This window comes from Falco rusticolus, chromosome 10, assembly GCF_015220075.1.
Source record: "Falco rusticolus isolate bFalRus1 chromosome 10, bFalRus1.pri, whole genome shotgun sequence".
In the NCBI taxonomy this organism is placed as follows: Eukaryota; Metazoa; Chordata; class Aves; order Falconiformes; family Falconidae; genus Falco; species Falco rusticolus.
In genome coordinates, this window is record NC_051196.1 from 19,211,813 (window position 1) to 19,456,244 (window position 244,432).

A 244,432-nucleotide genomic window follows, 5' to 3' on the forward strand; every position below is an offset into this window, starting at 1 on the left:
AGACTAGTGACTGCAGAAAAACTTGGTTAATGGGATGGTTTAAAATGTGAAGTAAAAGCAGCCTGTGCTCACGCCTCCAGTATCCCTCTGCTTTCTCAGGGTGATGGTTTCTGCCAGCCTGAGACAGAGCCGGTGAGGACAGGCTGCCCTGGGTCCTGGGAATCCTGTGGGAGCGGTGGGACAAAGTGGGATTTCTTCTGCTTTGCTCTCGGGGCCGGCTGAACCCTCACAGCCGTTCCCCAGCCTGGCTGGGAAGCCGTGTCTTCTCCCATGCAACATCCACCCACACTTCCACAGCTTTGCTCTTCACAGCATTCACAGAGCCCAGGGTGAAACAGGTCAGGGAATGACATCTTCACCTCGACGGACCTGCCAGATCAAGTGAGGGTCAGTGCCAGCCAAGCCCAAAGCGACCCCAAGAGCCTCCACTGCCCGGTCAATATACAGCCAATTGGGTTTTAAAATTAATGACAGCGTAAGGTGTTTGAACAATACCTGCTCAAAAATGTTGCCTTTCATAGTTTCACACATCCTAAAAAAATTCCAGAAGGTAGTCTTTGTAATATCTGTGTGTCATGTGCGATAGCTGTACTTGAAAACCTCTTACTCTTTCCCCATGGAGCAGCTCTTCTTGGAAGCATTCAATGCTTGGTACAGACTGCACAGGATGAGAAATCCAGCACTGCCTTTTTTTTTCAGTTTATGTTGATATTTAGAGTAAAAAAAGTAAATTCATTTTTCATTTTGATGTACCTGCCTTTATTTTTCAGCCAGAAACTCCTCTGATACTTTGCCTCGAAAGCCGCGAGGGGGCTGCACTGGCCGCAGTGCCTTCCATGAAAGGACCAAAGTCACGGCTTCATCTGCTCAAAAAAACCCCAGCTAGTAAGGAACATTCCTGGTTTTATCCACCTAGCACTCAGTGCTCTATAGCAAAGGGTGGGTTTCTTCCCTGAGAAGGCCACCAGGACAAACTCACCCAGAGCGGCCCAGGAGCAGGGTGATTATATAGGCAGCAGCATCCATTTAATGCAGCACCCGAGGGCACTGAGGGCAGCTGCCCACCTGGGACCGTTTAGGTAGCGATGGATGCAGTTTACATAAGTCAACAACAACAAATGAAATCCTTCACCTACGTGGGATAAAAATTCAGATCTCTCTATGTATTTTCATTTGCCTTTATCGTAAAATCTAGGATGGGTTTGTTAGGAAGAAAGATGTGCTGCAGGAACCCTTTCTGAGAGGGATCTGTAGATCTGTAGGAAACAGTTGCTGTAGGAGGTGGTAATCTAAAAAACCAGGAATTACCATTTCAAGTTGGGTAGAGTTGGCCCAGATGGTTTAAGAGAAAAACAGTATTCGATAATCTAAATTTCCTACAACCTGAAACCTCGCCCAAGAATTGCATTAGGGGGGAAAAAATTAAATTGCAGTTTAAAGTATCGTTTCTAAATGCAAGGGGAGCTTGGTAAGGGCGGCTTGTTCAAATATCCGACAGTGCCTGTTCATTTTTAACAGGCTCAAGAGCTGATGCTGAGAAAATCAGCGATGTGGATGGGATCAGCCATCGCAGAGGCAGCACCATGGGCTTGTGGTATTTAGGTGCTATCGCTCAGTTCCCACCGTTCGCTACCCAAGGCTTGCTGGCACAGGAGAAAAAGGTTTTACCTAAAATAAAAAGGAGCGGCTATTTCCAACAATGTCCAATAGATGGTGACAATGTATCAGAAATCCTGATCAGTATTTTTCTAGCCACTTAGCATTTTCCCCTTCCAGCACTCCTTTAGTATCTGGAAGGGACAGTTACTTCTGCATCCCTTGGGGCTGACAACAGAGCACAAGGGTAGAGAGCAGGAACAAAAATAAATCATCCATGTATAAACAGGAATGGATTTTATTCAGAAGCAGAAGAAAGGCAACTTTTGAGAAGGAGAGGGACATCTAAAGAGCAGGTATATTTGTACGCTGTCACAGCTCGCCAGCCACAGTAAGAGTCAGCTTCAGGCTGGTCACTTTCATATCAAAAAATAACATAACAAACATAACATAACAAACCTAACCTAACATAACAAACATAACATAACATCATAACAAAACATAACATAACATAACAAACATAACATAACATAACAAACATAACATAACAAACCTAGCATAACACGAAAACATAACATAACATAATAAAATAAAAGCTCCATGTGCTGTGCAGGGTTACATTGCTGTGGGGGTTATTTTTCAGTGTGCTGGGGGGTATTTTCCCCCTGTTGACAATACAGCTCACATCAAGTGACCAGAGGTGGAAAATCCCCATTCCTGACCCAGCCAAGCCTTCTCCGTCCCAGACGATCATCCAACTCCCCTCCCAGAGGAGCTTGTTAAGATGATTTGATCAGGGACAGCTCATACCTTTGAGTGACAAACTGCTAAAGAAATAGAAAAGGGTTTTTTTGCGGGGGAGAGGGCTGTGGTTACCGTTCCCTCTGGCAGCATTGCATTCTCACAGCAACCACAGGTTCCTACTCACAAGATGATGAAAAGGGGGAGGTGCCATTTCTGGCAGGAATTAGTTCTTGCATAAGAAATCAAGACCTTTTTTTAATTATTATTACCCTCATTTATTATTTTTTTGTTTGTTTCACAGTGTTTGGGAGTTTTTTTCTTCCTTTTAAATTCCTTTTCCCTGCTGCCTCTCGCCAAAGTGGAAATCTCTGGATGCAAACGCTACTGACAATATTATTGTCTTTGGTTTTAACAAACCACTTTGGGCATAAATTAGAAAACTAATTAGAGCTTTGTTTCAAGGCCTTGAAAGACAGAAATTGTGAAGGAAAGAATGAAGGGTGTATAGGTGCCTAAAAAGAAGTGACAGAGATCAGTTTAACCCTGCAGTTCAACTCAGCAGCCTGGTTTCCAACAGAGACCTGTTTAAGAGTTTATAATTTGTTCATTTGGCTTATGCACAATATCCCATCGCCATAAGTGCATTAAAACTTCAGAGTTTATCCATTTAGCTCCTGTGTTCCCATCCTTCCTAGAAGGAGTTTTTCACAGGAGCCGCCTCCCCAGCCCAGCCTAAAAATGATTGAGGCCCCAGATAAATTGGGGCTGGGGAGCAACAAGAAAAATCAGTGACGTATGTGTGTTGGCATACACATTTAACACAAGAATATACTGCATTATATATAAATAAATAGCATAATATACATTGAATATTGTATTTTTATATATACACACACACTCATATATTGTTCATAGGACCAGAGACCTAAATGTCCTTTCTGATCAAAAATTATTCCATGTCCTGCTCAAAGCAGGGTTGACTTCACAGCCACATCAGGCTGCTCATGGACTCATCCAGGCAACTTTTGAATATCTCTGTGGACGGAAGCTCCACAGCCTCTGGGAGAAATCCCCATGTTACCCACGTTCCTGTGTCAGGTTTTCAGGATGAGGTTCAGAGCCTGACTGTGATCCTTTCTGCTGTTCTCCTTAGAGCATCCTTCACCTCCTTGTTCCTCAGGCTGTAGATGAGGGGGTTCAGCATGGGGATCACCACCGTGTAGAAGACGGAGACCACTTTGTCGGTGTTCAGGGAGTAACTAGAGCTGGGGCGTAGATACATGAAGATGGTCGTCCCATACAACATGGTCACCACTGTCAGGTGGGACACACAGGTGGAGAGGGCTTTTTGCCTGCCTTCAGCTGAACGGATCCTCAGGATGGCGAAGCAGATGAAGATGTAGGAGACCAGAATGATGGAGATGGTGCTGAGCTCAATGATGCCGGCCAAGGAGAAGAGGATGATCTCATTGATGTAAGTGCTGGCACAGGACAGAGCCAGGAGGGGAGGAACATCGCAGAAGAAGTGGTTGATGACGTTGGACCTGCAGAAGGGCAGCCTGATGATGAAGGTCATCTGTATGATGGCGTTCAGGACACCCCCGATGTAGGACCCCACCACCAGCCACATGCAAAGCCCCGGAGTCATAACAGCAGAATAGAGCAGGGGGTTGCAGATGGCGACGTACCGGTCGTATGCCATGGCAGCCAGCAGGAAACACTCGGCTGTCACAAAGACAATGTAGAAGAAGGCTTGGCCCATGCAGCCGACAAAGGAAATGGTCTTCCTCTCCACTAGGAAGTTCACCAAGGTCCTGGGGGCAATCACAGAGGAGAAGCAGATGTCAACAACGGAGAGGCTGCCAAGGAAGAAGTACATGGATGTATGGAGCTGTGGGTGACCTTGGATGACGATAATTATCCCTGTGTTGCCCAAAAGGGTGATGGTGTAAATGAGCAGCAACAGCACAAAGAGGGCTGCCTTCATCTCCACTCGGTCACTCAGGCCCTCAAGAACAAACTCTGCCACTGAGGTGTGATTCTGCTGGGCCATTCAGGGCTTCGTGTCTGCTGAGGAAGGAGAGAGCCTGGAAATGCAGGACAGTGGAAACCATGCCTTTATTTATTGGAACTGAAACTGATAACTTGATAACTGACACCCTGTAGAGCCAAGGTGCCCAGACCATGCCTTCCTAGGGTGCTAGAGTGGGATGGACTGCACTGTAGCCATCTGCTCTGAGCTCGTCCTCCTTCACAGTCCAAGGGAAGAGGAGGTCCTTTCTGGAGGGAGAGCGTCCCGGCTTTCCCAAACACCTTCCCCGCCCTGCAGAGAGTCGCTGCGGAGGGTCTCTCACTTTCTCACCGTGGGCAGACCTTTGGGCAGGTTTATCTCTACTGCAGAATCCTGTTTTAGTACCTGCAGTTTGTTGAGGTCAACAGATATAGCAGCAGTTGGGGGTGCAGGTGACACAGACCAAATCCCCAGCTCTGCCCTCGACCTCCGGGATTAAGTGCTTTTTCCACATTTGTTTCCCTTCCTCCCCATTTCAAACCGATCGTGATAAGGCACCCAGAACAGGACAGCTCTGATTTTGGCACTGTCTTCTGGCTATAATTGTAATATTATAATTTATACAATATAATAATATAATTGTAATAAAAAAATACTGCAGCTTTCCTTTTTTGGTTTTGGAAAGGACATTGAGGTGAAGGGGAAAACCACCCGTCTAATTTGTTGAGTAGGGAGGGAGAGAGGCAGGGGGTGTTGCATGATCCTAAAACTCCTTCAGGACAGGAGGAGTTTAGTACTGCAGCCTCAGAAACCCTGGGGAGATGAAGCCACGGAGACCACGAGCAAAACCGGGGTCCAAAAGTGCTATTTTGAACCGGGGTAAGCATCAAACATTTCCTTGGTACAGTTTAGAGAATATACAATGAAGAGACTAAACACCATAAGAAGTATTTCCCCGTGGCGCTCAGAGCACAGGCACTGGCCCTGGCGTTGGGGTCGCCTGTATGAAGCATTTACATGGGCACCTGAGCCACCACCGCCTGCTGGTGACTTTAACCGTGCCTTGTGTTTCCAGAGGTGGGCTGGGAGATGGAAGGGACTGAGGTGGATTTACGGAGGCGATTTAAGTGCCAGGAGAGAGCTGTGAGTGTTTATGTATATGAACCGACTGTAACGTACGGACTAAGCCTGGACAAAAGTGGGTTCCACGATTCCGTCCTGGAATATGGAGTCACAACTGGTGCTCTCCCCAGCATCTGTCTGCAAAGTGCACTTCATTTCCAGGCGAAAACAAGGTGTTGCTGAGAGCACGGGCAGAGGGGAAGGGCCAAGGGGGGGAAAAGAGCGCCAGGCTGAGAATTCCCTGTTTCAAGATGCCATCTAAGGAGGAAAACCTTCTCAGAGGGAGCCTGCCCGGCACAGCATGGCACCCTGGGGGTTAGGACACATGCGGGGCTTGGTTTTACCTCATTTTCATCAGGCAAAACCCCAGCAGCTGCTGGCTCTCCCTTCAGACACCCGGGTAAGCTGCTCACAAGAATGAAAATGTGAAATACAGGTTCCTGACCCTGATAATGTGGAGGTTCAGCATAAAACAATTCATTCTTTACAGAACTGAGGATGAGAATCAAGTCTTACCCCACCAGATGAGCACCAGGATCAGAAGACTCACTGAAGAACCGTTCTCCATGAGCAGAATGTTTCTATAAAGAAACACTCCTTAATTTTTAAAGCGAACATCACTTTATTTCAGGGCCAGTGGGTGAGCTAAACTTTCCTTTAAAGGTTCTCTCCTCTTCCTCCCCCAGCCTCCTTAAACATACCACAAGCAGCATAATTTCTGATCTTACGACTTTGAAATGCTGGAGTGCATCCCAAGTGCATCCCAGCAGAAATATTTCACCTTCAACTAACCCAGAGGAGCACACCTTTACCCAGTGTAAAGCAGAGCAGCCTCCCCACAGGTGACACACACCAGGGCAGGGTGGCACCAGCAGGACTCACCTGGACCTTTCAGGGAATGGTCACACCCCCCTATCGGATGGGGTCACCTCCTCTTACAAGCTGCAAGGTCTCCTCCAGGTGGGGTGACACTACAGGCTCGGGACGCCTGCACAGTAACTGGGGGGGGACACCCCTGAAGCCATCCTCCCAGCTTCCCGGTAAACAAGAACGTCTCTCCTGAGCATCTGGGAGCCTCCTGCATATTTTCACCTGATGAAGTCCTTTGCTTGCAGCAACGCATGGCTTTTATCTGTGTCTCGGCAGGTCTTTGTGGGCAAGGGGCAGCCTTCCTCAGGGAGCAAGTGTTTCTGTGGCTTGGGCTGCTGTTCCCATCCCTCAGAGGAATGAAACTCGATTGTACGCTGGCTCCTTAATGAGAATCCAGGAGTCACAACAGTCTGAACTGCTAAAAAAGGCTCCGCTATGTGTGTGGGGGGGGGCGTAAAATCCTGTGCTACAACCCTGTCACAAGTACCCATCACTGTTCCAACACTTGGCAGCCTCCAGAGACAGAAAAGGTAGAGATCCAAATGAGCACAAGTTACTCTGCAACAAGCCCCTCTGAAAATCGAGGGGGAGGTGAGAAGGTGCAGCCACAGGGCAATTTACTCCAAGTATCTTAAACACCTATTGCAAGCAGTTTAGGCTGTCATAATTAGCTTTGGATGGATGCCTGGAGCAGATGGGTGGGATTACCAGAGATGAAGGCTGATCCAAGCCTCCAGGCAATGAACAAGCCTGAAAGGCTTCCAGGCTACTGATGCTTAAGAACAGGGATGTCTATACAGGACCTGATTGATAGACAATCCATTAAACCTTTTCACTGTGCTCTAGATAGTCCCAGGAATATCTCACCTGCCCATTTTTTCCTCCCTTTTGCCAGGTCGTTCTGTTGCTCCACCCCTATTGCAAGACCAAAACCATATCATCACAGCCTGTTTGGAAAAAAAGATGTTGCTAATCCAGTTCTTTCTGCAAATTGTGTTTGGTTTTGGCTAGCAGAAAATTGAGAGCGTATTTATGGTAGCATCAGTGTAATTTATCTCTGTTCAACACACTCAATAGACACCAGCTTCTTTCAGTGTCTGCAATGTTTTCAGGAGTTTACAGTTCACACTGTTTCTTTCAGTACAGCTAATTTTTCCCTTTAAATAACAGAAGCCCATGCTTTCAGATTAACCTGACAGCATGGATAGAGTCACCATATAAACAGCAGCTTGTCTATGGATCATGTCTGATCCATAGGTGGGATTTATTAATCTGTCAGTTGTCCACAACATGAAGCACAGATACATGAGCAAGCTGCCTAGACCTGCTGCAGTCAGTAGAAACGAAGGTGATGGTTCAGCCATTCAGCCATGGGTATCCAGGAGTATCTGAGACCCACCATACATCTCCCCTGCTCCCTGAAGGACACAAGTCTTCCTACATCTTGTGCCATATCTGCCACACCTATGTCCAGAAATCCTATGATATCTCAGGTGGAGTTAGATGGATCAACAGACAGTGTAGCCCAGAGGAGGAGCTGCCGTGTCCAAAGGAGACCCACGCATGGTCACATGAACAGATGAGTTCTCCATCAGTATTGCTGTGGAACCTAGAGGACTGGCTGAGAGGTGGGCACACGGGATGGGTTTGGGCTCACCCTGCTCCATGTCAGCATGACACATGGACCTACACGTGAGCTACAGGTGTCCCAGCTCCTCTTCCAGTCTGCAGACTCCACCAGTGTGATTCAGTTGGCCAAAGGGATGGCTCTGGCAGAAACGCTGCAGCACTGTCTCGGTTTCATTGTTAATTTTCTTCTTAGCAGCTGGTGCAATGCTGTGGTTTGGATTTGGTATGAGAACAAAGTCGATAGGACACTGATGGTTCTGGTTGCTAGATAATGTTCATACCAAGCCAAGGACTTTGCAGCTCCTCAGGCCCTGCCAGCGAGAGGGCTGGAGGGGCGTGGGAAACCAGGAGATGACACAGCCAGGGCAGCTGGCCTGAACTGGCCAAAGGGGCATTCCATACCATAGAATGTCATGCCCAGTATAGAAACCGGGGGGAGAAGGAGGAAGGGGGGGACACTGGGAGTGATGGTGTTTGTCTTCCCAAGTCCCCATCATGCATGCTGGGGCTGTCCTGGGGATGGATGAGCACCTGCCTGCCCATGGGAAGCGCACAAGGCTGGGGGAGGGGTTCAGCCCAGAGAGGAGGGGGCTCAGGGGGGACCTGATGGCTCCCTACAGCTGCCTGGCAGGGGCTGTGGGCAGGAGGGGTCGGTCTCTGCTCCCAGGGAACAGCAACAGGACAAGGGGGAACAGCCTCAGGTGGTGCCAGGGGAGGTTCAGGTTGGGTGTCAGGGAAAATGTCTTCACTGGGAGGGTGGTCAGGCACTGGGACAGGCTGCCCAGGGGGTGGTGGGGTCACCATCCCTGGGGGTGTTCAAAAAACACATAGATGCGGTGCTTGGGGACATGGCTTAGTGATGGACTTGGCAGCCCTGGGTTAACGGTTGGTCTTGATGATCTCAGAGGTTTTTTGCAACCTCAGTGATTCTGTGATGCTATAATTCTGTTTGGGGAGTTTCTGTGTCAACACTTTCCCCACTGCTTCATGTTTGTTCCCGCTTTGTTACCAGTCTTCTAGGTACAACTCAAAGCATCCCTCTCTCTTGAAAAGATAAATAAAAATATGCATTCCAGTTATTTACAAAAGAAACTTCTTTCGCTTCTTAGAAAAGAATGATGAAGGTGGCAAAACAATTTATAGAAAGCAGATACACAAATAGTTATCAGGTGAGTAGGTATAAACCTTTGAAAAGTTTATCACTAAATTCTTCACCTCCCTACTATCAACTATGGAGCTGTGTTGTGTATTGCTGCATATAAAGCTATTTTTGGCCTATTATAATTACAGTTTTAATTTTAATTATAACTGAATAATTCTAATTATAATTTTGGCCTATAATAATTATAGTCCCTCTTATAAAGGAGGTAGAAATGGAAAGGAGGAGTTGCAAATAAAAAATATATAGATAAAGCCATGAAAACACAATATACACTGAAATCTGACATATGGCAGTGACATTACCCATAGCTTGGGTTGGTTTCAGCCCCCCTAAACTGAGATGTCTGGAACGTAAATGTGTCAGACAACAACGCTGCATTTCCTATAAGAAACGTTATGCCTTTATGCAACATAATTCACCCCAGCCATTTCCCATATTTATTTTTAAAAATATCATGGTCTTTTTCCTGCTAGTGAGAGAGATTAAAATCAGATGTAATCTTAACCACTCTAAACCTCAAAACTGGGCAGTTAAATCCCACAATTTATGGACCTTCCAATACAGAGAGCTACATGCTTGGAGAACATCAGAGGAAAAAAATAGGAAGACTATTTCTATTGCAAGTGACCCAACATATTTTGCTTTACTGTACATTCCTCAGTTTGACTACCCAGACGAGAACGTTCCAGTGAAGAGCACGCTGAGGAACCAGCACTGCCCAGTACCCAGTGCCATACAGCAACAATGGCGTTTGAACTATTTATTTGCTGTAAAAAACACATTGCAGGGTTAAAGTGCAGTAGAACATTTTAAGAAAGCCTTTGCCCGTTCTTTGATAGGCCACTGTGGAAGAAGAGGATTCAGAGAAGTTCCTCTCAAATGTCCCCGTTTCCTGCAGCTTTTGGGAAGCATTTCCTCCTCTCCCACCCAAGCCTCCTGGTCTGCTCCATTTGTTCTCCTGCACGCTCCCATTTGCCATGGGGATTACCTGGAAGCACTCAAGTTCACCTAAAATCTGTAGGTCGCACCTCATGGCTGGAAGAGGCACAGCACATGGTAGGGATGGAGCCCACTGAGCTGGTGAATGATGTCTAGGCTGTAGGACAGGGTGACCACGAGTGGGCTCAGGCCAAAGACATCTGAGAACAAAAGGGTCCAAGTCCTCAGGCAGGAACCTCACAAACATGTTATTTTCACAGGGCTGAGCCTTGTCATCCTATTTCCCTTGGAGAGAGAGAGGTGACTTGCAGTTGCCTAAGGAACAGCAGGTCCATGAGAAAACCCAGCACACATTTGCCCCCAGGTACTCAAAAACCAGCTGCACACTTGAGCATCTTCCCTCACAGATCAGCCTTTGGTGGCTCTTCAACAAGCAGGTGTTTCTCCTGTTGTGAGATGCACTGCCTGGAGGCAGGTGTGTAACAAATTAATCCCACATCCATAGAGCCAGTCTGAAAAGGGACATTAATATTTAGAGGAATTATCACGTCTTCTCCCTGATTTCAGGACAACCCCAAAACACAGACCCCATTCCCACCAGTGCCTAAATGTCCAGCTGTTTACCGCTTTGGCAGGGAAACAGTCATTCTCCCCACCACTCTCTTCACAGCTCTCTTCACCTCCTGGTTCCTCAGGCTGTAGATGAAGGGGTTCAACATGGGGGTCACCACTGTGTAAAAGACAGAAACAATTTTGTCCCTGGGCAGGGAGTAGCTGGAGCTGGGCCGCAGGTACATGAAGAGGAGGCTCCCGTAGAAGATGGCAACAACCACCATGTGGGATGAGCAGGTCCCAAAAGCTTTGCGCTTGCCCAGCACAGAGCCCATCCTCAGGATGGTGGATAGGATGCAGCCGTAGGAGATGAGGATGACTGATATGGTGGTGACCCCATGGAAGCCCGCAAAAGCGAGTGTCAGCACTTGGTTGAGGTAAGTGTCAGAGCAGGCCAGTTTAAAGAGTGGTGGCCCATCACAGAAGAAGTGGTCAATGACCTTGGGGCTGCAGAAGGACACCCTCAGCCCAACCACTGTGAGCACCAGCGAGCTGACAAACCCAACAGCGTAGGACCCCGCCAAGAGGGCAGTGCAGAGCTCCTGGGACATGGCAGCAGGGTAGCACAGGGGGCTGCAGATGGCCAGGTAGCGATCGTACGCCATGGCAGCCAGGAGGTAGCACTCCACAGTTACCAAAGCAACATAGAAATACAGCTGTACGAAGCAGCCAGCAAAAGAAATAGTGTTCCTTTCCGATGAGAGGCTCAGCAGCATTTTGGGTGTCACAACGGAGGAGTAGCAGAGATCCAAGAAGGACAAGTTGCTGAGAAAGAAGTACATGGGCATCTGAAGCTGGGAATCAAGCCAGACTACAGCAATGATGCCAAGGTTTCCCACCACCGTGATGACATAGAAGAGCAGGAAAACCACAAAGAGGGTAACCTGGAGGTCAAGGTGATCTGTGAACCCCTTGAAAATGAATTCTGTCACTGTAGTCCAGTTTTCCCAAGCCATCAGTTTGCAAGGGACCCCCAGCTCTCAGGCAGGGAGGCAGTCTCCATGAGATCAGCTATGGTGACTTCATCCCTTGCTTCATTATTAGTGGGTTTTAATCTTGTGCTCTAGTAGATAGTGATGATGTTTTTCCTAATGAAACCCTGCCAGACACCCTGGCAGGATGCTTAGTTGCTTCACAACCACCTGGCCAGGCAAGGACCCATGATGGTGGAGTACAGGAGGGGCTTGCAGATGGCCACATACCTGTCATAGGCCATCATGGCCAGCAAACCAGTGACCCCTAAAATGACAAAGCAGCAGAGCTGGGCTGCACACCCCAAGAAGCCAATGGTTTTCTCCTCTGTCAAGATCCGCACCAGAATTTTGGTGAGGATGATGGAGGAATAGCAGATGTTGACAAAAGCCAAGTGGCCAAGGAAATAGTGCATGGGGGTGTGAAGGTGAAGATCACTCCCAACTAATACAGTTATCCCAAAGTTTCCCGATAGCATCACTGTGTACATGGCCAGGAAAGCCAAGAAAAGGGGGACCTGGAGATCCAGGCGGATGGTCAGCCCCACAAGAATGAAGTCATGCATATCAGTGTGATTGACAGGTGCCACTCTCTGTAACAAATTCCACCTGTGGGAGACAGATAAAATGGCAGATAATGGTTTGGGCAGCTCAGCAGGACCCTCAGCTTCCTCAGTGTCACCACATGGAGGCAGAGCTCTTCCTACTGGAAGGTCATAAAACATCAGCTGGACTCTGGATAGCCCTTGGAAAAGCCAAACCTTCATCCAGCAGCTTTGAAAGGATCTTAAAGCCAAGACCTACCTGTCAATTTGAACAGTGAGAACACCCACCTGGGTTTAGCATGTCAGCTCCTGCACAGCTTCCGAGTTGTGCTTTCCTGAGGACATTTAACATGGCAGCAAGGTCAATCCACTGGGCATTTCTCAGTAATAACCATATTTTTTTAAATTCAGATGTTTAACAGATTTTGTTTTTTTCCTTAGTAAATTACAAGTACATTTTGAACAGAATTGTTTTTTTAAAAATAAACCCACATGGAACTATTCAGTTTGCAGAAATACTTTTCCCATTGACTTTCATTTCCCTTTGCAAAACAAAGCAGAGCAAAACCATGGGCATTTTTCTTCTAAAGCTGACACAAACACACACACTTTTCAGTATACACAGCCTTGATAACCCCACAGGAAGGGGAGTCTGCGGTGGCACAGTGGCAATGGGGAGACTCACTTGGATGTAGAGCCGAGGCCATGCAAGCAAACAGGAGGAGCGGAGCTGGGCAGGGAGGGGAGGTACCACAGCCTGGGCTGTAGGTAACCGGCACAGTTACACCAGAGCCAGCAGCACAGCCCCAGGCAGCCACTCCCTCACCCCCCTACATCAGGGTGGAAGGGTAAAACTGAGAAAACTCGTGGATTAGGTAAGGACAGTTCAACAGGCAAAGCAGAAGCCACACACAAGCACAGCAAAGCAAGGAATTCCTTCACAGCTTCCCACGGGCAGACAGGTGCTCAGCCATCCCCAGGGCAGCCGGGCTCCAGCAGTTGGGATGGGGACTGAGGAAGACAAACACCATCACACTGAATGCCATCCCTCCTCCTCCTTCTTCTTCCCCCAGCTTATATACTATGCATGACATGAAATGGCACGGAATAGCCCTTTGGCTAATTGAGGTCAGCTGCCCCAGCTGTGTCCCCTCCCTTTCTTGGACCCACCCTTTCTCACTGGCAGAGCCAGAAAAACTGAAAAGTCCTTGACTTAGTACGAACATCACCCAGCAGCAACTACAAACATCAGTGTGCTATCAACATTCTCATACTAAATCCAAACCACAGCACTGCACCAGCTATGGAGAAGAAAATTCACTCCATCCCAGCTGAACCCAATAATGAGCACCCTCTCGCCTTGGCCATCAGGACCATCCCTTGCTATTACGGTGGCACCTGTGAAAAAGCACCTACATGTCTCTTTGCTTTATGTCATCTAAACTTTAAAGCAGAAGAGTCGTCCTTCCATGTAGGATTCCTTCTGCTGTTCTCAGCCTTGTTGCTATAAATGAGATATCTGACACGTTTGGTCCTTTCTTTTCTCTATCTCACTACCTTCAAGTCCATAAAACAAAGAGAAAGGGGTGCCTACTTTAGCCTCGTGATGTCCCTGCATGTCCCACCACTTCAGAGCAGGTTCAGGGCTGAGGACTAGCCAGAACAGAAGATGTCCTCACCATGGACATGAATTCTCCAACAAAACTCAGATCTTCAGTGCAGCTCCATGCAACTGGGGTGAGTTCGGTTGCTTCTCCAGATAGTGACTGAGGCCATAATTCATCTTCAAACAAATGCTGAGGGTGCTTTTCAGGACTCTTTCCTTAAAAACTGCACTGAGGGTGGCTTGTTGCTGCACCTTGCAGACAGCAGACAAGCCCCCTCTGTAGCTTCTGGTGCCCAAGTGGTATTTATACTCATTTCTGTGGCCTTGGAGGCATTCCAGTCCATGGAGAATAGAAGCTTAACAACAAGCAAAATCCACCCAGAATATAAACTTCACCTCCAGGCTCACTAATGAAGACCAGGAACAATTTGCTTTGGACATCTGGATTTAAGAAGATACCTTCCCCCCTCCCCCATGCTGAGGAGAGGGAGTGGATGAAAAGTGAAAGTCTACATGATTCACCAAAAGCAAACCCCAACTTTTTTCTGCAGTCACCCCTGGTTATTACCTAATTTTCTCAAGTATCCTTTCTAGTGTCACTTAAACTGAATTTTGGCAATGCAAAGATATTTCTTGCAACCATTTCTGCTGACATGATCTCCCTATGTTAGCACCCTCTTGCTTCAAAACCCACCCCAAACGTTGATCTTTGCCTTTGCTGGCTTCGGTAAGACAATAATTGTCATGTTGTTCCCCTCTCCCCCCCCCCCCCCCCCCCGAGGTTTTTTAATGTTAGCTTTTTAAAAGAATTATTTTTCTTTTTTACTTTTGCTATAAGCACTGATGAGAAGAGCAAGGCAATGGCAATGACCTAAGCTAAACTCAAATCAACACCAGAACGGCAGTATTACCCAAACAAAATTCTTTTCACTGAGGTCTGCTCACTGGGTCCAAGCGTTCTGACACATATTATCCATGGCGCTGTGGTTTTGATGCCTGGATTCATGAAACATTTTCCCATCCTCTTTCTCCAAGAGATTTTAGTTTACAGAGCTGGAGGTCTCTCTGTATTAGTTTGTTGGAGCAGGTTGCTGCTTTCAGAACCTCCAGCAGCTCCATTTCAGACACCACTTATTGCTGCCATTATTACCAGGAATAATATTGCCTGTCCATATGCGTATTTGTTTTGCCAATGAGCAACCAGAGGTGCTACGAACCCCCTCAGACAAACTCTGCAGATACCCAGGCTGCCTGGTAATAATCTCAGGTGCCCAGATTTTCAGCAGAATTTGTGTCTAAGGAGACAAGAGCAGCATTTTCTGTCATGTGTCTATGGTATGGTAGTTTCTATGTCTATGGTATATGTCTATGGTAGTTTCAAAATTAGGAAAAGTACCATCAGCTTGAAAAATTACAAATTCTGCTGGACTGCATCTGTGTTACTGTTTTTACTAGCTATCCTTATTCTGTTCATTAAATCTTAATCAGACAGGAAATATATAATATATAATATATAATAATAATATATAAAATACAATCTGTGCTCAAGTGTGCAATAAGGTCAAAAATCCTCTAATGAATTTAAATTTAAGGCAATACAGAAAGCAAAACCAAAAAAAAAAAAAAAAAAAAGTATTGAGAGCCTGTGTGGCTTCTTCCCCTAAGACACCTGGCAGGTTTTGGTCTCTGACTTCCACAAATTTGTCCTGAGGATGAGAGAAGCCACCCAGACAAATGCATAAGGGGACTCTGTACTTGGCTGGGGCAGATCCATCACCTCTGGAAACCAGCTGGTCTGCGTGGGCTGGAGCAGTGCACAGCTCACCCCAAATACGCTCATGAGCTGTGCTTGAAGCTGAATTTAATTCCACAAAAATCTGTACCATTTCAACAGTGGCTTGATGAGCACTCAGCTGCTCAAAGGGGGAAAAGATGAATGATAAGGTGTGAAGTGAATCAGTCCATGGCATTAGCATGTGGTGGGTGGTCTGGTGCCAGTCCCCCAAGCTGGTGTGAGATGCTCCTGGTGCATTCCAGCCTGCAGGGCTCCAGAAAGGAATACCTAAATGGAATTGGAAATATTTTTTGAGTCACAGACTGTAGTAGGGGATTTTTTTTCCAGATGATCTCTAGCTACCTCAGTGCTCTTATTTAGCATACTTAGCTATTGACTCTGAGCATGATTTAACTGAATGTTGTCATCTACAGGTGCAGACTTTTTTTCTTGTGTGTGTGTGTGTAGCTGTGTTTTGGTACAGAGAGCAACACCAGCAACATGGAAGTTCTCTTAGGTGGTGTACCTAGACCCCACACTACAAATATCAAATAGCTACCGTAATCCATGTGTCCAGTTCAGTCCCTTTCCCCTGTCCCTAGCAGAGAGGAACCACAGTTCAGTCACCAGCTTCATCCTCTTGGGGTCCACCACTGACCTGAAGGTGCAGCTTCTCTTGTTCATGGTGTTCACCATAGCCTACATCACCACCCCCAGGAGCAACATCACCTCATCAGGGTGATAGGCCATAGCTCATGGCTCCATACCCCAATGTACTTCTTCACAGGGAACTTGTCCTTCCTGGATCTCTGGTATTCCTCCATCTACACCCCCAAGATCCTGCTGAACTGCGTCTCTGAGAATAAGCCAAATTTATGCCCAAATCAGTAGCTCAGGTGAAGCTCCATGTGTCATGAAGTAACATGCCTCTGCTCCTGAGCTGTCCCAGTTATTTCTTCTATAATATTCTATTTCTTCAATAGTATTTCTTATACCACAGACAGCGGGTCCATGGTGCCTGGCCTTCTGATGTTCAGACCAGCTCCTGTTGCACCACATTTGTCCTACCCTCTGTCCTAGGATGTGATAAAACATCCCTTTACTCCCACATATTAGAGAGCAGACCTGGCTGACTGTTTCACAATCAGACAATGAATTATTTAGGTGTTGAGAGTCAGGTGAACCCACTCCCATGCTTATTCTCTGGTCTGAGATCCATAATGGTAGGAAAACCACATTTATGAAAACCAGTCAGACACAGAGGATTTATGTAGTGTACTTCAACTTGCCTCGTAGTTTAAGAATGAAAAAAAACCACAAGCAAATCTATCCCAAGGCAATTCATGACAAGAAATTCAAGGTGTGTGGTGTCCTTGAGGAGGTCCAACGGTGAGGAGAAATGCAACAAGCTTCCCCAGCTTCTTCTGCTAGGGGGTCAAAAGCAGGCAGGGACAAATCACCCCATTAGTGAGAACCAAGGGGACCATGTTATCTGCACATATTATGAGGACAAGGATGTCTCTCTTTGATGCGAGTGTATGACCAAGCTCATACCAGCACAGAAAGCCCTCCAGCAGGCCTGAGCCCCAGGCTCTCGCCGTACAGGTGGTTATAGCTATTTCCATCATGAAGGATGCTGCTGCCCTTCCCAGAGCAAGAAGTGGTCCTCAGGGATCAACCACCCTTCCAGGAGTCATCAACTTAACAAGACCTTCTGGGGTTTACCAAGAAAGTTTTCTAATCACCATGAAAGCTCCTCAGTGGACTTGTAGTCAACTTACCTCATTCTTCTTAACAAGCCATGAGAGACTAATTAGCAGGGGTTAATAGGAAAGAAACTTTCTTCCTTGTTAATGACAAAGTGCAGTTCTCCAGCTGCCTTGCTTGACAGAGCTAGTCCAGGCCCCAAAGCCACCGAGTTGGAGGGTCAGTGTGTTGGCATCTGGTTCTATTAAGGACAATTGTGTGGGCCGGGATGTATGGAGAGCAATGCACCTCAGGGTTGCCCTGATTAAAGTACCTGTCCCTCATCCCTGAGGTTAAATTCCCATCTGCAGGCTGAGGTCCTGCCTTGGTGGGATGATGCAGTGACCCAGCAGCATCCTGAGCTCCTTGCTGAGGAGGTATGGTGGTGTGCTTGGTGGGAGCACTGGTTGAGGTGGGAGCTTCCTCCATGCCAGGCTTCTATCTACTTGAGATCACTTCTACATATTTCTACCCCATATTTGCTCCTTGTCAGCACTCTTTTTTTCTCTCCTATTGCTCTATGGGGTTACTACCCTATAGTTGCTGAAGTTTGTTAATGGTTCCCCTGTATCTCATTTTTGGTTTTAGAGGGGAAATGACACAAGTGCTCAAAACCGAGCAAAAGTGGTTAATAATAAAACCAAAATAAGATCAAACCACCAGGATAGGGAACAGGTACCTGACTAGTAAGTAACTTTACCATTACTCACAGGAGATGCCAGAAAATAACTCTCTGGTCCTTGAGCAAGTTGCAGGCACTGCAGAAGTTTCCCAAATCAATTTAAAAATACAGCTACAGTTGAGCTAAAGTAAGTTGCAGAAGAGGCCTGGCGAGCATTGCGGCAGTGAATAGTTGTTATGAAGCCTAGTGTCTACTGCTAGTGCTGGGAGCACTGAATTACCCAAGCCTTGTGTTCACCAGAAAGGTGCCCGTTATTTGGTATGAAGAGAGCTCTGATCATCATGGTCACACTGAAAGCTGTAGGTGTTGCTCAAGACAACAGGGGTAATGCATTCTCAAACTATAAATGGTCAGAAGGACTTAAGTTTTTGCAATTAAAATAATATCAGGTTGTGAATGCGAATGGGAGAAGCTAACGCGTGCCCAGGACAGGTAACATGCCCAGTGAATGGCCTGATGCAAGAGCAGGTAATGACCCAGTGTTCAGGAACAAGGCAGAGGTTTCCCAATACATTTATCCCCAGCAGCTCACAGGACAGCACTGCTTCTTTTATACTATAGTAGTACAGAAATGAAATGTGTAAACGTCTCTGAGAAGACTTCTCCATTCCCCCCGCACCAGGGGAAGCTATCTGTCAGAGGGATGTTTCTTCTCCATCACTCTCCTCAGCACATCCTTCACGTCCTGGTTCCTCAGGCTGTAGATGAGGGGGTTCAGCATGGGGGTCACCACCGTGTAAAACACAGAGGCCACTTTGTCAAGGTCCTGGGAGTGCCTGGAGCTGGGTCGCGAGTACATGGACAAAGCAGATCCGTAGAAGAGGGTCACGGCAGTCAGGTGGGATGCACACGTGGAGAAGGCTTTGTGTTTCCCTGCAGCCGAGCGCACTCTCAGGATAGTGGCCAGAATGTAGGTGTAGGAGATGAGGATGGTCAGGCTGGTGACAAACAGATTGAAGCCAACCACAACGAACATCATCATCTCATTGATGGTGGGCTCCGTGCAAGAGATGGCGTAAAGCGGGGGCCCCTCGCAGTAGAAGTGGTTGATGGTGTTGGACCCACAGAAGGACAGCCGCAGTGCCAGCCCCGTGTGGATAGTGGCGTTCATGATCCCAGCAAGGTACGAGCCAGCTACCAGTGATGCACAGACTCTGCTGGACATGGAGCTGGCGTAGAGCAGCGGGCTGCAGATGGCCACGTAGCGGTCATATGCCATGGCAGCCAAGAGGTAGCACTCAGTGGTGGCAAAGACCGCAAAGAAAAAAAATTGTAGGAGGCATGCCGAGTAAGAAATGACCTTCCTCTCTGCTAGGAGATCTGAGAGCAGTCTGGGGGTGATTGAGGAGGAATAGCAGATGTCCAGGAAGGACAGGCTGCTCAGGAAGAAGTACATGGGGGTGTGAAGCTGGGCATCCAGCCTGATCAGCACGAGCATCCCCAGATTCCCCAGCAGAGTGATCAAGTAGATCACCAAGAAGACCATGAAGAGGACAGCCTGGACATTCCCTTGTGTTGAGAACGCCGAGAGAACAAATTCAGCGCTGGGGGTGCAATTTCCTTTCACCGTCATAGTAACACCGGTGCTGTAGGAAAGCAGAGATGCAGAGAACCACAGAATCAGCATATTCCTGTTTTCCCAAAAACAAATCTTAAAGATTCATTTATTTTTATCAGGAAATACAAATTTCAGGGGCAGGAACTGTCAAACAACATATTCAGTGCTTGTCTCAAAACACATTTTAAACAAAGTGCACAACTGAATTTATTTTCTAATGTTTTTATTCTGGTCTGGTCACTACTAATTTCGTTTGATATAGTCACTTTGCATATCGGAAGGTTTATTCCACCTCCTGAAGAAGTTCAGTTTGTTACTCATCAGGTCCAAAGAGGTAACCACAGCAATTTATTCTGACATTAGAAATCAGATTGCATTTGACAAAACAAACAAACAAACTTGTTTCAGCCGATCAAAACAGAGAAAACACTGGTGAGAGATCAAGACATTTGAAAAATAATTTCCTTTAGGAGCGTCAGAACAAGTTAAAATAAAACTCTGATTTCTTCCCTTCCTTCCTATGAAATTGGGTTTGAAACAGGAGATTTAGTGTAAGTATTAACCCCCTTTTAAATATGGTGATATCTATATCATTCTTGTGATGCCACTGAACTGAGAGATAGTGGAAAGAATTTTACAAGGTTGGTACAGATGGACATCCCAACCAGGCTACAGCACCGTTATGAACTGGGGGCAGTAAGTTGCTGATAATGCAGTTTATATTTTTTTAAAAAAATTAATGGTTAGGACTCAGGAACAGTCACAGAAATTGCTCACTAAGGATTTTTGAACTGTTAAAGATACCAAATTTTACTACTGGAAAGGACCCTTCTGTATGAGGAAAGTCCAACGCATGCCCTTGACTTATGCACGAGCCTCCCTTAAACCTGGATTTAGTCATACCAATTTTTATATTTCATTCCAGCCTTAAGTCAGTTGCAGAAACTTTCACACCCCTCTCAAACAATGTGAAGTTTGCCACATAAGCCAGGCTTCCACGCTGTGGTCTTCATGGCATAGCACAGGGCGGACCGTGCACCGCCAGAACTCTTATCTGCACCGCGTGGAAGGTCTGAGATAGACCAGGACCTGAGGATGGTGAGGGTTTTTTTCCAGCACAGCATGCCTCGGACCATCCACGCTTTGCAGAGCTACTTCATCAGCTTGTCCAAGCTGTTGCCCTCTCTGGCTGCTGGACAATAATTATGAATCACACTGATCTTGATTAAAATAATCATCCGAGACTGAGGGGCTGCTGACCTCTGGCAGTGCCTGCGTGTCTCGGCTGGCTTTACTCACACTTCAGCTCGTGGCTGCCTTAAATTTGAAAAAACAACTTACAACCGCCTGGGTTTGCATCGGCTATCCCGACCCTGGGTGAGTATCTTGTGTGAAACCAGGCTCCTGCCTGAAGTCCTCCCCTTGCAGCAGAGCAGCTCCTCGCAGCGTTATTTAGGCTAAAACTCACCTGTCTTCTCACACCTCAGGGCCTTTTTTGCCTTATTGAGACTTGTTATCTCCTAGACTAAAAGTTTATGGGAGAAATAAGCCCAAATTTGTCCCAGTGTTGGCGTTCAAAGCAAGACTGGTTTGCCAGTGGTGAAGGGCATTGACACCTGACCGAGAAAAGCTGCTGTTTATAGGCTTCTTTCACCGAAAGAGCAAGAGCTTTGCCGCTGCCTCCCCTTGGTGTCATGCGGGAAATTCCTCCTGGGAATTGATGGCTTTGGAAACAGCTCCTTAAGGAGAAGACGTGCACAGATTAATAAAGACAATTAGTTTCAGTAAGTTAAATGTAAGCTTGAGTATTTTTTTCCACTTCTTTAAAGATATATATATTAAAAAGATTAAATATATATAAAAATTTATCTCTTGGAATATATAATTTACCTCTTGGCATCACAGAGAATTAAAAAGAGCTGTAAGAAATATTCAGGGACTAGGAGATAGTTCAGGATTTAGAGCAGTGTTGCAAATGCTGTTGGGGAGGAAGGGAAAACTGTTCAGGAATTCTGAATTCAGGAACATTGCTGCTGCAATGGGTTTTAACACTCTCTGGGATATCCTGTTGCTTAAAAACCCAGAGAGTTAGATCCAGGCATCTGAGACAGTCACAGCCAGGTTTATGGAGAAAAGTTTCTCTTTTATTGCTCTTAAAAGAGCAAAACGGCATAGTATCTGTGGTCAGATCTCCTAGGGAATTATCTCCTATCCATCCATGGAAAATACAAGTCTGTAGGAGGTTAATATCTGGTGTTAGTGACCTTTGTATCAAAGCAAAAGCATAGCTCTGCCACTATCTTCATCCACTTTGCTTTTCTGTTCTTTCCAGAGAGTGTTTTGTGGATGCTGGGCATTCATGCTGAGCTGGATTATAAATTATTGATTCAAAGCTAGTTTCACCTGATCACTTTTGAGTGGGGTTTTTGCAGGACTCCAAAACATCAGCACGGTGAGCAGAAGCTTTCCCTTTAGGCTTAAATTGACTTTTCAGACTATGTGTGACTGCTCCGAACAAAGTCAAGCAGGAAGTGGAGAAAATCATGTGCTTTTTCCAGAAAAATGCTCTTTTCCATGCACTTTTTCCTACCTCACCCTGATGTAGATGTTTAAAATAGATCAGATGAATCAAACCCCCCAAATGCATCGTTGTCTCCAAAAGGGGAACCTATGGTGACTAATGCATATGTGAAAGCCTACAACCAGATAGGATGACTCCTGGGCCAAGATGACTCAACCCTTGAACCCTGGAAGCAGAAATTATGAATAAGATGCAGCTGGGATGGAAAATAAACTCTGCCTGTATGGAGAGGCGCAAGGAGGAGAGGAAGTGGTGGGGAAGTGTTGGACAGTGCTGAGAGTTTTGGAGCCTCCAAATGAGTCGGGTGCATCTGAATACAACATATGGCCAGAAGCATGGAGGCTTTCCGTGCTGCCGGCACCAGAGGACAACCTGGGAAAAGCCAGGACTGCTCAGACAATGTCTTGAAAGACTGTTCCTGGACCAAGCTGAGCAACTGTTTGCCACAGGGGGTAAAACCCCACTTTGCTCCTAAGCAAGGGACACCATCCGTGTGGTGGCTCCAGGCTGGTAGCTCTCCATGGGGGAGACCCATCCAGGAAAGCAGGATGCCCGGCACAGGTGGTCTGCATGCAATATATATGAAGCATGGGGATGTGCTACTGCCCCCCACGCCCCACCTCGCCACCCCCCAAAGACTATCCTTGGACAGATCAGAGAAGATAATAAATCAGGTTTATTGTACTAAAGCAAAACCTTAAGGAACTACTTAGAAAATTTGAAAACATAGTTATGAAAAACATCACCCCTCCAACATGTAGTCCTTTATTTAGCTTGTCCCCTCCTGCTCTGAGCCTACTCTTTCAGCCCACAGAATTCCATATTGTTATAATATTGAGTAAATCCTCTTTGGTAAAAAGTATCAGCTGTGCATGTTCTAGAGTTGCTTATAAATCCATTTACTCCAAAAGTTTCACTGACAGTGTTTTTAGGATTGTCTCCTGCATTCTTTCCTTCTTTCAGACATTGTAATTACAGGTAATTTATTTTCCAAGGCACCCCCAACATAGGATTAATTTGTAATTCAAACTCTGCAGTGTTTCAGCACGCTGTACAGCATGTACCCCTCACCAGCTGTGCAGAAATATGTGGTGCCCTCCTTCTGTCAGGCACCAGCCTGATTTCTTCTGCTGTCCTGGCTGTGGCAGGTGGACCTGCTTTGGTTCAGTTACAGCAGGACCTGTGGGAATAGATGCAGGAGAGGAGCGTCCTTGTAGCTCTTCTGAGGGTGCTCCTCAAATCCTTGTTCCTCAGGCTGTAGATGAAAGGGTTGAGCATGGGGGTCACCACTGTGTAGAAGATGGAGGCTGTTTTCCCTTGATCTTCTGCATGTCTGGAGAAAGGCTGGAAATACAAGAAAGCTGCAGAGCCGTAGAAGAGAGCAACAGCCATGAAGTGGGAGGTGCAGGTGGACCAGGCTTTGTGCCTGCCCTCCACTGAGCAGATGCTCCAGATGGTCTGCAGGATGCAGGAATAGGAAGCAACGATGGCCAAGACCGAGGTTGTTATGATGAAGCCAATGCATGCGGCCATCACCATCTTGTTGAGCCAGGTGTCAGAGCACGAGATTAGCAGGAGTGGTGGGATTTCACAGTAGAAATGATTGATGAGGTTTGGGCCACAGAAAGAGAGACGGAGGAGAGCGCTGGTGTGCACAAAGGCGTTCAGGCTCCCAGCAGCGTAGGAGCCCACCACCAGCCGGACGCAGAGCCCATGGGACACGGCAGCCAGGTAGTGCAGAGGCTCACAGATGGCCACGTAGCGATCGTATGCCATGACGGCCAGAAGGATGGCTTCTGTGGTGCCAAATACTGCAAAGAAGAAAAACTGTGTGATGCAGCCACTGAAAGAAATTATATTTCTCTCTGCAAGGAGGCCCAGCAGGAGCTTCGGCGTGATGGATGAAGAATAGCAGATGTCCAGGAAAGAGAGGTGGCTGAGGAAGAAGTACATGGGCGTGTGAAGCTGAGAGTTGGTCTTGACGAGGACAATCATCCCCAGGTTCCCCACCAGCGTGGTGACATAGATGAGTAAAAAAATCACGAAGAGCAACTCCTGCAGGTCAGTGAAGCCCAAGAGGACAAACTCAGTCACACTCGAGTGGTTTCCCCCAGCCATTCCCCTGGTACCAGCACAGAGGAGGCAAAGAAATATGGGGAAGAGTTGAAATAATTTCTCCCAGCTCACAGGAGAAGGCAGTGCCTGAGGCTAACGCAGAGTTCGGTGTTTCCTGGGTGAATGCACCCACTTACCTGGAGAAAAATATAATAGTTATCCTCAGTGGGCAGGTTGAAGATCCGAAATAATATATTGAAAAATAATATATTGACAAAATAATAACCAATAGCTTATGGGGAAAAAAATATCTTCAAGATTAATCTTAAAGCTCACATCTCAAAGCTCCGGCTGCCCCATTATGGCAAGAATCAGTCTTGCAAATGATGCCTTTGCTTGAACATCCAGATTCTTCTCAACATGTGAGCATGGCTGGGAGGGTTTCTTCCCCTCTGTTCAGAGGGGGGGGGGGGGGATGCTTATATAGGGACAAGCAAATACAATAACATCATGCCTTAATTTGCTACGTTAATTAGTGTTGCATTGAATAGATAACTGATCGCATTGGAGCGATTTTCTGACTCTGTACATTTGGGTCAATGAAAATGAGACCAGCATACCTGACAGTAATTTCATGGATGAGTAGCTTCAAGGACAAACCACCCCCTTCTAATCTGAATTATACTTGTGTTTCACCTTTCTCACATCTCTTGGGTCTGCTAACATCAGGAATTTTTGTCCAGAATTTGAGTTAGGAATTAAGATTCAGAGGTACTGGAGTTTTTTTGTTCAGGAAGGACCTTCATACCTTCAGTCTTGCTTCATGGAGAGGCTGCTGCTTCTGCAGGGGCTGGACAGGGTTGTAAAGGAAGCCCTTCCCCATCCAGCAAAAAATGGTCTCAAAACCTCTTAAAATTTCACCCTCTCTCTGGTCAATGGCATCTTGAGCCATTCTTGGAAAGATACTCGCTGGCCCTTGAGCTGAAATTAGAGCACGAGCTCCATCGGTCTTTCCAAAACCAGGCAGGTTTCCCTATGACATCCTCTAACACAGCTGAAGATTTAAGTTTTACCCCATTCCCACAGGACAAATTACCAAAGGGTCTTTGGGGCACCTGAAAACAGAGTGAGCCTTCCCTGAAGAGCCTGGAATAAACACCAGAATTTCTCACTGAGGTTTCAGGGGTGGGATCCCCAAGGCACATCAGAGGTGATGCCTGCAGAGCCTGAGCAGTCCCACCTCTGTACACAGCATCATCATGAGGAGTGAAAAACAAGGCAATGCATTTTTGCTGAAGACTTGAATTTGAAAGGGTTTTTTTATTCTCCAGGAACATGGGAGAAAAAAAAAAAAAAGGCTAAGTAATGAATTAATTTAAGGGAATCATTGCTTTATATTTGCAATGATCAGTTAAATTAATCTTCTTTCATACTACGTATTTCCATAGGGCAGACATGGAAACGTTAAAGAAAAAGTGGAGCAAAGTACAGATATCAATTTGCCATTGTGTTTTTGTTTTCTGTGTTCAAGATAACTTGTCAGTTTCCATTTACACTCGAATATGTTTTCACATCGTTTGCTCCCAGGCGGCAGTCTCAGAGCAGGTCCTGTAAGCAGCACTGGCCGGGACGCAGCTCTCCAAAAGCCTGTTTCCAGGGGGGAACACATCACCCGTGTGTGTGTCGGGACTGAACGCAGATTTGAGTAGCTCTCTCCTAGCCATTTGCAATTAGGTGCTTGAATTTCAATCAGTATTTTTCCTTTTGTTTGTTTTTTTTTTTCCTGCTACCCATCTGCTGGTCACACACCTTGCTGTTCAGTATCACTACCATATTACCTGGTATATTTTTCTTTTTCTGTCTTTATTTATTGTTTTTAAAAAAAAAATAAACAAGACTGCTTCTTGTGTAATTCACTAGGGATGACCTTAGAATATGTGTATTGCCTGTTTGAGAAATGAGCATTACTATGTCTTCCCTTCCCACTTCCCTCTTTCCATCAGCCTTGCTGCCTGGTTTCTGGCACCAGCGAGATGACTGTTTCTTCAGGACGATTCCTCTTCCCCCATCACCCTTCTCACAGCAGCTTTTACTTCCCCATTCCTCAGCTGTAGGTCAGAAGCTCATTGCAGAAAGCCCCTTGACCCACTGCCAGAGCTCTTCTCGGGGTGCTAGCGGGCGTCTTTGCTGCAAGGATGTATTGATGGCTTGTCTATAACTTGGTGGCCACCACAGCCTCCATGTCCTTCTCCATCAAGCTGCTCTCCAGCCTGTCCTGGTGCCTAGGGCAGCTCTTGCCCATGGGCAGGACTCAGTGTTTTCCCTTTTTTGAAGTTTATGTGATCCCCATCTGCCCATTCAGGACTAAAAATACTCCACTGACCAAATCTCCCTCGGCAATAAAGGGAGCTGATGGACCCAGCCAACATGTAGAGGGCACACAGTATATTTAGATGTGAGGAGACAAGTCCTTCTCCTAAAGACATTTGAGGCGATTCCCAAATCTAATCACCAAGTCCCTAACCAAGGGGCGGTAGCTCCTACCCCTTCTGCGGTATTTACTCAGCTCTTTATTTCAAACACATTTCACTAGAATTAAGGCAGCTCTGCCTAGAAGCGGAGCCTGTGCGGGGGAAAGGAGCACCACAGCAGCTGGGGGCTAAGCATCATGAATGCAAAACAAGGTGCCAGACACCAGCCACGTCATTGCCCGTTCATCATGACTCACCAGGAAGGTGGGTGGCAGTGCTGATTGCACTACTGGATGCTCCTTCTCCCTGCCAGACCCACAAAGGTGTTTCCCACTGCCCTCATGGTCAGGTGCTCACCCCCCCAAAGCCAGAGACAGCCATTACACCCAGCTAACCGCTCGTTTCCCCAAACGCCGCCAGCGCTGCTTGCACAACAGGCAGAGTTTTCGGTTTTGAGAGCAGCAGCTCCAGCACGAAGCCGCGACGAGCAAAACGATAGCACCGTAGCCACAGGCTTGTGTTTGCAAGGCACTGAGAGCTCACCTTCCCATTCAGGCACCAGGTGATGGTGGAGGCAAGACCAGCTGGACACAAAGTCGTTAAATATTGGTGTATATTACATACCTCCAAATAATAACAACCATAGGTCACTGCAGCAAGAAGGGATGCTCTGGGACCGTAAATAAAATGTTAAAATTAATCTTGATCTTTTGTTTAAGGAAAAAAGTGTCGATCTTCCCCACACCTGAATTAAAGAGCACTGGGAGAGTGCTGGTCAGAGGAGCAGAAGTGTGGGAGAACAGCAGGGGTTACACACAGAGGTCCCAGTTCAGCCATCCTGATGGACACACCTGGAGACATGGGAGGAGATGAAGAGCAGGGAACCTTGCCTGCTACAGCTGTGCACAGCCTCTCGTCGGCACCAAAATAGGCAGCCTGCCTGTAACGTGAAATAGCTACGGCCAAGTGCAGTTTTTTAACCCATTTCAGGGACAAAGAAAGGATGCGTGAAGGAATTAATAACACCAAATTCTTTTTTACTTGATGCCAGCAGCAAGCGCTCCGGGTGCCTATTGCAGATGTGGGCAAATCTGAGACTTCCTACCGTCGATTTGCAACATGGGGAATTCCAGCTAGAAACAAGGGGAGGAAAAAACCCACCGTCAGGGTGGCCAGACACTGAAACAGGGGTGGGGGTGTGTGAAACCTCTGCCCTTGGTGGTCCCCAAGGCTCAGCAGGGCAGTGGGGTTGGAGCTGGCCCTGGCTGGTGTGGGTGGCTGTACCAGAGACCTCCTGGGGTCCTAGCCACGGGGGGTGGGGGTGGGGGGGGGCATAAGTAGCCCCAACACGGCACAGCTGATAAGAGAGGAACTGAGCAGGAGAGCAAACAGCTGGGAGGACGTTTGCCCCGGGCTGACAGGGCTAGCCTGGCAGCCAACGGATGGCTGGATTAAATAATAACCAGGGAATTATCGGGAAGCTTTGGGAACAAAGACCAACTCACCCGACTGAGTCTGAGTGCCTGTTAGTTGTGTGTCGGAAATAAATTAGCAAACCCCTTTGATCCTGGGTTGATTTAATCCAACCCAAGTTATTACACATCTCCAGGATAGCACCAAGGCTAAGCCATCACTCCAGACTTTGCCATGGTCCTGGCAGAGGCTGCAGCCTGTAGGGGCTGAGGCAATACACAAACTGCAGTATTTGTGCTTTTTCACGTATGCAACATTTGTGCACCACCCAGCAGCTCTGTCTGCAGGAAGGCAGCAGGAGAGACGTCAGGGCAGGCAATGGCATGGGTCCAGGCTGGCGTGGGCTGCAGAACATCATGTCTGAAGGAGAAGGCTGCTGAGCAACACTGTAACTCCTGTGATCTGTTCTGGCCGGGGTAGTGTGGACATCATGGCTTGTATTGCTGTCAACAGGGAGAGGGAAAGCAAAGGTGTGGAGCAGTGGATGGGCATTCCGTGATAGTACCTGCCCTGGGGGGATTCATCACTACAGCATCTTAAAATGATTTCAAGGTGCCTTCATGTACAATAGAGGTCACCCAAATACCCTATTTAACTTAAATTTTTAGCTGTCTAAAATTAAATGAGGTGTATGATGCTGTTAATCAATAATGAGGTTTGAGTAAGAAAAAGGGAAAATATTTCCTGCATAGTGTGCCAGTTGTTTGCTGTCATCTCTATTTTTCTTGCTAAAGGTGTTGACGTACTCAGACCAGTTATTATGGCCCTTAATGACTTTACAACACTGTCTTGAAATGGAATTTGATTCAGTGGGACAGTGGAATTCACTCCTGTTTATTCTGATTTGCTAAGCAAAAGGAAGAGCAACACACGACACGGTTCATCAGTCGAGTCCAGCCAATCTAGAAATGTTTGCAATATTCTTCTGGTTCAGCTTGGCCTGATACATAGGATTAAATAAATGGTAAAGGGCAAAATTTAAAATGAGAAGTGCATGCTTGTAGTTCTCTACCTGTGTCTTTATTAGGTTAAATTAACTACTAAATATAATTACCAACATCTGGAGGAGTTAAATTATTAGTATTCTCAGCTGCTGATATTGAAACAGCTAGCATATCACGTAAATCAAAGTGTAGAAGACACCAAAAACGTTGTCGATCTGAGATATTTAACAAAAGGCTGAGTGCATCTCGATTCTATCTGACCATAAATTTACAACATTCAAGATCATTTTATTTTTGCAAGTCTCCTCAAAGCCTCCTTCACGTCCTTATTCCTCAGGCTGTAGATGAACGGGTTCAGCATGGGAGTCACCACGGTGTAGAGGACCACAGCCCATTTATCTCCTCCTCTTGAGCTGTCTGAGCTGGGCTTTAAGTACATAAAAAATGATGTCCCATAGAAGATGCTCACAGTGACGAGGTGGGAGCTGCAGGTAGAGAAGGCTTTGTGCTTGCCCTTGGCTGAACTGATGCTCAGGATGGTGGAGATGACGGCCATGTAGGAGACCAGGATAACCAGGATGCTGGATGCACCAAATAAAGATGCTGAAGTTCTTAGGATAGCGTGGCTGAGGGTGATGTCTGTAGTTGAGAGTGATATCAGAGCGGAAATGTCACAGAAGAACAGGTCAATGACACTGGAGCTGCAGAAGGATAACCTGGACATGCCGATAGTCTGCCCCGTGCCATTTATCAACCCCATGAGATATGACCCAGTCACCAGCTGGAAACAGCATTCTGGGGACATGACAAGGGGATACACCAGGGGATGGCAAATGGCCACGTAACGGTCATACGCCATTGCAGCCAGCAGGAAGCACTCGGTTATCCCAAAAAGATCAAAAATGAATACCTGAGCCATACACCCAGCATAAGCAATGACCTTCTTCTCTGATATGAAGTCAACTAACATCTTGGGGGTGATGACGGTGGAAGAACAGAGGTCTACAAAAGCCAGGTTGCCCAGGAAATAATACATGGGGGAGTGGAGCTGAGGGCTGGCCCTGATTAACACCATCATCCCAAGGTTCCCCAGGACAGTGATGAGGTAGGTGAGCAGAAATATCAGGAAGAGGATGACCTGAGTCACCGGGTCCTCTGTGAACCCCATTAAGCTGAACTTGGTCACTTGGGTGCAGTTGCTTTGTGTCATTAGTTGGATGCGTGCTGGAGGTTTCTTCTACAACAGGCAGGTACCTTTCAAGTGGAAAACCCTCTATCCAGTGGGACCTGCACAGAGACAATCATACAGGATCTAAAGGAAGAGTTTAGGCACCGATCAATTAGAAACGGCTTGCCAAAAGTCACATCACCGCACGGGTGAAACAAGCAGGGTGCTGTAAAAGCAAAGCTTTGCTCAGGCTGTGCAGTGCCAGGGCACAGCGTGGTGCCCGGTCCTCTGCCTCGCTTCTGGATGCTCAGCAGTGACCTTTGGGAAAGGCTGTAGGGAGGTTACACACCTGAGTAGCTTTACCTTAGTGCTGCATTTCGTCCCGTGTTACTGTTCAGTCTGGGACTTTGAGATCATCCAGCTCAACCTGAACCACAGAAGCGAGGTACTTCCACAGCGCCAAGGACATTGTTCACCCTCTCATTGACGCTGGCCAACCACCTGCTTCTTCCCTCTTTGCTGGGATGTCTTCCTAACCACAAAACCCGGCACAGAAGTTTCTGTAGGTTTCCCCCACTCCTGATGCACTGCTCCGGCTATAGAAGCTTTCCCTGGGTCTCCTGCCTGCTCCTAGAGTCTTCAAATGGAAATGAGCAACTCCCGCAGCTGAGCAACCTCTTCTTGAAAATATGTTTGGGGAAAAAATTGTCTTTTGGACTTGCCTGGTCTCAGCAATGGTAAGCTCCCTAAAAATTCTTCACAGGAAAGCTTCTGATCCTCATCCCAGAACCCTTTGTGGTCAATGAGGGAGGAAGCTTCCTGGGTGCCCTCTCCAGCAGGGTGTCTCCAGACCTGCCACCTTAGCAGTTGTGTGGTGAGGACAGAGGACAGACAGCTCCCTGGTTTTGGTGGAAAGTCCAGAGTATCATGAAGAAGCAAATCCCAGGACCCTGCAGGTAGGGCAGGAGATGAAGACAGGAGCTGTTTCTTTTCTGCAAGAGAAAACTGCAGGAGATGGGTCCTCTGTCCTTGTCATGGGTCTGGTACAGGGAGCTGAAGACATCAACCCTCACACCTCAGCACTACCTCTGCTTCCCTCCTGATGCTCTTGGAGATTGATGTGAAGATGTGCCTGCCTGAAGCTCTGCAGGGGAGCTTGAAAACAAACCACCGCTGGCAAACACCCTTGCTATTTCACCTAACCTGGGGATCTGGGGACTGTACATCTTTTTGAGCCCCAGGAGAGTGCCAAAGCCCAAAGCAGGTCATTATCTTTTCTCCGCACTTCTGAGTTTGGAGAACGTACCCAGAGGAGATGACCTCAGCTTGAGTGAGCAACGGGGCTTTGGGCTCCCTTCAGAGCAAACCACAGAACAACACCTCATCTTTCACGTCCACTCTGAGCTTTTCAGGGACACTTGCAGCTCCACAAGTGCCATGTTTGACATCATCATGCCAAGGAGCTGAGGGAGACCTTGCCAAAGGGGCAAAGTCCCGCAGGAGCTGAGCCAGGGCTGGTAACAGGGTCCATCAGCAGTCCCAGGAGCACCATAGATAATGAACCACCTTTCTAACCATTTTATATTTCTTATACTCAAACCATAGCTCACCAGTTTGGCTGCAAGGAGCCAACAGATCATGGTGACCTTGCTAAAGTTGAGGTAAATGCTGTCTGCTACTCTTATTGTCCACACAGCCATCAGTCCTCCCAGTGCCCAAGGTGCTCAGGTTGGTCAGGCATGACTTGTCCTTGGTACCTCCATGCTGGCTATTCACGGTCACCTTCCTGTCCTTCCTCCAGTTGGAGAGGACTTCCAGGGGATTTTGCTTTTCAGCCCCACTGGGGACTGAAGCAGCCCACAGGCCTTGTGCCCTCCTTCTTGATGATATTTACCTTCTTCCACCCATCGTGCTAGAAACACACCAGCCATAAGGGAAAAATGAGATCCTGAGGGAGAGGTGCCCAGAACTGGAAAGAAGGTGATGCGAAGGATGAGATGAGGAGAGTGATGAAGGACTGAAAGGGGCGTCGAGAGGGGAAAAGGGCCCTTCTGAAGGGATGAAGGAAAGCTCTAAGGCTGGCCCTGTCTCTGGCAGCTCTAATGGAGATTCCCAAGCCCAACGGGAGGTGCAGGGTACCTCTTCCTACATCCTCTTCCCACCAAGCAAAGGGTGAGTGCCCAGAGCAGCAGAAACCACTGTGGCATCAGGTCAGATGTATTCTGCAGAATGGGAATTAGCTTAGGCACGGAAAGCCCTGACCCACACCCTCGGCTGAGCACCAGGCAGGGCAGCCAGGCTGACACTTCCCAGAGACAAACACAAAAGGAAAGGAAAAGTCAGATGGATTCACACCAGAGCCCAGCCGGACAGAGGCTCTCCCTCTGTTCTCAGCGAGGAAAAACCGCTCAAAGCAGGGTTGGGTTAGACATCACCTCCGACACTGAGAACTGGTGTTTTACAGACTTGGAGCCAGAGGCTGCCCTTCCCCAACAGTGCACCACTGTGAGCAAACCCCCACCATCTGGGCAGCGTTTGGGGTTAAAAACCCTCCCAGGGCAGCACCCTCACCTTTTCCTTTCTCTCCAGCAGAAAAATCAGCTACAGGAGCTGCAGAACCCAGCGTGATACCGTAGAAGAGTCCTAGCAGGTCCGGTCCTGCCTGGGGCTGAGCCCCCTCCACCCGCCCCCCTGCTGTCAGCACTGCCTCTCGCACCTCCTCATCTCCCCGCTCAATACCAGCCCTGCAGCCATGGACCAGCTGACAGCGGGAGATGGATGGAGCCGAGCCAGCACCGCAGGGTGTGGGACATGTGCGGGGATGTAATGGACACGGGGGGCTTGGGGAGATGGTCCCTGCCCCATTTGCATCAGTCCCAGTCCCAAAAGCCAGTGCTGCCCACACAGCCTCCTTGGCCACCCTGCAGCACACGGGGGCCAGAGGGTTTCTTCTCTGTTACGCTGGCCGAGGGAAGGACTGAAGCACCAACCCCAAAGCAGAAGCAAAGGCTGGGTCCCAGTTTGGAGAAAACAGCCAGCTCTGTGCAAAGCAGGGAGGGATTTCAGCCCTTGCCCAGTGCCACCATCACCGAGGTACCACCGGGGACACAAACTCATCAGCATCCCCATGAAGATGCCCACTGTTCCCTCCAGACCTGTCCCCAGAGCCCCAGCATCCCTCATCATCTCCAAATACACTCCCGTGGTGTGCAGAGATGGTGTCCTCAGCCCCGTTGCAGTTCAGAGGGGAGTGGGGGGCTCCAGAGTAGCTCCTCTGCTTCCCCCATGCCCCAGTCCCCTGACCCTGTGTCAGTCACCTCCCCACATGCATCCCTTGCCCCTGCAGCACCAGCTTGTCCCCATCCATCTCCTGCTGTCAGGCTGGTATTGAGCATCATGATGGGAGGTGTGGGGGAAGGGGGGCTTAGCCCCAGGGCAGGACTGGGGGTCCTGGGTACCAGTGCAGAGACAGGACCGGCATTCAGGATGGGTGCGGGGCAGGGGGAGCACTTTCCTCCCCCACCACCGAGCTGCAGAGGCTTTGCACAAACAGCCGGCACGTTGCAGATGCCTCAACACCTCCCTGCGCTTTAATACCAGGTGTTGACGGCAGCTGTCGGCTGAGCTGCTGGCGCACGAGCGGCTGCCATGTGCCGGGACAGGTTTTGCCCAGGGGAGAGAGATGGTCGGAGCAGCCCCCCATCTCCCCCTGCCCAGATGTGTGACATGAGGGGGACAAGGAGACCCAAGGAGAGCTGTCTCTCCCCAGCCCAGTGTACCCTGAAATGCAGTGGGGATCAGCGATGCTCCCAGCCACTCCAGGGCCACCGCTCGCCTCCCGTCCATCATCATCGCGTCAAGGCGTGAAGCCAAGTCGGGGAAGGGGGCCGTGCTCCAGCCCCCAAGGACCACTGCAGCTCCAGCCCCCGCCTCTCCACCCCTAGCTGGGGCATAAAACCCCCGGCAGGCTGCGGGGGACAGTCCAGAGCTGGCGCTGCACGGGGAGGGGTCTTCGGTGGGGTCCCCACTGCCGCCGTGCTGGGGGACGGAGCCACAGCTGCCGCTTGCCCACCCACAGAACACATGGCAGGTAAAACCCACCCACGGCAATGCTCCCCCCTACCCAGCAGCGGGGTCCCATGGTGTTTTGGGGTGCAGTGAGTCACCCAGACCCACGAGCAACTGGGGTTGCAATGGGGAGGGGGATAAAACCCCAGTAGGGACTCCCCGGTCCTCCCACCCCCTCCAGGGGGGAAGGATGTGATGGGGCAGCTGGTGGTGCACATCTGGGGTGCAGGATCAGGCCCCTTGCAACACCCCTTCCCCCCTCCGCAGCCTTCCTGGGGGGGCCAGGCGAGGGGCCCCCCTGCGGCACTGGCCTCGGGTGGGCAGGCGAGGGGCCGGGGACCAGCAGCAAGAACCGGCGCGTGTGCCACGCCACGGCACGGCTGGAGATGGGCAGCCTCTGGGAGGAGTTCAACCGCCTGGGCACCGAGATGATCGTCACCAAGGCAGGCAGGTAAGTACCAGAGCAGGACAGGGAGGCTGCCGGGTGGGGGGCACCTCCTTCCTACCCCCCCCTCCCCGCAGGAGGATGTTTCCCACCTTCCAGGTGAAGCTGTCGGGGCTGGACCCGCTGGCTGACTATGTCTTGCTCATGGACTTCATCCCGCTGGATGACAAGAGATACAGGTTGGGTGATGGGGATGCTGGGGGGGGCCGGATCCTGGGGTAGTGCTGAGCCCCCCTGCCCCGCAGGTATGCCTTCCACAGCTCCTCCTGGCTGGCAGCGGGACGGGCCGACCCGGCAGCCCCCGGCCGCGTCCACTTCCACCCCGACTCCCCAGCCAAGGGTGCCCAGTGGATGCGGCAGATCGTCTCCTTCGACAAGCTCAAGCTGACCAACAACCTCCTGGATGACAACGGCCACGTGAGGACCTAGCCCTGGGGCGGGCAGTGCAGGAGGACACGATGCGCCCCTGCACAGAGTGGGTCCTGCCCACTCCCCCTATTCCCCCCTCCCCAGATCATCCTCAACTCCATGCACCGCTACCAGCCCCGCTTCCACGTGGTCTTCGTGGACCCGCGACGGGACAGTGAGCGCTTTGCCCACCAGAACTTCAAGTCCTTCAGCTTCCCCGAGACCCAGTTCATGGCGGTGACGGCTTACCAGAACCACCGGGTGAGCTCCAGGGCGGGGGGACATGGGGGACGCCCCCAGAGACCCCCTGACCCTGCTCCCTTCCACAGATCACCCAGCTGAAAATCGCCAGCAACCCCTTTGCCAAGGGCTTTCGGGACGGTGACCCTGAGCCGTGGTAAGGCCCCGCCGCTCCGACACCACGATAAGGGGCTCCATGCCACCCCCCCGCCTGAGCCCCCCATCTCTCTTGCAGGTGCGGGGTGCCAGCAGGGTCCCTGCTGGGTGCAATGCCCCGTGCCCGAGCCACCGCGCTGCCCTCCCGCCCTGAGAAGCAGGAGAAAGGTAGGGGGGCTGGAGGGGGGACTGACCATCCCCTGTTGCTGTCTCTCCCCCCCGCAGGGGCTCCTCGCAGCCATGGAGGACTGGCTGCTGCCGTACCCCCCCAACCAGCCCCACAAGCAGCTCCCCCCGGCTTCCCTGAGCTGCCCGCACCCCCCTTCCAACCCCTCGCCTGCCCCCGCAGTGTCTATGTGGGGGCCAAGCCCTGCACCCTGCCCTACCCCCTGCCCACCTTCCCCCCGCTCAGCACCTACGGCCCCACCACGGCCCCCACCTTCGGCTACGGGCAGCAGTGATGGGTGGGGGCACAGATGCCAGGACCCCCGACCCAGCCCACGGCAGAGGGGATGGAGACGCGGAGGTGGGGACGAGCCACGGGGACAGCTTTATTCGCTGCCGAGGAGGGAATGGGGAGGATGCTGCAACCAGACCCCCGTGGCCCCTCAGCCTTGGGGATTTGGGGGCACAACGCTGCCCCCCAGCCCCCCTGGCTGAGCTGCCTGCAGCAGGGTGGGGACTGGGTCCGGCCGATGCCCTGAGCCCCCAGCGGGACCCGCGCAGGACGACTCTACTCCCAGGTGTCAGAGGCGAAGGTGAAGGGGCACAGCTTGTACCCGGCGCCCATGTAAAACTTATTCTGAAACTCCACCCTGCCGAGGAGAGTGGCCGGTGAGGAGTGGCGCTGGGGGGGATCAGTCACCCCGTCCCACCAGCACCCCACGCCCTCAGCCAGGCTCACCAGTGCAGGCGCAGGGCGTGGAGGAAGGCGGAGAGCCCCTCCATCACCAGCAGGATCGCCACGGTCAGCACGGCGAAGGCGGCGAAGACGGGCACCAGCACCACACCGCCCACATAGTTCAGCCGCACGAAGCCGTTGCGCATCACCATGGTCCATAGGACCTCTGACAGCTCTGGGAAGGGGGGGACAGGGACAGGCAGAGGGGTTGAGGCTTAGCCCAGCCCCGGGGCGGGGCACGCAGGGGACCGGGGGGACTCACGGGCATGGGCCAGGCTGAGTGCCCAGAGCCGCAGGTAGGATGCGGTGTTGGAGATGCAGCCCAGGCAGTACTCGATGGTGTGGATCGCCTGGTGCATGAAGATCTCAGCAAAGTCCAGGTGCTGCAGGGACGGAAGGGACACAGGATGTCAGCGGCGGGGCACAGCCACCCCCACCACACCACCCAAGACCACCAGACCAGTTCCCCTCACCTCAGCGTCAGGGCTGTGCCCCCCGCTCTCCACGTCCTCCTTGGTGGCATTGACAGAGTTGCCAGCCTTCTGCCCCTCCAGCAGCGGCTCCTGCTCCCCCGCCGTCACCAGCTGCAAGGTGATGGCATCAGTGGTGAGACCCCACCGCACCCCCCTGCCCAAGCCCCACCACCCCGACCCCAGCCTCACCGCAGGGCGACCGGTCCTCCGCGTGCGCTGCCGGCAGCACAGGTACAGCGGTGTCCCCAGGAGCAGGACAGGCACCGATGCCAGCGCCAGCACCACCAGCACGGTCTGCACCGGCACCTGCGGCACAGGGGCACCAGTTCAGTGTCCTCCACGGCACCAGCCACCCAAGCTGAGAACAGCCCCACCCATGACACAGCGGGAGACCACCACCACCACCACAGCGGCCCCCACAGGGCTTCCCATTGCTCCCAGCCTGGGCAAGGGGAAGGGTAGGCACTGGGTCCCTGGGTGGGTGCCCCCCATCTTGGTGGGGTGCTACCTGCCCCCGGTAGAGTGGGAGGTTGTCAGCGTTGGAGGTGAAGAGGAACATGTCGATGAAGTGGATGAGGATGCTGGGGGCTACCAGGGAGTCGGCGGCACTGAACTTCACCCACTTGTAGAAGATGAGGAAGACGAGGTAGCCAAAGAGCGCCAGGAGGAAAACCATCTCGGGCAGGAGCTCCAGCACCAACCGGTGCCGCTGCTGGAAGTGCCTGGGCAGGGGGACATCAGCCAAGCTCAGCCCAGCATGGCACACCCTCGCGTGACCTGGGCTCCCACCCAAATGTAGGGGTCCAGGACTCCACTCACCCACCCCACCCGGGTGAGTCCAGTCCCTTTAGCATGATCATGGGTGGCCAGATCCCACAGCCACAGGGACTCACACATGGTTGAAGACCCCCAACAGGACACCGAAACCCATGTGCACGATGCCCAGCACCACGGACATCTTCATCTTGAAGGAGTTGAGGAAGTTGAGGTGGTTGGTGGCCAAGCTCCAGATCTGTCGTGGACAAGGTGGGTGAGACTCTGGGCCACCCCACCGAGGGTCCCACCCCATCCTCTCCCCCACAGGACACTCACTGGGTCGATCCCGAAAGGATAGGGCCCTCGGAAGACGCCGGTGATGTTGGGATCCAAGGTGAGGGATGGGTGGGTGGCAAGGTAGGCAGAGCTGTGGGTAGAGCAGGGGGTGTCAGTACAGGCAGGGACACAGGCAGGGTTCACTGGGGGACTGGGAGTCACACCTCCAGGAGGAGTGGTTGGCCATGGTGGCCACGCTCCAGGCAGAGGGGAAGATGACAGTGGCTTTGCTGAAGCACTCATTGTAGATGAAGCCAGTGTAGATGGAGAAGGCCCCCATAAGCAGGATGAGGTAGCGCCCCTCGAAGAACGTCAGCCAGATCTGGTGGGGGCAAACACGGCTCCTGCATCCACCACCTCCCATGCCCCACACTGTCCCCCTCCCACACCTCCAACCCTGCCCCATACTGCCTTTGTCCTGTACTACCACCCCCATCCCACACCTTCAACCAGGTCCCCACACCCCCAACCACGTCCTGCTCACCTCGTTGCTGGCCTGCTGCAGGCTGGGGCTGTTCTCATACAGCACCATCCAGAGAGCGAAGAGGAACATGAGCAGCCCATGCCCCACGTCCCCAAACATGATGGCGAAGATGAAGGGGAAGGTGATGATGGCGTAGGGCGCTGCAGGGACACAGGGATCATGTCACACAGGGTGTCCCCCCCACCAGTCTGGGATGCTGCAGGGGGTCGGGGGGCCTTACCAGGGTTCACCTCCTGGTAGCTGGCCACCCCGTAGGCATCCACAATGCTCTGGAAGCCAGCAGTGAACTTGTTGGTGCGGATGAGGGTGGGGGGGTTCTCCGAGGTGGGGATGCGCTGCACGAAGCACTCCACGCTCGAGCCGCTCTTGTACTGTGGGGAAAGCACCCAGTGCCTGACACAGGGCACCCCCTGCCTCGCACCCCGGCACGAGGACACGGATGGGGACACCGAGCAACCCTGAGCATGGGGACACCGAACAAACCCTGGCACAAGGACATGGTAACACCAAGCAACCCACCGATCCCTGGCGCAGGGCGTCCTGCACTTGCGTGAGGTCCCTCACGGGGCACCAGACCTCAGCGATGAGGCACTTCTCGGTGACATCGAAGCTGCACTGGTTGAGGATGAGGTAGATGGCCTTCATCTTCTGCACCTGCACCCGCCAGGTGGGCAGCGCCAGCGCCACCTTGTCCAGCACCTGTGCCAGGTACTGCTCTGTCTCCTCCAGCACCTGCGGGTGCCCAGCACAGGTCAGGGACGGGGGACCCCCCATGGCCCCCCCGGTCCCCACTATAGTGCCCAGCTAACCACGCTGAGGTCCTGGATCTGGCTGTGCAGCCCGCTCATGGTGTCCGCCCGGCTGGCCTCGCTCTCCGGGTAGGGGTACATGTGGCAGTGGAAGCTGGGACAGACGGACACCACAGTGTCAGGGGGACCAGAGCTCCCCAAGGTGGCCCAGCCTGTCCCCGTCGCGGGGATCCAGAGTGGGTCTTGCTAAATAAACCTCTGCCTGGCCGGATGCGTGGCGTGGGGCCCCTGGCTCACCAGTCCGAGATCTTGCGGATCTTCTGCCCGATTTGCTCACCCCAGTAGGAGATGAGGAAGATGACCCAGGTGATGCTCTCGCCCTGGAGACAGCAAAGCCCATGTCAGCCCCAGCTGTCCTGGCCCCTCTTCCCTGCCAGCCCCCACCCCAGTGCCCTGCTCACCGTGGCCAGGTCCTCCATGGGCTCCGGCATCTCCACAAAGCTGGCCACCAGGTAGCCGCGGCAGGCGCGCCACAGCAGCCGCTCGAAGGCGCTCACCCGCCATGGGTGAATAACACCGGCCACAAAGCTGCAGGGACACAGTGAGGGTGTTGGGACGAGCACGGCTCTGCTGCTGCCCCCACCCCATGGCCAGACCCCTGCCCCATGGCTCTTCCCCAGTCCTCATCCTCCAGCCATGCCCCACGGCCACACCTCTGCCCCACGGCTCATCTCCAACCCTCACTCTACAGCCATGCCCACTGCCCCACAGCCACACCACCGCCCCACGGCTCCGCTCCAACTCTCATCCTACAGCCATGCCCACCACCCCACGGCCACACCACCGCCCCACGGCCCCTCTCCAACTCTCATCCTACAGCCATGCCCACCACCACACGGCCACACCACCGCCCCATGGCCCCGCTCCAACTCTCATCCTACAGCCATGCCCACTGCCCCACGGCCACACCACCGCCCCACGGCCCCGCTCCAACTCTCATCCTACAGCCATGCCCACCACCACACGGCCACACCACCGCCCCACGGCCCCGCTCCAACTCTCATCCTACAGCCATGCCCACCACCCCACGGCCACACCACCGCCCCACGGCCCCTCTCCAACTCTCATCCTACAGCCATGCCCACCACCCCACGGCCACACCACCGCCCCACGGCCCCTCTCCAACTCTCATCCTACAGCCATGCCCACCACCACACGGCCACACCACCGCCCCACGGCCCCGCTCCAACTCTCATCCTACAGCCATGCCCACCACCCCACGGCCACACCACCGCCCCACGGCCCCGCTCCAACCCCCGCCCCACACACAGCCCCTGTTACTTGATCTTGCGGTCGAGGTGCTGGTGCAGGGAGGGATCGAGGATGGGCTCCCGCTCAGAGAGCGCCCGGGGCCGCGGTGGGGAGCCCAGCGGGGCCTGTGGTGATGGGGAGCACAGAGGTGAGGCTGCGGGGGGCAAGCAGGGCGCAGGGCAGCCCCCACAAGGATGGCGAGCCCCCTCCCCGGACCCACCGGCAGGCTGGTGAAGCGCTGGCCCTCGCGCAGGACGTGGAGGTACTGGCGTAGCTCCCGCAGGCGCCCACGCAAGGAGGCGCGGTTGTGGCTGACCTCCCGCAGCTCCTGCGCCAGCTGCTCCGACTGCTCCTGCACCCGCAGTGCCTCCCGCGCCAGCGGCGCCCGCGGGCTCTCTGGGCACGGCCCCAGCACCCGCCCAGCACCCCGCAGCTCCTGCTGCAGGAAGGCTGCGAGAGCCACCGTCAGATGGTGGGGGGGTCGGGGAGGGGGGGGGCACCCCCTGAGGCAGCCCCCCAAAGAGCCAGACCCGAGCCCCCCCAGCACTCACTGAAGGTCTTCTCCATCTCCTCGCAGCGCCGCACCTCGCCCACGAAGCGCCGCTGGAAGGCACTCACGTTGGGGTTCAGCTGCCAGGGGGGCACAGTCACAGCATGGCCCCAGAGGGAACAGGGCACCCCAAGCCACCTGCACCCACCCCCTGCACCCAGAGCACCCCAAACCACCCAAATCCAGTCCCCTGCACACATGGCACCCCAAACCACCCACCCCAAGCCCTCTGCATCCATGGCACCTCAAGCCACCCACATCCACCCCCTGCACCTATGGCACCCCAAAGCCACCAGGCTAAACCCACAGCACCCCAAAACTCCCGCACTCTCTGCACCCACAGTACCCCAAATCCCCTGCATCCATTCCTTGCATCCACTGAACGCCAAACCCTCTGCACCAACTGCACCCCAAGCCAACACCCCCCCAATGCCTGCAACCAGGGGGCCCAAACCCCCCCAAGAGCAACAACCCTACACCTATGGCACCTCAAGCCCACCTGCATCTATCCCTTGAACCCTAAACCACCCACCTCAAACCCCCTGCACCCGCGGCACCCCAAAGCACCCACCCCAAACTTTCTGCACCCAGGGCACCCCAAACCACCTGCAACCATTCCCTGCACCCAGGGCACCCCAAAGCATCTACCCCAACCCTGCTGCACCCAGGGCACCCAAACCCACCCAGACCAACCCCCTGCACCCATGGCACCCCAAACCACCCACCCCAACCCCACTGCACCCATGGCACCCAAAGCCACCCACCCCAACCCCACTGCACCCATGGCACCCAAACCCACCCAGACTAACACCCCTGCACCCAGAGCACCCTGAGCCACCTGTACCCATCCCCTTGCACCCAGGGCACCCAACCCCACCCAGACCAACCCCCCTGCAGCCCCCCGACCCCTACGTACGTCCCTGAACTCGAGCAGCCCGCGCTCGCCCAGCTCGCTGACGCAGCTGTAGGCCGAGGCAGACTGGAGGAAGAGCTGGGCCAGGCAGACCTCCTCGCTGCGGAACAGGGACCCCATGGTGTCCCCCGGGGACCCCACTCCCGCCCTGGGGTGCGGAGGCACAAGGGCACCCGCCTGGGGGGCAGAGGGAGGGGGTGAGGACCAGGGGGGAACTGGCAGTGGTGCTGGGGGGGTCACCTCGGGGGTGGCAGTGGGGTTGGGGGGTACCCCGGGGGTGGCAGTGGTGTTGGGGGGGGGGGAACCCTGCAGATGGCAGGGAGGCTGGCGGGGTGGGGGGAGGGGGGCACCCCGGGGCTTCCAGTGGGGCTGGGGGTGCTCGCAGCAAGGCTGGGGGTCCCCCGGGGGTCTGCAGCAGGACTGGGGGGGGCAGCCGGGGTCCTGCAGCGGCGAGCCGGGGTGTCCCCGGAGCTCTGCCCAGGGGGAAGTGACCCGCCCCGGTCCCACGCGGCTCTTCCCAGCACCGGGCTTGCAAAATACTTTCCAGATCCCCCCGCCCCTGCTCCCCCCGCCCCCCCCGCCCCGGTCCCGTGTGCGGCCCCCGCGCCCGCCCCGCTCAGCTGCAGCTGAGTCAGCGCCACCGCGTCCCCCGCGCCGGGCACTGGCCGCCCCCCGGGGCTGCCCCGGCCCCCCCGCCGCCCGGGACCCCCCCGCCGCCCGGGACCCCCCCCCCCGCGGGAGCCGCCCGCCCCTACCCGGGAGCGCGGGGCGGGCTCGGCACTTCCTCCTTCCCCAGGAAGGGCCCGGCCGCGGGGAGGGACCGGCCCGCCTCCCCCCCCCTCCCCTCCGCCACCGGGACCCCGAAGGCCCGGGAGCACGGAGCCAGAACCGCCCCCCGCACCGCCATCCCCCGTGGAGCATGGAAATGAGACCCACCCCCCCACACACCCCCTGCCACCTCCCGGAGCCGGTACCACCAGGGCCCCCCCACCCCCAGCCGCGGGGGCTGGCTGCAGGCAGGGCATCCCCTCCCGGGGAGAGGGGCACGCGCTCACCCCTTGCCCCTGCCTGCCCCCCACGCACCCCCCACCCCAGCCTGCCTCGCCACGGCCACTCGCTCCCCCCCCCCATTCCTGTGCCCCCAGCCTGGCACGGGTGATGGCACCCCCAGGACCCCTGCTCCCCTCCCCAGAATACCCCCCCGAGGCTCAGGGAAGGGGATTCGACCCCTCCCCTGCCCCAGTGCCAGAAAGGAAGAGACACAGAGAAAGCCGGAGCTTTGGGTTAGGAAGGGGCCAGAGCCCCCAACACGGACAGGGGCGGCAGAGCCCCCCCAGACCCTTTATTAGGGGAGTGGGGAGGAGACGCGGCTGTCACCGGTACAGGTAATCAGCCTGGATGTTGGCCGCAATCTCTGCCTCCCACTTATCGCCGTTGTTGAGCAGCTTCTCCTTGTTGTAGAGCAGCTCCTCATGCGTCTCCGTCGAGAACTCAAAGTTGGGGCCCTGTCGGGATGGGAGACATTTGCCCTCAAGGCTCACCAGACCCCTGTGCCGCCCCAGGCAGGGGGGCTCCGCACTCACCTCCACGATGGCATCCACGGGGCAGGCCTCCTGGCAGAACCCGCAGTAGATGCACTTGGTCATATCGATGTCATAGCGGGTGGTGCGGCGGCTACCGTCAGCTCGGGGCTCAGCCTCGATGGTGATCGCCTGCCACGGGGCCGGGGGACACCGTCAGCTCCCGCGCTGGGCAGCCTGCTGACCCCCAGAGCCAGAGGGAGGAAGATGAGGGTGATGAAGGCTCACCTGCGCTGGACAGACAGCTTCGCAGAGCTTGCAGGCGATGCACCTTTCTTCTCCAGAGGGGTAGCGGCGCAGGGCGTGCTCCCCACGGAAGCGTGGGCTCAGCGGGCCTTTCTCAAATGGGTAGTTGATGGTGGCCGGTTCCCGGAAAAGGTAGCTCAGCGTCATGGCCAGGCCTGGAAGATGGAGTGGGGGGGAGGGGGGATGTGCTGGCATGCTCAGGGGGACCGGCACCCCACAGATGAGCCAAGGGCTGTACGTGGGGAGGTTGAGAGGGGTTTGATCCGCCAGCGGCTGCATCGAGCCAGCTCCAGGCCTCACCTCGGAAGAGCTCCGTCCACAGCAGGGTCTGGGCAGCACGGTCGGTGATGGATCGCATGTCCATGGCTGGCTCCTGGACGTTGACGTACTCTGCAGGGAGAGGGAAGCTGTGCCCAGCCGGCAGAGGGGACACGGGGCTGGAGGGAAGGGCCGGGGGGGCAGCGCGCCCCTACTCACTGTAGGAGTCCCGAGGGTGGCTGGTGCTGAGCGGGCGCAGGTAGCCCAGGGGGGCTGGCGGGCCTGGAGGTAGGGCAGACAGAGGGGTGAGGGGGGGGGGCTCAGGCTGGGGAAAGGGGGCCAACGGGGGGGCCGGCGTGACTCTTACCTGCGCAGGCAGCCCGGTACAGCAAACGCAGCGCTGCCATGGCCGGTCCTGCTGCCAGCAGAGGGGTCTGGCCTGACGCTCACTGCCAGCCCTCAGGTGCTGGCCCCCCCACTTCCCACAGGGGAGCCAGATGTCCCAGCCCCCACCCCTCCACCAGAAGAGACCCCAAGCCTCGAGGCACCCCTCCTCCCACCAAGGACCAGGCATCCTGTCACCCTCCTCCAAGGGACACAGGTGTCCTGTTTACCCCACCAAAGGACCCACATGGCCTGCTGCCAACCCACCCCCCAAAGGGACCCAGGCATCCTGCCCCCCTCTGAAGGGACCCATGTGTCCTGTCCCCCCACCAAGGGACCCAGGCATCCTGTTCCTCTAGAAGGGACCGAGGTGTCCTACACCACCATGGGACCCAGACATCCTGACATCCCCCAACAAGGGCCTCAGGTGTCCTGTCACCCCCCCCAAAGGGTCCCAGGCATCTGGACACACACCTCCACCTCCCCCAAGGGACCCAGGTGTGTGTGTCGCCAAGGGACTCAGACACCCTGTGCGTGTCCCCGCAAGGGACCCAAGTGTCCTGTCCGCCCCCCCACCTCCTACAAGGGACCCAGATATCCCCCTGCCAAGGGACCCAGGTGTCCCCCCACCTCCCACAAGGAACCTAGGTGTCCTGTTGTCGTCCCACCACCACCTTCCCACAAGGGACCCAGAGATATCCCTGCCAAGGGACCTAGGTGTCCTGTCCGCCCCCCACCTCCCACAAGGGACCCAAATATCCCCCCACCAAGAGACCCAGGTGTCCCCCCACATCCCACAAGGGACCCAGGTGTCCCGTCCTCCTCCAAAGGACTCGGGCATCCTGTCGTGCCCCACCAGGGGACCCAGGCGCTCTGCTCCCCCCCACCCTCCCCCAAGGGACCCAGTTATCCCCACACACACAGGACCCAGGTGTCCTGGGCACCCCGCTCCCCCCGCCGAAAGACCCAGGCAGACCCACCCACCCACCCACCCACCCACCCCACAGCACCCAAAGCCCTACTCCAAACCCCCTCCCCACCCTCCAGCACCCAAGACAAGAGCCCCCCGCCCCAAGGAACCGAGCCACCCCGACACCCCGGCCCCAGGCAGGCTCCGGGGGGGCTGCCAGGCCTCCGGGCCGCACCCTCTCTCCCAGGCGGGACCCGGCGGCCAGGACAAGCCACGACAGCGCTGCCGGGCACCCCATGCAGGCCCCCCCGGCCGCCCCGGCCCCCCCCGCTCACCTCCCCCAAGGACCCGGGGCGTCCTGACCCCGCGCGCACTGCGCAGGCGCCAAGGGCAGCGGCGCAGGCGCACAGCGGCGCCGGGGTCACGGGGCGGGCCGCCGTGCAGTGGGCGGGGCAGACGGCGCCAGGCTCGCTTCTCATTGGCCCGAGGGGCGCGGAGCTGCGTGGATTGGGCAGGGCGGCAGTGGGGCGGCGCGGCAATTGGCCGAGCTGAGGCCGTGGGGCGGAACAGAAGCGTGGGCGGAAGCGGAAGTGGGTGTTTATTGCGGCTCAGAGGAGGGTGCAGGCAGCGCGGTGCTTGGTTTCGGTGGTGGCACGGAGCAGTGGGAGGCGGCGCGGGGCGTAGGGCGGGTACCGGGGGGTGTTGAGGGCTTTTCGGCCGGCACCGCGGAGCAGCGCGGCCCGCGGGTGCGAGAAGGTGTCGAAGCTGTAATGTCCGTGGTAGTGGCCCAGGCCGCTCTGCCCTGCGGAGCAGCGTCTGTCAGAGCCCCGGCACCGGGCACGGCCTAGGGGAGGTCGGGACGGGTAATCGGAACTCCAGGGGCGGGATTAGTCGGCACCGGGGTAGAGGCCCAACCCCGGGGCTTGGAGGAGGAGGAGGGGGCCCCGACATGGGCACCAAGCTCGGACCCCCAGCCCAGCCACTGGAGGCAGGAGGGTCAGCACTGGGACACAGGTACCAGGCACAGTCCCGGCGCAGGGGTTCAGGAGCTGCCGTGGGTGGGGTGGTGGGTGATGGCAGAGCTGGAAGGACTCTGGGCAGGATTCCCCCCACAGCAGGCAGGGCCCTGGTCTTGCCTTGCCTGCGGTGGGCAGGGGACCCCTGCAGCACCCTGTTCCTGGGGATGGACGTACCGATGCCGCCAAAGGGCAGCGAGGTGAGCGTCATGTGCATGATGGTGTCGTTGGCACAGAAGCCACCACTGCTTGTCTTCTCCAGCACTTGGTTCACCACCTGGGGAGTGAAAGCAGAGGGGTGCTAAGCACTCACCGGGCGCCCCTGGGCTGCACTAAGACACGCACGGCTGGGGACATGGTGGCTTTCCTTCTGTGACCAGGGACAAAGTCAAAGGAGCAGCCCCGACTGGGTGCCTGTGGCTACCCAGACCCCTGCAGCAGGATGCGACCCAGGCCGAGGGGAATGCTGCTCCCAGCCCAGCTCTGCACCTTCTTGCAGGAGGAGAAGACATAGATGGCCAGCGGCCACTCCCGGGCATTGATGAAAGCGATGGCATCATCTAAGCTTGTTACTGTGAGGATGGGCAGGATAGGCCCGAAGATCTCCTCCTGCGTGACGGGGTCATCCTGCTGCACATCTACCAGCACCGTGGGGGCTGTGGGGAGAGATCCAAGCCTGGGCTGCCTGGCTGGGGGTTACAGACCATGTCCAGCGGGACCCCCACCCAGCACCTCTGCCCTCCCGATGGCGGTATGCCCCATGCCTCACCAATGTAGCGTGTCTGTGCATCAGTCTGTCCCCCAATGGCCACACGCCCGCTGCGCAGCAGTGCCTGCACGCGCTGGAAGTGCTTGTCCCCCACAATTCGGGCAAAGTCAGGGGATTCCTGAGGGTTGGGGCCATAAAACTCAGTAATGGCCTCACGCAGAGCGACCAGCAGCTTCTCCTGCATCTCCAGGCTGCACAGCACATAGTCGGGCGCCACACAGGTCTGCCCCGCGTTGAAGAAGCGGCCCCAGGCCACCCGCCGGGCCACGTTCTGTACGTTGCAGGTGTCGGACACGTAGCAGGGGTTCTTAACCCCCAGCTCCAGTGTTACTGGTGTCAGGTGCTTGGCAGCAGCTGTCATCACGATCCTCCCCATGGAGGGGCTGCCTGAAGGTGGGGGGAGCAGCATGAACCCAGTGTGGTCATACTTCCCAATGGATCTGCACCCGGCTTGCCGGGACAGCTCCATGCCCGTCTCCCTGCCTTGAAGAGAGGGCTGGGACTGAGTATTCCTGAGGGATGTACCGGTGAAGAAGATATAGTCAAATTTGTTCTCCAGCAGCCTGGTGGTCTCCTCTGTGCCAGCAGTCACCACGGCAAAGCAGTCCCGGGACAAGGAGGGGAGGTGGGAAGTGCAGCGCCAGAGCCGGGCAGGAGCAGAGAGAGTGCTCGGTGGGGATGTGGCTTGGTGAAGCAGGTTTGGGACACAGAGGGGCAGGTGTCCCAGGAGAGGGAGGTGACTGCAGCAGAGGGTTCTCCTACCTTGTCCAGGTACCTGGGCAGTGTCTCAGCCACTAACCTCTCCACATTCCTGCTGATTTCAGAGGGTTTCATGACAACGCAGTTACCTGCAGGACAGGAGCTCCCTCTTGTTAAGGCCCTCACTCTTGCAGAGCAGACATGCCACCAGTGCGGTCCCATCACCCCATTCCCACTCCCAGGAGGACATGGGGCACCCCCCAGTGAGGTTCTGGTACCCCCCAGCATGGCAGGACACAGCCCAGCCGCACCTGCAGCGATGGCCCCAATGAGGGGCACCAGGAGGAGGTTAATGGGGTAGTTCCATGGCCCGATGATGAGCACCACCCCATACGGGTCCTTGTGGATGAAGGCTGAGTCCAGCTGTGTCACCTGCGGAAGGAAGGATGGTGTGAGGGACAACTGCCTGCCATGCCATACGTCCCCAGCCAGCCACTGCCCCATACCCAGTTCTTCTCCACGTGCTTGTCCTTCGTCCAGGTGGTTGAGCTCGCTCCTGCAGATGGTGATCTCTGAGAGTTCCACTTCGAAGGGCGGCTGGGGACACACAGGAGGTCATTGTGGTCACCGCTTCGGGCACAGCCCCGTGGCCGCCCCACGGTGGTTTATCTCCACAGAGGTCACCATGGAGTCTCCTGGCAGCTGTGGCAGGATGTAACTGTCTCTACTGGGGCAAGACACCCACAGGGACACCCTGTGGCCATACAGTGGCATGGATGGGTGGCACAGCCACCCCTCCAGTGTGCCGCCCGCATTGTGGCACGCCGCCTATCCCACTGTTGCTGGAACACAGTAGAAGGTGATGGTTGAAGTCGGGGATTTGGTGTCTCAAGAAGTTCAGCTACACCAGATAAGGCATGATGCAGACATGGCTCTGGAAGCTGGGAAGGGTACAAGGGCCCCCAGATGCTCCCACTGGAGGCTGCCCTGGAACTAATTTGTTCTACTTCTGTGTGGCCAGGGGATGTTGCTGTGTGGTTCCCCCCACCAGGGCCATCCCCAAAGGCTATGCTGAAGATAACTACAAAAAAATAAAGGCCACTGCTCACCGGGTGCAGTGCCCAGCAGCCAAGCACACAGCCAGCCCCTCTGCACTCCCCTGCAGTGGGACCAGGAGAGGCTGGGAAGAGCCAAAGCAAGAAAATGTGGGTGAGGATACAGAGAGTTTTATAAATGAAGGGGAGGGGGCTGGAATTTTGAGCAGTGGAAAGGAAAGCATTCCCTACTGGCTGCCTTGCCCACGGTGGTCTCACCTTGCCCATGTCCAAGGCAGTGGCATCCAGGATGTCCTGCTTCTTCTCGTCCAAGAAGCATCCCAGGGCTTCCAGCTGGGCCACGCGGTACTCGATGGGCCGTGTCTTCCCCGAGAGCCAGGCTGCCCGCAGACGGCTCACCAGCTCCGTGTGGGCACTCATGCTGGGAGGAATCCCTCAGCCCTGCTCTGCTGAGGAGGAAATATAACTTATCTCAAATCGGATGTGAGCATCCAGAGCCAGCCACGTGTTAAAAACCTCGAGCGTGGGCTGAGCGGCTGAGCAGCCCCACGTGGGGACTCGTCCTGAGGAGGCGCTGAGCACTGCCTGCTGCTGAGGAAGTATCACTTCCCTCGGGTCAGGCAAAGGCGTCCAGCTCTGACCACGCAGTAAAATTCCAGGGAAGGGCTGGGTGACTGGCAGGGTGGTGTGTGTGTCCCCAGCCTGACCTAACGGTGACTCCATTGGGCTCCAGGTGGGTCTGGGGGTTTGCCCGGGGCAGCACACCTACCACGGGTAGTGGGTGTGCTCTAACAAGCAAACCGAGCGATGCCTGAGGTGAGGCCAGGAGGACCCTGCACATCTAACCCTGCATCTGTACCATCCATCCCCACCGAATTCTCACCCGTCTGTGCCGAACCGCTGGGCCCCACCGACCTTCCAGAACCGCCACCTTGCAAAGGGCCAGTCGGCACACAACAATTCACCTAGCCCCACCTTGCCATGAGTATAGATCTGGCATTTATAATTATTTTTTTTCCTTTTAGGACAAGAACTCAAACTACAGGACAGCTGGACAGGCTCGGACCCCTCTCCTCCCTGAGCAGGGCCGCCTCTTTGGTCAAATTTGGATTTCGACTACATCAGATGCTACCCAGGACAGTTGTGTCACCAAAAGCGCTGAACACTTAACCCCAGCCTGATTTTTGCGGTAAGTGCGTTTATCATTGGCATTCCTGAACTTGTACCTGTCACCTTAATAAATCTTCTCTTTTTTTCAACTTTGCGAAACTGTTTTGGTGGAAGTCCTTAAACTGGGCTCAGACAGACAAACGCTGGCTCTGGCGAGTCACCACGTAACCCCTCCGACCTGAACCCACCGATGCATCTGGGAGGAGACGCTGATCCCGCTGTGCCTGGACTCCTCTCCGAAGAATTTGGAAAGCGAGGGGATCCTTTCCAAAGCTCCTGGCTCAACGTGAGGGCTGTCCCCCCACCCTCCCAGCCACTCGTCAGGGTCTGAATGCGACACGGCTGCAGCGACCGGCCCGTGGGCACGGCCACCATGTTCCCTCCTGCCCCAGCAGCAAGTGGCCAAGCAGAGGCACCCCCTTCCCGAGCACAGCCAGCCCCCCAAGCTGGGGGGGAGCAGCACGGGTGAAGGAGCAACCTGGTGTGTCCCTCTACCCCGCCAGGGACTAAGCACTGTGCAGGGATGTGTCCAACGGGATTTTGTGCTGGAGAGGCAGTGGGTTGCGTCTGACCTGGATTCTCCATTTGCAGAGCACGGGGTGGGGGTAGCGGGAGGGGAGGAGCAGCTGAGATGGAGGAACGGAGCCCAGAAACCCACCAGGATGGAGCCGAAGCAGCCAGGACAGCGTGGTCAGGGGCTCTGGAGGACGGCACACCTGGAAATGCTGCAGAAGGCTTCCCGTCCCTGCTGCACCTCACCTGTCCCTCTGCTCCAGACTTGGCTGCCTGTGCTGTGCGCCAGGATCTCCGTGGGATTGCCAAGATTGCCAGCCCACAGGAGATAAGGGAGAGCAAATTGCAGGGCATGGGGCAGAAGAAATGGATGGTTCCAGTCCATGGATTTGGGAGGAGCGTGTTGCTGTGGACTTTCTCAGGGGAGAGTCCCGTCTCTGTGGGATTGCCAAGATTGCCAGCCCACAGGAGATAAGGGAGAGCAAATTGCAGGGCATGGGGCAGAGGAAATGGATGGTTCCAGTCCATGGATTTGGGAGGAGGGTGTTGCTGTGGACTTTCTTGGGGGAGAGTCCCCAAGGCAGGGGGTGCAGGCATCCCCTGGACCACCCCCCACCCCACCTGCTCCCCTGCTGCGGTGGGGCTGGCAGGGATGGAGCCAGAGGGTGATGGCACTGGGATGGAACCCATCAAGGGGGCTGCAGGACCTGTGCATGGGGAGATGTGGGGCACAGGAGACATGTTGGGCAGAGGGGCTCCCAATGGGGCTCTGTCACAAAACTTCTGCCCCAGGTGCTGGCAGGTTCCACCTTCCTGCTGGCTTCACCCCTCCCTAGATCTCTCCCTTCTGTTGGCCACGGCTCCATCCCATCTCCCGATGGGCAGGGAGGTGGGAAGGAAGCACACGGGAGGTCACCGGTTGCAGGGAAGCACCTTTCATTGCACATGGCCACCACAACTACTGCGGCTGGCAGCAGGAGATATGGCAGGGGACCCTCAGAGCAGGGTGCGGGACCCTCAGAGCAGGGTGCGGGACCCTCAGAGCAGAGTGCGGGACCCTCAGAGCAGGGTGCGGGACCCTCAGGATGTGGGACCCTCAGAGCAGGATGCAGGCCCCCTTGCGCTTCACCTCGGAGGCAGCCCGGACGATGCCCAGCTTCTGCCGGCTGTAGGGCGGGTAGCGCAGGCTGTTGATGGCCTCCCGGCCCATGCCGCGGTGTAGGCAGCCACGGTGGTGGCTGAAGGTTTCGAAGGTGAACTTGCCATGGTACATCCCCAAGCCGCTGCTCCCTGCAACACACAACACAGGTCCCCAGTTGGTGGCTGGGTCTGGCCATCGCTTGCCCACCATTTGGGCTAACGAGGCCAAAATTCAGCTCCCAGCGCCCAGAGGATGCGGGGGCGATGGAGGCTGCTTGTGTCTGTGGACGGCACCACATCTTCATCCAGCTGCTTTCCACCAGGGTTGGCAGGGAGCGCTGGCCATGGCCACTCTTCCCTTGAAAGCAATCTAAAGGGGATCATGGAGGGGGGGCTAGGTGGCCACCCAAATGATGCTTGAGGGATGTTTGGAGTGAGAAGACCAGGCTGGGAGGAGGAAAGGTTCCCCATAACCCTCTCACCAGTCTGGATTTCACCAGTTCAGGTGACACGTTTAGCGCTGGTGCAGAGCTCACCGCATTAACCCGGGCCCAGAAAAATCTTCATGGAATAAGAGTTCCACAAAACGTTGTGTTCCCACCAGGAGGGACTGCACCTTGAAGGATTTCTGAGGAAACCAGCTGCAGGCTGGAGCCTTTCACGTCATCCTGCTGCTTTGCGGGGAGGATCTGCAGTGCCCCCACTTTGCTGGCAGATGGGGGAGCGGAGGGACCAGGAAAGGCAGCACATTCAGCGTGGTGTGGGGAGGCAAGAGCTCTGATTGCTGCCCTCCCGTCCTCACCCTCCGGGGGGGAAGCAGCCTGGAACAGGTCCATGCCCTTGAGGATGCTGCGAGATGTGTCCCCATCTCCACTGATGCTTAAGCAGCTAAAATGCTCAGTAAAGATAATTAGTCTTGTTTCTATATCTTCAACTCTTTAGCAGTTGCTTCCCACATACCCTTTCAAGTTTCTGTTCTCTTTTTACTCTAATTCGGAAAACTTTACTGCTTTTTTTAAATAAATAAATAAATAAAAAAAACTTTTTGATCATGAAACCTCTCCTGGTGCCAGAGCGACTGGGAATCACCAAACTGATGATGTGGTGTTGGAGTGGGCAAGATGCTGCTGCCAGAGTTGCTTCCCTACCACAGGGATACCCTCTGAAACACATCCCCCCCCCCCCCCTGCCCTGCTGGCTCCAGCCCCGCTGCAGGCAGAGCTCCTGGAGCAGGAAGCAGTGACAGTCTGACAGTCGAGGTGGCTTTGTGACAATGTGACCCATCTCCAAGGACTGAAGTGGCTGTTGGGAGGGGAAAGCTGGCTGGGCAGAACCAAGCATGGGGAAGCCAGGCAGGCTGGCAGGAAACAAGGAAATCCACTGGTGTGCTGATAAGAGATGTGATGAAATTCTGTGAGTCAGACTCCCTGAAGAAATGCAAATCCTGGTCAGTCCTGGGTTATGTTTGGCACCTCACACGTCACCAGCCCCGGCACAGAGGAAGGTCACCGGGTGGCTTGGGTGGAGAATATGAGCTGGTTTTCCATGGTAGTGAAGATCATCTAATCAAGAGTGGGTATCTCCATCACCCAGCCCCCCTCTCCAAGGGAAGAGAGCAGCCCTTCTGAGCGTGTTTTGCCAGCCCAAGTGGACATCCAGAACAGGGCAGAAGGGATACAGCCCCAAAGTGCTGCTGCTGCCTGTGAGCTGTGCAACGCCATGTCACAGGGCTGTCGTAGGAACCAAGTTTCCTTGGATTCAAGGAGAGCCTGGGCCAGCACGCGGAGGCCAGCACCCTTCACCGAGCATGCAGGGACCCTTCTGGCTTAGCAAACCATCTGAGCTGGAAACAGATGGAGGCTGGAAGACTTTCAGGAGTAAAGACTGTGGATGCTTGCTCTGTTCGTATTCATGCATCTGCATAAGGTTGTGGTGGAAGAATGCAGAACTAGGCACAGCTTTGTTCTGAAGCCTTTAAAAGAATGCAAGTCTTGTTTTCCTGCTGATGCTCCGGATAGAAAACATCCCGTGGGAGCTCAGAATCATGTACATCAACTGAAACATGAGCGCTACACAACTTACAGCTGATGGTAGAATCACAGAATCTTTTTGGTTGATAAAGACCTTTAAGACCATTGATTCAGAATAAAATTTAGACCTTTTTGGGGTCTGTGGGTTTACAAAAGCTTTGTGTGAAGCAACATGGAGGACCATCAGAAATTGCACATATAAATAAATTTGCCTTAAAAATAGCCCACTTGGGTGATTTGTTAGTGCAGGGATGGGACGATGGTAAATGCTTGCAAGGATTTTAATGCTCATCGTATCTCTGCTGGGCTGTCATCTGGGTCCCCTGCTGCTCACTCAGTGGTTTTATCCAATATAGATCTCCAGGAGTTTTGATAAAGGCACCTGTGTACGTTTGGGAATCCATAGGAAATTGTGCTGTCTTCAGACCCAGAGTCCAAAATGGAGATCCATTAAAAACTGAAATTCCGAGTTCCTGAAAACTGTGGATAAGGGACAATTTCCAAGCGTTCTCCTGCAGAGAGAAGGGGTGGCACAGCAGTGGGGTGGGTGTGAGGGGCTGCCTGCCAGCACCCTGCAGAGACACTGCGTGTAGAAGGGAAGGTCTGGAGATGTTTCTGTGGTGGCCACACTCAAATTCCCTACCTTTTAAACAAGACATTTGCACGTACACAGGGAACACCGTGCTTGGGGTGGCAAACACGGAGAGAAGAAACCTCACAGTGCTCCACACACGTCCTGCAGAAACGGGGCTGCAAAGCCTGAGAGCTAAGCCCTCGCACAGTGATGCCAGGGGCCTCTGGTGGGGTCCTGGCAGGGGCACAAGGATTTCCCTCCCAACCTTTAAGCCCCCTGGACCTGGGACCCAGGCCTGGGTGCCCCAACTGCCCCGAGACCCTTCCACACCGTGGCCAGCACGGCTCAGGCACCGTGGGCAGGATCACACCCAGTGCACGTTGGCCAGGGCAGGCAGCTTGGGGGCTTTGGACCTACCAATTCCACCAAAGGGCAGCGAGGTCAATGTCACGTGCATCAGGGTGTCGTTGCCACAGAAGCCACCGCTGCTTGTCCGCTCCAGGACCTGTTTCACCACCTGGGAGGGAAGCAGAGAAGGTGGGGATGGGTCTCGTGCGTGGCTCCCACACCTCCAGCTGCAATCCTTCCCCCACAGCCAGGGCTGTCTGCTGTAAAGAAATTTTTTTGAGCATGAACACTGCTGAATACACCTGCCAAGGAGCATGGGGCAAGCGTAGCCCTGGCCTTACACAGCCTGCACACCATACCTTGTCGTCGGAGGAGAAGGCATACACAGCCAGTGGCCACTCAAGGCTGTTGATAAAGTCAATGGCTTCGTCCACACTGGCCACAACAACAATGGGCAGGATGGGGCCGAAGATCTCCTCCTGCATGATAGGATCAGAGTGCTGCACGTCCACCAGCACCGTGGGAGCTGTGGAGAAAGAAACCCGGAGGCATCAGCCATGCATAGAGGTTGGAGATGACACCTTGGTCCTCTCCCCAAGACCCACACCCCCTCTAAGGCAGGACACCCCAACCAAGCTACCCGACTCCCACGCAAACCTTCCCTAAATGTCCCTTCCATCTAGAACCTCCCCTCCAAGAATGAGACCCACCCCAAAATCCAAGTCCACTCCATGCAAGAAAGGAGACATATGTGAAGTTCAAGCCCTCACCGATGTAGCGCTCCTTCTCATCCGTCTGTCCCCCGATGGCCACACGCCCGCTGCGCAGCAGTGCCTGCACCCGCTGGAAGTGCTTGTCCCCCACCATGCGGCCGAAGTCAGGGGATTCCTGCGGGTTGGGGCCGTAAAACTCAGTGATGGCCTCACGCAGGGCAGGCATCAGCTTCTCCTGCATCTCCAGGCTGCACAGCACGTAGTCGGGCGCAATGCAGGTCTGCCCCGCATTGAAGAAGCGGCCCCAGGCCACGCGCCGGGCCACGTTCTGCACATCGCAGGTGTCAGACACGTAGCAGGGGTTCTTGCCCCCCAGCTCCAGTGTTACTGGCGTCAGGTGCTTGGCAGCAGCTGTCATCACGATCCTCCCCACGGAGGGGCTGCCTGTGGGCAGGGAAGAGATGCATCATGGTGAGGATCCCACCAGCTACGGCCCAACGCCTGGCCTCAGCCTTATCAGGAGCCAGAGCCAGGGAAGACATGTCAAGTCCTCTAGCACCCTCTCCAGCTCCACCATGGCATTCCCCATTTCAGCCATTATGGCTATTAGATCCTCAAACATGTGGGTTCTTGTACTGGATCCTGACACCAGATCCCCAACACAATGAGCTCTGCCTTCTCTGAGGGCAGGGAAGGGGTCCTCTGCTTGCAGGCTGGCTGCCCACCATCCCATGCGGACGGGCAGGGTAGTTCACAGCAGGGAGCCTGGTGGGAACTCATCCCACTTTGCATAAAAGCCAGGCAGGGCTCTGCTCTGGCCCACGGGACGTACCAGTGAAGAAGACGTAGTCAAACTTGTTCTCCAGCAGCCTGGTGGTCTCCTGCACACCCGCGGTCACCACGGCAAAGCAGTCCTGCCACATAAGATGAAGGGTACCCCGCTGTCAGCACCTGCCTGGGCCACTGTGTCCCCATCCCCACCAACAGCATCCCGGGCTGCTGGGCCTGTGGACACCAGCTGAGCATGGAGGAAGGACGTGTGGCAGTGCCTGAAGCCAGGGATGGAGTAGTGCTGGCATGTGCAAAGCAGGCACAGCGCTGGGAGGGCACAGGGCACGGCACCGTGTGCACAGGGGTAGGAACACCCCAGCCATGAGACAGCGACAGGGAGAGCTTCTTACCGTGTCCAGGTAGCTGGGCAGCACTTCACCCACGAGTGTCTCGGTGTTCTTGGTCATCTCCGAGGGTTTGATGATGGCACAGTTGCCTGGGGGGAGATTATAGGACGTTGGAGCAGTGACACAGTGACAGCCAGCCCTTCTGGCACCCCAGCCTGGGGTCGCGGTGCCCCCGCCAGTGTCCGGCACTGTCTGCAGCTTCTGGGTCAGGGCACATCAGCTCACCGGCAGCGATGGCCCCAATGAGGGGCACCAGGAAGAGGTGGATGGGGTAGTTCCAGGACCCGATGATGAGCACCACCCCGTACGGATCCCTGCGGATGAAGGCCGAGTCCAGCTGTGTCGCCTGCAGGACACCCACCGCATCAGGAATGCTTCATTGCAGGATGAGTCCCAACCTGCACCGCCATCTGCATGTCAGCATCCCACCCTACTCTGCCCAGGAGGTGGGTCCTTCCCCCCATCCTCTCCCTCCCCTTCCCTCTCACCAGATTCCTGTCCACCTGCTCGTCCTTCATCCAGTGGGACAGGTTGTTCAGGGTCTCGTGGAGCTCATTCTTGCAGAGGAGGATCTCTGAGAATTCGGCTTCAAAGGGTGGCTGGGGACACAGAGCAGCCCGTGCGTCACCTCGGCATGTGCCACAGCACAGCAGCAGCTCTTATCCCTACTCTGCGTATTTTTTACCCAGGATTTGGGGACCCGAGCCCTTCATGTCCCATGGTGGACACGCACTTTGTTCCCACCCCCAAGCCCCACGGCACAGCACCCCACAGAGAGAGGGTGAGCCCCACCGTGTCTGCAGCGCAGGGCACTGGTGAGCTCCAATATCCTGCTGCAATCTCACCGGGGCTGCCCCACGGCAGCGACCTGCCTGCAGCCACGCTTGCCCTGCTGCGAGCTCCCTTGAGGTTCAGGAAAATTAAGTGTTTGGGGAGGAGAGGGGGTCTGTGGAGGCGGGGGTGGCGTCTGGGGGAAGAGAGGGCTTTATAGCAGGACAGGCTATTTTTTCACAACCTGCCAGGGTGCAACTCAAATAAGAGCCTTCAAGGATTTAGCCTGATAAATGAAAGCTCAGAAATGATGCAGGTGCAAGCAGTGTCCCCCCCACCCTTTGCCCCACCATGGGCATGTCACCGGCATGGGCACAGCACCGGCGCCGACATCCAGCTCTGCCAGCACCTCCTCACCATCCATCACCACGAGACCCCTCTACGTTTGTCCTGCAGTTGGGTTTTTTTCTCACCCAGGGGTACGGTGGAAGGTGCACAGGAACTGGCACGTTTGGTGGATACCAACAGCTGGTCCTGGGGGATATCCACCGGCCAGGTGTTGAGGTTTGGGAGGAAATATGGGAGAAAAGGGAATATCCAGATTTTGGAGCCTGTTTTGTGCAGGCTTTTTTGGCAGAGTGGGATGAGAAAGCGGGGAGGAGATCCGCTGCCGAGCCTAGGAAGGAGGGAGAGGGGGAAGCAGAGGCTTCCAGAGGTTGCCCTCAGCAGGGTGGGAGGCGTGATGTTCATGTGGAAAGGGAGCCCGAACGACGGAGGAGTTTGGGAGCACCACTGGTGTGTGGCTTGGCCATGACATGGAGAGGAGAAGCAAGATCAAAGGGGCTGGGTGCCCCTCCAGGGTGAGAGACAGCAGAGAGCACAAGCAGACCGACCTGCTGGATGCCTTTTCCAAGGAAAAGGGAACCTCAGGCAAATGAGGAAGTACAACCGACACTGCCGATGGCCATCAGCCGGCTGCGGTGGGTGTTCGGGCAAGCGGGGTGGCTTGGGTGGGCTGGGGTGGCTGGGCTTGTGGCAGGGGATGCAGCCCAAGCAGGAGCAGAGCACCGCGTGTTGGGCTTTCCGAGATGAGGCCAGGTAAAAGGGAGCCTGGTACCTCCCGTAGGGTAGAAGAAAGAAGAAGCAGAGACCCGGCACCCAGGGAGGGTATTACAGGAGGTGTCCAACGTTTCCTGAGAAGAGATGGGAGGAACCGCAGGTGGGATGCTGCTCTGACTCCCTTGTGTGACACCACAGACCGCTCTCTCCACGGGACCAGCAGTAGGTGTCCATGTGTCCATCTCGTTTGCCCTTTCACAGGAGTGGTGGCCCCAAGGGCGGCTCGCACACTGGGTGGCCAGTGGTGCCCGCAGTGCCATGGCAGTGGGTATGGAGCACGGAACACGCACACGGCACTCGGTGCGGACAGGAGGCAGTGCTGCTGGCTTCCAGAAGTGTTTGGGAGCATCGTGTGTACTTTCCCTGTTTCTGAACCTGCTTCAGTGAGCCTGGGCCGGACGGACCTTTGCTCTCACTCGCTGCACCACCCTTGTGCCCATGTTTGAGTGGGGGTTACTCAGCCATGGCTATGGCCAGTGGCCTGGGGATAACGCTCAGGTGCTGCCAACCCGGGCACAGTGTGAGCAGGCGCAGAGGAAACCATGTCATTAAAAATACAAAACCAAACCCATGACTGTACTACTGTGAAAGGGTTAATAATTGTACTAACCAAAATGTCAAATCCCAAATTTTAACCCTCAATGGCACTGCCTTAGGCTCATCGGCAGACTTTTTCCATCTCACATCTACCCCTGGGGTGAGAGCAGTTGTGGCTGCCTCCATTTGTCCTCTCTCACACTGAAGGTCGGATGAACAAGACCTTCGCACAAGCTGCAGCCCCGGCCACCAGCTGCCAGCACCACGCCAGCCGCAAGCACCGCACCAGCTGGACCTGAGCGGAGATGCTCAGTACGGGGCGGGAAGGGAAGATGCTCCCAAATCCCCCCTGCCCAGAACCGGGTCAGCGCCGGCGGCACCGCTTCCCAAATGCTGCCTTGGAGGTTTCCCAGTGCAGGTGGGTGTCAGGCCCCTGCCTGGGTCAGGAAAGGGGAAGCACAAAGGGTGCAGAAGCAAATGAGAAGGAAGGATCCCCTTGGCACAAGAGCTGGATGCTTAAAAATAGGAAAAATTATGTAGATCCCATCAAACCAGAGTGCAGTAAGGATGGGGAGGGTGTCCAAAGGGAAGCTGTGAACCGGGATGGAGAACAGCAGATGATGATAACCCCCTGTGGTGTGCGAGGCTCCAGCTGTGGGCAGATGAGCTGTACCAAAGGGGGAACTGTTGGGCTGGTGGGGCCAGAGCTGTTTGAAGACTTACAGAGATGCTGGGGATGGGGCTGCTCTGCCCCAGCCCTTGGTGTCCTTGACATCATGGGGAGGGAGGGAGCAGAGAGGTAGGGGACAATGCAAAGCTGGGGGGTCCAGGCTGCGACAACTGCAGCCTGGGTGTGCACCAAGGGGAGGGGGTGACACTCAGTGGATAGCCCAAGGCAGGGAGCACACGGAGGAGGTAACAGGAGTAGGGATGGACCTGCCCAGAAAAGAGGTAAACTGAGGATGGTGCGTTTGGGAACAGCTAATCATGTCCAGATGCTCCCCACAGCCGCCTCTGTCCATGCCGAGGGCAGGGATGAGCTCTGGAGGAGGTGGGCTGGGGTGTGTTCCAGCTCCCTCTCCCCACCGCCATCTCCACCCACATCCAGCAGCTCCGAGCCCAGCATGGGGATGGAGCACCAAAGCGGTGAGGAAGCTCTGCTGGGACATCACATCAGCCCTCTGTGTGATGGCAGGAGCTGGCAGGGCTGTGGGCAGTCCCTCAGTTCCTCCAGCCACTGGGTCTCCCAGTTCCTGGCCCCCTCACCTTGCCCACGGTGGTCTCACCTTGCCCATGTCCAAGGCGGTGGCATCCAGGATGTCCTGCTTCTTCTCATGCAAGAAGCGCCCCAGGGCTTCCAGCTGGGCCACACGGTACTCGATGGGCCGTGTCTTCCCCGAGAGCAGGCTGCCCGCAGGCGGCTCACCAGCCCCGCGTAGGGGTTCCCGCTGCGGGGACAGAGATGTCAGAGAGAACCCAGCCCAGTCCTCATGCTCCCAGTGATGAGACGAGAGAGAGGAGCTCCACATTGCCCCAGCCCAGCACCACACCAAAGCTCCGGGGACGGGTCAGTGCAGCTGGACCCCTCCGGCCTCCCCTCCGTCCTGGCCACACGCTCTCACCTCACAGCATTGCCGTCCATGCTCCCCTTCCCACCACCACCATCATCATCATCATCGGGGGCTCTGCCAGCCCCACTGCCCAGGGGCTGCTGCTCAAGGGGCTGCTGCATGCCGGACTGCGGGAAGATGCTGCTGCCAGTCTCCATGGTCCCAAGGAAGCAGCACGGGGCAGGTTACGCCGGGGCTGCCCACAGGCTGGGCAGGCTGCCAACACCTCGCACCCTTTGGGCTGCAAACCGCAGCTCCCCTGCCCCAGCTAACGGGGCGCCTTACCCAGAGGAGGTGGCCTCCAGGAGCCTGGCTGGCACCCTGGCACTGCAGCCAGCACCCTGATGAGCTCTGTAGCTGGCGTGGGGCTGGCAGGATGCAGGCAGGGTGCAGGCAGCGTGCAGGCAGCGTGCAGGCAGGGTGCAGGCAGGCAGCTGACCCAGTCCCTGCTACGCAACCCACCGCGCTGGAGGAGGGAGCTGGTGGTTTCCTGCTCTGCCCCTTGGCTGCCTGCCCCGGCACGCGTCACCATGGGCTCTGCTCCAGCACAAACCACTTGGGATGCAAAACGCACCCCAAATCCAGCCTGGGGCACCTCGCTGCCACGCAGCCACCAGGCACAGAGTGATGGACGTGGATGCAACCCCAGTGGGGTGCAGTGGTGTGGCTGAGGGTGTCAGTGTGATGGATGGGGTTGTGGGGGGTCTGGGCGCCCACCCCCCTGGGCGTAGCTGCCACATTCCCGTCCAGCACCCCACAAGCCGGGTGATGGAGGCGCGAGGCAAGGCCAGGCAGGAGAGCTCAATGCAAAGTCTTTACTACAGGCAGGGTTACATGGAGGAAAAAGCAACAATCAGCACTGAGAGGGGGAGCGAGGTTCATCCCAAAGGAAAGGTCCATCTGATGGGAGACGGGGCTAACTGCTGGTCCTCAGCCTCACGGGGACCATTTCTCTGCTGAGAAAAGAAGTACAGGGTGAGAAAAAGAACTTTTTGTCCATTTCAGATGTGTCCTGGTAAACAGTCCAGAGCAGAGGCAGCTGGGGAGGAGCAAGGGTGCAGGAGATGTCCATCCCCACCATCTGACGTGCGTCAGTGTGGCAGCGAGGCAAAGAACGTGGCAAGGGAAGAGGGGACTGGTGCCAAGGAGGGAGAAGCGTGTCAGCCCCTCAGGGAGGGTGATTTTGCTCCCCAGGGTGACCCAGCCAAGAGTTCTCCCCCCCCGAGTCTGTGAGCAGCACGGGACAGCCCTCAGAGCAGGGTGCACATGCCCTTGCGCTTGATCTCGAAGGTGGCCGTCAGCAGCCCCAGCTTCTGCTGGCTGTAGGGCGGGTAGCGCAGGCTGTTGAGGGCCTCCAGGCCCATGTTGCGGTGCAGGCAGCTGCGGCGGTGGGTGAAGGTGTCGAAGGTGAACTTGCCATGGTACATCCCCAAGCCGCTGCTCCCTGCAACACACAGCACAGGTCCAGACTTGTTCTGGGGCTCTGCTCCTGCCCACTCCACCTGCCCACACACCGTCAACACAAGGAAAATTTTACAGGCTTTTCTCATGCAAATGCTCCCGCTGCTGAGCAACGTGGACACAGTGGAGGAGATCTCACCCTTCTCTGTGCCTTGTCCTTGGCTCAGTTTTCCTCTACAGCCTCTACGGTGCATTACCATATAGACCCATGGCTTGTAGCCACCAGCGCAGCCCCTGTGAAGGTCAGCTTCATCCCAGAGCTCATAAAAATTGGAGTCATGTTGACACCACCACCAGTTCTCCCGATTCCTGTGGCTGGTTTAAGCTTGAGGTTGCACATTGTGGTTAATAGCCGAGTGACTTCATGTCCGAGCTGCTGTGGAAGCTTTGGCAAATGCCATCTCACCCCGATGACTTCAGACCCTTCACCTGACCGGGCTACTATAAAATGGCTTCACCTGATAATTTGAGGCAATTTGTCTGAATCATTTCCATAAAGATAAGTTACAGTATGGGAACGACCAAAAATTGTTCCCTGAGACACAGTCAGGTGAGGAATTAATTGTGATTTGCTGTCGTGGTGTCCTATTATGTCTGATTCAGCTGCCACCCCCAACAAAGATGCTGAGCATGGGCAGCGTAAAACTGAGCTATCTTCCCCAGAGAATATCCTGGGGAAGAGACCAGGAGACTGGGAAAGCACTGGGGGGAAACATTGTCACAGGGTTCCTGGATTCCCACGCTCTTTCCTGGGCAGTGCTACAACCAGGGCCCAGGGCTGAGCAGGCTTCACTTTACACCTAAGAAAACAATTATTGGTGCCCTTGGCGACCCAAAACTTCCTCTTTGCCAAGGAGGATCTCCAAGTTACCAGAAGCAGGTTCTCCAAACATTTATAAGTGTTTTGCTCCTACTGTTTAGTCCTAAAAGGCAGAATAAATGTACAAGCCTGTTTCTGAGGGATGTTACAGGCTCCTACTGAGCACCACGCTGTCTGCAGGAGGAAGCTCACCTACCCAGGAAGTACAACGAGTTGGTTGGTTGTGCTCCCAGACAAGGAGCAGAGTGATGGATAGACCAAAGGCAGTAGCACTTGAGGAGCTCCCAGGTAAGCCTGAGCAGGGCTGGAACCCAACCCTGGCACAAAATTCACTCATGGTGCCCATGCTGCTCAGAAATACCAGGAAAATAATCAAGCAGTTCAGATTTCCCTACCTTCTATATGAAGTGTTTGCACGTACACAGGGAACACCCGTGCTTGGGGTGGCAAACACGGAGAGAAGAAACCTCACAGTGCTCCACACACGTCCTGCAGAAACGGGGCTGCAAGCTGAGAGCTAAGCCCTCGCCACGTGATGCCAGGGGCCTCTGGTGGGGCCTGGCAGGGGCACAAGGATTTCCCTCCCACCCTTTAAGCCCCCTGGACCTGGGACCAGGCTGGGTGCCCCAACTGCCCCGAGGACCCTCTTCCACACCGGGCCAGCACGGCTCAGGCACCGTGGGCAGGATCACACCCAGTGCACGTTGGCCAGGGCAGGCAGCTTGGGGCTTTTGGACCTTACAATTCCACCAAAGGGCAGCGAGGTCAATGTCACCGTGCATCAGGGTGTCGTGCCACAGAAGCTGCCGCTGCTTGTCCGCTCCAGGACCCTGTTTCACCACCTGGGAGGAAGCAGAGAAGGGTGTGTGGGTCTTCCACCCTGGCTCTGCACGTAGCATTTGTCAATGTGACCCAACTCATCCAAAGACCTTCAGAACATGCCCCGGGCTGTCAGCAAGGTGGTCACAAGCCCTGCTGCCCCATTTCCCTCAACCTCTTTTCTGGTCCATGGACCACACGCACCTTGCTGTCACAGGAAGAAGGCATAGATGGCCAGTGGCTGCGGCCGTGCATTGATAAAGTCGATGGCTTCATCCATGTTGGCCACAACAACAATGGGCACAGGATGGGCCCAAAGATCTCTCCTGCATGGCAGGGTCAGAGGGCAGCACGTCCGCCAGCACCGTGGGAGCTGCAGAGAAGGGTTATGGCAAAACATTACCCGGGCGCATGGGCACAGGGTGGTCCCACAAGCCCCGGGCCCCACATCCTCACCGATGTAGCGCTCCTTCTAGTCCGTCTGTCCCCCGATGGCCACACGCCCGCTGCACAGCAGCGCCCGGACGCGGCGGAACTGCTTGTCCCCCACAATGCGACCGAAGTCGGGGGATTCCCGGGGGTTGGAGCCAAAAAATTCAGTGATGGCCTCACGCAGGGCAGGCATCAGCTTCTCCTGCATCTCCAGGCTGCACAGCACGTAGTCGGGTGCAATGCAGGTCTGCCCCGCATTGAAGAAGCGGCCCCAGGCCACGCGCCGGGCCACGTTCTGCACATCGCAGGTGTCAGACACGTAGCAGGGGTTCTTGCCCCCCAGCTCCAGTGTACTGGCGTCAGGTGCTTGGCGGCAGCTGTCATCACGATCCCTCCCCACGGGGGGCTGCCTGTGGGCAGGGAAGAGATGCATCATGGTGAGGATCCCACCAGCTACAGCACAGCTCTGGGATGTGGCACTGTGGGGAGCCAGGTCCAGGAGAAACATACCAAGTCCCAGCAAACCCTCAGACACACACATATGGATTCTCCAACAGATTCCTGATGCCAGATGCCCAACGCAATGAGCTCTGCCTTCTCCGAGGGCAAGGAAGGGGTCTTGTTTGCATGCCGGCTGCCCACTGTCTCACACCGATGGGCAGGGTAGCTCACAGTGGGGTGTCCAGAGGGAATCCCTCACTGCACAAAAGCCAGGCAGGGCTCTGCTCTGGCCCACGGGACGTACCAGTGAAGAAGATGTAGTCAAACTTGTTCTCCAGCAGCCTGGTGGTCTCCTGCACACCCGCGGTCACCACGGCAAAGCAGTCCTGCCACACTAAGATGAAGGGTACCCCGCTGTCAGCACCTGCCTGGGCCACTGTGTCCCCATCCCCACCAACAGCATCCCGGGCTGCTGAGCGCGGAGGAAGGACATACAGCAGCACCTGAAACCAGGGATGAAGTGGTGCTGGCGTGTGCAGGGCAGGGTTGGGAACACCACAGCCCTGGGGCAGGGACAGGCACAAGGACAGGAAGAACTTCTTACATTGTCCAGGTAGCAGGTCAGCATTTCAGCAACAAGCCTCTCTGTGTTCTTGGATGTCTCCGAGGGTTTGACAACAACACAGTTACCTGGGAGGAGACAGACAGGACATCAGAGCAGTGACATGGTGACAGCCAGCCCTTGTGGCATCCCAGCCTGGGGACAAGGCCCCTGGCAGACCCCCTTGCCAGCACCTGGCACTGCCTGGATCCTCCAGGCCAGAGGAGAGGTTCGGCTCACCAGCAGCAATGGCCCCAATGAGGGGCACCAGGAGGAGGTGGATGGGGTAGTTCCAGGGTGCAATGATGAGCACCACGCCATACGGGTCCTTGCGGATGAAGGCCGAGTCCAGCTGTGTCACCTGCAAGAAAGATCATGACCTCAGTGCTGCTTCTGTCGCCTCCTGTCCAGCCTCAGCCCAGCATGCAGTGCTGCCCTCCCCAACCCGCTCTGCCCCTCACCACCGACACCACACAGGAGTCACCTCCCCTCTTCCCTTCCCAAGTCAGCCCAGAGCTTCTGCCTTACCAGATTCTTGTCCACGTACTCGTCCTTCATCCAGTGGGACAGGTTGTTCAGGGTGTCATTGAGATTGTTCTTGCAGAGGAGGATCTCAGTGAAGTAAGCCTCAAAGGATGGCTGGGGACAGACATCACATAACCATCACCCCAACACTGACCCCATCTCCTTCCCTTCTGCAGGAGACATCTTCCCCTCTTCTGCCCATGAAGAGCAGGAGAAGCTATTATTAAGTAGGATCTATCAAGCAGAAGTTCCTATCACCTCCCTGGGGAATATCAGCCCCTGAAATTTTATGAAAATAGGTATTTGGCAGAGAAGAAAAACAATATTTAACATCTTCAACAATATTTAACAGCTTTCTGAGCTCAGCATCTGTGAAATGCTCACCTGGCAGCAGAGCCCTGAGCCAAGAGGGGACTGAGCAATGTCACTGGAGCTCCAGAAAAGCTGGTATTGCTGTCAGAGGCAGCTCTGTGCTGCTGGCCCAGGGTGGGACAGTGCTCTTGCACTGGTGTGTTTGTGTCCTGACCACTTGGACACACAAGCTGGAAGCAAAGCCCTGAGCTCCCTCCCATGCACAAAAGCTGAACTTAAAATGTTGCTTTGTTTGAAGAGAAATACGAAGAAGAGCAACCACTTAATTAAACACCCCATGATGGAATTTGGCCGAGTGCTATCAGACTCCCATTCCAGGCAGAAACCCCCTGGAGCTCCTGGAGCTCCTGCACTCGGCTGGCATGCAGCTGGGAAAGGCAGGTCAGGTGAGATGTCCTGGTCAGGGAATTAAACAAACCCAGCAGGTTTCTCCGAGATACACCATCCCAACAGGCAATGACTAAATGGACAGTGACTTGGGAGCAGTGGCGGGACGTCAGAGCCGGCATCCAGGAGCTGCCAAGGCATTTCCTGCCCATGGTGGGTCCTCCCCGCTGCCGTAACTACAGCTGTGAAGCACAGCTCAGGACCGTTCTTGCAGGAGAAGTGTAAGGACACAAGAAGGTAACAGCAGGCTCAGTAAATCCCCTGCATTGCCCTGGAGAGCAGGAGGAGCAAAGCTCCTGTGCCATGAATCTATGTTTGCAAAGTGCAGTGGACGCAGCTGTCTGACACCCTCCACCACAACGTCCTCTGGACTCCAACCCCAAAGCATCCCTGGGTGGGAGCCTTCTCATCGCTGCAGCAACACACCACTTTGGGGTTGGAAAGTTTGGTTGCTGACTCCCAGGCAGCAACCTCTCATGCTCCACCACCAAGCCCCAACTCAAGGGACCCTGAGGTCCCTGACACCACTCAAGGGCCTGGACACATGCTGCTGCCAGGAGGCCAAGCTGCTCCTAGACACGAGGGCTCAGCAGGCACATCAGACATGCGGTGAAGCAACGGGGTTGCTCTCAGCCTGAGCTGACAGTTGCATCACTAGGAGGATGAAGAAACTGCTGGTGAAGATGGGCTATCAAGGGTTTTGATGGGGCACGAAGGTTATAAGATGGGACATTAAGACTGAGGTCATCCAAGCACCTTCAGTCATCAGTGGAGAGTAACTGGCACCCCTGGTGGTGAGGTACCCACCCCAGATACGTAAGACCAGATGAACTGTCCCTCTAACTATGAAGACCTGACTGCATAACAAGTATATTACAAGACAACTGGCTCTAATTACATACAATTAGGAGAGATGAAGGACGCACTTCGAGCACTGATGCCTATCAATCCCTGACTGAAGGAGAAGGCCCTCACCTCAAACAAACAAGGCAATTACAAGCCTTGAGAGATGTCAGGATGTTGAAAGTCATGTCTGAGAGCACAGGCTGCTGTGCTGATGCACCCACAGACACTAATCCTTCGGGTCTGAGTGCTACCACTACCAGACAAGACCAGTTATGCTGCGTCAGGTCAAGCTATCCCTCTGAAAATGTTTCCTAATGCTGCGTGAGCAAAGCGTGCAGTGGTCTGTTGGGCTGCAACACATCAGGGTAAGAAAAACCAGGAGAAAAGGGTCCTGAAGCAGCTAGACAGAGAAGTGGTGAGCTGAGACTGCTAGACACAGCACATCAGGAATGCTCCCGCTTCCTCAGCAGACCATCTGGGAGCTCCCACTGTGCCACAATAACCAGAGCCACATCCAGGTCCCTGCCTGTGCCACTGGCTCAGTGCCATGCCAGCAAAACCAGTCCCTGTGAGGCCAGCAGCCCTGGGAGGAATGTGCAATGCCAGCACCTTGCACAACGCCAGTAATCTCAGGTGCAACCAGGCTGGCAAGAAGCACCCCAGGACAATACCCTCTGTGGAGGTCACATGAAGCCACCCGGGACTCGATGCATGGGGCAGATGCAGAGGGTGAAGCTCAGCAATGCTGAGGGTCCCACCTGGCAGCGCCCAACAGGGCCTTTGGCCAGTTAAGTGCACCGGGGATGGGGTTAGCAGCATCGAGCCTGCCTAGCAGCACAGTCCCTACACATCCTCCAGCTAACCCTGGCTACAAAGAGCTCTGCAGGGACGCAGTACCTACAGGTACACCACACCAGCCGTGGAGCACATCAAGGGGGATGCAGGACCCTGATGAGGGGACCCCCATGCCCAGAGCCCCACGCCTGCACCCAGGAGGATGCAAGACCCAGACAAGAGGGTATGAAAGGCCCCAGAGATGTGACCCTGGTGGCCAGCACCCATCCATTCTCTCTCACCTTGCCCATGTCCAAGGCGGTGGCATCCAGGATGTCCTGCTTCTTCTCATCCAAGAAGCGTCCCAGGGCTTCCAGCTGGGCCATGCGGTACTCCAAGGGCCGTGTCTTCCCCGAGAGCCAGGCTGCCCGCAGGTGGCTCACCAGCCCCGCGTAGGGGTTCCCGCTGTGGGGACAGGGATGTCAGTGAGACCCTAGCCATGTCAGAGCTCTCATGCTCCCAGTGAGGATGGAGAGGAGCTCCACGTCATGCCAGCTCCGCATCATTCCAGCCCAGCATCAAACCAGAGTCCCTGGGGAGAGGACAGGGACTCCACGCGCCTGAGTCTTTCCCTTGCTGCAGGGAACAAGGGCTCCTTGTGCCCCCTGCACAGCACCGTTCCCAGCAGTCCTTTTGTTTCCTCCCTTGAGCCATGCTGGGGTGTCGTGGCCCAAGGACCCCAAACTTGTCCCCCAGCATCCCTCATCAGCACTAACCCAGGGACACCATCACCCCAGCGCTGCCACAGCACCTGCTGCCCACCTCACCCCAAGCACCCTGTCTCCCTTCTGCCCCTGTCCCCTCGCTCTCACCATATGGCACTGCAGATCACTGGCCCCTTCCCGATGCCTCCGCTGGCCTCGCTGCCTGCACTGCACCCAGCAGCTTTCCCGGCATCGCTGCCCACCGGGCTGCACTTGCCGTAGCCCAGGGGCTGCGGCCCAGGGGGCTCGAGGGGCTGGTGCATGCCAGGCTGTGGGAATGAGCTGCTGGTCTCCACGGAGAGTGTGGTGGCCCTGGGGAGAGACACGGAGTGGGTTACGCTGCAGCTGGAAGCGCCAGAGATGCTGGCTCAATCCCAAGAGTCACGCCGCAGCGAGACACCCACGCCCAGAGCTGGCCGAGGCACCCCGCGGCACCTCTGAAGGGTGGTTGGGTGCTCAGGGCTGTGCTGGCCACCGGCTGACTCAGCCCGGCGCGGCTGCCAGAGGCCCCGGTGCACCCGGCGGGGGATGCCTGGGATTCCCGGGCCCTTCCTGAACTCCGGGATCACCGCCAGCCTCTGGCCATGGACCTGCCTGGGCTGCCCTGCTGACACAGGGTCACCTCGCAGGGACCTCAGGGACCCTGGTGTGGGGCAGCACCCCGGGCTGACCCATGGGGATCCCAGGGACCCTGGTGCGGGGCTGTGTGAGCTGCAGCAGTACCTTCGGGCACAGCATCACTCCACCAGCACACAAAGACACCCCCAGAGCTGCGGCACAGAGACGCAGCCCCACATCTTTCCCCACCTCCCTGGCCCTTCTCCATGCCAAATGCACCCACTCTTCCTTGAGGGAACCCACCCAGTGGGGTGCCCAGTGCCCCACAGCCTCCACCTGCATGGGGCCAGCTGAGTGCCACAAAGGGGGGTCCAGTCCCTGGGGCCCCAAGGTGCCTACCTGGGGGGCTGAGTGGTGGCGAGAGGTAAGTGAGGTCAGGCTGGCACTGCTGAGGCTCAGAGTGCCCCTCCTAAATGCTGTGGGGCTGGTGGCCAGGCCCCATGGCCAGGGGCGGGCAGGACTGTGCCCCGCCTCTGTGGGGCTGGCAGTGGGGCCAAGGCCTGGGACAGGATGGGATGGGACCTCCCACATGGGACAGTGGCACTGGGAAACTGCTGTGGCCACCTAACCAGTGCCACGAACCGTGACCCACAGGGACCCCACAGACACCTCATCTTGCTCTTCTGGGCTACCCTGACCCACGGGAACCCCAGAGACACCCATTGTCCTGTCCCCCTGGGCCACCCTGCCCCCCAGTGCCACCACAGACACCCATCATGCTGATTCCTAAGGGTACCATGACCAATAGATACCCCTCACCCTGCTCCCCTGGGACCACCCTGACCCACAGGGACCCCACTGACACCCATCAACCTGCTTCTTGGAACCACCCTGACCCACGGGGACTCCATAGACACCCATAATCCTGATCTTTGGGACCACCCTGACCCAGGGGGACCCCAAAGAAACCCGTCATCATGGTCTTTGGGACCACTTTGACCCATGGGGACCCCACAGACATGCCAATGGACCCCACGGGTCCCCTGTCTGCCCACTCCGACCCCAGTGCCAGCTGGTTGAGCCCTCAGCTCACCCTGTGTCCAGCCATGCCTGATGGCACTGGTTCCTCCTGCCCAGCACCGCAACCTTCACCTCCCCTCGGCCAGCTCCCCACATACCCGCTCCTCCACCCGGGACTAATTACCCCGCTTCGTAAACAGGAAGGGCAGCAGCCCTGTCCCACACACCCCGCCACCACATCCCGGCTCAGCCCACATGGCCACACTCCCCAGGGACCGCAGCAGCTCTCCAGGGAAGGCAGAATGGATCCCCGCTGCTGGTAGCCCAGATTGGCACCATGAGCTTGGCCATGATGCCCAGGGCAGCCCTAGGAGCCAGCCTTGGCTTTTGGAGGGCACAGCTATCCCCCAAGCACCCCCTGCCTCCCCAGAAGATGCCACACATCCGCTGGAGAGACCCACTAGGGACCCAAAATGGCCTCATGGGGGGTACCAGGGTCCCCCATCCTAAGGTGGGACATGCCTGGGCAAGAGATGCTCTGCACAGTTTTCTGAGGATGCAGAAAACCAGGGCACTGCTCTCCATCAGACCTGGGGGTTGCATGGTGCTGGGGACCCAAATCAGCCCCAGGGGGGGACACACACTAGGGGGGCTGCACCCCCAGCCTGCCTCGCTCCTCCCATCACTCAGGTTTGGGGCCATGGACCTGCACCCCTGGGAAGGGCCCTTGCCCCCTGGCACCCCGGGGTGGCTCCTCTCACCCTTGCCCAGGGCAAGGGGGCGTCAAGATGGGTGCTGTTCCCCAGCAGCCCCTGGGGCTGCATCCTGCACTACTGTGGCCCTTCCTGGGGCTGTCCCGCGTCCCACAGAAGCCATGGCCACAGCACCCTCCCCACGTGGTACTGGCTGATCCTCCACCACATCTCAAGAATCCCCCACTACCGGCTGGGCCGGATCCTGCCCTGGCTCCCTGTGAGGGAGATTTCACCCTCCCCACCCTGCCCTGGAGCACCGGCACTGCACAGCCATAGGCACCCCAGCATCGCCACGTGCCTGAGCACCCTCCCAGCCCTGGGTTTTGGGTGACACAAGGACAGGCATGTGCCCCACCACCCCCCAAACCAGCCCTGCACCCCCAAACCGGGATGTCCCCCAACTGAGCACCCTGCCACATCACCCAGGCCGGGAAGGGGAAGCGAGAGCAGCAGAGCAGGCACCCAGTGCCACCAGCCACCCCAAGCAGGCAGCACCCACACCAGGGCCTGGTGGGAGTGAGGGGGAGCTGTGGGGGGTACAGGGGTGCTGAGAAGCGGGGTGCTGTGCAGGGGGCGGAACAGACGCTGTGTGGGTTGGGGTGGGTGCTGTGCAAGGCAGGGATGCAATGGGTGCTGTGCTGGGGTGGGGGGATGCAACGGGTGCTGTGCTGGGGGACAGGGTGCTGGGGGGATGCAATGGGTGCTGTGCAAGGGGGGTCTGGGTGCTGTGCAGGGTGCAGATTGGGGTGTGATGGGTCTGGGGGTGGGGTGGAGCAGTATACCGAGGACGGGTGCAGGTGAGGGGCTCCGGGGGTGCGGACCGGAGCCGGCGGCAGCACAGGCGGGCCGAGTGCGGGACCCGGGGGTGCGGGACCCGGGGATGCGGGACCCGGGGATGCGGGACCCGGGGGTGCGGGAGCGGCTCCTTTAAACGCCCCTGTCCCGCCCGCCCCGTCCGAAAGAGGAAGCGGCGGCCGCTCCGCCCCGAGGCTCTGGCCCCGGGTACAGGGGAGCGCGGTCCGGGGGTGCCGGGGTGCAAAGCACATGTGTGCAGGGCCTGGGGGTGCTGGGCACAGGGGTGCAAAACACATGGGTGCAGGGGCTGGGGGTGCACATCTGGGAGCGCTGAATGCGGGGGTGCGGAGCACATGGGTGTCAGTGTTGTGGTGCTGGGCACAGGGGTGCAGAGCACGTGGGTGCAGGGTCTGGGGGTGCAGGACACATGGGTGCAAGGTGCTGGGGGTGCAATACATGGGTGCGGGGTCTGGGGGTGCTGGGCATAGGGGTGCAAAGCACATGGGTGCAGAGTCTGGGGGTGCTGGCACAGGGGTGCAGCTCTGGGGGTACAAGACACATGGGCGCAAGGCTTGGGGATGCCAACAGGGTCCCCCTACCCCTACACCATCCAGGCCCCCTCCTGCCAGAGGCAGCGATGGAGAAAGACCCCACCTACTACCAGGATGCGGCCAAAGCAGTGGGGGGCAATGGGCTGGGTGCTGAGGGCACTGAGGCACAGGTGAGGCTGGGGAGGCACCCGGGGGGACTGGGCTGGTGGCCATCCCCAGAGCTGACAGCTGGGGTCACCCGCAGCTGGACGATTTTGTGAGCACTCACCCCGACTACAACGAGGAGGAGGAGGAGCAGAAGTACTTCCGCCGCAAGCGCCTCGGTGTTGTCAAGAACGTGCTGGCCGCCAGCCTGGCTGGCATGCTCACCTACGGCGTCTACCTGGGTATGGCCCTGCCCCTTCCCAGGGACACCCTGCTGTGGTGTGGGGGGCTCAGGGCAGGGGTGACAGCCACTGGACCCCCCCAGGCCTGCTGCAGATGCAGCTGATCCTGCATTATGATGAGACCTATCGGGAGGTGAAGTACAGCAACATAGAATTGGAGGATATTGACCGCAAGGTGCTGATGGGCATCAACATCACCCCTGTCGCAGCGCTGCTCTACACGCCCATCCTCATCAGGTATGGTACTGCCTGTGCTCCCCGCCAGCATGCCGGCATGGGCACTGACGCTTCTTCCTCCTCGCCGTGGCAGGTTTTTTGGCACCAAGTGGGCCATGTTCCTGGCGGTGGGCATCTACGCCCTCTTCGTCTCCAGCAACTACTGGGAGCGCTACTACACACTGGTGCCCTCTGCTGTGGCCATCGGGGTGGCCATCGTACCCCTCTGGGCCTCCATGGGCAACTACATCACACGGTAGGCAGCGGAGGGGGGACATGACAGGGGGGCTGGGGGGCACGAGCTTACCCACCGTGCCATGCAGGATGGCCCAGAAGTACTATGAGTACGTCAACTACAAGGAGGAACATGTGCAGGAGCAGCAGCAGGCACCACGAGGAGCCTGCAATACCTACATCATCATCTTCCAGACCATCTTCTACGCCTGCTTCCATGTGAGCACTGGGTGGGGTGCATGGCATGGGCAGGGGGCTGCTCCAGGCAGCCTGGTGCTGAGCATCCCCTGCTATATGTCTTGCAGCTGAGCTTCGTCTGTGCTCAGATGCCCATGCTCTTCTTCCTCAACAACTACCTCTACCAGCTGAACCACACGCTCTTCGGGGTCAAGCACTGTGGTAAGTACATGGACACAGCATAGCAAGGTGGTGTGGGGAACCCCCTGGTTGGGGCTGAGCCATGGCATGTGCCCCCCCCCCCCCCCCCCGGCAGGGACCCTGAGCCATGGCACACTGCCTGGCTTCAACAAGACGGTGCTGCAGAGCCTGCCCCGCAGCGTCAACCTCATCATCGTGGAGAGCGCTTTGATGGCAGCTGCCTTCCTCGCCATGCTGGTGGTGAGTGCTGCGGCGGGCAGGGGATGGGCCTGGATGCCGGCAGTGCCTCACCCACAGCCACTCGGCAGGTCCTGGTGCTCTGTGGCTCGGCGTATCGGCCCACGGAGGAGATCGACCTGCGTAGCATCGGCTGGGGAAACATCTTCCAGCTGCCTTTCAAGCATATGCGGGACTACCGCCTGCGCCACCTCTTCCCCTTGTTCATCTACAGCGGCTTCGAGGTGCTCTTCGTCTGCACTGGCTTCTCCCTGGTAGGGCCCAGGGACAGGGTGGGGGGGGGGTGACAGAGCAGGGACAGCCTGGCCAAGCAACACTGAGCCTGTGCTTGCTGCAGAACTATGGTGTATGTACCCTGGGGCTGGAGAAGCTGGCGTACCTCCTCATGGCCTACGGCTTCTCTGCCTCGGCGTGCTCCAGCCTGGCCCTCTCCATGCTGCGCCTGCGGCGGCATATCCCACTGCTAGCTGGAATACTCATCCACGCCGCCCTCCTGGTGACTCTCTTCTTCTGGGCACCTGAGCCCCGGCATGTGGTCCAGGCACCTCTGCTCTACACCATAGCCGTGCTCTGGGGCACAGGAAGTGCCCTCAACAAGACCAGCATTAGCAGTGAGTACCGGGAAGGTCCCCAGCACAGCCTCTCTTGTCCCCTGGCACAGCCAGGCTGTCCCCAGCTTTCCAATGTATCCTCTCCTCATGTTCCTGGGCACTGCGACCTGGGTGGTCCCCAGCTCCTTGGACCTGCTAACAAGGAGCAGGACAGACCCGCTGTGGCTGGGTCCTGCTAACAGTGTCCCAAAAGGGGACACCGGCACAAGAGGGTGATGCTGACAACCAGTCTCCTCTGGCGCAGTCCTCCTGGGCATGCTGTACACTGACAAGGAGCGCCAAGACTTTGTCTTTACCATCTACCACTGGTGGCAGGCCCTGGCAATCTTCACTGTCTACCTGTGGTCAGGGCTGCCTATGAAGGTAAGCGTGGCCAGGCAGGCAGTCATCCCCACAGTGCCCCCTTGCTGGCTCCATCACCTCCAGAGCCTGCCAGGCTCAGGGAATGCAATGTCACGCCACTCTCCCGCTTTGCCCTCCTGCAGGCCAAGCTCTCCATCATGCTGCTGGCGCTTGTGGTGGCAGTGGGGGCCTACCTCTGGATGGAGCACAAGCTGGCACAGCACATGGCGTACCGGCTGCCCCGCATCCCCCGCCCACGCCACAAGATGCATGGCTACCGCTACTTGGAGGAGGACAACTCAGACGAGACTGGCTCAGAGGGTGATGGCGGCAGCAGCAATGATGACAATGACAGGCACCCAGCAGAGGCCACCAATGCGGACGAGCTGCCAAGAGATGATGAGGACCAGCTGGGTTAGAGACAGCCTGCCCTGCCCCACCACGGTGGTCACCCCTCCTGGTCTCTGAACCTGAGCAGGGAGTCCACAGCCCCCCTGGAGCTGCCCAAACCCCCGAGCAGGCTCAAACTTCCACAGCCCTCCCAAGCCAGGCCCGCAGACACCCTTGCCAAGCCTGCAGCCCACCCCAGGCCAGGCCCACCAGACCCTCCTCAGGCAGGCCTACAGCCCCACAAGCCAGTCCCACGGACTCCCTTAACCAGATCTGCAGCCCCTCAGGCCAGGCTCACAGCGGCCCCAGGCCAGACCAAGCCTGCAGCCCCTCAAGCAGGTCCACCACCCCTCAGGCCAGGCCTACAGCCCCCCAGACTAAGCCCACAGCCCCCCCCCCAAACCAAGACCACAGTCCTTCAGGCCAGGCCCGCGCCCCCCCTCAACCCAGGCCAGACTCACAGCCCCTCAGGCCAGGTCAGCAGCCCCCCACCGCCCCCTAAAGTGCCACCCCTACGCCAGCCCGCGCCCCCTTATGCTCCTCTACGGCTCAATAAAAGCTCTTCCACCCACCGCCTCCGTGCTTACTGCCACCGTCCTCCGCCTTCGCGTCGTCGCGGCGCCACCGCCCTCCATAAGGGGCAACAGGCACCCGCGCTCCCCCAGCCCGAGGACTACAGCTCCCGGCATGCACTGCGCTCCACCGCGGTGCACGCCAGGAGCTGTAGTCCCCAGACCGGGAGTTTTAATAGCCCCGCCTCCCCAGGCGGACTCCCGCACCCAGAGTGCCCCGCGGCGCGGCGGGGAGCGGGGGGGTGAGAGGTCACGTGTGGCGGCGGCGGCGCATGCGCGCTGCGCGCTGTTGTTGTGGCGGCGCGGCCCGCGGCTCACCCGGCCGGGAGCGATGAGCGACAACGATGACATCGAGGTGGAGAGCGACGTGAGTCGGGCCCCCACACCGGGACATCCTCCCCGCCGCTCCCCCCCGGTGCCCGCAGCGCCGGGGAAGGGGTAGCGGGGGGTAACTGTTGGTTTCTCTCTCTCCTTCCCCCCCACCGCGGCCCCGTTTCCCGCCCCCCCCCCCCCCCTTCCTCTTCCTCCTCTGCTTCCTCCTCGCTGGCCCGCGCCCCTCAGGAAGAGCAGCCGAGGTTTCAGTCCGCGGTATGTGGCTGCCGCCCCCGGGACCGGGAGCACGTGGGGGGGGGGGCGGGGGGCAAGTGCGCCTGCGCGGGGGGCGGGGGGGGCTGGGGGGGGAGGCACGTGTGCTTGGTGGCGTCCTGGGGGTGGGAGGGGGACGGCTGGGGGGCATGGGAGGTACACCTGTGGGAGTGGGGGTCTTCTGGGGGGGAAACCTGTGGGCCTGGGGAGCTTCTGGGGGGGACACCTGGCGGGCGCTGGGGGGGGGCAGCTGGGGGTCTTCGGGGGGACACACCTGTGGGGCCTTGGGGGCTTCTGGCAGGGGGGGCACCTGTGGAGCTGGGAGGTCTTCTGGGGGAGGGACTGCACTGGGGCAGGACTGCAGGTGTTGGGGGACACACACCTTTGGGGCTGGGGGGTGTTGGAGAGGGGGGTCACTTGCAGGGTCGGGGGTCTTCCGGAGGGGGACACCTGTGAGGTGGGGGGTCTTCATGGGGTGACACACCTGTGGGGTCGGGGGTCTTCTGAGGGTGGGGGGACAGAGGCCTGTGGGGCGGGGTTGGGGGACACACACCTGGGGGGCTGGGGGTCTTGGGGAAGGACATGGGTTTGGGGTGTTACATACAGGGCTTGTGTTTCTTGAGGGGTGCGTGTTTGGGGGGGGGTCTGTGGGGTGGGGGCTCTTCAGGAGAGAGGGATTGTGGAGCTGTGGCTTTTGGGGGCAGAGTGGGGGTGTCTGTCTTCGGGGGGGGGGTACATGTGGGCCTGGGGCTCTTTTGGGAGAGGAGACATGGGGGTTATGGCTTTTGGGGGCATCTGGGGAGCTGGCACTCCGGAGGGGCTGTCTCTGGGAGGGGGGGATGTGAGGGCAGATCTTGGGGGTATATGGGGGCGGGGGGGAGTATGACACATGGAGTGGTGCTTTTGGGGGGAAGCCATGGGGTTGTGTCAGCAGAGGTCAGATGGGGAGCCCATCTCGCAGGGGGTGCAGGACAGAGTGCTGTGAGCTGCTCTTGGCCCTTGAGGCTGTGCTAGGCCCCCCTGCTGCCCCAGCTCTGCCCCCCCAGTGGGGCGCATGGCTGCCCCAGCAGCAGGAAGCTGCCTGCGGGCTCCGACAGGGCCGGGAGAAACCGAAAGCAACGGGAGCCACCTCCTTCCCACGCCCTCAGCTGCCGCTGCGATGGGAGCAGGAGGCGTCGCGGCTGCTGCACCGCCCAGCCAAGGGGAGTCGGGGCTTCGGCCAAGCTCCTGCACCGGCTCCAAGCCCCTCATCCCAAGCTGCCAGCACGGGGTTTTGGGGTGAAAGTCAGCAGCCTGGCTCCTCCTGCCCTGGCTTCTCTGTCAGGCAAAGCGGGGCAGCTGCTGAAACGCAATGAGGCTTTTCACACTCACTCCTGGGACTCAGCAGGCTGTCCCGCAGCACCTGGGGAGAGGGGAGCAGGTCGTGGTTTCCCCCACAGTGCCACCCCCTCAGGCTCCCCTCTCCCTTCCTTCTCAGGCCGACAAACGGGCTCATCACAACGCGCTGGAGCGCAAGCGCAGGGACCACATCAAGGACAGCTTCCACAGCCTGCGGGACTCCGTCCCCTCCCTCCAAGGAGAGAAGGTGAGTTTATGGAGCGTGCTGGCAGCCTGGCCATGCGCCTGCCCGGGGTCCCGGCCCGCAGCACTGAGGCTGGACGGAGATTTCCACAACGGTGATGGGAAGCCACAGCAGCAAGGCTGAGCTGCGGTTCCTCACCCACGGGGCCTGCCAGCTGGCATTCCTGAGGGCAGGTCATGCACACACCCAGCCTTTGCTACCACCTGGGGTTTTCTGGGGAAGACAAAGGGGGCAAATCCACCCGGTGTGGCTGAATCTTCCTGGCACAGCCGTGGGGCGGCTCTGCCCACCGGGGGTAGCGGCACTTTCCTTGGCAGCTGCGCAGGCTGTGGTGGGGCTGTTGGTGCACAGCGGTGGCTTCTCATTCTGGGATGCTGCTGCAGGACGCGTTTTGGCTAGGGCCAGCTCGCGACCCAAGCTGAGCACCATCAGTGGTGTTCAGAAGTGACCCTTCCCAGTGGTAGCAAGGATCTGCCCTGCCATGGGGGTCCCCGGTGGGGACAAGAGCTGGGCTTTGGATCACCTGGTGACATAGGCATGTCAGAATAACGGCAAAATCCTTTCTGCTGCGCTGTGGGTGGGACAGGGCAGCTGAAATCCCACTGGTTCCCCCAGGGCTAGGACTTTATCTTGCCTCTGTCTTTTCCCACTATTGCAACAGGCATCCCGGGCCCAAATCCTGGACAAAGCCACAGAGTACATCCAGTACATGCGCCGGAAAAACCACACGCACCAGCAGGACATCGATGACCTCAAGCGGCAGAACGCTCTCCTGGAGCAGCAAGGTGAGCAGGGGTTCTGCAGGAGCCAGGGGTGGGGACAGATGGGCATGCTGGAGGTGACGTGGTGGCCCTGCCTTGCAGTGCGTGCACTGGAGAAGGCCCGGTCAAGTGCCCAGCTGCAGGCCAACTACCCCTCGACAGACAACAGCCTCTACACCAACCCCAAGGGCAGCACCATCTCCGCCTTCGATGGCGGTTCCGACTCCAGCTCCGATTCGGAGCCCGACGAGCCACAGAGCAGGAAGAAGCTGCGCATGGAGGCCAGTTAGGCCCCCCCACAGCCCCCTGCTGCTGTCGGCTGCCCGCCCGCCGGCTGCGTAAGGACTCTCTCCCTTCTCTCGTAGAGGCTCTCGGACTGCAGCTTCCCAGCCTTCCCCGGCCCTTTCCCCACTCCAACCACCGCAGCCCTGGGGGGAGCCGGCCAGGCAGGGCCTCGCAGCGCCCACCCAACAGACATGGGGGGGATCTGGGGGCCGTGAGATGTCCCCAGTGCCCTCCCACACCTAGCAAGCTCCTCTGTCCTCTCCCTTCTGATTTTATATGAGCATTTCTATTTATACCTGGGGACCACAGCAGTCCAGAGCTGAAGGGTGAGGCTGCGCAGGAGCCAGGCAGCCCCCCCAAAAAGGCCAGGCCCCACAGGGGAGCTGTGCCTGCCCCCTCCCCTCCACCCCCTCGGCAAGCGCTGGGGGTCTCGCTATTTATTTTCTGCGTGTGCAATTCCACCTGCCCCCAGCACCTGCGAGAGCCGGGGGGCCAGTGCCCACACCCCTCTCTTCACAGCACGGAGCCGGGGGGCTGGGCTGGTGGTCTGCGTGTGCGTCCTGCCCCCTCCTCTTTCCCTCCCTCACCCCCCATGCCTCCCTCGGCCCCTTCCCACCTCCGTGGCATTTTCTGAACTCTAGTGTCCCGTCCCTGCCCCGTAGGTGACCCTGTCCCCCTTTTGATGCCATTCATTCCATGGATCTAAGGTATGTTGTACATACTGCCCAGAGTTGTCTTGCAAGTTAAGGCTTCCCTTTACTATAAGACTATAAATAATAAAAAAAACAACCAAACTTATTTTTATCCTTCCCCATGGTAGCCGCGTGTTCTTGGGGCAGGAGGGGAGGTGGCACCAGGGCTGGAAGCAGCCCGAGCTCAGTGTCACCTCCTGTCCTGTCTCCCCAGGGCCACCATGGGTGACAGGCAGTGGCAGCTATGTGCCCTTCCCGCGCACAGGAGACGGCAGGTGTCTGTTCCGCTTTATTGATGCCAAAAGCTCTGCCACGTCCCGTGTCCCCCTCAGCCAGCTCCGCTTCTGCCAGGAGGGCAGCAAGGCACCCAGCATGACGGCAGAAGGAGCTGGTGGCTACGGGGCAGGCCGGTTTTTGGTATTGCTAGCACCCTGAGGACCTCGCTCTGCCCGTCTGCGTCGAGACGCTGCAGCAGCTCCCCACCGGCCTGGGGCAGGGCTGCTCTGCACAGTCTGGGGCCAGCGGGACCCCCTAGTCAGCAGCAGCTGCCGGCTGCAGGCTGGGCACTGGCTGCCGCAAGAAGTGCGTCACTGCTCTTGCCACCTTCTCCGGGATGATGTTGTAGACAGGGTGCGTGGGCTGCTGTGAGAGGGAGAGAGGGAGGAGGTTAACACTGCTTCTGGTGGCGTAGAGGCCGGGCAGCTGACAGTGATGCCTGGCACCTACCAGGCGGTTCTCGGGGCCGCCCAGGACCACCTCCTGGTGGAGCTCGCCGCTGCCAAAGTGCTGGGCGATGGCCAGCCCACTCAGGCAGTAGCAAGTGTGGTAGAAATCCCGGGACCTGGTGAGGCAGATATTGGGGTGCTGAGCAGGGTGCCAGGGCCCCAGGCAGCCCCCCCAGCCTGGTACTCACTTGCCCGGCTTGTCGAGCAGCCCACCGGCTGGGCACTGGCAGCACAGGAGGATGTACTCCTGCAGCGCTAACTGGTCAAACATCCAGCGGGTCATGCTGAGTGCCGTGTCGCCTGCAGGAGGAAGCTGATGACATCGCTGGGGGGACCCCAGGAAGGCGGCAAATCCCCACCTGGGTCTTCCCGCACACCCCGGGGAACAATCAAGGCGCTGGCCCAGCAGTCAAGCCTTGGTGCCAAAAAGCCCGTGGGGAGGCATGAATTTCCCCATGATTCAGCAGCCCCCTCCAAAGACCAGGGACACGGGAACACCCAAGTAGCTGTGCTTCGTTCCCTCAGTAAACGCCTTCAGCCACCCCTGGAGATGCCGTTTTGGGGGCGGAGGAGGCTGGGAGCTCCCCGTGGCAGACTCACCCCTGGCGTGGAGGGCACGGTGGAGCAGGGGCAGGAGGCCGGCTTGCCAGAAGGAGTAGCAGCCATCCACCAGCTTGTTGCAGCGGCCCTGGAAGCCGCCCTCGAAGTTCATCTGCCGGCTGGTAACCCAGCGCTGTGTGGGACGGGCGAGAGTGGGTGCCAGTGCAAGGACAGGGACCCCCCCACGGGTCCCACTGAGCAGCTGAGAACCCCTGGCGTCCCAGCAAGAGTGCAGGGTGACTCACCAGCAAGCTCCGGAGGTTCAGCAGATGTTCCTTCTTCAGGATGACCAAGGCTGCCATGCCGCAGAAGGTATACCCGCCGTGGGCCTCCATGCCCGGCACCCCACCAATGCCACCCTCCCAGTTCTGGCACCTGCACGGGCAGCAGGGTCAGGATGGCACAGGCGTGAGGGACCATTCCCCGTCCTCACCCCGTCCCTGGCTACGCTGGCTCTCACTCACCTCACTATCCACTCGGCTGTCCCGGCAAAGAGCTCAGGTGTGAGGATGTTGGTCAGCGAGGCCACGGAGGCAGCGCAGTAGGCGCTCCTGCAGGACAGGGGTGCTCAGGACCACGGCACTGCCCCCCTGCCGCAGCACCCAGCCAGCTGGAAGCACAGCAGAGCCATCCCCTTCCTCCCCACAGTGCTCACCCACCTGACGTCCACCTCGCCGCCGATATGCATGAGGAAGGAGCCATCTGGCTGCTTCAGCGAGTGCAGGTACTGCAGCAGCTTCTTCCTGCGAAAGCCAGCGGTCTGTGGGGGGGGCATGCATCCTGCCTCCCCCCACCAGACCCCAGCCCAGCACCACCGGCCCTACCTGTCAATGACATCGAATGCCTCCTCCGTGCCGATGATGCACAGTGCGTTGACGGCGGCGTAGGTAGGGGCAAGGTGTGGGTGCTGGCCAGGGCCACCCCCAAAGCCACCCTGGGGGCTCTGACAGCGGCTCAGGAACTGGCAGACGCTGCAGGGGGGCACGGGGAGGGTGAGGAAGGGGCTCAGCGCTCGCTGGCACCCAGTGGGAGGATACTTCCCACCCAGGTGAGGGGAACCTCCCCTTACACCCCCCCATCTACAGCAGGGGCTCCATGGCTCACAGCGGGGCAGGGGCCAGCCCAGCCCCGGTTCCTCCCCCCAAGGTCAAAGCCGGGGGTTATCTCTCTGTCCCCCATCTCCATCCGTCACGAGACACTGGAGCACGAGGCGCTGGCCGGAAGAATGGGCGGCATTGATGGCCGCAGAGGAGACAAAGCGCTCCTTTGCTCCTGCCAGCACGCGGGGACAGCAGGAGGTGGCACCTCCAGCATCACGCGGGTGGCCCACGGGGCCTCTGGCCACAGCCAGGTCCACAGTGGGGGTCCCCAGGCTGCCGCTGTGACCCACCCCATCGCAGCACCACTTACTCAGAGGCAACTGACTGGGGAATAGGCTCATCCAGCAGCTCCAAGCTGTGCAGGATCCAGTAGCAGAGCCAGGGACGGCTGGCATCCAGACACTGCGGGGACCAGAGGGGACAGTGAGGGTGGCCAGGGGGTGGCACAGGGCCTGGGGTGCAGGCAGAGCTCTCACAGGAGCAGGTACAGGCAGGGGAGCCCCAAAAGCATCACCATGGGGACATGTGCAACCCAAGGGCGCGTCGGGAGCCACTGCCCCAGGGCCAGCAAACCCAGGGCCCTGGGGCGAAGGGCTCGCCTCAGCCAAGGGGCAGAGCAGGAGCTGGTGGCACTGCAGGTACCTCATAGGCTTTGGTCAGCTGCCGGAGGCCTCTCTTCAGATAATGGCAGTGCTTCTCCCGCTGCAGGACGTACCTGTAAGACAGGCAGGGCTCAGCAGGCAGAGCACCAGCAGTCCAGCTGAGAGGGGGACACCAGCCCTGAGCTGATGCCACCATGACCCCCGGGCTCATGGCCAGCAGAAGGGGCAAGATCCCACCCAACACCTGCAGGAGCAGTTGGTCCCTTGCTGCAGGTCTCGGCAGCTGCCAGAGCCACTGGTTTGGGGGTGGGTTGGTTGTTTATCATTATCAAGAGTTTCTACAGCTGGTGGGAACCAGCTGCCAGAGGAACTTACTGTGAAGCATGATGGCTCATCTTGCAGGCATCAAAGACCTCCTGCACAATGTCTTCCACCTTGGTCTGCCACCAGCCGCAGTGCAGAGGGGAACAAAGACCATGGTGAGCTCTGGAAAATAGCTCTTCCCATCCCAAGCAGTCCTGCCGGAGCCCCCCTCAGCTCCTGCACCACCCCAGGGGTTTATCCAGCTCACAGCCACTCTCCGAGACAGCGGCACCATCTTGTTGCATTCCCCAGGAAAACCAAAGCGATCACAAGCGACTCAGTCCTGCCGGCCCGCGGAGCATCGTAGCTAAGCCGTTAGGAGCTTTGCACCTAGGATTAGCTCCATCCACTGCCGCTTTTCCAATGCAGCAGTTTTAAAGATGGGGTTTGCTTTGTCCTGGGACCCCCCTGCCACATACAACACCCTCCTCCCGCTAACGCCAGGACAGCATTGCCAGCTAACCGGGGACTTGCCACACTGTCCCCCTGTTTTAAAACTCGAACTCAGGACCCAGCACTGTCCCAGCCAGGGCAACCCTCCAGAAAACACCCTGGAGGGCAGGGGGGCAAGGATGGGGGGGCACAAGCAGCCCCGTTGTAGTGGGTTTGCATGGCAAGGTTTTGGGGAAGGGGGGGGCTGCCGGGGTGGCTTCTGCAAGAAGGTGCCAGAAGCTTCCCCTACATCTGATGGAGCCGATGTCAGCCAGCTCCCAGCTGGACCCATCAAGGCTAAGGCCAAGCCTATCGGCAGCAGCGGCACAGGGACAGCGCGGGAAGGAGCAGGGGGAGGAAAATAATCCGTGCCTGCGAGAGGAGCGAATGTGTGTGAGCCACAGCCCCGCAGGCATCAAGGGCAGGGCAGGAGGGGCTCCAGGCGCTGGAGCTGAGGTTCCCTGGCAGCCCATGGAGAGCCCCCAGCAAGGCAGGCTGTGCCCCCAGCCCAGGAAGCCCATGGGGGAGCAGATCCCCCACCCCCCCCACCCTGCCATAGCCCAGGGGGGACCCACGCTGGGGCAGGGGGTGCCCAGAGGAGGCTGTGACCCATGGGCAGCCTGTGCTGGGGCAGCATGTGAGGGGCTGCACCCGTGGGAAGGACCCCACGCCGGAGGGATTCATGGAGAGCTGTCTCCTGTGGGAAGGACCCCACGCCGGAGGGATTCATGGAGAGCTGTCTCCCGTGGGAAGGACCCGTACCGGAGCAGGGTGGAGCGTAGGAGGAAGGAGCAGCAACACCAACATGTACTGGACTGACCGTAACCCTCATTCCCCGTCCCCTGCCCCCTTGGGGGGACCAGGGAGAGAAATCAGGAATTGAGTTAAGCCCGGGAAGAAGGGAGGGTGGGGGAAGGTGTTTTTCTGATTTGAATGGTAATAAATGAAACTAATTTTCCCCAAGAAGAGTCTGTTTTGCCCGCGACTAATTGCAAAGTGAGCTCCCTGTCCTTATCTCGACCCCTGAGCCCTCCCTTGTATTCCCTCCCCGCTGCACGGCTGGGGGGCCGCGATGGAGCGGCTGGGTGGGCACAGGGTGTGCAGCCAGGGCCAGCCCTCCGCAGGCACCGCGTCCCGGGGGGCCAGAGGCTCACAGGGCCCCATGGATTGAGAAACCCAGAATTGCCCTCTGCCCCACAGGGCCCGTCCCAGTGCCCGGGGAGCTACCCCAGGGCTGTCTCGGGAGGGGGTCGGGCTGCCCGAGATGCTGCGGGGGGACACGAGTGATGTTCCCCGGGGGTGGCAGCCCCCGGCCCCCTGACACACGCGAGTGTGGGGCCAGCGGCTGCATGGGGGGAGCTGGGGCAGGGATCAGCCAGCAGCCTGGCACCTTCAGAGCCCAGCCCCACACAGCCCAGCCCCACACAACCTGGCACCCTCATACCCAGCCACAGCACCCCACAGCCCTGCCCCAGGGCACCCCAGGGCCCAGCCCCACACGGCCCGGCCCGCCCCCCCCCTCCCAGCACCCGGCCCGGCCCCCCGCACCTGTTCGGCGGAGGTGGGGGTCTGCAGCCCATCGTCCCGCAGCCGCCGCCGCCCGCCGGGGGGGGCCTCCGCTCCCGCCATGCTGCGGGCGGCTCGCGCCGGCGGGGGCAGCCGGACGACGGCGGCCGGGTGGGGACACGCGGTCACGCCCCTGGCTACGCCCCCCGTCACGCCCAGGCCACGCCTCCCGGCCTCGCCCTCCCACGCGCATGCGCGGCGCGTCGGGGCGCGAGGAGGGCGCTGCGTCACCGCGCCGTGACGTCATGGTGGGCTACCTGGCCGCGGCCTGGTCAGGGCCCTGCCCAGCGCTGCCTTATTGCGTCACTGCCGCGCGGCGTTGCGTCATCACGCCGCAGCGCTGCAGCCTCGTCCAGCAGCGTGGTGCTACATCTCGTAGTGTGGCACTGCGTGGTGGCACCGACATGGTGTTGCATCATCACGCTGCAGCGCTGCATCATGGCACTGCTGAGCAGTGTGGCGTCATCCCGCTGTGGCGCACACTGCCGCGTGGTGCTGCGTCATCACAGCGTGGTGCTGCGCAGTTGCACCGACCCGCTGTGTTGCATCATCGCACTGCAGCGCTGCATCATCATGCTGCTGTGCAGTGTGGCGTCATCCCGCTGTGGCGCTGCACCATTGCAATGCTGTGTGGTGTTGCATCATCTCAGCACAGCACTGCATGGTTGCACCGACACTGTGTTGCATCATCACGCTGCAGCACTGCATTGGCCCCCTGTGCTGCAGGGTGCACGGCAGCATGTGTGCTGCAGTGCTGCGCTGTGCAGCACCTTCACCACCACGCTGCCCCGTGCGTGGCTTTGCCACGCTGTGCCGTGCCACCCTGCCGTGCACTCCCTGGCCCACGCTGCATCCTCCTCTGCCGCGTGCTGCACCCCAGCACACAGCGCTGCGCCCGAGCTACACCCCAGCACACAGCGCTGCGCCGTGGCATCCAGCACTGCATCCAGCGCTGCACCTCAGCACCCAGCACTGCGCCACTGCACCCCCCCGCAGCCCTGCCGTGGCCCTGCTCCAGGCCCCTCAGCCCCGGGCCACCCCACTGCTCCCAGTGTTCCCCTGTTGCCCACCCATCCCTCCATGTGTCACCCAGTGTCCCCTGCAGCCCCTGGGCCGTGTCCCCCACTCTCTCCTGGGGGGGGCTGGTGTGTCCCCAGATGTCCCCACACTCTCCAGTGCATGCCCCATGTGTCGCCCCCCGTTCCCAGGGCATACCCCGGTGCCCCCCCGCCCCCCCCCCCCGCCCCCGGTGCTCCCTCCCTCCCTCATTCCCCGTGTCTCCCTCCCAGCACGTCCCCGTGTGTCTCTCCCGGTGCCCTGGTGCATCCCCCGTGCACCATCCGGTGGCCCCCCCAGTGCATCCCCCGGTGCCCGCCCCCTCCCCTCCCCTTCCCCGTGTGTTTATCCCCGTGCCCCAGTGCATTCCCGGTGCATTCCCCGTGTGTCTCTCCCAATGCCTCTGTACATCCCCGGTGCATCCCCCGGTGCGCCCCCGCCGTGTGTCTCTCCCGGTGTATCCCCCGGTTCCCCCTCCCCCGTGTGTCTCTCCCGTTCCATCCCCGGTGCATCCCTCCCGTTCCCCACAGCATCCCCCGGTGCCCCCCCGGCCGCCCGCCCCCGCCCCGCCCCGCCCCGCCGCCCGCCCGGCGCAGCGCTCGCGGCCCCGGCAGTGGTCCCGGCAGCGGCCCCGGCACGGCCCCGGTACGGCGGCGCCGGCCCGCCATGGCCAAGCAGTACGACGTGCTCTTCCGGCTGCTGCTGCTGGGGGACTCGGGCGTGGGCAAGACCTGCCTGCTCTGCCGCTTCACCGACAACCAGTTCCACCCCGCCCACATCTCCACCATCGGTACCGGCACCGGCACCGGCACCGGCACCAGCGCGGGCAGCGGGCGGCGGGCAGCCGCGCTGGGCAGCGGGAACGCCGGGAAGCGAGGAGCCGTGGGCAGCGGGGAGCCGGGAGCACCGGGAAGCGGGAAACCGTGGGCAGCGGGAGCACCGGGAAACGGGGAACTGTGGGCACCGAGAGCACCGGGAAACAAGGAACCGTGGGCACCGGGAGCATCGGGAAACAAGGAACCGTGGGCACTGGGGAGCCGCGAGCACCGGGAAGCGGGAAACCATGGGCACCGGCAGCACCAGGAACTGGGGAACCATGGGCACCGGGGAGCTGGGAGCACCGGGAAAACGGGAGCATCGGGAAAGGGGAACCGTGGGCACTGGGGAGCCAGGAGCACCAGGGAACCGGGAACCGGGGAACCGTGGGCACTGGGTAGCTGGGAGCACTGGGAAATAGGGAACTGTGGGCACCAAGGAACGGGGAAACCGGGAGCACCAGGGAGCTGGAAAACCATGGGCACTGGGAGCGTCGGGGAAGCGGGAACCGGGGAACCGTGGGCACTGGGGAAATGGGAGCACCCGGGAAATGGAAGCACCAGGGAGCTAGAAAACCGTTGGGTACTGGGAACCGGGAAACCAGGAGCACTGGGAAAACGGGAAACTGTGGGCACCGGGGAGGTGAAGAACCGGGAAATGAGCAACCATGGGCACCGGGGAACCGGGAAACCACAGGCACCAGGGAATGGGAAAGCCGTGGGCACCAGAGAACCGGTGACACCGAGGAGCTGGGGAACTGGGAGCATCAGAAAACTGTGGGCACCAGGGAACTGGGAGCACTGGGGAGCTGCAGCACTGGGGAAATGGGAAGCAGTGGGCACTGATGAACCAGGAGCACCGGGCAGCCACATCACGGGGGAACCGGGAGCACCAGGAAACTGTGGGTGCTGGGGGACTGCGGTACCAGGGAACTGGGAATCTCGGGGCACAGGGAACTGTGGGGCTGGGAAACTGGGGGCACTGGGGAGCCACAGCACAGCAAAACCGGGGCCACGGGGAGCACCGGGAGCAGCCGCTCGGCAGCAGGGCTGGGGCCAGCACCCGCGCAGTGACCCAGCACGGAGGCCGCTGCCAGGCCTGGCACCAGGCACCGGCCCCGGGATGATGCTGGGGCACCGGGCCATGGCTCCAGGCATTGGGGGGGCACGGGTGAGCCTTGGCACCTGGTCTGGCAGCACGGCATGCCTTGGGATGGGCCGGGAGAGGGTGAGGGGACTGCGGGGACCCTGGTGGCAGCAGCTGCTGTGATGGGGGGGACACCGGGGCACCCCGTAACTGCTCCCCTCCCCATGCCAGGTGTTGACTTCAAGATGAAGACCATCGAAGTGGATGGCATTAAGGTGCGGATACAGATCTGGTGAGTGCCAGTGCTGGGGCTCGGGGCGGGCGGGGGGGGGGGGGCAGGGATTGGGGGGGGGTGGTCCTGAATCTCGCTCCCCCCGCCAGGGGGGAGGCTGAGCCCTGACCAGCTCGTGCCATGGGTGGTGGTGTTGACCCGCTCCCCTCGGCTGCAGGGACACGGCAGGCCAGGAGCGGTACCAGACCATCACCAAGCAGTACTACCGGCGGGCACAGGTACGGGGGTGGTCCCATCCTGGTACACAGGAGCGGGGAAACTGAGGCACGGGGGGCTGTAAATGGCTGCCTGCCCCCCTCCTGCAGGGCATCTTCCTGGTGTATGACATCAGCAGCGAGCGTTCCTACCAGCACATCGTGAAGTGGGCCAGCGACGTGGATGAGGTGGGGGTGCAGGAGCAAAGGGGGGGTCCTGGGGGGGTCCCCCCCATGGTGTTGGTGGTGGTGTTCTCACGCCACCCGCTCCTCCCCAGTACGCGCCTGATGGCGTCCAGAAAATCCTCATTGGGAACAAGGCGGACGAGGAGCACAAGAGGCAAGTGGCCAAAGAGCAAGGGCTGCAGGTGAGCGGGGGCTGGTGTGTGCCCCCGGGGGGGCCAGGGCCCCCCCCCTGCACCCCCAGGTTGGCCAGGGACCCCCCTGCACCCCACGGCCCCCCCAGGCCCCTCCTGTACTCCCCAGGGACCCCAACAACTCTTCTGCAGCCCTACTTATAGCCAGGGACCCCCCAGACATCTGTAGCCCCTCCCCAGCATGACCAGGGACACCCCCTCCAACTGTCCTGAAGCCTTGTCTGTAACCAAAACCCCCTAACCCCCACCCAGCTCCCCGTTACCTCCAGGGATGCCCCCCCAGAGCCTCTGCACCTCCGGGGCTGCTCTTACGCCTCCCTGTCCCGCTCCTGCAGCATATCCAGGGACCCTGACACCCCCCTGCAGCCCAGCATGGTCCCCTGCACCCCCAAAGCACCCAGTGCCCCTCCCCAAGGACCCTAAAGCACCCAGTATCCCTCCCTCAGGGACTCCAAAGCACCCAGTGCCCCCGCCCCTGAGACCCCAAAGCACTCAGGAAACCCAAAGCAGCCAGTGCACCCCCCTGAGTGCTCCCTGCACCCAGTGCCCACCTCCCCTGGGACCCCAAAGCACCCAGTCCTCCCCGCCAGGGACCCTAAAGCACCCAGTGCCCCCCACTGTGCTCCCTGCACCCAGTGCCCACCTCCCTCGGGACCCCAAAGCACACAGTGCCCCCCCTCAGGGACCGTGAAGCACCCAGGGACAGCACACAGTGCCCCCTGCAGGGGATGCCCCCACCCCAGTGCCACCATGGGCAGCACAGCTCATCCAGCTGTGCATGTGCCGGGGGGCGGGGGGGGGGCGAGGGTGTTGAACACCCCCGCCCCCCACAAACCATGGTGCCGCCGACGGCCCCTCGCCCTGCAGCTGGCCAGGGAGTATGGGATGGACTTCTACGAGACCAGCGCCTGCAGCAACCTCAACATCAAGGAGGTGCTGGGGGGGGGGCTGGGGTGGACTTGGGGGGTTCGGGAGGGGGGCAGTGGGCTGACCTCCCCCCCCATCTCTTCTGCAGTCCTTCACACGGCTGACGGAGCTGGTGCTGCAGGCGCACCGCAAGGAACTGGAGGGGCTGCGGGCCCCCCCCCGCGCCCCCGCCCTGGCCCGCCTGGAGGAGGATGAGCAGCAGCCTCTGGGGAGCGAGGACAGCCCCAAAGCCTGCTGGTGTTGAAGCCTGGCCCTGCCTCGGCCCCCCCCCCCCCCCCCCAGGCCTGTGTTGGGGGGCCCACGGCGGGTGCGGGATTGGGGCAGCCCCAATGGAAGGGGGGGTGCGGCCGGTGCCTGGTGGAGGGGAGTGACCCAGGATGTGCCCCCCCAGGGATGGCGGGGGCCAGGCAGGCATCATGGGGGTGTCCCCCCATCCTGGCACCCTGCATCCTGGCACACATGCTCCCCCATGGTGCATGGGGTTGGGCGGGGGGCTGTCATGGGCGCTGTGTGCCCACCCCATGCCCCTGGGGACACCCCCCCCCCCCCGAGTTTTACACACACACACACACACACACACACACACACACACACACACGGTTTGCAGAATAAAGGTGATGCTGGAGGAAGCCAGTGGCTTGTGTGCTGCCGTGGCGGGCTGTGGGCACGGTGCCATGCTGGCTGCAGGGTGCCACGATGGCTGTGCCCCACTGGAGCCGCCCGTACCATGGGGCAGCCACAGATACGCAGGCGAGTGGGGCAGCGTGCCACAGGCAGAGCTGGCCTGCAGCAACCCGAGCAGTTATCAATAATTGAGGCTGCTCCAGGGCTGCCAGGATGGTGTCCCCTTTCCAGGCTGGGGGAACGGGTCCGTGGGGGCACCGTGTCCACCACCGCCAGGCTACTGGAACAGCCACCCAGGGAGGCAGGAGCTGGCCCCAGCAGGGACAGGGCCATCATGGTCACACAGCCTAGTGGTGGGCACCAGGACAGTGGTGGGCACTGGGGTGACAGTGGGCACTGGGATGCTGCCATGCGCCAGGATAGGTGGGCGCTAGGATGGTAGTGGGCACCGGGATGCTGCCAGGCACCAGGATGGGGTGGCAGCAGGCACTGGGATGCGGCCAGGCACCAGGATGGGTGGGCACTGGGATGGCAGCGGGCACCAGGATGCTGCCAGGCACCAGGATGGGTGGGCACTGGGATGGCAGTGGGCACAGGGATACTGCCAGGCACCAGGATGGGTTGGCACTAGGATGCTGCCAGGCACCAGGATGGGTAGACACTGGGATACTGCCAGGATCCAGGATGGGCAGGTACCAGGATGCCAGGAAGCAGGCGCCACAGCAGATGAGTGCCAGGGTGGATGCTGGCACTGGGACCAGTGGAGCACTGGGACTTGGGGGCACTGGGGGGAAGGCAGCAGGCACCAGGACAGCAAGCACAGGAGGCCCAGGGGTGATGCCAAGGCAGCCCTGGAGAAGATGTGCTGGTGCACCGGTTCCCCCCATCACACACCTGGGTCTGAGTCGCCCCCTCCTCTGCCCCACACAGCCCCAGCTCCTGGAGTCCCGTTATTTCTTGCCTCCCCGGGTGTTCCCAGCTCTCGAGGCCAGCCCATACCAGGCCAGTGGTGCCAAGCCCCACGGCATCCCACAGCTCGCAGGCATGGGGAAGAGTAGTCATGCCACACCGCACTGTGCCATGAATTATTGAGGCAGGCAGGAGCATCGCCTTGGTCCTGCAGCACCCGCACCCTCCCTGCCTCTTCCTTCCCCCCTTGTGTGGGTGCCAGCAGGTGGAACGGCTCCGGTTTCTGCCAAGTCACGGTGGGCCAAGAAGACCTTTGGAGCCGGCACATCACGTGGGCACCAGGCAGCCCTTAAGGTGCGCCGACGGGAAGCGGGGAAGGCAGACGCGCTCGCAGCCATGACCGTCCCCATTGCCAAGTCCTTCTACGACCTGAGTGCCACCTCCTTGCAGGGGGAGAAGGTGGACTTCAACGTCTTCCGGGGCCGCGTGGTCCTCATCGAGAACGTGGCATCCCTCTGAGGCACTACGGTGCGGGACTACACCCAGCTCAACCAGCTGCAAGCCCGCTATCCCCGGCGGCTGGTCGTGCTGGGCTTCCCCTGCAACCAATTTGGCTACCAGGTAAGTCCCCGGGGGCCACCGCAGCGGCTGGCTTTGTGTGCAAGGAAGGGGAAAATGCAGCATGGCTCCGGCTTTCTCCTTCCCTGCCGTAGGAGAACGGCACCAACGAGGAGATCCTCAACAGCCTGAAGCACGTGCGGCCAGGGGGTGGCTTCGAGCCCAACTTCACCCTCTTCCAGAAGTGCCAGGTGAACGGGCAGGACACCCACCCTGTCTTCGCCTACCTGAAGGCTCACCTGCCTGCACCAGCTGACGAGGCGACGCACCTGATGGCTGAGCCCCGCTTCCTCACCTGGAGTCCCGTGCGGCGCTCTGACATCTCCTGGAACTTTGAGAAGTTCCTGGTGGGTCCCGAGGGGGAACCTTTCCGGCGCTACAGCCCCCGCACGCCCACCGCCCAGCTGGAGCCCGACATCCAGCGCCTCCTCAAGCTGGCCAAGTAGGGCTGGCTCCAGCATCCCCCCCTCCCTTCCTCTGCCAGCTGCCGCCCCCCGGCACAGCCCCAGCTCTCTGCCGGGTGACAGCCCCCTCTGAAACCGCTGTGGGGAGGGGGTTCGATGGGGGCAGAGGGCTGGAGCCACCGGGGCAGTGTGGGCTGGTGGCAATAAATGAGCCGGAGGGAGCACACCTGCATCCGCGTGGTTTGTGGGGAGCTGCTGGGGACGAGCCGGCGGGAGGAAGCAGCCCTGCAGTGCCAAATCCAGGAAACAGTGGTGCAGGGATGGAGCGGTGCCAGGCTGGCAGCGCCGAGCTCCCCGCAGGTGTCGCTGGGGCTGGGTGCCAACAGCAGCACCCCACCCCAGGGGAGTGATTTTGGCAGTTGCGGCTCACCCGGCTCCTGCCTGCCCCAGGAACATGCACCCCTCAGCGGGGCAGAGCTGGGTTACACCCCCCAGAGAAACGGGCCCCGGGGGCGTGCCTGCAACGACCCCACATAAGCTCCACACGGCCCCCGGGGGGAGCGAAAATAATTAACTTCTCAGGGGAGGAATCCCACAGGTTCCTGGGAAGGAAAAAGCCCCCCTGATCCCCATGCTGGGCCCCAACACCCTTCACCACCTATAGGGAGTCCAGGGGGGTGAAGCCCACCCGCAAAGCACTACCACCTGCACCACCGAGCTGTAACACATCACATTTATTGCCCCACACATGTGGGCTCCTGAGGCAGGACAGGGCGAGCAATCTCTTGGACCCCTTTTTGGAGTGACAATACACTAAGTCCCTTTCGTGTCTTCAGCACAAGGGGCGCTCGGGCCGTGGCGCTCCACCCTGCCCCTGCAGCTGGGGTCAGAGCCACCATGCAACAAGGACAGCTGAGCTGCCGCTGGGTGCATGGAAGCATCTGGCATCAGGCATCCGCCACATCCAGGCTGGAGGTTTGGAGAAGAGAATCACCTAAGGGACTGCAAAGTCCCCTGGGATCTGCTGGTGCCGCAGCTCTGTGCAGCGGGGAGCAGGGAGGGAGGTCCTTAAGCATCCAGGGACTCGTGCTGGGATACAAACCAGCTTCAGAAAAGCGGGGTCATCTGGCGGGGGTCGTCGGGCAGGATGCTGATGGAGTCCTCAGCCCGGCCACAGAGCAGGCAAAGCATGGTGTACTCCTGTGGTGGAACAGGAGGGGGAGCGGATCTGCCACAGCCCCACTTTCCCGCAGGGAAACCCGAGCTAGAGCCGGCACCTGATCCTTGATTGCAATCAGACCTGGAGGGATCTCATTTCTTCCCCCAGGATGAGCCTGACTCCCCTGAGCCCATTTTCCAGCGTTTAGCAGCTGAATAGGAAATGTGCCAGGGAGGAGGGCTGGGAGAGCTGCAGGCCCACCCCTGCCACCGCCCCTGCCACACAGCCACGTTTTACTGCTCTGGGCCATGCATGTCACTGATATTCCCACGCTGGGGCTGCGCTGGAGGCCAGAGGTGAGCTGGACTGCCCCTCACGAAGCAGGGGCTAGTGTCAGGGGCTCCAGGTAGCCCTCAGCATAGGGATGCAGCTCTGAAGCCTTCAAGGCTGGTGCCACAGCTTGCCTCTGAACCCACTTGGCTCCAGTCTGTGGCTGCCAGGGCAGCTGGGAATCAGCAGGTAGGTATGGAAACCCGGAGCAGGAGGAACAGCCCAGGGCTCAGCTTAGGATGCTTCTAGAGCCAGAGAGGGGCTGCGGGGGGACAAGCCGCTGCTCTGGCTGTACCTGGTAGTCATCCACCACGCTGAAGGTGTACTCATGGCGCGCAATCAGGTGGTGGCAGTTCTTGCACAGGTCTGTGGAGGAGAGAGGATTGCAGGTTAAGGGGCTCCACTGGCACCACTGACCCTGCAGTACTGCCCACCCAGCCCTTGGGGGCAAGCCCCCATCCACTGGGCCCACCCTCATCCTCTGGGGCACTGACCCCCAAGTCCCCAGGGTGGGTCCCTGAGAATCACCCACCCCAAAACCCCCCAGCACCTAACCACCCTTAACAGCCACCAGCTCCTCTCAAGCCTTGACACCCCACCCACACATCACCCCTAGCCCCTGCCCACCCAAGAACACCAATCACCCCCCAACCCCAGGTTCCCCCCAGTATTAGCCCCCCCAAATCTTCCCTTCCCAAACTAACCCTCCCTCAGGCCTCCCCCCTCCCCAAGGACCCCCAGCCCTCAGTGTCTCCCCCTACCCCAGACCTCAAATGCGTCCCCCCTCCAGCCCTCAGCTCCCCCTGAGCCCCAGATCCCAAACGTCCCCTTCCCAGCCCTCAGCCCCATTGAGCCCCAAACCCCAAATGTTCCCCCTCAGGCCCCCCGAGTACAAGGCCCTAAACGTCTCCCCAGCCCTCAGCTCCCTCCCCAAACCCCAGCCCCCAAATAGCCACCCCCAGCCCTCAACTCCCCCCGAATCCATGGCCCCAAATGTCCCCCCCGAGGCCTCAGCCCCCCTGAGTCCCGCTCCCCCTAGGCCTCAAGGGCCCCCCAGGCCCCCCGAGCCCCCCCGGAGCCCTCGGCCTCCCCCCAGGCAGCCCCTAGGCCGGCCCCCAGCGCACGGTCGTAGGTGACGATCTCGTCCCCGCCGTGCAGGCCGGCAGCGCGGTTGCCGAGCAGGACGAAGTCCCGGCGGCCGCACTGTGCGCACCCCACGAAGTTGAGGAGGAAGGAACCGCCCTCCAGGCAAGTGGTACCCTACGGCGGTAGCACATGGCTGGCGCTGGCCCCGGCCCCGGCCCCGGCCCTAGCCCTAGCCCTAGCCCCAGCCCCAGCCCCAGCCCGCCCGCCACGGGCCTACCCGCTCCGGGTACTCGGTACCCACGCAGCCCCCGCACATCCCGCCGCCGCCGCCGCCCCGCAGTTCTCGCGAGACTCCTGTCACGGGGCGGGGCTTAGGGCGGGGGCGTGGCCACGGCGTTACCCCCACCCCCGGACGGGATTTAGCGCGGGCAGTGCCGCGGCGGCGCGGCTGAGGCTGGGTGCCTGTGTGGGCTCAGCTCCCGGCGCGCCCCCGGTCGCCTGCCCAGCGTCTCGGAGCCGCCTGCGCGTTCGGGTGGCCAGCGCTGGGCTGGGGGCAAGCAGGGTTGATTGTGGGGACATTTGGGGCTAGCTGGGAGTGCCTGGGGCTAGCTGCGGGTATCCAGGGCTAGCCAGGGGTGCCTGGGGCTAGCTGGGGGACACCCGGAGCTAGCAGGGGGAGTACCTGGGGCTACCTGGGGGATGCTCTGGGCCAGCTGGGGGGCCTGGGGCTACCTGGGGGGATGCCGTGAGCCAGCTGGAGGGCCTGGGACTAGCTGGGGGATGCGCTGGGCTAGCTGGGGGGGTTGCCGCAGGCTAGCTGGGGGTGGGACACAGCAGGGCCGGCCCGAGTCACCGGCGGGGGGGGACACAGCAGGGCCAGCCCGGGTTACCGGTGGGGGACGCTGAGCGGAGTCACCGGGACAGAGGCACACACACACAGAGGGGCCAGCCTGGATTACCGGGGGGGAGGATCCGCGGGGCCAGCCCGGGTTACCGGGGGACACACGCAGAGCAGGGACAGGCCGAGTTACCGGAGGGGACACACACACACACACACACACACACGGTGGGGACAGCCCAGTTTACCGGGGTTTTTTTTTTGGGGGGGGGGGGGATCAGCGGGGCCAGCCCGGGTTACCGGGGGGAAACACAGAGCAGGGCCAGCACGGGGTACCGGTGGGGGCGGCCCGCCGGGGAACCCCACCCGTGGCAGCGGAGCCCTGCGCCGCTCCGCGCCCGGCCGGTGGCGGCGGCGGCGGCCGGGGGGGGCCGCTGTGCTGCATTGCGGGGCGGGCGGCCCGTCCCCGCCCGCCTGGGCCCGGCCCTCCGGGGGGAGCGGGGCTATCTGGGCCGGGCAGCGCCGCTGGCCCCGGGCAGGAATGTCCCTGCGCGCCCAGATAATGTTATTTATATCCCGGTGCAGGGCGGCTCCGCTCCCCCCGCCCCGCTCCGGTCCCGGCTCCGGCCCCGGGCCCGCCGCCGCTCGTCCGCCCGCCGCCCCGCGCAGGTGAGAGCCGCGGGCACCGCCGCCCGGTACCGGGATGCGCCGCCGCCAGGCACCGGAATGCGCCGCCTCCGGGGAGGGGACGGGGGGGGGGGGGTCGGGAGGCGCCGGTCCCCGCGGAAAAGCGGGGGGGGGTGTGTGTGCACCGGGACGCGCTGCCCGTCCCGGGGACACTGGGTTTGGGGTGCAGCCCCGAGCACCGCGGGGGCTGCGGGCGCGGAGGAAAGTTTGGGAGGGGGACCCCGCCGGGGGAGCTCAGCACCCCCGTTTTCCCGCTGCGGCGGGGAGTCTGCTGTCACCGGGTGTCCCCCGGGGCTGCGATCTCCAGCGGGGACGCGTGGCTTTGGGAAGGACGGGGCGGGCGAGCGGCGGTGACTTTCTGGGGACACCCTGGGGACACTTTCCCTGGGGTGCCAGCCCCGAGCGGGGTCCCTGCACCACTCCCGGGCGCTCCCAGCCAGGCACGTGCCAGTGGGACACGGTGGGCAAGGTGTCTCCGGAGGGGATGTGTGATGGGTCATGGTGGGGCACATTGCCTGGCCTGCCGCCACCACCAACTGGGGAAACTGGAGTTACTGGGAGGAGTTTTTCTGGCTGCTGTGCCCTTGGCCCCCTCGTCCCAGCAGCAGGAGGATGCTCGTGGGCGGGCATTGGGCTGGGGGAACCCCTGCCCGCACCCCAATAAGCCAAGGGGGGGGGCAGCTGATTTCCCAGCTCCCCTTTCAGGGCGGCTTTTTGGCTTTGCAAATCTCCAGCTATCGGAGTCAGGGGATTGCAGTCCCCTTTACTCCACTGGGTTAAGCCAAGGAGGAGCATTTGGGGAGGGTGGCAAGCAAAAGGAGACCCCTGCAACCCTGGTGGATGCCCTCATGGCCCCCCCGAGGAGCATACTGCAGCTATCGGGTGTTTTTAGGGCCCCGGCTGGTGGTTTTGGGGTAGGCGAGGAGGTGTGAGGGGCAGCTCCTAAGAAGGGAGTGGGGCTTGGCCTGGCCATGCACAGGGGAGGCCTATTTATAGCCAAAAATGTCTGTGGAGTGTCAGCACGTGTGTGTGTCACCACTCAGTGCACTGGTGGGTTAGGTGACATGGGACAGTCCTGGCACGGCTGGCATTCACACCAACTCTGGCCCTGGGGAAACCCAAACCTTCGCCCGCTGGGTGGGAGCCGTGGCCGGAGCGGGCATTGCTGGCCAGAGGAGCCGTGCCATGCCCAGGCACCCCGTGCTGTGCCGAGCAACCGTGCTGAGCGGGCCATCTGCTCCCGGCCCTGGCCCTGTGCCTGGGAGGCAGGCAGCTTTCGGGGGGCTGTGGGGGTGCCCCCCGGCTTCTGCCTCTTCCCAATGTGGCTGACCACGCCGGGAGCATGGCTGACCGCTGGCTTGGGGGAGATGCAAAATTATAGTGTTAATTGGTGAATCGAAACAGCTGGGGTGATGCCAGGCAGCAGGGCCCCCAAAGACCCATCAGGCTGCGGGCGGAGGTGATGGGGCAGCTATTTCGGGGTGTTTTGGGGCACCCCAAGGAGCTGTCATGTGCTGGCAGGTGATGTTTCAGCAGCATGCTGCGGTGGCGAGGGCTGAGCCAGGGAAGGGGCTCGAGGGTGCCATGGGCAGCAGGCACCAAACCGCTCCCCGGCCACCCTTGGGGTGCAGGGGGGACATCACCCGGGGCTGGCAGGGGGGCTCGGCAGCGGCACAGTGCCAGCCCCTCGTGGGAAGTGCTGATTCACGGTGCTGAGCCACTGGCCGGGGAAAGCAACACTGCCTTGGCCCCGGCCACAGGATGCTGGCAGCAGGGCCGGCATCCCGGTGCTCCCGGCTTTTCTCCTGCGGAGCCGGTGGAATGGCAATCCCCAGGTGGCGGGTGCTGGTGGTGGCGTGGCTCTGCCAGACAGGGCTGTTTGGAAGGTGCCAGTGCGGCAGAGGGAGATTTAAAGGGTCAGTGAGCACCACTGCTCAAAATGCATGCTGGCGGCTCCCTTGGGCCCTGCTGTGGCTCCCTTTGGCATGATCACTGCCGCCTCCTCAGATGCTCATGGCTCCGCTGTGGTGGTGGCGGGGGGCTCAGCCAGGACCGAGGTCCCGCACCGGGCTGTGGTGTGCTGCAGAGACCTGACTCAACTCAGCACATTCAGCCCATTCGCAATGCCTGGGCAGGGCGGCTGCAGATCCTGTGGTGTTGGGGTGGAGATCCCCGAATTTGGGCTTCCCCAGGGGTTTTCTGCGGTGGGACAGGAGGGCGAGCCCAGTGCCAGCTGTGCTGGCCGGCAGTGGCACAGAGCTAGGGCATGGAGGGCTGCAGGCCCTGCTCTTCTGCGCTCCCACATACTCCTGTGTGTGCTTGCGTGGCCTTGCACGCTCTCATGCACCGCCTTGCATGTGCTTGCGTGCATTCACATGTCCTTTTCTGTGTGTGCATGCTCCTGCATGTCCTTGCTTGCATATGTGTGCTTTTACATGCTCTGGCACGCTCCTATGTGTCCTTACTCACATGCGAATGCTATTGCATGCTTCTACATGTCCTTGCTTGCACATGCACACTCTGGTGTGCTCCTGCATGTCCTTGCTCACGTGTGCACACTTTTGCATGCTCCTTCATGCCCTTGCTCACACATGTATGCTCTGGCACGCTCCTGCATGTCCTGGCTGATGCATGCATGTTCTTGCATACTCTGGCATGCTCCTGCATGTCCTTGCTTGCATGTGCATGCTTTTGCACGCTTCTTCGTGTCCTTGCACACTCCTGCATGCAAGCCCGCTGCTGAGCCAAGGCCCTGCCTGGGCGGCTGCGATTAGGATGCGGAGCCCAGCCCAGCCCTGCCAGCCCCGATAAAGCTCTCCAGCCCGCCAGCTGCCTGGGGGGTCCCTGGGGGGCTGGGGGGCCACAGGCTGTCATGGCTTATGGGGACACAAGGGACTTAGGGGCAACTGGGATTTCCCACAGCTGCACCGGGCGCCCATGGCTGAGGGCTCCCCGCAGCCCCGAGGTGCTGGGGGGGTCCTGGCTGGGGTGCTGGCCAGAGAGGGGCCCAGCCTGGCTCCCTGCACCCCTCAGGGGCCCCAGCAGCCTTCTGCTGCCCGGCTGGGCCACCGACAGCTGCTCGCAGGCATTTTTAGATACTGGCCGTGTCCTATCTGTATCTCAAATGTCCCCGGGGGCGGGTGCCCCCCCCCGGCCAGCAGCTGTCACCCGCTTTCTGCCATGGGTACCGGCAAAGCTCCTCCATGGCGCAGGTGTTGGGGTGGGTGTGAGCAGCACCCTCTTCTCCTGAGGGCACCCAAGGGTTGGGTGGACACCCATTGGGACCTGGCTCAGGGTGCTGGGGGTGCAGACAGGACACAGGGCAGGAAGAACTGTCATTCGTAGCCGTGGGCACAGGAGTCTGTGCCAGCAGGGTGAGTCCCCGAGTGGGCAGCACCCGCCGGGTGCCCCCCAACACCTGGGTGAGGCTAAATCCTTCTGAGCAGCTTAACCAGCAGCTCTGAGCTGCAAATCCCCACGTGCGGCAGGGACGGCAAGCGATGCCGATGCCTGCTGCCTCTGCTCTCCCCCAGGGGCCTCTTGCCGGTAGCCGACGGCCATCCGGCTGGGGGACACTGGGACCATGACCTCGGCCAACGACTACGAGCAGCTAGAGCTGCAGCAGCAGTACAGCCGCATCAATGTCCGCTGGGACGCCTCTGACGATGAGCTGGACAACGATAACAGCTCGGCACGACTCTTTGAGCGCTCCCGCATCAAAGCCCTGGCAGGTCAGGGATGGGTCTTGGGTCCCTGTGGTCCTCCCAGGTTGTCCCTGGTGCCGGTGCCACTGTGCCTATTCTCATTGCAGACGAGCGGGAGGCTGTGCAGAAGAAAACCTTCACCAAATGGGTGAACTCACACTTGGCTCGTGTCACCTGCCGCATCTCAGACCTCTACATGGACCTTCGGGATGGGCGGGTGCTCATCAAGCTGCTGGAGGTGCTGTCAGGAGAGCTTCTGGTAGGACTCCCATCCAGCCGGAGACCCTGGGACCCTTGCCATGCTCCACCAAGGCTGTTGACCTTGGCATTGACCGAGGCTCCACCAGCGCTGGGGCGGCAGCAGGGGTGCAGGGGTGTCTCTGCGCAGGGGTTGGGGTGCCTGGCATGGAGGAGAGTGTGCTAAAAAATGTCATGCCTCAGCCCAAGCCCACCAAGGGACGGATGCGGATCCACTGCCTGGAGAACGTGGACAAGGCACTGCAGTTCTTGAAGGAGCAGAGGGTGCACCTGGAGAACATGGGCTCCCACGACATCGTGGATGGCAACCACCGCCTTGTCCTTGGCCTCATCTGGACCATCATCCTCCGCTTCCAGGTGGGTCTGGGTGGGTGGGGGGCACCCCGTGGCTTATTCCCAAACAGGAGCACTCCCCTGTGGATGTCCTCTTCCAACCCTGTGATGTCCTTCTGCCCCCAGATCCAGGACATCATTGTGCAGACACAGGAGGGCCGGGAGACACGCTCAGCCAGGGATGCGCTGCTGCTCTGGTGCCAGATGAAGACAGCAGGGTAGGTGGTTGGACCCACACCCCACCATGCCAGGGGCCAGGGCTGCCCAGAGGGTAATGGTGACACCCTTTCCCCATCACAGGTACCCCCATGTGAACGTCACCAACTTCACCTCGAGCTGGAAGGATGGGCTGGCCTTCAATGCTCTCATCCACAGGCACAGGTAGGTGTCATGGCGGCAGGCACTGGACATGCCAGGGTGGTGGCACTGGTGGATGTCCCATGAGCACATCACTGCTGTCCCTCACCCTCTGTCCCCAGGCCTGAGCTGGTTGACTTCCAAAACCTGACCAAATCCAATGCCCGGCACAACCTGGAGCACGCGTTCAGCGTGGCTGAGCGGCACCTGGGCATCACCCCGCTCCTAGACCCTGAAGGTGAGGCTGCTGCTGCTGCCAAGCCTCCTGCCTCAGTTTCCCCGTTATACCCTGGGACACGCCCAGGCCCTGTGGAGGCACAGAGAGGTCTTCACCCCATGGAGGGGGGGGCTGGGTGCAAGCAAGGGGGGACCTCATAAGGCCCATTGCCACTGGAGTGATGCCGGGGTGATGCGGGGACTGGGTCAGGACTGACACCTCTCGCTCGCACCGGGCAGATGTGTTCACAGAGAACCCCGACGAGAAGTCCATCATCACCTATGTGGTGGCCTTCTACCACTACTTCTCCAAGATGAAGGTGCTGGAGGTGGAGGGCAGGCGTCTGGGCAAGGTAGGGGAATGGCAGTGAGGAGTGGGGGGTTCTGCTGGGGTGCCAGCACCCCACGCTCACTGCCAGCCCTGCCGCAGGTCATTGAGCATGCCAAGGAGACGGAGCGGATGATCGAGGGCTACGGGGGGCTGGCCTCTGACCTGCTCACCTGGATCGAGCAGACCATCGCCTCCCTCAACAGCCGCAGCTTCGCCAACTCACTGGCCGGGGTGCAGCACCAGCTGCAAGCCTTCAGCACGTACCGCACCGTGGAGAAGCCCCCCAAGTAAGTGCTCCTGAGCCCCCCGTGGCCACGCAGGGGTGTTGAGCACCTATGGGTGCCCTGGGCTGAGTGCTCTCTCTGGGGCAGGTTTCAGGAGAAGGGCAATCTGGAGGTGCTGCTCTTCACCATCCAGTCACGGATGCGAGCCAACAACCAGCGCGTCTACACCCCGCACGAGGGGCGCCTGGTCTCTGACATCAACCGGGTATGGGGCCCATGCCGGCAGCCTGGCCATGTGCCGTGCTGTGCCGTGCTGTGCCGTGCGGACACGCGGCTGCTCCCCCAGTGCTCTGGGGGCAGCTCTTAGCCCAGTATCCCTGGGAGCTTTGCTCCCCAGGCTGTCCCAGGGCAGGTCAGGTCAGGGATGTCCCGGGGCAACTTGGGTACGTTCAGAGGCAGTTCAGGTCCTAGGGCAGGTCAGGTCTATCTCAGGACAGATTCGGTCTGGTCCTAGAGCAGGTCAGGTCCATCTCCTGGGGCAAGCTGGGTCCACCCTGGGGCAGTTCAAATCCTGGGGAAGTTCAGGTCCATCTCCCAAGGCAGTTCAGGTCCATCCTGGAATGGGTCCTAGAGCAGTTCAGGTCCAATTTCTGAGGCAGTTTGGGTCCATCCCGGGACACAGCGAGCCCACCCCAGGGCAGGGCAGGTCCATTCCAGGGCAGGTTGGGTTCCTCCATCCATTCTCCCCTACCCATGAGTCACATGGGTGTTCACCAGCAAAGCAGGACTTCAGTGGTGGTGGGGTCGTGGGACACAGGTGCCACCCCTGTCCAGTGCCACCTTCCCCCAGGCCTGGGAGCAGCTGGAGAAAGCGGAGCACGAGCGGGAGCTGGCGCTGCGCACCGAGCTCATCCGGCAGGAGAAGCTGGAGCAGCTGGCGCGGCGCTTTGACCGCAAAGCGGCCATGCGGGAGGCCTGGCTGAGTGAGAACCAGCGCCTGGTGGCCCAGGTGAGGCTGGGGACACCCACCCGGGGAGTGGGGTACCCCACCAGAGCCTCACCACAGGCTGTGTGTGGGGGCAGGACAACTTTGGCCAGGACTTGCCAGCCGTGGAGGCAGCCAAGAAGAAGCATGAGGCCATTGAGACAGACACGGCTGCCTACAAGGAGCGGGTGCAGGCCATCGAGGCGGTGGCGAGGGAGCTGGAGGTGGAGGGCTACCATGACATCCAGCGCATCAATGCGCGCAAGGACAACATCCTGCGGCTCTGGGAGCAGCTCCTGGAGCTGTTGGCTGCCCGGCGCCAGCGCCTGGAGATGAACCTCACCCTGCAGCACCTCTTCCAGGAGATGCTCCATAGCATCGACTGGATGGATGAGGTCAAGGTGAGCTGCGCGCGCTGGGTGCCACCATGGGTGGGTGCCTTGGTCCCACCCGGCACAGTGTTGGTTGGACCCTGGTGTGGGGGTGCTGGCGGTGGCTTTTAGGTAGCAGTGGGTGCTGTCTGCTGGAGCTGGCAGTGCCTGACAGCTGGGGCTCTCCTGCAGGTGCAGCTGGCATCGCCTGAATCTGGGAAGCACCTTCTGGAAGCAGAAGAGCTGCTGCAGACGCACCGGCTGCTGGAGGGTGACATGGCCCTGCAGGCAGAGAAGACACGGGCCATCAGTGCTGCCGCTCTACGCTTTGCGGACACTGAGGGTAGGCATGCTGGGATGCCTCAGGACCATGGCATGGCTGGGGGAAGCCGGGATGCCCTGCTGATGGGTGCCCACCCTGCTCCCTGGGCAGGCTACCGTCCCTGTGACCCCAAAGTCATCCGGGATCGTGTGAGCCACCTGGAGTTGTGCCGGCGAGAGCTGCAGGTGCTGGCAGCCCGGAGGAGAGCCTTGCTGGAGCAGTCCCGCTCCCTCTGGACCTGCCTGTGGGAGCTGGATGAAGCAGAGGGCTGGATCAAGGAGCAGGAGCAGCTCTACTCCTCCCTGGACTTTGGGAAGGACCTGCCAGGCGTGCTGCTGCTCCAGCGCCGGCATGCCACCTTCGAGGCTGAGCTGCGGAGCCGGGGCAGCCGGCTGGAGCGGGCACTGGCAGCAGGCGAGGGGTTGGCACTGGCGGGCCAGGCGGCCGGGCAGCTGCGGGAGCGGGGGGCGGCAGTGCGGGTGCTGTGGGCGCAGCTGGAGGAGCTGGCGGCTTTCCGTCGCCGTGGCTTGCAGGAGGCCGAGGGCTTCTTCCAGTTCCAGGTGGACATGGAGGAGCTAGCAGAGGGGCTGCAGGATGCCCGCCGGCGGGCGGCCACCGAGGAGCTGGGTCAGGATGAGTCCCGCACCCGTGCCCTGCTGCGGCAGCACCAGGAGCTGCTGGAGGAGCTGGCGGCGGCCCAGGAGCAGCTGGATGGGCTGGCTCGGCGAGCTGAGGGCTTCCCACCGGAGCTGCGGGCCGGCCCCGAGGCGCAGAACCGGCTGGTGGCCCTGCGGGAGCTGCACGCCGAGGCAGCTGCCCTGGCCGAGCGGCGGAGCCGACAGCTGCAGGATGCCCTCAGCCTCTACACTGTCTTTGGGGAGAGCGACGCCTGCCACCTCTGGATGGGGTCCAAGGAGACCTGGCTGCAGCAGCTGGAGGTCCCTCAGGCGCTGGAGGACCTGGATGTGGCACAGCACAGGTAGGGGCTCCCGCGGTGGCAGTGCTGCTGTGCCATGTCCCCAGCTGCTGCCCGTTCTCAGCTGAGCTGTCCCCGCAGGCTGGACGGGCTGGAGCAGGAGATGGCCACCGTGGCTTCCCAGATCACTGCCGTCAACCAGGCAGCTGACGGCCTGTTGGCGAGTGGGCACCCCCGCAGCCCCCAGGTTCGGCAGTGCCGGGAGCAGCTCAACGAGAGGTATGGTGGCAGGCAACACCGGGGCGAGGGGGTGACACTGGGACCGTCCCCACTGGCTGCCATCACCCATCTTTGCCCTGCAGGTGGGACCGGTTCAGGCAGCTGGTGTCCGAGCGTCGCCAGGCAGTGGGCTCAGCCCTGCGCCTCCTTAACTACTGCCTGGAGTGTGAGGAGACGCGGCAATGGCTGCAGAGCAAAGCCCAGGCGGTCAAGGCCACCGCTGAGCTTGGCCGGGACCTGGCTGGCGTTCTGGCCACACAACGCAAGCTCTATGGCATCGAGCGGGAGCTGGCGGTGGCCGAGGACCGCCTGGCCACCCTGCGCGCCCAGGCTGAACGCCTGGCTGAGGAACGGCCGGAGGCAGCCGGGGAGGTGGCCGTGCGGCTAGCAGCGACGGTGGCCGCTTGGGATGAGCTGCAGGTGGCCCTGGCGGAGCGGGCGGCCTCCCTGGGGGAAGCTGGGCAGCTCCGGAGCTTTTTGCAGGACCTGGATGACTTCCAGGCTTGGCTCTTTGGGGCTCAGAAAGCGGTGGCAGCCGCTGACGAGGTGCCGGCCTCTTTGGCCGAGGCGGAGGAGCTGCTGCAGCGGCACGAGGCTGCCCGGCGGGACGTGGAAGAGCACACGGCCGCCTTTGCCACCTTGGTGGAGACAGGGCAGCGTGTGGTGGGTGAGCAGGAGGACCCCCAGTATGAGGGGCTGCGGCAGCGCCTGCGTGGTGTGGAGGCTGGCTGGGCTGCCCTGGGCAGGATGGCGGAGGCTCGGCACCACTTCCTTGGCCAGTGCCATGGCTTCCAGGAGTTCCTCCGTGATGCCAAGCAGGCGGAGATCCTCCTCACCAACCAGGTGGGTGCCCGAGGAGGGGGGGTCCCTGGCTCATGGGCACCCTGAGGAGGTGCCGACCCCCTGTTGTGCCCCTCCAGGAGTACACGCTGGCCCACCTGGAGCTGCCCACCACGCTGGAGGGCTCGGCCACCGCCCTGCGCCGCTTCCAGGACTTCCGTGCTGGCATGGAGAGCACTGCCAAGAAGGTCCCCCAGGCGGTGGCTGGTGGCAACAAGCTGGCAGCTGAGGAGAACATCTTTGCAGAGAAGATCGCCGAGAAGTGCCAGGCCCTCCAGGAGCGGTGAGTCCGGCGCAGGCTGGCTGGCGGGCGGGCAGGCAGCGCCTGGGCAGGGGACTGATGCCGCCTGTCTCTGGTCGCCCTGCCAGGCATGGGACTGTCACGGCCAAGGCAGAGGAGGCGGCAGGTTTGCTGCAGGACAACCACGAGCTGCAGAGCTTCCTGCAGAGCTGCCAGGAGGTGGGCATTCAGCACGGCCAGCGGTGCTGGGTGGTTGCCACTGGCCAAGCTCTGACACCCTTTGCCTGCAGCTCGATGCCTGGGTGGAGGAGAAGATGCTGACAGCACAGGACGCCTCCTACAGCGAAGCCCGTGGCCTCCATGGCAAGTGGCAGAAGCACCAGGCGTTCATGGCCGAGCTGGCATCCAGCCAGGGCTGGCTGGAGAAGATAGAGACGGTGGGTGCCAGCACTGGTGCCTGGAAACCTCCCAGCCCCTTGGCTGGGCAGGAGGTCCCCATGCCACCATGGAGCCACACCACGGTGGCCACCAACCTCTTTGGTGTTGCCGGCAGGAGGGGAAGGATCTGGCGAGCCGCAAGCCGCAGTACGGTGAGGTGGTGGTGCAGCGGCTAGGTGAGCTGCGCCAGCGGTGGGACAGGCTGCGCGATGCCGCCGAGGAGAAGGGCCGGCAGCTCTTTGAGGCCAACCGTTTGGCGCTGTATGCTCGGAGCTACGAGGAGCTGGAGAGCTGGCTAGGGCGGGTGGAGGAGGAGCTGCGTGCTGCTGAGCAGGCCAAGGACCTCACTGCCACCAAACTGCTGCTGAAGAGGCTGACGGTGAGTGGTGGCACTGCCAGCCGAGTGGCTGGTGAGGGCGAAGGCTGTTGGCACCTTGCCCTTTCCTTTGCGGGGAGTGGGTCTGAGGTGCCGGGTTGTGTCCCTGAATGGAGCTGGCTGGTGCCCTGGGGGTCTCCAGCCTGGCTCTGTCCCCTGGCTCACATGACTTTGCCTTGTCAGAGGCTGGAAGAGCAAGTGCGAGCGTGGATGAAGGAGCTGGAGGAGCTGCGGTGGCAGGGCCCTGCCCCTGCCCAGGATGTGCAGGAGGTTGATGAGCATGAGCAGAGGCTCCAGCAGCAATGCCTCAACCTGCTGGAGCCGCTGGAGAGGAAGAGGAAGGAGCTGGAGACTGCCAAGACCATGTATCAGCTTGCGCGGGATCTGGAGGATGAGACGGTGAGCATCCTTGTGGTGGTGGGGTCTGGTGTGCCAGGGGTACCAGCGGGTGCCATGCACCACTCAGCGGGTGTTCTTGCCCACAGCTGTGGGTGCAGGAGCGGCTGCCCCTGGCGAGGTCGACGGAGCATGGCACTGACCTCCCAAGTGTGCAGCGCCTGGCCAAGAGGAATGAGGTGAGCCTGGGTGCAGTGGTGGTACTCACAGACCCGGCCGGTGCCTTGGGGACACCCATCCCATGGGTGAGCCCCACCATGACTGCCCACCCCATTGGCAGACGCTGCAGAAGGAGCTGTCGGGCCATGCCCCCCGCCTGGCTGAGGTGCTGAGCCGGGGCGAGGCAGCGGTGAGCGGGGACAAGCCAAGCCCAGAGCTGGAGGCGCGGGTACGGGAGCTGCAGGGGCTGTGGGTGACGCTGCAGGAGGAGGCGGCCGCCCGGCACCAGCGCCTGCGGGAAGCTGGCGAGGCCCAGCAGTACTACCTGGATGCCAGTGAGGCTGAGGCCTGGATCAGCGAGCAGGAGCTCTTCATGGGAGCTGAGGAGAAGCCAAAGGTGAGGGTGGCTCTGTGTGGTGCCCCCGTGTCTTGCAGGGGTGCTGGGCAATGCCATGCTGGTGCATTCTATGTCAACCCAGACAGTGCCATGCTGTTATCATCCAGTACTACGGTGTGTCATGCCGTTACACACCATCCCATGCCATGCTGTGCTGTTATATGCCATCCATCCCATGCATGCCGTGCCATCACATGCTATCCAATGGCAATTACATGCCATGTCATGCTGTGCTATAACACACTGTCCATCTCATGCCATTACGCAGCATCCCATACCATGCCATCCATGCCACCCTTTGTTATGCCATTGTAGGTCATCCCATGCCATGCCTTGTCATTACGTGGCATGCTGTGCCATTACTGATCATCCTATGCTATGCCATGCTTGGCCATTGCAATCCATCCCATGCTAAGCATCGCATGCCTTGGCCGTTACATGCTGTCCTGTGCCAAGCCAATGCCGTTACACGCCATGCCATTCCATACCCCACCGAGCTCACCATTGCTCCCTGCTGCATCGGATGGAGGCAGGACATGCCCATAGGGTGGGTGCTGGGGCTGGACCCCGATCCCTCTCCCTCGGCCATGCCCAGTGCTGAGGGCGCTGGTGTCTGCCATGCCACAGGATGAGGAGAGCAGCTTGGTGATGCTGAAGAGACACGTCCGACAGCAGCGGTCCATTGAGGACTATGGCCAAACCATCAAGGAGCTGGCAGGGAGGGCTCAGCAGCTGCTCTCTGCTGGCCACCCTGAGGGGTAGGTGCCACCGGTGTGTGTCCCCTGTCCCTCAGGGCAGCCCCGTGCCCTCAGCACTCGGGTGCGTGGATGGTTGGGCTGGAGCTCCGGCAGGGCTGGCTGCCCTGGCGTCTTGCTCTGCCTTGCTGGCATGGCCCCAGCTGCGGCAGGGAGGTGGTGGCAGAGGGACATGGGGAGCACAGAGCGAGTCGTGTCGTCCCCCCCCACCCCCCAAAAAAAAACCCCAGCTGGCAACACAGGCAGGTCAGGGGCATCTTTTCCCGGGTGAGAACTGGGGTGTCTGTGTGCCGGGGCCGCGCAGGGAGCAGATCATCCGGCTGCAGGGCCAGGTGGACAAGCACTACGCGGGGCTGAAGGAGGCGGCCGAGGAGCGCCGCCGGCGCCTGGAGAACATGTCCCACCTCTTCCAGCTGAAGCGGGAGGAGGAAGACCTGGAGCAGTGGATCGCCGAGCGTGATGTGGTTGCCTCCTCCCAGGAGATGGGGCAGGACCTGGACCATGTCACGGTGAGGGTGCCAGTGCTGGGGAGGCGTGGAGGTGTGCAGTTTCGGGGAGGGCAAACTTGACTCTTCTCTCCCCTGTGCAGCTCCTGCGAGATAAGTTTCGGGAGTTTGCACGAGAGACAGGCAGTGTGGGGCAGGAACGTGTGGACCGGGTGAACCTGGCCATCGAGGGCCTCATTGACGCCGGGCATGCAGAGGCAGCCACCATGGCTGAATGGAAAGACGGGCTGAATGAGAGCTGGGCTGACCTCCTGGAGCTGATTGACACCCGCATGCAGCTCCTCGCTGCCTCCTACGACCTGCACAAGTACTTCTACGACGGCGCCGAGCTGCTGGCCCTCATCGCTGCCCGGCACCAGGAGCTGCCCCAGGACCTGGGCGAGGACGCTGGCACAGTGGAGGCTTTCCACCGCATGCACAGCGCCTTCGAGCGCGACCTCCATCTGCTGGAGACGCAGGTGAGGCTGCCTCCCGAGGCTACCGGGGATGCCTGGCACTGCCGCCACCGGCACTCAGCATCCCTCGTGCTCTCTGGCTCCACCGGGCAGGTGCAGCAGTTTCGGGAGACGGCAGCACGCCTGCAGACTGCCTATGCTGGGGAGAAGGCAGCGGGCATCCAGGAGCAGGAGCAGGAGGTGGCGCGAGCCCTGCGGGCACTGCTGGAGGCATGCAGCGGACGCCGGGCCCGGCTGGTGGACACGGCCGACAAGCATCGCTTTTTTGGCATGGCACGGGACCTACTTTCCTGGATGGAGAGCACTGTCCGGCAGATCGAGACGCAGGAGAAACCCAGGTATGGCTGCCTCCAGTGGGTGTCCGGTGCCATTTGCTGGGACCCAGTGCCAATGTCACCACTGATGCTGGCACCTCTCTGTCTCCAGGGATGTCTCCTCGGTGGAGTTGCTCATGAAGTATCACCAGGGCATCAGGGCTGAGGTGGACGCCCGGAGCAAGAGCTTCTCCACCTGTCTTGAGCTGGGCAAGAAGCTGCTGCATCGCAAGCACCAGGACTCACCCGAGGTGAGGGCAGCCAGGGCTGGGGGGCAGCAGGGACGGTGCCACCAGGGCCACCGCATGACAGTATCCCCTCGTAGATCAAGGCAAAGCTGGTGGAGCTGGTGGGGAAGAGAAAGGCCATGATGGAAATGTGGGAGCAGCGCTGGGACCGGCTGCGGCTGTGTGAGTGTGTCCGTGGGGTCCGGGGAGGACCGCGGCTTGTCCAGGGGGCCAATGGTGGTAGGGGGCTGAGCATTGCCTGTCCTTGCCCATAGTGCTGGAGGTGTGCCAGTTCTCCCGGGATGCTTCAGTGGCCGAGTCATGGCTCATGGCACAGGAGCCCTACCTGGCCAGCAGCGACTATGGGCAGACAGTGGACGCAGTGGAGAAGCTGCTCAAGCGGCATGAGGCTTTCGAAAAGTCCTCGGCCACCTGGGAGGAGCGTATCGCCGCCCTGAGGAAGCTGACGACGGTGAGGAAGACTCAGGGTGGGACATGGCCGGTCCTGGCTCATGTCTACCTGCCCTGCCTCAGTTTCCCCACCCCACGTTCCCCTTTAACGCCTTCACCTCCTTCACTGGCAGCTGGAGCTCCTGGGTGGGCGGACACTGCGTGAGGGGTTGGCACGGGACGAGGCAGCACACCCCCAGGCTCCCGACTACTGCCTGGATCTGGACGGGGAGCTGGAGGCCGGGTAAGACGTGCCAGCACCATCCCCTGGCAGCTTTGGCAGCATCCTGGGCAGAGGCAGCCCGTGGCACCTGCCTGGCGCATGGGCGTTGTTTCCAGCATCCCTCTTCTCAAAGCATTAAGGGTTTTTTAGCAATCTGCCCTTTCAGAGCAGTAAATGCAGGCGAAGAGCAGGGATGAAGGTCAAGCCCCACCATGCTGGGGCTTTCATCCCTTGCGGGGACAGGAGAGCAGCAGCCAGCCCGTGTCCCTGTGGGACCACAGCTGCGTGTCCCCAGCGAGCTGGCTGGGACAGGCATGCTGAGCAGGCTGCCTCCCTGCCACAGGTCTGAAGAGGAGGAGGAGGAGGAGAAGAGGAAGGGCACGAGCACACGGGATGCCTCTCCATCTGCCACCGATGGACCAGAGCCGGTCAGTTCTTGAATTTAGCTTTCTCCTTCCCTGGCAGCAAAAAGTCTCCCTGCATGTCCCACAGGCTCCTGGCAGACCCCGTGACCGTGATCGTGACAGTGTCGTGCTGCCGGCTCCCCGCACCCCCAGCCCTTGCCTCGTTCCTTGCCTTGTTCCTTGCCTTGAGTTGAATAAATGCTAAATAACCCCCAAAAGGCCGGGTGGGCACACGGGCACTGCACCTTCCCCTTCACCCCCACTCCTGGGGCGGCCGGGGGGCCCCCTGTGGCAGCTTGGAGCATCCCTGCCCCCCATGACCAGGCTCGGGCCAGCTGTCAAAGGCTGGCACCTGTGGGTGCATGGGTGTCTCGGGGATCGGCGCAGCAGCTGGAGCTGGAGTGTCTGCTCTGGGACGGGCAGGTCCCAGACACCATCCTCTGCTGTCAGCAAGGCAGCATGCATTCCGGGAGAGACCCCCGGGGACACCGCGTGGCCCCGGCACCATGGCACCCAGCTGGGAATGGGGCCAGCTCTGCCCTGGCATGGAGGGGACATCGGGCAGCACTGCCTACGGACACACAGCAGCAGCGTTCCTGGCTGGCCGTGCTCACGTCAGCCCTGCAGCACACGTGGCCCTTGGGACGTTGTCATCACCCCCCCACGGGGATGTCACCCTGTGGGGCATTGTTACCCCAAGAGACGGCGTCACCCTGTGAGGCACCATCACCTTACAAGGCATCAGAACCCTGTGGGGCATCATTACCCCAAACAGCATCATCACCCTGCGAAGCATCACCCCCCCCACAGGGCACTGCCACCCTTGGGGCACTGTCACCCTGTGTGCCATCCACCCTGCGCTAGCTGCGAGCCTCTCTACTCCCCCTGCCTGTTCTGCCTGCCCAGGGACAGGGTTGCTTTCTGGTTGCTCTGCCTGCTTGGGGACAGGAACCCCTTCTGCCTCTTCTGCCTGCCTGGGGACACTGGCATCTTCTGGCTCCTTGGGGACAGGGTCACCCTCTGCCTGCTTGGGAACATGATCCATCTTTACCTGCTTGGGGACACTGGCATCTTCTGGCTCCCGGGGGACAAGATCACTTTTGCCTGCCTGGGGACAGCATCCTTGAGTACCTACTCGGGGACAAAATCACTTCTGCCTGCTGGGGGACGCCAGCATCTTCTGGCTCTTTGAAGTCCCTGCATGGGGACACAGCCACGTTCACCTGCCTGGGGACAGGACCCCCTCTGCCTGCTCGAGGACATGATCCATCTCTGCCTGCCTGCTTGGGGACACTGTCACACCTGGATGCCAGGGACAGCATCCCTCTCGGCAGGGCACGCCGCAGGACCCTGTGGTGCTGGCAGACATGGCTGTGTGGCACTGGGGCCATCTGTGGGCACAAGAGGAGAGGACAGGCACTCTGGGGTCCCTGCACCCCTTGGCCGAGCCCCTCCTGTGGCACCCAGCCCCTGGCCAGGCACCCTGCTCACCAGGCACCATGGCCCCTGACCAGACCCCATCTGCCTGCTGACACCCTCGCTGTCCCCAAGCCCCCTTGGTTGGAGGTGACACTGGGGTGGCTCCTGGGGCTGCTTGCCTGCCTTGGCTTAACTTCATCACTCCAAATCTGGGGGGCTCTGGCACGTCCTGAGCCCAAGGTGCGGGTCCCAGGGCAGGACTGCATCCCAGCTGCTCACTGGGGTCATCCCAGTAGCCACTGGCTCCCATGTCCTGGAGTTGGTGGGTCACTGGCACTGAGAGCTGGGGGTGACCAACCCCCAGCTGGCACCCCCCGGCCTGGGGACTGAGTCCCCCACTGGGGACAGGGACCCGCCACATGCGGGGTGCCACCATAGGAGGGGACAGCACCTCAGGGTGTGGTTTTTGGTGGCAGTGGTGACCCCGTGGTGTAACAGGGCTGTTGCTTTGCGGCAGCTGGTGCAGATGACAGGCGATGAGGAGCCAGCATCGCCGAGCCCGTGGCCACCGCGGGAGGAGCCAGAGGAGCCGGCCACATTGCCGGCCCGTACCTGCAGCATCCAGCTGGAGGGCTACCTCGGCCGCAAGCACGACCTGGAGGCAGCCACCAAGCGGGCATCCAACCGGTAGGCACGGCGGTGGCCACGGTGGCAGCGCCAGGGGGCATGGGTGCGTGCCAGGCTGATGGCGCTGCTGTGGTGGCAGGTCGTGGAGCACACGGTACTGCGTGCTGCGGGGTGGCCAGCTCGCCTTCTTCAAGGATGCCAAGAGCCGGGCGCTGGGGCTGCCCTGCCACGGCGAGGAGCCCCTGGGGCTGCGGGATGCCCTCTGTGAGGTGGCCACTGGCTACAAGAAGAAGAAGCACGTCTTCAAACTCAGGTAGGGCGCCAGGCTGGCACAGCACACTGCGGCATGGCACATCACGGAGGTGGCACGCATCTCACTGGCACCTGCGCTCTGTCCCCAGGCTCAGTAACGGCAGCGAGTGGCTTTTCCATGGCAAGGATGAGGTGAGGGGTGTCCTGGAGGGACACGGGGTGACTGGTGGTGCCTGGGGGGACACAGTGGGGTTGGAGATGCCCAGGGGACACGGGGGTGGCCAGAGATGCCCAGGGGACAAGGGGATGGCCAGAAATGTCCAAGGGGACAGAGGGTGGCTGGTGGTACCCAGGGGACACCAGGGTGGCCAGAGGTGCCCAGGGGGTACCAGTAGTGCCAGCAGACACACTAGGTGACCTGTAGTGCTCAGTGCCACACAGGGTGGCTAGCAGTGCCCACGGGGCCGCCAGGGGTGCCATGAGGACATGGTGAAGGGCAGGCAGTGCCTGGGGTGCTATGGGGGGCTGGGGAGGATGTGGGGCATCTGGCATCACGCTGGGGGCCACAGGAAGGTGATGGGGGGCCAGGGGAGCTCCCCCTGAGCCCATGCCCGTGCCCACAGGAGGAGCTGCAGGCCTGGCTGCAGGGGCTGAGCACAGCAATAACCGAGTGCCGGAGCAGCCGGGGGAAGGCGCAGAGCCTGCCCCTGCCCCCTGCCCCGGCACCCCCCGAGCCTCCCCTGCCCCGCAAGGACAAGGAGAAACGGTTCAGCTTCTTCCCAAAAAAGAAATAACCCCCCCGGGGTGGGGTTGGGCACCCTGCACCCCAGGGACCTGTCTCACCAGCGGTGCCCACTGCCATGTGTGCGTAGGGACCTGTATGTGCATGTCTCTATACGTACAGCCAGGGCTATAGGGGCAGCTGCCTGGCATCATGCGCGTGCAGGAGCCGTACAGCCCCGCTGTGGGCACCCCTCACCTCTGTGAGCACACGCGTGGGCCCACATCATGTATACGTGTAGCGGCACATATACGAACGGGCACAGCCCATGTGCGTTGAACACGTGCCTGTGTGCACATGTGTATATATATATATTTGTATTTATATATACATACATTTCCATGCTTAAGGGTATGCACACACCCATGTGGAGGTGAACACACATGTATATGTACGTCCCTGTGGGCGCCCTCCGTGCACACGTCTGTGTGGATGGGCCCCTCCAGGCGTGTGCACCCAGGGGTGCCCCCTTGCACAGGGGTGCACAGCAGCCCTGTGCACACACATGTCCCTGCACGCACACGTGTGCACACGTGTGTCCCTGCATGCAGGTGCACCCACCCCTCCATGCGCACGGCCACACGCGTGCATGCCCCCCACCTGGCACCCAGCACCCACACATGGTGCTGTTGTGGGTCCCCCCCGCCCTCCCCAAGCCATAACGTGCCCCACCCCCCCCAGCAGCACGTGGGTGCAGAGGGGGCACTCCTGGCCCCCACAGGCACCAACCAAAGAGCATCAGCATGTGGGCACGGGGGGGCACCGCTTGCCCCCGACCCCCTCCCAACAGCCACCACCCTGTGCCCCTGCCGCACTGCTGGGGGGGGGGGGGGGGCGGGGGGCACCCCTGCACCCCGCGGCCGGGCTAAGCCACCCTGGGGGGAGTGCAGGCGACCAGAGAGGAACTTTTGGTTCGGTTTGGTTTTTGTTTTTTTTCTAATAAAGATGTGAAAGCGAGCTGGGTGCAGTGCTGGGTGCTGGGGTGTGTGTGTGGGGTGCCCCTGCTCCTGGGCACGTTGGAGGTTCATGAGGTGGCCCTTCTCCTGTGGGCTGGTGGGCCATGGGGTGGCCCTTCTTCCAGGTAGGTTGGAGGTCCCCAGGGTGCTGCTCCTCCTGAGAGAGCTGGGGGATCCATGGGGTGCCCCTGCTCTGGGGCAGGTTGAGGGTCCCCAGGGTGCTCCTTCTCCCAGGTGAGCTGGAGGTCCATGGGGTGCCCCTGCTCCTGGGCGGGTTGAAGGTCCCAAGGGTGCTCCTTCTCCTGGGCAGGCTGGGTGTCCATAGGGTGCCCCTTTTTCCAGGTAGGTTGGAAGTCTACAAGGTGCTCCTTCTGAGTGAGCTGGGGGTCCATGGGTGCCTCTGCTTCTAGGCGAGCTGGGAGACTATGGGATGCCCCTTCTTCCAGGTAGGTTGGAGGTCCGCAGGGTGCTCCTCCTCTCAAGTGAGCTGGGGGTCCACGGGTGCCCCTTCTTCCAGGTAGGTTGGTCCACAGGGTGCTCTTTCTTCTGGGGGTCTGTGGGACACCCCTTCTCCCTGTCACCCACCTAGCTGGCGGCATCAAGGGTCTGAAATTTCTGCCGCAGGTCCCTGACGAGGCCGTGGCGGGGGGGCTCAGGGGTGTCGAGGGGCTCGGGGCAGCGCCGCCGGTACTCCTCAGAGGCCTGGTAGGCTTTGCAGCGCTCCACCACTGCCTTCAAGCAGATCTTCTCCCGGGTGGTGGGCGAGCGGATCTGCACGTAGGTGGGCGGCTCAGCAGGCGCTGGCAGCTGCTCCAGCACCAGCACCCGCTGCCCGGGACCCAGGGGAGCCTCCGCTGCCACCCACAGCGCCCCGTCACTGCTGTGCCGTGCCGGCGCTGGCTCAGGGGTGCTGGGACCCCCGCCTGCCTCGGCGCTCCGGCTCCGGCCGCTGCCTCGCTCCTTCTCGGCTGGCCGGCCGCCCCGGCACGGCCCGTCAGGTGCCGAGCGGCTGCGGCTCACCGGTGGGGGCCGTGGGGCACCAAAACGGGCACGAAGCTCCCGCACATCAGGCCAGGTGAAGGGCTCGGTATTGCCAGGGCTGGAGGGACTGCGGGGGACACCCGGGGAGGGGGCCACCGCCAGCCCCCCATGGCGTGGCACAACCACCGAGGGGGTGCCGGTGCACAGGTCCCCCTCCTCTGGCTGTGCTGGGGGGCATCGGGCACCGGCACGGCGGCTCTTGATGCGGAGGCTGTACTGCCGTGCCAGCTGGTACACCTTGGTGCCAGGGTGCGGGGGGGTCAGCAGCAGCCTCGGCGGTGGCCCAGCCGGCAGCCCCTCACCCCCGGTGCCCAGGTCGTCCTCCTCCAGGATGAGCAGCGGCTCGGGGGGCTGTGGCTCAAGGGGCTGCAGCCCGTTCTCCTGGCACGGCTCTTCTGGCGATGCCTCGGGCCCCTCTGGCGCTGGCTGGGTGGGGGGCTCAGAGGCTGCCGGGGGCCGGGGGAGGCCGTTGAGGCGGCAGATGGAGCTTCGCACCAGTCCCTTAGGGATGAAGGAGAGGCTCTCGCGGCGGCGCACGCTGAAGCTGGCGTCCTGGTGCTCGGCGTGCCCGTAGTAGCTTTTAATCTTGTCAAGGAGCAGGCGGTCCCGGCTGGAGAGTAGTGACTCCCGACGGGCTCCGGCCAGGGGCTCGGGTGAAGGGACGGTGCTGCGGGACCCCCCAGGCTCCCCGGCCTCGAGTGGGGGGGCACCATCCAGGCTGAGCGCGCTGCCGCTGCGGCTGGCCGGCCGCCCCTCCAGCGCCAGGCTGCTGCGGCGGGAGAAGCTGCTGCCACCACCGAAGCGCTCTGCGATGACGCTGGCCTGGTCCAGCACCGAGGGGGGCAGGATGCTGCTGGCAGCTCCTTCTTCCTCCTCCTCCTCCTCCTCCTCACTGCTCAGCCCCTGCAAATCCTCTGCAGCACGCTCCGGCTCCCTCTCCCCGCCAGGCAGCACCGGTGCCGGGGTCCCCGCCGAGGAGGGGGCTTCAGGTGCCCCTGGCCCCTCGGGGTGCTCCCTGGTGCTGCTGGCCTGCGGAGGCGCAGGCAGGTGGGTGCTGGGTCCCTCGGGACTCCCCGGCAGGAGCTGCAGGGCTGCACTGACCTTCTCGCAGCTCCCTGGCCCCCAGCTGCTTGGCCGCTTGGGTCCCTCCAGCGCTAGTGGGTGCCCCCCAGCCTGGGCAAGAGCAAGCGGGGGGTGTCATGGGCTGGGGGGGCACCCGGCTGCTCGAAGCAGGACTGCTGCTGGTGGTAAGCCCCAGCCAAACTCATGGCTGAGGACACCACAGCATTCCCAGGAGCAACATGGGGTACCCCAGGAGTGATGCAGGGTGTTCTGGGAGCAATATGGGGGTGCCCCAGAAGTGATGCAGCCTCCCCTCCGAGTAACATGGGGTGCCCAGAAATGATGCTGGGTGCCCTGGGAGTGACATGGGGTGCCCCAGAAGTAACAGGGTGCCCTGCAAGCAACATGAGGTACCCTAGGAATGATGCTGGGTGCCCCAGGAGTGATGGGAGATGCCCAGGGTAGCACTACGCAGTAGGTACCCTCTGTGGGGTTTGGGGGGCTGGGGTGGGTACCTGCTCCTCCTGCGGCTCTGGCAGGTCCACAGCACCAGGCAGCTCCTCCTGGCATTCCTTGTCTAAAGCCTCTTCTTCGTCTTCCTCCTCCTCTTCCTCCTCCACCACACCTTCAGTCACTGCCCAGGCTCTGGGGTGCTGGGGGGGCTCCCCCGCCTCCAGGAGAGCCCCGTCGCTGTCAGCGTGCTACTCGGGGGTGAGTGTCAGGCTCAGGGTCCTGTTCTCTCTACTCCTGGCAAGTAGCGTGCCAGGGCTAGGGGGGCCCGGGCACCCCAACCCACCCTGTGCCCCAGCATTACCTTCAGCCCTGCCAGAAAAGCAGAAAAAAGAGAGAAAAGTAGAGGTTGGGGGGGCAGCGGCACCCCAGAGTGCCTCCCCCAGCCCTCGGACCTCCTCTGCCCACCCCACCGGTGCCAGCAGCCGTGCCAGCTCACCTTGCTCACCCAGCTGCCGCAGGATCTCTTTGGCAGGCTCTGCAGGGAGAAGTTGGGCATCCAAATCAGGTGATGGTAGCGTCCCCCAGCCCCCCCATCACTCATGTCTCCCAGCCCACCTATCCCCAACCCCACCAGTATCCCCAGCCCCCCCACCCTGGCTGGGGTCCTCACTCCCTGCATGCATCTGCACCTGACTGCCTGCGCCCCGTGTGCCCGTGCAGCCGGTCTGGCAGTGTCTCCGCACGGTCCCGGTGCTGGAAGGGCTCTGCGGGCACAGGGACACCCATCAGCACGAGCACCCAGTGCCCACCACCCCGACGGGCATCGGTGCGACCCAGCCATGGTGTCACCCCGGGGCAGGGTCGGCAGCGGTGGTGGGGACGCTGGGGACGTGCGGCTCTCACCGGACTGCCGGCGGCCCTGGCGCAGCTCAGCAGCGGGGTCAGCCAGGGGCTGGCAGGACCAGCTCTTCTTCAGGCGCTCGGGGCTGCAGCGGGGAAGGCGTGGGGGGTCTGCAGGGACAAGGGGTGATGCTGGGGGCTGGGGGGGACAGGCGAGGGCAGGGAGGGGACCGTGGGGCGGCAGTGGCACTCACAGAACAAGTCCATCTCCAGGATGGCTTCCTTAGCCTGGGGGGGAAGGAGGACGGAGAGAAACAAGGGGTGAAGCTGGGGTGCAGCTGCCCCCTCCTTGCTATGCTGGGGGGGGCCCTGGTGCCAGCACAGCACCCATCCCGCTCTGCCCTCACCTTCTGGGGGATGATGGCGTGATGGTTCTCCAGGATGAGCCGCTTGATGTGATGGGTCCACACGCGTTTCTCCTCCACATTTTTGGCCTGGGGCAGGACAGGGAGGGTGGTGGGGTTGGGCAGGGGTTCCCCAGGGTGACCCCCACCCTGTGCCCCCCTACCTGCAGGCTGTGCTGCTGCTTGCCATGCTTGTAGTGAGCCAGGCTGAAGCAAAGCGAGTCCCGTGTGCTCTCGATCAGCATCAGCGAGGAGCACTGAAGGCAGAGGCCATCAGCCCTCCATCCCCAGCACCCCCCAGACCCCTTCCCAGCACCCACCGGGCTCCCCATCCTCAGCACCCACCCTGGTACCCCCCCATCCCCAGCACCCACCAGGGTCCCCATCCCTCCCCAGCATGCTGCAGTCTCCCCCATCCCCAGCACACCCTGGACACCCATTCTGACACCTATTTGGCTCATCATCCTTAGCACCCACCCTGGTCCATTCCATCCCCAGCACCCACTGAGCTCCCCATTCCTTGCACGCACCCTGGTCCCCTCCATCCCCAACACACTCCGGACCCCCATCCTAGCACTAACCCTGGTCCCCCCCATCCCTGGCACCCATCAGACTCCCCCATCCCCAGCACCCACCCTGGTCCTCTCCATGCCCAGCACCCACCGGGATGTGGCTCTTGTAGACATAGTGGTCACCACGGCGCTTGGTGATGAGGAGGGTCTTGTCAAAGAGGAAGACAGCGCGCTCGTGGCGCACCCGCTGCACCCGAAAGGTGCCCTCCAGCACCAGCTCCCCGTAGCTGGTCAGGTCCGGTCCCTTCCAGCCCAGCAGAAGCGACTGGATCTCCTGCGTGAGTGCCCCGGGATGGGTGCATCAGGACACCCACCACCACGGTGGTGCCCACCCAGTGCCACCCACAACACTGCTGGTGCCCACCTGCTGGCGGATGGCGTGTTCGTGCTTGCGCTTCATGTCGTTGATGTACCAGGCGACACAGGTCATGGTGTCAATGGCCTCCAGCACCACCTCGTAGTCGTCCCCTGACTTGTGCTCAAAGTGCTTGGCGATCTCCTGCCAGCAAAGGACGCGGCATCGGGGGAGATGTGGTGGTGTGCCATACCAGGGGGCTAGGCTGTGCCAGGTGCCCGTGCCATGCCAGGTGTGTGCGCTGTGCCAGGGAAATGTGCCATGCTGGGTGCCCATGCCATGCCAGGGAACCAGGCTGTGCCAGGGAAATGTGCCACGCCAAGCACCCATGCCACGCTGGGGAACCAGGCTGTGCCAGAGAAGGGTGCTGTGCCATGCCAGGGGACCAGGCTGTGCCAGGGAAATGTGCTGTGCCAGGTACCTGGACTTTGCCAGGGAACATGCTGTGCTGGGGAACCAAGCTGTGCCAAGCGCCTGTGCCACATCAGCTGCCTAAACTGTGCCAGGAACTCCTGCTCTGCCACTTCCCCATGCCACGCCACACACCTGGCCTGTGCCAGGCACCTATGCCCTGCCGGGTGCCCATGCCAGACCAGGCACCCAGACTGCGCCATATGCCATGCCATGCACCCACCGCACACCAGGCGCCAGTACCCTGCCGGGTGCCCACGCCATGCCATGTCCCCGTGCCACACCAGGCACTCACACCACACCAGGCACCGGTACCCTGCCGGGTGCCCACGCCATGCCATGTCCCCGTGCCACACCAGGCACTCACACCACACCAGGCACCGGTACCCTGCCGGGTGCCCACGCCATGCCATGTCCCCGTGCCACACCAGGCACTCACACCACACCAGGCACCGGTACCCTGCTGGGTGCCCATGCCGCGCCACATGCCGGCTCACCTGGAGCAGCAGGTGGTACTTGAGGATCCTCTGGACGGGCTTGAGCAGGTAGGCACCGAGGGGCAGCGCGTGCCGCAGCCGCTCCTGGCACTCACGGAGGAACCGGGCCTGGGGCTTGCTCCTCATGCACTCGGCCAGCGCCGCCACCGAGCTGCGGGCAGGGAGCGGGATCAGCCCCCTGCCCAGCCCCCTGCCCAGCCAGGCCCCTCCCAACTCACCTGGGGTAGTTGTTGCAGTACTGGGTGTAGATGGCAAACTCCTGGCTCTGCGGGCAGGGGGAGCACGGTGAGAGCCTGGCACGGCCCTGTGCCCCCCGCCAGTGCCCCCCGCCATGCCCACCCTTACCCGGGTGACGAAGCAGACAGCCACGGCCACGGGGTCATTGGCGCAGCTCTCCAGGTTTTGCAGCAGGGTGCTAGGGGGGACAGAGGGGATGGGATGACAACAGCCCCCCCAGCTGTGGGACTGGCTGTGCCCCCCCCACCCGCGGCACAGGGAGCACCCACCTGCTGAGCTCGTAAATGTCCTCGATGTTGCCGAAAAGCGCGCTGACCTGCTCCGGCCGCAGCACTGGCTCCTCCGCATCGATAATCTTGCCCAGGTAACCCTGCCGGGCACCCATGGGTGGTGGCGGCACTGGTGCAACCAGCCAGGCCACCCCCAAACCCCATCTGAGGGGTGTCCCGTGTCCCTCCCCAGCACTCACCTCCACGATGCTGCGCAGGTCACGGGCGTAGGTGCGCTCCGACTCCACAATCTCCAGCACCACCCGCCCCAGGTAGCTGGGCTCGGCCCCGGGGCCACCAAAAGGTGCCAGGGGGTGCCCGCCACGGCCACCCGGCCACCCCCCGGGGGAAGCGTTGTTGTTGCTGTTGCACAGCCCCTCAGCCCATGGCTCGGCCCCGCCGCCAGCCGGCTCCTCCATGGCGTGGCCAGGCTCCAGCACCGGGCTCAGGGTAGGGTGCTGCAGGCAGGCGGGCACCGGCATGCCGGCATCCCTCAGCACTGGTGGGGTGCAGGACGGGTCTGGGAGGGGGGAGAGCAGCATGGTTAGGGGGGTGTGGAGACCCCCCTGCAAAGAGCCCCCGAGGTTGACCTGATGGCCAAACACTTCAGGCCAGGGTGGTGCCAGCACCCCTCAACCCCAAAAATCCCCGGCTACGGAACAGCCGAGGCAGGATACAGCCTGGCCGGATCCTGGCACAGCCCAACAAGGCCTCCCACCCGCCAGGGCCCTGAGAATTAGGGGTTCACCCCCTCCCTTGCCCCAGAGCCAGGTGATGCACTCCAGGAGCCAGAGACCATGCTCCAGGAGGAAGAGGCTCCCCGGTGGGACCAACGCCATCGCCATGCCGAGCCCCCACCCGCTGGCACCCCGCTGTGCGTCACTGCCGCGCCTGTGGGACACCTTCCTGGTGAGCTGAGCGCTGGCCCGCCCTTCCGGACCACCGGTGCCACCGGCTACTCCCCTACGGCACCAGTATCCTCCTGTGCCACCGAAACCGTGCGGTGCCACCGATCCAGCTGGGGCACCCAAAAACCAGCTGCCAGCAGCAAAGCGTGCCAGAGCGGCAGCAAGGGCTCACCGCTGCGCTGTTTGGCAGAGGGACAGTTTGCAGCAGGGCACCGAGCCCGCTCACCCCAGCAGGTGGGTGGCCCCAGGGACAGTGACCTTCAGCCCGGCCACGTGCCGGCGGCGGGGCTGCCCGAGCCCCCCGGCACCACCGGGGGGGTGCCAGTATTGAACCGGTCAGGCCGGTTCCCGCCGGCTCCTCCCTGCACCCGCCATGCCGCATGGCTGCGATCCCGCCGCCGCCCTCCCCACAGCTTTCCCATGCAAGCCAGGAGCCCCCCAAATACCCACCATGGTGCCGCCCCCAGCCCCACATCCCCAGACTGTGCTGCAGCCCAGGCATCCCTGTTGCTGGCACAGCTGGCTCTGCCATGGGGCACCCCCTCGGCATCCTGGCTCTGAGTGATTTGGGGAGCAGCCCGCCCAGACCCCGAATCCTTCAGCCTTGCCCTGGCCCCATGGTCATGTTGGCCAGGGGAGACCCGGCCCCATGGACACCCTGGCACTGGGTGGGGGGCACCCAGCCCCATGGACAGCCCATCCTGCCGGGGCCACTGAGGCCAGCAGACCCCCAGCATCCACACCCGGCAGGGTCCGATCCCCGCCCCCACCCATGTCCCTTCCAGGGGACAAGAGGGGACACCCGGGTGGCACCGTGGGGGGCACACAGGGCACAGCTACCCCACGCCTGCTACGGGGGGACGGTGGCCCAGTGCCCGCGCTGGCTCCCCCACGTGATGCCCGGCCAGGGATTTGCGGCCACCTCGGCTCGTCCCCGCAGGCCGCCCCCGGCCACCCTAATCCGCTCAGCGCGCCGGGATTACTGCGCCGGCCCCACGTCACAGGGACCGTGGCCACTCGCCTGGGCCACCGCCAGCCCACCCGGCTGGGGGCTTTATCCTCTTACCCCCCAGCACCGCCGCGGTGGGCACGCTGCTAGCCAGAGCCCCCCCGGCTCCCACTTGCCGCCTTCTCCCGGGGGGGGGAGGGGGATTGGGATTAGCCTTGACCTTCACCCCTGCCGGGACAGGATGCTGCCCCCAACCCCGGGGGCTGCCAGAACCCCGGGGCACCCCCAGCCTTGCTGCTGGGGACAGGAGAGACCCCCGGGGTGCCGAGCTGTATGTGGCCCATGGGTGCTGCTGGCAGCACAGGCAAGGAAGGACACCAGGAGGCTGCCGGCTGGCCCCGGCATGGGGGGACCCCAAAACTCCCCAGCAGGGGAAACTGCAGCAGGGGCCGGTGCTGTGCCGAGCCGCTGGTGCCGGTGCTCGCGGGGTGAGGTTTTCTCCCCGCCGCGGGATTGCCGGCCCTGTTGCACATTCCTGCGCGGGAGCCGGGGCGTGAGGCTCAGCCCACGGTGCTTTCCCAGGGCCCTGGCACGGCACGGCACAGCACAGCACGGCACGGCACGCCGGGAGACGAGGGTGGGCAGGCCGGGGGTGCAGGGTCGGGCAGCCGGCCGAGCAGGGCTGGAGGAGGCCAGCCTGGCGGAGCCATATAAGGGAAGGCAGTTCACCATTTCCAGGCATTTTCCAGGATCGCAGCGGCCTTGGGAGCGGGGAAGGTCGCTGCCGGCTCCAGCCCAGCTGCCATGGCTCGGCGCGGCCGTCGCTCCTGGCCCCGGCTGGCACCGCCGGTGCCCGGCAGGCACAGCCTGGGTGCTGGCACTCCTGCCCGCAGCATCGCGGTGCCGCAGGTGGTGCGGCACGACAGGGGTCCCCATGCCACAGCAGTGAGACCCCCACACACCACGGCAGCTGTGACGCCATGCCCGGGTGGGACTGGAGCCCGAGCCCACGGTGCAGAGTGCCCAGAACACGGTGGCATCAAGCCCGCAGGGCTGCCAAAGCCTCTTAGTGTCCCGCGCCCATGGCGTCCCGTGTGGCCAGCAGCCACCTGATCCCACCGGAGGGGTGCAAGGCACCCCGCTCCACATGCGACTCGGGGTCCCGGTGTGGTACCCCCGTCCCAGCTGCCAGTGCACGCACAGGGGTCACCATCGTGCCCTGCACCCCTCAGCTGGGCCTGGGGTCCTCCCCAGCCCCATGGCTGCCTGTACCGGGTGTCTCCCAGGACCCCCAGTCCCCTGCCCTCCCTGGGCACCCACAGCCCTGCCCCATGGCTCACCAGGGCCCTCCACCCCTATGGCCCCTCCAGCACCCAGAGCTCCTGCCCCACTGGGACCCATGGCTGTGGGCACCCCAGCACCCAGAGCTCCCACCCCGTGGGCACCCAGAGCTCCTGCCCCACCGAGACACATGGTGCCAGCCCCACCGGCACCCACACTGCTGGGCACCCTGGGACCCACGGCTCCCTGTCCCACTGGCACCCACAGCACTGGGCACTCCAGGCCCCGTGGCTCCCTGTCCCAGAGACCCACGGCTCCTGCTCCACTGAGACCCATGGCTCCCGCCCCACTGGGATGCAGTGGCTCCTGCCCCACCGGGACCCACGGCTCCTGCCCCACTGGGATGCAGTGATTCCTGCCCCACGGGGATCCACAGCTTCTGCCCCACCAGGATCCACGGCTCCTGCCCCACCGGGATCCATGGCTCCTGCTCCACTGGGACCCGCGGCACCCCCATGATCCACAGCGCCTGCTCTGCCGGGACCCCCGGCTCCCACCCCACCAGGACCCCCGGTGCCGGGCACCCCCGGGGACCGACACCTCCCGCTCCACCGGGACCCCCGGCGCCGGGCACCCCCGGCTCCCGCTCCACCGGGACCCCCGGGGCTCGGCAGCCCCCGCCCCCCCGGCCGCCCCCCCGCTGCCCCGGGCCGCACTCACCGCGCGCCGCCGCCCCGGCCCGGCCGTGCCCGCAGGAAGCGGCGGGAGCGCCCCGGGGGCGGGGACTGCGCCCGCCCCGCCCGGCCCGGCGGCGGCTCCGGCCCCGGCATCACCCCCGCCCCGCCCGCCGCCCGCACGGCGGACAGTCCCGGTCTGGTTCCTGTACGGTCCCGTACTGTCCAGGCCCGGTCCCAGTACAGGCCCGGTACAGCCTCAGTACAGTCCCGGTACAGTCCAGGCATGATCCCAGCACAGTCCCAGTATGGTTCCCATACAGTCCCGGTACTGTCCTGGTATTATCCCAGCACAGTCCAGGCATCATCCCAGTAGAGTCCTGGTATGGTCCCAGCACAGTCCCAGCCGGATCCTGGCAATGTCCCTGCACGCACCGAGGCGCAGTGTGGGGGGACACCACGCCCACTGGGCCACCCCATGGGACCCCAGCCCAGGGGGACATGGTCACCAAGGGGCAGAGCCCGCAGGTGCTGCCAGCCATGGGGCAGATGTGGGGCACCACCAGCGGGACCCCCTTGGGGCCAGGGCAGCGCAGGTGCCAGGGGCAGGGGGATGCACCTGGGACCCCCATCCCTGCCCTTCCCAGCGTGGCCCAGCTCAGCATGGCACGGCACCGCTGTGCCACCGGCCCCAGCTCCTGGGGGTGCTGCAGCACCCAGGGTGCTCCAACCCCTGCGATGGAGCAGGGGGTAGGCAGAGCCCCCGGCCCAGGCGCAGCACCCCAGCGCCCCATGGCACGCACCGCCAGCATGGGGCTGTCCTGCCGCGGCCTCGTGCTGCCGGAGCAGGGCTCCCGCTCAAAGGCAGGATTGTTTGGGGCCAGCACGGCGTGCCCGGCCGGGCCCCCGGCACCACATGGCATCGGGGGGCACCGTGCGCACCGTGCTGGCATGGCCGGGCTGGGGGGGCAGAGGGGTCCCCGCCGCCCTCGCTGGGACACCGGCACGTGCTCTGCCAGCAGCCTGGCCCCGCGTGCCTGACACGCCGCGCCGGCGGCAGCTGGGGGGGGGGGGGCGGGGCGCGGGCGCTGCTCCGGCCTCCCGAACCCAGATCCGGTGCCCTGGAGATGCCCCTCTCCCCCCCCTTCCCAGGCCCACCCCCTATATCCCCTCCCCATACCCCATCCCCGGGACACCCCATATCCCCTCCACACACCCCATCCTTGGACCACCTCCCTTTCCCCTCGCCCCCCAGATCTTTCTTCCACAAACCTCCTCTGCAAACCCTCTCCCCAAAGCCCCCTTCCCCAGACACCCTGTCCCCAGACCCCCCGTGCTGCCCCCCCGCCCGCCCACCAGGGGGCGCAGCAGCACGCCCCGCCCCTCCCCGGCACCCCCCGCGCCTCCCTTCCCGTGATGCCCCGTGCGGCCGAGGCGGGAAGGCAGGCGGCAAGATGGCGGCGGGCTTGACGGAGCGGAGCTGCCTGGAGCTGAGCGCGGCGGCTCGGGGCCCACCGCGGCGGCCTCAGGAGGTGGCTTTTAGTCCCCCGGGGACGCTTCCGCTCCCAGCCGGTCGCTATGGGGACAGCGCGGGTGGTTTCTGCTACCAGGAGAGCGCGCAGCTCGCCGCCGCCACCAGGAACCGCTTCGTGCGGTGGTGAGTACGGGCCCGGGGGCAGGCCCAGTCCCAGGCCCGGCCCCAGGCCTGCCCCGGCCCCCGCCCCTTCCGCGGCTGGGCCTGGCCCCGGGCCCGGCTGGGGCCCTTCTCTTTGTGCCGGCTTCACTCCCCTCCTGCTGGGGCCCACCTCTCCCCCCACCCGTGCCCGCCGTCCTCACGCCTTCCCCGGTCTCTTCCCTCAGGACCACATCGGGAGACACGGTGGAGCTGGTGGAGGAATCTCTGGACGTTAACTTGCTACACAATGCCGTACGCCTCCGCATCCAGGGCTGCCCGTTTCTGCCGGGCGGTGTGCACCTCTGCGAGGTGCAGAGCCACTTGGTCATCCTGCTGATCACCGGGCAGACGGTGCATCGCCTGCTCCTGCCGCATCCTGCCCGCATGTACCGCAGCGTGAGTACTGGCATGGCCTGCTGCCTGCCTCTGTCAGCCACCTGCCTCGGTCCTGCCCCAGCCCTCAGCAGAGCCAAGTGCATTTCGAAATAGCAAAAGCCTTGGCGTGCTTCTCAGCACAAAGTACTGCTTCCCACCCATACCACTTTTGGCTGTGACAATTATTTTGGTCGTGACATAGTTAATTTTGGCCATGATGGAGTTAATTTTCACTGTAGTAGCTTGTGTGGTGCCAGGTTTTGAATTTGTGACCAAAAGAGTGTTGATAATGTGCTAGTAATTTAGCTTTTGCTGAAAGCAGCCTTCAAGGCCTTCTGTTTCTCACTCTGTCCCCCATGTGAATAGATTTGGGGGTGTGCAGTGGTTTGGGAGGGGGCACGACTGGGCAGATGACTTGAACTAACCAAAGGGATGTTGCTTGCTGAATAATATCATTCTCAGCAATAAAAGGGAAAAGAGGGTTTCAGGGGCAGTTAGCCACCTTTTGCTGGGGAGCGGGCTGGGTGTTGGTCTATCTAGCCTTTGTGTCCCTGGTTTTGTTTTCTTCTGTCTTCTCCTTGTCCTTCACTTATTAAGTGATTATTTTGGTTTTTTTACTTTAACCTTGCAAGTTTTCTTGCTTTTATTCTTCCATTCCTCTTCCCCCATCCCACTTGTGGGGGGAGTGAGCATGTGGCTGTGTGCTGCTTTGCTGCCCAGCAGGATTAAACCCCAACACTGTCTTGTTGCAGGGCTTCACATAAACCCTGTCACCACAGTTGTGCCCATCACGTGTGGGCTGGCTGTAGAAATGCTGGAGGTGAGCTGCTGATAGGTATGAAGCTCGGTGTTTCCTGAGCCCTTTCCAATTGGGCTGGATTTTTTTCCCTGCTGAGCAGACTGTATACTGCTTTTGACCGGAATGGAGTTGGTTTTCTTTGCAGCTGCTCACATGGCACTGTGTGGTGGATTTGTCACCGCAGCAGAGTTGGGGACACACCACTGCTTGAGCTGTCACCGAGCAGTGCGTGCATGGCATTGTCGGCTCATCTGTCACCAAGCAGTGTGTGCATGGCATTGTCGGCTCATCTGATTCTCATGCTGCCCCCCAAAATGAGCTGGCTGGGGGTGGGCAGGAGGCTGGGAAGGGGCACAGCCCACCCTGGCCAAGGGGATGGTCCCTGTGCCATACATGATAGTGTTCAGCGACACGGAGGGGAGGGAATTGGGGCAGGCGACCGTTGCTTGGTGCCCGGCTGGGCATCACACTGCTTGGAGGAGGTGGTGAGGGACTGCCTTGGCATTGCTGGGTCTGGGTTTATTTTCTTCTCCTTCCTCTTTCCTTCACTTACATGACCATCTTTGTCTTGACCCCCGAGTTTTTGCTGCACTTATTCTCCTGTGCTCTGCTGAGGCCTGCAGCTGATGACAGTTACCTGCCAGCTGGATCAGTCCATCACGACTGATCCGATTCATAGCTCTGTGGTGGGGATTTGTACCCTCGACTGGAACCCTCCTGTGTGTCCAGAGGCACAAAGCTGGAGCATATCAGGCTCTCTTGAGCTGTGTGGAAACTCTCTGCTTTAGTTACTCTCCAAACTTTTCTAGTTAAATTTCTTTGTAGATGTTATAAACTGCTGAACTCCCAAGGCCTCTGATTCTTGGCCAGATAGAGCAGGTGTGTTCATCCGCATGGGGTAGTGGAAGTGAAAACTACTGGGGAAAAGAGTCAAATAAGAAAAACAAGCTGGAAATCTCTGGCTTTGTTTGGGACTGAATGTACTCAGACCACATGCTGGGGAGGCAGAGGCTGTAGGCATTGGATTCGCAGCGTTTGCCCCAAAGCTGAGTGTTTCAGATTGGTGATTAGGGCTCTAATTTTGTTGAAACTTGGTGACATAACCTGAAATGAGGCTCAGAGGTTGGAGGTGACTCTGCTGGAGGTCCTGGGGGCCCAGCCCTGTGACAATGGGGACAAATTACACTTTGAAGGTAGCAACTGAGTGCTTCAGAGGAAAGGCTGGCTGTGTTTGTAACTTGCCCTCTGTACATAGCAAGGTATAGGATATTTTATCTCATGTGGAAGATGGATCCTATGCAAAATTTACATCACGTTTACCTGTTTGCTGTGACTTTTTCTCTCATGTCTGCTTCTGGTGTGTCTTGTCAGGTGCCTTTCCTCGCTTGGAGAGCTTATCTCTTGCTTTTACAGTTCCAGACAGCTTTGCCAAGGGATGATGCTGTGCTACTGCAGAGCTGTTTTTCGCGGAACTCATTACCAGCATTTTGCTCTGAGCTGTTTCAAAGCAGCTGATGGACTGCAGAGCTCCTTTGGGAGCGTTATAGTGTATGAGGGAGAGAGCGAGCAAGTATTCTGCTAGAAAATGGCAGGTTTTGAAATCCCTTGCATATCTGCTTGTAAAGGGTTAACAGTAAAGGAAACGGGAGTGGTAGTGATGAAAGTCCTTAACAGAAAAAAATCCTTGTTATCAAGTAGCAGTGTGGCCATTGCCATTCCACAGGTGTCTGGTTGTTTTCTCTGTGCCTTGTGTATGTGTGCTCAGGATTTGTACTCTGCCGTTTCCCTCCAGGACCTGATAACAGAGAGCCAAATGCAGTCCGTGTTTACAGATATCAGCAAAATCAACTTCAGAGATCCTTCCAATTACTATGTGATTCCCAGCGTGCCAGGCCTGGCATCTAATTCTGTCGCCTCAGCGGCGTGGCTTAGCAGTGAGGGGGAGGCTCTCTTCGCTCTGCCCTCTGCTTCAGGAGGGATCTTCGTCCTTAAGCTGCCTCCTCACGATGCACCTGGTAAGGAGCGGGAACAGGCTGCCTCCTCGCATCCGCCTCTGTGAAACACTGCTCAGTGTAGCATCCCCTCTCCCAGCTTTGAACTTCTGTTGATTTTGATTTTTTACGTGTCTTAACATATTTCTCCACATACATACAAGCAAAAGCTTTCCTACATCATGCCTGTGAAGCCCCTTGCTGGTGGCAGTGAATATTTTGTTAACGGGTACTCAACATGTTTCTTAATACCACTTTTATTTTGAAAGGAACAGTTTCGGTTGTGGAATTAAAACAGAGCTCGGTGGTGCAGCGTTTCCTTACTGGTTGGATGCCAACTGCCATCAGGTTAGTGTCTGGTGATGAATAAGTGGAAATAATTTTGTCTTTTTCGATTCCCTCACCTAGAGTTTCTAGCTGAACTCAAAGGCAGGCAAGTCAGCATCTATAAATACTCTGCCAAAAAAAGTTAACTGGGTCACAGGAGCTATCGCAGTACGGAAGTTGGGACTTGAATGCTGGATTACTTCATCTTAATGGGGTCCTGCTGATTCTGTATGTCTGTGTCTCTGAACATGTTATATCTAGTAATTGGCCTCCAAGGATTTGCCCAGGATATGGCTTGCAGCCAGCGCAGATTAAGGATTACAACAGTTGTATGTTCTTGCCCTTGCTCTGAAATGTCAGGCTGGTTCCTGACCGGCAGAGGTTACGTGTGGGTGACACGGATGCTCTGTGTGCAAGCTGGGCTCAGTGTTGGATTGTAATTGTTATGATGTTTCCGACAGCACAAACAGATTTAGGGACTGTGACTCGGAAATGGGAGCGGGTCTCCTGGTGCCATGAATGACTTTTGACCATCAGTGGTGCAGTGCTTGGGGCTGGTCGGATCCTTACCTCCCTCCATGTCCTTCGCCCGCATTCTGCATGTGCTAGGCTGGGGCTGGGGAAGCCAGGGTTGTGTTTTGGCTCTGCCAAAGCAGGTGAAAAACTGGCTGTTACCGGTGTGGTGGGCTCCTCTGCACCTCGGATGCTGACCAACACAGTCCTGAAACGCGCACTCTCCTCCTGGTCTCACACCACTGATTTATTTGGTTTTAGACACAGTGTGATAGAAACCCTGTGCCATGGATTTATGTGCTAGCCTTGATTTTCTTTTAAGCTGTTGAAATAAGCTCTGTATTTTCAGAGGTGACTGTGGCCCATCGGACCTGCCTATCAGCCTCTCTGTTCACTGCCTAGATCACGATGCCTTTCTCTTTGCACTCTGCCAGGACCATAAACTTCGGATGTGGTCCTATAAGGTGAGTGAAGCCTGGGTTCAGGGGGGCAGTGTCTTCCGTCACTGCTCAGGCGATAGTCTGAGGCTTAAGGGACAAAGGCTTGATCTGCCATCAAATTGTCACTACAACCTCTGCACGCTGGGATTCAGGGCAGTTTGTGAGAACTGTTGTGGCGTGTGTTTGTAGCTGTGTTTGGAGAGCGAGTGGGTTTTCCTCTGCAGCAAAGCCTTGTCCGTAGGGTAAGAGGCAGTATTAGGTTATTTACAAACATACTGGAGCGTTCAGGAGGGCAGACAGGAGTGCTTCAAGGGCCGAGGAGGCACACCAAATGGATATTCTACTGCTTTAGCAGTAATAAGAGCTTCTTTGTGACATGGCTTCTTGTCAACAAGAAGTTAATAAAAGCCTCTGCTTGCTGCATGCCACTTGCTCCAAATATCAGTGCCAAAGCTAATCGACCAGGGCAACTGCTTTCACGGCTCATCTGCACTGGAATGCGTGCGTGCGTTATGGCAGGGAGGGGAAGCTTTATCCTCCGTGCTTGGACTCTGAAAGCCCATGTGCTTGGTGGGAGAGGGCACAGGTGAGATGAGAAGAGCTAAACAGTGGTTTAGGTGCGCACACATATGGATGCTTTATGTGCATCCTTTAGAAGAAGATCTGGGTAGCCTTTGGCCAGGAAGGGAAGGATGAGGGAGAAGCGTGGTTTTTTCAGTCCTGCATCTTTCCTGTGCTGTTTTCCTGAAATCTTTTATTTTGTGTAGGACCAAATGTGCCTGATGGTTGCAGATCTGCTGGAGTTTGTGCCGGTCAGCAGGGACCTGCGGCTTGCAGCTGGGACTGGGCACCGACTGCGACTGGCCTTCTCCCAGTCCCTGGGGCTTTACCTCGGTGTGTACATGCACGCACCCAAGCGAGGGCAGGTATGGAGGGACAGGGCTTCCTCGCTGTGAATGCATCTTTCTTGGGCTGCATGGAAAATACGTTGTTCCTCCTGGCATCTGGGTCTGTAAGGCAAGAAATAGGGAAAAGCTTCATGGCTGGTCCTCTGGGGAGAGCAGTACTTTCTGAATAAACATCTTTGCTCTCAAAACACTGCAGGATACATGTGCCCTCACCCTGGGAGTGGAATTCTCTGTGTGACTAAGCTGATCTGTGAGCACTTGTTCACCTCTTGTTCCAGTAGGATCCCGAAAGCACATATGTGCCGTGGGAAAAGGAAAGGTCTGAAAGGAGCTAAAAGCCTGGAAATACTGATAGTACGTGTGTGTCAGGCTCCTGGGAGCGTGCGCATGCGTCGCTGCCTTGCCAGACGTTGACTTCTTTAGAACTTCTGCTTTTTGCAGTGAATAATAAATTTAGCAGGACAGGAATGACGGCACAGAGTAGTCTCATCTGTTGGACAGCTTACTCTTTGCATTCTCCAGGGCATTCGCGTACAGAGTAGAAGTGTGTATTGTGACTTCTGTCCCACTAGCACTCTGCTTGCTCTGGTAAGAACACGCAGAGCTTGGTTAGCAGCAAGTGGCTTGGGGATTTTGGACTTTTCCACCTTAGTGTCCTTACTTGCCCGCACTGTGTTGTCACTAGCAGTGCCCAGCAGTTACTGCCCACGTTACTGGTTTTCTAGTTTAGTCTTTCAAAAGACAGCTAGAAATCCTTCAGGTTCAGGCAGAGATGAGTGTCCTTGCTGAGAAGACTGAAGGCAGCAACACCAGTACGTGGTGCAGAAGGTCAGCTTGGCAGGGTCTGTGGCTCAGCTTGGCCCTCCTGCCCTTGGCCCTTTGGGGTCTATTGACTGTAGCATCAGGCGAGGGGAGGGACTGGAGATGAGCTTCCCCATGATGTGCTGGTTAGTGGCTTACATTGTTTAGCAAATTACTTATGAGGTGTGTTTGTAGTTCTGTGTCTTCCAGCTGGTGAGCACGGAGAGTAACCGCTACAGCCTTGACCACATATCCTCCCTGTTCTCCTCGCAGGTGAGTGCTGGGGCCTGGCTCCCCAGAGGGCACTGAGACGATAAGGAAGGGGTTGCTTACTGAGAGATCAGAGGCCTGGACTGCCTCTGTGAATAAAGAACTGTTCCCAATGTTTGGTTAAATGATACGAGGGAATATTTTATTGCTGTTAAGTACACGTGTCTCTATTGTACGTGAATTTATGATAAGAAAGTAAATTTGCACTCTCTCCTAGGAGACTCTCGTTGACTTTGCCTTAACCTCGTCTGAGATCTGGGCGCTGTGGCACAACGAAGAGAACCAAACCGTTGTGAAATACATCAACTTTGAGCAGTGAGTTTCTGTGCTGAATTGGTAGCGTTGATAGCCTCGTGAGGGTATCTGCGGGAGCAGCTCTGCATGCTGCTCATTAAAAACACTGATAGAGCTCTTCAACATTTCTCCTGTCCTGCTTTGCTGACTGAAGTGTGTGGAGGCGCAGCGGTACCTAGTTCTTCCTATTGTTTCTGTGTTGCGTGCACCACTGTGTCTCAGTGCGTATTACATGGAATTTTATTTTTCTTGGTTCTGTTTTATGATAAAGCTACAGCTCAGCTGCAGGAATGTGAAAAATTTAAAAAGCCAGGCAGCAGGCTTGCTGGAAGTGGAGTCTGCTGTGAGTGTGTCAGAGGGAGGGCTGTACTTCACCGACAGCTCCTTCAAAACATAACCAGCTGGTCTCTTCCAAGAAAGATCATGTTTTGAGGAGACCAGTGATGTGAAAGAATCATCCCTGTCTTTATAAGGATCCTGAGGAATAGGATACAGGAAGCTGAGAGGGCAGACTTGGTGCATAACCAGACCAGGGAGTTAAATAATGGGTGAAAAAGTGCTGTGAGTGTGTGCAAGTTTAGGCAGAAGAACCTAATGGTCAGTCTGAGAGAGAGTCACCTGGTGAGCACATCCAACCTGTTCTGCTAGTTTAGAGCTAAGGATGCCACCGTTAAGCTCTCCTGGCTAAATCTGTTGGTTGTTATTAATCAAAGCTCCTGTTACCAGATCCAAAGGGTTCTGTAAAATCTGTGATTGCTGGTGGAAGTGACAGGTTTAGTTCGGGTGGCTGCTTCTGGGCTCATTGTGTTGGAGCACTGCAATGCAGAACTGAGTCTGGTTCTGTTTTTCTTCCAGAAATGTCGCGGGACAGTGGAACCAGGTCTTTGTGCAGCCGCTGCCTGAAGAAGAAGTGACGGTTCGACACGATCAGGACCCCAGGGTGAGCCAACTATGAGATAGCAACAAGAAGTAATGAGGCTGCTCTGTCCAGGAGAACATGAAGACAGTTCAAATGTACAAATTGTATTGATTCGGTCTTAAAATGGCTCCAAATTAAAGGGGACAGGCCTTAGCCTCTATTACCACAGCATTAAAGCACTAAGCATGGTGATGAAACCAAAAGTTGAGGGATGAGAAGAATGTGGAGTCACTCGAGGGAGCCTTGAGACAAGACGTGTATATAAACAAGATCTGGAGCATGCGAGAAGCAGTGTTTGGTCACTTCAGGAACTGTGAAGGGGCTGGTAGGGGGGAGGTTCGAGCAGGATATGGGAATGAACTCAAGTTGGAAAGAAGAACAGATCCAGGGGATGAGTTTGAGAACAGGAGTAAGGATCAGAAGCAGTATCTTAAATGCTCTGCTCCTGACACATATGTTTTCTTAGATTGTGATCTTTTTCTCTTTGCAGGAAACCTACCTGGAGTATCTCTTCATGCCTGGCAGGTTCACAAATGCAGCTATCCAGAAGGCTTTGCAGGTCAGTGAGAGGGCATTCTGTGCACGTGCTGCTCGGCTTCATCCTTCCTGGCTGTTTAGCTGTGAGGCAGCAGGACTCCTTGGGGCTCTTGGCAGGCATCAGTTTGCATTTGACAGTTTGTAGACCTGTCAGCAGTCACTGAAGCAAGTTAGCGGCTGTTGTGCCATACTTCATCCAGTGTGTGTGCTGATGCTGGGAGGCAGAATGTGGTTTCCAGTTTCGGGGCTTTCTCCCCCTTAGATAGCAGAGAGGTTGCTGAACTTGCTTTGCAGTGCCTGCTGCTTTAGCCAGGGGAATAGAGACTCTCTCAGCCCACTGTAGTGGTCTTTTTCAGAATATATCTGCTCGGTTCTGGCTCCTCTAGGGCTGTTAAGGGCAACATGCAGTGCCTTTTCAGGAAAAATGGAAAAGCCAAACTTCTGCTCCTGCGACTGATTCTTTGTGCTGTGACCTTGTTAGAGGCCTATAGCAAGGTACAAGAGAGCGCTGCTGTCAAGGTGTGCGTCACTTCTTTCCTTACATTCTGGTGCACTGCCTACCCGGAAGCTTCCTCCATTTCCACAGGAAGAGTGAAGCTGGCTGTACATCTGTGTACCCCACATTCAGCAGCCAGCCATGTTTTTTGATGCTTTCATTTTGCAAAGCACTGGCTGACGCTCTTGTGTTTGCTTTACGTCACTCAGTACTGCTTGAACCCTGGGGAGACAGCTCTCTTGCTTTAAAGTAAAAGTTCACTCTGTTGCTTTTCAGATCTTTTCTCAAGGAACTGAGAGACACATGGATCTGACGTGGGAGGAGTTAAAAAAAGAGGTTACTTTAGCTGTGGAAAGTGAGGTGAGATTTTCTTTTTTTTTTTTTTTTCTTCATGATGTTTTGTGCTTACATCTGTTGTATGCAGTATTGTGATGGTTCAGTGAAGTTAATGAGGTGCAGAGTGATTCCAGGCCTTGTTTTGTCCTTTCTCTCTCCAAAGAAGTTGCGTACATTTTTTTAAAAAGTACAAATCACCATCCTTCCTGTCTGACTTTTCCATTCCCTCTTCTTTTTTGGAGTCCTTTCTCAGTGTTCTGCTGTCTCTGCTCCCTGAGTGCACTTCACTGGTAATGCATCATATGGTGCCCATTCCCAGCTCCCTGCAAATGGGTGCTATCACTCGTAATTTTGGACACCAAAGATAATCTGCTTAGGGGACCCATCTGAAAGATCAACTGGCTGTCCTTTTGGGTCTAAATTTCCCCCATTTTATCCTGCTGCTCCAGATTTTACTTTGATATGCTTGACTCTGTAAGCCAGCAGTCCTACCACCTGCTCTTCATCCTTGAGGCTGCTTAGAGTATTACTAGAAAGTTTACAAAAAAGGCTATACGTCCTCTATAGCAGTTGTCATGCACAATATTTTTAGAGAGGCCTGCAGTGCTGCCCTTTTTCTTGATATCATTGGTGCTTCTTTGTCTAAGGTTGTATCGATACGGTTCTTGTGAGCTTTGTTCCCCTCGCTGTTTGCTGTGTGATTCAGTGCTGTAGGAAAGGTGGTGGGGAAGAGAACTGTAGCTGGTGTTTATAAACCTTAACCATATAAAGGTGTGACACTAGTCACGAGAGACAAGACAGCAGTCTGAATGCTACAGTTTTTCTCTCTGGTTCACTGCCTGTATTCACCTGAAGTCTTGTTTTGGTCCTGCTAGTTCCAGAGCAGCGTGACAGAATATGAGTGCTCGCCGGAGGAGTTCTGGCAGCTGCAGGTGGAGTTCTGGTCCAAGTTCTATGCCTGCTGCCTTCAGTACCAAGAAGCGCTCTCACGGCCCCTGGCCCTGCACTTGAATCCCTACACCAGCATGGTGTGCCTGCTGAAGAAGGTGAGACTGAGCGGCGGTGGCTTTTTGGCCTCTGTGGCCAACTGAAGCAGTGATGATCTGACAGAGGTGTGGATCTGGGGACCTCAAAGAAGGGCTTTCTCCTCACCTTTCTAGGGCTCCCTGTCTTTCCTCATGCCCTGCTCCTTGGTGGACCACCTCTATCTCCTCTCTAATGAGCACCTCCTGACTGAGGACGATGCTGCAATCTGTGATGGTAAGTGAGATGTGGAGCTTTTTCATTGTTGGAGGTTTAACACTACATGTCAGGGAAACCCTAGACAGAGGGAGGGATGCAGGAGTTCCCAGAGGTCTCTTGAAGTGCTCCTGACTCTTCCATAGTTATGTACATGGAGCTAGTTTTTTTATTTTGGCACTTGTAGGGAGTTTTATTTTGTGAAACCTGCGATCGTGCTCACACCAGGAGTTAGAAAGTGGTGTCAAGGCTGCAGTTCTGCCATGATCCCTTTCAGATAACTTAAAAAGGAAGCATCTCAGATTTTGGGCTGCGTGTTGCTCCGTGGTAAGGACCTGCATTGGTGGATCCTTTGCCCTTGTAGCTTTATAAACACTCTGTGTAGGCTGCGGTTAGCTGGTGCCCTCTTCATGCCAGCTCTGTGTGGGGCAGATCTGCTGGGTTGGAGCCCGGTAGTGTGCTGGTGGGGAGAGTGGGGTGCAGTGTTTCTGACCATGTGGGTGACCCCACCAATATGAACCCTCCTCACCATTATCTCGGCTGGGTGCTTGCTCAGCTTTTCCATGCCCACTGAGAGCTGTAAGACCTACTCTGACACGGTCCAAGTGGTTCTGTTTGTAAAATTCCCCAATCTCTGTGTCTTGCTGATGGAGTAAACTCCTTTCGAAGATTACAGATGAGAAGGAAACTTGTGGCTGGGCTCAGCTGCCCAGTTCTGCAAACTTAGTTTTTAGTGCAATGTTTTTGTATAAATGTTTTCATGTAAGCACTGGAGAGGGACCGTGCTGTTCCTTGTCTCAGCGGAGTAAATGCCAGAGTGTGCAAAACCTGTCGTTAATATTGTCGCCACAGTGCCCTCTATGCTTTACTGGCTGTGGAATGACGTTTCACAAGAAAAAGGCAACGGAAAATGTTACCTAAGCTCTACTTTCATGCTCGAGTGATCTTTATATTTTTTATAAAGAAGACTTGTCATCCATTTGGTTGAGCTATTTCTGGATCTGAGGGAAGGAAAGCTGGAGGGCTGGGTTTGGGCAGCTAGCAGTTCCTGCCCTGTCTGTTTCAGACTTCTCAAAAAATCTAACTTAATTTTCAAAACGCATACATGAAGGATTGCATTGCAAAGCAGTGATTTGAACCCTCAGTACTGAATTTTCAGATCACTCCTAAGACTGTGAAAATCCTCTCGCAGCTGTGAGAGGTGGTGCTGCAAACAGATAGCTGCTGAAAGGAGAGTGCTTTCTGCTTGGCAGACCTAAGTTGTCTGAGCCGTTTGCTCTGGGTTTTTTTTTCTCTTATGGCGCACTAATTATTTCCTTTCAACCTGTGGCTGGAGAAAATCCCTTGGAGGAAATTTCATTGTTTTCTTGTTGCATCAGTAGTTTTTACTTTCCAAATATAAAGCCCAAATCTTTCTTTGTTAACCTCTAAGTTTTAATTTGGCCTCATAGCAGGGAAGGGGCAGTTTGGCATGCAGGATTGAGACCAATGTGCTGCTAGTTGTTTGGTGGTAGGAGCTGAACTAACTGGTTTTTGAATGGCCCTCCCACCTTTGCTTTGAAATCTCTTGTAAATATACAGTTAGATTCTTTCATTACAGATTTGGAGATGTCTCGTGATGTTGTCTGTCTTGTCCAGTGCCTTCGACTGATCGGAGAATCAATTTCCATGGAAATGGCATTCATAATGGAAATGGCTTGCTCCCGCCTCCAGCCTCCAGAAAAGGCTGCAGAGCAGATCCTGGAGGACTTGATAGCTAATGACACGTAAGGAGATGTTTTTGCAGAAGCTCCCCTGCAGGGAGGCTGTGATGGCTGAGCAGGGATTGCCTGGAGCCATCCTTGATTGGCATCAAAGCACATTTGAGATGTCCGGGCTTCTCCCTGTGCTGCAGGAGACTTTTCCAGGTCTCCTTAGAGTTGGGGAGCGTGGGTATCAGTGACGTTAGCAGGGTCTTCCGTCCAGAACCCCTTTGCTGTTGCTTGGGGTCCTCCAGAAAAGAAATGTTCATGATTCTCAGGTAAGATAGCAGAAGAGGAACAAGTTCCTGTTAGGTAATCATTGCAGTGTGGAAAGCAAGTGCCTGCAGACACTAGGTAGAGGTCAGAGCCTTGGTCAAACCATGTGGTTACTGTGCTAACCTCCTGAAATCATTAGTGGAATGCCAGCTATCTGACTGTTATTTCCTGGTAGCCTGGGGGGTGGAATAAATAGACTGGTTCCTGCAGGTGCCGTAATAAAACTCCAAGCCAGAAGAGGATTCTCATCAAGAATGTCCAGGCTGATCAGATACACTGCCTTCCAGAGAGGATCAGTAAGGGAGGAAAGGGAGCACTCTTGAGTTTAAATCTCATGTTGCCGATGATTATCATTATTGTTATCTTTTTCACTTTGCAGGGAAAATGTGATGGAGGATATACACAGCAAGCTGCAGGAGGTCAGAAACCCCATCCACGCCATTGGAGTGCTCATCCGAGAAATGGACTACGAGACAGACGCTGACATGGAAAGAGGTGAGAGCTCTACAGCGGTGTGTTTGGGCTGGGAAAGCAGTGTCTCAGCAAGTGTTCTTGTCTGTCTAGTTCCTCCCCTTATCTCAGTGATTTTTATCTTTCAGCTCATCATCTAGCTATGCGCATGAACCTCACCCAGCTGTATGGTAGCGGTAGGGCTGTCAGCGTGGTTTGCTGGGGGGTGTGTAAGATTGCTACCATCCGTTTCCTGATCTGTCGGGACCTGTTGATCCTCCAACAGCTGTTGCTCCGGCTTGGAGATCCTGTGAGTACAGCCCTTGAAGCTACTGCTACGCTCTTTGAACTTTTGGGTCTTGGGTTCTGGTGGTGCCAGGCTGTGAGCACTGTCTCTTCCCACAGAACACTGGAGGCTGTTTGAACTAGCCTGAGGCTTGGGCAAGGCCTGTTCTCTTTCTCCAGCTGCTTTTGTCATCCTAAGCAAAGCAGTGCTCACACCCTAACCTCTTTCCACGATGAGCATCCAGGAAGCAAAACTTTGCAGGAGGGCGGCATTGTTTCCAGCCTCCCGTCTGAAACAACACTGCCTGAACATGTAGTTTTCCCATCTGTTCCCCATCCCTCCCCTGGTGCTGCGCAGCCTAGCGTGCACAGGACTGCAGCCTTGTTTTCTGGCAATGCAGCACACAGCACCTCTGTGTCAGGGCAGCAGTGTTTACCCAGAGGCCGTAGTTTCAGCCTCTTGGAGGCTGCTCCAGCCAGTGCAAACAGCCGCCACGATGGCAGCTGTGTTTGTGGTCATGGTGGGGACTGGTCTGGGTCCGTTCTGTGGCCACGTGAGGGATGGTGCTGATGGTTTGGATGCAGGGGTGTGGAACCAGTCCCCAGACAAGAGGAGTGTTGTTTAAACCGATATTTGCTTGGAAATGTTACTGCAGTAGTTTCTTGGTTGAAAAGAAATCCCCTTCTTCCCGGATAAGGTTGCCCTGGTAGCATTTAAAGCACATTGCAAGGTGCCCTTCTGGAGCCAGGCTCTCACAGACCGCAGGGCATGTGACCTGCTGCTTGTTTGATGATGAACTACTGCTTTGCCACCTTGACACAGTTGTGTCCTCCACAGGCATGGATTGCTTTTTCTTCCGTGTCACCTAGCCATGCTGCTCTTGGCTGGAGCCTACAGGGATGCAAGGCTGGGCCCTGGGATGGTCTCTGCAGCAAAGCCGTGATTTCACTCTCGGTGACATTGTTGCGGCAGTGCAAAGCACCTTTTTGCTGGTGTCCCTGGCATCAGCAGGTGTGGGTATTCACAGGCGAGAGAAGCACTCTGTGTGCACATAGCTTTGCTTGTTAAACTTTCCCCATGGGGTCTGGGCCACCAGAATAGTTGAGTTGCCCCTTGGTCTGAGGTGACACTAATTTATGACCAGGTTATTCTGGTACATGCAAGAGTCCTACTGGTCTCCTGGGTGGGCTGAGTGAACTGCCGGGCTATTGAGCACCTTGGTGTTTGCAGGAGGGACGAGCTGCGCCTGATATAAACCTCAATGGTTGCCCTTGTCCTGCCATGGCTCTGGGCTTGGTCTCTCAGTGCGCCAACCTCTGGTTTGCTTGCAGATGGTTCTGGGAGGGGGACAGCTGTTCCAGTCTCAGCAGGACCTGCTGCACCGCACCTCTCCCCTGCTGCTCTCCTACTACCTGATTAAGTGGGCGAGCCAATGCCTGGCATCAGATGTCCCCGTTGACACGCTGTAAGTCTCTATACCAATACCGTGCCCCTTCTGTCTTTGATTGTAGGCTCCTGCTAAATCCACCTGAAATGCCCTTCCTGATGTGAAAAGCTGGTGGCTGCTGTGGGAGTATCACTCTAGCAGTCAGGTTGTGCTGGGGAGGGTTGGTTTTTTTTCTTCCACGTTTTGAGCTGACTCCTTGCCTTGTGCTAATTCTGCCGTGTGAGGTCTTGCTGTTCTGTGCACTGTTGCCTTTTTTGGCAGTAGGAGTCATTTGAGTTGAACAATGAGCGCAATTAAAGCAGGAGGCGTTTTGTTGCCTCTTCACTGATGGCTTTTTTTCTTCTCTAGGGAATCTAATCTGCAGCATCTATCTGTGTTGGAGTTAGCAGACACCACTGTTCTAACGCCCCATAAACTAGGTAAGATGTCCACAGTTCATCAGCTCTCGGTGTTTGTGTTATTTATACCTCTGGCACTCTGTCTTTGCCACTCTATGGAAATGCTTTCTGCAGTGAGCTAATGGAGTGCGTGGTTGAATGACCCCACTTTAGGTGGAGATGTTTGTCATGCCGTCCACCAAAAAACAACAAAGGATCTTGTAGCATTGGACTGGGACCAGAGATGTGGATCTTATCCTCAACTTGAGGAGGATGGGAAGGCCTTGCTCAGCCAAGCATTATTAATGCTGACCCTGGCAGTGTCAGCCAAGCTCACCTCTCACTCACCTACGTTACAGCGGCTGTAGTGGGTCAGACCAGCTCTGTCCTGCTCGCCAGCCTTTATCCCACAGTAAGCAGGAGCAGCAGCTCAGGGAAAGGAGAGAATGTAGCAATACTTCCCCAAAACATACTTGTGCTTCCAGCCCTTTGCAGTTGAGACTGAGTGTTGTTCACAGCCAGCGCCTCAAGGGGAAAATTGCAGCTGATAATTCGTTTGCATTTTAAAAGTCTTGCTGCAAAGACATATGCTTTGGGTTACTGTCATGGAGGAGAAATCCCAGTGGGGGAGAACGTATATTTAGGATATAGAATATGTAATTAGGAGGATGTGTACCTTGAAGCAGTTAGGGAGGGAGGTGGTGAGCAGGATGGGGGAGAAAATGCAGAGGTAAGATGCTGCTGTAAGTAGTCTGCACTTTGAGCCTAAGACACTTCGGAGGGAGCTGAGAAAATTGGTGACAAACAGGCAGCAGTGCCACGTGTGCAGGGCTGTGAGCTGGAGAAGAATTTCCTCCACTGGCTTACAGGCCTGGGGCATTTGTGCTCTTTGTAAGCACACTGCAGTCTTTGGAGTCCGAACTCTCCCTGAATGAGAGTCTTGGTTCAGGAGGCAATTGCCTCGATGTAAATGTCAGCACATGAAAGCAAAACTGAAAACATCCTTTGTCTGTGCCAGTGTCGTGGGTTATTTCTTGGCCGGCTCGTGAGGAAAGTCCTGTTTGGCTGCTGTGCTGCAGGAAAAATATGTGAAACGTAGGAAAGATTGAAAGGAGATGGCAGCTTGGGGAGAGGCGTTGAGAACAGTTAGCTAATGGGAGATTGGATTGCTGAGGGTGCTGGAACGAGGATGGAGGCATTTGAACAGATAGCCAAATCAGCACTCCCTCAGCCCTGCCCTGCACAACACTTGGTCGCGCTGGAAAGCTGCAGCTGTGTTGCGAATAGCACAACTGGAGAGAGAGCACAACCCTTTTTTGTCTGTTGTAATTGAGTTGTGGTTAATAAACATTGCAGTATGTGGCTCTTTGATCTCCTGCTACTCCCTCTGACTTAACCAGACGGCAAGAGAAATCCAAAACCAACAAGTCTGAGTATTGAACGTGCTTATTGTTTTGCTCTGTCTTAATCTGTGATGTTTGGGCTGATGAGCACAGCACGATGTAGAAAGCCTGGGATGTCTGCTGCGGGCCCTCTTCTCAGTGTTTCTTTAACTTATATTTTTAGTATCCAGCCCTCAAACAATTGTGGAGCTGTTCTTCCAGGAAGTGGCCAGAAAGCACATTATATCTCGACTCTTCTTACAATCGAACACCTCTTTAGCTGAAACAAGCCTGAACTGGCCCCATCTCATTACCGCAATAGTGACTGACTTTTTGCCGCTTCTGTATCCTTGACTGTAAACCGGCTGCGAGGTGCTCACTCTTGCCGGGCTGGAATCAGGAGGAGTTTCTGTACGGCATGGCAGTGCCAGAGCCCCTGCGCGAGTTGTGTGAGATCCTGATACGGAGCTTCCGTGCATCCGGAGGCTGGGAGCATCGGTGGGTCTGTGGGAGGAGGGTTGGGGCTAGTGGAGGCGGTAGGGTGGTGGGCTGCAGAGTGCTTGGGGGCTGTAAGTTGGCCACCTCTGCCACCAAGCCTCATACAACTCCAAAATCAGTGCTTTCCACGCCTGCATTTCAAAGGCAAGTCTCTGGAACAAGTGACTTGTTAGCATTAATGGGATTTGCAGGTATTTTAAGATTTCACAGAATCAGTCCTGTTCCGGTGCACAAGAAAGGATTTGAGTTTTTGACTTTAAGCCCTTGAGCTCTAGCAACTTGACTTGGCAAGGTGCGGTGCTGCAAGATTTGGAAGAGTAACAAGATTTGGGTAGTTGTGGATTAGATGTACTAATGGTTTTGTTCTAATATGGATAAATCTTATTACAGAATAATGACTTGTATAAAGAGCAGCTTAATCTTCTCTCCTTTCCCCCCACAAACTGAGTGCAAGAGGCATGCTGACTTTCAGACTAGTTCTGTGAGCTCCTGGGGCTGGATTGTCCCATGTTCCTTAACCGCCGCTCAGATGGCCCAGCAATCCCAGCTTCCTCTTCCCTGAGTGCCTGATGGGGAGCTGTCAGTACACCCAGCTGCAGGTGAGTGCTTTGCGCCGTCTCTCTCACAGGGGCTGAAGGGGGAAGAGCAGGAGCGGGTGCAATAGCAAACGCTGTCTTTCCAGGCGTGGGTTTCTTTCAGCAGCAGCTCTGCGCTTTGGCCAGTGCAGAGGTGTAACGCAGTGTGAGCTCTCTGCACAGCTGCCTTACATCTGCTTAGAAAAAGCTCCCTGAAACATCATCTTTCTAGTTGCTGGAGTTTGTTCTGCTTTCTGCTAGTCACTGCTCTCTTGAGCTCAGACACGAGCTAATCTTCCCAAATACTCTGCTCTCACGTCTCCCTTTTGGAGATGACGGGCTGGAGGTTTGTCCTGCAGATGAAACATAGAGCAAGGAAGGATTCTGCTGGGTAATTGTTAGAAATCTCTCGTGTAATTATCACAGTGTCGGTGCGGTGAACAAACTGTAAGGTAGCAAATATCTTCCATCTTCCTCATGCATCTGTCTTGTTCCCTGTGGTGTCTGCCTCTGCTAACAGAAGGGCTTTTTGCTAAATATCTCGTACCTAGAAAATGACGCAGACAGTTTGCTGGGGAATGATTTCAGGTGGTTGTTTTATGCATTTCCTCTTTCATCTGTTTTCAAGAAAATCCAGGCATAAGTGCTCAGGATTATTATATACCCTTTTCGTGGAGGAGTTCAGTCTCCCAGGGCTTGTCTGACAGCGTGATACTGCGTGCAAGAAACATCTTTGCAGAGCTTGTTTAAATATCACAGCAAGCCCGTAATCCAGCAGCTTGCTAGCTGCTGATCTACCCGTAGCCTTTCCTGTGGTACCATTGCAAAAAGATTGCCCGACGGGACTGGGGTTCAGGAGGCTGTCTTCAACCCAGCAGCTGAAATAATGCTTCAGGAGGGCTTATTTATTTCTTATATGTCCTTACTGGTAAAAAACAGAGTAAGAAACATCTGTCGCCTTCCCATCCCTGGCTGTGCTCCCAACATCTTGGCAGCAAGACGAGTGAACTACTTTTTTTTTAGGTGTCTCCGTAGACTGCTGTATTTCAGCTGTTTCTCCACTGTCTCTTCCCGTGCTCTTCAAGGGCTTGGTAGTTGTAGCTGCTTGTGCTCTAGTTCTGAACCGCGTGGTTTCTTGTCTGCAGTGCCATGTGACACGCTTCATACCCTGACTGATGGCAGTCCTTGAGGCACGCAGGGCTAGGCAGGCTGTTATTAATGACATGTTTTTTCCTGTGCTTAGCAGATCCTTTTATTCTCACAGTCCCTTACACCTGGGGGCTAAATTGCTGTCTTTTGTGTTCGTGTTGCTTCCGAGAAGAATGTCAAATCTGCAGAGCTTTTGAGCCAGGAAATGCTGGGATGGTTTGGGCAGCATCGTTGTACCTCCTGGCATATGTGCACTCTCATGGCACGAGCATGCTTTGAATTTCCTTGCATTGCTTTCGCCTCACTTGTGTCCTGCCTCAAGGAGGTACAAGAGACTTTTATATCTGCAGGGGCAGGCTCTTCCTCCTCCCCGCTACCTTCTGTTACGCTTACTGATCCCAGTCAGTCACGTAAACTTGGATTAAGTGCATTGACCTCAGGGAGCTCACACTGGATTTGCCTCGAGCGCGAGTACGGTGACCCACATAGAGGTGGAGATACAGGAAGCACCCTGCGAGTAACAGGCGGGCACAGAGAAGGTCTAGTGACCAAAGCACTGGCCTGGGATGAGGGCCAGACCTCTCCTTGTTACTTATTCTGTATGACAAGCTGTTGAGTAAGCCTGGGTGGGATTTATCTGTTGTAGCTGGCTAATCAGAACAGTGAATCCGGGCTCAGAAGGATGCGTTGCCACGTGGCTTTTAGTGAACGCATGGCTGGGGTAGATGGGGCATATGTGCCGGTGATTTATGCACATGCAAAGATGCAGGTCGTCCAGTGAGACCTTGGCTTTACCACCAGGTCCTGGCTTCTCCGCCTGCCTCCCTGCTGAGTCCCAGAGTCCTGCTAGTGGGACATCTCTGCTTCTCCAAGTATGAAGAGCATACGCTGCTCTCCCAGGCACGAGGGATGCCAACTTTTGAGGTTTTGTCATGCTTCCTAGCTGCTTATTGATAGGTGATGACACTTTGCAGCCCTTATATTATCCTGACGGAGCAGGCATAGGGCCAGTTGTGTTGTTTCACGCTGGCCAGTGTCTGTGTTGTGGCTTTATTTGTGGTGTATCCTTGGTGCTATCAGCACTCCACCCCATCCCTGTCAGTTTATTGCTGCTATCCATGGTCTTCCCTGGCTGCTCACCCTCCCCTGCCCTGCTGCACAGATACTGCTCTTCTAATGCCTGCTTTGCCTGTTCTCCCGCTGCCTTCACAACATGCATGCTCCCGTTGTGCTCTGTGCACACCAGGGTGATGTTTCCTTTGCGGTTCCCGGCAGCAAGTTTGCAGTGGTTGTGGAGAGCGTTGTGTTGGATATTTTGGGATATTGGGTGCTGATTCTGAGGTCCTTTGTACAGATACTGGAGCTATTCAAAGCAGGTTGTTCCCTGGGAGCATGTGAGGGATGTCTCCCCACCTGTGCGCAGAAGGGACTTTTGGGCTGGGGAAACCAGCCCTCGATCTGGTAGAGCAGGATTTATGCGAGCACCACAGCTAAAGGGGCCACCAAAGCAGCACTTTGGCATTAGAGACCTAACCCTTCCTCTGGTACTGGGTGCCTGCAGGTCATGAGCGAGTGCTGACCTGAATCAAAACTCCTCTTCCTCCTCTCCTGTAGGAATACATCCGCCTGCTGCAGCCATGGTGCCACGTGAACATGGGCTCCTGCTGCTTCATGATGGGCAGGTGCTACCTTGTTATGGGTGAGGGACACAAGGTAAGGCCCTCGTCTCCTCTGGTGCTGCCTATCTCAGGGGTCTGGGGCATTTTCCTTTGGGAGGGAGGAGGTGCACAAGTAGGGCCAGCCTTGTTTCTGCTGGGGTGAGTCAGGAAACATCCTTGAGGTCTGCTTCCTTTGGGCAAAGAATGGGGTTGGAGCTGGGCAGCGGGATCTGCTCTTGGGAAAGTTCTCGTTAGCTTGAGGCCAGCAGGACCAGTACACTGGAGCTAAAACAAGTAGCACTGTCCTCTTGCTGGTACAGCAGGGCTGGTCAGTCCCGCAAGGGAGCACACAAGCTGTTTTCTGGTCTGCTTCTAGGCTTTGGACTGTTTCTGCCAAGCTGCATCAGAGGTGGGAAGAGAAGAGTTCTTGGACAGGCTAATCCAGCCTGAGGAGGGTGAGGTGGTCTCCACTCCACGCCTGCAGTACTACAACAAGGTACAGCTGAGCCAGCCCCCTACATGCTCCTGGCCAAGTAAACTGGCACCAAGTTGTTCCACGCAGATACTGCTTGGAAAGAGAATTCCTGCTTGGTCCCTGGCTTTCAGAGAAGTGACTTGAGGCTCAGAAAACATGCTTTTTTTGGGGGGGAGGTGAAATCTCAGTGTAGTCAGTTTACTTTCCTTGAGGGCTGCTGATGAGGTGACTACAGTGTGAAAGCTAGGTACTTTCCACCTATTAGTTTTCTAATAGCAGAGGACTTTATTATCCAGCAGAAAAAGGCAGGGTGAGATCCAGCAGCTGGAGACAGAAGCCAGACACGTCCAGGCTAGATGTAAGGTGCTGCTTAAGGGCAAGGTTATTAAGCTTTGAGGCAAATCACGAATAATGTCTTTAAATTGAGATAAGATCTTTCTTCTTGCGTAATACCATGGTTAAGACAGGCTGCAAGCTTAGACCTAGGCTCATTGTAAGGAATTCCCTGATTTTAAACTCCGGAAAGCACAAGGAGTTGTCAGGTGCCCTTGGAGGGGGAACTTCTCTCACTAATACAGGTGCATGTGTGCTTGGGAACAGAATAGTTTACCTCACTGTTGTAGGGGTTTACTGTAACTGTCAGTGCTAAAATGTTTCAGAAAACTGATACGTGCAGAGATGAATCCTCCAGAAAAGCCCATAGCCTGGACCTGTTGTGCTGGGGTTCAGATCTCTGCAACTTACCAAATCTTTCCTGTTTCCAGTCTAGTTGCTTAGAAACATTGGTAAAATTTTTTAAACTGCTCTTATGGTTAGTAGGGGCAGGAGTAGCTCTTTAAAAAAAAAAACAAACTCTCACTAGCCCGACCCGTTCTTCAGTACTGCTGTGGCCAGCACTAGAGTATTGTCTTCTCCAGGTTCTGCGCTTGTTGGACATGGTGGGTTTACCGGAGCTGGTCATCCAGCTGGCTACCTTGGCTATCATGGAATCAGCGGATGACTGGAGAAGTCAGGTACAGGTCACTTTTTTGCATCAAGATGTTCTCTTGGGGAGCTTACACAGGAATTCCTTTCTTGAGTTTTATAACTCAAAACATGTTGGTTTGTGCTCTTTGGTGTTTTCAGGCTACTTTGAGAACTTGCATCTTCAAACATCACTTGGATTTGGGACACAACAGTGAAGCATATGTAGCCTTAACACAAAACCCAGATCCCAGCAGGTAGGTGACAGTTTTATGCCTTCATGTTCACTTGTCTCTGAGGTCCTTGTACCAATTTTTCCATCAAACTGAAAGGAAGATGATGCTTTAGGGTAGAACGTGGCTGCTGTGTTAGGAGGTATTGTTTAATATGTGTAAAGGTGTGTTTGATGAAGCACACTTCATTTTTGTAAGGACAGGTGGCACTGGCACTAGCTCAAAGGAAGAAACTGGGGGGGAAGTTGATTCAGGGAGGAGCCAGAAGAATGGCTAAAGGTTCACATGCGGCATTGTATGTTGAAAAGCTTTAGGAATCCTGTTAGTTTAATAAAGAAAAGACTTGGGGTTGAAATTTCAGTATGAGTACCATGTGGGAGGTGACCTGGGTAGAGGAAGCTTCACCCTAGCAGAGGAGGATGTGGTGAGCTGGAATAGATGTTTAGAGGAGAAGCAGGAATGCATTTTAATTGAGGCTGAAGAAAATCTTACCAAATACAGCTGAGGGAGGTAGACTGCCCTCCTGAGAGACCTTTGCGGAGGATCTCTCCTGACCAGGGTCTCACTTCCCAGCAGAGGCGAAGTCTGAAGGGACTTCTTGGTTCTAATCCAGAAAAAAAAAAAACCACAGAGCTTATCGCAAAGCAGCGCGTTCCTGGCTTAAAGCCTGCATCCTGGAGATGGGTTTGTTCCCGCTTCTCCAGAACGGTTGCGCTTCTCTCCACAGGCAGCTGGACTGTCTGCGCCAGCTAGTGGTAGTTCTCTGTGAGCGCTCCCAGCTCCAGGACCTGGTGGAGTTCCCCTATGTCAACCTTCATAACGAGGTAATCTGCCTGCGCTGGGAAGCAGCAGGGCACAACCGCTCTGTTTAAAGGGATTGTCGACCCACTGGAGCTTCTGTATGCTGCAGGTCGTGGGGATCATCGAATCGCATGCTCGAGCAGTGGACCTGATGACCCACAATTACTACGAGCTGCTGTACGCTTTCCACATTTACCGCCACAACTACCGCAAGGGTAAGGCTCGGGGTGGACACGTTGTAACAGCCCGCCTGGCCTGGGATCCTGCCTCACCTCCCGCTGCCGGGTGGCCTGCCTGGCTTTTGGCCGATGTGTTCCCCTTCTCTCCTCAGCTGGAACAGTGATGTTTGAATACGGCATGCGCCTGGGCAGGGAGGTGCGGACGCTCAGAGGGCTCCAGAAACAAGGAAACTGTTTCCTCGCTGCTATTAACTGCTTACGGCTGATCCGCCCAGAGTACGCCTGGATAGTGCAGCCAGCTTCTGGAGCTGTGGTAGGAAACACTGAGCTTACTACGAAGCCTCTGACCTGAGCTATTGACTGTGGGGGCACTTAGAGGTGTACATCTGGGAAGGAGCTTCCAAAATCCTTTCCGATGTGAACAGAGGCATTGGCCGCCTTAATCTGCTGCTCTCATCTTCTTGGCCAGCTTGTGCAGAATTGTCTCGCCCCACTCAATGGAGACATCAGTCCTGTCTGCCAGCCTTGTCTCATTGACCCTCTCTGGAGCAGGGTGGAAGCAGGACAGCTTTTGGGAGGGGGCTGCAGATATATGTGGGAATATATCACCTTTTGTTGAAGGAGAAGTGAATTTTTGGGGGGAATCTGAACAGCCAGAATACCAGTGAAAAAGAGAATTGCTGTAACATGGTTTGTGTTTCAAATCTGTTTGCGGGGAGGGGGGTGGCTGTAGCCTGATCAGCTAGCGCTGTGCCATGTTTCTGATAGCCAGAGATAAATGTAACCTGAACTGCCAAGTGGTTGTAATGGCTTTTCTGATTCAAATCAAGGCTTGAAATGGAGAGCTGGTGTTGGGGCTGTAATGTATTGAGGCAACTTGTCCTTTGGAAACCAGGTGGGCATGAACCCTCTTTCTGCTTTTTCCTGCAAGTACGAACGTCCTGGAGCATCCCCGAAGAGAAGCTACGATGGGGAGTGCACGGCTGTTCCAAGTAAGCGCCTAGTCCTGGTACTTCCAGTGTCTCTTGTGTTTCCACAGCCTCTGCCCTGGCCTCAGAGCTCTGCTGCTCCCGTGTGAGCTAGGAGATGGCTCAGTGCAGCTCTTGCCTCTGTCAGTTCAGTAATTTGGGGGGTTGTAAGGTAATGTAACTCTCCCAGTGTTGCAATATGCTGCCATGTAACATCTATTCCCCCTGGAGCTTTTGTGCACACTCCTCTGCAGTTTGATGTTTTGTCAGCACTTTTGCTTCCAGTGGAAATAACTTGTAATTAAAAAAAAAAAAAACAACACACCTTTGTGAGACAATTTCTAGTTGTTCAAGACTTTTGTTACTTGTGCTTTTGGAAACCCTGCTTGCTGGGAAGGTCTCTGCTCTGCCTGTGTCTACCAAAGCACAGGATGATGGGGTCAGGTTAGACTTGAAATCCTCAGCATAACAGTACAGAAATTTAAGGTCAGGTATTTTTAAAGCAATTACTTCTGAATGAGCTCTTTTGTAGCATATGCCAGGCAGTCAGAGCAGCAGCTGCTACCCAGCGTTAGGTAACATCTCTAATAGAGGAGTGGGAGGTTTTCAACAAGGAGATAGGCACAGTTCAAGGTGGCGTGGAAGGGGCAGCAGAACCTGACCCCTCCTTTGGTGCTTTCTGTGATACAACTCCTCTTAGGAGGGCAGAGGGGTGTAGGTATTTTGCATGATGCCCAAAGAGCCCTTTGTGTCCATCTGTTACAGCAACTCGACAAATTGAGATTCTTGAGCTGGAGGATTTGGAGAAGGAGTGTGTGTTGGCCCGGATCCGGCTGACTCTGGTGCAGCATGACCTGTCAACAGCAGCTGTGGCAGGTAAGAGAGACACAGCGCAGCCGCCTCTCACTTCCCCTGAGGTTTTTGCTAGTTATGGCACTTTCAGTTGTAGCTCAGAAGAGGAAGCAGCAATTTTGTTCTGACCCAGAGACAAACCCAGGAGCTGGCAGGGACTGTTTGGTTCTCCCTAGCATGAAGTCTCACCACCAAGTTCGGCAGCTTTGGAGAGGCAGATCAAGGGAACCAGTTTTAAGGTTTCAACCATTTTTTGGCTTTGCTGAGCTCTAGTAGTGGTCTGCAGCCTGGGGCTGGGGTTGAGCTCCTGTGTTGGGACAAAAAGACATCTTTTTGTCTTGCTGGAAATTCCCCCAGAGGAAGCAGAATTAGAAAGCCCTAGAAAAAACAGTTACTGCAAGACTACTTTTTGTCCTGGACGATGCAGCTTCACGACACAGCATTAGCTTATCAAAATGGTTCCTTGTTGGGGAACGGAAAGCTGCAACTCTCCCACCCTGGCCCTTTAGGTATGTTCTGCCACTCTGATAAGAGTTATACAACATGTACACATTTTTCCCCTTTAAGTGTCAGGAGGAGATGACTTCCCAGTAAGGGATTGCAGGGAAAGGATTGAACAGCTCGTTTGAGGGCACACTGGAGATGCAGGGAGCCAAGTGTCACAGTTTCATCTCTCCTCCTGCCACTGCCCCTCCTGCCTGCGCTGGCAGAGCTGAGCTGATGCCTTGTTCACTTGGATACAGGCCTGCTGCGCCAGTGACAAGGCTGTCCCCTCCCTAGTCACCTAAACAGCAGCAGCACTTGGCTATGGGCTGTATGTTGCTGCCTGCATCCCTCCAGCTGGTGCCTGATCAGGGACAGCTCCATGGGTCACTGTGGCTCTGTGCAGTCCCTCCATGGGTGGCTCCTGGGCTCAGGAGGTGTTCCTGAGGCCAAGAAAGCCTCTAGCCATGCGATGAGAAGTACTGCTGCAGGGGTTTTTACGCTGAGTGGTTGTCACGGTGCTGTTGTAGCTCTGCTGCTGAATTGCATGGGGTCAGGCCCCAGTAAGCACTGGTGTGTGATTGGGGGAGGCATTTACCTGGCCCTGCTTCCCTGCAGGCAACTCTACACCTGAGGAAACGGTTGCTCTCCTCGTCCGGGCCGGCCTCTTTGACACTGCCATCACTCTGTGCCAAACATTCAAGCTGCCCTTGACGCCCATCTTTGAGGGACTCACTTTCAAGTACGTGGCGAGCTTCTCCTCCCTGCCTTGGGTGACGTGCAGCTGGAGACAGGCGCTGCTTGCAGGGTGCAGCTTGCAGCTCCCCAGGGTCAGAAGCCAGCGCTGTCCCGACCTGTCTGCTCGCTGTGGCTGCTAGGGCTGTGCTCGGCCACGGCAGCTGCTGGCGTAGTGGTTTTGGGGTGGAACTTGCTCTTCATGCCTGAAAAGGAAGAATAAGGGAGCCTTGCTGAGCAGGTGGGGATGGGGGAGAGATTGCTCCCTGGTCTCAGAGAGCTGGCATCTGACAGTCACAGTGAGATGTTGACAGATTTGTTCAAGCTGCTGAGCAGCTTTCAAATAGCAGTTGGCAGAGCACTTGCTCTCCCGTCTGATCTTTGTGCTGCCATTTGCTCTCACGCCTCATCTCTGACCACAGGATTCCTCTTCTCCTTTGCCTCTCTGCGCTCCCAGAGGATGCGTTGTGCCTGTGGAGTCATTCAGGAGCGCTGCTGCGACCTGTTCCTGAGGCTGGATGCACAGAGGGCAGCTCTTGCCCCCCAAGCTCAGGCCCTAAAGCTTGCTAACATCAGAGACATTATTAATTCCTCCCTGGCAGCTAGAGCAGCTTAGAAATCGCTCTTAATAGCCTTCTATTCCTGCCAAGCCAGCTAATTCGTAGCTGTTGCTTAGGAATAGTCCTGCGAGGGGTGGCTTTGATGCTGGCAGCTGTGGCGAGGCTGGGTGAAAGGGCTGGACTCTAAAGGCACCCACTTCTGTTGCACTGCTCTGTCTTGCAGGTGTATTAAGCTGCAGCTGGGAGGGGAGGCAGCACAGGCAGAGGCCTGGGACTGGCTGGCAGCAAACGAGCTCTCCGCTCTGGTTACCACCAAGGAGTCCAGGTAGGTCCTTGTCTGCGGGGGAGAAGAGCAGAGCTGCTTGGTGTGGGAATGAGCGTTAAAGCCTTGCAGGAATCCAGAGGGTCGTGGGTTCACAAAACCCACGTAAAGCAGACCTGTGGGACTGGGATGTTGGGAGAGCCATGCTTCCGTGCTTTCCCCAGCCTGCTGTACTCGGCACACCCCACTTGGCTGGGCCTCGAGCGCAGACATTGAACCCCGGCAGTGGGACAGGTCCCCTGGAGCCACACCATGGCCTCACAGGCAGTAGCAGGGGCTGCTGGCACAGGTTCTGAGGGGAAATGTTGCCTTGCAGTGCCACAGATGAAGCCTGGCGGCTGCTGTCATCCTATTTGGAGCGGTACCCATCCCAGAACAGCCTGTACCATCGCTGCGTCATCAACAAGCTCTTGGCTCACGGGATACCGCTGCCCAACTGGCTCATTAACAGCTACAAGGTGAGAACAGGGAGAGGGTCATTGCTCAGCACGTACTGCTTGCAGCCAAATAACCCTAGCCGTGCCAGAGCTGCCCCATCACCTTTGCTTTGCCAGGCACCTCCTGGCTGCAAGCTTTGCCCTACCTTCCTGTTCCCAGCTCCAGGAGTCTGTGCTGGATGCTTTGTGCCTGTCACTGAGGCTCAGAGCAGGTTCCTCTCAGCATCGTGATGGCTCCTGGGCATGTTCCCTGGCTGACGTTTCCCTCTTTGCTTGCAGAAGGTGGATGCTGCCGAGCTGTTGCGTCTCTATCTGAATTATGATTTGCTGGAGGAGGCTGTGGATTTGGTCCTGGAATATGTAGATGCTGTGCTGGGCAAAGGGCACCGGTACTTCGGAATCGAGGTGAGCTCGCCTGCAGCGTGGGGATGTGGTGGACTGTTCCTTGGGGCGGATCCTGCTTGGGGTTTGGGTATCATGCACGTGACTTGCATGACGGTGGTTCCAGAAGTGAGGTGTGGATAACCCCCCCCAGGGGAGAGGGGACCTCTTAGTGGGACCAGTAGGACAAGTGGGTGCCAGGACATGGTGGCTGAGAGTTCTTCCTTGCCGTGGCTGTGAGGAGTCTCTGCCGCAAGCACATTACGATGCAAGGGTTCCTCTCCCCTCAGTTCCCGCTGTCCGCCACGTCCCCCATGGTGTGGCTGCCCTACACCGCCATCGACCAGCTGCTCCAGGCGCTGCGGGAGAGCACCACCAACCACTACAACGTTGTGGTAGGTACAGCTGTGCAGCGAAAAGGGGCAAGGGGGCTTGTAAACACCCTGCGGAGGGGCCTGAAGGGTGGCAGGGAGCACCACAAAGTGCCCTATGCCTGCTCCTGCCTGAGGAGAAGGAAAATGGGAACTGGGTGTGGGACGGGGTGGGAGCCCTCGTTTCTGACACCTGCTCTGCCCCTCACCCAGCTGTATCAGAAGCTGCACGACAAGATGGAGGACTACCAGCAGAAGGTCAGCATGGCCACCCGGGATCACCTCTACCGCCGCAACTAGCAGCAGCCCTGTTGCCTGCAGGCCCCCTCCTGCCCCAGGACAGCGCCTCCTCAAGGTGACGTCCCTGGGAGGTGACACCGTCCCACCCTGCACTGCCTCAGCCAGTGGTGTGCTGGTTTTACTCATTTTTTTCTGTAAGGGTCTGGTCTGGGGAGGTGGAGTGCACCTTTGGCACAGCACTCACCTTGCTGTCCCTGTCCCTTCTGGGGGTGGGGGATGATCGGTGGCTAACAGAGCTCTGGGCTGCAGCCGTCGCCAGGACCGTCCCCTCGTGCTTATCCTGTACCATACACGGCAGGTTTTGGCATTTCTTTTATTTATTGTTGTGGTTTTGGATGGACTTTAATAAAAGCAAAGTGTTATTACAGGTCTGCGTCTGGCTGGCTGCACCCCTGGGAGCACAGCGGGGGTTTCGGCGGGCTGTAGGGCTTCTCTCCCTGGGATTCTGCACGTACAGCCCTTGCTTACAGGGAGCTCCCTGTAGGACTGTGCTACAGGGCAGACTGGAGCTCTAGGGCCCAGGGGCAGGGCTGTGCTCCACAGCGGTGGTGTGCCCTATGGCTGAGGGTGGCACCTCGCTATAGGGCCGAGGGCAGCACTGTGCTGTGGGGCAGGATGGAGCTGTCAGCCTGAGGGGCAGGGCGCTATAGGGTACCCAAGAGTTGTAGCCCCTTGGAGCAGCACTATGCTATAGGACAAGCCAGGGCTGTGGCCCGGGAGGGCAGCGTTGTGCTATAGGCTGCCCTATATCCTAAGAGCTGCCCTGTGCGGCTGTATCATAAAGGAGCAGCACCATCACGTAGGGCCGGACGGGGCTGTAGGCTCAAGAGACACCCCGGGGCGGGCTGTAGGGCAGCCCTGGGCTATAGGGCAGGGTGGGGGTCTCCATGGCGGGGGCTTTGGAGCAGGACGGGGGTTCCCCAGTGCTGGGGGGCGCTCCCTGGGGCAGGAATGAGGGGGAGGCTGTCTCTGGAGAAGGGTGGGGGGCTTTGGAGCAGAAGCGGGGCTCCCTGGGGCAGGATGGAGGGGTACCTCCATGCCGGGAGGGAGGGTCGCCGCAGCAGGGCCGGTAAGCGCGAGGCGCCCGGCCCCGCCCCCCGCCCGCCCGGCTCCGCCCCGGCCCCGCGCATGCGCCGCCGCCGCCTGAGGCGCCGCTCCCGCCGCCGCCGCCATGGGGAAGAAGTCCCGCGCCGCGCCGGGCCGCCGGCCCATCCTGCAGCTCTCCCCGCCCGGGCCCCGCCGCGACGAGGCGCCGGCGGCCGAGGGGGCTGACTCGGGCTCCGAGCAGGGTAACGGGGGAGCGCTGTGCCCGGGGGGGGGGCGGGGGCGCTTTGTTGGCGGGGCGCGGCCTGGCGCAGGCCTCGGCGCGGCCTCCTCGTAGCGCTGCGGCCTGCTGGCGGCACCGGGAGGCCGGGGCCCTGCCGCCCCCCGCCCCCCCCCCTAACGGCTTTTCCCCCGCAGACGAGCCCGAGGCGGTGGCCGAGCCCCCCCGCAGCGCACCCAACCCGCCGCCCCCCGCTCCCGCCGCCGTCAAGCCCACAGGTACGGGACCCCCGGGGGGGCGGGGGGGGGGAGGGAAGGAGCGCCCCCCCGCCCAGTGCTCATCGAAAACCGGGATTTTCCTCCTAAATGCCGCTCTCTGGAGGGGCTGCGGTTGCTCGCCCCTTAAACCTTTTTTTTTGAAGCATCTGACCGCCCCCCCTTCAAATTATTTTTTTTAGGCGGGCACAGCCAACCCCTTCCTACGCAATCTCTGTTCGGGGTGGGATTATCTCTTTTTTAATCATCTTGCATTTTTTTCTGAGGGATGTGATTGTTCCTCCTTAAGTGCCTTTTTTTAATTTATTATTGGGGCAGCATGATTGCCTTCTTTAAGTGCTTTTTTGTCTGGGGGATGGGGGCGATCCCCCCCCCCGGTTTTGGGGGGAGCAGGGTTATTGCTCCCACTGCACCGTGCGTGGGGTGGTGGGAAACTGCCCCCACGGGCCCCCCCAAGGCGTTTGCAAAAGGGAGGTGAATTCCTGCCTTAAAAAATTATTTAGGAGGTGTTTTTCCACCCTGCGTATTTTTATCTGGGGGAAGAAGTGATTTTATTTTGTCTTTTACTATTATTGCCTATTACTAGCTCTTGAATGAAATTAATACCAATTCAATAATTAAAATTCTAATATTTTAGGGAGCAGTGACTCCCCTCTTTGGTTTGCAGGCAGGATATGATATTCCCCCCCCCCAGTCTTTTTTCAGCGATAGTGGAGCATTTTTTTTTCCCTCCTGGCATTGTTCTGTTGGTTTATTTTCCCCCCAGGAGAGTATTTCCCACCCCGGTGTGGTCGGGGGGCTGGTCCCCCCCTGGTTTTGGGGGTCAGGAGATGTCCCTGTGGATGTTTTGAAGAGGGAGGGGCAGCGTTTATTCCTGAACGCTCATGGGAGGGGGTGCCCACCCCCTCCAGCTGGCATTGCCGCTCCCTGGGGGGCTGCTCCCCCCTTGCAGGACTGGGGCAATGGCAGGACCACCCAGAGCGGGGGGGGGGGGGGGCAGGTCCACTTCCCTGTGGTGGCAGCAGGAGCCTCGCTGCCTGCACTGGTGGCTCCTGGGTGTGTGTGCCACACTGTGCCTCCCCTTTGCTGAGGGTCTGCTGCTCCCCTCTCCCCCTGTGGCCAGGAGGCTTGTGCCTGCTCGGCGCCTACGCAGACAGCGATGATGAGGAGGGTGAAACCCCGGAGAAGTCAGCCCGTTCCGCGGACGCGAATGGCAATAATTCGTCAGACATTGACAGCACGCTGGCAAACTTCCTGGCGGTTAGTGCGGCACCAGGGGTGTGGAGGGGAGAAGGGTGCAGGGGGTTTCCTCCCTGGGAGGGAGCGGGGTGGTGGGGAGAGGGTGGCTTCACAGCCTGAGACATTGTCCCCTGCTGATAAGTGCCTTCGCTCTGCTTTTGCATCCACTGGGATTTGATGTTCACGTCGGGATGTTGTGTTCGCAGGAGATCGATGCCATCACGGCACCTCCGCAGCCTGCCGAGCCCAGCGCTGCCACCACCTCCTCCTCCGCACCGCCCCCCACGCCTCCCCGCCCAGAGCCGAAGGAGTCGGGCTCGGGCCAGTCCTCCAGCACTGCCAACGGCGCGGGCTCTGCACCAGCGCCAGAGTGGCAATATGACACCCAGTGCTCGCTGGCGGGAGGTGAGCACCTCACCCGTCCCAGCCAGGTGGGCTGCACCTATCTTGGGGGGCTCCTGACCCTCACTTTGCTGCCCAAAGGGAGCCGAGGGTGGTGAGGAATGGTTGTCTCCAGGGAAAAGGGGGGTGACAACGGCCTGGGGGACCAATCCTGTTCGCGGTGGGACACAGGCTATGCACATCCCCTGGGTGACGGCCTGTCCTTGTCCCCCCGGCAGTGGGGGAGCTGGAGATGGGCGACTGGCAGGAGGTGTGGGACGAGAACACCGGCTGTTACTATTACTGGAACACCCAGAGCAACGAGGTGACCTGGGAGCTGCCACAGTACCTGGCAACGCAGGTCCAGGGCCTGCAGCACTACCAGCACAGGTGAGTGAGACCCCAGGCCTGCGAGGGGAAGCACTGGAACGTTGTCCCCATGCCCACCCTTCACTCCCTTCTCTCTTCCTCAGCAGCACCGTGGCAGGCACCAACGGCAGCTTCGTAGCAACTGCCGAGCTGTACCCCCAGGAGAAGGGGGCCGCCCCAGGCAGCATTGGCCGTGGGGCCAGCCTCACCAAGCGGGAGGTGAAGAAGGTCAGTCAGATGGGCCAGGCAGTGGCTTTTGGTTGTGATGGGGCTTGTAGGTGCCCTTTTGGGCTTCTCTGGCAGCGAGTGGGTCACTCTGCTCCCATTTGCAGCTCAAAGAGGGGCCCCATCAGCACGGGTTTGCTGCTTGGGGAAGGTGTGGGTCTGGGGCGAGGAGCAGGGAGCAGTGGCCACTGCCGGAAAGTTCGCGTGGTTGCTGCCAGAAAGCTCACGCAGCAGCTGCCGGAAATCTCACACAGGCTTTGACCTGCAGGAAGTGAACGAAGGTGTGCAGGCCCTCTCCAACAGTGAGGAGGAGAAGAAGGGGGTGGCTGCAGCCCTCCTGGCCCCGCTTCTGCCTGACGTGGTGAAGGAGGAAGAGGAGCGCTGGAGGAGAAAGGTGATCTGTAAAGAGGAGGTCGAGCCGCCCCCAGAAGAGGAGGTGAAAGCGGAAGAGGTGGCGGCTGCCCCTGAAGAGCCAGAGGCTGGCAGGGATCCCCTGGAAGACACGCTGCAGGAGGATCTGTGCAGCGTGGTGCAGTCAGGGGAGAGCGCTGAGGAAGAGGAGGAGCAAGACACCCTCGAGCTGGAGATGGTGCTGGAGAGAAAGAAGGTAAGGGAAAATACTTTCGTTACAGGAATGAGGCCTCACATGCAGGGAAGGAATAGCTGGAAATAAACTGGGAGCAGCAGATGTTCCCATCTCCTGCCTCCTTTGGAAGAATGACACTGCATTTCCAGTGCCGCTCCTATATGGGCGTGGAGTCCTTATAGGTCTGGGCGCTGATCAGCTGCAGTTTCATATGGATGCTCTGCTGGCGTGTCAGCAGCCATTGGCAAACAAATTCTTGCTCATCTTTGCTGCTGTTAACACCATGCCCCAACTAGAGCAGCCGTTTGCTCTTCTTTCACGGGTGACTTGTAGCCACGGCTGCTCCTCAGGGGAGGTTCAGGTCCCTGAAGTGCTGCTTGCTGTTGTGTGTCTCTGCAGGCAGAGCTGCGCGCCTTGGAGGAAGGCGATGGCAGTGTTTCGGGCTCCAGCCCACTGTCTGATGGCAGCCAGTCGGCCTCACAGGACGCAACGCGCAGGCTGGCCTCCAAGCGAGGGAAATGGAAACTGTTTGTTGGAGCCACCAGCCCTGAATCTGCGAGTCGAGGCTCCAGCAAAACGGGCCGGGAGAGCCCGGAAGCAGGAGAAGCAGGTAATTGGAAAGGCTCCCTTCGGAGGGAGGAGTGGGTGTTCGGAAAGGCCACAGCCCTCCCCCACCGGGGTCTTCTTTCCCCGAAGATGTGCGGGGTGCCTGCCCGCAGAGCCCCGTGCAGCATGTAGAGAAGCCAGGGCAGGCAGTGAGGTACGTGTGCTGGGTAGGGGACAGGCCTGGAGGGTGGCAGTCACCAGTGTCACACACATCAAGCTCACAGGCCGGCAGCATGAGCCTCACGGGCTCAGGGCAGCATGGGGATGAGCTGGTGCTCAAGCAGTTTCTCTCCTTTATCTTAATTAAAGAGCATAAACAGGAGAGTGCCCCTGTTCAACACTTTTGTCAGGAAAATGAGCAGGGGAGTGCCTGTACTTGACACTGTTATCAAGAGAAGGAACGCAGAAGTGTGGTAATGGCCACTTCACATCCACCGCCTTCCGCTTTCCTCCTGACGTTACAAATCTTAACCCTGGCGGTACATGGGGAACTGTTACCTTCCTCTTTTAAAGTTCTGGTTTTAAGCTGCCTGGTAAGAGTTGCCAAATCAGGCAGCCAAGGTGTTCCCCAAGAGCCATTCCGGCTCTGCACTTGTTGGTGTGTAGGAAACGTAAAGCAGGACCTCGCTGCAAGGAAGACCTGGTTCACGTAGGGTGTTTGATACTGGGTGTGTGTGGGATGCATCACCCGAGCAATAACAACCCCTCAGCGGAGCGCGTGTGCCTGTTGGCGCTCCGCTTTCCTGTGGTGCAGCACAGGTCTTTCAGAGACGGTTGACAAATACATGAGGAGCAGTTCAACGGATGTCGCAGAGCATCGTATAAATTTATTGCCTTGGGGAAATCATGTGATTGCAGCTGTTAGCGCTTTGCTGCGGCCTGTGCTTTGCTGCCTGTACTGACATTCCTGTCCTCCCCAGCCCCTCCAGAGCCATGCTCCCCGAAACACACTGGCCGAGGTGTTTGAGGGAGCAGCCCGTGCCTGCCAGCCCCGGCACTTCCAGATGTGCCAGTCCCTCCCTGGTGCAAGGTTTGATTCCAGCCACCTGCCTCATGGCAAAGAGGGAGGCAGCACAGAAGGCTGGCTGAATGAGGGATAACTGCTTTTCCCAGGAAAAAAAATGGTACAGAAGTGCCCTGAGCCTTCAGCAGACTGCCCTGAGCCTTCAGCAGACTGCCCCAAAACGAGTCTGACGTGGCCCTAACTCGCACTGGCTCCGGCAGAGCTGTGAGCTGGGTGGCCTGGCTAGGGTTAAGTGATTGATGTTTGTCCAGGGTGACACTGGGGGATGGTTTCCCCCCTTGCGACTTGCAGGCTTTCGAGCAGAACATCCCTGGAGCCAGCTCTTCCCATTGGTGCCTGGTTACCTGGGGAACAGGAAGCTGTTACTCTTAAAATAAACCCCAAATAAACCCAAAGTTGAGCACCCAGCTGCCAGAGGGTGACTGAGGGAACTGTCCTGCCCTTGGGTGCCAGAACACACCAGGAATGTGTTTTTTTTTCCCTCCGAGGGCTTTAGTAGTCCCTTGCAAAACTTTCTTCCCTGGAAATTGTCACTTGGACAGTGAATTAGTCACAGCTGTTCTGTGATGCGACACAGGCAAAACCTTATGGTCTTGACAGCTTTTTGGGAGCTCTTCAGTCTTTGGTAATTGTCTCAACTAATACCCAGTACCTTTTCTTGACAGATTATTAAACTGTCAGAGTTTAATGACTGCCTGCCTGGCAGTTAGTTCTTCATGCTACCTTGAGCCCCTGTGCTCCAGGCTGTTCCTTCTTCCTGCCCTTGTGCTGTAGCAGCTGTAATTCACTGCGTCCCGCACTGTCCTGGAAGGACCCCCACCATCACAACACAGAGGCAGTGACCTTCTCCTTTTTGATTTCAGGCTCTTGTCGCCAGCTTCTGTAGGAAAGAGGCCTCAGCTCTTTCCCCACCGTGTCCTGCATCGGCTTTGGCTCCCTAGCATGGTGTCTCCAGCTGGCTGTTGGCAGTGCCGTGGCAGTGGTGGGAGAAGGGCTGACTTGTTGTTTCTTCTCCTGCAGCAGCGAGCACAGAAGCAGCTGATGCAAATTCAGACAAAGAGGCAGAGCCTGAGGAACCCCAGGAGAAAGCAAAAGCCCAAGTGGCACCAAAAATAGAAGAGGAGGAGCAGGACCTAAAGGTACAGAGATGCAGAGATGCATGTCAGTGAGATCCATCTCAGCTCGCGTAAGGGATGCGGCTGGGCGCTTGGCTGCTCTCCCAGGGGCTCGCCATGCCGCTGGCAGCGCGGAGTGACGTGCTGGCTCTCTCAGCCACCTCTGCCCAGGGGATGCCACCAGCCAGGGACGCCTCAGCTTTGGGCTGTGGGTTTGGCTCAGCTGCAGTGACCTTGTCCCCCTCCGCACTGCCGGTGTGACGGCTCCATACCCCTGCTGAAGCTGTAAACCTTAGATCCCAGTGTGGCTGCAAGAACAGCTTGCCCGGGCCAGTTGGGCCGGCATCTCTGCAGCCTGGCATCCTGTCTCCAGCAGGAGCCAGCAGAAAAGGCTTGAAAGTGTTCTTTTTAAAAAAAAAAAAATTAATAAAAAGGGGGGTGTGGGGACATAGAGACTGAGCCCTGGGTCTTGTTGTGAAGGAGAGCAAACACTGTTGTCTTGACTTTCTTTTCACCAATAACGATATTACAGTCCTCTGGCACGCACCTGTTCAGTTGTCCCGTTTCCAGGCTGAAGACTCCTCGTCCGTAATATCTGTTTCTGGAGGCTGCCGGTACCTGTTGCTGTGCCCTTCGCCCGGCATTACTTTTTGCAGTTCTTAGATGCAAACTGGGGAAGCCCTGGGGATTCCTGCAGTGTTGTGCTGATGTTTTCTTTTCTGAGCCTTGATTTGCTCTTTCTGGCTGCGGCTGAACGACTCCCAGAGCCCCTTCCTGAGCCGTAGTAGTGACACGCAGAGCTACAGGCTCTGGGTGATAGCTCCACAGAGTGGTAGGGGAGATCTTTTCTATTTGTCCTTCTGATTTTCTGGTCGTTGGTTACTGCGAGATCTCCTACAGTGTTAATTTTGGCTCTGGAGTAATTTTGTTTCATTCGCAAACATTATCACTTCTCTGTGTCAGATGGTTTACAGATGGAGAATCACTGGCTTGTGGTGGAAACCTGTAGCAAAAGCTGACCTCTGGCCCTGCCTTTGTTTCCCACCACTTAATCATTTTTCCAGTGTGAAAGGGAAGGGCTTTGTTGTTGTCCTCATGATGGATTTAGTGTATCTCTCATAAGAAGAACTCTTTAACAGAGTTTTGAGATGTGACATTCCCTGCCCAGAACCACTGAGCCTCCTTCAGCATAGCATCTACATGAGGCTTGTCTGATTTTCTAAATTTATTTAAAAAAAAAAAAAAAAAGCCTGCAGCAGGACCACGCTTGTTGGCTGCGGTGCCCCAGATGGCTGCCAAAAGCCCTTTAAGCTGTTACGTTTGCTGTCCCCTTTTCTCCCGGTACTGGCGGTGCTCTGTGACGGACTGTGTGCTGTAGCGTGGTGCTTTCCCATGCAGGATCCCTTTAGAGCTGTTGGAGGAATCCCGTCTCCTTGGGTAATTGGTACCGTTTGCTTCATCGGTTTGGGGTAATCTCTTATGCCGGCTCTCTGGTTTGCAGGAGATCCACCGGGTCCTCCGCTGCGAAGTCACCCTCTGCTGTGGGATCTTCCCTGACTTCTCTGTAGCCATGTTAACTCGGGAATTCATTTCCCTGCCTCAGGCTTCCCTAACGCTGCTTGTCTGTCTGGCCTGGCCCCCTCTCTGGAGACAGATGCTGCTTGTCAGCTTTGGGGAATTTCCAAAGCCTCTTCTGAACAGTGAAGGGGGGAAAAAAAATAATTTTTAGAGCCCTCCTTAAAGCAATTGTGATGCCACTTGCAGGCGTCCCCATTTCTGCTCTAGATCGCTTTCCAGCTTGTGGCGGCTCTCATGCAGGTCCCCTCAGTCAGGGGGGCTGACAGGGGGATCCCCCTGTCCCCGTGCAGTGCCAGAGTTGAAGGTTTTGCTCCTGTAGGACGCCGGGGTTAACAGTGGTCGCTGTGGGCCGGCCTGAATCTTAACATGGATAAAGTTTCTGCTCCAGGAGTAAATCCAGAGCTGTTACCCATTTCCTGAGCTTTCCAGCTAGTTCCTCCAGAAAGCAACGATTTACAAAGCCTGAAATTATATCCTGGCCCGTTTCCTTTGGGAAATGTTTGAAGTATCTAGTATAACGCTCTGCCCTGGCAATTGCTCTGCTGTAGCTCCAGAGCTGGAGCACCAAAGCAGACCAAGCCCCTACCCTCCTTCAGCTGGTGTGAAGCGGTGGCGGTGCTGAGAAGCACTGGGGGCCATGGCTGGGCATAGGGCAAGGTCCGCACGAAGGAGCTGGGGTTTGCCAGCACCTCCTGCTGCTACACAGGAGGTCTCATCCTGCCACTCTGTCCCTGGGGTGCAGGAAGTAGCGGGGCTTAAAGGAGGGGGTGGCACGTCCTAGTCCCACCAGGCTGAGGGGCCACGGGCAGTCCTGAGTCTCGTTTGCCGGGGATGGCCTCGAGCTGTGGGGCCGCCGCCGCCCGGTGATGCTACCTGAGGGCAGCTCTTTACTCTCCCCTTTCTCCCTGGCAGTTTCAGATCGGAGAGCTGGCAAACACTCTGACTAGTAAATTGGAGTTCCTGGGCATCAACAGACAATCTATCTCCAACTTCCACATGTTGCTGTTGCAGACAGAGGTAACCGAGCCTTCGCCCCTCGCTCCGGCCTTCTGTTCCGAAGCGGATCAAATACTGTCCGCCGTTTGAGCGCCAAGGGCCGCTGCTGCGTGAACCTCGTGGCCGCGGCAGCGCGGCACCACGCCGTGTGCCCACTCACCCGCCTCCTGCAGGGCCCTTCCTCCGCGCGGGGAGAGCATGGCTTTGCACGGAGGCGGTGTCTTCCTCCTGGCCCCCCCGAGTCCCGTGCCGTAAGGGAACCTCCCAGACCTCGAGTCCTGTCTCGAGGGCCGCTTGCAGCCTCCCTCAACGGCTTCCCCCGGTTCTTGCCCTCTAGACCCGCATTGCAGACTGGCGAGAAGGTGCTCTCAATGGAAACTACCTCAAACGCAAACTCCAAGACGCAGCCGAACAGCTAAAACAATACGAAATAAACGCCACCCCTAAAGGCTGGTCCTGCCACTGGGACAGGTACGCGCTCTCCTACCTTTCTCACCTTTCATCTCTGACATCTCAGACATGATTTGTGACCATCACCACCTGACGACGTGGCGCCGTCCCTCTGGGAGACTGAGAGCAGCTTCTGTTAGCAGTGCTGGGCAGGCAGAGCAACGTCCGGCACTCACAGAGTTTGGGCCAGCCACCAAACTGGAGGATCCAAACGGAGTGCTCAGTGCTTTGAGACGGAGCTGATTCCCTGATCGGACAGAGCTGGTTGCCACTCTTGCGAGTGTAAAGCGCTGTGGAGGGCGGGCCTGGGGGGTCGCGCATGCGAGAGCTCTGTGAACTTTGCAGGATCTCTGGATCACCTCTTCTGACCAACAGCTCTGACAAAGGACAAACTTCAACTCATCGACGGAATGAAGAACAAGATTTCTGTCTCCTGCCAGCAGGTCAGACCCAAACATTTCTTTGTCTATTTGGCTTTCTTGATTAATTTTCCTTTGTTTGAAATCTTTGCTCTTTTGTTTTTCAGCTCCCAGATCCGCTCCCTCTCTCTAGCATTCACTGTGTGTTTGACACCAAGAGTATCATAAAAGCGACCTCCACGCACCACGGGGTAGGGGGGCAGCCGCTTCTCTCCATTGGGCTGTTCCCCGGTGCCTCTTCTTGGAGGGCGACTTTCAGCCAAGGTGGCGGCTGAAAGTCCTGGTGCTAGCGAGACGTCGCTCTGCCGCACGCTGGCCTGCTTTCTCAGCCCTCCCCTCCCTCGGAGCGGGGGGCTCAGGGCGACGTTCACGCAGCCAGCAATGCAAATAGCTTTGAGCGAGCCAGCTCGGGCCTCTCCTGCCTCTGTCCTCAAAGTTGTTTGTTGCGTTTGGGAGAGCGGCAGCCCTGCTGCAGAGGGTCTTCCCTGCGAGAGCGCACCGCTGTCGTGGGCAGGCCCGCCTCGGAGTGTCGGTGGCGGGGAAGGGAATCTAAAGCCTCCTTCTCTTTCTTGTGATTTAGGGAGCATAGACGCTATTTCTATGTTAACGAGCGCTCAGGAGAGTCGCAATGGGAGTTCCCCGACGGGGAGGACGAAGAGGAGGGACAGCGGACCACCGACAGAAAAGCCGACGGTCCTCCTAAACCACCTCCAAAAGACAAGGGAGAGCGCGCCGAGGACCCCGCCGAGCGCCCCGCAGGTACAGCGAGGGGCAGGAAGGGGGGGTCACTGCGGCTGGGGGGGTCCTGGCCCTGAAACGGGAGTGCTGGGGCGCCTCACCAAGCGCTAGAGCAGTACAGGGTGGCACTGGCCTCCCTCCCTGGGCACTTCGTGGTGGCTTTAGCGAAACTGGGACGAGCACCACTCCCCCGTCCCAGCTGTCCCCATCGGTTTTAGGCATTGCAGCGGCACCGCGGAAGGCAGGGGGCAGCTCATCGGTCAAGCCGGTGGCCTGAGCTCTGCCTGCCCGCTCCCAGGCAGGGCCCTGGCAGGGAGGCAGCAGGCAGGAGCAGGCAGCGCGGTCCGTAGCGTGGGTTTTCAAGCCTGTGTCAATATGTATTCTTCAGGCTCCCTTTGTAAAGAATCCTTCTCAGGCCAAGTTCCTGCTACGTCTCTCATGCCGCTCACTCCATTTTGGACTCTGCTTCAGTCCTCTGTCCCGGTACTCCAACCTCCCTTGCCTTTGGAAATGCCTCCGCCGCCTCCGCCTCCACCGGACTCGCCCCCGCCGCCACCCCCACCGCCCCCGCCTCCCGGAGAAGACGGTGAGATCCAGGAAGTGGAGATGGAAGATGAGGGGGGCGAGGAGCCACCCGCCCCAGGAACGGAGGAAGACGCTCCCCTGAAGCCTCTCCTGCGCCCAGCTGCCAGCAGCAGCCAGGTGAGCAGTGGTCCAGCAGCCGGGCGAAGCTGGGGCTCGGTCATGTCCCACCACCCCATGCCTGGCGCCTGTGGGGCATGGAGGGGGGTCGTTCGGCCAGACCTCAGGGCCGTGTCTGCCCTGGCTCAGCACTGACATTGGCGCTCTCTTCCAGGGTGCCGTTGAACCGGGCCCGGCCCCGCTGCTCTCCACCAAGCCTCAGAAGAGGAAAGCCGTGGAGATGAGCCCGGGGCTGATGCAGCGAACGGCCACCATCGGCAGCTGCCCCGTCATCTACAGCCAGCCCCTGATGGCCGCCGGCAAGTACCAGCCTGCAGCCGTGCCCCTCGCCTCCCTGAGGCCGCGCCAGCGGCTGCAGGGTGAGATCCAGGGCCGCCCCAACCTCCGCATGGCGCCAGGCCACGCCGGCCCTCAGCCCACCGCGCTGGGCCTGCAGTCCAGCTACCTGGGTGTGACGGCACCCGCCGCGCCTTCTGTCATGAGCTATTCGGAGTGCACCGCTCCGGTCAGCCTGGCTGCTGCCGCCGTGCAGCCGGCCCCGGCACGAGGAGCCCTGCCCGCTGCCAGCACCACCGAGCAGCCGCCACCCCCACCGCCCCCCCCAGACGCCCCCACCTCCTGCCCCCAAGGCACCGCCACCGGAGAAGGAGAAGCCGAGGAAGGGGCGGAAGGACAAGGTAAGCGGGTAACTTGTGCCCATCCTTTGGGGGGTGCTGGGCACCCTCTCCTCCCTTTCCAGCCGCCCTCACCGCAGCCTGTTGCATTTCTGGCACAGGGCAAGAAGGGCAAGACAAAGATGCCATCACTGGTGAAGAAGTGGCAGAGCATCCAGCGGGAGCTGGACGAGGAGGAGAATTCCAGCTCCAGTGAGGAGGACCGGGAGACCACTGCCCAGCGGCGCATTGAGGAGTGGAAGCAGCAGCAGCTGATGAGGTATGAGCCCCAGGAGGCTGCCCCAGCTGCCCTTGCCTGTGGCGCTTTGCCTGGCTTGGCGCTTCCTGGGGGCCTTTTCCTTGTCCTCCATAAAGGCAGGGGGTGCAGATCCGCATCTTGGGCAGGGCAGGGGGCGCAGGAGGGCAGTGGGGAGCATCGCCTCACACCACCCGGGCACTGACACCCCACTTTGTCCCTGCAGTGGCATGGCAGAGAGGAATGCCAACTTCGAGGCACTGCCAGAGGACTGGCGAGCGCGGCTGAAGCGGAGGAAAACTGCGTCGAGCACATGAGGTGTGCACCGCACACTTTGTTGGTTTTTTTTTTTTACAGATGTACAGTTCAGAGCCCTTCACTTGACCGTTGTCCAATAAATTGTAGCAGTTTGGGATGTACTGTCTGGTTGAGTGGGGCTGTTCTTGCCCCTGCCACGGGGCCAGGGGCAGTTCAGGGCTGGTGTGCGTGTTGGCCCTGGCTCAGGCTGATGCCGTGGGAGCCCTCTGTGGCCCCGCTCCTCTGGGTGTCTGCCAGGATAACGCAATCCCTTTGGCTCCTTTCCCGGCTTCGGGACCGCCCTGTCCCTCCCCAGTGCTAGCTGGTCGCTCAGCGACCGCGTCCTAGTCACCAGAGAAGGGTTTGCTGGGCCGTTGCGGGAGCTCTCACAGCCATGCAGCCCAGCCCAGCGATCAGGGTTGAGGGACTGGGGGGGTTCGGTGGCGAGCTGGTCCCCGAGCCCTACGACAGCTTCATGTACAGCCACCTGCGCTACTACGGCTACTTCCGAGGTGAGCCTTGGCTGCGGAGGGGCCCTGGCCACAGGGGCACGTCCCCTCATGTCCCCAGCTCGGGGCTGCAGCTGCGCTCTCCCCAAGGCCAGAAGATGGGCGGGCAGAAGAGCCCGGTGTTCCCAGGGGGCTCTGCTGAGCAGCACGCCTCCGAGGAGCCTGGCACCGGCAGCACCAAACCTGGCTGTCTGCGGGGTCCTGGGCAGGAGCTGAGCCGTGAGTGAGACCCCGTTGCCGCCCACAGTCCCCCGGCAGTGCAGTTGGTGCTGCCCTGGGGCTCAGAGCTGTGTCCTCCTGGCGTGCAGAGCACAGTGGCTGGGTCCTCTCCCTGCTTCGGGGTAGTGGGTGGGTTTGGGGGGGTGTCCCCACCCCAACCCTCACAGCTCGGGCTTCCTGCTCTGCCACGAGTGCATCACAGCCCCCCAGCCCCTCTTGGTCCTCTTGCAGCCCCTGGGGTGCTGGAGCAGACCCCCCGCCAGGGCACACCGGTCCCCTCAGTGCGGTGCCGTGGGTCCCTGGGGGAACCGCGGGCTCTCTTTGCCCTTCCCTCGGCACGGGGACCCCTACCGGCTCCCCACTGGCCTGTTGAGTGCGAAGTCATCGAGGAAACGATCAAGCACATCGGTGAGGGAGTGCTCCGGCCATCCCCCCCCCCTCGCCACTGCGCCAGACACCCATGGTGCCCACAGTGCCTGTCTCTGTCCCTCCCTAGAGTGGGTCCCCCCTGAACCGGAGCCCTTCTGCCAGCCCGTGGGTCCTGAGCAGGCTCCAGCCACCCCCAGCAAGGAGCCTGGCACTGTTGTCTACCACTTCAACCCAGGTACTGGGGAGGGGGCAGCACCCCTGGGTGCCCCCTTGGTCTCCCCAGGCCCCTATCGCTGTCCCTCTGGGCTTCCCCCCACAGCACCCCGAGGCTCCTGCTTCACTCATGCCCGGGTCGGGGGGGCCCCTGGTCCCCTCTCCTCACCAGCGGCCCCCTTGGAGGGTCCCCAGGACACCACACTGCTCTTCGAATCCCGCTTTGAGAGCGGCAACCTCCAGAAAGCTGTCAAGGTGTAAGAGAGGGTCTGGGGGCCTGGGGGCGGGCAGCAGTAGGGCTGGGAGCTGGAGTGTGGCCTGTCCTGCTGCACAGGGGCCCCTACGAGTACGTGCTGACACTGCGGCCAGACCTGTACACCTGCAAGCACACCCAGTGGTTCTACTTCCGCGTCCAAAACACCCGGCAAGACCCTCTCTACCGCTTCACCATCGCCAACCTGGCAAAGCCCAAGAGCCTCTACAGCGAGGGCTTGCGGCCGCTGCTCTACTCCCAGCGGGATGCCCAGAGCCGTGGCATCGGCTGGCGCCGCGTCGGGACTGACCTCCGCTACTACCGGGGGGGTGGTGGCGGGGAGGAGCCGGCCACCTTCTGCCTCTCCTGGACAGTGCGCTTCCCCCACAACGATGACACTTGCTTCTTTGCCCACTCCTACCCCTACACCTACTCTGACCTGCAGCGCTACCTGCGGGCACTGGCAAGTGACCCAATGCGTTCACAGTACTGCACGGTGCGGGCTCTGTGCCGCAGCTTGGCCGGTAACACCGTCTACCTGCTGACCATCACCAGCCCTGCCGGTGTGGCGGCCAAGCGGGTGGTGGTGCTGAGTGCCCGCGCACACCCCGGGGAGAGCGGCAGCTCCTGGGCCATGCAGGGCTGCCTCGACTTCCTCCTTGGTGCCCACGCTGATGCGCAGCTCCTGCGCCGGCTCTTCATTTTCAAGGTGGTGCCCATGCTCAACCCCGACGGGGTGGTGGTGGGCAACTCGCGCTGCTCCCTGGCAGGCCGCGATCCCAACAGGGCTTACAGGACGGCGCTCCGCAGCTCATTCCCCAGCGTGTGGCACCTTCGGGCCATGGTTGAGAGGTGAGGTGGGGGTGCGGGGAGCTGGCAGGTCCATGCCATTCCTGTGGTGGTGCTGGTGGGTTTATCCTGATGTGCGCAGGGTGCTGGCGGAGCGGGAGGTGGTGCTGTACTGCGACTTCCATGGGCACAGCCGGAAGAACAATGTCTTCATGTATGGCTGTGACAGTGGCAGGGCTGGTGCTGGGCCACGGCTGTGCCAGCGCGTCTTCCCCCTGATGCTGAGCAAAAACGCCCCCGACAAGGTGGGATTCTCTGAAGCCATCCTCAGAGCTGAGGAATGGCGTCTCAGAGCTGGGGAATGGCATCCTCGCCAAGCTTCATGGTGACACCAGATGGTGATGCAGGGAATGTGGCCACCGTGCCACTTCCCATGCTGCTGTGGTGTCCCTGTGGGGCTTGGAAGGGGGACACATGCCCGCACTGTGCCAACTCCGGGGCTGGCCCCAGTTCTCCTTCCCCAGCTGCAAGTTTAAAGTGCAGAAGAGCAAAGCAGGGACGGGCAGGGTGGTCATGTGGCGCATGGGTGTCTCCAACAGCTACACCATGGAGGCAGCCTTCGGTGGCTCCACGCTGGGTGAGGGGCTGCCATGGGCCAGGGGTAATGGTGCCAGGTGTGTTGGCAGACACATGGTCCCCAGGTTGGGAAGCTGCCACTTGTTTCGTTGTGCCCTGTTCCCTCCAGGCGGAAGGAACTCGCACTTTACTGTCGAAGACCTCAAGTCGCTGGGCTACCACCTCTGTGACACCCTGCTTGACTTCTGTGACCCTGATCCCGCCAAGGTGGGTCAGCAGCTGTGGCTCAAACAACAGCACCCAGGCTGGTCCTGGTGCTGCAGGGAACCACGGTGATGCTGGCTCTGACCCGCAGTTCCAGCAGTGCCTGTCAGAGGTGGACACGCTGCTGAGGCAGCGGCTGGGCCATGAGCCGGGCTCTGGGGGCAGCTGGAGTGACGTCTCCGCCTCAGAGCTTGAGTCCAGGTACGTCCCAGCCACGCCGCCCCACAGAGCCCGGCAGTGCCAGCGGGTGCTGCAGACAGTCGTCTCCCTCACACAGCACCAGCGGCTCTGACAGCTCCGTGTCCGATGAGACCCCGGCTCACCTCTGTGGCCCGGCACAGCCGGTGAGTCCCTGGGTACCACTGCTTTCAGGGCAGGCATGATGAAGCGCCGGGAAGGCGCAAGATGTCACAGTGTGCAGATGTTCCTATATTGCTTTGCCATCCGCTGCAGCAGGAGCGACAGAGGAGGAAGCAGCTGCGGAGCCGAAGAGCGAGGAATGCCTTGAACCAGACAAACGCTGCCTACCAGAACCATGCCAACATCCCGGTGAGCCTGGACTTGTGAGGACAGTCCACCTGGTCCCAGAGGGGACAGTCCTGGAGGGACCCTTGTCCCTGGTGCTGTCCCAGCCTGGTGCCAGTACTCCTGGAGCTCCAAGTGGGTCTAACTCCTCTCCTGTGACCCCCAGGCCAGGCCAGGGCCCTCCAGGACCCACCGGCAGCTGGCTCTCCCCGGGACCCCAAGGGGAGGCAGTGCGGCGGGAGAGGAGCCCAGAGCTGGCTCTGTTGTAACCGTTCCCAGCACAGCTGGAGTGGGGGCTGGACACCGTGCTGCCATCTGGGGATCTCAGCTGGACAGTGGCACCAGTGCAGTGTCGCGCCATCAGCCACTGCTGAGCACCCACCACCCTGGTGTCACCAGTGATTCCTCACGGGATACAGCCCTGGGAGCCAAACTGGGGCTGTCCAAGCGGTGGGGTGGGCAGCGGGGCGGGCAGGTGGCTGCTGCCCGCAGGCACAGGGCACATTCCCACCTCACCACCCACAGCACGGCCTCGCTGCCCGCTGCCCGCCGCTGCTGGGCCTGTGCTCGGGATTAAAGGCTGTACCCGTGGCTGTGCCTCTGTGTGGTGACACTAGTTTTCATCCTGCCATTCCCCTGGGGCTCCTCCTCAGCCTCCAGCCTGCCCAGAGGCACCCAGCCCCAGGCCCCGGCACCATGACGGTACCTCAGCCCTGCAGGCTCCGTTGTGCTGCAGGCCCCATCACCACGGCGTCCACTCAGGCCCTATCTCCATGACATCCCTTCAGGCCCCATGCCCTCAGGTCCATCGCCATAGTGTCCCTTTAGGCCCCAGACTCTCAGGCCTATCGCCACTGCGTCCCCTCTGGTCCCAGTCCCTCAGGCCCTGTCGCCATGATGTCCCTTCACGCCCTGCCCCCTCAGGTCCTGCCATGTCCCCTCAGGCCTGCAGGCTGTGGCGAGGCCTCAGGCACCGCGGGTGCCGCAGGCCGCGTTGCCATAGCGACGCCTCAGGCCTGCTGGCCGTGGTGACGCCACCTCGTTGCTATGACGACCCGGCGCGCCGCTCCACGCTCCCCCCACCCCCCCCCCGCTCCCCCCCGCCCCGCTCCCCCCTCGCCCGGAAGCAGGCTGCGGCCGCGCCGGAAGTACCGGGAGCGGGGGGAGGAAGCGGAAACGGTGGCGGTGGTGTCCTTCTGGGCCGTGACGCCGGGGCGGCACCATGGCGGACGCGGCCTCGCAGGTGCTGCTGGGCTCGGGGCTGACCGTGCTCTCGCAGCCCCTCATGTACGTGAAGGTGCTGGTGCAGGTAAGGGGTTGCCGGTAACGGGGGGGCTGGGGGGGCGCACCGGGCCCGGTACCGGCGACTGCAGGCAGCCTGTCCCCGCCGCAGGTGGGGTACGAGCCGCTGCCGCCCACCCTGGGGAGGAACGTCTTCGGGCGCCAGGTCTACCAGCTGCCGGGCCTCTTCTCGTACGGTGAGTCTGCCGCGGCGGCGCGGCTGCCCGTGTCTCCCGCCCCGCGGGGGTCTGGCGTGGCGTGACGGGGTCCCGCTGCCCCCCCAGCCAAGCACATCGTGAAGGTTGACGGAAGAGCGGGACTCTTCAAAGGCCTCACCCCCCGCCTCTGCTCCAGCGCCATCGGCACTGTGGTGCACAGCAAAGTGCTGCAGGTACCTGGGGGGGCGCGTCGCAGCCGGCCCCGGGAGGGCTGTGTCGGCCGGCGCTGGGGGCACCGAGACCCCGCGTCTCGCCGCTTTGGCCTTGGGGGGGTCCCTGCCCTGGCTCCCGTGGCTGTGCTGACCCTGCCCTTTCCATCCCCAGCGGTACCAGGAGGCCGAGCAGGCTGAGGTAGGTGCAAGGCTGCTTCCCCCAGTGAATCCTCTGTCTCCCTCTTGATCCCTCCTTCCACCCCTCCCTCCTTTCCCCCTCCTTCCCCCATCTCTCTTGCTCCCTTCCTCCCTCTCTCACTCCCACTCCTTCCCTTTGTCTGCCCACCTGCCTGCCTCCCTCCCTCTCCTTTTCTCACTCCCTCTCTCCCTCCTTCTGTGTGCGCCCTGGCTGCAGGCAGAGGCAGCCCGGCATCAAGCACTGCCCCCAGGGAGAAGGGCTCCAGCAGGGCCAGGGGCTGCCGAGCCCATGCTGGGGGGCTGTGGGTCCTTTCAGAGGTGGTGGGGAAGGAGTGGTGCTTTTTGGGGGGCTGTTGCCTGCCTGATGCCTCTTTCTGTCTCCAGCCTGGCACCAGCAAGAAGGAGCCCGTGTCCTCACTGGAGCAGGTTCTCAAGGAGGTGAGGAGGAGGAGGAGGGTGTTAGAGGGGCTTGGTACAACCCTGGTGGGTGCTCTGTCTGCTGTGTCCCTGTCACCCAGCCCCCCCTGACAGCCCTTTTCTCCTCAGACCTCCCGAGAGATGGTCGCTCGCTCTGCTGCCACGCTCATCACCCACCCCTTTCATGGTAGGTGCCTTCCCCCGTAGCTGGTGCATGGGCCTAGTGACTCAAGTAACGGGTGCGTGTCACCCCTGTGTTCCTCTGGAGCATCCCTGTACCCCCCTGACCCTCGCGCTGCCTGTCTCTGCCTGCAGTAATCACCCTACGCTGCATGGTGCAGTTCATCGGCCGGGAGACCAAGTACAGGTATGGGGCGGAGGCTGCCGCAGCGGGGGCTGCCTGCCCGCAGGGCCCCCTCTGACTGCAGCACTGTCCTTTTCCTCCCCGGCCCAGTGGGACACTAAGCGCCTTCGCCACGATTTACCGAGAAGAGGGTATCCTGGGCTTCTTCGCGTGAGTGCCGTCCATTGGGGCCTGGGGAGGGGGGCACAGCGGGGTGTCTCCCCAAAATCCATGGGCCTCACTCAGGTGTTGCTCCTCGCTCCAGTTGCGGCGCTGCAGCTCTGCCCTCCCATCTTGCCGGGTTCCAGAAGCACTCCGCCCTGACCTCAGCTGCTGCTGGGGTGCACAGTTTCCTATTCTGCTCTCCCTGGGGGGCTTCCTGGTGTGGATCTGGCAAGCCCCTGCCTTGTAGCCACCAGCCCCGGGGTGTGCAGGTGACATCCAGTACCTGGGGACATTAAAACAGAGCAAAGGTGTAGTAACCTTTTCCCGGGAGCACTGGCTGGGGGGTGTTTTGGGTCCCTCCAACAGTTCCCCTCTGCGTCCGTGTCCTCTCTGAACAGTCCTGCTCCTGGGGCCAGGAGTTCCCCCTTCACCCAGCTTCTGGGGGAACTGCTGCTCCCTCCTGTTCTAAACTGGCTGTTCCCCAGCTCTCCCTCCGTGCGGCTGGATCCAAGGCTGCACTAGGCTCACATTCCTGCTGCCTTTTCTCTTTTAGCGGCCTCATCCCCCGGCTCCTCGGGGACATCCTTTCACTCTGGCTCTGCAACATGCTGGCCTACCTCATCAACACGTACGCGCTGGAGAATGGGGTATGGGCTTGGCACCCTGCTTTTGGGGGGCCTGGGGCAGGCTGGGGGCAGTGCAGGGACGTGGCTGGTGTTGAGTTGACAGCAGTGAGGGATGGGGGAGGCTCCAGGGACAGTCTGGGAGGCCACAGCCCTGTTTTGGGGTGGCAACACAGCTCTGTAGGGAATGAAGGTGCCTTTCCCTTTCCTACAGGTCTCAACCATGGCAGAGATGAAGAGCTACTCACAGGCAGTCACTGGAGTGAGTACAGCCCATGTGACGGGGGGGTACACACGTGTGTGATGCTGTCTCCCTGTGGGGAGGGAGGACATAACGGAATCCTCTTTCCCCTGGGAAACAGTTCCCATAATCCTGCCTGTCCTGCGGCTGCTGCGCTGGGGGAGCAGAGCCCTGGGCTGTGGAGGGATCGGCCGGCAGGGGAAGGAATGCTCCATGGAGGAGCTCTGTGACCCTGCGCACCCATGGGCTCACGCTGTCGGCCTTGGCCCAGCCCCACATGGGGCCTGTGGGAGAGGGTTTCCTCTGTGGGGTGTCCTTGGGGATCTTTTGGGGCTCCTTACTGCCATGTGGAGTGAAGCGGGGAGATCCCTAGGGGTCCACGTGCTGCTGCCAGTCAGCCCTGCTCTCCCTTGCAGTTCTTTGCCAGCATGCTGACCTACCCCTTCGTGCTGGTCTCCAACCTGATGGCCGTCAATAACTGCGGGTGAGTCTGCCACCATCTCCTATGCCGCAGCGAGGGCGAGCCCACGCCTGGTGGGGCTGGCCCGGGTGTCGGCCATGCCCCTCCATGCCGGATCAGCTGCCAAAACTGCCTTTCCAAAGCTCCCAGATAGCAAAGATGTTTTAAACTTGCTGTGGGGCTAATCCCTGGACGGTAGCACTGTGGTTTGGGGGGGATGTGTGGGGTGGGAGCCTGGCCTTGGAAGGGCCATTTTGGCGTTCAGCCCAGCGTGGTGCTGCAGAGGGGGATGGTTCCTTCCCTACTGGCTCAGCCCTGGGTGGAAATAATTTCCCGTGGGTCTCCTCTCCCTTTCCCAGGCTGGCTGGGGGCCTCTTCCCCTACGCACCCACCTACTCCTCCTGGCTGGACTGCTGGAGCCAGCTGCACAGGGAGGTAAGTGGCTGGAGCGGGGCAGCGCCGGGATGCTGCCTGGCCATGGAGAGGAGCCAGGTGGGAGCCCCGTGAGGTCTGGGGGGGCTGCACCGGGAATTGGGGCAGCCCTGACTCACCCAGCAGTGATTGTCTCCTCCTTCCAGGGCAACATGAGCCGAGGGAACAGCCTGTTTTTCCGCAAGGTGCCCGCAGGGAAGCGATACGTGTGGGAGGAGAGGAGGTTTCGCTGAAGTTGGAGATGAGAGGGCAGTTGTGAAGCCAAAGTGGGGCTCTGGAGGCAAAGAATTGAGAGCGTGTTGATTTCTATACAGTTTTTTAAAATCATTTAATGCTGAGAGGTGAAGGTTGGATGTCTGATTGTCTGTCATGAGGCCGGGGGTTTCCTGGGGAGGGGATTGGCCGATCTCCAGTGTTCCCTCCCTGACTGAACCACCGGAGTGCTGTCCCTATGATTCCCTACTTCCCCCTTATTTCTCTGACCCCTTGTCAGCTCAGCACCCGCACAGACCCCCGTAGGCACAGTCAGCCAGGCTGGGTGCTGGGACAGTCCCACGAGCCACTGTCATGTCCCTCCCGTCCTTGCAGGGACCCAGCACCTGTCTCTTATCTATAGCCTGGAAGTGTTGGCGTTGCTGAGGCTCCCAGTAAATCCGCTGGCAGAAATCCCTCTCCTGTGGTTACACCCTGGGAGCCTTCTCCCAGCCTTGGACCCAGTCGAGGCTGTTTTGAGGGAAGAAATTCCCCCGCAGGATAACAGGGCCCAGAACCTTCCCCCTCTTACCAATAACCCCCTTGATTTATTAAGACCGGTGGTACCAGTGTTACAGGTGCTTGGGCAGCGATGGTCCCAGCTCCCCCAGGGGCTGCCCCACCCTGCGCAGGGGCTGGGGGCTGCTCTTTAACAGCTGGGGGATAATTGTGGGGCAGTGGCGTGGGTGGTGGTGGGGCCCAAAGGCCTCTGCTCATGCGCCTCAGTTTCCCCTCCCTCATTCCTCCTTGAGGCTGCGGTGGTGGGAGCAGAGCTGGGGGGGGGTCCCACCGCAGCACCCCTGGGTGAGGGAACACAGGAGTGGCACTGGGGGGGCGCACACCCCGTCAGAGGGTTGCGAACTCCCGAACAGGGTTGCACAGCTGGAGAGGGGCTTGCACGTGTGGTGGGAGTTGTGTGTGTGCAAAGCTGGGAGGGGGGTTGCACATCTGGTGGGGGTTGTTGCACACCCAGCAGGGGCATTTCAAAGCTGGGGGGGTGGGTTGCGTACCCAGCAGGGGTTGTTGCACACCCAGCAAGAGGACTGCACACCTGGCAGGGCATTGTAAAGCTGCAGGTGGGTGTTGTGCAAAGCTGGGGGGGGGGCCGTTGCACACCCGGTGGGGTCTGTTGCACATCCAGTGGGAGGGTGGGACACCCAGGGCCGCTGCATGCCCAAGGGTGTGTGTGCAGAGCTGGAGGTGGGTTGCACAGCAGGCAGGGCAGTTGCGCGCCGGGAGGATGTTGCACAGCTGGCGGGGGTGGTTGCACACCCTGGGGCTGTTGCACGCCTGGTGAGGGGTTTGCGTACTGGGAGGGGTTGCACACCGGGAGGAGGTTTCATCCCGCGGCTGGGTTGCACACCTGGCAGGGGGGTTGTACGCTGGGAAGTGGTTGCACACCCGGCAGGGCTGTTGTACACCGGGAGGCAGTTGCACATGGGGGGCCGCTTGCACACTGGGGCGAGGCTATCCACCGGGGTGGCCGGTTGCACGCCCCCCCGGGAGGCCGGAGCACCCGGGAGGGGGCGGGCCCGGGCCGGCACCGCCCCCCCCCCCGGTGCCCGCGGCGCCATGGCGGAGGCGGCGGGAGCGGCGCTGCTGGGCGGTGGGAGCGAGCGGCGGTGCCGGGCGCGGCTGGCGGCGGCGGCGGGGCGGCGGGGGGGGGGCGGCGGCGGCGGCGGCGGCCGTGCTGGTGCCGCTGTGCTCGGTGCGCGGCCGCCCCGCGCTGCTCTTCACCCTCCGCTCCCGCCGCCTGGGCGGCCCCCACAGCGGCGACGTCAGGTACCGGCGGCGGGAGCGGGGCCCGGGGCCGGGCCGACGCCGACCCCCCCCGTGCCCTCCCTGCCCCGGCCTTTTGCAGCTTCCCCGGGGGGCGGCGCGACCCGGCGGACGGCGACGCGGTGGCCACGGCGCTGCGGGAGACGCGGGAGGAGCTGGGGGTGGCGGTGGCGGCACCGAGCGTCTGGGGGCAGCTGCGGCCGCTGCCCGACCGGGTACAGGGCACCGGGGGCGGGGGGCGGGGCGGGGGGGCGAGGTGACAAGGGCGCCGGGCTGGGGCTGCAAGGTGTGTGGGGACACTAAGGACGTGGGGGTGGCAAAGGGCACGTGAACATAAGGGCGGGTGGCAGCAGGGACACAGGGTGATGGGGACACAGGGGTTGGCGGGGACACAATGACAGATTCATGGAATGACAGGGACACGGGTGGCAGCAGGCAAGGGGGTGTTGGGTGACAGATGCACAGTAGGGCCGCAGGGTGTCCGGGGCTGGGGAGAGGGGATCCAGGTGCGTGGGTGACACTTTGGGGAAGGGGTGACTGTCACCCCCATCCCCTGTGGATGCACCTTCCAGCAGGGACAGATGGTGGCTCCCGTTGTGGCCAACCTGGGGCCCTTGGAGGACTGGACATTAACCCCCAACCCCGATGAGGTGGGTGACCCTGCACTGGCTGCGGCCCCCGCCTAGGCTGAGCACCCAGTTCCCTGGTGCCACTGTGGCAGCCGGCCCTGGCCACCCCCCTGTCACCTGTGCCGGCAGGTGGAGGAGGTCTTCACCCTGCCCCTGGCTCACCTGCTGCGGGAGGAGAACCAGGGCTACACCCATTTCCGCACCGCCGGCCGCTATGGCTACACCCTGCCTGTCTTCCTCAACGGCCCCCACAAGGTCTGGGGGCTGACAGCCATCATCACCGAGCTGACGCTGGAGCTGCTGCTGCCCAATGGCTACCGCAGGAAGACCTACATGCCGGCACGAAGCCCCTCGACGTGACGCCAGAGGGAACGAGGTGGCCCTCAGGTGCCGGGGGGGCATTTTTAGGGGTGGCCTTGACATGCACACCGGGATGGGGTGGGAGGAGGGTGCCGTGAGGAAACCAGCCCTTCCACCCATGGGTGCTGCTGCCTGCCAGGCTCCACCTGCCTGCAGCTGGCGTCACACACTGTGATTTAGTAAAAAGCCATGTTTGGAACCACTTGTGCCATGATCTGTGAGTCACAGTGCATGGCTGGCCCTCGATGCCAACACTATGGGGGCTGGGGGGACACGACAGCTGTCCCCTGCAGCACTGGTACAGGCAGGAGCTGTCCTGGTGTCCCCACGGCAGGGAGCATGGTGTCCCCAGGGATGGGCTGGGGGCCATGTAATACCCCAACAGTGTAGTGCTGCCTCTGCCCCCCGGCCCAGCCCAGCGGGGGCCATGGAAGCTCATGGAAAACCAGGATCTCCCTTTGGGGGTGGGGAGGAAATCCATACCCTGGCTGCGTGATCCCCCTGATCCTGGGGATACCCTGCTCCAGGGGAGGCAGGACCCCAAAGCCCTGCCAGTGGTCCCTTCCCAGGTTATGTCCGCAGCTTACACCTGTCCCCCCTCCCAGCCAAGCGAGCCCGTGAGCGCAACAGCATTTATTGAGGATCCCTCAGCAGAACCCACAAGTTGCCCAGGGAGCCCCCCCAGTAGGAACAGGCAGGGCCACCACTGCCGGCAGCCCCTGCCCCCCCACCGCCTCCTTACGCCGACACCGCTCGGGCTTTGGCCTCCCCATAGCGCCGCATCCTCTCCTCCAGCTCAGGTCGGAAGTGGCGGATGAGGCCCTGCACAGAGCAAAGGAGATGGGTTAAGGGGGTGGGGGGAAAGGCTGACAACCCCCCCCGACCCTGCTCCCCGCCCCAGACGCCCCACCTGCACAGGCCAGGCTGCACCGTCGCCCAGGGCACAGATGGTGTGGCCCTCGATCTGCTTGCTGATCTCCCACAGCGCATCGATCTCGGCCACCTGTGCATTGCCCTGCACAAACCGCGCCATGACCTTGTTCATCCAGTCAACACCTGCAGGGATGGGAAGGCCATGAGGGGCCTGCAGTGTGGCCCCCCAGGCCCCACACCTGCCCGCCCCGGCCCCCTGCTCACCTTCTCGGCATGGGGTGCACTGCCCGCAGCTCTCGTGCTTGTAAAACTCGATGAGGCGGGCGATGGCTTTAATGACATCAGTCTGGGGAGGGAAGGGAGGGTGAGGGCCCTGCCACGGCACAGGGGGGCTGGTGAGGGGGCCCGTCCCTTACCGATTTGTCCATGACAATGACGGCAGCCGTGCCGAGCCCGCTCTGCGCCTGCACCAGGGAATCGAAGTCCATCAGCACAGTCTCGCACACTGACTTGGGCAGCAGCGGCGTGGAGGAGCCCCCCGGGATGACAGCCAGCAGGTTGTCCCAGCCCCCGCGGACACCCCCTGCCAGAGAGGGGGGACAGGGCGGGCTGAGCTGGGCCCAGCATGGCCCCAGCATGGCTCGGCAGGGCAGCCCATGGTGCTTACCGGCGTGTTTCTCAATGAGCTCCTTCAGCGGCACTGACATCTCCTCCTCCACAGTGCAGGGGTTGTTGACGTGACCCGAGATGTTGAAGAGTTTTGTCCCTGAGTTGCGCTCCCGCCCGAAGCTGGCAAACCAGGCACCACCCCGCCGGCAGATGGTGGGGGACACAGCCACCGTCTCCACGTTGGCCACCGTGGTGGGGCAGCCAAAGACACCTGGAAGTGGTGGGAGCTCTCAACGGCTGCAGCAGGACGGTGGCTTGGGGACGACTGGTTTTGTCCGGTCGCTGCCATTTTATCCCACTCTCCAGCAGTGCCTGGAAATGGCTCATGCTGCCAAGAGCCACAGAAGCAAAGCAGGGAGGGCCGGGAACGTACCCACGTCGGCGGGAAAAGGGGGCTTCAGGCGTGGCTTGCCCTGCTTGCCCTCAATGGACTCGATCAGCGCCGTCTCCTCCCCACAGATGTAGGCTCCGGCACCCCTCACCACGAAGACATCGAAGGCATATCCCGAGCCACAGGCGTCCCGCCCCAGCAGCCCAGCCTCGTACGCCTCCCGGATGGCCACCTGCAGCGGGCAAGGACCAGTGGGTCTGGGGCAGCCCCCTTCCCCTGCTGGCTGGGGCCCCCTCGCCCCCATCCGCCGCTCACCTGCAGGTTGGAGGCCTCGTTGTAGAACTCGCCGCGGATGTAGATGTAGGCAGCGCGGGCGCCCATGGCACGCCCCGCCACCAGGCAGCCCTCCACCAGCTTGTGGGGGTCATGGCGCATGATCTCCCGGTCCTTACAGGTGCCCGGCTCCCCCTCGTCTGCGTTCACCACCAGGTATTTGGGTCTGGAGGGGGATGTGGGTGCCGTCAGGGCCAGGCTCCCCGCGGGGGGGTGACGGGGCCAGTCCCGGTCTCACCTGCCGTCCGGGGGCTTGTTCATGAAGCTCCACTTGAGGCCGGTGGGGAAACCGGCGCCGCCGCGGCCCCGCAGCCCCGAGGCCTTGATCTCGCCGAGGATCCAGTCCACCCCCTTGAGCAGGATCTCCTTCGTCTTGTACCAGTCGCCGCGGCGCAGGGCGCCCTGCAGCCTGCGGGCACGGCACGGCCGGTGGCACCGAGCTGGTGGCAACGGGCCACCCCCCGACCCCGCCACTCACCGCCAGTCGTGCCGCCCGTAGAGGTTGGTGAAGATCCGGTCCTCGTCCCGTAGCGACCCGAACTGCGTCTTCTTGGGCGCCGTCTGCGGGGACACACGCACTCAGCGCCGGGAGCACCGGGGCCGGCGGGCCCCGCCCCGGCGCGCCCTCCCCCGTCCCCGCTCACCGAGAAGGAGGCGGCGGGCAAGCGCCGCAGCGCCAGCAGCTGCCGGGCGGCCATGGCGGGGCGGGCAGCGGCACCAGCACCGGTTACCGGGACCCACCGTCACCTTCAGGCGCCCCCCGCGAGCGGCGCACCGGCGGTGACGTGCGCGGCGAGCGCCGGCACCCGGCGCAGCGGTGACATCAGCGAGCGGGGCAGGGCCACTCCCGGGGGCGTGGCTAGACGCGGAGGCGTGGTCGCACTTGACAAAGAGGCGTGGCCACACGGACAGGGGGCGTGGCCAGGATGGCTCCGCGCTGCCACGTGCCTCGGGCCCCGTCCCGGGTCGGGTTTCGGGAGCTGAAACCGGAGGCCCCCGCCCGCCCCCCCCCGGTGCCCCCCGGGGCGCCCCGCTGCCACCACCACCCCCCCCCCCCGGCACCCCGGGGGGCCGCGTCGTGCTGCCCAGCCCCAGCCCCGTGGCGGGTCCCGCTCGCCCCCCAGCTGCCCCCTGGTTTGGGGCCACCTTACCTCTGTCGGTGGCCTCGTCCCGGCGAGGGAGCAGGGCCGGAGGGCCGGAGGGCCGGGCGCGGATCCGGTTTCCCTCCCGCCTGCCCCTGGGGTTGCGGAGAGGGAGTGAGGGCTGGTGGCGAGCGGTGGGACAGGGTGGGAGGCAGCATGTTCTTCCTCTTCCGTGGGCCCCAGCGGCGGGGCACCGGCAGCCCTGCGCCCCCCACCTGCCGGGGCATCCTCTGCCCCCACGGCCCCAGTAAGCGGGGAGGCCGCCGCCGCCTCCACCTGACCCCGCAGCTCGTGGGGCAGGGGGGTCCCAGCAATACCGGCACCCTGGGGAGCCAAGGGCGGCTGAGCCATGGCGGTGTGCCCCCCACGGAGCATCGGCGGGCTGCCGAGGAGCCGGGGTCCCAGCTGCCCCCGGCTTTCCAGCAGGTAACCGGCAGTGGAGCAGAGGGCCGGGTCATAGCAGGGCTGGCGGGTGCTGGGGGACCCTGAGTGCCCCCGCGGGGAGGCTGGGGGGCTGGGGAACAGCTGGGCGGCTCCCCACATCTGGAGCAGGGCGGCCAAGCGGGGAATAATCCGGGGGATTATGCGCGGGCGCGGCACCCCCCCCGCCTGCCCTGCATATCCCCAGATATTCCATAAAAACCTCAAATCCCCGCGCAGCCACGGCCACTATCACACCCGCCCCGGCCCTGGCCCCAGCTTGCCCCGGCGGGGTGGCAGTGCCCAGGACTGCGCCAGCTGGCCCCCCGGGGCCAGGCATGCCCTGCGGCGTGGGGGCAGCCCCCAGCCATGGGCAACTGCACCAAGACCCCTGAGCGGAGGCTCCCCAAGGTAAGACTGGCCCATGCCTGCCCTGGGTGGCCAGCAGGGGGGCTCCCCCGCCTTCGCCGCTGATGCCCGCTCTGCCCTCAGGATGGGAAACCGCGCTCCGGCTCCCTGGCCCCTGGCACCGGGGACCCCGAGGAGGCAGCGGAGGCGGCACAGTCTCCTCCGCTGCAGAACTACTCGGTGCTGCAGGGGCTGGTGGGGCCAGCCTGCATCTTCCTGCGGCAGAGCATCGCCATCACCCAGCGGGTACGTGGCCGCCCCCTCCCACACACCACGCGTGCCCGCTGCACCGGGCACCACGCCACTGGCTGCACCCTGTGGCCGCTTGCCGGCCGGCAGGGGATTTAAGGCAGGATCTCTGGGGGGATCCATGGGAGAAGGACCCCTCCTTTGACTCTTTTCCTTTTCTCTTCCCCAGGACCGGGAGCTGCGGCCCGAAGAGATTGAAGGTGAGGTGCTGCCCTCCTTGGGACTGGGGGTCTTCCCCCTGGTCGGGAGCTGCCCTGGCTGCAGCAGGGTGACAGGCTGGTGGGAGCGAGTGGTGGGGGCATGTGGTGGTGCCGGGGTGCCGGTGGTGACGCCACGCTCCCCCCAGAGTTGAAGCAGGCCTTCCGGGAGTTCGACAAGGACCGTGACGGGTACATCAGCTACAAGGACCTGGGCGAGTGCATGCGGACCATGGGCTACATGCCCACCGAGATGGAGCTCATCGAGCTGTCCCAGCAGATCAGTATGTGGCAGGGTGCGGGGGGGGGGGCCTGTACCTTGCTGGCAGCCGGACCTGGCCCCGGTGATCTCTGCCCCCCTCCCCCCCCCAGTGATACCCTGCTTCTGCCACAGCCGGGGGCAAGGTGGATTTTGATGATTTTGTGGAGCTGATGGGCCCCAAGATGCTGGCGGAGACAGCGGACATGATTGGGATCAAGGAGCTGCGTGACGCCTTCCGTGAGGTGAGGGGATGGGGATAGGGGGATGGCCCAAGTGTGGGCAGGCTGTCGGCACACCAAGGGTGGCTGGCACCGATGGGCACTTGCCCTGCAGTTCGACAGCAACGGAGACGGGCAGATCAGCATGGCGGAGCTGCGGGAGGCCATGCGCAAGCTGCTGGGGCAGCAGCTCAACTACCGGGAGGTGGATGAGATCCTCAAGGACGTGGATCTCAATGGGGATGGCCTGGTGGACTTCGAAGGTAGGGGCCAGGGAGGGGGCCGGGAGCACCCCTAGTAATATTTGGGATGCTCTGCACATATTTTCCTGCCGGCAGAGTTTGTGCGGATGATGTCACGCTGAGGGCAGCGTGTGCCAACATGGGACCCGAGCCCCTGCCGTGCCTTACGAAGAGGAGGGGGCCGTGGAGAAGAATGCCCAGCTGTGGTTGGGGCTGTGCCGGCGCAGCGCAGCGCTGGAGCCTGGGGCGAGGCCCTCACTTCTTCAGCGCTGGAGGCGCTCAGCCTTACCCTTGGCTGCACGCCTGCCCGGCTGCTGAGGTCCAACCGCGGTGCTGGGCGCTGGGGCTGACGCCAGGCCGCTTTTTGGTGCAGATGGCCGGGCTTCGGCCACTCTCGCCCTGATCTTTGCTCTTTCCTGCTCCCCGCCCCGCAACGTCCCCCCTTCCCAACCTGACCTCACCCCAAAAGCCAAACGTGTCGGTTCCCTCTCCCCCGGCTGCACCCCAGCCCTGCTGGCTCATCCCTCCTGCCTTCGCTCTGTGCCCTGTACCCGAAGCCAAGCCCTTTGCGTCACCCCCGCTCCCTCCAACCATGATATAGGGCTGAGCCTGCAGCCACCCCACCGCCCGCCCCCATTATCGCAGCCAGGCCTCAGAGCTGCCCCCGGCCCTGCTCTGTCCTGCTGGGCACCCCAATGCTCTCGGGGCCGGTGGGGCCCCAGGATGCTCCTTCGGGCCCCCGGTGCAGGGGAGGTGCCTCGGGGCTTTGGTGCCCAGCCTGGCTGCCCTCGAGGGGTCAAAGCAGGAATAAAACGGCAGCCGGGCCCACTCCCCGCCCCGGGCACAGGCTGTGGGGTTTTTGCTCTTTTGAAATTAAACTCTTCGCTCTACGGACTTTAATGTGTCTTTATCTTAGGCTTAATTAGATTTTCATCCCTCCACCGCTGAGGTGTCCCAGGTACCCCCGGGTGCAGTAAGGGCTGAGGCCCGGAGGTCAGGGTCGCGCCGGGGGGCGCTCCCCCCACACCGGTCCCGGTAGGCCCTGCCCGGGAGCCCGCCCCCCCCCCCTACCTGGCCCGGGGCTGTGCGGGCGGCACGGGGGGTCCCTGCCCCAGCGGAGGCCCGGTACCGGCCGTGGGGCCCGGGGCTCTCCTCGGCCCCTCAGGGGATGGAGGCGGGGGGTGGGGGGGAAGGGGCGGGGCGGACGCCGCGTGTCTCCAGGGTGACCGGCAGGCGGGGCGAGGGCGCGCGGCGGCGCGGTGACGTCAGGGCGGCGTCGCGCGCAGGCGTCATCAGGGCGAGCGGCGGTGCCGGTGAGGGGAGGCCGGGTCAGGCAAGGCCGCGGTGGTGCCCCGTCCAACCGGACCGTGCCGGGGCCGCCGCCGCTCCGCTCTCCCCGGGTCGCGTCGGGTGTGCGGGGCTTGGGCGGAGCTGAGGAGCGAAGGGAAGCGGCGGTACAGCCGGTGGGGGGAGCGCGGGGGGCCGCTTACCGACCCCCCGGCCGCTCTCCAGGGAACCGGGAGCGGCGGGCGGCCGTCGGGGATGTCCTACAAGCCCATCGCTCCCGCCCCCGCTACCCCCGGAGCCGCCAGCGCCAGCCCCGCCCCGCCGGGGCCTGGGGCGCCGCCCGCCGGTGAGCGCACCCCCCGGTAACGGCGGGGAACCTGGGGGGGCTGGGGCCGGGTGAGGGGCCTGGGGCGGGGGGGTGCGCAGCCGGTAACCCTCCCCTTCTCGCAGCCACGAGCGTCCCGTCGCCCTCCGGCTCCGTCCCCGGCGGCGCCGCCCCTTTCCGGCCGCTCTTCAATGACTTCGGGCCGCCGTCCATGGGCTACGTGCAGGTGAGGCGCGGGGCGGCTGCGGGCGGCGGGCCCGGGGGCGGTGGGGGCGGCCCTCAGCCCCTCCCTGTGCGCCCCCCCCGCAGGCGATGAAGCCCCCCGGGGCTCAGGGCTCGCAGAGCACCTACACCGACCTGCTCTCCGTCATCGAGGAGATGGGGAAGGAGATCCGGCCCACCTACGCCGGCAGCAAGAGTGCCATGGAGCGGCTGAAGCGGGGTACGAGGGCGGCGGGGGAAGGGCTGGACCCCGGTCCTGCGTGCCCGGGGGTCCCTTGCCCCACCGAGGGTGGGTTGGGGGCTGATGGAGGGGGGTGTCTGTCTGCTTCTTCCCGCAGGTATCATCCACGCCCGGGCGCTGGTCAGGGAGTGCCTGGCAGAGACAGAGCGGAACGCTCGCACGTAACAGCTGCTGTCACCCGGGACCCCCCCGGGACCCCCGGTGGCCCTGCCCCGCTGGCGGCAGGGGGGGGCTGCCGTGCTGCCCGTGCTCTCCGCTCTTTATAAATGCGTGTTTTTATAAATAAAGGACATGGTTGGGAGTCTGCCTTGCGCTGCATCCCCGCGGGGGGTGGGGTGGGGGGTGTCAGTGCCCCGCGGGGGGGTTGTCAGTGCCCCGGGGGCTGTGGCCGGTGACCGGGGAAGGGCTGAGCTGGCTCGGGGTGGGAGGGGGGTGATGTCTGGGAGCTGTGCCTGGGCCGGGAGGTGCGGGAATGTGCCAGCCCCTCTTCTAACACTTGAAAAAAGGCTTTTTTGTATAAATTCTCCCCCTTTCGGGGCCGGCGGTGCCGGCGTTACGGCCCGCAGGGTCGGTCCCTGTGCTGGCGGGGCGCCGGTGGCGACACACGCGGAGTGCCCGTGCAGCGGCGCTCGCCGCCTTCCCGTCTCTGACGTCACGCGCCCCCCCTCCCTACGTCACGGCCGTCTCCGTGGGAACGGGCTGTGATGTCACGAGGCGAGGGGCCGGTTCGGAGCCGCGCAGGTTCGGCGGGGCCGGGGCGCGGCGGGCGGGGGGCAGCGGCGGGACCGGGCGGGCGGGGGGGTGCGTTGCCATGGCAGCGGGGCGGGTCGGGGGGCCGAGCGGGGCCGAATCGTGCCGAGCGGGGCCGAACCGTGCCGAGCGGAGCTGGGTCGAGCCGAACGGGGCCGGGCGCCCAGCCGAGCGCTGCCGGGCCGAGCCGAACGGGGCCGGGCGCTCCGCCGAGCGTTGCCGGGCCGGGCCGAGCCAAGAGGGGCCGGGCCGGGCCGGGCTGACGGCCGCCCCCGCAGGCGCTGCCCCCCGCCGCCATGCTCATCAAGGAGTACCACATCCTGCTGCCCATGAGCCTGGAGGAGTACCAGGTGGCTCAGCTCTACATGATCCAGGTGGGGCTGGGGGATGCAGGGGGGCGTGGGGCTGAGCGTGGGGGGTGCAGGGGGCCGTGGGGCTGAGCATGGAGCCTGGGGGATGCAGGAGGCCTTTGGGGCTGAGCCTGGGGCGTGCAGGGGGCTGGAGGGCTGAGCCTGGAGCCGGGGGGTGCAGGGGTCCGTGGGGCTGAACCTGGGGGTGCACGGGGCTGTGGGGGGCCTGAGGCTGACCCCAAGGGATTAGCAGGGTGTAGGGGGTCAGTGAGGTTTGGGGGGGGGGGTCCCAGTACTAGGTGTGGGGCTGGGTGTTGTGGAAGGGTGCCAGGTGCCAGGCTGTAGGGGTGCACGGGTCTGGGAGTGGTGGGGGGCTGTGCTCACCCCGTGGCTCGCCCCACAGAAGAAGAGCCGGGAGGAGTCGAGCGGCGAGGGCAGCGGCGTGGAGATCCTGGCCAACCGGCCCTACGCCGATGGCCCTGGCGGTAGCGGCCAGTACACCCACAAGGTCTACCATGTGGGCTCCCACATCCCCAGCTGGTTTCGGGCACTGCTCCCCAAGGCTGCGCTGCAGGTGGAGGAGGAATCCTGGAACGCCTACCCCTACACCCGAACCAGGTGGGACCCGCTGTGGCCGAGGGGTGGGCTGCGGGGCCAGCCGTCCTGCTGGGCTCAGCCCTGTCCCCACGCATCCCCCAGGTACACGTGTCCCTTCGTGGAGAAGTTCTCCATCGAGATCGAGACATACTACCGGCCAGACGCGGGCCAGCAAACCAATGTCTTCAACCTGAGCGCGGCGGAGAAGAGGCAGAGGATTCTGGGTGCGTACGGATGCTGCGAGGCTGGCACGGGGCGCCGGGCAGGACGCGGTGCCTTGCCGGGGCTCCCACGTGGTGCTCCCTGGGCTGAGTGCGTGCCGCCCCGAGGGGCTCAGCTTCCCTGCTGGCTGCAACGTGCCTGGCTTTGCTCTCCCTGCTGGCCCTCACGTTTTGGGGACAGCCTTGGAGGGACCCCAGCAGGGGAGGGCACTGGTGCCCTGAGCCCCCTTCCCACTCCCCTGGCAGTGTTGCTGAACTACAGTCTGCGTTAAGGTGTTTAGGGGGGAAGTTGCGTCCTCTGCCGCCTTCCCTTGCCTGTGTATTTGTTTGCAGCCTTCCCCTTCCTGGTCCCAGCCCTGTCCCACGTCATCTGGCACAGCTTTGCCTTCCTGGCCCCTCTCCGGGTATATGTGGGAGCCCACACCGGGCTCCAGCAGGACATTTTGGAGCAGGTGGAGGCAGGGAGGATCTGGAAAAGCATGTCCCCATTTTCCCATCCCCTGCCTTGCTTCCCTTGCTCCCCAGGGCTTTGCTCCAGGTCACTCTCCAGGTCCAGGCCCCTCCACTGCTCTCTGGGGGGAACCGGCAGGCAGAGCCAGGAGCCCGGGGTGGGATTCCTCCCTCGCCAGCGGGTTTGGCCCCGGCCACTGTTGCTTCCCTTTCCCCATGGTGTCAGTCTAGTCGTTTTAGGTACTGGAGTGCAGAGCGTGACGTGCTGCCTCTTAAAATGGAGGCCTAAAATAGGCACTCAGGAAATGATTCATCTGACCTATTTCTGTCATTGGCTCTTGCCGCACCAGGGATGTCCGGCCGGGATGCTGGCAGCTTGGGCTGGGGGGGATGCATTCTGCCCCTGCCACCACCGGCAGCAACCGGGGCCAAGTGGATAGCAGGCAGGGCACAGCTCTGTGCCTGCTGCTTGCTGCCCTGCCTGACTTTTGCCCTGCCGGTGCCCGTCCTGCAGCATCTCGGGGCGTCTGCTGTGTCCCATGGGGAGTGGGGCTGGGCTGGGACCAGCCCCAGTGTGGACTCTGCTGGGATTGTGTTTGCCAGCTCTCGCTCTGACCGTGGTGTCCCATAGCACTGACAGATTTAAATCTCATCTCACATTTCAAAAGGCAGTGCAGTAAGGTGGTCTGGACCAGCCACAGGGATAACTGCTGCATCACCAGTTTTTTTCCCAGCGGTAAAAGCAGACAGACCCACTGGTTGTTGCAGGAGCGATACTGCTGGGAGCCAGTAGATCTCATCCCAGCTCCTCACTGCTGGCCGCAGCGTGCTGCCATCCGAGCCGCTCAGCCGGCACCTCGGGCACCGATTTAAGGGCTCATGTTCGCTTCGCCGCTGCACCGGCCATGTGCCGACTGCCAGCCTGGGGCTGAGCAGCACTGCTTTGTCAAGGCATCTCTAGTTTGTGTGATGCAGCGGCAGAGGGGCTTTACCCATCGCATAATGATAACTGGGGGGGACAGCGGCACAGGCAGTGGGTGCCAGCCCCGGGGTGCCCTCCCGGCCTCTTGCTGCAGGGTTTGGACACCACGGGTGCTGCTTTCCCAGCCCACAGTGTGTTTTGAAGGCTGGGGAGGTTTGGAGGGTTGGTGGCCCTTTGCGTTGCAGCTGCCCACCACGGGAACAGCCCCGCTTCCAAGCGCCTGCTCTGCAACTGTTCTTTGCTTTTGGAGTCTTAAAAGTCCTCTTCCCCCCCTTTTTTTTTGGCCCAAGCTGGAGGAAAAGGCCAATGGATGCCTCAGGGGCATCAATGGGGGCAAATAAATGTGGGGGCTGGCATGGTCTGGGGGGGCTGGCTGGGGACAGCTCTGTGGGAAGGTCGTGGGGGCTAGCGGGACCCCCGTAGCCCAGGCTGGAGGGAGCTGGCCTGGAGACAGGGCTGGAGCAGCTGAACCACAGGAGATTTTGTGCAGGATTGGGGCTGACTGGCCCCCTCCCAGGGTCTATTGGCTTATGTTTTCCTGGGTGCCATCCGTGAGCCCCCCTGCCTCCAGTTTTGGGGAGGCCACCCCCATTTGGGGAGAGGAGGGTGTTGCCATCACACCCCCAAGCTTGAGGGGGGCTCCTCCTGGGTCACATGGTGATTTTGCTGTGCTCTATGACCTGTTATTGGGGGACCCTCAGGTCTTGGGGGGTGGGATGGGGTGCAGCTGGTGGGGCTTACCCCTGTGCTGAGCTGCTTCATCTGGCTGTCCTCAGCACCAGCCCCCGTGTCCCCCAGGGCCACTCTCCCAGCTGCTAAATCTCCTGGCTAATGCACCTACGTGTGTCAGCCCTGGCTCTTTGCACCCCTGCGCCTCCCCCCATGGCCCCGCTGCCTCTCGCGGCCACACCACTCCGCACAGTGCCGGATCAGGCCCCCATGCAAGGACGGGATGTGTTCAGGCCCACCCAAGGGTGCCTTTGATGTTATAGCTGCAGGGTGGAGGGTGTTTGCTACTGGCTGTGCTGGGTGCATGGGTGTGGGAATAATTTGATGGGTGCCCCATCTGATTTTTATGAGTTTTTTCCGCCCGAGGGCAGCTGCCGCCCACATCCCCTCGCCAAGTGCCGTGGGGTGACGAGCACTGTTCCCCCCTGCAGACACCATCGACATCGTGCGTGACCCCATCTCCCCTGGGGAATACAAGCCTGAGGAGGACCCCAAGCTCTACCACTCGGCCAAGACGGGCCGGGGCCCACTGGGGGACGACTGGCTGGAGGCAGCCACTGGCGGGCCCCTGATGTGTGCTTACAAGCTCTGCAAGGTGGAGTTCCGCTACTGGGGGATGCAGTCCAAAATCGAGCAGTTCATCCATGATGTGGGTGAGTGTGGGGCAGCCGTGGCGAGCCCTCGACCCCGGCACCTTGGTGCTGCTGTGGGGGAAGGTTTGGGGGACCCCGGGGTGATGCCGGGCTTGCTCCCCCTGTCTTACTCTGCTTCCCCCTCGCAGGTTTGCGGAAGGTGATGCTGCGTGCCCACCGCCAGGCTTGGTGCTGGCAGGACGAGTGGACGGACCTGACGATGGAGGACATCAGGCAGCTGGAGGAGGAGACAGCGCGGATGCTGGCGCAGAAGATGGCCAAGTGCGGCGAGGCTGAGGAGCCCCCTGCCGCTGGGCCCTGTCCTGAGGGGCGGCCAGAGTCAGGGGGTGCCGGTGGGCAGGAGGGGGCCGAGGTGCAGGGGGTGGCTGACGCCTCCCCTGATGATACCTTTGCCAAGCAGTGGTCCACCTCTTCCCGGTCCTCCTACTCTTCCCAGCATGGAGGTGAGAGACCAGGTCTTGCATGGGTGTGACGGGGACCCCTGTGTCCCAGCTGCTGCTGTTCTACGTAGGAGATCTGTTGAGGGACCCTCTCCTCCCTGGCCTGGGTCTCCCTGGGGGGGGCCTCTGGGTCTGCCAAGTGGTGCTCTAGTGGTGGGTCCCTGAGTGACCCTGGGGTGACCCTGGGGTGGCCCTGGGTCTCTTGGCAGGGGGATCTGAGTGACCTGGGACGGCCCTGGGTCTCCTGGGTGGGCATCTGGGTGACCCTGGGGTGGTCCTGGGTCTCCTGGGTGGGGGTCTGGGTGGCACTGGGTCTCCTGGGAGGGCTCTGGATGTCCCTGGATCTCCCAGGAGTGGCCCTGGGTGACCCAGGGTGGCCCTGGATCTGCCAGAGGGGGGCTCTGGGTGGAGTAACAAGGGGGAGCTTTGGGGAAGGAGTGGGGTCTCACTGTGGGGGGATGCTGGGTGCTGACCCCGTGCTGGTGGCAGGGGGGGTGTCTCCTCAGAGCCTGTCTGAGTGGCGGATGCAGAACATCGCCCGTGACTCTGAGAACAGCTCTGAGGAGGAGTTTTTCGATGCTCACGGTACGGCAGGGCAGCCACGTGGCCACAGCTCGGGATTTCAGTGGCAGGGGCCGGGCAGCAGCTTGGGGTGGGCTGGGTGTGCCTGGCTGCGTGCTCTTGCGGTGCGGGTGCAAGCACAGGGGTGCTCCCCCCACCCATGGTCCCCTCCCTGCCACTGCAGAGGACCTGTCCGACAGTGACGAGGTCTTTGCGAAGGAGATGACGAAGTGGAGCTCCAACGACTTCTTGGACACGCTGGAGCGGCCAGTGGAGCTGGATGAGGCACTGGGTGAGCAGTCGGGGGGCCCTGGCCACAAATCCTGGTGTAGGTGTCCTGGGACAGGGCTGACCCCTGCCTGGGCACCCCAGCCAGGCTCACCGGGGCTGTGTGCTCACAGGGGACGGAGCCAGTGCCACCAAGGTGGATGGCGAAGGACTGGGGGCGACTGGTTTCCCCGAGGTGTGTGCCCCACTTGTCCCTTCCCTCGGGTCGTGCCCCCTGGCCATGCTTGCCAGCACGGGTGCCAAGGGCAGTACTCTCCTTCCCGCAGGGCGGCTTGGTGGAGAGCGCGGCACAGGTATGCCGGATCCACGCGCTCTTCCTCATCCTCCACAGCGGCAACATCCTGGACCAGGGAGTGGGAGAGCCGGGCTCCAAGCAGGCAGATGTGCAGACGCTGGTGGCCACCTTCGACGCCGTCACCCGTGTCCACTTCCCCGAGGCGCTGGGGCATGTGGCGCTGCGCCTGGTGCCTTGCCCACCCATCTGCGCTGCTGCCTACGCCCTCGTCTCTAAGTATGGATGGCAGCGCCCTATGCCAGGGATGGGTACCATGCCACGAGGCGAGGCAGGGGCTGTCCACCTGAAAAGCCACCCCAGAGCTGTGGGAGGGGACCAGGGAGGTGGTGGCCTCGAAGAGGAGACTTTCCTTCTCCTGGTGTAGCATCCAGGACAAGTGATGGGATGGAGATAACTCCTGGTGCAGCATCCTGGGGCAAGTGGGTGTCGTGCGGTGGGGTGGGGACATTGGGGCAGCCTCCTTCATCCTCCCCTCCGTGTCCCTCAGGCTCAGCCCCTACAGCCACGACAGGGACAGCCTGTCCAGCAGCCAGGACCACATCCCGCTGGCAGCCCTCCCGCTGCTGGCCACCTCCTCGGGGAGCTACCAGCACGCTGTGGGTGCTGTCATTGCCCGTGCCAACCAGGCGTACAGCGCTTTCCTGCATTCCGGGGAGGGAGCCGGCTTCTGCGGGCAGGTGAGAGGGGATTTGGGGGAACCTTTGCTCCGGGCTCCAGCTGGGGCTGTGCCCCTGGGGGCTCTGTCCTTTGTCACCCTTGGCATGGGTGTGTGCTGTCCGCAGGTGGTGCTGCTGGGGGACTGTGTGGGCGGCATCCTGGGCTTTGACGCGCTCTGCCAGAGCCGGGCAGGTGCAGGGGGCAGTCGCAGCAGCAGCCGCCGCGGCAGCCTGGTGAGTGCCGGCACCCTGCCACATGCCAGGGGCGGGAAGGGGGTCCGTGCCCCTGGGTGCAGGGTTGACGGGGGTGCTGGTGGGGGTTAAGTGGGGGCCGGGCACTTGCTGCCTCTCCCCCTACAGAGCATGGAGCCCGTCTCCCCCGAGCTGTGTGGCAGCAGGGACCCACTGGCCGACGGGGCGGACGGAGCCACAGGGTCCAGCCAGACCAGCCCCGAGCCGGGGGCACAGCTGCCCTGCCGAGAGCAGGGGGACAGCCACCATCACAGCTCCTCGGGCAGGTGAGAGCAAGCGGGGGGTGGTCTGCAGCACTGTGGCCCATCCCTGTGGGAGCCCTTGGGAGCCCTCCTGACCTGACTAATTTTGTGCTTTATGGAAAGGGCGAATTTCCCATCCGCACCAGCTTGGGGAGGAGCGTTGCATGGGGGCAGCCTGCCCTGGGGGCATCTTGCTGGAGCTCTGCTGCTTCCAGCAGCTCCTCCAGACTATCGGAGCCATGCTGGGCACAGCTTTGTCCCCAGGCTGGTGGCAGCGGGACAGTGCTGTCCCTCCCCATGCCCACCAGCCCCACTGTCCCAGCTTGCAGGCCAGCGAGGCTCCGCTGGAGGCAGAGGCACCGCGGAGTGGCCCCATGCCGCTGGACGGGGCAGAGGGCACCAGCACCCGCCTCGACTTTAAGGTATCCGGCTTCTTCCTCTTTGGCTCCCCGCTGGGGCTGGTGCTCGCGCTGCGCAAGACCGTCATGCCTGCTCTGGATGGTGAGGACCCCTGCCAGCCACGGTGCCAGCCCCCAGCCCTCCCTGCAGGGCTTGAACTCTTGTCCCTGACTCGTGCTCCCTCTGCAACCCCCGGGACCTCCCCCAAAACCCTGCCTGGGTTTGAGCCCCTTGTGCACCCAGCCTTGGCTGTGTGGGTGTCGGCACTGGTGTGTGCCCAAGCATCCCCTTCCCTGCACTGTGCCAGCCCCAGCTCGTCCCTGGCTGTCACCGATGTCCTGGGTTTGCCTCCCCTTTCCTCTTACCCAGTCTTGCTTTTTCCACCTTGGGCGTTGAGTCCCTGCCATACTGCCCTGTCCCCGCCGGGCTCCTCGCTGCGCAGGCTGGGCAGCCCCGACGCCCCGTCTCTGCCGCAGTGGCCCAGCTGCGTCCCGCCTGTGAGCAGATCTACAACCTCTTCCACGCGGCCGATCCCTGCGCTTCTCGCCTCGAGCCCCTCTTGGCCAAGGCCTTCCACGCTGTCCCACCACTCAGTGTGCCCCGCTACCAGAAGTACCCCCTGGGTGACGGCACCTCGTCCCTGCTGGGTGAGCAGCCCCTACGCCGGGCTGGTCCTGGGCACCCCGGGGTGCGGTGCAGGCTCCGGTGCATCCCAGAGCACCCACGGCACCACAGCAGCCCAGCTGCGGTGGGGGGAGAGTGATGTGCGACCCCTGCCCACCCCTCTGGGGCTCTGTTGGAGGGCTGGTCCCGGGGTGGGTGGTGTCCCCTTGGGGCTCTGGGTTTCCTCACTTGTCTCTCTCCACAGCGGAGGCCCTGCAGATGCATTCTGCCCTGTTCCTGCCAAAGGTGGACGTGGCTGCACCCCCTACCCCCACCAGCAGCTTTGGGGGCTTCTGGAAGGGCAGTGAACTGGGAGAGCCCCCCACTCCCGCCAGCACCAGTGAAGTTGTCAAGAGTAAGTGCCATTCCCTGCCCATCCCATCCCATGCCGGCACCTTGGGATCTATGATGCAGGATAAGGTCTGGGGATGGATTCATTCGAGCTTTCCCCGCAGTCCTGGAGCGCTGGTGGGGCCCAAAGCGCATTGACTACTCGCTGTACTGCCCCGACGCCCTGACCGCCTTCCCCACCATCACCCTGCCCCACCTCTTCCACGCCAGCTACTGGGAGTCCTCCGACGTGGTGGCCTTCATCCTGCGCCAGGTACGGCGGGCATGGTGGGCTGGGCGGCACGGCTCGCTGGGGCTAGCAGGGGCTGAGCTGGGGCTGTGCTCCTTGGCAGGTGATGGAGAAGGAGGGGCCGCAGCCGGCAGAGAGTGAGGAGAGCTCTATCTACAGCCCTGCCATCCCCCGGGAGAAGTGGCAGCGCAAGCGCACCCAAGTGAAAATCCGGGTGCGTGCCTGTCGGCAGCCTGACCCTTCGCTGGGGCTCTGGGGCTCTGGCCGTCACTGGCTGCCAGGGCAGACCCTGGCCATGGGGTGATGCAGCCAGAGGGTTTGCTCCCGTCTGCCAGGAGGATGCCAGGATGGTCCCGCAGCCCGGTGGGGCCCCTGTGCCACCTCAGGGGCTCCCTTGGGTGCCAGCTGCATCCCCAGGGCAAGCTGCTGAGACCCTGGTGTCCCTGCAGAACGTGACGGCCAACCACCGGGCCTGTGACGTGATCGTGTGTGAGGGCAAAGCGCAGGTCCTCAGTGGGCGCTTCATGTACGGACCCCTGGATGTGGTGACGCTGACGGGCGAGAAGGTACTGCTGGGTCTGCAGGTGCCACCAGCACCCCATCAGGTGGGGCAGGGATGTCCAGGAAGGAGCACGGGGCTAGTGTCACCCATAGCAGGGGAAGGGATGTGGTGAACTGGGACTCTGTGTGGGGTGGTGGGTGAGGGTTGTGAGGACTTTAGGTTGGGGACGTGGCAGGATCTGGAGGTTCAGTCTGTGCTCGGCTCTTTTCCCTCTCCCAGGTGGACATCTACATCATGACACAGCCACTGTCAGGGAAGTGGCTGTACTATGGCACCGAGGTGACGAGCGGCAGCGGGCGCCTGACCTTCACCATCCCTCCAGACAAGGCTCTGGCAATCGGCATCTACCCCGTGCGCATGGTGGTCAGGTGAGACGCAGGTGTGCTGTGCCATCCCGGGTGCCCCTCCGGCCCCTTGGGCAGAGCTGGTGCTGAGCCCTCCCACTCTCCCATCCCAGGGGGGACCACAGCTACGCCGAGGCGTACCTGACGGTGGTGGCCCGGGGCACAGAGTCAGTCGTGTTCAGCATCGATGGCTCCTTCACTGCCAGCGTCTCCATCATGGGCAGTGACCCCAAAGTGCGGGCAGGGGCTGTTGACGTTGTGCGGTAGGTGCCCTTTGATTAAGGGGGACAATCCTCCCCTCCTTGCATGGTGTGGTGACAACCCAGTTGGGGTAGCGAGGGGCACTGGAGCAGGCTGCCTTCCCAGGGGTGAGCTGGGGGATCTCCCACCACCCCTTGGCCCAGAAAGTCTTCACAGTATCTCTGCGCTAGTGCCTTCTTGTGGGAAAATACTCCTGCTTTTGGTCCTGCAGCTGTGCTGTGCCCTCAGCCTTGATAAAGATCCCTGGGAGGAGGCAGGTTTTGGAGGCAGCGCCCACATGTGCTGTGTTGGGAGATTATTGGTGGCTTCCCGCCAGCAGGACTGTCCCCACACAGGCTCCTGGCAGCAGCGCATGTCCCCTCCTAGGCACTGGCAGGACTCGGGCTACATGATCATCTATGTGACGGGACGCCCTGACATGCAGAAGCATCGTGTGGTGGCCTGGCTCTCTCAGCACAACTTCCCCCACGGCGCAGTCTCCTTCTGCGATGGCCTCACCCACGACCCCCTGCGCCAGAAAGCTGCCTTCCTCCAGAGCCTGCGCACCGAGGTGGGGATGGGGATGCTGGCAGGGCTGGGGACACGGGGTTGATGGTGGTGGAGGGGTAGCGTGGGCTGTGCCACAGCCACCTCCGTCCCGGGGGGTGGGGTAGCAGCGCATGCGGAGATGCTCGGAGCTGGACCAGGCTGTGGTGGTGGAGCTGGCACCCTTGCCCATGACGAGGCGCAGGGGGGAAGCTCCCAGCCCAGGGGTGTTGCAGCCATCCCCTTGTAAAATGAGGGTGTCCCAGTCCCCTGGGGGTTGCTGTCCCTGTGGGAAGGGTCGGTCCCTAATACTCTTGTTCGTGAGCAGGCAGAGATTACCATTGTCGCTGGCTACGGCTCTACCAAGGATGTCTCCGTCTACAGCTCGCTGGGGCTCACGCCGGCGCACATCTACATCGTGGGTCGGGCCGTCAAGAAGTTCAATAACCAGTGCCAGGTAGGGTGGCGCGGCTGGGGCTCCTGGGGGGAACTGCTGACCCCACCATGGCGGTGTGAGTGTGGTGGCTGGGGCTGCCGGCTCACGTTGTGTCCCCTGCAGTTCCTGTCCGAGGGCTATGTAGCCCACCTGGCTCAGCTGGAAGCCTCAGCCCTAGCCCACTCCCCCAAGGGACCCCCACGGCCTGTGCTGGGCAAAGGCACCTATGGCTGCCCAGCGCCCGTCGACTTCCTACGGAAGCAGAGCCAGCTCCTGCGGTCACGGGGCTCCAGCCAGGCAGAGCGGGATGGGGGACCCCCGCCAGCCCCCCCTGGCCTGCCCCGGGCCAAGCCCCGCAGCGTCAGCCTCAAGCTGGAGGGTGAGGAGTGAGGGTGGCACAGCCACTGTGTCCCCCCTCCACCGCAGCCTTCATTTCCCAGCCGGGAGCACCGGGGGCTGGAGCCTGCCATGGGCCCTGAGCCCATAGGAAGGAGACAAGGGCGCTGGGTCCCCGGAGACTGAGGGGCCCTGGGAGACGGCACTCCGAGCCCTGCTGAGATCCAGGGCCATGCCCTCGGGACTGAGCCACCCTGGGTCCCCCCTGCTGCCCCCCAGCTCTGCCTCCACCCCGCTGCCCTGTCCCCCTCCGGTCCTTGGGGCTGTAGAGCTGCGCTGGGCAGTGCCTGGTGGAATTTCTCCCCCCGCCCCCCAGCCCAGAGGAGCTGGTGTGTTGCCCTCCGGGGTGATCTGTCCCCAGGCAGCACTGTGGGGGCTGCAGCCCTGCCCCAGGGCGAGCGGCACCCCCCTGCTCCCCTCCTATTTATTTCCGTTCAGTGTTGCCAGCTGCAGGGCAGAGGAAGGGCTGGCATTCAACAGCGGTTCCTCTGTTCTCTTATTTTCGTTTCGGTGTGAATAAAGCAATGTAAAGACGAGGCACCGGTACCCGTGTCTGCTCTGTACCTGTCAGCCACAGAAGGTGGCACCAGGGCTGCCAGCCACCAGCAGAGCCCTGGCCTGGGGAAGCCTTGGACCCGGGGACACGGTGTCACATGGGGAGGTGGTGTTGGGGCAGCATGGTTTGGTCAGGGGCTGTTTAGGACACGTCATGGCGGGGAAGGGCACAGCTTGGGGTGTCTCTGGGTTGCACCGCTGCTCTCAGGTACGCGTCGATGTCGGCATTAAGCCGTACGCTGCGTGAGCGGTTAGAGCTTTTGTGCAAGAGGAGAGCCATGGTGCTAGGGCAGGGGTGGAGGGAGTGTGGGGCAGGCACAGGAAAGCTGCTGGCTCAGCCACCCTGCTGTCACCTGTGGGCTAGGCATGGGGTGAGGGCCAGGAGGTCTGGGGTGCTGCAGCAGCGTGGGCTTGGCTTTGACCTCCTGCAGCACCGGGCCATGGGGGGGCACGTGCTGACACATCCTCTGTGTGCATCAGAGCTCTTTTACACCGTGAGCCCAGGATGGAGCTTTCTTCCCATCTCTACACCTTAGAACAGTCATTTAGCAGCTACAACACATCCATTGCTCACCACAGCAAGTTAAAGGCTTGTTTTGCAGCGAGTTTGCAAGGCCTCAGGGCCAGGGCTTGCCAGGCTCCACCCTGCTGACCTGTTCCTGGCCTGCCTGCAGGGTTTTTACCTCATTTACCTGTAACAGCAAATTTTCTGAGTGACCAGGTGCCTGTGAGTAGTTTTACTTCTGTTTATATTGGCATAGCACAACCAGAGTTTTATATAGATAGCACTAACAAGCAGTTATTCTATATAAAATATTTACGATGCTGACATGATGATGTACTATAGAGGAAACACCGGCTTGGGATGATAGCAGCAGCCTTGAGAAGTGACGATGGAGGACGTGGCGTGGAGTACAGGCGTGAACAGGCAAGAGCCGGGGCTGAGGCTCAGCAACGCAGCCCCTGCGGCCATGAACAGCTCAGCCAGCCCCAGGTGCGGTGGCTCAGCTCAACATAAAGTATAAAAACATCAAACAAAGAATAAAAGAACTTGGCAGAGAGCAGCAGGCTTGAGCTCGTGTCACCCCACGCGTCTGTTCCTGGCGTGATGATGAGCACAGTGTGGAGCCCGGCAAAGAGCTTCCCCTTCTGTCTGTGCTTCAGCCTTGCGCTGTGATTGCTACACGCTGCTTAATACTGCGACTTAAGTGCACTGCCGTGTCACCGGGCCATGGCGAGCTCCCGGGCCACTTCAAATGACTTCAAATAAGTAAAATTTGTATTAAACATTAATAAACATCAATGAACATTCCACATGTGGAATATCTAAAAGGACCTGTTCAGAGAGCGGTGGGCTCTCCGCTGCGACTGTGGGCTCTACTGCGAGAAGATGCCCTTGAAGCGGATCTTGTCCTCGGCGTCCTTCTCCCGCAGTCGGGCTTCCAGGCTCCGCAGCTCCTTGGAGACGACGGGGCGCAGCGAGGGGTCGAGGGCCAGCACTTTGGCAAAGTCAGCCTGCGCCTCTGCCACGTTCCACACCGCCGCGTGGGCCTTCCCCCGCTTGAAGTAGGCCTTGACGTTGTCTGCGGGGAGAGAGCTGCTGGGCTGGCAGAGCGCAGGGGGGGCTCCCTGGTACCTGCTCGCTCCGCTGGCGTGCACCGCGGCTGGCCAGGCTGGCCCGCCGCTCCTTACCCTCATACTTGTTGAGGATGGAGGAGCAGTGATCCAGCACCTCGTAGTACTCCTCGCACTGCAGCTTGCACTGGCAGTAATTTAACAGGAGGGGTGTGATCTTCTGGTCAAGCTCGATCCAGTCCGGAGAGCCGGGCTGTTCCTGCAGGATGAGACAGAAGAGGGAGAGTGAGGGGAAGCTCCCAAGAGGGATGCAGGGAGGACTGCACGCCCCCCAGCCAGGGCGGCAGGGGAGCCCCACCTTCATCTGCAGGTTCTTGAGACAGGCGATGGCATCGTAGTATTTGGCAGCTGCCTCCTGCACCTTGCCCTGCCGGTACAGCTCGTTGCCTTCCTTGTGGATCAGGGGTACAGCCTGCAGCTTCTCCTCATCCGTCATGGCCCACGGATCCTGCTGATAGGAGCCGGGCGCCTCCACCTGCCAGCACCCCGTCGTGAGGGCAGAGCCCCAGCACCCCGCTGCCCGCAGCCTCCACCCGGGGCATGGGTGCCACCGGCCATCCTTGGGCTGCCCCCGTTGGCACGGTGCCTCACCTTGAGCACTTCGATGTCGAAGATGAGGGGCTGGGGGTTCTTCTGGAGCTCGTCGAGGTCGGGGTAGCCCAGGGAGTAGTGCTCGTGCAGCTGGGCGATGCTGCAGCAGTGCCGCTGCCCCTCCAGCGGGTCCTTCCCCGCTGCGATGTTGCGCAGGCTCTTGGACACCAGCGGGTAGAGCACCACGTGCTGCGGGGCAGGGGGAGGTGGCGCTGGGCCGGGCTGCTCCCAGGGTGGGGACAGGGACGTCCCCGGGGTCCCACCGCGGGGCCGGGGGCTCGGCGAGGCGGTTGCGCCAAGTGTGAGTGAAGGCCACGCCCCCACACCGGCAAACCACGCCCTGCAGGGCATAAAGCCCCAACAAACCACGCCCCCAAGCGCACGGGCCGCTCACAGCGAGCATCAAGCCCCGGCCCCAAGCCCCGCCCACCTTGGCGTCGCAGCGGAAGCGGGCGCGCTCGCCGGCCCGCATGGTGCGCAGCACCGCCTCCCACACCGGCAGCTTGAACTTCTTGCCCACGATGAGCTCCATGGGCTTCCCCCGCGCCCGGCTGTCGTCCAGCGGCGTCTCCTCGTCCCCACATCGCAGCGTCCGGTAGTGAAAGGTGGCCTGAAGGGGGACAAGGAGGCCGCGGCGTCACCATGGCGACCGGGGGGGAGGGGCTGCACATGCGCGCTGCGCCGTCCAGCCCCCCCCCCTCCCCCGCCCCCACCCGTCCCCTCGCCCCCGTCTCCGTCCCGGCGGCGGCGGTGCGGTTCTGACCTTTGTGCCGTCGCGGAAGTCGGGCAGCGGCCCGGTGCCCTCCCGCAGCACCTCCTTGTACACGCCGTCCGCCCGCAGCTGCTCGACCTGCTGCGCCATCGTCCCCGCGCCGCCCGCCCCGCCCCGCCTCGGCCGCCTCCGCCGCCGCTCGGCTCTTTCCGGAGCAACGCGGCCGCGCGGCGGCGCCCCCTGTCGGCGGGGGGTGGGTACGGCGGGGGCGGGCGGGGACTGCGGGCCGTGGGCGGGGCCAGCGCCGGGCAGCGCTTCTCGCCGGCCCCGGGCGCCCTTTTGGGGAGCCACGCGTGGAATTCAGGGATCAAAACCTCTCGTGAACCTCGGCCACCGCCCTCTCCCGGTGTCCCTGGCCCGCGGGGGGGTTACTGCTCGCCCTGGGGTCACCAAAGCCATGTCATCCCCTCCTGCCATCCCCGGCGGGGTCCCCATTCTCAGTGGGGTCCCCATCCCTTGCAGGGCCCCCATCCCTGGCAGAGTCCCCGTCCTTGGTGGAGTCCCTATCCCCAGCAGGTCCCCATCCCCTGTGGGATCCTCATGCCTGGCAGGTCCCCATCCCCAGCTGCTCCCTGGTTGCCATGTGCGGGCAGGAGGGACAGGTAGCTACAGCAGGTCCCCACTGCACCACCAGCGGGGACGTCCCATGTGACACCAGCACTGGGCTCAGAGACACACACACACACACACACACCCGGCCTCGAGGTGACACAGGGCCATTTGCAGGTGGCAGGCCCCCAGCCGCACGCGGCGGCCAGCAGCATGTGGCGGTGCTGCCCACGCTGCCTGCAGCTGTGCCCCCCGTGTGGTCCCCCGTGTGGTCACACCACCGCCAACGGCTGCTGCTGCGTGTGGCCCCTCGCCCGCCTGTGCTTCCGCAGGTGGCTGGGCCCTGCCGCTGCCAGCAGGGTTTGGGGCTGTCACTGTGCTTGTGGCGGTTTTGCCTGGGCGGGCACATCTGCAGCCCCTCACCACCTGCTGCATCGCCTCCTCCTCGCCCTGCACGGCGTCCCAGCGCCCCGGCCCTGCCGTGGCCACCAGCATTGCTCAGCGCTGACAGAGCCTGCCAGATCCCGTGGCCGTGGGTGGCTCGGCCCCATCCTCATCCTCACACGCAACTGAGGCCTCGAGGGAGCTCATGCTCCTTCCCACCTCCTACCTCCCCCCACATTGGATTTTGCTGGTGCTTGGTCCCGGCTCAGCCAGGCAGGTTGCCCCTGGCACCAGCTCAGCTCCCTGCTCCCCTCAGCAGCATTAACCGCAGGCAGGTGCGGGCCCGCGGAAGCACGGTGTTCCCGGCAGCACTGCAGGTGGCTGGGGAGCCACGTGTGGTCGATGCCAACGTCGGGGTCCCTGCCTGGGGGGAAACCGCCTCCTTCCTGCCCACGCTGTTGCTGGATGCCAGGCACACCTGCAAGCAATGCCGCCATGTGCTGCCGGCATCCACAAGGAGCTAGGGACGTGCCACCTGCAAACAGGGGGGAGCCTCGGGGCTGCTTTCATCTCGGTGTCCCCCACCTTGGGGGTCTCCAAGCATCCCAGGGAGGGGAGCACCCCAAGAATGGGTGCTGGGGTCTTGGGGCTTTGCTCCGTGCTGGTGCAGAGGGCAGCCTCGTGGAGGCTTTGGTAGATTTTGGGGTGAATCCTGTTGCCAAAAGGACTGGGCTTCACCAGGCTCTGGCAGCAGGGTGAGCTCCATGGGGGGACACAAGTGGGAAGGCTCCATGTGCCCTGTGCTGGCGGCAGGTGCCTTGGGGAGGCCTGGCCTCCCCCCGAGGACATCTGGGTACCGACCCACCATGGCGAGATGTGTGACGCCAGAAGCGGAGCTGAGCCTCATATTTGGGCACGGAGCAGGTTATTGGAGGCCGGGCCCCGGCAGCTGGGAGATAACCCACTTGATAACGGCTCAAAAGGTGCTGCCGCCTCCATTGGCTCCCTGCTGCGGTGCTGCCTATATATACCCCACCCCACCCTGGGGGGGTCCGGGACGGCAGGATGGTGCCTGTCAGGGTGCTGGGGCTTCTGCTGTGTGTGAAGCTCTGGGGGGGTGAGCAGCAGGGCTGGAGGCAGCAGCCATGGGGCAGGGACCCCCCTCCGGCTCTGGGCTCAGCACCCTCCTTGCTGCAGGCACCGAGGACCTGCGGTTGGTGGACGGAGGTGGGCGCTGCGCTGGCCGGGTGGAGGTGAAGCACAGGGACGAGTGGGGCTCAGTCTGCAATTACAACTTTGACTGGGATGCCCGTTGGGCCGCCGTGGTGTGCCAGCAGCTGGGCTGCGGCGCGGTGGCCCATGCATCCGTCTATGCCCCGTTTGGGCAAGGCACCGGCCGAATCTGGCTGCAGCCCTTCTTCTGCCGGGGTGACGAGAAGACGCTGCAGGACTGTCCCCACTTTGGCTGGGGAGAGCACTTCTGCGGCCACGAGCGGGACGTGGGGGTGACCTGCAGAGGTGAGGTGGGGAGACTGGCCATGCTGGGACACTCGCCGTGTGCCAGGGCATCCCTGGGCAAGGCTGAGACCGTGCCGGTGCCCTGGTACAGATGCGGTGGAGCTGAGGCTGGTGGGTGGTGAGGATCCCTGCGCCGGGAGGGTGGAGGTGAAGCTGCAGGGACGCTGGGGCACGGTGGCAGACGAGAGCTGGACCATGGAGGACGCCGAGGTGGTGTGCCGGCAGCTGGGTTGTGGCTCGGCCATCAACTCCTATGACGCCAGCAGCCGCTTCGGCAGGGGGGATGGCCCCATCAACCTGGCTATTGTCAGCTGCCGCGGGGACGAGGCCACCCTCTGGGACTGTGAGATCCGCGGCTGGGGACCCTACACTGGCGTTCACAACTTTGACACTGCTGTCGTCTGCCAAGGTAGGAGCTGGGTGTTGGTGGGGGACGTGCCGAGCCTGGTGCATCCCTCCCCGCTGACCCCCACAGCTGTCCTGGTAGGGTTTGCCCGGCTGATCGGTGGTGACGGTGCCTGTGACGGGCGGCTGGAGGTCTGGCAGCACCGAGCCTGGGCCAGCGTCTGCGAGGACCACGTGGACATGAAGGCTGCCCAGGTGCTGTGCCAGGAGCTGGGCTGCGGCGCGGCACTGGCCATCCACGGCACCGGCTGGTTCGAGTCAGGAGCGGGGCTGCGGTGGGACCAGGGGTTCAAGTGCACTGGCACCGAGCCCCTCCTGTCCCGCTGCAGCCGCCAGCCGCCCCGTGGCCAGGGCTGCACCAGCCACGCCAACATCGTCTGCTCCCGTAAGCGCTGGGGATGCTGGGGGGTGCTGCTGGGGGCTGCTGCCAGGGGGTCCCTGCACCGTCCCCCCTGCCCTCAATGCCCTTTCTGCCACAGCTTACACAGGTTTTCGGCTGGTTGGCAACAGCTCGAGCTGCACCGGGCGGGTAGAGGTGGAATTGGGGGGGACATGGGGGTCCCTCTGCGCCACTGGCTGGGACCTGCCTGATACCCACGTGTTGTGCCACCACCTTGGCTGTGGCCCTGCTGCCACCGTGCCCCCAGGAGGCTCCTTCGGCAGCGGGGATGGGCCACTGCAGCGGCACGCCTTGGTCTGCAGCGGGAGCGAGCGGCACCCGGGCGAGTGCCCCACAGCGGTGCTGGGGGAGCCCGCCTGCCCCCCTGGCCACGCCGCTGCCATCAACTGCTCAGGTCTGTATGGCACCCACTAGGAAAAAGCCTGAAGGGGCTTTTGGGACACCCCAAAAATCGGGAGTGGAAGACGCAGGGTCATTTTAGGGCAAGGGGAGGGCCGCGGCCCCATGGCCCCGCCGGTGATTTTGCAGGCATTGCCGAGCCCCTGCGGCTGGTGGAGGGGGAGAGCCGGTGCGAGGGGCGGCTGGAGGTTGCCACAAGACCCGGGGCCTGGGCCCGTGTGCTGGCGGGGCTGTGGGATGACTGGGGTGCCAGCGTGGTGTGCCGGCAGCTGGGCTGCGGTGTGCCGGAGAAGGTCTACGCCATGGCGGGCTCAGACACAGCGGAGTTGCAGGGGCTGTGGTGTGCCGGCACCGAGGAGAACGTGGCCCAGTGCAACGTCTCGGGGACGGCCGCCACACCAACCAGCGGCCCCGAGGAGGTGGCCATTGTCTGCTCGGGTGAGTGTGCCGGGAAGGGCCGGGGGTGCCAGCACCCCGAGCGGCTGCCCCAGCCCGGTCCCCTCCGTGCCTCGCAGGCAGCCAGCGGGTGAGGCTGGTGGGCGGCCCTGGGCGCTGTGCCGGGCGGGTGGAGGTCTACGTCAATGGCACCTGGGCCACCGTCTGCCAGGACACCTGGGACCTCCTGGATGCCACCGTCGCCTGCCGCCAGCTGGGCTGTGGGGTGGCACTGGCGGCACCCAGCTCGGCTCGCTTCGGTGCCAGCACGGGGCCGCTGTGGCTGGGTGCCGGTGGCTGCACCGGGATGGAGGTGTCTCTCTGGGACTGCCCGGCCTCGGCATGGCACGGCTGCCAGCGCGGTGGTGGGGCGGGTGCCGTCTGCTCAGGTCAGTGCTGTGTCTCCCCAGGTTGGGGAACATCTCCCCCGGGGGGGTCCCAGCCTGGCTGCTCCGTGACCCCCCGCACCCCCTTGCAGAGCAGCTCTCCCTCCGGCTGGTGGGCAGCAGCAGCCGCTGCAGTGGGCACCTGGAGGTGCTGTACAATGGCACTTGGGGCCGCGTGTGTGCCAACGGCACCAGCCCCGCCACGGCCGCCGCAGCTTGCCGGCAGCTGGGCTGTGGCGACGGGGGGAAGCTGATGGCTGCCTCTGCCCGGGCCTCTGCCCCTGCCTGGCTGGCCTGGGTGAGCTGCAAGGAGGGGTCCCGCTCGCTCTGGCAGTGCCCCTTGGCACCCTGGCACCTGCAAGCCTGCAGCCCCGGTGGGGACACCATCATTGCTTGTGATAAGGACATTGATGGCAGGAGCGGGACGCCCACCCTGTCTCCGGGGAGCCACTGCCCAGATGGTGCCGATTGCACAGGTAGCTCTGCCCATGCCAGCAGCCCCCCGTGCCAGGATGGCCGGGGTCTGCCTGCTCACACTGCCTGGCCATGTCCCCACAGATGACCCCAGCAGCATCACCCCCACAGCAGTGGCAAGGACTGTGCCAGTGCCAACGATCTTGTGCATAGTGCTGGGGACACTGCTGTGCCTGACCCTGGGTGCCCTGGCCGTGCAGACATGCCGTGCCCGGGCTTGGTGCCAAGGTGGGTCCTGGCTGGTGGATGCCAGGGAAGAGCTGGTTTGGGGGTCCCGGGCTCCCCCTGCCGTGGGCAGTGGGTGGCCCCAGTGCCACCCACGCTGCCCATGGCCCCAGGTGAGCACTGCTTATTCTTTCAGGCCCTGGTAGAGCTGCAGGTGCCATGGGTGATGCTGTCTATGAGGAGCTGGAATATGCCTTGACGCCGGCGTACCAGGAGATGCCCAGTCGCTTCGGTCAGTGCCACCTCCCATGCCCGGCACCCTTCCCTGAAGCGGGGGGGAGGCTCTGCCCCCCAGCCTCACCGCAGCACCGTGTCCTGGTGGTGTGGCATTGTGTTGTGGGGGGTGTCCCTGGTCCCACCGTGGCCCCACTCTGTGGCATCGGGCAGTGCCGGCTCTGGCCACCCCCAACACCCCGTGTCCCCCCTCCAGGGTCTCTGTCGGAGGGGTCAGAGACAAAGTTGCCGTATTACACTGGGGATGACGTGGAGGAGAGTGACCCCAAGGCAGCCTCAGGTAAGGGCACGGGGGCAAGAAACCAGTGGGGAGCCCTGGGGAGGGGGAACACAGCCAGGTTTTGGGAAGCTGCAGGGACACGGCCGCCCTTGCCTAGGCAAGCCCAGCTTGACTGCAGCTCTCATTAGCAAAGCATCACCTTCCCCTGCCGATGAATCCCTCCTGCAGCTCTGCCTGAGAGCGTGCGGCCCCAGTGCCACAGGCACATCCCCAGTGGCGTGGCTGGAGGGGGGGTGGCACAGCCAGACCCCTGCCATGGCCTCCAGTTCACTCCCATGCACCCCGGTGCCTGTCCCAGACTCCCCTGCCCTGCTTGAGCATGGTGCCCCGGATGGCTATGATGATGCCACGGCCGTGCCAGAAGAGTCTCCCGCTCCCAGCACTGGGGATGTCTCCAAGGGGGTGGCACGGCCGAGCTGGGGCTGTGTCTCACCCACAGGTAAGAGGGGCCACAGCTGCCCTGTCCCCTGGAGAGCCACTGCTGCGGAGGGGGTTGGCTGTGGTGGCGGGCAGGGAGCAGGCAGCAAATCCATGGAGGCTGCAGCAAGACCCCACTTGGGGTCTGGCATGAGGGACATAAAGCAGCCCCTCCCCAAGGCACCAGCCTTTGCTGTCCCCCAAGGTGGAAGCAGTCCCCCTCCAAGTCCCCCAGAAGCCACCACAGACCCCCTGGCACAGCCCCCGAGGGACACGGACTATGACGATGCTGATGTCAGCACCCTGGCGACATCACTGTGAGGACACCCGGGCTGCACCGCGGGGTCCCCTGGGAAAATGTCTGCAGGGTGGGGGGGTTCTGTCCCCAAGAAAGGGTGGCCCTGGCCACAGAAGTCACCTCTCCCTGCCCAGAACTGCAGTGCAGCAGCAGAACAGCTCCTGTGTCTCTCCCACGAGCAGTGCTGCAGGGATTATTTTTTATTATTATTATTTCACTGGGAATTTATCTTTTTTTTTCTATTAAAACCCCCCAAATTTTCTATTGAAACTCAAAATGGCTGGAGACTCATTTCCAAGACTGGCACCTCACTCTGAGGTCCATCAGCCATCCCTGGGGGATGCGGGACAAGAGCTGGACCCACAGACACACCCCTGGGCATGGTGGGGACGGGGGAAGGATGGGGGAGAGCGTAGGGGGATTCCTGGGACTAGCTCCGGGGCTTTTATTTGGCATTGGCAAACACCCGCACCACTATTCCCACTGCCACGTGTGGGAAAATGGGAGCAAGAAGGACCCATGGCTTTGCGTGACCCCCAGCAGTGGCAGGCAGGGTCTCCTGCCCTGTGCCCCCACCAGGCTCAGACCCAGGGAGGCTTCCCCCCAGCTTCGGCAGCACCGTCAGCTGGGCTAGCAACAGCTCCGGGTGTTGGAGGGACCCCTCCTGAAGGGGGGGAGCACCTTCCTGCCCCCCACACCCCCGGTGCCCGGCAGCACCCCGCGGTGGAAGGGCAGCCGGGCCATGGCCCCCGTCTGCAGCACATCCTGCTTGAGGAGGTCCTGGATCTTCAGGTTGGGCTTCAGCGCCCGCAGCGCAGCCACCTCGTGCAGCACTTCCTCGTGTAACCCGGACGTGCTCAGGCTAATTTAGATAGAGGAAGAAAAAGAGCAGAGTGGTTAAATCACCCTCCGCTCTCCTGGGTGTCGGGGTGCTGGTGTCTCCCTCCCTGACCCACAGCATCCGACCATGGGGTACTGGCATGGAGGTGCCAGGGATGGAAGGGGGACGCACCAGGAACCTTACCCCAGGGCCCGCAGCGGGCAGGTGGGATGCCGGAGCTGCTGGCAGAGCTGCAGGATGCCGTCGGCTCCCAGCTCATTGTCGCTCAGGTCCAGGCAGGTGAGGTGGGGGCTCTCCATCAGCCAAGCAGCCAGGGCTTGGCAGCAGGCACCCGTCAGCTGGCAGCTCCCCAGCCTGCAGGACCAGGGCAAACAGGGATGCAGGGTTTGACCAGTGGGTGGGCAAGCTGCTCCGGGTGGGAGGGAGGGAGCGCCAGCCGGACCCCAGCCCCTTACCGCAGCGTCTGTAGCTGGCAGGTGCGGGGCTGGAGCCCCTCACACAGCAGCTTCACACCGGCATCACGCAGCCCCTCGCTGAAGGACAAATCCAGCTCCACCAGGCATGGGCTGGTGCTCAGCGCAGCGGCAAGGTCCTCGCAGCAGGCACTGGTGAGGCGGGTGTACCACAGCCTGCCGGGGACCCGTGGAAAAGACCCTCAGAACCAGCCTGAGGGCCCCCCCCTGCCACCCCATCACGGTGGTTGTCCCCTGGTGCCGCTGCTTTTGAACCCTGGGAGAGCAGGACAGAGGGATGGCACCACCCCAGAGAGGCTCTTTCAGGGTACCTCCCCAGCACTCCACCCCATGAGTATGGCCAACTGGGAGATGCTCATGGTGTGCAGGGGGATGCCCATGGGTGGCGGGGCCACTCACTGCAGGACGCGCAGGCGGCAGCTGGGCTGCCGCAGCCCCTCGCAGAGCAGGTGCACACCGCCATCGCCCAGCGTGCCGTCACCCAGCTCCAGTCGGACCAGGCTGGGGTGTTGGGCCAGCAGCGCCGCCAGCTCCGCACAGCAACTCTCCGACAGCCCGCACCACTGCAGCCTGCAGGGAGAGCGCAGGGACCCAGGGGCCCATCACCCCTGCCCTGGCTGCCCCAGCACCCTGCCACCTGGCCAATCAGCATGGAGGGACCACACTCACCCTTAGCACAGCCAATGAGCAGGAAGGGACCACACCCTCCTACCTCCCCAACCAATCAGCAGGAAGGGACCACACACTCCCACCTCCCCAGCCAATCAGCAAAGAGGGACCACACCCTCCCACCTCCCCAGCCAATCAGCAGGAAGGGACCACACCCTCCCACCTCCCAGCCAATCAGCACGGCAGGACCACCCCCCCATGGTCCATGAGGCCGGCGGTGATGCCGCGTGGCAGCTGTGGGGTGCCAGCTGTGCCCCCCGTGCCCCGCCAAGCCAGCCAGGGTGCCCAGGCTGTGCTCAGTGCCCTCGCCCAGTGCCGCCCATGGGCTGGGCTCGGTGCCTGCCTCTTACCGGAGCTCCCGCAGGTGGGTGCCCGGGTGCCGCAGCGCTCGGCAGAGCGGGTAGATGGAGGCGGGCAGCTCCTGCTGCCCACCCTGGGCACGAGGGTGTCCTCTGGCTCCTGAGGCACTGGAGCTGCAGGGGGACAGAGTGGGGTGGCACAGGTGGCCCTCATTCGCACCGGGAGCTCCTGGCTTCCACACCCCCTGCTTCCCAAGTAGACCTCACCACCATGGCCTCCTCGAGAGGGACCTTAATGGCTTTGGAGACGCAGAGGCTGGTGAGCATTCCTGCTGGAGTCACCTGCTCCCAAGCAAAGCCCGGGGTGCACTTAACATTCCAGCAGTGGGGATCCCCCCTTTGGAGGTGAGAAGGGGGGCATGACGCCAGCCTGATGCCTGGGCACGGATGGGTCTGCTCTGGCTGGGGGGTTGAGCCGAGAGGCTCCGTCTCCATCAACCCCACCATGCGCAGCAGCCGGAGGAGCCTGCCCAATCCTTATGCTCCCATGATTCCCCCCAAGAATAAGCCAAATCCTCAGCTGAGGAATGAAAGCTCCAGGAGAAGCATAAGCTGGTGTTTGGGTGGAAGGTGCTGAAATGCCTCTAAAAGCTTCTTTTGGGGTGAAGGAGGAGAAACCTTTGCGATGTGGGGCTGCTGGAGCAGAGGGGAAGGACTCACCGTGGCACCGACACAGGCAGCTCATCCCCGGGGTCCTGCTGACCGAAGGAGCATCCCCGCAGGGTGACACAGCCCAGCCCAGCCCACTGCCTGATGCAGAAGGAAAGAGCTGTCTGGTCATATGCCGTCAGCTTGACGTCCTGCAGGTCTATGTCACTGAAACAATCCAATGCACTTTGTGCAAGGCTTTTGTCATTCAACTCGAACAAAAAGTGGAAAGTGTCCAACTCAGAAACCTTCGGTGCTTGGCTGGGGCAGGAGGTGCCTCCATGCCTCCCCTGAAGCCACCTCAGCATGTCTTCCCTGGCTCGTGGCAAAATTCTGCACCCAATGGTTTTGTCTGCATACTCCATTGATTTTTGGCTTACCAGACCAAACAGGAACCGCACCGTCAAGTTCAAATCCTGCCTGGACTTGCTGTAGCTTTCTAATAACATATTTACATCCTTTGCAAGAGCCCTGGAGTCGCCAACCGTCTCCTCATCGTCCTCCAGAACGTAAAACATGGCTGCAAAAAACTCCTGGAGGTGCAGGTGGGTGAAGCTGTAGACGTTCCCGTGGTCTGTGCCTTTCTTTGAGATCTTCTCATTGAGGAAGAGGGGGAGAAGATTCATCTGGTCCAAGCCACGGTCCTGGATTTCCTTCTCCTCAAAGAGGACCTTGTGCTTCCAGATGCCATCAGCAGCCAAGGAGCAAAGGTTGTGCAGGAACCGCTGGAAGTCCTGCAGGTTGTCGCTGCCTCCACACGTCGTTAACCGGGAGAGGTAAACCAGGCTCATCCACGTGGTGGCTGTAGAGCACTCAACCAGGTTTTTCTTCTTGCAAAGCTCTTGTTTCAGGATGGTGCAGATGGTCCAGCTCATGAGGGGGATGGCGCACAAACCGTAGAGGATCCTGTTGCCCCTGGCAAACCTGAAGGCCATCTCAGCTTTATCATCATTCTCAAAATACCTGTGGAAATATTCCTCCCTCATGGCTGCCGAAAATCCCAGTATTTCTGCGTAATACTCGCCCTCCAGGCACTGCCCCAGGCTTTGAAGAGCTGTTGGCCTCGTGGTGATAAGCAAGGAAGACCTGGGGAGAAGAGTCTTCTTGAACAGGCTCATCAGGGTGGTTTCCAGCGGCTTCACTTCCCTGGGGTCAGAGCTCAGCTCACCTTCGCACTGAGCCAAGGAAAATCCCAGGGCCTCGAAGCCATCAAAAATGAACAGGATCTTCTCCTGCTCATCCAGGATCTTCCCAGCTGGCATGTGCCCCTGAGGGCAGCACTTTGAAACCAGGTCTGACATGCTCGCTTCCTGGGTTGAGGCAATGTCTTTACAGTCTACGCAGAAGATGTAGTCAAACTGCGTGTAGGTGGTCCCTTCCACCCACTCCACCATCACCTTCCTGACCGTCATCGTCTTCCCCATCCCTGGGGCCCCCACCAGCACCACGACCTGTGGTGTTTGCCCGTCTTCGTCGGGTTCAAACAGCGTCTGCGTGGTGATGGTGACGGTGGCCACTCTGTTGCTGGTGTTGGCACACTTAGGGCTGGTGCCCACAGCTTCATGCTGACCTCCACACTTGCTCCGAGGCTTCCTGGCGATGGTCAGGGCGGTGTAGCGGCTGCTGAGGGACAGGTGCTCCCCAAGACACGAGTTCACTTCTTTGTAGCGGAGGAACTCCCGGACCACGTGCTCTTTGTATTTCTGCTTGTACTCTGTGCCGGTGAGAAGCAGAGTCAGTTCCCAGCACACATCGTTTCAGTGACCTAGAGTCAGTCTCCTCAGGGGTTCCCAAGGGGCTCCTACCCAGCACAACTGTGCTCCTGACACGCCAGTGGGACACTTGTTTCCATGCATGGAGCTTTCCTAAGTCTGGCAGAGGCCGTAAGGATGGTGCCTGTGAGAACTGAGGGCCTCTGGTTGGTTCTGGGAGTGCCCTTCTTCTCCCCTGGGTCCCCCGCGGTCACCCTGATCCATCAACCCCTGTTTTAACCCCCCTGCAATCCTTACTCCCCTGGGAGCAAATGCAATTGCCTGGGGCCACCTGCAGCCTCCATCCCCCTCTGCTTGTGCCGCTGGGGCTGAAGGCACCATCCCTGGGCTCCCAGGGACACCTTTGGCTCCAAAGCTTTACCAAACATGAGCTCTGCAGAGATGTCCTTAATCTCCATCCCAGGAAGAAAGGATCTGCCCAGCCACCTGCCAGGCAGTGCCAAGAGCTGAAGGCTCTTCACCAGGCAGGGGGGAGTCCAGCAGTCCGTGAGGATGGCAAGAGAGGTCACTGCAGCCCCCAGACTAACAGGATCGCGGTGGGACAGCTTCATGTTTCCACGCTTCCCCGGGGAAGCCAAAACCTGCTTTTACCAACTTCTCCCTGTCTTCAGGATAACTGAAGGGAAAAAGAGAGAAAGGAAAGCAGAAGGTACGCTGGCTCCCTACCTTTCACCTTCTCATCCAGGAGTTTCTCAGCCAGGCTGCTCTGGTTCACCTCCTCAAACACCCTGATCGCTGTGTCCATCGTGGCGTCTTCACTGTGGCTTTCCCTCATGCAGCTGCCAGGCACGGCCAGCGAACCCTCGGAGATATTCCATCCTTCTTCCACCTGAACCTCCGACAACTTTGTCTGAAACTCCTGAACATCTTTAGGTGCGAGACTTTGCAGTGCTCAGAAAAGGAGGGCTGCTGCATGCTCTTCCTCTGCCATTATGGGATGTCACCTGAAAATACCAGCGGTTAGAAATCACGGCTGCACCACGGTGGAGGTTTCAGAGCTGGGCACCGAGCTCATCCCATGCATTCCATTTCTTCCTGCGCTGGAAGGGCTGGGGACAGTCACCCCAGCACAGCAAGGTCACAGGGGCTGTGGGTGCTGCAGCATTTGGCACATTGGGGATGCCAAAACCACCCAAAAAAGCATCCTGGGGGTTAGTAAGCGGAGCAGGACCTGCAGCCCCTTGGGGCAGGGTCTCCCCAGTGCCAGGGACAGCTTGGTCCCCACGGCCTGAGTGGCAGGATGGCAGGGTGCTGCCTGAGATCCCCGTCCTGCGCACGGGCAGGGTTTCACTTTTTGCTGGCAGCCCAGCATCCGGCACACCCTTCCTCCTTCCCGCCACCCGGCACCTCGCCAGCCGTCCTCCGCAAAATCCCCTGGGATGGGCGGCTTCACACCCGAAGAACCCCCAGCAATAAGCCCACAAGGAAAACTGCTGTTCTGGGGGGGGAAAAGGTGGCTTTAGGGAAGTGCACTGTGGGTGCTGCAGCCCCTCTGCTGCCTCTCGCCTCCCCGGTGCTGGCAGCTCACCCTCCTCCCCACAGCAGGTCGGGGTTTGCCTGGAAAGCCACCGAGCCCCTGAATTTCTAATGCTGCCAGAGTCACCGTGCTTTGCTGGGAGTCCCAAGCCTTTTGGTGGGCTTCGTACGGAAAGTCACTGAGCTTCTCCTCCTCCCTCTTCGGGACTCCTTATTTCTGGTATCACTCTTCTCCCCATTTCCATGTCCCCTGTCTTTAGGAGACCAGTACCATCCTGCAGTTATCCGGGACCAGATCCGCCTGGAATTAGTTTCCTGTAAATTCAGAAAACCAGAGGGAAGCTGCAGTTCCTTGCAGGAACTGCCTCCTGCTGCAGCTTTCACCATGGAGCAAGGGGGACCTCTAAGGGGACCCCATCACAGGCGATGTGAAGCTAAATTTAGATGCTTGCAAAAGCACAGTAGGATAGAGAAATTAAAAATAGCTGCAGGAAACAGAGAATTAAACTGGGAGCTGTCAGAGGAAGAGGATTATCGGGGTGATGTGTATGAAAGGGAGAGGAAAAAGGAGCTGGGAACAACAGTTGCTGTCCCCATGTGACAGCTATCCTGGGGCCCATGAGGCCGTAGGAATAAAGCACCATTGTGGGTTGGAGAGCGGCACTTCTAGAAATGTCTTCAAGCTTTGGATCCAATGGAAATGAAATAGCTCGATGCCCAGAACTTGTGCTATTCCAGCCTTTAGTCTGACGTGTGCTAAGGGGCCAGCATGTGCCCTTCTTGCAGCATTAAGTCAGGCTGCCCAGCAGCTGGGTAAGAAACCAGCAGCACCAAGGTGGCTCTAGAAACTGGGAGAAGATGGAGAAGATTTTTCTGAACCAGTGCAGAACTGCGAAGGTGCCAGTGGGATGCGATACCCTACCCCATCAGCCCTTTGCTGGTGAGGCACAGGTGGCTCTGAGTGGCTGGAACTCGGTGTCCAAGCACGGGAAAAGCCTCCCTGGGCTCTGCTGGTAGAGGCCAAACAGAGCAGTGGGAATGGTGGCCTGGATGCAGGAGAAAGGGGGAAAATTTGACATGGGCCAAGAAGGACCTGTGGCTTTCAGCAGGACAGAGGAATAGGAGATGCTTGGGTTGGGCTAGTACCTCAGAAAAAAAAAATGGATCAAAGATATTAAGGGCTCTGGAGAGCATTAAAGGATTTAGGAGAAGATAATGACAAAATGGGATGGGAAGGAAAGATGGGATTTGCTGCAAGGAGTGATACTGCAGCTGAGAGGAGCAGCAGCAGGACACCGTGATGTTCCTACACCTCTGCCGCCTCCCAGCTGGCCAAAGTCATCCCTACGGAGGCGGCTTGGGCCCGGGGCTGCCCATACGGATGGGTGCCTGTGTGCCAACTGCAGCGGGACCCTGGGGGCCGCCCTGAGGTTCTGCCCAGGAGATATGAAGGTACCAGTGGGCTTTTGGTGCAGCAGCAAAGAGCCTGTTACTTTAGAACACAGCTGGAGCGTGGACCCTTATCAGACGTTTATGGTGGGATTTCTGTGTCAGCAACACAGAAACCAGAGAAAGGCCTTTACAGAGGGTGAGAGGACAGACACAGGCTTTGCTGGAGGGTGGCAGAAAACCCTGCTCTGTGGGAAGTCCCATCGCCCAGCTGCATCAGTGGGACCTTCTGGTCCCCCATACAAATACTTGTATCTTAAAGAAGCTGAGACTGCTCAGAGTGAAATCATTAAGGACTACTTTCAATAAAATGTTTCTTGAGAAATTATAAACCCATGTAATTGAAGGAAGAGATGAGCATTGAGCTGGAGCCCATGTAGGACATCTCCTGGCAGCGCTGCTTGGGCAGAGGGCCAGCGCCCAGGGAAATGAAGCCCACCACTCCTGGCAGTGGGTGGGGAGGCTCCAGGTGAGGTGGATCAGGGCTCTGAGGCTATTAATAGCCCCTCAGGGGCAAGTGGGCTTGTATTTTCACTGCAAGAACTTTCTGTGTAGGATGCTAAGCCTGGCAGTGCTTCAGTTGCTGCAACAACAAGCAAGCCCCCCTGCTCTGTGAGAAATGTCCTTCACCCTGCTTCCCTGGAAGTGCAGAGGTAAGGAGAAGTGGCTGCTGCCCAGATGTCCACAGGTTTTTGCATCTGTGTAGCCTGTTCCTTCCTCTCTAGCCATGGATGGGTTGTGGCTGGGGCTTTTGGAAAGGAGAAAGGATCCCCTGGGGATGCCCAGGGGTGAAATGTGTGTGTGTGTGTGTGTCCTGTGACTTGCTCTTCACGCTCCAGTTTATGAACAGGGAACCTGTGTTTTGGCTGGTGGGGGGATGTAAACCCACCCTGTGGAGGAGACAGGGGCTGGGGAACTGGGGTTGAGGCAGGTGGGGGTTTGCAGCTGAGGCTGCAGAGTACCTGCAGCTCTGTGGGGCTGGCCTTCCCACCAGGCACGATGGAAAATGCTTCAGGGGGGCATGTGGTTAGCAAAGCTGCCTTTGAGGGATGCTGGGAACGGATGTTTTAAGGCACACTGAGAGTTTTAGGAGGGGGCGAAACAGACTTTACTGACAACACCTTGGCAGCCAAGCTTTTGCCCACAGTGCCACCGCTGTGGCAGGGCTTGTGGGGTCTGCGCTGTGTGGCTCCTGCTGCCGGGGAATGGAAGCAGCTTTGCTGGGGCAGGGCAGAGCTAGCAGGGACTTGGTTCAACCCAGATAATGTCCCTTCAGGGTTTCACAGGCTCCAAAGTGAGCCTGTTTCAGTGGCACCACGGGCTGAGCTGTGTCCATCTAGCTCAGGGTCCCTGCTCACAGCCTGTGTCATCCTGTCCCTCTTGCTTGCAGGACGCAAAGTCTGGAAACAACCTTTTCTCTCTGACGGTGCAGGGCACACCATGTTTCTTCCCAGGGATGCTGCTGCCACCAAGCCCCCACCAGAGCAGGGCTTGCAGGGGGGCTCCCCAGGAGCCAGGGCTGTTCTCCCCTCCGCTAACTCATCCTGGGCTACGCTGTGAGCTGAGAGCAAGAAGGAAAAACCTGCGGCATGGTTTCTAAAGATTTCCCTCTCCATCTGACCTTGAAAAAGCTGTTTTCACCTTGCCATGTCTTAATCTGAATTGCTGTTTGCTGTGCCTGTGCCGGCACTCTCCCATGCTGCGTTAGGGGGGATGTGACCCACTTGCTGCAGGAGACCCTTCCCGTGCGTGGTGCCAGGGGATTTCTGAGTGCTGCCTAGCTCTGCTGCTGCTTTCCTGGCTTCTCCCCCCCTCTACAACAAGGGAGTGAGGTTACTTGTTTTACAGCTCCTTTCCTCTGCTTCCTTTTTTCTACATTGGTAAAAATATTTTTTTCCATTTGAATTCAGAGGCATATAATATCATAAATTCAAAAAGTCTAGGGCATATGAAGGTATCATATGGGTCTGTTTATCTCCTAAGGCAGAGACAGCATGTGTGAACATAAGGAAATCACGGCCACGACGCCCTGGCCTCAGCTCATCCAGGCTCTGGGGACTGGAGCTGGCAATTTCTGCTTGCTGGAGGCTCCCTCCCCCCTCCCATGCTGCGGGAGGCACAGAGGCCGCGGCTATTTCTGCCTGATGTAGAAGTAGCAAAAAGGTTTTTGAGTCCGGTGCTCAGCTCCTGGGAGCAGAGGCTTGGGTGTCTCTCCTGCATTAAATCACAGGTTTTAATGAGCTTTGCAGAAACTCAGCCTGTCCCTGCTGCTGCCAGTAGATCAAGAGATTTGGGAGGCATTAGAGAGGCGAAGCAGCTGTTTGCAGCTGCTGGATGGTCTTGGCTGTGCCTGGCACAAGTCCCTAAAACAGCTGGGAGGGGCGGCAGGGGGGCTGGCACTGCTGGGTGTGGAACCAGACAGGCAGCAGAGGGGACAGCAGCATCGGCCACAGCTGATGCTGTCTGTGCCAGCCTGCCTCAGCCAAGCAGGATCCTGAAGCCAAGGACTACATCCAGATAACCTTGCTCATCCCTGCTCTGAGGGAATGCTGGTAGCTGCATCTGAAACCAGCCCCTCCAAGCACAGCCTTTTCTGGGAGGTCTGGGTTTCTCACATCCAGCCCCTGTGTTTTCTGCACTTTCCTTCAAAAACAGTTTTTCTTTATGGTGGGATTTAATCAGCCTGAGTATTTGTAAGCAGAGATGCACACTGCCTTGGCTCTTGTGGGCAGTCTGGCAGAACCAGAGAGGGTCAGTAAAGAAAATACCGATTTTCCTTGGAGTTTCTGCCCTTCCGCACTGAGTATGTTTGTGGCTGAGCTGTTGCTTGGCTGCTGTTTATGGGAGAGAGGAAAACACAGCAGCTGCAGAATTAAAGTGGGTTGTTCTGCAAGTGGCTGAGCTGACAAAGTTGTTTCTTCCTGGGATTCTGGGTATAATGTCCTTAAGATGTCCACACTTTCTACCAAGTAGCATGAAGCTGGTCAGTGGGTCCCAAATAACTGTATGGAGGAAGATGGGCACGCATCACATAACCTGATTTACTTAGGAAATAAGGGCTAAAAGAGTTCTAGCCAGTCTCAGGATCTGGTTGCAGTCTGGGGTATGAGCAGGGTTTGACCCCAGTGATGTGAATTTGGGACCCATGGCCGGCTGGCAGAGGGGAAGTGGTGGCAGGGGGGGTGCTGGCTTTTGACCAACACATTGCGAAGTGCCGGTGCGGCTGAGAAGGAGGAGGAGGCTGTGTCTGGCACAGCCTGGCTGGGTGTCTGACAGGGCTCCGCAGCGGGACCGGGCTGTGTGCCCAGCTCCAACCTGGCCTTGGGCTGCCTGCCGTCCTTCACAGACCTGGCACCAGATCTGTAAGGGGAGCCGGACCCCAGCCTGCTGGGGCAAGGGAGGGTTTGGGGAGAAGGGAAGCAGAACTGGCACAAAACTACCCCAAGGCACAGTGTTCTAGCTTCCTCCATCCATCATGCAGAGCTTTTCCTTGGCAAGGCACACTGCCACTCCTTAACTCACTGCTGGGAGACTGTCACACTTGGAAACCCCTTATCCTGGCGAGGGGAGCCCCGTACACCTTTTTTCCTCTTGTCTACACACAAGCATCCCAATTTATTGGGCTCTCCCCACATTTTCCCCGGTGTGTTCCCCCACTCCTTTGTGGCTATATTCACTGCAATTGCTGCAAACCCAGGTGGGCTTTGGAGGGGTGAGCGAAGCGGGAGGGGGGTCAGTGTTGCAGGCACAGTCCTGAACTGCTGAGCCAGCAAGCCAAATAGCAGGGGCTGTGAGATGCAGCTGGCCTGCCTTAACCGCCCGCCAGCCCCCCTCAGCATCCTGCTCCCCCTTTCCCACCTCCACCCCCCCACCCCCCCCAAAGTCCCAGCCCTTCCCTCCGGATTGGAGCGCTGCCTCCCCCCTCCTTCCCTGCTCTCCATCTTCATGCAGTCTGCAGAGGTGCATTGTGGGAAACTCCCAAGTTTCCCCCCACCCTCCTTGCTCTGCCTCCCTCCCTCCTCTCTGCGCAAGAGCCAGCTCCCAAGGTGTGACCGGTGCAGGCGGCCGGAGGACAGGAGGTAAGGGCTGCTGCCTCCGCCGCGCACGCTGGCACCCGGTGGGTGAGGGGACAGAGCTGCCAGGGGTCCCTAGCTGTCACGGCCAGCTCAGCGTCCCTGCTTGGGGTGACATAGCAAAACAGAGGCGCAGATCCACCTGGCCAAGGTGAGTGCCTGCCTCCTTGCAGCTGCTCGGGGGGAGGCCGGGGATGCCAAGCCGGCTGGCTTGGGAGAGCATTCCCACACAGCCTCCCCGTAAACACCCGACAGTGCTGCTTTCCCACCTGAAATAACGAGCGGAGCAGGGATGGCTGGCCCCAAGCAGCTCCCTTCCCACCCCAGCTCCCCGCTCCTGCTCCCTGAAGGTCAGGCAGCCAGGGAAGGCGTTTCCGCCGCTGCCTCCGCGTACCTGCTGTCTGCTCTGCTGCCTCGGCGGGATGGGATGTGCCGTGCTTGCCCGGTCGGTCCGAGCTGGGCTGGCCACCGCTGGCTGCCAAGGGGTTCAGCCAGGGGACCGGGCTGGCCACCGCTGGCTGCCAAGGGGTTCAGCCAGGGGGATGGCAGCTGGCCTGGGATGGAGACGGGGGTTTGGTGCTGCAGGAGGGCTCTGAGCGTGGAAAAGCGGAGTCGGCCATGTGCCGGAAACAGGGCTGCTGGGAGGGAGGAGGGGAGGCAAGGCAGCATCCCCGGCTGAAACCTCCCAGCCTCGGCAGCAAAGCCTATACACGTCCCCGAAAGGTTTCCATCAGGCTTCCAGCTGCTTTTCCTCTCCCATCTCCATGGGCGGTGGTATTTGTTTGCCTCTCGCTCTGCCTGGATGGGTTTAACGTCTCCGCTTTGTTGCTGTCAGTCTGGAGGCAAAGCGTGGCTGGGCACAGCCAGCAGCCCTGGCCGTTAGCCTTCCCCTTTCCCAAGGAAGGAGCTGGGGGTTGCTCTGTTGGGCAGAGGTGCTTGGAGATCAAAAGGGGTATCCTTTGCTATGGCCCCCTGGCTGGTGTTGGAAAGGAGCTCACAAAGGGAAATCTGCCCAAAAAAGCCTGAAATGGAGGGAGGACAGAGGCAATAGCACCTGTTAAGCTGTGGGGAGGTGGCACCAAACGGGTAGGAGGGAGGAGGACACTAGACCAGGGCTCCTGTATCCAGGTGTGTGTGCTTCCAGGCATGAAATGGATGGGGGATGTCTTGGGCTTTTCAGTCTGATGTCCCTGCCTCTGCACAGCTATGTTTGGCCATGCCTGTGTGTTTGCAGAGACCTGTTGATTTGGTCCCTGCTCCTGTTTAGGGTCACTTCTGGGGGGGGGGCGGGGAGCAGAGAAAAAGGACTTTTATTGTTGAATTGAGGTAAGCCCACTGAAACTTTGGCATTGGGGCAATGGGAGGAAGCCCTCCCTGTCGCAGCCCTGTTTTTCTGGGTGGGGCTTGGGCAGGATGCTGTCGGGAGAGGGAGGATGGACTTATGCTGGATTGAGCTCCCTGCTCCATCTCGGGACTGACCTCCAAAAGTCTGACCTTCACAGGTTTGACCTTCAGCATTTTCCATCTTTCTGTTTTCAGCCACAGTGTCCAACACCAGTCTCTAACCCTGTGATATTGTGGTAGGATGGGGGAAGAAAATCCAGAATCCCCTTAAATGCAGATATTCATCCCTCTGCATCCATTCCCTCCGCTGGGAGGCTGCCAGGACCGGGGGCTACTGAGCGCCCTGCCACACTCTCCCCATCCTTGATCATGTGCGAGGGCAGGGGGATGGGGCAGAGGGGAGGGATGGAGCTCTCTGAGCAAGCATTTCTGTGCTGGAGGAGCTTTGGCCATCCTTCCCTAGATCCTTCCCAGTTTTCTGCAGGGAGGGAGAGTGCTCTGGTTTTGTCGCACCAGGAAAACGATGGGCTTTACCCCAGAGCATGCCAGGAGCCTCCACAGAAGGTCACTGCCTCGGGCTGAATGGGCCCTTTGCCTGCCTGCAGTGGCTTCTTACATTTCAGCTGCAAAGCAACAGTTTTCAGGCTGATGCCTGCAGATCTGTGGGCTGGCAGATTCAGGACTTGTCTCTGCACATGCAGAATTGCCTCCTTGGTGGCCGCATCATGAACGGGGGGGTGATGCCGTGAGAGCCTGGTGCAGTCCTGCATTGGTCAAATGGGATGGGTTTAGGATACCCAGAAACTGAAGAGAGTTGTTAAATTTGCTGCTGCTTACTGCACTGGTTGGGGCTGTTTTACTGTATCAGAGATACCCTGATCTTCTTTGCTTGTGGATACTAAATTTGAGAGATACAGGACCCACTGACTGTCAGGAAGAGGCCGCAGCAGCTCTGTTGCAGAAGGCTGGTTTCCTTTCTGTCTGGCTACCGGCTCCTGGCTGCCTGGGGTGCAGCACCCCAAATGGGGAGCATCTGTCCTCTTGCCGAAGGCAGTTTCCCAAGTGCTGGCAGGCTCAGTACAAAGAGCAGGGCTCTGTGGTGGAAAGGGAGTTGTTCACCCTTCTCCAAGAGGCAGAAAGGAAGCATGAAACATTTGCTGACCCTGCCACAATGTTATTCCTAAGATGACATCGTGGTGCTGAGCAGAATTGAGTTGTGCTGCAGGGCCCCAGCCGGGGTGTTAGGGTGGATGTTGTGGGGAATTGCTGATTTATTTATTCCCTGGGGAGACCTGAGCGTTTTGGGGGTGGCAGTAACCTCCCTCCTGGAGCAAGCAGCTCTCTGGCAGGATGGCTGAGCAGAGCCAAAGGCGGTGCAGACCTCCAGGTGGTGGAGAGGGTGTCACTGGTGCCGAGCTATGAAGTTCTGGTTGGAAGTGTGATAATTACCTTTGCAATAGCAGGGCTGCAACAGGAGGCTGCTGGGCCAGCTTCTGCTGGGGCTGTGGGGCCCTGGTGGCCTCCCTTCTGATCTTACAGGAGGTGCCAGCCCATCCTCAGGAAGGGATTTGCCACCTATCGGTGCAGTAGCTTATCCCCAGTGCCACAGAGTTGCTGGCATTGAATTGTTGGCTCTGGGAGAGCTAGAAAAGCACTATAAAGAAGCAAAATGAGAGTGTTTGTGAAATATTGAGTGTGGCAAAAGCCAAGATGTGGGGAGGTGCCCAGGGTAGGATGCAGGGGTGGCACAGCAGCCTGGGATGCGGGATACACCCAGAGGTTCTGTGGTTCATGCTGCTGGCTGCGCATCTTCCACTGCATCGCCTGAATCGCTCCCCGTTGAAACTACCTCAGTGCTTTGACCCAGTGTCCTGTCAAACAGCTGCCATAGGGGAAAAAAAAACAGTCATCCAGAGAAGATCCTTTCCCTTGTTCCCCTAAATTTCTGTCTTCGGGTAAGTGATGCTCCATCCTGTCAGGGAGAGGCTTAAGATCTAACATCTCATGGGTTTTTTGAAGGGTAAAAGCTACCATCTTGTTCCACCACAAAAAAATGGAGCTATAAAGTGGGAAAACACTGTTTGATTTTGTGTCTGAGGGGGGGCTCAAAGCCAGGAGTAAAGTTGGGACAGCACAGCAAAGTGAGGGGCTCTGAAATTGTTCTAGTTATGATAGTCCCCCTTCGGGGGCCTGTGCAGCATGTTACGACCCTGAGAAGCCAGGTTTTGAAGCAGAAGGACATTGTCAACCTAATCTCCCTGAAGTATTTTCAGATTATCTCTAGTTCTAGAAATGGTTTTGCTGTGAACTGCAGCTGAGAGTGCAGCTGGTCCCGCTGCATCACCAGTGCTGGTGGCACTTGAGCAGGTGACCGGTCAGGTGGCTGAGCCTTGCCAGGTGTGAATTCTCCTATGAACAGTGGGTCAGGACCATGCCAGCTGTAACTCGGTGCCCACACATAGGGGCATCAGTCAGAGCACGTGATTGTGTCTCACACTCTCCAGTGGTGCCAGTCTTGTATTTCCCAAGGCTGTTCTGGTAATGCTTTCCTGATTTCTGCTGTGTGTTGGGGCAGCCCTGAGCTGAGGCGTGAGAAGGGGCTTTGTGCCGGTCGTGTGTCTGTGCCAGCGTGGTGCTGGGGTGGTGAGTTGCCCCTTTGGGACCGTCCATGGCAAGCACTGGTGGAGGAGGGAAGGAGTGGGCTCGGTTGGGGTTTTTTGGCAGCAGCCTGTATAGTGTTAACGGAGTTGTGGGCAGGAAGCTGAAGTGAACTCCAAGTGCTTTTCAAGCTGTGTGGCTGCAGAGAAATGGCTGGTTCTGGGTCTGTGAGGTGCCCTGGAAGGAGCTTTTGTGGGTGGTGCAGCAGGAAATGTGCAAAGGGAGCTCACCGTGGGGCTGCTGAAGGGCAGGGTGAGGCTGCAGCAAGTTGTCCTTCCCTTGATGCTGCAGGTTTAAGGGCAGAGTCAGTCAGTTTTACCATTTCTCATGGTTCTTATTGCTTTATTTTCACATAGGGCAAGAGAAGATAACAGAACAGAGATGTCAATGTGTTTTTCTATGTACATGGCTGTGTACAGGCAGAGTGCCTGAACAGTGTAAGTTAGAGCTGTGTTTTGGGCTTAAAAACCCAAAAGGACAAAAGCAAAACCTCTAGCAGGGATATGGGATGTGTGTCCCTGCATTGTCACCTCCACCTCACAAAATAAAATGTCTGTGGTGCCCATCCCAGTGAGATCTTTGGGGTCAGGACAAGCATGGCTCACAGGCATGACGCTTAGCTCGGACCTTATCTGCAGAGGTCATGGTGTAGAAAAGGACTGTTTAGCCTTTTTCTGAGCTTGTGCTGGTGGGGAATGAATTGAGACTGGCTGTGGGGCTCCAAAATGCTGTGTCACCTGCATGGGGAGTGTGGTTGGGCTGTGGCAGGGCAGCCTTTGGAGAAGACACTGGCACCTGTGTTGGAAGCTGGCATTTTGCCTCCTCTCTGTGCAGCTGGTGGCCCACTGGTGTACCCAGGCTCTGCACCCCCCAGCCATTCCCTTTGCAGATGTGAAGCAAAGCCAGTTTTGCTGGGCAGCAGGACCCTGTCCTGTTCCCACACCTCACCATGGTGCCAGGTATAGCCTGACCTTTGAATGCTGATGCATCACCCAGGCTGGGAGAGACATTTGCTGTGTCTCGGTGGCACAGGGAGCAAGGAGTAGGGTCTTGCAAGGCTGGCCATGCTCTGGGGCTGTGTGAGTGATGGTTGCAGTTCTGGTCATTGCCAGGACCAGCAGGACAGGTGAGGAGAACGCTGGGTCTGGGTGCAGCCGCAGGACTGACGCAGCCGTAGAGGCTTTGCTGGCAAATCTCCCGCTGTGGCAGCGATCTGAAGCTGCTGCTGCTGCCTGTGAAAATACTTTCAGCATCTGACGCTCTCCACATCAAGACTCAAAGGGTTGTTTTGAGAGGGAAATGTTTAATCCAGGGCTGGGGGGAGGGATGTGGGGGGTAGCAAACAACAGATTGGGAAAAGGATTCATAAATATCTCATCAGAGTGAAGTGGGTCAGCAGCGTTTACTGTAACTTGGTGCTGCTGTCTCCAAGGCTTGGCTTGGGGGAGGGATGGCACATGCAGCCATCTCCCTGCGCCGCCTGGTCCTGGTGCACTCTGGCTGTTTAAAAGTGTCTATGATGAGTGACTCACGCTATTGCTGTGCTTGCATGGTGTTTTGTCACATTTGCTGTGCATTGCGTCAGGAGTGGGGAGCCAAAATAGACCGTAAGGGAGCTAAAATCCTCCTTGGGGAGCTGCCCACGGCAGCTGAACGAACACAAGCTCCTTATGTAAAGCTTTTTTAATATTTATGGTAATACTGAGAGGCACTGCATTACCTCATCTGTCTTCACAGCACTTCTTGAAGATGGGGAGGAAGGCTTAGTCACACTACTCTGCTGCCACTTACCCTAGGTCCTTGCCTGGCATCTCATTGCCTTTAGTGTGTTTATTCCCCTGGCAGCTCAGAACGGGGGAGAAGTGCCGTTTGTCCCCGTTGGAAACGGGGAGTTGAAGCACTGGGGAAAAAAGCGCTGCCCAGCTGCAGGAGGAGGCTGGAATGGGGCAGGGCACTGAACACAAATCCTTCCAGCCCTGACCCATCACTCCCCATGCAGCAGAGGAAATGGGCACAGACCCCTGAGGACACTTTTTCCAAGGACAGTGTCTGGTCCTCCAAGCTGCATTACCTGGGGGTTAGACAAGAAGGTCAAGGGCTCAAGCTTTGACCCCCTTGGAGCCATCAGTACTTTGGGGAGGGGGGGGGGGGGGAAGTTGGGCCTTGCCTATCTTTGATCTCTCTTCACTGATGCTACCCACAAGCCCTCTGCGGGCTTGCTGATGCAGCATGAGAAGCCTGACCAGCCATGATGGCCGTTACCTGTGGGATGGGCAGAGCACCGGGGAAGAATCTCCCCTTGCTGGGCCAGAGAAACCTTTGGCTGTGCAGGCTGGTATTTCTTTATGGAGAGCAAAGGTCTGTTTGTTGTATGCACAAGTTAATGAGCAAGATGGAAAGTGAGGCCTCCTCGTTTCCTGCAAAGCACGGCTGCTGCGCAAGCTCAGCCTCCCACAGATGAGCCACTGCTCATCCCTCCCCTCCACCGCGCTAGCAGTCTGCATCTGCTGTGGGCTGGGGATGAGTGCCCCGGGGAACAGGTGAGTGGGGTGCTAGGATGTGTCAGGCAAGGCATTTCCAGAAGCGATGGGGGCCTGGTCAGTCTAAACTGTTGGGTCTGAGTCTGGCCAGGCACTTGGAGTTCAGCCTGGAGCAGAGGCAGTACTCCAGGAGTAACTGGGAAAATGGAAGAGGGCATCTCTGGAGAAACAATTGGTGAAATGGGGTTTTTGTGGCCAAAGGAAGGGAAGGCAGGGACGAAAGCTACTGAACAGCTCCAATGAAGATACTAAAAGAAGTAGGGCTACATAAATGAAAAGACATGACTAACTGATGATTCTCCTTGGGTTTCCAGAAGCAGTGGGATGCCTCGGTGACTAATACAAACCCTGTGATGGGCAGAGGTGCTACATTTCAGCCAGTGAGTTTAAGGTGAAGCTCATGGGGGGGAGGGGGGGCCGAAAGTAGGGCTAGCCTGGTGTGAGTCAGCAAGTTGATTCTATTTTCTACTGTAAAATAAGTCAGAAGTGTGATTCCAGCTCTGCCTTCAGCTAGCAGCTGTGGAGGGACAAATCCTGGTGGCTTTGGTTGTTTTTGGTTTTTGTGTGTTTTTTTTTTTTTAAATAGGCTTTGATGGTTTCTTGCGTGGTATTCAATTGAGCTAACCAGGACTTGCACCCCTCCTGTAGTCTGCTCCTTTCAGCCTATGCCCACAGGCCCTCCTTGTCTGAACAATCTTCCAAGCCACTATGGTGCACGGAGACATTTGCTGATCTCTGGGAGAAGGAAGGTGAACAGTCTTCAGCTTCAGGCTCTTAGGAGGGACACCCCAAACCCTGAGCCTGTGGCTCCCTGAAATAATCCCTTCTCCAGCATGATGTGCCTGACGGCACCCTGTTTTTTTCATTTTGCCATAACAAGTGGCAATGAACCAGCACTGCCCTGTGGCCAGTAACCCCAGACCTCTTTGGAGAGGCCTTAGAATGTCAGAACAGGCTGCCTTTTACTTGGCACTTTCCTCAGCACATCACGAACTCCTCAGCCACGTGCTCCAGCTGACTTTCCTCTGACCATTTCAGTCAAGATCTCTTTGGTGATGGTAATGCTCCCTATGACCATGCTGTCTTCCATCCGAGGGTCTCACATTGGTGAGTTCAGCCCCCTGTATCACACTGATTTCCACTGAAGGTGAGAGTGCATGACACGCAAAGGTCACAGAGGAAGCCTGCGGCAGCACTTGATCCCCCCAGTAACACCCCCGGTTTCTAACAGTCCCAGTCATTTCAGCTCATCGCTGCCTTGCCTTTTGCAGTCAGAACACGGCTGCTTTTTTCCCTTTTCAGGAAGTGACGTATTTTCAGGTGCCTCTTTGAAGTGGCCAAATTCTAATTTTAATTATTTACATGTGCAGTTTGCCACAGGAACAAAATCTGTGCTCTCGGTCCAAAATTACCTGCTCTCCACCTACCAGCTGGTGCCGGCGCCTGAGCCTGTGATGGTGATTCGGTCCTGTGAGCCAGCTTTGGCAGGTGCAAATTGCACTCGCCAAGGGAAGCTGCCTGTGAAGAGGGCCGTTTTCTGTCCCTTGGAAAGCCAGCTTGGTCTTAAATGACCGAATGCAGACATGCCAGCTGAGACTTACAGAGCCTGCTGAAGGCACCTGAAATTAATTGGTATTCAGCATATATTCTGCCTCCATGACACTGAAAACCTTTCGCTGTGTGGGTGTAGGAGCAGTTGACTGAAGAATATGAGGACTGCGTTGGGTGGTGTGTTCTCAGGTTCAAAGTCTTCCTGTAGCTTCAGGAAGGAGGGGCCTGATCCCGAGAGGCAAAAGCCACCTCTTCCAGCACTGCTGAGTGCTTTCGGCTCTTGCTGACTTCCAGCTGTGTCATTTCAAAGGGAATTCAGAGTGGGTTTGGTTGCTTGCCTTGTCTCCTTGCGGACAACCTCTGTCCCCAACCCATGAGCGTTAAGCAGACTGCTGCCATGCCTGGCTCAAGTGATGCAGAGTTACGGGATGGTCCTTGCCATGGTTCAGCTGCTTCAGGCTAAGGCGTTTGGGGCTGACAGCAGAGATAAGGCAGGAAGGAGCAGTGATGCTTGCCTGGTAATAGGGACCCATTTAATGCTTTGCTCAAATACCAACACAGGCCATGATACTTAAGAGAATGGGGCTTTGGTATTTAGAACTCTCCTTTTTGCCCCAAAAAGGCAAATCTTCATGCCTTTTTTCCAGACAGGTAGGAATGACAAAGGAGTGAAGGGGAGATTAGGGGGTAAGGAAGAAGATTTGAGGATATAGGTCTTTTCTGCCATCTTTGGCTCTTTCTGCACAGCATTGTTACAGGTTGGACATGGTCAGTAGCTATATCTAAGACTGATGTTTTCAACTGGAGGACACCTGGAGTGTGTGGATGGACCTTTCTTGGAAGTATAAATTCAGATACATAACCCTGCTGTGTTGGTTGAATTCTTTCTTGCTGGTGGTGTCACAGTTGAGGACCCGATGGAGACTGTCTCCTTTTCACGGAGAAGGGAGAAACCCTGATGTGTGTGCCCTGTGCTCAGCACTGCTGTGACCCCAGGCACATCGGTGCTGGGCAGCTTCCCACCGCACCCCAGACGCCAACCCTCTAGCAGCTGCTCAAGTCTCACAGAGGTGCTGGCTGTCCCTTCCAGCTTGAAACAGCAAGGGGAAGGTTATGGGGCTGGGGGTGGTCTGTGCAGAGGGAAGAGGACCTGCTAATGGTGATATGGTAAAGCAAGCACTGAGTCATCTGCTCAGTTCGGTGCAGGATGGATGCAGGTTTCATCTCTGCACACAGGAGACAGATGAATAGATGTATTTGCTGGGGGTGGGGTGGAGGGGTGGTGAGGCAGAAAAGGTGCCCTTTGGGGAGCTGGGGAAAGCTGCTCCTCACGTCGGCCCTGTTGCTTTGGCTGAGGGCAGCTTGTTGCACTGGGTGAGTCTGACTGCACTGACCTTGAGAGCTACAACAACCAGAAGCATCCCAGGAGAGCTGTGATGTTTGTGTGCTGCTGCTTGCAGCAGCAGGAATTTGGAAGTCTTGTCTTTTCCTTTATCTTTTCCTTTTTCTCCATGATCACTGGTTTCTTGATCTCTGCTCCCTCTTCCCAGCCTGGGAAAGAGCTGGTTAGTGGCTGGCAAGTGAAAACCTCCCTGAAAAGGCAGAGGTTGTTAAACAAAGAAACAGCTGGGGGGAGCAGGGAAGGGAGGGAATTAAATCTCTTTCCCACAAAACCTTATTCCCAAGTACTGCTGTCTGTGTAGGAGGCAGGGGGGGAGGAATGGGTAGACAGGCAGAGACAGCAATTGAAGAGGAGAGAGAAGGGAGGAATAAATAGATGTGAGGAGCTATAAAGAAGAAAGCAAAGGTAGAGAAACATGCCATTAGAGAAAAAACTTTGTGATGGAATGAGGGAAGAGGAGGAGACAAAGGGCTGGGGAAAATACCCTCATACCTGTATGTGCAGGCTGTTTTTGAAAATGAGGAAAGCACTTTTATTTTCAGCCTGTGGGACATAAAGGTGCTTAAAGATGAGCACATGGTCATGCCCTTTAAAGCACAGGACTGAAAGGGAAGGAGAGTGAAAGGAAAGAAGGGATGATACCCAAGGTAGGGAGTCTGCCTGGGAGGTAGCTAATAACATGCAGGAGAGGGTTAGGTGCTATGATGGAAGAGGATGTGCTGCCCAGAGCACCCTGGGTCTGGAGGAGAGGAGGTTGGCACGAATGGCTGCAGGCCAGCATGATGCTGACCTGGGCAGTGGCTCTGGTGGCCATGCTGCAGCCATTGGGGGCAGAAAAGGTGCTGAGCTCCTCTGGTGTGGTGTTTGACCGCAGCAGCTCAAGCAAGCCAAAGGGTCTGGAGAGATGCTGGGCAGTTCTGTGGCTAGTTCCAGTGATGGCAAACCACTGACTGAAAGTCCTTTCATGTGTATGCTGAAGAAATGCTGGTCTTTATTTTGGGCTTAGTTTGGTTTCTAAATCTTTTAAAACCTTTTCTAACCTTCACGAGAGGCTTGCACTGCTTTTAGTGGAAACTCATTTAGAAATCAAAAGATTCTTTCATGAGCTGTTTGCAGCAGTGCAGGGCACAGCTGCGGGACAAAGCTCCATGGTGCAGCATAAGCTCTGAGCAAAACCAGCTTTCCTGCTTCCAGGAATCTGGAAACCAGATATGATCAAGGAGGAGTGCAGATAAACTGTGAGGTGCTTGGGCTGTGCAGAGCCCTCATTTCTCAAAGAGGCCAGTTTGCCCTTTTGGTGATTTACCCCGCCACTTCTGTGGGCTGCACATAGCTTTCCTAGGGAAAGCAGCAGAAGTGTAACACTTGGTTCATGTAGTATAACCACACAAATACTAGAGAGTGTGTGAGTAGCCCAGCTAATTGATATCAAAGCAACTAAGCAGGTAATTTAATATTTATGGCGTGATGAATCTGACTCTCCCTGCTTTAACCTCCAAGCCTTCTCCAGTCTTGGGCTCCACGTACTATTTCTTTGTGTCACCATTGTACCAGATGTCAAATGAGGAACTGCCCACCTTTCAGACAGCCTTTTCAGTATATGGCATACTGGTGTCGTGGTCACCATGCCTGGTGCAGCATGAGAGCTAAGGACAGACACTACTTCAGTGCTGCGGTTCCCTCTGCCAACTCCCGTTGACTGTCCTTGAAGACGATGGTGGCCATCAAACAAGAGCATACAAGGGAGGGCAGGAAAGGGTTGGGGGGAGCTTCTAACTCATACCAAGCCATAAGATGTTGCCCAGCTTTGCTCTGATCCCAAACCTGGCATTTTCTATGAGTAGGTTTCCTCCAGGCCAGTGTTTTTGCCTAGATGAAGATTATACCACCACATTTGTTAGCTTGTTTCCCAGAATGGTCAGCAGCATAGACCATTGCTGCAACCCTGGGACCTTCTTCCTGCCTGTCATTAAAGGAGCGATCTGCACTCTGAGCTGCTTTGAAAGAAGCATCTATCTGTAGAGGTTTTTGAGGAGCCTCTTTATTTCTAAATCCAGACAGCTAATATGCTCGTATTTCACTTAGTGGGCAGAAAGCTCTTGGCAGGCTGCTGGCAGCCCTGAAGGTCAGCAGGGGGGTAATGAAGCAGGCAACTCGGCTCTGACTGTTGCCTCCTGTTTACTCATAATTTCCCAAGCTCAAAGTTGACGTGGTGCTGCTTGATGGCAAGCTGCCCGGCAGGGGTATAGCCATGGGAGCTCCTTCTGGCTCACCCTGCTTAGATTGCCTAGGGAGGCTTGCTGGGGTGATGGTTTCGGTGTGCTTTTTAACCCTTTGAAGACCACTTTGTTTGCTGGATTCTCTGGGTGGAGCCACTGCTTTTCTCAGTTCCCTGGGGAAAATGGCTCCAGCCCATCGCCTGCAGTACACCTAGCATCCTGCTCAGCTCTGTAGGCAAGCCCAGCTAACCACTGCAAGGAGGAGATGGCAGTGAGATCCCTCCATCACTGTGAGATCCAGCTTTACAGTAAATTCATGCGGTTGCGCTGCAGTCAATAACACTGGTTTGCACCAGCTGAGGATCTGGCGCTTGCCTTATTTTGCTGTAGCTGCACCAGAAACACTGACAGCAATAATCCTTATAGCTCTGATACCTGTGATAACTGAGGAACTAATCCTGGGTTTTTTTTGTGCAGTACCCATCTGGATGCAGACTATCACACGAGATCACGTATTAACCACTGCCTAAGCTTAACTTGGGATAATGCTGCAAAAGGAAGGGTAGAGGGTGAGAGAGCAGGGAGGAGCTCTTGATCTGCTTTCTCATAGAATAAAATGTTCTCTCCTTACCCAGGAGGAAGGGAGCTGTGGTGAGCAACTGATAAGTAAGATTTATTTGTTTGGACATGAGTATCTCCCATCACTGACAAATGACATTGCATACATGGCCAGGATGGATTTGATGGCACACGGAGCCTAGTTGTGGCAGCCGTAGACAATAGTCAGTCCAACTTGTTTGATGTTCTTGCAGGTGCAGGCACTGTAGGAGATGCTTTGAATGCAGCTCACAGTTACTAAAGAAAAAGACAACATTTTTTTTTCCCAGTTTTGTCTTCTGTGTTGCCTCCAGGTAGAGCGGCATTGGCTTGCTCTGTCCTTTTGCTCACCTCTCATTGCTCTGCTTCCTCTTCCAGGTGCTGTATCATGTCCAGATAGGACACTGCCAGTGTGACAATCATCCCAGGACATCTGTTCTGAGGGGTTGAGCTCAGGTGGCTCCTCTGCTTTCTCCAGCAGCCAGGCACCAGAGAAGAGCTGGGATAGCCCCGTGCACGTGGCATCCGGTCACTACCCACAGCACTCAGAGGGATGGATTCCAAAGGCAATGTCCGAAGTGGAAACAAACCCGACGCCAAGGCCCCCAGCTCTGGAAAGCCAGAAAAGCCCAACCCTGGGCCTGCCACGAATGCAGACAAGAAGGAGATCCCCAAAGAGCAGCCTGCTCCTGCCACTGCCACCTCTGCCACCAAGAAAGCGGGTGGTGATGCCGCCGTTGTGAACAACCACAGCAGCCTGAAACCCAGCCCTGCCACCACGGAGACACAAGAGGCTACCAGCCAGTCCCCTGACTCTGACCACAAGGGAAGCAGCTCTGAGGAGTCACCAGGCAGCATCTTCGACAACATGAAGCCCTTGATCATCATCGGAGGAGTGGCGGTGGCTGCACTCGCTGTGATTGTGGGAGTGGCGTTCCTAGCCCGGAAAAAATGAAGACCGAGACAGGGTGGGGATGAGAAACCCAACCCAGCTGTACAGCTCCTTTTGAGACAAATGCATGCAGAAAAATTCTATACATATCTCTCTCTATATATATCTAGAGTGAGCTAGATAGGTCAACAAACACCAACTGCAACTCCAAGAGTCTTGTTCAAGACAACTGTGCCAGTTTGACCCAGTGTGGGTAACTCCATGCACTCAGTGTGTTCTTTCATGTAATATATCTTGGCTTATACCACTGTGTATAGATTACAGCTTCTCCTGATCAGTGTAAATGACGGTGTCCCCTCCCCTCCCCTGCTGTCCTCCCTGGGAGACACCCCCACCTCTCTTGCAGTCCCCTGTTTTCAAGTCTGAAGTGTTCTACGTCCCATCCAGAGTCCCTGCTTTGTGTTTTGGTTCATTTGGTTTGTTTTTAAGTTGGGTTGTGGTAAAGAAGGGGAGGCAGAGCCTAGTGCTAAGGCCCAGTTTGCCTGTCACTGTGTTGGGCTGGTGTTCCATGCCGGGGAAGCAATGGGCAATTGCAGGCAGAAGGCAGCTGCCTGATCAAACAGCAAAGCGTGATCCCTAATAGGTGTCTTGTGTACCTGCTGCTCATCAACCCACCTTTTAAAAACCCAACTCGAAAGTGCCCCAGAGAAAACAGGCTGGCTGCAGCTGGAGGCGGAGGCTGCAGCATGGTGGAGCTGAGCAGCAACTTGGGACATGGCATCAAGTCATTTCTTGGGCTGAGCTGCCAGGGGAGCGAGCAGCAGGGCTGTGCTCTGACCGACAGCACAGGCAGCAGTGCACGGAGATACCTCGCGAAGTCCTGTGCTGACCTTGGGCAGGCAGCAGCTGCCACCTGCTTGGTTTCTTGCACGTTGGCAGGCAACCTGCGGGCTCTCGTGGCTTGCCGAGGTCATATGGGCAGCATGTGGGGATAGAGAGACTTTGTTTTGGATCTAGTATTTCCTAAAGTTAGGCTGGGCTTTGCAGGATGCTATGGCCTCAGCCCAAACTCCCTTGAGGTCAGCTGGACTCTCACTGTTCATTTCTCTGGGCTTTGGATCAGGCCTTTCACGTGATTATTTTTTTTTTTCCCCACTGAAGACTATGCTCTCTTGGTACATGAGAAGGTAGAAAAATGGGAGAGATGAGCTGGTTTTAGGGACAGAGAGCACATGGACCCCATGAGAATAACACTGACCTGCTTTATACCAGGGAAACCCTGTTCAAGGGCACTGGAAGCCCACCTGTCGTGGGGGAACTGCTTACCTCCTTCCTGTGGCAGTAGCAGGGATTTGTGATTCCTCCACGATTGGGAAATGGAAACAAATTCCCAGCCCTCTGGAGCAGCCTGGTTTCATGGGTGAGTACCTTGGCTCTAAAGCCAGACCTTGCAAGGGGGAGAAGGAAGGCAGGTGATGAGAGAGGCTGTTTAGTGCATCAGCTGATGCCCTTCTGGTGGGCAGAACTTATTCTGAAAGCTTCCATTAGATGACTCTTGACTGCTGTGCTACTGCAAAAAAAAGTCTTACAAGAAACACCTTACATCTCATTTTTAAATTAGGTCAGAGATTAGATGAGGTCAGAACCACAGAGCCTTGAGCTCGGTGGCAGTTGCAGCCTGTGGGCAGGGTTTTATAGTGATAAGCAAGAGGTGGTGACAGTTCAGTTAGAGAGCCTAAGCCATACACCTTTAAGTGAGCCTGGATATATACATTCAGTGGGTACAGGGCTAGAGAAAGGTGTAAGTTCCTCAGGGTCTGCCTCTGCAGTGTCTGCTTCTGGCAGGATTACTGGATAAGATGGTAGATGTGTACAACCCTATCTGGCAATTCTCTTGGCTCATGTCTGTCTGTCTTACCTCAGAATTTGGCCTGCTGAATGCACATGGCTTCCCCAAACAACAGTTTTTTTTGATGCGGCCTGGCCATGCCTATGGTGGACTTTGTCATCCTCTTTTCCCCTTTTTGTCATTTGCTCATGGAGTATTCCCAAAGGTGCCCAGCCTCTGGGAGTGTCAGATGCTGTCTTCTGAACAACAGCATGCTGCAAAAAGCTGGAGTCTAATGCCTACCTCTACCAGTAAAGAGCCAGGGCTGGGCATGTTGGTTTTTTTGGAATGAGTGCTACAGCCCCAGGTGAAATCCTGCAGCTTAAAGCACTCTGCATGTATTGTGGATGTGACTCCTTGCAGCAGTGTGTCACAGCCTGGAGAATTTACCCGATTTGAAGCAGAAGGGTCTGTGGCGGGGTATTGCTATAATGCCACTTTCTCTAGAGAACTGATTTCCCCTCACCCAGTTTTGCAGATGGTCAAAGGTTATTTTTAGGGGCGAGAGTGGAGGGCAAACAATAGTGAAGGAATAGGAAAGGTATTTGGAAAGCAGAGATGTGAGAGAACATAGCTCAGCAGCAGTGCTAGCACAGCTCCCTGGCAGTGACTGTGGCAGGGCTTTGCAAGAGGACACAGTGAGGCTGCTGCATCCACACATGGGGTCTGGGAGTGCTGCAGAGCCCCTGGACCCTGGCAGTGCCCGAGGCATGTCCTTTTGCCAGACTGGGGAGGGACCCCATTGCATACCAGCTCCCCCTGCTCCTGCTTGCACCCTGAACTGTGCATTCTGGTTACCCACAAGAGAAATGTGAGTGCACAAGTCAGAAGCAAACCGCAGTATGGTCCTGCCAGGAACCTGATCTCCGTGACTGAGGGGCCTGTGCCCACTGGGTACCGAGTAATGCATCCAAATTACAGGGCATGGATGTGGGGATGGCTATTCCTGGGCTCCTCTTCCCTCAGATCTCTGAAGCACAAAGCTCTTGGCTGTAGGGAAATTTTGCTTAGGTCACTCATGAGGAAGGGAAACCAGTCGCTCCTGCTCTGATTCATGTTTTGCCAAAGCAAGTTGGTGACTTTCAGACAGTAACTTCCATTTTCAAGTGGGAGCTCTGTCAACAAGAGACACCTCTACCTGTCCTGTCTGCTCTCTCCCTCTCCGACCTGGGCACAGATTATTTGTTTTAGCAGTGGGTGACGACATTGCAGAGAGGGCATCTATCTATTCTGTCCTGGCCAGCATAGATAGATACAAGGGGAGGAAAGAGGAACACTTGCTTCATTTGAGTCTCCTATTTTGCATTCTAAAGTGTTTTTATTTCCCTGACTTAACCTTTGACAACTTCTAGAAGCGGGAAAAAACAGTTCTCAGCCAACATGAGCCTTAACTATTTCTGTCCACCTCCAACCCCCCCTGCCCTTAGAGCACTCAGATGCAAGGCCAATTTCATCCAGAAATACACCACAGAGCTGGTGATGGGACCGCAGCTCACCAGCTGGGTATGTAACCGCACGTGAACCCTCCCCAGGCAGTGAACATCGTGTGTCCCATTCCTAAAGGGTTTTCCACTTACTGTCATCACCTAGCGTTGCTGTCTGCTGTCCAGATTCACTACCTGGAACCCACCTCTTTGGCAGTTCGGTTTGGAAAACACCTGTGTTTGTGTGTATGTGTATATACACCGCCCTGCCTTGAAGAATATTCTGCATATGTATGTATACATACATGTATGTTTATATGACTGCAGCTGGGGGTGGGGAGAACCAACCCAACCTGGGGATGACCCTTCATTTGTTCCCCTGCATTCACACAAAGTGTCCGTGATGTCTTTTTTGTGCCATTTGCATCATGCCATGCAGCACCTGAACTCCTTTTTTTGTCCTGGTTTCTTCTTAGTGCAAAGAATGTATGGCTAGTGAACTGCTGAATGTACGATGTGCCCATTTGTGCTAGAAGCTCAAAATTACTGTTCCCTTCCCTGGATAGTAGTGTGGGCTACTCGCTTTAAAATAAGGCACTTCTAGACTATACTGAACTAACTATACTGGACTGTGTTGTAGTGCTTTTCGAAGTGTGGGTCTAGTGTTGATTTGAGTCGGGTAGATCAAGCGTAGATGTCATACAAGCTCCTAAGCCGGGGCAACGCACTCCAGTCCTGACTTGCAAATGACATCCTCTTAGCAAACACTTCCTGTTCTGCCTTAATGTGCCAGGCTGTGCAGTGGTTTCATTTTGAGGAAGAAAAAAAAAAAAAAATCCAGCGAGAACTAGGCTGAGAAGAGCAAATTCACCTCTCTCAGAATTGAAGTGAGATTGAAACCAAATTTGTCAAAGCAGACGGCTTAAATGACTGAACTCGCTGTGCTAAATAAATAGTTGTCTTTTCTCGTACTGAGCACATGCCGTTATTTGCTTGATGTTATTCTTTGTGTGGTGTTTGTGATATGAAGTCCTTCTAGCGATATCTCCATGGGGAGAATGACTAATGCTTAAAACTAATCAGACTCTGTGCTTGGGATTTGAAGAGATCTAGATTGCTAGTTTACTCTTTTGATAAAGTCTATAAACTTGCAAAACTGAATTCAGCCATTGTAGCTTATCACTAAAGCTATAGATTCAATTACTACACTCAATCTCAATCTATTTTTAAGGAGCCAAAAGTTTTAGTCAAATATAAAGTTGTCATTATGCTCTCTTGGACGACTTGATAGAAGGGTTTTAATGCTTCTAGCTTTAAGAAAGGGGAAATGAATTATGCTTTTGCTTCCTCTTTCTACTGACCTATGCTATGGATAAGTCCTGTTATTCCTAACAGTTCTGCTGTAGGACACAAACAAATCTGGAAGCCAAAGGATAATGCAGCAGCATTTTTAGGAGGGTAAGAATGCATTCTTGCAGCTGCTGCTCACCTCTCCAGCTTACGCTTAAGGCGCTGAACAGTTGCTTGCCCTGAAGCACTTCTTGGTTCCCTTAGGTTGAGTGATAAATTAAAAATGGGTTTCTATCTCTGCTGAATCAAAGTGTAGGGGTTGATCCATAGGCTACTGAAAACGGGGAATTTTTCTGTTAGCTTCACCATGCTCTGCTCAGGCCTTTGAGATCTTATTGGCACCAGGGATACGATTGCAGGTCACTGTAAAATGTAAAATGATCTCAATGGCGTGTGGTTTATTTTTTTTTTTAAACTTGACAAAACCATTCCCTAGTCCTTCTGCTGAGTGTAAGGAAAGTAGTTTTCTCTAGTATTAACTGAGGCAGCCTGGCTTACAACCATGCTTATATCTACATCTGTATTTGTGTATAAACAACAATGTAACTACAAATCCTAGAGTTGGTGAGAGATTATTTCTGCCTCAAAAATTTCCCTTCCTTTCCTGGAAATGCCACTGGGGTTTAGAAATTGGCATCCTTCTAACTGTTCTTAGAATAGGTTGAAAATAACAGTCCTGAAGATTTGAGAGAGAAATTATTCTTCAAGAAACAGAGCAAAAAAGGAAAAAAATGTATTTGAAAGGTGAAATTCTTGGAATGTCAATCAGCTCTACACAAAGCTTCAAGTCAGTGCTTCTGAGAGGGTACAAGAAACAGTACAGAGAAATGCAGAGAAAAAAAGCACAATTTCATTGTCTTAACAGTTTTGGTAAGGGCACATTAATTTTTATACTCTACCCGCTTCTTTCTTTTTTTCTTGGACAAAAGCAAAAATGACCAACTCTAATGCCATGCAAATTAACCTTTGCTAACTGACTTTTCCAAATGATCTTTTGTGGCTCTGTTCAATTTTAAAGTGTTAGTGAAGCAAGAAAAAGATCTGAAGTTTTCTACAACCAACTTTGTACGATTAAGGGAAGCTGCAAGTTTATGATTTGGGCATTTTGAAGGGCTTTCACATGCTTTGCTTTGAAAAGGACTGAAAATCCAACCGACCTGCACTTTGATCCTCTTAGTCTGTGACTTCATGCTAGAGCAGGGATGCTGGTTCCCTTCCCAAGCTGTGTAGCATCTTACTGCCGTATCATTCCCTTCACCATGAAGCTGGGAGAAATCTCCCAAGCCAGGAAGAGCTGCCCACCACAGGGGTAGGCAACTGCATCATATAATCTTTTTCATAAACTGACTGCAGTTTTTTACAGATTAGGCACCTCTCTTCTTGAATAGATACAGAATTTTTATTATCCAGATCAAAGCCAGTTCTAAGTTAATTACATTCTCAGTGCAGAAGGCTGGAATTAGGATATTTCCTGTTGCTTTACACCAGAGGTATTTGGTCTCTTACTCCTTCAGGGAGGAATCCACAGATGCTGAAGATCCAGCCTGGGCTGCCTGCACATTTCAGGTCTTATGAGTGGCGCTCGATTGACAGCTCTGCTGCAGGAGGCAATGAAGCCTGTGCAGCAATCCCCTGGGCCAGGGCTGAAGTACCACCCCCATACTTCAGCATTTTGCTCTGTGGGTTACGAAGAAGCCAGGAGAGTGTGATGAGAGCAGCATCTGCCTAGTACTGTGGATTAAATATTACTGCTCTCTTATCAGCCCGTCATCTACCCCTAAACACTTCTGCAGTGACTTTTTCTGCCCTATTGTTCTTTTTAAATCTCTCCTGTCCTCATTCAATTGGAGATTAGTTCTCTTCTGAAGTTTATCCATTTGAAATATTAATTTATCATTAATGGGAAGTTATTTTTTAAGTGGCATTAAGGACAGAGAGCACAGAATAAGATGTCTTAGCTGTCGCAGTGAATACATGGCAAAAATGAGAAGGTACTTGATCTAGGTTCATCAAACTGAAGGTAGCTATACAGAAAGTTGATCTCCTTGAGCTAGATTATCTTGAATTAAGCAGCCGAGGTGATGATGCAAGGTGCTGCTGGAGGCACTACAATTTAACTGAGACATTGGCTTGGAACATGCCCACGTGCTGTTCAGCTGGACGTGGCTGGGTCTATCCGACACCATTTTTCTGTGTCTTCTATTGTGTCTTGCTGTGCTTAGCTCAGATCCCGTTACTTTGATTGAGTGGCTCTGAGGAATTTAATCTGTTGAGCAAAGGGGGTTTATGATGAATTTTTCCTCTTCTCTTTTAGATCATCAGTCCAGCCCTGTGACCTGCTTTCTTTGTTAATGCCCAAATTCCTAGGCTGGCTGCTCATGCCAGATCTTCAACTGCTACAAACTGTGCGGCTCCATCAGTTTTTGGAGATCCAATTTATTGCTTGTCTTTTACTGCTTCTTTGGCTACTGCACTGTATTCTCTTTCCTTTTTCTACTTTCTTCCCAGACAGCTCTGCAGATGTGGTCTCTCCACAGTGAGGCAGAACCCCTGCCCCAAGGCTGGGGCAGGGTTTGGGTACCTCTACCCAAAAGAGACAGGCATCCTTTGGCTATCGAGCACCTAAGAGGAGTGCAGGCTGTGCGGCACAGCAGGGAATGTACCAGTTTTCATCTGCCCAAACCACTAAGGCTTGAGGGTCTCAGTCTGAAGATGCCAAGTGCTCTTGTCTGTTATAGAAGCTCAGCAGATGAGAGAACCACAGCTGGAAGGTCCCTTTTCCTTGTCCTTCCTCTTCCGTGCCAGTGTCACTGCATGGCCACAAGCTCTGCTCGGGACTGAAGCCTGCCTGATAGCCAGCTGTGAGGTATTCTGGCTGCTCGAGAAATGCTGACACAGCACGAGCATACCCTACGCTTGGCTGATGCCAGTACTTCTTCAGTCTTCCAGTTACTGGACCACAAAAAATACAGGCAGAGAGGTTCCCAAGCACTCCAGAGCTGGCTCTCAGCTCAAGTCAGTGACCTGTATTTTTGCTGGCCTTGGAGAATCAGCTCACATGCCAGGGGTGTGCTGCAGGATTGAGGAGACAGAAGGCTGCAAGGATTTTTACCATTTGAATGGGCTGCTCAGGTGTTACCATTTGATACAGTAACGCAAGACTGCTGGGCCTTGAAAATTCAGAGCTCATTCAACTAACCGTGCTAATAAGTTGATACCCAAAGCCTGCAAGTTGTGTGACAGATCGCAGCTGTTGGCTTTCCAAAGGTGCGAGTGTGGCTCTACCCTGTGCTCTGGCTCTGCTCGCTGCTTTGGACAGTGTGTGCTGCACTCAGATGCTCTGACGTGCAGTACTTGGGGACTTGTGCTCTTTGATGCTATACTCTTCAAATCAAATAGATTATTTTTTCCCCCTGAAAAACAGGATTTGGGTTAAGTGGGATTTGGACCAACATGTTACTCTTGCTCCTGTTTCTCTTTCAGTTGCTTCCAGATTGAAATTCACAGATGATTTCTTTATTTTTTTATTTTCTCATACTGCAAAGCCCCCATGAACACAGTACCAAAACTCCTGCCAGGAAGAGAGGAATTTTAATCATCTTGGCAACAGTAAAGACCTGCATTGTATCCCTGGTTTTGCCACAGCAGCTTCAAGCAGTCAAGTTTCTGGGGTGATTTGATAAGAACAAGGGTGCCATACAATTTGTCATGTTAAAAAACCAAAACAAAACCAAAAACCAACTACCAAACAAACCAACAAGTTAATAATTTGGCTTTACAAAGTTTTGAGCAGCCCTTCTTAAGCCTGGTGCCTTTTCCCAAGTCACTGGTTAGGACCATTTAAACTGAAATCTTGAAAAGGTGCAATCTCAACTCCCCAGTGAAAACCAACTCTCTTCTAGTGGTAGGTGCAGGTTGTTTACAAATTTTGGAGAAACTACAGTTGTAGAAAGGGAACTCGAAGGTCAGATTACAGGGGATTATTATTTATTTTTCTTTTGGTTTGCTTGGATTCTGTTACTTTTCCAGGGACTGATCCAAAGCCCTCAGGAGTCAGATGGAAAGCTGACACACTGGTAGCAGGGAAATGCCTGCTGCTACCCTGGAAGCCACAGGCATCTTTCCAACGACATCTGTGGGCTTTGAGTGAGCGCCTGAATGTGTTTTCCAAATGGTAGTAATTTTCAGAGTGACACCTTGATTTCTTCCCTGTACAAACAGACCTGCTTGTGACACATATTTACCTGTGTTCAACATACAGGTTTGGGTTTTTTTTGCTTTCAGAAACAATATGCTGCTAGACACATTTCCTGGAGGGAAATGGACACCTACCTACACACAAAGCTATACAGCTAATTTATACCTTGTTGAATTTATAATCTTGTCTATGCTTCTATGGACACTTTGTATGGGCTGCAGCTCAAATCCTAAAATAGTCAAGAATTTTTCCTTTCCCATATAGTATTCTATTTACTTTGACTTAAAAAAAAAAAAAGCGTATAAATGCAATAATGCAGGTAGACTAGAAATACTAGATTGAAAATTAAAGTAGTTTAGCTTGTCCCATTGTGACTGACAGTGTTGTACGACACCCAACGCTGTACCCTAACATTTTCCAGGCTTTCTACGTAGCTGAATCTAGTATTAGCTTTGAAAACCCATTGTATGAGTGGTGGGTGGATGGGTTGAAAACGTGTGCTCTCTACACACTGTATGTTACTCACATCAGAAGCTGTATGGCCACTCCATATGCTGTGAAACTGTAAATGATTCCCAGTACACCTGTAACTCTTACCAGGATTGTGAGAAATAAACTATATACAGAGATATAAATACACACATAGATATATTGTATAATTCATCATGTGAGCATCTTTGTGTATGTGGGGGTGTGAGTGAAAATGGCTGTTCTCCCTCTCACTCGTTACTCATACCCATGTTTCCTACAGGCTCAACATTTGCTAGGGTTAGCGACCCCAGGAAGAACTGTAAGAAAAGCCCCCCCCGATAAACCCCAGCCTGCCCAAGGGAAGCAGGCAAAGGATGATTATTGTCACTCCCGCATAGGAACTGAAGTGTAAAGACTTGCCCAGAGCCACTGAGGAAATCTTTGTGATCCCAATAATCCCCTGTCCTGCAGGCTGGTCTGCAGGCTTTGCTGCATGGTTTGCTCTGACCTCTCCCCAGCCAAATCAAGGTGTGTGCCCATTTGCTTGGTTTTGGGTTTAAGTTGGCCTGGGAGCACCTGTCCTCACAAGTAACACAGCCCCCTGAGCACCTGGCTGATGTCCGCAGTGGTCCCAGCACATCTGTGCTAGCCGGGGAGGAGGTTTTGGCAGTACATGTCACTGTGAATAGTTGCTGTCACGTTACACCAGCTCCAAACAGGGGCTCTGCAGGAGTCTGCAGGCTTTTGGACCTGAATCTGTGAAGAACTGGGAAGATAAGTATTGTGAACTCCTTCGGGCCAGGAAAAAGGGGCAGCCTTTAGTTGCAAAAGCATTCATTATATGAGATTTTTGCTGCAGAAACACAGCTGAGGATGCAAGTTTTAGCTTAATATTCATAAGAGCAGGACAGCAAATAAATTCTTTTTTTCTGAGCCTGAATCTGAGCAGCTGGGGTGGGTGGGTGACCGGTCCTCCTCACTGCCCCCAGTTAGGGTGTGTAAAATAGCACATACATTGGGGTAGTGGGGTATGGATGAGCAGCGACAGCCGTCTCCGCTGTGGTACCCAGGCGGTGACAGCCCTGCTTCAAGGGAGCTGAGGCTCTTCAGTTCCTAGGAAGGGCAAACATACCCTCATCCACAGAGACCCTGGCTCATCTCTTCTTAAGAGAAGAGGGTGTGCAGCTGCGGCGGGGCTGGCACGGCAGGCGATGCTGCAGCTTGGAAGGTTTCCTGGTGATTTGGAATCAGCGGAGGCACCTGCACAAACTGTCCTCCTCAGCCTGAGACAGAACAGTGCTGCTTGCTCGGTGGAGAGGGGGAATGAGCTGGAGAATCTTCCGCTTGTGTCTCCTTCAAACCAAAAACGTGCCTCTTCTCACTGCCAGGGCAGGTGGCAGCACAGACACGTCGGTGCAGTTGTGGTGCCAACATAGGGAGCAAAGCTAGCATCAGCCCGGTGCTTTCAAACACTGGTTTGGGTATCCTCCACCGATCCATTATGTGTTTCATCTACTTCTTCCCCTCCACATATTTATAGGAATTTAAAAAGTATAAAATCCAGAGGCTATGTTCACAATTATCTTAAATTACACATTGCTTTCCCCTGCTGCCTTCCACTCCAGCCATCATCTAGCCACAGGAAAGGACGCCTTACATGAGACATCAGCTTTAAACACACTTTAAATAAGATGTGTGCTTTAAATGAGAAACACAGCAGTTAGATTTTACCAGACCAGGTTTGAAGAGGAAG

At 58.7% G+C, this 244,432-nt stretch overlaps 31 protein-coding genes across 55 annotated transcripts; 16 read left to right on the forward strand and 15 right to left on the reverse strand.

Moving 5' to 3' along the window:
- Nucleotides 1-3,454: 3,454 nt before the first annotated feature.
- LOC119154384 (olfactory receptor 1052-like) lies at nucleotides 3,455-4,399 on the reverse strand. Its single transcript, XM_037401827.1, has one exon. It carries the CDS (start codon nucleotides 4,391-4,393, stop codon nucleotides 3,455-3,457), a length of 939 nt encoding a protein of 312 aa, XP_037257724.1. The 5' UTR covers nucleotides 4,394-4,399.
- A 6,294-nt stretch (nucleotides 4,400-10,693) lies between these two features.
- LOC119154737 (olfactory receptor 5F1-like) lies at nucleotides 10,694-16,405 on the reverse strand. The gene is made up of 3 exons (XM_037402628.1): nucleotides 16,311-16,405; nucleotides 12,175-12,265; nucleotides 10,694-11,569 (listed from the first exon to the last, which is right to left on the reverse strand). The coding sequence occupies exons 1-3, from the start codon at nucleotides 16,403-16,405 to the stop codon at nucleotides 10,694-10,696; spliced, it is 1,062 nt and encodes a 353-aa protein (XP_037258525.1).
- Nucleotides 16,406-18,637: 2,232 nt separating this feature from the next.
- On the reverse strand, nucleotides 18,638-27,064 carry LOC119154367 (olfactory receptor 5AR1-like). 2 transcript variants are annotated; one of them, XM_037401797.1, is made up of 2 exons: nucleotides 26,932-27,064; nucleotides 22,905-24,400 (listed from the first exon to the last, which is right to left on the reverse strand). In XM_037401797.1, the coding sequence occupies exon 2, from the start codon at nucleotides 24,264-24,266 to the stop codon at nucleotides 23,313-23,315; it is 954 nt and encodes a 317-aa protein (XP_037257694.1). In that variant the 5' UTR covers nucleotides 24,267-24,400; nucleotides 26,932-27,064; the 3' UTR covers nucleotides 22,905-23,312. The 2 variants fall into 2 exon arrangements, with proteins under 2 accessions (XP_037257693.1, XP_037257694.1); XM_037401796.1 differs by lacking the exons at nucleotides 22,905-24,400; nucleotides 26,932-27,064 and adding an exon at nucleotides 18,638-19,636.
- Nucleotides 27,065-29,374: 2,310 nt separating this feature from the next.
- On the reverse strand, nucleotides 29,375-30,304 carry LOC119154387 (olfactory receptor 5G3-like). Its single transcript, XM_037401830.1, has one exon. The coding sequence runs from the start codon at nucleotides 30,299-30,301 to the stop codon at nucleotides 29,375-29,377; it is 927 nt and encodes a 308-aa protein (XP_037257727.1). The 5' UTR covers nucleotides 30,302-30,304.
- A 4,038-nt stretch (nucleotides 30,305-34,342) lies between these two features.
- TBX10 (T-box transcription factor 10) lies at nucleotides 34,343-36,037 on the forward strand. Its single transcript, XM_037402629.1, has 8 exons — nucleotides 34,343-34,349; nucleotides 34,595-34,778; nucleotides 34,850-34,951; nucleotides 35,018-35,189; nucleotides 35,286-35,441; nucleotides 35,510-35,577; nucleotides 35,656-35,744; nucleotides 35,802-36,037. Exons 1-8 carry the CDS (start codon nucleotides 34,343-34,345, stop codon nucleotides 36,035-36,037), a joined length of 1,014 nt encoding a protein of 337 aa, XP_037258526.1.
- Nucleotides 36,038-36,103: 66 nt separating this feature from the next.
- Nucleotides 36,104-42,850, reverse strand: TCIRG1 (T cell immune regulator 1, ATPase H+ transporting V0 subunit a3). 2 transcript variants are annotated; one of them, XM_037401768.1, is made up of 20 exons: nucleotides 42,805-42,850; nucleotides 42,053-42,226; nucleotides 41,138-41,216; nucleotides 40,807-41,036; nucleotides 40,617-40,711; nucleotides 39,737-39,863; nucleotides 39,573-39,655; nucleotides 39,336-39,429; nucleotides 39,046-39,258; nucleotides 38,747-38,897; nucleotides 38,527-38,666; nucleotides 38,207-38,364; nucleotides 38,043-38,133; nucleotides 37,844-37,962; nucleotides 37,459-37,672; nucleotides 37,140-37,256; nucleotides 36,951-37,061; nucleotides 36,740-36,860; nucleotides 36,481-36,652; nucleotides 36,104-36,391 (listed from the first exon to the last, which is right to left on the reverse strand). In XM_037401768.1, the coding sequence occupies exons 2-20, from the start codon at nucleotides 42,167-42,169 to the stop codon at nucleotides 36,310-36,312; spliced, it is 2,514 nt and encodes an 837-aa protein (XP_037257665.1). In that variant the 5' UTR covers nucleotides 42,170-42,226; nucleotides 42,805-42,850; the 3' UTR covers nucleotides 36,104-36,309. The 2 variants fall into 2 exon arrangements, with proteins under 2 accessions (XP_037257665.1, XP_037257664.1); XM_037401767.1 differs by lacking the exons at nucleotides 42,053-42,226; nucleotides 42,805-42,850 and having other exon boundaries at nucleotides 41,138-41,731.
- Nucleotides 42,851-43,323: 473 nt separating this feature from the next.
- NDUFS8 (NADH:ubiquinone oxidoreductase core subunit S8) lies at nucleotides 43,324-45,854 on the reverse strand. Its single transcript, XM_037401834.1, has 7 exons — nucleotides 45,763-45,854; nucleotides 44,501-44,551; nucleotides 44,353-44,415; nucleotides 44,176-44,265; nucleotides 43,858-44,030; nucleotides 43,633-43,761; nucleotides 43,324-43,554 (listed from the first exon to the last, which is right to left on the reverse strand). Exons 2-7 carry the CDS (start codon nucleotides 44,538-44,540, stop codon nucleotides 43,423-43,425), a joined length of 627 nt encoding a protein of 208 aa, XP_037257731.1. The 5' UTR covers nucleotides 44,541-44,551; nucleotides 45,763-45,854; the 3' UTR covers nucleotides 43,324-43,422.
- A 181-nt stretch (nucleotides 45,855-46,035) lies between these two features.
- On the reverse strand, nucleotides 46,036-49,410 carry LOC119154390 (aldehyde dehydrogenase family 3 member B1-like). Its single transcript, XM_037401835.1, is given in 10 exon segments — nucleotides 46,036-46,229; nucleotides 46,621-46,720; nucleotides 46,933-47,099; nucleotides 47,213-47,599; nucleotides 47,738-47,820; nucleotides 47,976-48,060; nucleotides 48,223-48,343; nucleotides 48,418-48,454; nucleotides 48,456-48,508; nucleotides 49,225-49,410. Coding segments are annotated over 10 exon segments (1,389 nt in total). The 5' UTR covers nucleotides 49,387-49,410.
- Nucleotides 49,411-51,568: 2,158 nt separating this feature from the next.
- LOC119154355 (aldehyde dehydrogenase family 3 member B1-like) lies at nucleotides 51,569-76,058 on the reverse strand. Of its 3 annotated transcripts, none has more exons than XM_037401781.1 (11): nucleotides 75,957-76,058; nucleotides 69,020-69,223; nucleotides 68,450-68,612; nucleotides 65,772-65,882; nucleotides 65,484-65,604; nucleotides 65,247-65,332; nucleotides 64,947-65,028; nucleotides 55,512-55,898; nucleotides 55,101-55,267; nucleotides 54,811-54,910; nucleotides 51,569-51,939 (listed from the first exon to the last, which is right to left on the reverse strand). In XM_037401781.1, exons 2-11 carry the CDS (start codon nucleotides 69,172-69,174, stop codon nucleotides 51,746-51,748), a joined length of 1,566 nt encoding a protein of 521 aa, XP_037257678.1. In that variant the 5' UTR covers nucleotides 69,175-69,223; nucleotides 75,957-76,058; the 3' UTR covers nucleotides 51,569-51,745. The 3 variants fall into 3 exon arrangements, with proteins under 3 accessions (XP_037257678.1, XP_037257677.1, XP_037257679.1); XM_037401780.1 differs by lacking the exon at nucleotides 75,957-76,058 and adding an exon at nucleotides 72,859-72,955; XM_037401782.1 differs by lacking the exons at nucleotides 64,947-65,028; nucleotides 65,247-65,332; nucleotides 65,484-65,604; ... (2 more) ...; nucleotides 69,020-69,223; nucleotides 75,957-76,058 and adding exons at nucleotides 56,287-56,368; nucleotides 56,636-56,721; nucleotides 56,858-56,978; ... (1 more) ...; nucleotides 60,346-60,507; nucleotides 60,682-61,059.
- Nucleotides 72,325-75,960, forward strand: UNC93B1 (unc-93 homolog B1, TLR signaling regulator). Its single transcript, XM_037401776.1, has 11 exons — nucleotides 72,325-72,760; nucleotides 72,835-72,976; nucleotides 73,060-73,213; nucleotides 73,287-73,448; nucleotides 73,516-73,645; nucleotides 73,732-73,825; nucleotides 73,920-74,044; nucleotides 74,113-74,295; nucleotides 74,379-74,652; nucleotides 74,897-75,015; nucleotides 75,138-75,960. The coding sequence occupies exons 1-11, from the start codon at nucleotides 72,374-72,376 to the stop codon at nucleotides 75,411-75,413; spliced, it is 2,046 nt and encodes a 681-aa protein (XP_037257673.1). The 5' UTR covers nucleotides 72,325-72,373; the 3' UTR covers nucleotides 75,414-75,960.
- A 132-nt stretch (nucleotides 76,059-76,190) lies between the features above and the next one.
- Nucleotides 76,191-79,978, forward strand: MAX (MYC associated factor X). 2 transcript variants are annotated; one of them, XM_037401812.1, is made up of 5 exons: nucleotides 76,191-76,323; nucleotides 76,518-76,544; nucleotides 78,019-78,126; nucleotides 78,779-78,908; nucleotides 78,987-79,978. In XM_037401812.1, exons 1-5 carry the CDS (start codon nucleotides 76,288-76,290, stop codon nucleotides 79,172-79,174), a joined length of 489 nt encoding a protein of 162 aa, XP_037257709.1. In that variant the 5' UTR covers nucleotides 76,191-76,287; the 3' UTR covers nucleotides 79,175-79,978. The 2 variants fall into 2 exon arrangements, with proteins under 2 accessions (XP_037257709.1, XP_037257710.1); XM_037401813.1 differs by having other exon boundaries at nucleotides 76,192-76,323; nucleotides 78,785-78,908.
- A 157-nt stretch (nucleotides 79,979-80,135) lies between these two features.
- Nucleotides 80,136-85,371, reverse strand: LOC119154361 (protein farnesyltransferase subunit beta-like). The gene is made up of 12 exons (XM_037401790.1): nucleotides 85,232-85,371; nucleotides 83,264-83,328; nucleotides 82,929-83,001; nucleotides 82,597-82,688; nucleotides 82,011-82,157; nucleotides 81,846-81,929; nucleotides 81,651-81,737; nucleotides 81,432-81,561; nucleotides 81,187-81,319; nucleotides 80,775-80,886; nucleotides 80,588-80,702; nucleotides 80,136-80,503 (listed from the first exon to the last, which is right to left on the reverse strand). Exons 1-12 carry the CDS (start codon nucleotides 85,310-85,312, stop codon nucleotides 80,393-80,395), a joined length of 1,230 nt encoding a protein of 409 aa, XP_037257687.1. The 5' UTR covers nucleotides 85,313-85,371; the 3' UTR covers nucleotides 80,136-80,392.
- A 1,471-nt stretch (nucleotides 85,372-86,842) lies between these two features.
- On the forward strand, nucleotides 86,843-90,634 carry RAB15 (RAB15, member RAS oncogene family). Of its 4 annotated transcripts, none has more exons than XM_037401801.1 (7): nucleotides 86,843-87,095; nucleotides 88,439-88,499; nucleotides 88,657-88,717; nucleotides 88,805-88,882; nucleotides 88,972-89,061; nucleotides 89,938-90,003; nucleotides 90,086-90,633. In XM_037401801.1, the coding sequence occupies exons 1-7, from the start codon at nucleotides 86,972-86,974 to the stop codon at nucleotides 90,239-90,241; spliced, it is 636 nt and encodes a 211-aa protein (XP_037257698.1). In that variant the 5' UTR covers nucleotides 86,843-86,971; the 3' UTR covers nucleotides 90,242-90,633. The 4 variants fall into 4 exon arrangements, with proteins under 4 accessions (XP_037257698.1, XP_037257697.1, XP_037257696.1 ...); XM_037401800.1 differs by lacking the exon at nucleotides 86,843-87,095 and adding an exon at nucleotides 87,107-88,022 and having other exon boundaries at nucleotides 88,972-89,033; nucleotides 90,086-90,223; XM_037401799.1 differs by lacking the exon at nucleotides 86,843-87,095 and adding an exon at nucleotides 87,111-88,022 and having other exon boundaries at nucleotides 90,086-90,634.
- Nucleotides 90,635-91,009: 375 nt separating this feature from the next.
- On the forward strand, nucleotides 91,010-92,776 carry GPX2 (glutathione peroxidase 2). Its single transcript, XM_037401811.1, has 2 exons — nucleotides 91,010-92,151; nucleotides 92,244-92,776. Exons 1-2 carry the CDS (start codon nucleotides 91,927-91,929, stop codon nucleotides 92,592-92,594), a joined length of 576 nt encoding a protein of 191 aa, XP_037257708.1. The 5' UTR covers nucleotides 91,010-91,926; the 3' UTR covers nucleotides 92,595-92,776.
- Nucleotides 92,777-93,271: 495 nt separating this feature from the next.
- Nucleotides 93,272-95,489, reverse strand: CHURC1 (churchill domain containing 1). Of its 2 annotated transcripts, XM_037401829.1 has the most exons (5): nucleotides 95,405-95,489; nucleotides 95,166-95,301; nucleotides 94,337-94,407; nucleotides 93,655-93,752; nucleotides 93,272-93,521 (listed from the first exon to the last, which is right to left on the reverse strand). In XM_037401829.1, exons 1-4 carry the CDS (start codon nucleotides 95,441-95,443, stop codon nucleotides 93,660-93,662), a joined length of 339 nt encoding a protein of 112 aa, XP_037257726.1. In that variant the 5' UTR covers nucleotides 95,444-95,489; the 3' UTR covers nucleotides 93,272-93,521; nucleotides 93,655-93,659. The 2 variants fall into 2 exon arrangements, with proteins under 2 accessions (XP_037257726.1, XP_037257725.1); XM_037401828.1 differs by having other exon boundaries at nucleotides 93,272-93,752.
- A 998-nt stretch (nucleotides 95,490-96,487) lies between these two features.
- Nucleotides 96,488-114,396, forward strand: SPTB (spectrin beta, erythrocytic). Of its 2 annotated transcripts, XM_037401738.1 has the most exons (36): nucleotides 96,488-96,634; nucleotides 100,186-100,383; nucleotides 100,464-100,615; nucleotides 100,798-100,971; nucleotides 101,074-101,165; nucleotides 101,248-101,328; nucleotides 101,427-101,542; nucleotides 101,761-101,873; nucleotides 101,951-102,138; nucleotides 102,223-102,340; nucleotides 102,926-103,084; nucleotides 103,159-103,461; nucleotides 103,624-103,774; nucleotides 103,865-104,732; nucleotides 104,811-104,948; nucleotides 105,032-105,791; nucleotides 105,869-106,071; nucleotides 106,158-106,248; nucleotides 106,320-106,466; nucleotides 106,583-106,846; nucleotides 107,027-107,242; nucleotides 107,329-107,418; nucleotides 107,520-107,795; nucleotides 108,423-108,553; nucleotides 108,855-109,059; nucleotides 109,140-109,514; nucleotides 109,605-109,849; nucleotides 109,938-110,076; nucleotides 110,151-110,235; nucleotides 110,328-110,524; nucleotides 110,637-110,746; nucleotides 111,069-111,153; nucleotides 113,066-113,235; nucleotides 113,315-113,488; nucleotides 113,577-113,619; nucleotides 114,051-114,396. In XM_037401738.1, the coding sequence occupies exons 2-36, from the start codon at nucleotides 100,236-100,238 to the stop codon at nucleotides 114,219-114,221; spliced, it is 6,978 nt and encodes a 2,325-aa protein (XP_037257635.1). In that variant the 5' UTR covers nucleotides 96,488-96,634; nucleotides 100,186-100,235; the 3' UTR covers nucleotides 114,222-114,396. The 2 variants fall into 2 exon arrangements, with proteins under 2 accessions (XP_037257635.1, XP_037257634.1); XM_037401737.1 differs by lacking the exon at nucleotides 96,488-96,634 and having other exon boundaries at nucleotides 96,762-100,383.
- A 6-nt stretch (nucleotides 114,397-114,402) lies between these two features.
- Nucleotides 114,403-115,586, reverse strand: LOC119154741. Its single transcript, XM_037402630.1, has 2 exons — nucleotides 115,387-115,586; nucleotides 114,403-115,282 (listed from the first exon to the last, which is right to left on the reverse strand). The coding sequence occupies exons 1-2, from the start codon at nucleotides 115,554-115,556 to the stop codon at nucleotides 114,403-114,405; spliced, it is 1,050 nt and encodes a 349-aa protein (XP_037258527.1). The 5' UTR covers nucleotides 115,557-115,586.
- On the reverse strand, nucleotides 114,480-125,239 carry PLEKHG3 (pleckstrin homology and RhoGEF domain containing G3). 4 transcript variants are annotated; one of them, XM_037401754.1, is made up of 18 exons: nucleotides 125,164-125,239; nucleotides 121,506-121,825; nucleotides 121,306-121,406; nucleotides 121,145-121,214; nucleotides 121,018-121,064; nucleotides 120,800-120,950; nucleotides 119,901-120,035; nucleotides 119,628-119,810; nucleotides 119,129-119,221; nucleotides 118,968-119,054; nucleotides 118,815-118,848; nucleotides 118,624-118,731; nucleotides 118,410-118,484; nucleotides 118,217-118,255; nucleotides 118,082-118,089; nucleotides 117,783-117,968; nucleotides 117,307-117,378; nucleotides 114,480-117,234 (listed from the first exon to the last, which is right to left on the reverse strand). In XM_037401754.1, the coding sequence occupies exons 2-18, from the start codon at nucleotides 121,785-121,787 to the stop codon at nucleotides 115,750-115,752; spliced, it is 3,156 nt and encodes a 1,051-aa protein (XP_037257651.1). In that variant the 5' UTR covers nucleotides 121,788-121,825; nucleotides 125,164-125,239; the 3' UTR covers nucleotides 114,480-115,749. The 4 variants fall into 4 exon arrangements, with proteins under 4 accessions (XP_037257651.1, XP_037257653.1, XP_037257650.1 ...); XM_037401756.1 differs by lacking the exon at nucleotides 117,307-117,378; XM_037401753.1 differs by having other exon boundaries at nucleotides 114,480-117,378.
- A 1,312-nt stretch (nucleotides 125,240-126,551) lies between these two features.
- NUP160 (nucleoporin 160) lies at nucleotides 126,552-155,304 on the forward strand. 3 transcript variants are annotated; one of them, XM_037401739.1, is made up of 35 exons: nucleotides 126,552-126,774; nucleotides 126,978-127,188; nucleotides 129,759-129,981; nucleotides 130,227-130,305; nucleotides 131,147-131,261; nucleotides 132,005-132,163; nucleotides 133,142-133,219; nucleotides 133,434-133,531; nucleotides 134,366-134,450; nucleotides 134,920-134,988; nucleotides 135,739-135,822; nucleotides 136,674-136,844; nucleotides 136,959-137,058; nucleotides 138,638-138,803; nucleotides 139,435-139,550; nucleotides 139,655-139,815; nucleotides 141,123-141,256; nucleotides 141,587-141,657; nucleotides 143,182-143,341; nucleotides 144,025-144,094; nucleotides 146,834-146,932; nucleotides 147,254-147,373; nucleotides 148,270-148,365; nucleotides 148,478-148,572; nucleotides 149,276-149,372; nucleotides 149,459-149,564; nucleotides 149,681-149,841; nucleotides 150,424-150,520; nucleotides 151,262-151,372; nucleotides 152,450-152,573; nucleotides 153,350-153,451; nucleotides 153,765-153,906; nucleotides 154,165-154,290; nucleotides 154,557-154,661; nucleotides 154,851-155,304. In XM_037401739.1, exons 1-35 carry the CDS (start codon nucleotides 126,572-126,574, stop codon nucleotides 154,935-154,937), a joined length of 4,221 nt encoding a protein of 1,406 aa, XP_037257636.1. In that variant the 5' UTR covers nucleotides 126,552-126,571; the 3' UTR covers nucleotides 154,938-155,304. The 3 variants fall into 3 exon arrangements, with proteins under 3 accessions (XP_037257636.1, XP_037257637.1, XP_037257638.1); XM_037401740.1 differs by having other exon boundaries at nucleotides 126,572-126,774; nucleotides 150,460-150,520; XM_037401741.1 differs by lacking the exons at nucleotides 152,450-152,573; nucleotides 153,350-153,451; nucleotides 153,765-153,906; ... (1 more) ...; nucleotides 154,557-154,661; nucleotides 154,851-155,304 and adding an exon at nucleotides 151,440-152,432 and having other exon boundaries at nucleotides 126,572-126,774.
- Nucleotides 155,305-156,080: 776 nt separating this feature from the next.
- FNBP4 (formin binding protein 4) lies at nucleotides 156,081-168,232 on the forward strand. The gene is given in 17 exon segments (XM_037401764.1): nucleotides 156,081-156,226; nucleotides 156,399-156,479; nucleotides 157,600-157,736; nucleotides 157,922-158,120; nucleotides 158,336-158,486; nucleotides 158,570-158,693; nucleotides 158,959-159,297; nucleotides 159,676-159,886; nucleotides 161,927-162,045; nucleotides 164,512-164,616; nucleotides 164,933-165,066; nucleotides 166,045-166,223; nucleotides 166,591-166,904; nucleotides 167,059-167,499; nucleotides 167,501-167,581; nucleotides 167,680-167,837; nucleotides 168,040-168,232. Coding segments are annotated over 17 exon segments (2,982 nt in total). The 5' UTR covers nucleotides 156,081-156,108; the 3' UTR covers nucleotides 168,131-168,232.
- A 272-nt stretch (nucleotides 168,233-168,504) lies between these two features.
- On the forward strand, nucleotides 168,505-172,771 carry AGBL2 (ATP/GTP binding protein like 2). The gene is made up of 12 exons (XM_037402631.1): nucleotides 168,505-168,622; nucleotides 168,848-169,246; nucleotides 169,335-169,442; nucleotides 169,527-169,677; nucleotides 169,755-170,525; nucleotides 170,605-170,767; nucleotides 170,973-171,099; nucleotides 171,208-171,305; nucleotides 171,394-171,503; nucleotides 171,580-171,646; nucleotides 171,756-171,851; nucleotides 171,994-172,771. Exons 1-12 carry the CDS (start codon nucleotides 168,505-168,507, stop codon nucleotides 172,402-172,404), a joined length of 2,619 nt encoding a protein of 872 aa, XP_037258528.1. The 3' UTR covers nucleotides 172,405-172,771.
- A 210-nt stretch (nucleotides 172,772-172,981) lies between these two features.
- MTCH2 (mitochondrial carrier 2) lies at nucleotides 172,982-176,703 on the forward strand. Its single transcript, XM_037401803.1, has 13 exons — nucleotides 172,982-173,136; nucleotides 173,221-173,305; nucleotides 173,393-173,499; nucleotides 173,651-173,677; nucleotides 174,061-174,114; nucleotides 174,223-174,280; nucleotides 174,409-174,460; nucleotides 174,548-174,607; nucleotides 175,155-175,248; nucleotides 175,439-175,486; nucleotides 175,882-175,949; nucleotides 176,285-176,360; nucleotides 176,504-176,703. The coding sequence occupies exons 1-13, from the start codon at nucleotides 173,050-173,052 to the stop codon at nucleotides 176,588-176,590; spliced, it is 903 nt and encodes a 300-aa protein (XP_037257700.1). The 5' UTR covers nucleotides 172,982-173,049; the 3' UTR covers nucleotides 176,591-176,703.
- A 1,146-nt stretch (nucleotides 176,704-177,849) lies between these two features.
- NUDT8 (nudix hydrolase 8) lies at nucleotides 177,850-179,579 on the forward strand. Its single transcript, XM_037402636.1, has 5 exons — nucleotides 177,850-177,902; nucleotides 178,116-178,391; nucleotides 178,471-178,603; nucleotides 178,961-179,038; nucleotides 179,147-179,579. The coding sequence occupies exons 1-5, from the start codon at nucleotides 177,850-177,852 to the stop codon at nucleotides 179,375-179,377; spliced, it is 771 nt and encodes a 256-aa protein (XP_037258533.1). The 3' UTR covers nucleotides 179,378-179,579.
- Nucleotides 179,580-179,995: 416 nt separating this feature from the next.
- Nucleotides 179,996-182,388, reverse strand: NDUFV1 (NADH:ubiquinone oxidoreductase core subunit V1). Its single transcript, XM_037401789.1, has 10 exons — nucleotides 182,228-182,388; nucleotides 182,062-182,144; nucleotides 181,822-181,992; nucleotides 181,566-181,749; nucleotides 181,293-181,482; nucleotides 180,918-181,130; nucleotides 180,667-180,833; nucleotides 180,515-180,596; nucleotides 180,288-180,433; nucleotides 179,996-180,199 (listed from the first exon to the last, which is right to left on the reverse strand). The coding sequence occupies exons 1-10, from the start codon at nucleotides 182,279-182,281 to the stop codon at nucleotides 180,116-180,118; spliced, it is 1,374 nt and encodes a 457-aa protein (XP_037257686.1). The 5' UTR covers nucleotides 182,282-182,388; the 3' UTR covers nucleotides 179,996-180,115.
- Nucleotides 182,389-182,829: 441 nt separating this feature from the next.
- On the forward strand, nucleotides 182,830-185,845 carry LOC119154375 (calcium-binding protein 2-like). The gene is made up of 8 exons (XM_037401810.1): nucleotides 182,830-183,151; nucleotides 183,386-183,556; nucleotides 183,638-183,799; nucleotides 183,972-184,002; nucleotides 184,149-184,283; nucleotides 184,394-184,503; nucleotides 184,595-184,742; nucleotides 184,818-185,845. The coding sequence occupies exons 1-8, from the start codon at nucleotides 182,882-182,884 to the stop codon at nucleotides 184,841-184,843; spliced, it is 1,053 nt and encodes a 350-aa protein (XP_037257707.1). The 5' UTR covers nucleotides 182,830-182,881; the 3' UTR covers nucleotides 184,844-185,845.
- Nucleotides 185,846-185,947: 102 nt separating this feature from the next.
- On the forward strand, nucleotides 185,948-187,097 carry CDK2AP2 (cyclin dependent kinase 2 associated protein 2). Of its 2 annotated transcripts, none has more exons than XM_037401818.1 (4): nucleotides 185,948-186,034; nucleotides 186,459-186,559; nucleotides 186,643-186,775; nucleotides 186,894-187,097. In XM_037401818.1, the coding sequence occupies exons 2-4, from the start codon at nucleotides 186,545-186,547 to the stop codon at nucleotides 186,959-186,961; spliced, it is 216 nt and encodes a 71-aa protein (XP_037257715.1). In that variant the 5' UTR covers nucleotides 185,948-186,034; nucleotides 186,459-186,544; the 3' UTR covers nucleotides 186,962-187,097. The 2 variants fall into 2 exon arrangements, with proteins under 2 accessions (XP_037257715.1, XP_037257716.1); XM_037401819.1 differs by having other exon boundaries at nucleotides 185,990-186,354.
- Nucleotides 187,098-187,465: 368 nt separating this feature from the next.
- On the forward strand, nucleotides 187,466-198,966 carry PITPNM1 (phosphatidylinositol transfer protein membrane associated 1). 4 transcript variants are annotated; one of them, XM_037401742.1, is made up of 24 exons: nucleotides 187,468-187,537; nucleotides 187,825-187,920; nucleotides 188,300-188,514; nucleotides 188,596-188,717; nucleotides 191,307-191,528; nucleotides 191,657-191,971; nucleotides 192,458-192,553; nucleotides 192,714-192,821; nucleotides 192,931-192,992; nucleotides 193,084-193,328; nucleotides 193,600-193,789; nucleotides 193,895-194,002; nucleotides 194,129-194,286; nucleotides 194,585-194,763; nucleotides 195,138-195,308; nucleotides 195,530-195,679; nucleotides 195,780-195,928; nucleotides 196,008-196,118; nucleotides 196,354-196,470; nucleotides 196,686-196,834; nucleotides 196,924-197,073; nucleotides 197,438-197,621; nucleotides 197,925-198,053; nucleotides 198,156-198,966. In XM_037401742.1, exons 2-24 carry the CDS (start codon nucleotides 187,843-187,845, stop codon nucleotides 198,420-198,422), a joined length of 3,675 nt encoding a protein of 1,224 aa, XP_037257639.1. In that variant the 5' UTR covers nucleotides 187,468-187,537; nucleotides 187,825-187,842; the 3' UTR covers nucleotides 198,423-198,966. The 4 variants fall into 4 exon arrangements, with proteins under 4 accessions (XP_037257642.1, XP_037257643.1, XP_037257639.1 ...); XM_037401743.1 differs by lacking the exons at nucleotides 197,925-198,053; nucleotides 198,156-198,966 and having other exon boundaries at nucleotides 197,407-197,510; XM_037401745.1 differs by lacking the exons at nucleotides 195,530-195,679; nucleotides 195,780-195,928; nucleotides 196,008-196,118; ... (4 more) ...; nucleotides 197,925-198,053; nucleotides 198,156-198,966 and having other exon boundaries at nucleotides 187,466-187,537; nucleotides 195,059-195,283.
- Nucleotides 198,967-199,707: 741 nt separating this feature from the next.
- On the reverse strand, nucleotides 199,708-202,124 carry LOC119154368 (aryl hydrocarbon receptor interacting protein). The gene is made up of 6 exons (XM_037401798.1): nucleotides 201,973-202,124; nucleotides 201,640-201,819; nucleotides 201,210-201,398; nucleotides 200,917-201,093; nucleotides 200,676-200,817; nucleotides 199,708-200,566 (listed from the first exon to the last, which is right to left on the reverse strand). Exons 1-6 carry the CDS (start codon nucleotides 202,069-202,071, stop codon nucleotides 200,361-200,363), a joined length of 993 nt encoding a protein of 330 aa, XP_037257695.1. The 5' UTR covers nucleotides 202,072-202,124; the 3' UTR covers nucleotides 199,708-200,360.
- A 1,855-nt stretch (nucleotides 202,125-203,979) lies between these two features.
- Nucleotides 203,980-208,482, forward strand: LOC119154746 (scavenger receptor cysteine-rich type 1 protein M130-like). The gene is made up of 13 exons (XM_037402637.1): nucleotides 203,980-204,031; nucleotides 204,112-204,432; nucleotides 204,524-204,841; nucleotides 204,920-205,222; nucleotides 205,317-205,631; nucleotides 205,766-206,074; nucleotides 206,152-206,460; nucleotides 206,550-206,933; nucleotides 207,016-207,159; nucleotides 207,293-207,388; nucleotides 207,587-207,670; nucleotides 207,969-208,109; nucleotides 208,293-208,482. The coding sequence occupies exons 1-13, from the start codon at nucleotides 203,980-203,982 to the stop codon at nucleotides 208,406-208,408; spliced, it is 2,892 nt and encodes a 963-aa protein (XP_037258534.1). The 3' UTR covers nucleotides 208,409-208,482.
- Nucleotides 208,483-208,806: 324 nt separating this feature from the next.
- LOC119154348 (NACHT, LRR and PYD domains-containing protein 3-like) lies at nucleotides 208,807-220,653 on the reverse strand. 2 transcript variants are annotated; one of them, XM_037401765.1, is made up of 8 exons: nucleotides 220,540-220,653; nucleotides 213,814-214,091; nucleotides 211,388-213,089; nucleotides 210,719-210,841; nucleotides 210,099-210,269; nucleotides 209,682-209,855; nucleotides 209,410-209,580; nucleotides 208,807-209,247 (listed from the first exon to the last, which is right to left on the reverse strand). In XM_037401765.1, exons 2-8 carry the CDS (start codon nucleotides 213,920-213,922, stop codon nucleotides 209,016-209,018), a joined length of 2,682 nt encoding a protein of 893 aa, XP_037257662.1. In that variant the 5' UTR covers nucleotides 213,923-214,091; nucleotides 220,540-220,653; the 3' UTR covers nucleotides 208,807-209,015. The 2 variants fall into 2 exon arrangements, with proteins under 2 accessions (XP_037257662.1, XP_037257663.1); XM_037401766.1 differs by lacking the exon at nucleotides 220,540-220,653 and adding an exon at nucleotides 214,751-214,907.
- Nucleotides 220,040-242,851, forward strand: CEND1 (cell cycle exit and neuronal differentiation 1). Of its 5 annotated transcripts, none has more exons than XM_037401824.1 (3): nucleotides 226,599-226,687; nucleotides 227,002-227,078; nucleotides 232,835-242,851. In XM_037401824.1, the coding sequence occupies exon 3, from the start codon at nucleotides 233,010-233,012 to the stop codon at nucleotides 233,409-233,411; it is 402 nt and encodes a 133-aa protein (XP_037257721.1). In that variant the 5' UTR covers nucleotides 226,599-226,687; nucleotides 227,002-227,078; nucleotides 232,835-233,009; the 3' UTR covers nucleotides 233,412-242,851. The 5 variants fall into 5 exon arrangements, with proteins under 5 accessions (XP_037257719.1, XP_037257720.1, XP_037257721.1 ...); XM_037401825.1 differs by having other exon boundaries at nucleotides 227,002-227,067; XM_037401822.1 differs by lacking the exons at nucleotides 226,599-226,687; nucleotides 227,002-227,078 and adding an exon at nucleotides 220,040-220,151.
- Nucleotides 242,852-244,432: the final 1,581 nt, after the last annotated feature.

Excerpts from the sequence above, each read along its gene's own strand:
- LOC119154361 (XM_037401790.1), bottom strand. The coding sequence starts at position 85,312 with ATGGCGGGAGCGGAGGCCCCCCCCGGCGGGCGGCGGCGGCTGCGGGAC. Across the intron at positions 82,158-82,596 it reads CCCCAGTCAGTTGCCTCTGA|CGTCTGCCAGTTCCTGAGCC; the intron begins GTAAGTGGTGCT and ends GCCCCCCTGCAG. Across the intron at positions 80,887-81,186 it reads CCGTGCCCTCCACGCCAGGG|GCGACACGGCACTCAGCATG; the intron begins GTGAGTCTGCCA and ends TTCCTCCTGCAG.
- TCIRG1 (XM_037401767.1), bottom strand. The coding sequence starts at position 41,375 with ATGGATGCAGAGGGCTTGGGGTGGGTGGTTTGGGGTGCCATGTGTGCA. Across the intron at positions 38,898-39,045 it reads ACGCCCTGCGCCAGGGATCG|TACAAGAGCGGCTCGAGCGT; the intron begins GTGGGTTGCTTG and ends CTTTCCCCACAG. Across the intron at positions 37,963-38,042 it reads ATCCTTTCGGGATCGACCCA|ATCTGGAGCTTGGCCACCAA; the intron begins GTGAGTGTCCTG and ends TGTCCACGACAG.
- PITPNM1 (XM_037401742.1), top strand. The coding sequence starts at position 187,843 with ATGCTCATCAAGGAGTACCACATCCTGCTGCCCATGAGCCTGGAGGAG. Across the intron at positions 191,529-191,656 it reads GCAGTTCATCCATGATGTGG|GTTTGCGGAAGGTGATGCTG; the intron begins GTGAGTGTGGGG and ends TCCCCCTCGCAG. Across the intron at positions 196,835-196,923 it reads CCCGTGCGCATGGTGGTCAG|GGGGGACCACAGCTACGCCG; the intron begins GTGAGACGCAGG and ends CTCCCATCCCAG.
- LOC119154367 (XM_037401796.1), bottom strand. The coding sequence starts at position 19,636 with ATGCTGATTCTGTGGTTCTCTGCATCTCTGCTTTCCTACAGCACCGGT.
- LOC119154348 (XM_037401765.1), bottom strand. The coding sequence starts at position 213,922 with ATGAGGGAAAGCCACAGTGAAGACGCCACGATGGACACAGCGATCAGG. Across the intron at positions 209,856-210,098 it reads TGCCGCCTGCGCGTCCTGCA|GCTGTGGTACACCCGCCTCA; the intron begins GTGAGTGGCCCC and ends GGTCCCCGGCAG. Across the intron at positions 209,581-209,681 it reads TGCCAGCTACAGACGCTGCG|GCTGGGGAGCTGCCAGCTGA; the intron begins GTAAGGGGCTGG and ends CTGGTCCTGCAG.
- NDUFS8 (XM_037401834.1), bottom strand. The coding sequence starts at position 44,540 with ATGGCAGCGCTGCGTTTGCTGTACCGGGCTGCCTGCGCAG. Across the intron at positions 44,031-44,175 it reads GTGGACGGAGCTCTTCCGAG|GCCTGGCCATGACGCTGAGC; the intron begins GTGAGGCCTGGA and ends TCCATCTTCCAG. Across the intron at positions 43,762-43,857 it reads AAGCTGTCTGTCCAGCGCAG|GCGATCACCATCGAGGCTGA; the intron begins GTGAGCCTTCAT and ends GCCCCGTGGCAG.
- AGBL2 (XM_037402631.1), top strand. The coding sequence starts at position 168,505 with ATGCAGCCCAGCCCAGCGATCAGGGTTGAGGGACTGGGGGGGTTCGGT. Across the intron at positions 170,768-170,972 it reads GCAAAAACGCCCCCGACAAG|TTCTCCTTCCCCAGCTGCAA; the intron begins GTGGGATTCTCT and ends GGCTGGCCCCAG. Across the intron at positions 171,647-171,755 it reads TCTGTGGCCCGGCACAGCCG|CAGGAGCGACAGAGGAGGAA; the intron begins GTGAGTCCCTGG and ends CATCCGCTGCAG.
- MTCH2 (XM_037401803.1), top strand. The coding sequence starts at position 173,050 with ATGGCGGACGCGGCCTCGCAGGTGCTGCTGGGCTCGGGGCTGACCGTG. Across the intron at positions 173,678-174,060 it reads AGGAGGCCGAGCAGGCTGAG|CCTGGCACCAGCAAGAAGGA; the intron begins GTAGGTGCAAGG and ends TTCTGTCTCCAG. Across the intron at positions 174,461-174,547 it reads GGCCGGGAGACCAAGTACAG|TGGGACACTAAGCGCCTTCG; the intron begins GTATGGGGCGGA and ends TCCCCGGCCCAG.
- LOC119154746 (XM_037402637.1), top strand. The coding sequence starts at position 203,980 with ATGGTGCCTGTCAGGGTGCTGGGGCTTCTGCTGTGTGTGAAGCTCTGG. Across the intron at positions 206,934-207,015 it reads AGATGGTGCCGATTGCACAG|ATGACCCCAGCAGCATCACC; the intron begins GTAGCTCTGCCC and ends ATGTCCCCACAG. Across the intron at positions 208,110-208,292 it reads GGGCTGTGTCTCACCCACAG|GTGGAAGCAGTCCCCCTCCA; the intron begins GTAAGAGGGGCC and ends CTGTCCCCCAAG.
- CEND1 (XM_037401822.1), top strand. The coding sequence starts at position 233,010 with ATGGATTCCAAAGGCAATGTCCGAAGTGGAAACAAACCCGACGCCAAG.
- RAB15 (XM_037401799.1), top strand. The coding sequence starts at position 87,599 with ATGGGCACTGGGAGCGTCGGGGAAGCGGGAACCGGGGAACCGTGGGCA. Across the intron at positions 88,718-88,804 it reads AGTACTACCGGCGGGCACAG|GGCATCTTCCTGGTGTATGA; the intron begins GTACGGGGGTGG and ends CCCCTCCTGCAG. Across the intron at positions 90,004-90,085 it reads GCAACCTCAACATCAAGGAG|TCCTTCACACGGCTGACGGA; the intron begins GTGCTGGGGGGG and ends TCTCTTCTGCAG.
- NUP160 (XM_037401739.1), top strand. The coding sequence starts at position 126,572 with ATGGCGGCGGGCTTGACGGAGCGGAGCTGCCTGGAGCTGAGCGCGGCG. Across the intron at positions 130,306-131,146 it reads TGGATGCCAACTGCCATCAG|AGGTGACTGTGGCCCATCGG; the intron begins GTTAGTGTCTGG and ends CTGTATTTTCAG. Across the intron at positions 135,823-136,673 it reads CTTTAGCTGTGGAAAGTGAG|TTCCAGAGCAGCGTGACAGA; the intron begins GTGAGATTTTCT and ends TGGTCCTGCTAG.
- LOC119154384 (XM_037401827.1), bottom strand. The coding sequence starts at position 4,393 with ATGGCCCAGCAGAATCACACCTCAGTGGCAGAGTTTGTTCTTGAGGGC.
- TBX10 (XM_037402629.1), top strand. Across the intron at positions 34,952-35,017 it reads CTGGATGACAAGAGATACAG|GTATGCCTTCCACAGCTCCT; the intron begins GTTGGGTGATGG and ends CCTGCCCCGCAG. Across the intron at positions 35,745-35,801 it reads CCCTGAGAAGCAGGAGAAAG|GGGCTCCTCGCAGCCATGGA; the intron begins GTAGGGGGGCTG and ends TCCCCCCCGCAG.
- LOC119154387 (XM_037401830.1), bottom strand. The coding sequence starts at position 30,301 with ATGACACAAAGCAACTGCACCCAAGTGACCAAGTTCAGCTTAATGGGG.
- LOC119154375 (XM_037401810.1), top strand. The coding sequence starts at position 182,882 with ATGTTCTTCCTCTTCCGTGGGCCCCAGCGGCGGGGCACCGGCAGCCCT. Across the intron at positions 183,800-183,971 it reads GCATCGCCATCACCCAGCGG|GACCGGGAGCTGCGGCCCGA; the intron begins GTACGTGGCCGC and ends TCTCTTCCCCAG. Across the intron at positions 184,284-184,393 it reads CGAGCTGTCCCAGCAGATCA|CCGGGGGCAAGGTGGATTTT; the intron begins GTATGTGGCAGG and ends CTTCTGCCACAG.
- LOC119154741 (XM_037402630.1), bottom strand. The coding sequence starts at position 115,556 with ATGGACCCCCAGCTCACTCAGAAGGAGCACCTTGTAGACTTCCAACCT. Across the intron at positions 115,283-115,386 it reads CAGCTCACCTGGGAGAAGGA|AAGGGCCACCCCATGGCCCA; the intron begins GCACCCTGGGGA and ends CCTACCTGGAAG.
- LOC119154737 (XM_037402628.1), bottom strand. The coding sequence starts at position 16,405 with ATGGAGGAATACCAGAGATCCAGGAAGGACAAGTTCCCTGTGAAGAAG. Across the intron at positions 12,266-16,310 it reads TGGCCTATCACCCTGATGAG|GTGGAATTTGTTACAGAGAG; the intron begins GTGATGTTGCTC and ends TGTCTCCCACAG. Across the intron at positions 11,570-12,174 it reads CCATCCGCCTGGATCTCCAG|GTTACCCTCTTTGTGGTTTT; the intron begins GTCCCCCTTTTC and ends CTTGACCTCCAG.
- LOC119154355 (XM_037401781.1), bottom strand. The coding sequence starts at position 69,174 with ATGCACCAGCCCCTCGAGCCCCCTGGGCCGCAGCCCCTGGGCTACGGC. Across the intron at positions 65,029-65,246 it reads TGACCTGCTACCTGGACAAT|GACTGCTTTGCCGTGGTGAC; the intron begins GTAAGAAGTTCT and ends TTAGTGTGGCAG. Across the intron at positions 54,911-55,100 it reads CCTTCTCCTCCGACGACAAG|GTGGTGAAACAGGTCCTGGA; the intron begins GTATGGTGTGCA and ends CTTCCCTCCCAG.
- CHURC1 (XM_037401829.1), bottom strand. The coding sequence starts at position 95,443 with ATGTGCGGGGGCTGCGTGGGTACCGAGTACCCGGAGCGG. Across the intron at positions 95,302-95,404 it reads GTACCGAGTACCCGGAGCGG|GGTACCACTTGCCTGGAGGG; the intron begins GTAGGCCCGTGG and ends CTACCGCCGTAG. Across the intron at positions 94,408-95,165 it reads CGAGATCGTCACCTACGACC|ACCTGTGCAAGAACTGCCAC; the intron begins GTGCGCTGGGGG and ends TCTCCTCCACAG.
- NDUFV1 (XM_037401789.1), bottom strand. The coding sequence starts at position 182,281 with ATGGCCGCCCGGCAGCTGCTGGCGCTGCGGCGCTTGCCCGCCGCCTCC. Across the intron at positions 182,145-182,227 it reads TGCCCGCCGCCTCCTTCTCG|ACGGCGCCCAAGAAGACGCA; the intron begins GTGAGCGGGGAC and ends GTGTCCCCGCAG. Across the intron at positions 181,483-181,565 it reads ACGAGGCCTCCAACCTGCAG|GTGGCCATCCGGGAGGCGTA; the intron begins GTGAGCGGCGGA and ends TGCCCGCTGCAG.
- CDK2AP2 (XM_037401819.1), top strand. The coding sequence starts at position 186,264 with ATGTCCTACAAGCCCATCGCTCCCGCCCCCGCTACCCCCGGAGCCGCC. Across the intron at positions 186,355-186,458 it reads GCCTGGGGCGCCGCCCGCCG|CCACGAGCGTCCCGTCGCCC; the intron begins GTGAGCGCACCC and ends CCCTTCTCGCAG. Across the intron at positions 186,560-186,642 it reads CGTCCATGGGCTACGTGCAG|GCGATGAAGCCCCCCGGGGC; the intron begins GTGAGGCGCGGG and ends CCCCCCCCGCAG.
- SPTB (XM_037401738.1), top strand. The coding sequence starts at position 100,236 with ATGACCTCGGCCAACGACTACGAGCAGCTAGAGCTGCAGCAGCAGTAC. Across the intron at positions 100,972-101,073 it reads CCATCATCCTCCGCTTCCAG|ATCCAGGACATCATTGTGCA; the intron begins GTGGGTCTGGGT and ends TTCTGCCCCCAG. Across the intron at positions 101,874-101,950 it reads AGGGCAGGCGTCTGGGCAAG|GTCATTGAGCATGCCAAGGA; the intron begins GTAGGGGAATGG and ends GCCCTGCCGCAG.
- PLEKHG3 (XM_037401753.1), bottom strand. The coding sequence starts at position 121,787 with ATGCCGGTGCCCGCCTGCCTGCAGCACCCTACCCTGAGCCCGGTGCTG. Across the intron at positions 121,065-121,144 it reads CTGTCTGCTTCGTCACCCGG|AGCCAGGAGTTTGCCATCTA; the intron begins GTAAGGGTGGGC and ends CCCTGCCCGCAG. Across the intron at positions 119,811-119,900 it reads AACACGCCATCCGCCAGCAG|GAGATCCAGTCGCTTCTGCT; the intron begins GTGGGCACCAGC and ends GCACTCACGCAG.
- LOC119154368 (XM_037401798.1), bottom strand. The coding sequence starts at position 202,071 with ATGGCGCAGCAGGTCGAGCAGCTGCGGGCGGACGGCGTGTACAAGGAG. Across the intron at positions 201,399-201,639 it reads GCTTCCGCTGCGACGCCAAG|CACGTGGTGCTCTACCCGCT; the intron begins GTGGGCGGGGCT and ends CCTGCCCCGCAG. Across the intron at positions 200,818-200,916 it reads TCAAGAACCTGCAGATGAAG|GAACAGCCCGGCTCTCCGGA; the intron begins GTGGGGCTCCCC and ends CTCATCCTGCAG.
- UNC93B1 (XM_037401776.1), top strand. The coding sequence starts at position 72,374 with ATGCGGGGGTGCGGAGCACATGGGTGTCAGTGTTGTGGTGCTGGGCAC. Across the intron at positions 72,977-73,059 it reads CACCTACGGCGTCTACCTGG|GCCTGCTGCAGATGCAGCTG; the intron begins GTATGGCCCTGC and ends GGACCCCCCCAG. Across the intron at positions 73,646-73,731 it reads TCTTCTACGCCTGCTTCCAT|CTGAGCTTCGTCTGTGCTCA; the intron begins GTGAGCACTGGG and ends TATGTCTTGCAG.
- NUDT8 (XM_037402636.1), top strand. The coding sequence starts at position 177,850 with ATGTTGCACAGCTGGCGGGGGTGGTTGCACACCCTGGGGCTGTTGCAC. Across the intron at positions 177,903-178,115 it reads CTGGGGCTGTTGCACGCCTG|GCCGGAGCACCCGGGAGGGG; the intron begins GTGAGGGGTTTG and ends CCCCCCCGGGAG. Across the intron at positions 178,392-178,470 it reads CCCCACAGCGGCGACGTCAG|CTTCCCCGGGGGGCGGCGCG; the intron begins GTACCGGCGGCG and ends GGCCTTTTGCAG.
- MAX (XM_037401812.1), top strand. The coding sequence starts at position 76,288 with ATGAGCGACAACGATGACATCGAGGTGGAGAGCGAC. Across the intron at positions 78,127-78,778 it reads CCTCCCTCCAAGGAGAGAAG|CAACAGGCATCCCGGGCCCA; the intron begins GTGAGTTTATGG and ends TTCCCACTATTG. Across the intron at positions 78,909-78,986 it reads CGCTCTCCTGGAGCAGCAAG|TGCGTGCACTGGAGAAGGCC; the intron begins GTGAGCAGGGGT and ends CCTGCCTTGCAG.